At 48.3% G+C, this 203,439-nt stretch overlaps 3 protein-coding genes across 3 annotated transcripts; 2 read left to right on the top strand and 1 right to left on the bottom strand.

The window, feature by feature from the left end:
• Nucleotides 1-54,050: 54,050 nt before the first annotated feature.
• Nucleotides 54,051-170,677, top strand: GDPD5 (glycerophosphodiester phosphodiesterase domain containing 5; the record flags this gene model as incomplete). The annotated part of the gene is made up of 15 exons (XM_080612895.1): nt 54,051-54,177; nt 121,632-121,735; nt 127,217-127,310; nt 128,042-128,101; nt 131,446-131,544; nt 132,721-132,814; nt 138,396-138,541; nt 150,887-150,969; nt 154,041-154,191; nt 154,987-155,205; nt 156,901-157,058; nt 159,163-159,310; nt 162,914-162,996; nt 169,745-169,857; nt 170,562-170,677. Exons 1-15 carry the CDS (start codon nt 54,061-54,063, stop codon nt 170,675-170,677), a joined length of 1,785 nt encoding a protein of 594 aa, XP_080469021.1. The 5' UTR covers nt 54,051-54,060.
• Nucleotides 170,678-174,995: 4,318 nt separating this feature from the next.
• LOC308219044 (uncharacterized protein) lies at nt 174,996-177,688 on the bottom strand (the record flags this gene model as incomplete). The annotated part of the gene is made up of 2 exons (XM_080613581.1): nt 174,996-175,081; nt 177,220-177,688. 2 exons carry the CDS (start codon nt 177,686-177,688, stop codon nt 174,996-174,998), a joined length of 555 nt encoding a protein of 184 aa, XP_080469707.1.
• Nucleotides 177,689-183,206: 5,518 nt separating this feature from the next.
• KLHL35 (kelch like family member 35) lies at nt 183,207-189,476 on the top strand (the record flags this gene model as incomplete). The annotated part of the gene is made up of 6 exons (XM_080612544.1): nt 183,207-184,096; nt 186,011-186,195; nt 186,740-186,858; nt 187,323-187,511; nt 188,132-188,320; nt 189,288-189,476. 6 exons carry the CDS (start codon nt 183,207-183,209, stop codon nt 189,474-189,476), a joined length of 1,761 nt encoding a protein of 586 aa, XP_080468670.1.
• Between the last annotated feature and the right edge of the window lie 13,963 nt (nt 189,477-203,439).

The raw sequence follows: 203,439 nt of genomic DNA, 5'->3' as shown, positions 1-203,439 counted from the left end.
AAAAGAGGGTCAAACCTGATGTTCATCTGCTTTGGTCATGGCAGGAAGGTCCTTTTAGGTTGCTATCTTCTTGCCTGAGTGTCCCCTCTGCTGTGAACACAGGACAAATTGGTCCTCATTCTTGCCATGCGTATTAGGCCAAGTGATGGCATGGCAGGAGATGGAGGAGGAAGGAGCTGGGACTTGGCAAGAGGGATGCTCGTATAGAACGATACATAGCAGAAACATGCCCACCCTCTGCAAAGCCATGCTCCAGGGTTTAGTCTGGTTGAACCAGGGTTGGCATGGGGAACATCAGCCCTGGTTGTGCTGCAGATAGGCAGATAGCTGTTGAAAGAGATGGCTTTTGACAGAAGTGGGAGCAAACACCCATTGCTGTTACGTGCTGCTGTACACAAGGTCACTGTGACCGTCTGGCTCCCGAACTGGGCAGTTGGGTTCACTCTTTCAGCAAACAATTGCTGCTGCTCAGCCGTGTAATCAGCTAATAGGATTAAACACAGCATCCAGTGGTTCAAACTTGGCTTTGTGATAGCAACCTCATCCAAAGAAGCCAGAGTTAAAGTAAGTGGCAATGGGAGTTCCTGGGGTTATCCAATTGCAGTAGTTCATGTAGCAAAGCCATCTGACTCCTACCAGAGTTGATACCCTAATCGTTATGGCTGAATTGACTCAAAATGCTGTAAAGCTGGGGAGAAGGAGCATCTCTTGGTACTGATTATGGCTCAAACGCGTTGTGCTTGAGGCAGTGTCTCCTGGGAAGTTTCTCTTGGTTAAATACTGCAGTCGGGAAACACAAACCAGCCTTCTGCGTGGAGAGAAGGTGGTTGCAGTGATTTCAAACCCTCTTTTTATCTCGAGAGCTGTTATCGGGATCCCTGACCCATTTCTTATTACTTATAAGAAGTTCTCTGCTTCAAGTTGGAAGTAAAATACAATTGTGGTGGGGCCAGAGGTTAGAGCTAGGAAGAATGAAAAATAAGCAAGTGCTAGTAGGAGGAGGCAGCAAGAACAGCTTAAATCCTGTTCCATGTGTGCCATCTCCCCTTTAACCTTTCAGTCTCTGGCATCAGCTCTGGACCTCGCTCTCATTTATTTGCTCATGTGGGGTTGTTTTTCCAACCCTTTGTCAGGCTCCAGAAGATGGTTGTTTAGAAAGGCTTGTGGAGTCCCAAGGGGGGCATCGGGGAGAGAGGAAAACTCTTGTCCAAGTGCTGCTGTTCCATGGGAGTGCCCCAGTGCTTGGTCAAGAAGCTCGATGTCACATCCTCCTTGTACATGTCCCAGCCACTGTTGCCTTCTGGCTGCTTTTGCCTGGCCACCTAAAACTTACTGGTAGGGACAGGCCAAGGGGAATGGCTTTAACCTGGGAGAGGGGAGCCTGAGATGAGCTCTTAGGCAGAAGCTGTTCCCTGTGAGGGTGCTGAGGCGCTGGCCCAGGGTGCCCAGAGAAGCTGTGGCTGCCCCATCCCTGGCAGTGTTCAAGGGCAGGTTGGACACAGGGGCTTGGAGCAAGCTGCTCCAGTGGAAGGGGTCCCTGCCTGTGGCAGGGGTTGGAGCTGGAAGAGCTTTAAGGTCCCTTCAACTCAAAGCATTCTATGATTACGGCCATAGGTTTGGGCCATAGGTTTGGGCCATAGGTTTGGGAGGAAAGGTATGATACAAATATTGCCTAAGACACTTGTGGCTGTCAGCTCTCCTGAGCCAGCTCTTGAACAGGGGTGTGAATAAAACCCTGTTCTGTCTCATGCCCCATCAGGTTTAATGCTTGTTAAATGGCAGAGCTGTGGAGAGAAATCATTGCGCTGAGGAGATGTAGCTGGTATTAAAAGAATAAATATAGCTGCAAATGGCTGAGCTTGGAGATAAGTTCGTCTGTGGCTCTTTGGTGAGTGGATCTACAGGGATTGCTGAGGTGTTTGGATTCCCCAAGGGCTCATTGCCAGGTGGGACATTTGGGAATTTGGCCCCAATGCTGATCTGTGGGAACACTGCTTATGACTGGCCACCAAGTGCTTTCCATTAACCCATGCTGACTGGGGCTGGTCTGCTTATAGAGTGTTTAATATGCCTCTTCATTCTGGTTGGGTGGTCTGCAGCAGATTCCCACCATGACATCTGTCTTGTTGCCTTCCCCATGATTATTATCCATAATCGCTCAACCCTATCATAGAATGGTTTGTGTTGGAAGGGACCTTAAAGCTCCTCCAGCTCCAACCCCTGCCACGGGCAGGGACCCCTTCCACTGGAGCAGCTTGCTCCAAGCCCCTGTGTCCAACCTGGCCTTGAACACTGCCAGGGATGGGGCAGCCACAGCTTCTCTGGCACCCTGGGCCAGTGCCTCAGCACCCTCACAGGGAAGAAATTCTTCCTCATATCCAATCTAAACTTCCCCTGTTTCAGTTTGAACCCATCACCCCTTGTCCTGTCACTGCAGTCCCTGATGAAGAGTCCCTCCCCAGCATCCTTGTAGCCCCCTTCAGATGCTGGAAGCTGCTCTGAGGTCTCCACGCAGCTTCTCTTCTCCAGGCTCAACAGCCCCAACTTTCTCAGCCTGGCTCCATACAGGAGCTGCTCCAGCCCCTGCTCATCCTCGTGGCCTCCTCTGGACTTGTTCCAACAGCTCCATGTCCTTTTTATGTTGAGGACACCAGAACTGCACACAATGCTCCAAGTGGGGCCTCACAAGAGCAGAGTAGAGGGGCAGGATCAGCTCCTTCAACCATCATTAAGCCGCAGACAATCAAAACACTCTCTAACACACAGGGGTACCCCACCACCTCTCTTTCCTTGCCTGTCCTTTCTGATGGGTCTATAGCCATCCATGGCTGCGTTGCAGTAAATTCAACTTTTCAGGTGCCTGCTCTAATGGGTGGGAATCTAACTCCGATGACAAGTTCCCAATACTTTCAGCAGGTCAACTGGTGGGAAGGTGACAGCCCCTCCTGCAGAGCTGCAGCTCACTGTTGGCAGCCCTTCAAATGTGGGTTCCTTTTTGGGTGCAGACACATGCCACTCAACCATGCAGCATCCTCCTTTCTTTCTGTTGGGGTGAGATGTTTAAACCAAATCTACCTGAGTATCTGTACCACTGAGCTTGTGATGAAGCTGAGATTTAAAGCCTTGTCTTGCAATCCCTGTCCCCAAATGCACTCTGCAGGTATGCTTTCCTCTTCCGTTGGGCACAAATGTTCTCCAAGAGCTGACATGAAGAGCTTGGGGGGTGGCTGAAAAACCCTATAGAAAGATCTGGGTGGCCTTTGTGAGGATGGAGATGACTTGATGGAGGTTCATCTTTGCTGATGGGTGGGAATGGGTAGACGGCAGTACTTGCATGAAGGTGGTGAGACATGCCTGGGAGGTGGGAAGCGGGGTAGGCTGAGATCATAGAATCAACTAGGCTGGAAAAGGCCTTTATGATTGTCAAGTCCTACCATGAGGGTCTGGGAAATGCTGTGTAGGAGCTTTTGCCTGGCTCCAACATTTTAGTACATAGTTTTTGTTCCACTATGATGGTAACCTCAGTGTGATGTCGCTGTTTCATATGAGCACTATACAGATCTGATGGAAAGAATGGAATATGTGGGATGGGACAAGAAAAGGGAATCTGCAATGGGCTTTTTCTCCTTCCCTTTTCCTTTCTAACAGCTTTTCTCCAGTGCAATAACCAAATAATGAGCACTTGGTTTGTGATTCACACACACCCCCCAGTGATGGATGGTAACTAGATACCATAAATACCTTCAGCTTTGGACACAACCTGCCCAAAATAGCTGGGAGCTCTGGAGGTGCTCATACTTGGCAAAGGGCTTTGCTCATTTCATCCCGATCGTGCCAATGGGATGAGTTCATGGAGCATCTCTGGAGTCAGCAGGGTGTGAAGGTGGTAATGGGAAAACCTTCCTGCTGCTGCCACAGTGACCGTTTCATCTCCTTGTGGGATGCTCATGGTTTGCAGCTGCAAACTATTACCCAAGCTTTTCATTCCAAGTGCTTTTTGGTACCCAAGGATTGGACTGGGAATATAACAGAGGCCTTCAACCCCAGCAGCTCGCTGCAAAAGCAGCTTGTGATGATTTCAATGTATAGAGGAGGCATCTATCCCAGTAACATCAGCTGGGGTGGGAGTAAATTCCCAGTTGTATGGGTCTGATTACAGGACTTGAGCTATCTTTAGCTGCTTTTCCCCTTGAGAAGCATTTGCACATGGTGCAGAAGTGTCTGGCAGCTGAACCTGTCTCTGTTTCACCCCCTCCAGCCTGGCTTAGAGAGACTCTGTGGGTTGCACTGTGAATAATATGGAAGGAGGGCAGCAGGGAATGTGTTGGCTCCTTACGTGCGATATGGAAATGGCACTTTCCCATGTGGAAGTGGGAGTAAGTGGGGGATGTCACTGCATGGGAGGTCTGCTTAGCTCTGGAGGCCCAGCTTTGTGCTGGTGCTCCCAGGCGGATCTTAAGGTTGATGCTAAACTGTAAAGCATCATTTTCCTGGTGCTTATTCACACAGTTCCCAGTGGAGGTGGGAGCAGCACGGGGGTTGCTGTGAATGGTGTGACTTGGTTTCTCCGTATACTGTTGGCAGAAGGGTGGTTTTCAGACTAAACATGGGTCGGTTTAGGACAGCTCCTGAGCTGTGATGGGGTAAAACACAGAACAAAGTGAGAGCTGATTTAATCAGGAGAGAGTTTGAGGCTGTTCTGTGCCAGTTGACCAGCCTTGACCAGTTGCTACTGACCTGAAGAGGATGCTAACCTGGTGAGTGTCCCTATAGCATAATACAGAGTGTTGTAAAATACGATGTGATGCTGATGAGTGGGATGAGAATGGGAAGTGAGGGGCTGCTAAGGGAATATTCAAAGTCCTTAAAGTACTTGGTCTATCTGGAGCAACCGTATCCTGGGCTGCATCAAGAGGAGCGTGACCAGCAGGTCGAAGGAGGTGATCCTGCCCCTCTGCTCTGCTCTCGGGAGACCTCACTTGGAGCATTGTGTGCAGTTCTGGTGTCCTCAACATAAGAAGGACATGGAGCTGTTGGAACAAGTCCAGAGGAGGCCACGAGGATGAGCAGGGGCTGGAGCAGCTCCTGTATGGAGCCAGGCTGAGAACATTGGGGCTGTTGAGCCTGGAGAAGAGAAGCTGCGTGGAGAGCTCAGAGCAGCTTCCAGTGTCTGAAGGGGGCTACAAGGATGCTGGGGATGGACTCTTCATCAGGGACTGTAGTGACAGGACAAGGGGTAATGGGTTCAAACTGAAACAGGGGAAGTTCAGGTTGGATCTAAGGAAGAAATTCTTTACTGTGAGGGTGGTGAGGCACTGGAATGGGTTGCCCAGGGAGGTTGTGAATGCTCCATCCCTGGCGGTGTTCAAGGCCAGGTTGGATGAGGCCTTGGGTGCCATGGTTTAGTGTGAGGTGTCCCTGCCCATGGCAGGGGGGTTGGAACTGGATGATCTTAAGGTCCTTTCCAACCCAAACCATTCTGTGATTCTAAAAAGGGTGAAGAAAGTAAGTCTTCTCCAAGATGCCATTTTTCAAAGGGCTTCCTTGTTCAGGAATTGATGTTCTGGCACAGAGGACAGTAGTGGGATTTGTCTGCTGTGAGATATGGGGAACTTTGTTACTCAGACTTGTGGTTTTCTGGCAATATAGGAGCTTGCATTGCTGATACCTCAGTCCTTTGGACAAGGAGTCCTATGGGAAAGCTGAGGGGTGATGGGCACAAGTTACTCCTGGGGAGATTCCCAATGGACACAAGAGGAAAGTGTTTCCCATTGAGAACAACCAGACACTGGAACAATCTCCTCAGGGCAGTGGTGACTCCCCAGCATTGGACACTGTTAAGATTGGGCTGCACAAGGGTGCTGGGCATCCAGTCTGGGTCATGCTCTGCCTGGAAGGGTTGGAGCAGATGGTGTTTGAGGTCCATTCCAACCTGGCTTTCCATGATTCTATCACTGTACCATGGGTCTGATGCTGCACAGCTCACAGGTTAAAGCCAGTTGATGGGACAGTGGCTACATAAATGGGGTTGCTGCTGGAAACATGCTTACAAATGTCAGTGGTTTTTCTGGCTTGAAAGAACCAAGTGTGCAGCAGAACTTCCCATGCAGTGTCTGCCTGGTTGAGCAGGGCTGAGGAAGATGCTGGTGACCATTCCAGTCTTGGTGGCCCTGTTCCTGCCCATTGGCTCTAATGGTGACAGCATCAAGCTGCATCCAAGCTGTCACTCAGTGCAGTCACTCTGCAGTCAGTCACTGGCCTCCTGGTGCTACTTTTGGCAATGGGGTAACTTGGCTCCACAGCCTTTATTCAGCATGAACAGATTTGTCACCCAGGAGCTTAATCAGTCATAATTATAGTGTTGAATATCACATTTCTGATTTCCTGCAGGCCTGCTTGCTTGATGTTTGGCTTTCCATCCTCCTCCAGCTCACTAATACAGCCTCTCAGCTTTGAGGACTACTGATAGTGCTCTAGTCTTTCTAACAGCACTTCTTTTTGGGTGAAAGGATGAATGCTGCTGTGGCTTTTGCTCTCCCACCCTGGATATTACTTGTGGATGATTGAATTTCCCTCTTTATTCCAGACTTGAAGACTCCTACTTACTGATGGGACCCTTTGTGACATGGGTTAGTGATGGACTTGGCAGTCCTGGTGTAATGGTTGGACTTAATGATCTTAAAGGTCTTTTCCAACCTGATGGATTCTATGGTGCTGTGGATCACATTGGACTTGCTGCATGGATCTGGGCACCTAAATAGCACAAAGGTATTGCCTTGCCCCCAGCTCAGAATAAACCCTGAGCAAATCCAGGCACTGATCTTGGCATCGCTCACCTCCCTGCTCCTGGTGTGGGAGAGCTGCGCTGCAAGGCAGAGCAGCAGAGTCACAGGTACTGAGCAGAGCGACCTCAGAGGAGTCTTTATCTGAGTGGAAACAGATGGAGTTTGACTTTGTTTTAATGATGAGACTGGAATAACTCAGTTCCACGGCAGAGGAAGTGGAAAGGTCCAGCGCCGCCACAACCTGGATACTGATGATCAGGAATTGAGCTCGGAGGAGACCCATGCCTGGCACGTGTCTCGATTGCTTCCACACTTGAGAAGCTTGGCCATCAGAAGAAAGCTGCACGTCATGTTCTGTGTAGGCATCCATTCAGGAATGTGCTAAGCAGGGCATTGTAAAGCATCTTAATGAATGTCTACCTGGTGACAGATCCCATAGCTGAAGGCTTCCCTTGGAGAAGGGATGTCGCAGCTAGTGTACAAGTGAAGATCTAAGGCATAAGAGCCTTAAGAGGTCTTCTCTTCCCCTGTCACTTGCTCACTATTCATGCACAGCATTTGGCCAGTTGTCTATTTGGGATTGGGTATGGAACTGGTATATTTTATATGGTCTCTTTGTATTTTTTCTTCCTGCATAGTTAAGGCGTTCTGCTCACTATGTATTTTGGACAAGGGGGCTCTGGAGTGCTCACACAGCCCCTACTGGCTCTATTTAGCCCCTCTGTACTACTTCCCCCATAATTTCCAATCTCTTCCCTTCTTTTCTGTGCTTGATGAGCAAAGTTTGTTTAGCAGTAGGGTCAGAGCTTGGCTCTTCAGAGCACCATTGCAGCCAGGGCATCCAGCAGTCTCTTGGGCTCCAGTTGCCTTTAGAGGTCTCAGCTTTGTTCCTGGCTGAAGGATCACAATGCTTTGGGTCATGGTTAGATAGTGGCAATCCATCCATTTGATTGTATTGTGGCCAGAAAGCTGCCTGGTGCTATTTAATCACAGAACACCAGGTTGGAAAGGACCTTGAGGATCATCTGGTCCAGCCTTTCCAGGCAAAGCATGACCCAGACTGGATGCCCAGCACCCTGTGCAGCCCAGTCTTAGCAGTGTCCAATGCTGGGGAGTCACCACTTCCCTGGGGAGATTATTTCAGTGGCTGCTTGTTCTCATTGGGAAACATTTCCCTCTTGTGTCCATTGGGAATCTCCCCAGCAGTAACTTGTGCCCATCACCCCTTGGACTCCTTGTCCAAAGGGAGTCTCCATCTTCTTCGTAGCCACCATCCCTGGCAGTGTTCAAGGCCAGGTTGGACACAGGGGCTTGGAGCAAGCTGCTCCAGTGGAAGGGGTCCCTGCCTGTGGCAGGGGTTGGAGCTGGAGGAGCTTTAAGCTCCTTTCCAACACAAACCCTTCTGTGATTCTATGAAATAAAGGCATGACTCAAAGATTGCTGCCACATATGGCTGGATCTTAATAGCCCCTTAATATGTTGCAACTATTAACTATTATTAAACCCAGGTCTCCTGCATCAGCAAGTGTGGGCCTCTCCCAAGCAGTAATTAATGTTTAAGCCCAGTAATCCTGCTAATGTTTGCCTTTTGCCTTAGAGGAAGGAAATGTAATCCTAATCTTTTGATCAAATGGCATCTGTACTTCCATTGACAAAAGTAAATTTGTAATGTGCTTAATGAAGCCTAGGAAGATGTTTCTGATAATGGGCAGAAAAGATCTGCCTTTATAGAAGTTTTGCCTCCCAAAGTTATTGTAAGAGTTCCTGTTATGCTTAATAATTGTTTTGTCATCCTTTGAGCTTTCAGAGGAGAAAATACTCTTGGAAAGCAGATGTCAGAGTTGAATTTGTAGAATCACAGAATGGTTTGGGTTGGAAAGGACCTTAAGATCATCCAGCTCCAACTCCCTGCCATGGGCAGGGACACCTCACACTAAACCATGGCACCCAAGGATCTGTCCAACCTGGCCTTGAACACTGCCAGGGATGGAGCACTCACAACCTCCCTGGGCAACCCATTCCAGTGCCTCACCACCCTCACAGTAAAGAATTTCTTCCTTAGATCCAATCTAAACTTCCCCTGTTTCAGTTTGAATCCGTTACCCCTTGTCCTGTCACTGCAGTCCCTGATGAAGAGTCCATCCCCAGCATCCTTGTAGGCCCCCTTCAGATACTGGAAGCTGCTCTGAGGTCTCCACGCAGCTTCTCTTCTCCAGGCTCAACAGCCCCAATGTTCTCAGCCTGGCTCCATACATGCTTCTTGCCTTAACATTTGAGTTCAAAGCCTTCCGTGTATACCAGTCTCCGGCTCTATGGGAGCTGCCAATGAAAAGCTGCAGGTCCAACAAGTGGAGAGCATTTTGCCTTTCCTTTTCAAACCTTGGTTGTCAGCCTCTATAACCCGAGACCTGGGCAGTGTTTGCATGCATGGGAGGCTGGTTGCAATAATGAGAATCTTAAATTCCTCTAGGAATTGCCTTGATCACAACTCTAACTTGGAGCAGTGGGTGTTGGAGAAGAGCTTCTCTGGCAGCTCTGTTGCTCCTGGGTTTGGGTTCTGTGTGTGCTGCAGGAATAGCTTTTAAATCCAACTGTCTGTCGATGACTGGGGTGGAGGTAACTGGATGCTGGAGAGGGACCCTTCACTGGGGACTGTAGTGATGGGACAAGAGGTGATGGGTTCAAACTGGAACAGGGGAGATTTAGGTTAGATATAAAGAAGTTCTTCCCTGTGAGGGTGCTGAGGCGCTGGCCCAGGGTGCCCAGAGAAGCTGTGGCTGCCCCATCCCTGGCAGGTTTTAACACCTTAAATGTTTCTTCCAACCTGGTTGATTCTGTCATTTGCTCTGGCAAGATATGGGGTGAAACGGGGGATTACCTAGGAGAAGAAGGAGGTAACGTGGCTGATATCCGGCTGCAGGAGCAAGAAGACCAAAAGGAATATGATTGTTTGCTAGCAGGCTTTTGCCCTGCCAGTTTTGGGCTGAAGTCTTGGAGAACTACAGAAAACAAGAGGAAGGATTTTGTCTTCATTTAGAGATAAGGTGATTAAGGTTTAGTTGCAGAACATCTTTCCATTGGTAGCGATGTGCTGGGGCACGGCTGTGGGGCCTCAGCAACACTCCAGGTTTTGAGAGCCCCTTGGACAAGCCTTGTGCATGACTGATGAATTAATCCCCTATACAGAGGTGGGTGACATCTCCATAGTCTCCCCAGCGTGGTGCTTCAGACACATCCCTCTCCTTGATGCTGCCAGGACAGCTTTGATATGTCCACTCATCTGGTGGGTGCAGGGGGGCTGGAATCAGATCATAGAACCATAGAATGGTTTGGGTTGGAAAGGACCTTAAGATCATCCAGTTCCAACCCCCTGCCATGGACAGGGACACCTCACATTAAACCATGGCACCCAAGGCTCTGTCCAACCTGGCCTTGAGCATCAATGTTAAGGTGGTCCTTAACATCCAACCTAAAGCATTCTGTGAAATCTCATGTCCAGAGTGTCTATAGGAACCTGTGAGAAGATATCATTAAGGAAGTACTTGTTATTGCCTCTGTAGCATTGAAACACACAGAGATATTTGTAGGAAAAAGCTTAAAGATAATGGGGTGTGTGAATGATAGCAGCTTCCTTTGGGAAGACGTGTAAAGATGTAATGTTTTTAGCACTAATATAGTGGATGGAGAAAGGTGCTTTGAGGCTCTTGCACCATTTGAGATAATTTAAAGTCCAAGCACACAAGTGCTTTGCCTCTACCAGCCATCATGGGGGGGTGATTTCTTTAACCATCAGTTAAAGGTTGCCCTGAACTGTACTTTGAGGAGCCAGGAATGATCCAGCGTTGTGAAGCTGCACTCCTGGTTGGTGGGGCAGGACAGGGCAGAGACCTGAGATCCAACAGTGGGTTATTACACTGTTAGCAGAATCATAGAATGGTTTGGGTTGGAAGAGACCTGCAAAGCTCATCCAGTTCCAACCCCCCCTGCAATGAGCAGGGCCATCTTCAACTCCATCAGGTTCCCCAGAACCACATGAATGTCTCTAGAGATGGAGCATCCACCACCTCTCTGGGCAACCAGAGTCTTACCAGTAGTAAAAGGCAGGGTTTCTTTGGTGAGATTAGCACTAAGTGCTGTGCACAGAAGGCTGCTTTGAGGTTTCAGATGCTTTGAACTCCTTATATCTGAAGGAGAAGGTGTGGTGATGTCTTTGCTGGGTGTTGGTAAGAAAAGGAGCCCCAAATGTTATGTTATTGCGTGGTTGTTATGTGCTAATAGGATGTAATTTCTGCAAAGCTTTTGATGAGAGGAAAAACAAAAAGAACCTCAAAGGACCCACAGTTTTGGGAAAGGCTTAAGTGGAATAAAGTTCAGTTGTGATTATGCTACAGCAGGGAGTTAACTGAGCCGGAGCAATGAGTTTTACCATGGCTAAATAGGATGCGCACAGCCCCGTTTCTTCCGCCTGTGTCGATATCCTTGGGGTCTTCCATGCTGGGAAGAGGGAGATCTCAATGAAATGGGGAATCATACAAGCATAGAAGAGTTAGGGTTGGAAAGGATCTCAAGATCATCTAGTTCCAGCCCCATGGAATGGCAAGGAATGTGTTGGGTGTGCAGGTTTCCCCACTAAAGATCCTGAAAAGCTTGTGGATATCCTGCTACCCCACATTGGGTTTGAATTCATGACCCAGCAATGAGCTGCTGCCTTTTGCTCCTGTTTCCTCACACCACCTTGCTATTGAGAGCTATTGAGCTCTTGGGAGCTATTGAGCAGTGGAGCAAAAGCATGACCCCGTTGTCCTGTGGCCTGGTTTGCTGGGGGAGGTGGAATAAGGTTCAAATTGGAGGGGAAGGGGAGCTTGGAAGGTTTCCTTCCTGGGGAAAAGGGCTGGGAATACAGCTTGGGAAAAACCAAACAAAGCAGCTTCTCTTCCCTCCTGGCTCAAAGCGGGGGGGTGATGTCAAGGTGGAGCTGAGCCTTCCCAAAGCCTGTGTTGTGGGGGTTTTCCTTCTTTATTTGAGGGTTGGGGGATTAGTGTGCATGCTTTTCTGTTCAATCTCTCAAACAATGCTGCTTCCTCTTCCTTGGAGCAATTGTTCCCTGTGCGCCTGACTCTCTTCCTTCCCCTTCCTCTCCATCGTGGGAAGCGCTTGCCTGATGATGTATGGGCTCAGCTTTAGTCTCTGGTTTACTTTCCTTTGTCCTGCTCAGGTCCCTCTTTATTGTTGTATAATTGCTGTCTGGATCCTCATCACAGGGTCCACAAAAACAGATGTAGGAGTGATAAATGTTCCATCCTTGGCAGTGTTCAAGGCCAGGTTGGACAGTCTTGGACAACGTGGTCTAGTGTGAAGCATCTCTGCTCGTAGCTAAACCTCTACTTCTGAAGTATATCAATTCCATAAGCCATCTGATGTACAAAAACTAGTAGAATTGCCTTGAATTCTATTGATAAGAAAGATATGGAGCTGTTGGAGCGAGGCCAGAGGAGGCCATGGAGCTGCTGCGAGGGCTGGAGCAGCTCTGCTCTGGAGCCAGGCTGAGAGAGCTGGGCTGGGGCAGCCTGGAGAAGAGAAGGCTCCTGAAGGGGAGACCTGAGAGCAGCTCCAGTGCCTAAAGGGGCTGCAGGAAAGCTGGAGAGGGGCTTGGGACAAGGGCCTGTAGGGCCAGGCCAAGGGGAATGGCTTGAACCTGCCAGAGGGGAGACTGAGATGAGCTCTTAGGCAGAAGCTCTTCCCTGTGAGGGTGCTGAGGCGCTGGCCCAGGGTGCCCAGAGAAGCTGTGGCTGCCCCATCCCTGGCAGTGCTCAAGGCCAGGTTGGACACAGGGGCTTGGAGCAACTTAGTCCTGTTGAAGATGTCCCTGCTTATCTCTAGGGTGGTTTGACTAGACGAGCTTTAGAGGTCCTTTCAACCCAAGCCATTCTTTAATAGAATCACAGAATGGTTTGAGTTGGAAAGGACCTTAAGGCCATCAATGAGGACTGCATTTGTTCTCCAAGAATGTTTCCAAGGAAAAGCTGTCATCAAGCAGGCCTTGACAGAGCAGCATGAGAAGATGCTGATCTGTTCACTAAGACTTCACTGTGGGTGCATGGATTGACTTGAACCTGAGCAATTCAGTGCCATATGCAGAAATAATAAACCCTTGGATATTACAGGCTGAAGGATGCAAAGAGCCCCCTGATTATGCCGTTACTTTGCTATGACCTAATTCTTTCCAAATATCCCCTAAACTCCATGACACAGCAGATAAATGCTGAAAGGACCTGGAAGTCCTTATCAGAAGGGCTTCCTGCAGGGAGCTGCTGTGATTTTTGCTGAGAAGGAAGAGGAAAGGTGACTGGTGTGACTGTTTTGTGATAGGCTTTGGTTTGCTTGGCCCATGGGGTGAGCTAGGAAAGGCAAACTGGGGGGGGTTGCCCTCTCCTGGGAGGTGGAAATCACATGGGCTCATTAAGCAACAGCAGTTCTTGATAATGTGTTTGGAGGGATTGTATCATGCTTCAGCAGAGCGGGGCAGGCAGCCAGGACACATTCATCCGGGTGATAAGGCCAACACCCACTGTAAACACTGTTATTAACAGTCTGAGCCTGTGTGAAGTGCTCTAATGGGAAGCTGCGAATAAGCAAGAAGCTCAGAGAAGCCCATGGTGGGTATTTAAAGGCAGTGATAAACTGCCTTGTATGGTCCTTAGGTTAGATATAAGGAAGCTCTTCCCTGTGAGGGTGCCCAGAGAGGCTGTGGCTGCCCCATCCCTGGCAGTGTTCAAGGCCAGGTTGGACACAGGGGCTTGGAGCAAGCTGCTCCAGTGGAAGGTGTCCCTGCCCGTGGCAGGAGTTGGAGCTGGAGGAGCTTTAAGGTCCCTTCCAACACAAACCATTCTATGGGGTAGCTTTATCCTTTCAGTTGCAGCTTGTATGCAATGGAATGATATATTTGTGTGCTAAAGACATTGCAATGGTGTTGATCTGCCTTTTCTGCATGTACATTTTGGAGCTCGATCTTGACCTTGTGCAGTTCACGGCTTTCTTTGTGTTCTCATTCATCAGTTTGCAGAGCAGCAGCAAAACGCTGCAGCTACAAGGTCCATTTGGTGCAGAAAACACCACTTCTAGTAAATGAGAGCCTGGGGGTTGGAGTTTATGAGGAAGAAGCAAGTGGAAAGTGAGAGCACATCTGTACTTCCCTGCTGGAAATCACTAGTGTGAGGGAGGAGAGGGTGTTGTCTCCCTGGAGTACAAAGCTGATGAGCATCTGAAAGCCTTCCACTTGGCAGAGCTGGAGATGAAGTTATCTGGTGGGGTGGGTGAGTATGCCACTGTAGGTGATTTAGTCCAGCTCTGCTGCAGAAGCTCATCTTCATGGGACTGGTTACTGCTGTAGTTATGGTTTTGGATAAAGGTTTCTCTTGGAAACCTCAGCTTTATGCGTTGACTTGAGCTGGGGCTTTCTCTGGTGGAGGTTTGCACTGCTGGATGCTCCACGGGAATGTGGTCCTCTAAGGAAAATCATGCGCTAATGTGGAGGATGAGGCCAGTTCTTCTGGAAGTTGTTAGTATCTGGCTTGGATCCTGCAGTAGGTCTCAGTGTTATAACACGTGGTGAGGACTGTGATAGAGCTGTAACAAATAATCAGCCGCATCTGGGAACTTATCACCAGCTTCTGCTTCCAGTACGGTCCAGAGAGTGAGTCTGGGATGCAGTTATCACTGCAAGGCTCCTACTTTGACGAGGAATGTGAAATTCCAGCTTTCTGGCTTCAGTGGCATTACTAACGGCTTGGTTGAACTGTTTCTAGATCACTTTGGTCTCACGGATGCCCTGCCAAAGCAGCTAATGAAAAGTGGGGAGGAGTGGGGCGACTTTCCTAATGTAAGAGCCATCAAAACCCAACTAATGCAGAGCGGTGGTGTGGTGTATGTACATTTAACTCTGTATTTTTAGTCATTAGTTTTAGTATTTCTAAAGGGGTTTTGGGGGTTTGATTTAAAATGGTTCTCTTTAACTTCCTTTCTTCACACACGAAAAGAGGGGGACTAGAAATGCCAAGGCACTAACCAAGGCTCCAACCAAGGTGAGGTGGAACCTCACCTAGACATGACTAGTTTAGTGTCTTTAGAGAAGCAGATGAAAGGTTATAGGGGTGTAAATATGTTGCCTGGCCCTAATGTGACTTTATGAGTAGAGGACAAGAGACTGGATTTGTCCAGGCCATAGAGATGGGGGTAAAGACTCCTGAATGAACTGTAGTAGTTTCCCATCCCTGATCATGTTCTTTTTCATGCTCCAGGTTGGGGCCAAGCTCAGTACCAAGCACCCTGGATTTTGGGAATGGTGGGAGATATCGATGGATGGATGCTGCATGGGGCAGGCTGTAAGGAGGCGAGAGCATCTCTAAGTCTTTCTGGGTCCATGGGAGTGGAAATTACCTCCTAACAGATGTTTTGCCCCCAAAATATCGGGTTGAATTTATGTTGTAGAAATGCTACAGACTAAATCTAACGCTTGCTCTGGCCAAGGTGTTTCTTACTGTCTTATTTCTCCTTTGGGTGCTTGCCTAACTGGCCACAGGTACCATGAGGTGCAGGTGACTTCCCTCCTACATGTGCAGGAATTGAGGTTGCTGTGTCGTGAAGAGCTGGAACCAGTGCAGATTCTCCCTTTGGCCTTTCCTGTGAGCTGTTAAAAAGGCATCTGGTTTTGTTCCTATTTATTTAAAGAACAAAGGGGAAAGAAAGACCTTTTTGTGCCCTTCTCAAAGCACGTGGGGATTAGGAATTGCAAGTAATCCTCTGGAGCAATTATTGACTGGGGATTGCTTGGAAATGATGCTGTTTGCTGACTCGACAGATAGGCCCCTGAAACAGTGCAGTCTAAGCTGTACCTAAGGATCTGTCCTCGCCATGTCACAGTCACTGCGAGGCTTAACCTGCATCTGCAGTGGTCGACAGCCAGATGTATTTTTAGGCAGTGTTTAAATAGACATTGTCAGAGCTGTTTAGTGCTGTCTCATGGGGACAAGAGTGGTTGCACAGAGGACTTTGCTATTGTACTGAGGGCTCATTGTGGGAAGCACAGAGGGGATGCTGATGCAATGGGAACTGCGACTGTGGTGGCTGCAGCACCTAAAATGCTAGTCTTGATGGTGCTGAGCAGAGCTGTTGGGTTGTTCTTTGGTTCCTTGTCACTGCTTTTAATTAAAGAACAGGGAGCTGTTGGAGCGAGGCCAGAGGAGGCCATGGAGCTGCTGTGAGGGCTGGAGCAGCTCTGCTCTGGAGCCAGGCTGAGAGAGCTGGGCTGGGGCAGCCTGGAGAAGAGAAGGCTCCTGAAGGGGAGACCTGAGAGCAGCTCCAGTGCCTAAAGGGGCTGCAGGAAACCCAGAGAGGGGCTTGGGACAAGGGCCTGTAGGGCCAGACCAAGGGGAATGGCTTGAACCTGCCAGAGGGGAGACTGAGATGAGCTCTTAGGCAGAAGCTCTTCCCTGTGAGGGTGCTGAGGCGCTGGCCCAGGGTGCCCAGAGAAGCTGTGGCTGCCCCATCCCTGGCAGTGCTCAAGGCCAGGTTGGACACAGGGGCTTGGAGCAAGCTGCTCCAGTGGAAGGGGTCCCTGCCCGTGGCAGGGGTTGGAACTGGATGAGGTTTAAGGTCCCTTCAACACAAACCAGGCTGGGATTCCATGATTCTATGAAATGAGTTGTGTAATGAGGAGCTATGCAGGTGCTTGGTTCTGTCCTAGAGAGCCTCACTGGTTCTTGCATTGACCTGGGGCTGACCAAGCTGGAGTATCTGGGGCTCAAGACACCTCTTATTTGCCTTACTCTTGGAGGTGGGCTGAGATTTCCTTCCTCTTAGGAGGTGATTACATGATGTTTGTGGCATCCCTTGCTGGAGGTGGATGCCAGAAGTTGGGGGAGAAGTCCTATAGAGGTCACCTTGGGCTCTCTTCTAAGCCTTGCATGTACAGCTCTACTTGTGTGCAAGGAGCAACCTCACTGCCTCACCCAGAAGCGTCCTATAAGTCTCCAAGACAAGCCCCCATGTAATCTGCAGCAGCCCTTGGATGGCTGGAGCCTGGGTTGAATCAGCAGTGCTCCATGGATCCAGCTGTAGTAGTGTTGTTGTTCCCAAGTGCTGAGCCGCTTCCTTCCTTCCCAGTTCCTCACAAGAAAACAAGGCAGTCGATGTAGGCGCCAGATACGCTGCTGACTCTGCACGAGTTGCTTGCTCTTCTCCCGTGTCCTTGCTTTATTCCTTAGCTCAATTGTCCCCGGAGATTGGGCCCTCGGGAAGGTCCTTTTTGGAAAGCCTTCAATGCAAAGCGGATCCAGAGGTATAGGAAAGAGCAGAGGAACAGAGTCAAAGCGTAATGCTATTATCAGATATGTACTTCCAGCCTTCACACTTGTTGCTTGGATACCTCTTGCAGTAGTGGTATGAAACTTATATTCCTGTTTAAATACAGCTGGTTTATTTATTGATTACAACAGGTCTTGGTGGAATTTGCTCTTAAAAGTATCTCCCTTGAAAGTCTATGAACTTGGTCTCTCCTTGTTGTGTTTTAAGCCTAGCTGGTAACTCAGACACCCCAGTATCCTATTGTAGAATCATTTAGATTGGAAAAGCCCATTGAGATCTACGGTAAGGAGTTTTGCAGGTGAGCTGTTTGGTGATGATCACTTTGTGTTGGACCTTCCACTCTTGGTAGAACCATGTTGTGAAGAGCCCTGCAGGCTTTTTGCCTCCTTGGGTGAGCTTCGGACTGCTACATCTGTGTTTTGGTCCCCAGATGAACCATGTGCAAAAGCACCAGCCATAGATTTGTGCTGCTATGGATGCAGCCATGGATGACCTTTGTGTCATGGCATGGAATCATAGAACGGTTCGAGTTGAAAAGGACCTTAAAGCTCCTCCAGCTCCAACCCCTGCCACGGGCAGGGACCCCTTCCACTGGAGCAGCTTGCTCCAAGCCCCTGTGTCCAACCTGGCCTTGAACACTGCCAGGGATGGGGCAGCCACAGCTTCTCTGGGCACCCTGGGCCAGTGCCTCAGCACCCTCACAGTAAAGAACTTCTGCCTTAAATTTAACCTGAACCCCCCTTGTTAAAGTTTGAACCCATAAACCTGTGTCCCTTGGGATGGATACTGTGCATGGCATGGATGTGGCTGGTGCGTGCTGCTGCTGCAAGCCTGGCTTCAGCTCCTCTTCAGCCTGACCTTGCTTGTCTGAATCACCCCATTTAATCCCTTTACTTATTCAAATCGGTGTCAACAGCCAGTGTCTGAGCAGAGATTAGCAGCGGATGAACGAGTCTGCCTGCAAAAACATGGACAGAAAATGGAAGGATTTCCATAGCAGCTTCCAGTGTCTGAAGGGGGCCTACAAGGATACTGGGGACTGTAGTGACAGGACAAGGGGTAACGGGTTCAGACTGAAACAGGGGAAGTTTAGATTGGATACGAGGAAGAAATTCTTTACTGTGAGGGTGCTGAGGCACTGGAATGGGTTGCCCAGGGAGGTTGTGAATGCTCCATCCCTGGCAGTGTTCAAGGCCAGGTTGGATGAGGCCTTGGGTGCCATGGTTTAGTGTGAGGTGTCCCTGCCCATGGCAGGGGGGTTGGAACTGGATGATCTTAAGGCCCTTTCCAACCCAAACTGTTCCATGGTTCTAAAACTTACAAAGCTTACAGCTTTGTGTCTGTCCCAGCTGCTGAGGAGAGCTGCCTCAAGCGATATCTAATACAAGGACTCCTTCATCCCTACGTAAATCACTTCGGTTCACTGCTGGCCCCTCATGCTGGTGCAGCCTGGGTGCCTTTGAGGTGACAGCGATGGGGTGGCCGGGCTGTGTGTGCTGCTCCTGCTGATCCATGCTAATGCTCTGTTTGTAGAGGCCAGCCTGGCTTGCTAATAATAGGCAGCTTTGTGGGAGATAAGCACCAGACTGACCTTATCTGTGCCCATCACGTTTGGCCTGAGGGGAGCTTGTTACAGCTTGTGTTTGAGCCCCTGGTGCCTGTGTGTGGAATGAGGAGGGAAAATAAAGGTTGTAAACTATAGGAGGAACATTTGGAAGGGAAGGGCTGCTTAGGGATGCCTAAGGGTGGGTAGGGCATAGCTGGAAGCACCACTGAAATGCCATGGTGGCTTGTGCTGGCCCAAGTCCTGTCCCCCTGGGACTTTCTCATTCCTTTGGGATGGATGATGGTGATGTAACATGTGCTTGATTCTCTGCATCACACTGGGACCTCGATGAGGAAACCTATCTCTGCTTTGAGCCTGTGTTGGCCAAAATGGATGGTAACAAACCCCCTTGTCTTTTAGGTTGTTCTGCATCAGAGGCTGCACTGTAGAGTCCCGTTCATTTTAAGCAGAAACAAGCTGCTGGTCCTGTGTGTTCTTCTGCATTGATCTCTGTGGGATGAGGGGTTCCTGTGTTGTACAGGTGAATGGGTAGAGGTCCAGAAACTGTTTTGTTGTGTAGAATGAGATGATTTAGCCTCTATACAACATGCTAAACACTGATGTTTGTAAGCACCATTTGTAGCCAGCTCTTTGCCCCCTTTATGGGCAAGAGCTGATGCTCAGCATCCAACACTATGTATTTAAAAGGGAATACCCAAATGAGAGGCTGGTGTTGACTTCTCATTAACACCAGCTCTCTACACCTAAGGTCATCTGCTCTTCTAAGTGCTTCCCGTGCTCCGTGTGTTCTTTCAGTGCCTGTGCCTTCCGGGTATGAATTTAGCATGAAATGGTGCTTTTCAAAGGGTTCAAATGGAAATAGTGGGAAGAAAGCTAACGTGAGGGCAGGCTTTGAGAGATGGGAGAGTGTTTGCTTCTGCTTTTCCTTTGGGGGAAAGGATCTGAATGTGTTTGTAAAGCTGTGTGTTGGTTTTAATAACTAATAGAGTCAGGCATCTCCTGTGCTGGTGGGATCTACTCGCCTGCTTTCCGAGGTGTCTGGAGAAATAACATGGGAGGATGACAGCAAGGAAAGAAATCGATGAATATTCATCAGGAATAACCGCTTTATTCCCTGGGGCACGCGCCTTTCTGTTATCTTGTTCTGCCTCTGCTTGTTCTTGGAGCAGCAGAAGGTCACAGTGATATGTATTAAGATGCCAGCCGTCGTGTGTCTTGGTCGCACAGTGACAGTCCTTGTAGATGCCTTGAGGAGTCCTTTACTGCTGCATGCTGCTGTGACAGCAGTGGTGCCTTTGTTGCAAAGGGAAGTCTGGATGTGTTTAAGGATCTTGTTGCGGTGCTTATCATGAGTGAACTGGCTTCTGTGGATGCTCTAGACAGGTGTTGGTCCAGGGATACCTTGGAAAGTACTGATCTGTACACCTCAACGTGTTTCCTGGATGCTTGGGCTGATGTGATCATGGGATCCCAGCCTGGTTTGTGTTGGAAGGGACCTTAAAGCTCCTCCAGCTCCAACCCCTGCCACGGGCAGGGACCCCTTCCACTGGAGCAGCTTGCTCCAAGCCCCTGTGTCCAACCTGGCCTTGAACACTGCCAGGGATGGGGCAGCCACAGCTTCTCTGGGCACCCTCACAGGGAAGAGCTTCTTCCTTAGATCCAATCTAAACTTCCCCTGTTTCAGTTTGAACCCATCACCCCTTGTCCTGTCACTGCAGTCCCTGATGAAGAGTCCCTCCCCAGCATCCTTGTAGGCCCCCTTCAGACACTGGAAGCTGCTCTGAGCTCTCCACGCAGCTTCTCTTCTCCAGGCTGAACAGCCCCAACTTTCTCAGCCTGGCTCCATACAGGAGGTGCTCCAGCCCCTGCTCATCCTCGTGGTCTCCTCTGCACTTGCTCCAACAGCTCCATGTCCTCCTTATGCTGGGGACCCCAGGATGCACACAGTGCTGCAAGTGGGGTCTCACAAGAGCAGAGCAGAGGGGCAATCCTGGTCTATTACTTGTTGTAGAAGCACTGGGAGCTGTTAGCATCAAAGACTTGTTTTTACCCTGTGAATGGAAAACTGGGGCTGGAAATAGAGAGGTATCACAGCTGACGTCCCAAACTGGGAGGAGGATGGCATGAAGGGACTACAGTGGCTTCAGAAGGGGCAGCCCACGTGTGTACCCATGGTGTACGGCTGCCTGGCTCCCCAGAGCATCTCCTGAGCTGTAAATGCCTGATATCAAGTTAGGGGTCAGGCGAGGGCACTGTTTACATCCTGTAATTAACATCTGTGCAGTTAATTACTGGCGCTGGCAGACCTGGAGACGCTGGATGTGGTTGGATCCCTGTCCCAGGGATGACAGGAGGCTAAGAACAAGGATGTGTTGCCTTGGACTGTCTGTGCTAATGCCTCCTCCTCCTCCCCCCTTTCCAGCATATGTTTGCAGTGTATAAATCAACATCTTTATAAATCAATGCTTTGACTTTAATTTCTTCCTCCTCTCTGGCCTCTTGGAAAACAAGGTTTCTGCAACGCTGTGGTTTTTCGTTATAGTACATAGACCTGGGAGGCAGATTAAGGCAAATTTAGAGGCAGAGCCTTGAACACAGCATCTCTGTGCAAGCCGGTGCTTGGTGGGACATCAGAGCTGCTCACAGGAAGGCAAGCTGAGACCTTGGGAGGTTGCACAAGCGTTTCTTTGACTCTTGTGGACTTGAGGATCTTAATTACTGTTCATTGCAGCTCAGAATCTAATATTGGGCAGGTAACTGTGTTTTGGAAGGCGTTAATGGCTTGCTGGTGTGATTAAACTTGCAAAGCAGGAAGTGTTTGTGATGGATTGATTCCCCCCTGCTACTGTCTCTTGTTTAGTGAATGCCATTAAGGCCGCAAAATAGAACGTTGGCCCTGCCTGGTTTAATTCAAATGAAGCATTCAGAGGATGCAGTTATTGTATTTCTCAGATGGATGGAGGAAGGCAAATGGTGATGATGACTTGAGAGCTGCTCTTCCATTGCTTGCACTGCAGAATGTGGACCTAAGATATCCCTGGGCTCCCTCAATCCTGTGTGAATCCCAGACACGGTTAAATGCCACTGGCTGCTCTTAGCAGTGGGTCTGCCTTTGCTGTGAGAGTGACTTTGCTGAGATGAAGATTTAAGCCCAATTTGTGTGCTTTGCTTTCTCCTTTTGATTGATCGCTGTTAACCCTCCCTGGAGGTGAAGAGAAATCCATACACTCTCTTTCATCCCTAAGCTGTGTATTAAGACTTTAATTCTGAGTCTAAAAGGAGGTGGTGAGGAACAAAAGACTTCTTTTCTAGCAATATAGATGTGATCTTGTTAAAACCCGAGGCAGTTCAGACTCCTAAACCAGCTAGGTCTGCAAAGGCAGAGACATACTGAATGAACACTTATCCGAATATGCTAGGGAGCCAATTTATACCCTTATCTCATTAAAAATGTTATGGAAGGATTGATGTACCCTCATGTCCCGCAGCGGTGAAGAGGAAGCAGGTTCTAGTCGAGAAGCTGTGTGGTAGGACAGTGTTGAAACCACTCATGACTCCTGCTTGTGAGGGTGTATGTGACTCTTGCCACGGAAGGTGGTGCAGAACATCTCTAGAACAGGTTGTTGGTAGCTTGTGGTGTGAGGTTTTGGGATGATGGCCCAAAGGTAGCCCATGTGCATTAGTGCATGAGCCCGTATATATTCAATGCATTAATAGAAGTTTTCTGGAAGAGGCCAGGAGAGGATCCCAGCTCAGTTATGGAGAACTGGGAGAAGAGGAAGGATGACTGAGATCTTATTTCCCAGCTATTTGCATTGCCAGCATGGCATTGCTGGAAGAGAGGCCAGGGGTGATACAGAAGAAGGAACAAGTGTCCAGCCTTTTGGGACAGATTGTGATGGGCTCATAGCTCTAACTTCCACCTACCATTGCCCTTTTGAGCCTGATGGGTGGCTGTTGGGATATTCTGACCTCCCCAGTCTGAAGTCCACAGCAGCCCGAGAATCTCTGCCTTCAGTAAAGGCTTTGCCTTCAGTTGTGAGGAAAAGCTTGAGGACACCAGTAGAGCCAAGTGACCCAGGCTACCAGTGGTGCTTCATTCAGTAGGCAGCACAGCTTGCATGTTGGATTTCCTGTGCCTTTCCTAGAATTGCCATGTTCCTCAAAGGATGAGGATTTTGAGGCCTCACTTGGAGCATTGTGTGCAGTTCTGGTGTCCTCAACATAAAAAGGACATGGAGCTGTTGGAGCAAGTCCAGAGGAGGCCACGAGGATGAGCAGGGGCTGGAGCAGCTCCTGTATGGAGCCAGGCTGAGAACATTGGGGCTGTTGAGCCTGGAGAAGAGAAGCTGCGTGGAGACCTCAGAGCAGCTTCCAGTGTCTGAAGGGGGCTACAAGGATGCTGGGGATGGACTCTTCATCAGGGATTGTAGTGACAGGACAAGGGGTGATGGGTTCAGACTGAAACAGGGGAAGTTTAGATTGGATCTAAGGCAGAAATTCTTTACTGTGAGGGTGGTGAGGCACTGGAATGGGTTGCCCAGGGAGGCTGTGAATGCTCCATCCTTGGCAGTGTTCAAGGCCAGGTTGGACAGAGCCTTGGGTGCCATGGTTTAGTGTGAGGTGTCCGTGCCCATGGCAGGGGGGTTGGAACTGGATGATCTTAAGGTCCTTTCCAACCCAAACCATTCTGTGAGTCTATGAAGGATGGAGAGCAGGGTCAACATGAACTCGGTTTGCCTGCTCCTGGGTTGTTTTGTCTGCTGTGTTCCTGCAGTAACTGTTGCTATTACAAGGAAAAAGCCCCTTTAAGTTAAGGACATTTCTACCACTGTGCAGTGTAGAAAACTAAACTGCCTCTGCTGGGCCCTCTGCAAGCGCACGGGGAAGGGCCATTCTTCCTCACAAACGGCCTTTGAGTGATCTGCTGAAGGCTGGAACTGGGTCCAGGAGCTGATGTGAAGCTGAGCTTGGAGCTGATAAAAGGTAGAAAGTGGTGCAGGAGAGATCCTGCCTAGTTTTCCTGCTGCCCATCTTGCCCTTCACAAACACAGTGCAGCGTCAGAGGTGAGAACTGGGTTCCTTGACCGGTTCCCATTGATGCGTGATCAGGAATGTCTCTACTTCTTATCCCTGTGGATCTCCCACCATCTCCTTGGAAATTGAGGCAGCAGAGCGTACTTATTTCTTTTGAATGTCTGCTTTTTGACTGGCCACACTAGGACTTGGGCCAACTGCTTCATTTGTCAAGTGCTCTCCTATTCCCATGTGGTATCTGCCATGTCCAAACCACTTGACTGCCTATGTTACGCTTTCCCACCTCCCATTCCTCTTTATCTGTAACTTGGGTATCTTAAATTCCTCCAGACTAAAGAATATCAGACTTAAAGGTCTTTATCGCCCAACAGATCTCTATGGGAGCACCATGCTGAATGTCTCTGAAACAGAGGTGTCCACTTAGTGCTGGATTCCTTTCAGGGTGAACTATTTAGGCCCTGATTAAAGCAGCTCATCAGCTGCATTGACTTGCTCGCATCTGGCTTGAGACCTTGCTGCATGGATGTGAAAGCAGAGGCAGCAGTGTCCTGCCAGCAGCCTTGAAGGACCTGCCAAACCCTTGTATCCATGTGAAGAACAGCCAACAGCAGCCAGCAAACCTGATGGCACTCGGCTGGTTAGGTTATATGGCCAGATGGGTTTGGTGGGTGGTTGGCGGGGCTGTAATGATGCTGGGGACAAACACTTTTGAGTGTTGAAGTATTCCCAAGCTCCCTGTCCCTGTGCTATTGGTTCACATGAGGGCAGACTTTGGGAGCTCTTCTATACATCCTCTTGCTACCTAAACCCAAAGCAACAGGGCCAGAATGTGCTTGGTGTCTGCATCCTGGAGCTGAGAGCTCTCTGGCTCTTGGTTTGAGTAGAAACGCTGTTGCTGGAGCAAGCAAGAGGCTCGTATGGGTTGTGAGAGGAAGACAACAGGTTTGAAAGTCTCGTGCGCATCCTAGGTACCTGTCTAAACCCGTGGCCTCTTTACAGACTGCTTTTGGTGGGGAAGATTGAATGATCCCAGCTTTTTCATCTGCGGGGTGGGAGAGGGAGATATTTGCAAGCTGCATCCCGTGAAGCTAAAGAAAGCTGTTCTGTGAAACACAGCCAAATATCCCTGCCTGCAGCCCTACAGGAAAGAGATGGGCAAGTGAATTATCCAGGTGGTGGCTGACTATTCCAATCCCTGGGGAAGAGGCCAGAGAGAAATGATGGATTGTCTGGCAGGTTGTGCTTCAGGTGCTCTCATAGGTGGTGAGGAGCAGGATAACCCTCCAGGAGACGGGATGTGGTGTTTGGATGCTTGGGAGGCTGGAAGGACCCCAAATAGCATGTCTGTGATTCTTGTTCATTTAAACCTCTGAATTATACCAGAGATGCTTCCAGAGCCCAGGGTGGCAGCATCTATTAATGAGGGATGAGAACTCCAAGGACTTGTGCTGATTCACCTGCTGTCCTTCAGGATAAGACCGATCTTTCCTTAATCAGTGCTGATGAACAGACTCTTTCTGCGCATCGGAGTTATCCGATTCCTCATAAGTGGTTTCCTTCCTCTGTTTTCTTGTAACACAATTCCTGAACAACCTTTAAATCTCAACTGCATCCTCCTGCTCAATGCTCCCGTGATGCTGATAATCCTCCTCTAGTTTATAGCCCTTCACTCCCAAATATTTATGTGCATATGAACGGAGGAGCAACAAATCTGACTTGCCACCGCAGGCCTCTGTGACCATTTCAAACATAAACTTGGCTTAGCTCTGTGTTCTCTCTTCCTCTTAGCTGCACGGCTGTCTTTCCACATAATAAATTCCCAGCATTTATTGGTCTTTTGACATATAGGTTTCCCGAGGGAAAGGCAGGAGATTGGCTGAACAAAGCCTTCTCTATGATCGGAGTTTGCAGTAGGCTTTGGACAGAAACTGATTGCTGGCCAGTACAGCAAGGGTTTTATGGCTCTGTCTATAACTGCATTTATGCCAACCAGGAGGTTTGGGAGATGCTGAGGAATAAACCTTGTGGAGAGATTAATGTGTATAAAATATGATAGTAGAATATATATATGGTAGTAGAATATATATATGGTAGTAGAATATATATATGATAGTAGAATATATATATGATAGTAGAATATATATATGATAGTAGAATATATATATGATAGTAGAATATATATATATGATAGTAGAATATATATATATGATAGTAGAATATATATATGATAGTAGAATATATATATGATAGTAGAATATATATATGATAGTAGAATATATATATATGATAGTAGAATATATATATGATAGTAGAATATATATATATGATAGTAGAATATATATATATGATAGTAGAATATATATATGATAGTAGAATATATATATATGATAGTAGAATATATATGATTCAGTTTGAAAGAACTGATTAGAAACCAGTGCAGTTCTGGGGAGGCAACACTGGAGATGGTTTTAGAATCCCAGACTGGTTTGGGTTGAAGGGACCTTAAAGCTCATCCAGCTCCAACCCCCTGCCACGAGCAGGGACACTTCCACTGGAGCAGCTTGCTCCAAGCCCCATCCACCCTGCCTTTTAGGCTGCTGTGATGTGGGACTGTCAACTCCTCTCATGTTCCCATTGCTTGAAATCTGGGAGCGTCTTTAACCCACTTGTAGGAACCATGTACCTTTGTGCTAGCACTGCAAATGTGCTGAGGCTTGGAGCTGTTGGAGAACTGCTACTCTCTGTGCTTCTCTGCTTGTCCCAAGCTCTTTCCAGCTGGCTGCAATAAGCAGGAGCATCCAATAACCTGCACCCAAGCATTGCTCTAGCAGCACTAGCACCAGATGTGGACTCTGGCAAAAACCATCATGTGCCCTGTGTGATTGAGCTAGGGCTGTATAAAATGAGCTGGACCCTCTGATTGATGTAAGATTTCTAACTCTTGCTTCTTGGTTGCATTTGTTCTGTATTACCTTGTGCTGGAAGAGCTTGGTGCTTTAATGAATATGATTCACACTAACACATCTCGGACTTGTCTAGCCTATGTTGATGGTCAATCAGTTCATGTCTGCGTGAGATCTGATGGTTTTCTTTCATCTGAAAGGTGTTCTCCCATAGAAAGGTACATGGAATAGCCTGGGAGGAAGACTTCTCATGACTCTTAAAGGTCCTGCTCCGCTTTCTTGCAGGTGCATAGGAAACTTGAACCTTCTGAGATGGAAAGGGCTGTAGGGAGGGTCTTGCATAAATGCCACTGCTTCCTCTTCACCTCTGGGTTGACTGGGGTGAGAATGGCTGGAGGTCAGTGACTTCCCTGCAGACTGGCCTTGCAGAAGGTCAATAGCTCTTGGGTAGGTAGCCCAGCATGAAGACCTGATTTGAAAGCCTTATCTTGCATAGTAAGAGTGAGGAAGTTCCTCCAGTGGAGAAGCTGCTGAGTGAACCTCTTCCTGTTCTGACTCCCTGTTCCTCTCCTTGTATTTTCCTTGCATCATTGGCCTGTTACACTGGGAGAGCGGATGGCTTTCATGTGGATCTTGGTCAGAGAAGATATTGCTGTCTATGGGTGTCCAGTTGGTGTTGTAGCCAAGCCAACGTGCCTATCACCCCAATGGCTTTGTCCCTGTCCCCCTTCCCATCTTAGAGGCTGGTTTTGAGGGAGGCTTTATGAAGGCATCTGACCTACCTGGAAGATGCTGCTCTTCCCCATCCTGCCTGAAGCAGAACTGAAGCAGGTGCTGGCAGAGGAATCCAGTGGGAAATACCATTGGTATTAGAGCTGAAACCAGGTCCTTCAGAGACCCTGACTCCATCTTCTTGTGGTCTCATTGCCCCGGCAGAAGGACGATGGTCCCTGCAGGGAGCAGCCTGTTTCTGGAAGAGGCATCACTACAGAGGTCTTGGCAGGGCTCCTGCGCATCTCCTGTGCTTGCAGAGCAGCAATAGCAGCTGCCTCGTGCCCTTTCCCAGCCAGGAGAGAGAAGTAGGTCAGGATTTGCATTCTCTGCCTGGTTTCTCTGCATAACTTCCACACTTTTGTCTTTTTAGGTCCTCTTTTGAAACAAGCTGTTCCTGTACGTGCGTGTTCCTTGGGCTCCCCTGAATCAGAGGGCAAAGACTTAGATTCAGATGTATAATTGAGCTTTAATGTATAATTGGGTTTTAATGTCTGTCTTTCCTCCCAGAGCACTTCTGGGAGGCTCCGAAGGGCTGATTCCAGCATGTAAAGATCTGAAATAAATGCTTAGGGCAGTGTCTTCATTTCTGGCTGTTGTATTGCCTGGATCAGGATTTGAATGTCCTCCTGGAGCCCTTTTTGCATGACAAGAACAAGTAATTGGGATGAAATCATCCGTGCTGCAAATGTGAGGGTGAGATTTGCTTTTCAGCGCTTCTCTGCATGTTTTAGTGCTGGTTTACAACCTCCTGATGGTGGGGGAAAAACATGGAGTGCAGCAGGATTGTGGCAACCAAAGGAGCACCTGAAGAGCTGCAGGGCAGTCAAAGGGCCATTTTGTTGTGGCTTTGTACACTGGGAGAGAAAGAGCCTTGTTGCAACAACACTGAAATAACAGGCGTGCTTGGGCTGATGGTGATGGGGCATCTAGTGCAGAGGCTGGGACAGGAGAGGGGTTCAGCTCATGGGCTGCATGGTGGGGAGCATCCTGGAGTGAAGACTGGGGTTGTTGAGCCTGGAGAAGAGAAGCTGCGTGGAGACCTCAGAGCAGCTTCCAGTGTCTGAAGGGGGCTACAAGGATGCTGGGGATGGACTCTTCATCAGGGACTGTAGTGACAGGACAAGGGGTGATGGGTTCAAACTGAAACGGGAGATTTAGGTTAGATACAAGGCAGAAGCTGTTCCCTGTGAGGGTGCTGAGGCGCTGGCCCAGGGTGCTCAGAGAAGCTGTGGCTGCCCCATCCCTGGCAGTGTTCAAGGCCAGGTTGGACACAGGGGCTTGGAGCAAGCTGCTCCAGTGGAAGGGGTCCCTGCCCGTGGCAGGGGTTGGAGCTGGAGGAGCTTTGAGGTCCCTTCAACCCAAACCAGGCTGGGATTTTTCAGTAACCTGGTGGAAAATAAAAACAGAATGTGCTGAAATTGGGTGATTTTTTTTCATAGGGGAAGGTTTCAACCTACAGTGGAAAGAAAAACCTGCTGCATGGTTCTGGTCTCTCTTCATCTGTGCAGGTGATTTATGCTGTGGACTCCTGTGGTTATAGTCCCTAGAGGCCTTGTTAGCTTTTTGTCAGTGTGAAGTAAAGCAGCTTGTGTGGCCTGAGGACAGATGTATGGGTAAAAGTGATAGAAACTGTCTTAATGCAACATAATTGTTTAAATGGGTTTTCATTATAAGTAGGGATAATACTTCACTGAGATTTTAGCTTTGTATCTTTTGAAGCATGCATAGATATCTAGCCCAAAAAATAGCTCAAGGAAGCTTCAGGGCGGTTAACCCGCTGTATCTGCTTTCTGCAAGTGAAACTGCCACCTGAACCTGGCTGGGGCTTGTGCAAACAGCAGCCGATGTCAAGTCCCTTCCTATTTGTGCCCCCCTTTGCTAATGTTTAGCTGCCAAGAAGTGTCAGCAGCTTGGAGATGTTTCTGCACAGGAGCAACCTTTTGGGAGTTGAACTTCTCCCCATCCTGCCTTGCTGTTTGATCTCTCTCCTTGAGGCTTTTGCATGTCCAAGGCTTGATAGGAGGAAGGCTGCTTAAATATGAATACAAGATAGAGTCTGAGTCTTTTTAAAGGGTTGGAAGAGCTTAATTTGAGGGTAGGTTTGGGAATTGCAGTGAGTGCAGTGGAAGCACCTTTGATTTCTTTGTTCCCACTCATAGCTGCCATCCAGCCTGCTGCTTGCGTTAATCCATACGGATGTCCTCTTGTTCCCTCCGGGTATTAGGTTTCTGATTGTGCTGTTGTCTTTTAAAAGCAGTGTGTCTACATGCTGGGGGCTGCTGTTCAGTGTTGAGTGGCACGTGAGTGGATGAAAGATCATCTGGGGAGGAGAGGTGTTGCAGAAAGGAGCTATTGTCTTCTGCTTGGGACACCCTCGGTGACGAAACACATCCTGCGCGTGTGCGTGCATGAGCATAGCTAATCGTGCCCACTCGGGTCACTCATCCATCCTGATTTATATGGATTTTCAAGGAAACTTGGTTTTGAGGCCATAATATGCCTCCTCCATCATGTATTCCTGTTTCCAGCAAACAAAGGTGGGATCATGGGTTGGTTTTGCAACAGCGGGATGTGGCTGTAGTCTCTGGATGATGCTATGGTCAAGTAAGAGTGTGGCAAAGGTCTTATTACCCTTTGCTCAACATCCTTGTGTCTGTAAGGAGATTTTCTGTCCATGTTGTGTTGCATCTGACCAATTCACCGCCAGTTGTGGTCCACAGTTTTGGTGTACCCAATGTAAGAAGGACATGGAGCTGCTGGAGCAAGTCCAGAGGAGGCCACGAGGATGAGCAGGGGCTGGAGCAGCTCCTGTATGGAGCCAGGCTGAGAAAGTTGGGGCTGTTGAGCCTGGAGAAGAGAAGCTGCGTGGAGAGCTCAGAGCAGCTTCCAGTGTCTGAAGGGGGCTACAAGGATGTGGAGAGGGGCTGTTCACCAGGGACTGGAGTGATAGGACAGGGGGTGATGGGTTCAGACTGAAACAGGGGAGATTTAGGTTAGTACAAGGCACAAGTTCTTCCCTGTGAGGGTGCTGAGGCGCTGGCCCAGGGTGCCCAGAGAAGCTGTGGCTGCCCCATCCCTGGCAGTGTTCAAGGCCAGGTTGGACACAGGGGCTTGGAGCAAGCTGCTCTAGTGGAAGGTGTCCCTGCCTGTGACAGGGGTTGGAACTGGGTGAGCTTTAAGGTCCCTTCAACCCAAACCACTTTGTGATGCTAACTAAACCAGTATTATTCTGAGCTAAACTTCTCACTTAGCTCTGTTCAGCTGCTGATGCCCAAGTGATATTTGTACATTCAATCAATACCACACAGATTGCCACAAAGAATAACTGAGCAATCTATGCATTAATCTGCCATCCTTTGCCTAGATCTGGAACCTCTTCTCCATGTTGCATGGATAATGATGGGCAAAATGCTTGAGCCGTTGTGTGGGTGAAGTCTTGGCCACCTCCTGTTTCTAGTTTTGCAGCAAGTTTCCACATTGTGTTAGTTTAAACCATCTTGTGAGAGGATTTCAAAGCTCTACAAGATTAAAAGGTCCAATGAGTTTCTTCTGTCTCCAGGACCCGATTTAACAGGAAATCGATGACGAGCTTTGGCTTTGTTGGGCTGTCTTGTTTGTAAGTAGGGGGGTGATGAATGGATCCCATTTCAGTTCCTTCTAGGTAATAACTGCTGCTGGAAATCCTTTTAGTAATAATAATAATAATAAAAAAATAATAATAATTAATAATAATAATAAACTGCATTATAAATTAAAGAAATCTTTAGGACTGTCATAATGCAAAGATGGAGACCATCATGAGTACAGCTTATGGCTGCCAAGCTAAACATAAAGAACTCGGTAGTGAGAAGCTATTCTGGAGAGTACTTGTTCCATAAAGGAGGAGAAAAGCTGCTGACAGCTGCTGTCTTTGAGGAACAAGCGTTTCAGCCTCCACAGCAAAGGGTCTTCATTACAAAGCATGAACGTGCAGTTAAAATACACTAATCTCAGCCAAGGTTGTTGACTCTCCCCTTAAAAGCTCTCATTTTCTTGTGCTTCTCATGAGCGTTGCGCTGGGGATGTGGCAGGAGAGTTACCTGTCATAGCAGTGATAAAGGTTAATGCTGTAGAGCTGGTAGGGGAGAAGGGTGACCTATTTGCCTCCTGAAACTGAATTCAGATGTGTTTAAATGGCGTTGTTGAAGCTGGGGATGTCTGGTGGGTGTTCGCACTGGATCTCCTGGAGCTGATCCTGTACCCGCTTTTTAGCTCTATGGTGAAGGGGTCAGCTTTAGTAGATGGGTTTTATTTGGCTCTTCAACAGGGCCTGTAAGGACAGGCCAAGGGGAATGGCTTTACCCTGCCGGAGGGGATTCTCACATCTATTGTGAGAGCCCTACTGTGTTGCTATGGGATGGATGTGTCTTGATACTGTCCTTCCCTATAGAAGAAGTCTCTTGGGACAGACAAAACCAGCTGCAGGGAGTTCACTTGTGATAACATGACAAGCAAAGCCTTTGCTTTCTTCCAAGCAAGCCTGGGAGATTCTATTGCTCTGCATCTTGTCTAGTTCCTCGAGTCTCTGAACAAGGGGTCAGGAGCTGGGGAAGCTGATGGGAAAGCTGGTGGCACAGGGTTGGGGTTTATTAACTAAGGGTCATAGCAACTCTTTTGAGTTATAGAACAAAGCAAAGCTGTTTCCCTTTATGAAAGTGTCTGAAATACAGCATGTTCCCCTCTGTGCTTCTTGCCTTAACAGGATGATGCGAGCTTAGAGACACCACCACTGAGTTTGTTCCTATCTACAAGTGAGCAGTCTTATGTTTTGGAAACTTCCATAGATAAATGTGGAGGCAGTGACTCCAGGTGTGGAGAAACTAAGCCAGTGTTGTAAGCATTAAATACATCCTATGGCATCCAGCTGTGTTTTGACCTCTGCTGCAGTAGTGGGATAGTTGGATTAAGTTGGCCTTAATCCAGTGCTCAGCTTTATAACGGGCCCTCAAGCAGCTTGTTTTGAGTTGGCTGGATGTAAGGCTGGGTTTACCCTGGGTCTGGTCTGTAGACAGCAGAGTAGTGTTGGGTTGTACTCATTATCCTGAAGTTGGATGTAATCTAGCTATGTGCTGGCTGCGGAGCTCTTGTAGCCATGACCGATCTGCCAGCAGGATTATGTCCTCATAGAATGGTTTGTGTAGGAAGGGACCTTAAAGCTCCTCCAGTTCCAACTCCCTGCTATGGGCAGGGACACTTTCCACTGGAGCAGCTTGCTCTTGCCACGTGGATAAATTGTTTTAGACAGAACTTAATGGCTTTCCATGAAGCTGAAGAGCTTGAGAAGCAACTTCCCTGGAGTCCTATTGGGAAAGATCCCATGCTAGGGAAAGGTGCTGCTTCCTGAGCACCCCATTACCAAAGAACTGGCTTTACCCCTCTCAACCATGTCTAAAACGTGTCTGTATCTGTGATCACTTTGTGTCTATACGTGTGATCATTTTGGTGCTTGGCCTCCAGGCATGATGTTGGGCTTGTCAAATTTGCAGATATGTTTTAGAGAAGAGCCTGGGTTTTCATCTGCAGCCTTGAAACACAACAGCTTTGACATGTCAGTTAAGGAGAAAACCCAAGGGCTTTTCAGAGCCTGTGAGCTCAAGGAGAGATTGCAGAGAAGTCACAATTGCATCCCCATAAAAACTGAGCAATGTGTTGCAGAGAGAGCTCTTGAGCTTGGGTGTGCCAAGCAAGCTGCATACACTGGGTTCAAAGCTGCGGTCCTAAGTGGCAACGATGCTTCTGCAGCACAGGGAACAAAACCTTATGAAGCTGATAAAAGAAACATGAACAGCCCATTGAAAGAGCCAGACGAGACACGGAGTTGCCTTTGTGTTCTCACTCGAGAGGGATGCTGTGAAGCCAAACAGATTGAGGACCGCAGCGTAGGTGGTGTGTGAAGAATGCACTTGCGTAACGTCACCGGAATAGAAACGGATGTGTGATGCTCTGCTCTCATCCCTGGTGCTGGAGGCAGGTGGTATCAGCTGTTGACAAAAATAGGGGAAGGTTTTAACAGGCTTTGGTCAATCAATACTCAAGGGAAGGGATAAAGGAGGAAATGTGGAGTTCTTGAGGGCTTGGCAGAACATTGAACAGCAAACAAATCAAATAGAAAATGCTCGAAATTCCAGTTGATTTTATGAGATGTAAGATCTAGGGCTTGGAGCAAGCTGCTCTAGTGGAAGGTGTCCCTGCCCATGGCAGGGGTTGGAGCTGGAGGAGCTTTAAGGTCCCTTCAACCCAAATCATTCTGTGACTGGGACAGTGTGTTTTCTATGATGCTCTGAGGGCTGGAGCAGGTCTGCTCTGGAGCCAGGCTGAGAGAGCTGGGCTGGGGCAGCCTGGAGAAGAGAAGGCTCCTGAAGGGGAGACCTGAGAGCAGCTCCAGTGCCTAAAGGGGCTGCAGGAAAGCTGGAGAGGGGCTTTGGACAAGGGCCTGTAGGGACAGGCCAAGGGGAATGGCTTGAACCTGCCCGAGGGGAGACTGAGATGAGCTCTTAGGCAGAAGCTCTTCCCTGTGAGGGTGCTGAGGCGCTGGCCCAGGGTGCCCAGAGAAGCTGTGGCTGCCCCATCCCTGGCAGTGTTCAAGGCCAGGTTGGACACAGGGGCTTGGAGCAAGCTGCTCTAGTGGAAGGTGTCCCTGCCTGTGGCAGGGGTTGGGGCTGGAGGAGCTTTAAGGTCCCTTCAAACCCAAACCAGGCTGGGATTCTAGCCCAATGAAAGGCTTTCCAAGCCGAGGGAAAAGGACTTGCTGAAGTCTCACAGACTACTCAGCAGCTTTCAGTTGCTGTGCTGCTAAGGGCTAAGCAGGCAGCCCCGGAAAGTAGCATGATCCAAACCCCCAACTTGCTGGAATATCTAGAATTGCTTAGAAAGCTGAAAGTTAATAACCAGGCTTAAAGAGGGAGAAAATGGTTATTTACTGCTGCTTGGCCAGCATTGCTAGCTGAGGGGTTTATGCTGGAAAGGACATTTCCAGAGCAGCCACACTCTTTTGGAGCTCATATGTTGGCTGTAAACCTCAGGCTGTTTTACAACGTGCTGAAGCGCTTGGTTTCTTTAATGGAAGCATTCCTTTAGAAAGAGAGGAAAAAGGGGAAAATACTCCATTCTCCTGAGCCCTGTTTCCAAGTCACTTCGGAGCACAGTGTCATAGAATCATAGAATAGTTAGGGTTGGAAAGGACCTTGAGATCATCCAGTTCCAACCCCCTGCCATGGGCAGGGACACCTCACACTAAACCATGGCACCCAAGGCTCTGTCCAACCTGGCCTTGAACACTGCCAGGGATGGAGCATTCACAACCTCCCTGGGCAACCCATTCCAGTGCCTCAGCACCCTCACAGTAAAGAATTTCTTCCTTAGATCCAATCTAAACTTCCCCTGTTTCAGTTTGAACCCGTTACCCCTTGTCCTGTCACTGCAGTCCCTGATGAAGAGTCCCTCCCCAGCATCCTTGTAGGCCCCTTCAGATACTGAAGCTGCTCTGAGGTCTCCACACAGCTTCTCTTCTCCAGGCTCAACAGCCCCAACTTTCTCAGCCTGGCTCCATACAGGAGCTGCTCCAGCCCCTGCTCATCCTCGTGGCCTCCTCTGCACTTGTTCCAACAGTTCCATGTCCTTTTTATGTTGAGGACACCAGAACTGCACACAATGCTCCAAGTGAGGTCTCACGAGAGCAGAGCAGAGGGGCAGGATCACCTCCTTCGACCTGCTGGTCACACTCCTCTTGATGCAGCCCAGGATACGGTTGCTTTCTGGGCGCCTTTCCCCAGGTCCTTGGGATGTGCTCTCCATAGCCAGGAGGCAGAGACACCACTCCAAAACTCCTTTCCTCTCTGGAAGCTGCTTTGGCATTGATCTGTGAAAGGAATGCAGCACCTCCAGGTTTTCAGGCTCTGGAAAGCCCTTTTTGCCCCCTTGGATCATCAGCAGTGGTTTGTTCTGTTTGCTTCCTGTGTTTTCTTATGGTACCTGGAAGTGGTTGGTAGGCCTGATATCACACATCTTACTGTCCCCAAGTGAATGTTCGCATCACTGATCTCCGGTCTGTACTGCTGAGCACTCTGCCCTGCTAAAAACCTGTTGGGTGCTTATTTCCCCTCCTGCCATGTCACAGAGCTGCTTCAGAAAAATGAACTTTCAACCTCTCCTTTTTTCTGAGGCCTTTTCCTAGAAAGCTGAGTGTTTTACGGGAAAGGGAAGGGAAACATTGGTGCTGTTTCATCCTGGCGTCTGGGCTCCTGTGGGGCTTGTGCTCAGCTGCTCCAGATGTTTGGATAAGCTGCTCTGGGCTGGAAGCAATGCCCACAAACTGCATAGCTATGTATTAATAGATCCCTTGGGGTCTTTCCTCAAGAGCATGATCTCTATAGCATGAGGCTGAGGATTGTATTTAATGACCTAAATGGGCATTAGTGCTTTGAGGCATGCCCAATGGAGGACTTGAGCCAGCATCCCCAGATCCCCCCAGGCTCATCGTGACCTGGCCACAAGTTTGCTTTGAATACTTTAGCCTGACTGATATCAGTCACCAAATGGATGTGAATAAGGAAGGGGAAAGATGTAGCAGTGGCTGTAAGGATGAGCAGTGATGCTCAGCATTTCATAGAATGGTTTGGGTTGAGAGGGACCTTAAACCTCATCTAGCTCTAACCCCTGCCACAGGCAGGGACGCCTTCCACTAGAGCAGCTTGCTCCAAGCCCCTGTGTCCAACCTGGCCTTGAACACTGCCAGGGATGGGGCAGCCACAGCTTCTCTGGGCACCCTGGGCCAGCGCCTCAGCACCCTCACAGGGAAGAGCCTCTTCTCCTGAACTTCCCCTGTTTCAGTTTGAACCCATCACCCCTTGTCCTGTCACTGCAGTCCCTGATGAAGAGTCCATCCCCAGCATCCTTGTAGCCCCCTTCAGATACTGGAAAGCTGATTCAGATATTGGAAGGCTGACAGCACAAGTTACAGGATACCCCTCCTCTTTATGGTTTACTACCTAAATAACTCCTGTTTACCTTAGAGTAGAGTTTCACTGGAGGCTGGCTGGAGGGAAGGTGGCTACAGCTATCCCTGTTTCACTCTAATGATGGTTATATTCTGGGGGTGCTGGGATGGAGTGGGTTAATGCTTGTATTAAAAGTCCTCTAAAATGATTGAAAGCACTTTGACAAATAGGTCCTGGGTTTGCATCACTAAATGAGTTTATGAAACCCTTGGGACTGGTCCCTTTTATAAGGAAAACAGGATAGTAGCTGATGTAACTGGCAGATGGAGGGGTTTTGTTTTGATTAGAACAGGACTCTCCAGGCATGGGTTTGAAATGACTGTGAATCCTCTGTTAACTGTGGGAGTCAACCTATGGAGGGGCAGTTTCCTTCCTGCCCTTGCCCTCTCCCCTTCCCTTGACGTGCCACTTCTAACGTCAGAGTCACAATGACCTTGACCAGCGTTTTGAGATGCTCTCTGGAAAGCCAGGAGCATTTGAGACTTACAACCACTTGCCAAGTCAGTTGGGAAAATTCCCTTCTCCTGGCAGATTTATGCTGCTGCAAACAGAGTAGAATCCCTTCATCCTTATTCATGTCGAACTGAAGATCAACACCACATTGTGAAGGAATACATCAGCAGTCAAGACAAGTGGGATTGAGTGCGCTCTCAGCAAGTTTGCCGATGAAAACCAAGCTGTGTGGTTCGGTTGATACGCCGGAGGGAAGGGATGCCATCCAGAGGGACCTCGACACGCTTGTGAGGTGGGCTGATGCCAACCTGATGAAGTTTAACCATGCCAAGTGCAAGGTCCTACACCTGGGTCGGAGCAATCCCAGGCACAGCTACAGGTTGGGCAGAGAAGAGATTCAGAGCAGCCCTGCAGAGAAGGACTTGGGGGTGTTGGTTGATGAGAAACTGAACATGAGCCGGCTGCAGTGTGCGCTCGCAGCCCAGAAAGCAACCGTATCCTGGGCTGCATCAAGAGCAGCGTGACCAGCAGGTCGAAGGAGGTGATCCTGCCCCTCTGCTCTGCTCTCGGGAGACCTCACTTGGAGCATTGTGTGCAGTTCTGGTGTCCTCAACATAAAAAGGACATGGAACTGTTGGAACAAGTCCAGAGGAGGCCACGAGGATGAGCAGGGGCTGGAGCAGCTCCTGTATGGAGCCAGGCTGAGAACATTGGGGCTGTTGAGCCTGGAGAAGAGAAGCTGCGTGGAGACCTCAGAGCAGCTTCCAGTGTCTGAAGGGGGCTACAAGGATGCTGGGGATGGACTCTTCATCAGGGACTGTAGTGACAGGACAAGGGGTGATGGGTTCAGACTGAAACAGGGGAAGTTCAGGTCGGATCTAAGGAAGAAATTCTTTACTGTGAGGGTGCTGAGGCACTGGAATGGGTTGCCCAGGGAGGTTGTGAATGCTCCATCCCTGGCAGTGTTCAAGGCCAGGTTGGATGAGGCCTTGGGTGCCATGGTTTAGTGTGAGGTGTCCCTGCCCGTGGCAGGGGGGTTGGAACTGGATGATCTTAAGGTCCTTTCCAACCCTAACTATTCTATGATTCTATGATTTACCTGGCATTGAGTAACCGTGTGATGGGGTGGCTGTAACCTGTCTCTTGTTACCAGCTTCTTCCCTCCAGATGCAGTTTTCATTCACTGCTCAGTGCTGAGGTTGGGCTTGTAAACCCTCTGGGAGGGAAACTCTCCTGTCTGTCTCCTTGCATTGAACAGACTGATTCATCCAGAACTGGAAAGAATTCAGTAATACTTGGAAGGAGGCTTTAGGAACGTGAGACAAATCCATGTTGCATTGAGCATCTTTGTAACAGAAGCGGGGGTAAACTGGATGTGTTAGCCTTTCCTCGGTCAGAAGTCAAACTATTTGCTGTGCATTAGGGATGGAGGAAGGGATGGGGGTTGTGTATATATCATTCTTTTTGTTTCCATGCTTCTCAAGTGATCAGAAAGCTGCAGTGAAGGTGATGAAATGGAAACAGCCAGTTGTATATGTCTGCCTTGACAGCTCGTGCGAAGGGGATTATCTTCTCAGACTGGAACAGCTGGGGGGGGTAACATGTTAGAGTTGGAATCACTTTATGGGAAGGACTTCCAGGATGTGCTGTAGCTGCTTGCTTGAAAGCAAACAGATGTTCGTGTCGTTGTGGAACTGAGGCTCCTGTGGTGGGTGGCACTTGATGTTTCATTTCATGTTAGACCCATCAGGTTGCCTGGGCGGGAGGGGACCTCAGGGAGACTCTGCTCCATCTCACCCTGCTCAGAGCAGGGTCAGTGCTGAGCTCAGGTCAGCTTTCTCAGAGCTTTGTCTTGAAAACCTCCAAGGGTGGACTTTGTGCAGCCTTTCAGAGATGCTTCTAGCATTGAGAGCCCTCATGAGTCAGAAATGGTGTCTTCAGGTTTGGGAGATGCGGTGCATGTGTCCACCATGAACCTCTTGAGCTGCTTTCAGAGCTCATGTCACATCTGGTGTTGATAGAATCAGAGCGGTTTGGGTTGAAAGGGACCTTGAAGCTCCTCCAGCTCCAACCCCTGCCACGGGCAGGGACCCCTTCCACTGGAGCAGCTTGCTCCAAGCCCCTGTGTCCAACCTGGCCTTGAACACTGCCAGGGATGGGGCAGCCACAGCTTCTCTGGGCACCCTGGGCCAGCGCCTCAGCACCCTCACAGGGAAGAGCTTCTGCCTAAGAGCTCATCTCAGTCTCCCCTCGGGCAGGTTCAAGCCATTCCCCTTGGCCTGGCCCTACAGGCCCTTGGCCAAAGCCCCTCTCCAGCTTTCCTAGAGCCCCTTTAGGTCCTTTCATCTCCTAACCCAGGCCATCTTTGCTTGTGGAACTCCCCTGGGCTGCTTCAGTGAGCTCATAGCTTTTGAGAGTGCTTTATCCAAAAGGGAATACCTATAATGCCTTCCCAATATCAGGTAATCAGTTTTGATTGCTCCGAATCAGTCCAGTTGCAATGAGAAGGAAACAAAACGCCAAGAGTCAGAGTATCTCCGGCATCAGGGAGGTAGAATTGACTTCTTGTTCTTTCACATCACCAGATCCTGCTGACTATCTTCTTTTTTGATTACTTTGGCCACAGCACATCCAGTGTGCTCATAGTAGGAAGGAGTTCACTGTGTGATTAGAGTCTTATCAAATGAACTTATGCATCCTTAATGTAGGAAGCCAAAACAGTGCCTGGCTTGTAGAACAAGGGAGCTACAGAGGAGCCGCTAACCCTTATGGAGCAGTGAACATTTGCTTTGGAAGCGGAAGGAGAAATGACGTCTTGGAAGATGTGGAGGTCTTGTGCGTGCAGGTCTTGTTGTGGATGTGATCAGTGAGGGTACTTTAGTGCTGCATGTGCTGGCTGTGTGCAGAATGGGAGGTAGCAGCAAGTACGTGAAAGCAAGTTTTGCTCCTTCATTAATTTGGCTTTAGAGCAGTTTTTATTGAAGAATGGTTTCTTCTTGCAGCCGTATGGAAGGAATCAATCATAGGAAATAAAGAGCTTGTAATCCATTTAACTGGGACTTTCCACCTCTCATTAAGCCAGAGACATTCAGGCTTAATTCTCTGGCTAGCGGTTGCACAGCAGATGTGCAGGGTTATCGATTGTAAAATGAGCCTTGCTGGTTGTGTTTTCCCCCTCTTACTGTTTCAATTAGCGTGTGCAGGGGCTGTGGAGGCATTTTGCTCCTTCTCAGACGAGTGCTGTTGGTGTGGTTCATGCACGTCTCCTTCTCTTGCTGGCATGAGCCAAGTTTACAGCAGTGAAGCAGGGATCGCATCTTAGGGAAAGCAGATGACAAGCGCTCTACAGCAATGGGTTGGACAGGCTTTAGCTGCGAACGCCTTCCAGTGAGGACTAAAACTGCCCCTTGGAGGGCCAGCTAATGGAATTCATGTGTGGTTACGGTGAGCTCTTCAGGGGTGTGTGTAGGAAAAGGGGAATCAGGGAGGTGGAGGGGAGAGAAGCTTGTCTGTAAAGGAAACTGCTTGTCAGGGTGTGCGTGTTGAAAACCAGCTCTGTTTCCACTTAATTCCTCAGCAAAACCACATGCTAAAGGGGCAGCAGGCTTGAGGTAAACTTCTGTTTCGCAGCTTGGTGAAGGAGTCTGTGGGGAGGGCAAATATTATGCAATCCTTTTAATTTCTTACATATTCAGAGCAGCCCTGCAGAGAAGGACTTGGGGGTGTTGGTCGATGAGCAAATGAACATGAGCCGGCTGCAGTGTGCGCTCGCAGCCCAGAAAGCAACCGTATCCTGGCTTACATCAAGAGGAGCGTGAGCAGCAGGTCGAAGGAGGTGATCCTGCCCCTCTGCTCTGCTCTCGGGAGACCTCACTTGGAGCATTGTGTGCAGTTCTGGTGTCCTCAACATAAAAAGGACATGGAGCTGTTGGAACAAGTGCAGAGGAGGCCACGAGGATGATCAGGGGCTGGAGCAGCTCCTGTATGGAGCCAGGCTGAGAAAGTTGGGGCTGTTGAGCCTGGAGAAGAGAAGGCTGCGTGGAGAGCTCAGAGCAGCTTCCAGTGTCTGAAGGGGGCTACAAGGATGCTGGGGAGGGACTCTTCATCAGGGACTGCAGTGACAGGACAAGGGGTGATGGGTTCAAACTGAAACAGGGGAAGTTTAGATTGGATCTAAGGAAGAAATTCTTTACTGTGAGGGTGCTGAGGCACTGGAATGGGTTGCCCAGGGAGGTTGTGAATGCTCCATCCCTGGCTGTGTTCAAGGCCAGGTTGGATGAGGCCTTGGGTGCCATGGTTTAGTGTGAGGTGTCCCTGCCCATGGCAGGGGGTTGGAACTGGATGATCTTAAGGTCCTTTTCAACCCAAACTATTCTATGATTCTATATCTTGCAATTCCTTGTCTGTGTTTGGGCCCCTTCAGTGTTCTTCAGCATCCTGCTGTGCTTTCCTACATCTTGTTGTCTTCTTCCACTGATGGCTTTTCCTTTCTTCTCCTGCCTTGGCTGTCTCTATGCTCATCCCTGCTGATGCAGTTTCATCACCCAGACCATGCCAGCACCACAGTGCATTCTCCTTTATATGATCTTTAGGCAACAGAGGTTGAACATGAGGTCTTTTAGTCCAGACACAGCCTCTCTACCCTTCCAGTTCCCCCCACATGTATTTGGTGCTTTCCTGCGTGTCTCCCTGCTTTTGTGGTTCAGATACCTCCTCTTCCATAAGATCAGCAGCCACTTCTGGTGCTGTCGGGGTCCTTGCATTGTCTCACCCCAGCTTTTAACTGTTGAACTGGTGTATTCTCATCATAGAATTGTCCTAGAATTGTCCCAGGCTGGTTTGGGTTGGAAGAGACCTTAAAGCTCATCCAGTTCCAACCTGCGTCCATGGACAGGGACACCTTCTGCTAGAGTGGGTTGCTCACCTCCCACTAGGTCATGAGCTCCTTGGGAATAGAGTGAGATGGAAATGAGCTAAGCAAAGTGTGCTGGTCAGGATGTTTCTGGCACGCTGTGACTCCACCAGGCATGGTGCCGAAGCAATGCTCATCACTGCTCCAAAGGGCTGTGCTGGGATGATTTAGTGTCAGCTGCGTGTCTTCCTCCTTGGCTTTGCTGATCATTGAGGACCAGACATGAACTGGAGCCACTGTGCCTGGGGAAGTCAGAGGCGCTTAGGATAGTGCCTAGTAAAAACCCTCTGCACCCAGCCTATTTCTGGCGTTGGTGTTGGCTGGAACCCAGAGGTTCCTCCCTGTGGTCTCTGCACCGGTTACCGGCAGTGGCATAAACAGTTGGCTGTTGTAACATGGAAACTCCCGACTGCTGCCCTCCCTCTTCCCAAACATCACCATCCCTGCTGGCTGGAATGCTGCTTGAATGCAGGGAATCCTTAGCAGATGACTGGCATCTCTTGTGGTTGATTTAGCTTAGGGTTTCAGAGTCCTTGTTTTGAGCAGTGCTGGGATGTCCTCATCACTTTACTATTTAAGGCATCAGCACCTCCTGGCGCCTGAGTGAACTTTTCAGTGTGTCAATGTGGTCTCCAAACTTTCTTCTTCTCTTTTTTCCCTTCCTATATACTCCTCCTGCCCTCTGTTCTCTGGGAACTCCATTCCAGCTTTGCTTACAACTGGATTCGTCATCATTCCGTTGCTGTAACATAAATGTTTCTGTGCCTGCTGAACACAAGCCTATCTTGCCTGATGTTTGCCGGCCTTTCTTGTCAAGCACAAGAGATGCTCTCCTATGGCACTGGAACAGGCTGCCCAGGGAAGCTGTGAGTGCTCCATCTCTGGTAGTGTTCAAGGCTGGGTTGGGAGTCTTGGGTGCCATGGTTTAGTGTGAGGTGTCCCTGCCCATGGCAGGGGATTGGAACTGGATGGTCTTAAGGTCCTTTCCAACCCAAGTTATTCTATGGGTACTCCAACTTGGGCCTCCCCTATGAAATAGAGATGGAAGCAGACTTTTACAGATCCACCGGTTACCCTGAGGTGCAATCAGCTCTATCCATGCCCCTTAATGCATTTTTCTAGCTTCTTTTGGGTACTGTGGACTCCCCCAGCCATCTGTCTCTGTAGCAGTTAATAGCTGGCTGTCCCTTCCAGGAAGAGTAGGGTTTTACACCTCTTGAGCTGCTTAAAACTCCTCTGTGCTACTTCTAAAAGCCAAGAACCTCGTTAGACTTGCAGATGTGAGCGATTCCTGAGTTGTTGCCCATCTCTTCACCAGCCCCCAGAAGATCAAACTGCCTTCATGCCGGGGTTGCCAGGAAGTCTTTGGCAGAGGGGACCAAAAGTATCCCGTGTTTCCTCTTAATGGAAAGTCCTCATGTCCCATCTGTGTTTTGCCTCCATCTCCCAGTAACTTCAGAACCTGTTTGTGGTTTCACCTGATTCTTTAAGCTATTATTTGTGTTTAAGAATAGTGGAGGTGTGAGATAAGGCTCACAAAGCTTGTTAAAAATAAGGAGCAGCATAGAGGAAATGAGCCAAAGAAGGCAAAAGGGAAGCTGTGTTTTGAGGTCGCTCTTGGTGAGCCATAGAAGAGAAGCTGCGTGGAGACCTCAGAGCAGCTTCCAGTGTCTGAAGGGGGCTACAAGGATGCTGGGGATGGACTCTTCATCAGGGACTGCAGTGATAGGACAAGGGGTGATGGGTTCAAACTGAAACAGGGGAAGTTCAGGTTGGAGATAAGGAAGAAATTCTTTACTATAAGGGTGGTGAGGCACTGGAATGGGTTGCCCAGGGAAGTTGTGAATGCTCCATCCCTGGCGGTGTTCAAGGCCAGGTTGGACAGAGCCTTGGGTGCCATGGTTTAGTGTGAGGTGTCCCTGCCCATGGCAGGGGGTTGGAACTGGATGATCTTAAGGTCCTTTCCAACCCAAACCATTCAGTGATTCTATTGCGCAAGGACCACTCCTACAGCAGGAAAAGCTTTGAGCACAGTTTGTGTTTAGGCCCTTTGGAGCTAACCATGGGGCTGAGGTTGGGAAGATGGTCTCTTCTGCTGCATTATCCTACTTTCAGAGCTGTTGTGCTTCAGGAAATCAACCATTAAACTCCAAAGCAAACAGCATGGACTCTGTAGACTTTTCCAGCTAGGGAAGCCTCGGAGATGTTCGGTATCTTATCATCCTTTTCCCAGTCCCAAGTGACTTTAGCCTCCTTTGAGCCGAAATCTTTGGTCTGCATTGCTACTTGTTTTTGTCATTCAAGGGGTCTCTAGACAAGCCAGCATCCCAGGTAAAAGCATGGGGAGTATCCTCATGGCTTTTCTATCTACATCCAGCTTTCTGCTGGCTTTCTAATTGCTGGGCATGAAATGGAACTCATTTCAGCTGGATGCCCTGATTTCCAGTCAACAGGCAGGCACAGCTCATGGGGTTCTTTGCATGTGTTTGTTATTTGCTGGGTCTTCATTTCTGAGTATCTCTCTAGGAAGGATATGAACTGACTGTGAGCTGCATTTTGTGCCTTCTCCATCTCTAGAGGTCTGCCAAGACAAAGGAAGTAGCTTGGTTGTCTTCTTGGACATCACATCTGGTGCAGGGGGCTATGGCAGAACCTTATTCCTGCTGTCTTTTGGGGATGTACAGATGCGAGCTGTTTAGATAGAAATGGAACTAAATGGGGAATGCTCTAAGTTTGCAACATCATCTCCTTGAGGACGTGCCTGTGGCAAAAGTGTGCTGTGATGTGCAAGTGCAGGTACAACCTGAAGTTAGGCAACGTGTGACCACCACCACTGCCATCACAGACAAAGATGGAGCACATTAGTAGTAATATTAAGACCTGTGGAATGGGTGCTTGTTGCTTCCCTGCATCAGGGGAAGAAAGAACCTTTCCCTTCTCAATGGCTTTGACTGTCACAGATGTTAAAGAGGAGAGATTTAGTTTGGAGATAAGGCAGAAGCTGTTCCCTGTGAGGGTGCTGAGGCGCTGGCCCAGGGTGCCCAGAGAAGCTGTGGCTGCCCCATCCCTGGCAGTGTTCAAGGCCAGGTTGGACACAGGGGCTTGGAGCAAGCTGCTCTGGTGGAAGGTGTCCCTGCCCGTGGCAGGGGTTGGAACTGGAGGAGCTTTAAGCTCCCTTCAACCCAAACCATTCCATGCTCCTATGCTGGGTTTTCGGAGCTGTATCGAGGCCTTGGCTTGCAAGGTTTTACAGCAAAAGCAGAGATTGCATTTGGTTATTGCTCTTTGAGATGCTTGTGCAGGTTTTTCTGGTGTCCTGTTCTGCTTTTCAACCCTTCCAAAACGCTGGGCAGCCAATATATCCCTTAGCCTGTGGAAAACATTAAGGAGCTGGATTGCAGAGGGTGTTAGTACACACTGTGCTTATTTATTTAGGGAGATTAAAGTCTAAGTTTCCCTTTTGTAATCCCTTTGAAGTGTTTTATCTTTTGAAGTCTGAATTTTCATCAACTGGAAGCATACAACCCCTCAAACTACACCATGCCCTAGTTTCAAAGCATTCAATGGAAGAAAGAGAACTTGAAGAACAATAAACAGCAGGGCAGACCCATAGGGGCTCCACGTCAGCCAGATCCTGAGTATTTGGGTCATCACTTGCCACTTTGTGAATCAAAGTGGCTCTGCAGGCTGTCTCCCTGGATTAGGATGTAGTCATAGGGTTTTGGCAACAACAGGCATCAGGGTGAAAGTGATGTTCCCCTTTGGAGGTGATGGATCAAGACATAGCCTGTAAAACTAACTTAATTTACTTTATGCATGTTTCCCCTTATTTTCTGTCGCTGGGGCAGCAGCACTTGGCCTTTAGGACAAGGGTGTTTTGCCAATGTGTGCTTTCCTGCCTCAATTCTCAGCCAAAAGACTCCACTTAATATATTATATATATACTTCCAGTGCCTAAAGGGGCTCCAGGAAAGCTGGAGAGGGGCTTTGGACAAGGGCCTGTAGGGACAGGCCAAGGGGAATGGCTTTAACCTGCCAGAGGGGAGACTGAGATGAGCTCTTAGGCAGAAGCTGTTCCCTGTGAGGGTGCTGAGGCGCTGGCCCAGGGTGCCCAGAGAAGCTGTGGCTGCCCCATCCCTGGCAGTGTTCAAGGCCAGGTTGGACACAGGGGCTTGGAGCAAGCTGCTCCGGTGGAAGGGGTCCCTGCCCGTGGCAGGGGTTGGAGCTGGAGGAGCTTTAGGTCCCTTCCAACCCAACCCATTCCATGATCTTACATGCACATAGCAAGGAACACTTTGCTGCACATTATCTTCATGCCAGACAATGGCAACTTGCACTTTAACACATCTTCTGCTTTTATTTGTGCAGAGACTCTTCAGTGTTATCAGTGTAAACCTGAATGTTTGTACCCTGGGAAAAGTGGGTGGAAGACCCAAGGTCCTTTCCAACCCTAACTATTCTATGATTCTGAGGCCTCTAACACAACCCAATTTCCATAGTGGGAAATAAAAAGGTATTGGAAAGAATAACCCCAATAAGAGAATGACCCTGCTGGGTCATCAGGAGGTATTCAGTGATCAGAGGGGTCATTACTTGGGCACCTTCCAGCACTGGAACACATCATCTCAGCAATGAGGCTGTTTATGGCTTTGGGGTGTTCTCAGACCATTCCTGCCTTGAAATGAAGTCTTCATCTTGGAAGTTGAGATGGGTTTGAGCCAACAAACTGTGGAAAGTACTGCTCAGTGTGGGAGTGTGCATTCAGATTCCCTCCTGTGGGAATGGCTGGAGCAAACATCCCTCTGTAAGAGCTGTTCTGTTATTAAACAGATGGGAACACTGTCCCTCTTCCATTTGCATCTTCCAAGTCAGGGAAAGTGAAGTTGCATTACTTGGGATGCACTCAGTGTATTAAAGATTATGAGAACCATGAAGAGCCCATGAAAGTCACGAGAGTTTATATCAGTTCCTTCTGATACTTTAAATCACTTTAGCTCTGGCAATAAAGGATCCTTATAGCTCTTTCTGTGTGCAGAACCAGAGGGTTTGCTCTGGAAGTGCTTAACTTCTATTGTTTAGAAGTACTTAAGGAGAATCAGGATTTTCCAGTATAATTAATGAAACAACTGACAAGAAGGCTTACAAGAGCACCAGAAGGGATAATGGGTTAGCAGTGATGTTCTCACCTAATGGGTGTAGGTAATTATTTGCTTAACAAGGTTTGAAGCGTAACTAGCTTGATGGAAGATTTAATAGGGATGGAGATTTAGAAGTTGTACAGAGATGCCTGAGAGTGATCCCGTGAGTCACCACTGGGAGGAAAAAAGCTTCTTTTAATGTGGAAATCAGCAGAATATGTCAAAGCTCTGTTAAAATGGGTTAGCTACAAAAGATAAGTCTCAAACAGCCCCAGGGTCTCTATTTCCTGCATTTATTTGCATTGCAAGTGGGGTAAGTTGCCTTGGGCCTGGTTTTATTGGGATACCTTGGTTTTGTGTGCCTGCTGGTGCAATGGCGTTTGGCCTCTCTAAATACGGGGGTTGCATATGTGATCTTGTTTCTGTTACCTGCCTCATTCTCCCAACAAATATGCCTCTGAAACCATGGGAGCCTCCTCATGGAAAGCCAAAGCTTTCCATTTGGTGGGTCTTTCTAGCCATGTCTTGATAGATGGAGATGTAGGAAGACCGTGAATGTCCTCCACATACCAATGGATGGAGATGTAGGAGACCACAGGCTGATTCCACATCTCAATGGATGGAGATGTAGGAGGTGTCTTCCTCTTCCCAAGTGCTTGGGTTTGAACATTCCAGCATCTCCATAGACTTCAGAAATCAAAGCATCCTTGGCTGTGTTTTGGTTCTTTCTTGGATGTGCTGATCCAGTTTAGGAGTAATCTGCAGGCTCAAGTAAGAAGTTACGTGCTTAGTGTACCAAACCAACTAGGGTATCTGGGAGGTGGCTGAAGGCAGCAGGTCAAGGTAAGGCAGGCAGGAGCCTGTAGCTCTCATATCTCCTTCCAGCTTCTCCAAACCACGCTGACCAAACCATGTGGGTATTCAGAACAGTGCTGTGGATAGTGTCACTGGATGTGCTTTACTCTGCTTGTCTCTGGGCTATTAAAAGACTTGTCCCAAGAGCCTGAGTGTGCTCAGTGTGGCCTGCATGAAACTGGGTTGATAGGAATAAAAACCTGGAGGGGACAGCTTGGACTGTACCAAGCCTTATGGAAGGGTTGGATGCTTTTAAACCTGCTGTTCCATGGCTTCATTCGCATTATTCACTCAGCACACTTCAGGACTAGTGCTGCTGCTCTTCCCTTTGCTTCGAATGATAGCATTGAGGTGGTTTAACCACGGTCCTGATTGCTCTGTTCCATCTCTGCTCCAGGTCTGAGCATTGCTCTAAGGCTACAGGGCTGGGGGAGTTAACCCAGACAAAACCCAACCTTTTTTTTAGGCCAAATCTCCCCAGAGAGCTTCCCTTTTAATTCTGCCACTTGAATTCCCTCCTCTCTGATGCTCTTTGGAAAGGAATAACGTGTCACGGGCTGTAAGGGATACCTACAGCCCTGTATCTCAGGCATGCAGCGTGTGCTAATGAGGCATCCTGGAGCCTTCAGAAAATGCTCCCACTGCATTTGCAGATGGATTCTACCCTGCTCCTCCTTTTTTGGCCAAACTATCTGGCAAGCTCAGTTATTCAGCTCGGAGAAGTTTGTAGCCGTTGGCGGATGATGCATCTTTGAAGCCAAGGTTGATTGCTTGTGTGGGTTTGTGTTTTATCCCTCCCCTCCCTTCTGGTGCGTGGTGCTGAATGTGAATAATTAATGTGTGTTGCCTTGCTTCCTGTTTTCATTTCTGTATGTAATGCTAACCAGCAGAGGCTTGAATCATTCATAGCCTGCTCTCTCCACCTCAAAGCTGTAGATGTCATGGGAACAGTGATTCTAAGGTGGTACAAGCTTTCTGCTTCTCACCATTACATCTGTTTCTGGAAGCAGGAAAAGTAAGTATTCAGTCCAGCATCTTGGCCATGCAAGGATCTCTAGGCAGATGGTATCAGTGGGGTTTCTCTCGAGCAGCATCTTGCCTTGCTGTGCTTCAGTCTCTTCCTGCATCTCCTGTTACTACTCAGGTGTCTGTGCGAGCGGTGGGGAGGGTGGGTGCTGTGTGTGCTTTCCTTTCCGTCGTGGGCTTCTATGCATCTGCTTATGATGTTCATGGAGAAGAGGGAATGATTTTAGGCTTCCAGGTTGTGGCTCCTGCAATTCAGCTGCATTTAGGAATGTTCTGGTTTTTTAAGGTCATCTTGGGTTTCTTCTCTTTGTGCTTCTCCTGACTGCTTTCATGGAGAGCAACCTGAAGCTATGGGTTCCCTTAGCATCTGCCTGTGCTGGGGTTCAGTGAGAGGAGCCAGGGTGGGAGCTTCACTTGTTAGCTTATGGAGCCTTCTCAGCTCTGTTTTCCCTTGGTTGTTTTGAGTGGTTTAATTGTTTCAAGCTGCTCTTAAAACCTTCCAGCAGTGCCTTCTGGTGATCACATTGATGGGCAGGCGTGCTCCTGGTTTGGTTGCCCTTCTGTACTGAAGACACTTATGTCCCTCCTTCATGCTGCTAGGAGTCTGGGAGATGCTGGATTAGATGCTGCTGTGGGAGGTTGGGAGATGCTCTTCAGAACTGGACAACAAGCTCAAAGCTGTTGCCTTGACCCTGGCTGTTGGTGTTCCTGATAGGAATCACCTTCAGGATGAAGGGTTAATTGCTGGTCCCTCTCCATTCTGAGGTGCACCTATACCTTATTAGAGCAATGCTGTTTGAAAAGGCTTTGGTGCCTCCACTATCTCTGGTTGTGCAGCAAAGTTCGTGCCTTTAGCTGATAGCTTTGGATATGCAGTTGTGAGAGGGATGCTGGTATCTTGAACAAGTTGAATCAGGGATCCTGGTGATAGCCCGAAAATGAGAACTCTTCACGTACCTCCGAACTTGTGCGGCTTGCCCAAACTCACCCTATTCCCTTCCCAGCCTTACAAGTGTGGGTTGTGCTGTGAAGTTTCAGCTAGGGACTAAAGTGCTTGAGCATCAACTTCGTTAATGGGGTGATGGATCCATAACACAGGTTATGTTATATCTGAAGGGCAGCCTCTGCTCCAGGCTCCTGCCACTTCAGATGAATTGGATTTCTGTTTGAAAAGTCAGGGTTTGCCAGCTTTGACACCCTGTATGCGTGTGGCTGCTGTATAGGATTGCTTCTCCAGGTGTCTGGACAATAGCTAAGGCCTCCCCAGAAGAATGGAGTGATAAAATGCTTGAGTGTGCTGCTTGTGTTTGAGTTTGCAAGGCAATTCTTGTAGGCTAACAAGTAAAGTACGTGGTCAAAGCTTTTATGCATAGAGGTGGTCTGTCTGCCCCTTTGCCTTGCATGAAGAGGTGGGAATCAGGAGAGATGCTGGCTTTTGGAGTTTAATTCATTAAGAAGTGCTTGTAATACCTGTGGCTTGCTAGCTTTGCAGGCTGGTGATATGGGGCTTGGCAGTGCAGTTCTTAATAGGCTCTGAATAACTTCTACATCACGCTTACATCCCACAACATCTTGGACATCACTTGCCCCTCAGGATCTTCAAGGCAGAGATTATGGCTTTGTCCAAGACCCTTCAATAGCATCGAACTTTGCATGCCCTCAGTGTTTCTGACCTGTTCTGACAGTTGTTCCTGCCTGCAGTGTGCTGCTGGCACATGGGGAAGGCAAACCAGGAAGCTCAACTTGTAGGGACAGTCTTGAAGCAGACACAAGCTGAAGATAGGAGGCAACTTGTGCAGTGACTAATGCTGAGCTTTATAAATAGCATGAGAAGGGGTGAACTGCAGGCAGGGAGGGGTCCTCAAGCATGAGGCCATGGAGGTGGTACAGCAATGCTTAGGGGCAGATGAGCTGGGAGAGCATGGGGTGGTGTGATCAGCAAACAGCTCTTGCTTCAGACTGGATGTGCTTGTGGCTCTGTCCTGCGTGTTCTCCCTGAGGGGCTGAACAAAGCCACGTGGATCTGGATCAGCAATGAGCTGATATGCAAGTCCTGTGCATCTCATGTCCTCTGCCTGGGTCAATGCCTCGAGCAGCACCAAGAGCGTTATAGAGAGGTTTGCTGAAAGGACAAAGCAATATTCTGTGTGTTCGTGTTAGAGGAAAGCAGAGGACCTAAGGGTTTTGGGCCCTGGTAAGGGTCTGGTGGGCTTTGAAACTACAACCACCAACTAGCAAGTTCTGTCTGCCTTGAGGATGCTGAGTCCTGATTAGAGCAAGTCAGGACAGGGCTGTCCTAGGCTGTCAGCATGAAGCGCTGAGTGTAAATGGATACAAAGAAGGACAGAAGCTGGAAGGGTTGAGCTGTCTGTGTCCTCACTGGCATTTCTAGACTCAGCTGCAGTGATTGCAATGCCCGCAGCATCCCCTTATGCATCGGCTATAATGAAAGTATGATCAACCCCATTCTTGGGTGCTTCCTTCCATGGGATATGGCTGCCCCATCCCTGGCAGTGTTCAAGGCCAGGTTGGACACAGGGGCTTGGAGCAAGCTGCTCCAGTGGAAGGGGTCCCTGCCCGTGGCAGGGGTTGGAGCTGGAGGAGCTTTAAGGTCCTTTCCAACCAATTCCATGATTCTATGACATGGCAATTATGGGCTCTTAGGTGGCTTGGTTACCTCCTTAAGCCCTGTCCTGCTTTGCTGATGGAGTGAGGGTGTTGTTACTCATAGCTTCATGTAAGACCTTCACACTGGGGGTGCTGTATATAAAGGAAATGAAGTGTTTCCCCTAGAGAGGTTGCAATTGCCTTACTGCCCACAGATCATGCATGCTCTGGAAAGGAAGCCAAGCGCTTTGCAAGCTCAGCTGCTGTTGAGCATCACTCACAATGCGCTGATTATCCCCACCACAGCTGTGGGTGTACTCATGTGTGCTAGGAACTGGGTGGAAAACCCCTGGTAGGAGTTAAGGGCAGCCGAGAGCTGCGTGATGCCATCAGACAGGCAAACATTTGCTTTGAGGTTGCCGTCCCCATACGCTGACTCTATGAATTAGTAAGAGCACACAGCTACTCGGTCTGTTCCCGATTATGAATCTCACCAGATACAAAGCAAGCATCTAACTATATATACATGTATGTAAAAAGCCTCGTGACGCATAAAGCATGTAATTGATGGAACCAAGTACTTTCTCTTGAAACAGTGATAGAATCACAGAATCAACCAGGTTGGAAAAGCCCTTTAAGCTCATCCAGTCCAACCATTCCCCAGCACTGCCAAGGCCACCACTGCCCCATGGCACTGAGGCCTCGTCTCCACGGGCTGTGAACCCTTGCAGGGACGGTGCCTGCAGCCCTGCCCTGGGCAGCCTGTTCCAATGCCTGAGCACCCTCTGGGGCAGGAATTGTTCCTCAGCTCCATCTAAACCTGCCCTGGTGCAGCTTGAGGCCGGTTCCTCTTGTCCCATCCCTTGTTCCTTGGGAGCAGAGCCCAGCCCCTCCTGGCTCCATCCTCCTCTCAGGCACTTGTAGGGAGCCATCAGGTCCCCCCTGAGCCTTCTCTTCTCCAGACTGAACCCCCCAGGTCCCTCAGCCCTTCCCCATCACCCTTGGGCTCCAGGCCCTGCACCAGCTCCGCTGCCCTTCTCTGGCCCCGCTCCAGCCCCTCAATGTCTCTCTTGGAGTGAGGGGCCCAGAGCTGAGCACAGGATTCCAGGTGCGGCCTCCCCAGTGCCCAGCACAGGGGCACAATCCCTGCCCTGGCCCTGCTGCCGCACTGGTGCTGATCCAGGCCAGGATGCTGGGGGCTTCCTGGCTGCCCGGGCACAAGCTGCTCCTGTTCAGCTCCATCAATCAGCACCTCCAGGGCCTTTCCCATGAGCAGTTTCCATCCACAATTCCCCAAGCCTGGAGCATTGCATGGGGTTGTTGTGACCCAAGTGCAGGACCCAGCATTGAGCCTTGTTGAACCTCATCTGAGTGGCCTTGTCCCATTGATCCAGCCTGTCGAGCTGCCTCTGTAAAGCCTTCATATCCTCCAGCACATCAACACTCTCGCCCACCTTGGTGTTCTCTGCAAATTTACTGATGTTTCCACACATGGCAAATAGAGCACTTGCGCTGGGGTCAGCCTGGGCCTTTGGAAGTGAAAGCTGTGTAGTGGAGAGAGGATCTTTCTCCAGGGTGAAGGCTGCATCCAGCTCTGCATCCCTGTGAGTGCTTATTTGAGATGCTTGTGAAGGGAGAAGGGAATATCTGCCTTTTCCAGCGTGCACAGGAGTGCGAGTTCATCATCTGGGACTGTTTTGCAGGCTTCGTAGGATGCTCAAGATGAACTCATTCAGCTGGGCTGCGTTTTGGCTTTGCAGAAGTCTCTAAATCCATTTTCAGGTTGTGCTTGCAGGAGCTCTGGTTCTTTACATTTCAATCACTCATAAAAATCTAATCATCTGGGCTGCAGATTATCGGCCTACTGCTCTTGTCCCGGTGTGGCTTTTCCCACTGATACCTCCTGTGAATCCATTTCCTTTTAGTGCTGTAGGAGAAACGGCACAAGGAGATAAAACCTGTGAGGTGAGACAGGCTTGAGAACATTGGGGCTGTTGAGCCTGGAGAAGAGAAGCTGCGTGGAGACCTCAGAGCAGCTTCCAGTGTCTGAAGGGGGCTACAAGGATGCTGGGGATGGACTCTTCATCAGGGACTGTAGTGACAGGACAAGGGGTAACGGGTTCAAACTGAAACAAGGGAAGTTCAGGTTGGATATAATGAAGAAATTCTTTACTGTGAGGGTGCTGAGGCACTGGAATGGGTTGCCCAGGGAGGTTGTGAATGCTCCATCCCTGGCAGTGTTCAAGGCCAGGTTGGACAGAGCCTTGGGTGCCATGGTTTAGTGTGAGATGTCCGTGCCCATGGCAGGGGGTTTGGAACTGGATGATCCTAAGGTCCATTCCAACCCAAACCAGTCTGGGATTCTATGGTTCTCCTCTTGTTGAGTAACAAACCAGAAATGGTGACAGGACTGGCAATAGACGTGATGCTCATTCAATAGCCAGAGGCCATGGTTAATTATTAAACTGCTTTTCAATGCATTGAAATATGACTTTAAGCATCTTAAATCCCCTCCGTTTTTACCCTCTTTTATTTTCTCCTCTTGCAGGGCGCTCCCAGGACCTGATGGATTTCTGATAGCCCGCTCCTGAGGGGCTGGAAGGAGCATGGTTAAACACCAGCCACTGCAGTACTACGAGCCACAGCTATGTTTGTCCTGTCTGACCGGGATCTACGGCTGCCGCTGGAAACGGTACCAGCGGTCACATGATGACACCACCAAGGTGGGTAGGTGATGTTGATGTGACCACATCACCTCTTCTTGGTGACTTTGGGTTGTGGATGGGTTTCAGCCTTGGTTGAAAGCTGTGGATATTGGATTGCTTGGCTTGTATAGACCGTGGAAATCATTGGGTAAATGGATGGAGGTCTATGAGAGACCATCACCATGTGGTTGATGATGGGCATGGTGATCAAAGGGATTGAGTGGTGTGGTTGCATTTGTCCATGTTTTCCTTTTGGTACTGGGAGTGACTTCTCTTTTGCTTGTATCTTACTGATGTGCTTGCAGTTTCTTTGAATATGTAGGACCTGCATTGCTGCAGTGCCTCTAGCTGCGTATGAAAATGAGTTTTGTAGGTAGGGAAAGGCAGAAGGAGGTGAGAATTTGCTAGGGGCAAATGGGGGAGATGTTAGAGCTGGCTCTCCCCTCCTCTGGATAAATGCAGTTTTCATGAGATCTGGTAGAGGGAATTTGGACGGTGGGGCTGGGCTTGCACCTTCCCTCTGGCTTGAGGCTGTGAGATGGGGTTTCATGAGACCTGATGTGTTTATAGGAAGAGGCATGAAAAATACACTGTCAAAGCTGCCCTGTTTCATCTTTTGGGTAATGGTTGCGTTTTACTGTTCTGTGTTCTCTTGTTCATATAATCATGAAATGGTTTGGGTTGGAAGGGACCTTAAAGCTCATCCAGCTCCAACTCCCTGCAATGGGCAAGGACACCTTCCACTAGAGCAGGATGCTCCAAGCCCCAACCAACCTGGCCTTGAACACTTGCACCCATCTGTTTTATTACTTAAAGAAGGAGAAAACCACCCTAAAGCCAAAACTTATCTCCTTTCTTCTAGCAATGCTTCCAGAGATCTCTTCATTGATTTTGAGGGTTAGTTTTGCTCCACTGACAGCTTCTCTGCGTCGTTTCTAAGCCTATAACCAGAGATCTTCCTGTCTGCGAAGTGCTTTTCCTTTGGGAAAGAGGCTGTTAAGGAGAAAACATTTCTAGGCAGCAGATCCCATGCCAGAAACGCTCCTGGTTCTGAATTGCATCGATTGCTGGTGGCGCAGCTTGGCCGGGAGCTCCCGTGTGGATTGAGGAGTCATGGCTTGTGTTTGCGCAGCGTAAAACAGGTTTCCTTTTGTAAAGCAGAAGTGTTTGTGCTGGTTTTCGTCTGCTTCCAGTCTGGCCAGCTCAGTCTGTGTCCACTTTGGAGCCAGAGGAAGTTTCCTTTGAGCAAACACCCGCGTACAGCCGTAACGGAGGGAATAAGTGGGTTTTAAAGACTTTGTCAGGAAAACAGTGGGACGTAATGTCTTGGCATCTGTGCCTGTACTAAGTTCAATACTCAAAATGCCCAGTCCAATATGCCTTATGAACCAGAACACTGTGCTTCTTAGATAAAAATCCATAGTAAAATTACCATTGACTTAATGTGTCCATGAAAGCTGCCTCCGCTTGTAGTGATTTATTTCACCAGTGGCAGCCTTCCACTTGTGCTTAGAATGCCAGTTGTTTTTCTAATGTTAAAATAATTTGTGTGTCTAAAGGTGCCTGATCTAGGCTTAAAAATATGTGTAGTCTCCGAGTTTGCCTATTTAAGGCTGCGAGGCCTCAATGTCCACTTTGTTGAGCAGATAAATGGAGATAAAAGCTGTTTGCAGGAGCAAGAGAACAAAGTCTATAATTAGCTCCAAGCTGTGCAAAACCAAGGTATGAAGAATCTCTTCCCATCTTGCTGTCAATAAAGTGCCTTGAGGTGTTGGTGATGGACTGAGGGATTCTAGTGCTGTATTTGGAGGGGAAAGGTGCAAAAGAAGGCTTATTGTCCTCTAGGCATGTCTATTTGCATGTGCTTGAGTACTGCAGAGCATGGGTGGGAACTCTAGAGTATGTGTAAGATGAGTGAGAGACCTTTTTCTTATTTTCAGTTTCTTAGATTTTAACTTTAAATTTAATTTTTATTCAATTAATTTGAAATTCTTTAGATTTTTTTATTTTTATTGATTTTGGGGTTTAATTTTTGATTATTTTTTAATTATTATTTAAATTTTGTTGCAAAATAGCCCTTGGCTGTTTGAACAAGCAGGTAACTTCTATGGGCTACCAATCAGGATTTGGCATCCCTTTACCTCTCTGTGGTGGGAGAGGGTTTCATGGGTATCACTCATTCAGGACCACTTGTCCTGCAAACTCCAATCTCTGCCATTGACTGAAGCTCTGAAGCATCGATGGGCATACCCCAACATACAGGGTGCTTCCAGCATAGGTGTTTAGTGACCTCTGCTCTGCATCAGAGGACTTATGGAACGTGTGAGAACACTTGCCAAGATCCCAAGTACTGGATGGAGATAGGAAGTTTAACATATGCTAATTGTCTCCAGCTGATGTATATCCAGCCACAGCACTTGGGTATGTCTTTGAAGGATAAAAGAGGAAAATAGCGTTCTATAACTTAGATGCCTATTTGCTTTACACAAAGGCAGTGGCGTGTTGATAATACCTGTTGTATTACCCTGTATCTGACCTTATAGTAACTCAGCCACTGCAAGCCAGGAGTAGAGGCAATTGTAGTGTAATACATATTTTCCTGTGCATGGTTACCATAAAAAGGGGATATGGCATCTGAGAGGTTTAAGGCTTGCAAAAACCAGAGTTACCTGAGAAGGAAGGAACACGTTGCCCGAAGAAGTGGTAAATGCTCCATCCCTGGCAGTGTTCAAGGCCAGGTTGGATGGAGCTGGGGGTAACCTGCTCTAGTGTGAAGTGTCCCTGCCCATGGCAGGGGGTTGGAACTGGGTGAGCTTTAAGGTCCTTTCCAACCCAAACCATTCTATGATTCTATGACTAAGGCATGTAGATGTTATGTTTCTACAGTTTAATTATCAGAGCATGGCATGCATTCAAAGAGCAACTTTTGTTATCGTAGGATACAGTGTGGTTGTCTGCTTTCTGTTTAAAAGAGCAGACTTTCTACAACAAAAGGCTTTCCCCTAAACTTGGGGTTTGAGCCAACTTTGCATCCTTGAAACCTGTATGTGAATGCTTGTTTTCTGAATTGTGCTGCAGCTCAACAGCCAGTTTTAATGATTCCTTTCCTTTCCCCCCCAAATATATGCAGGTCAGGCTTTCTACTGCGCGTTAAAAGTTCCATGACAATGAGAATTGTAATTGTAAGCTTGAGCTCTCAGTTTCTTCAGGAGGATGCTTGCTAGAATTGTAATTATCTTTGGTTTTCCACTCTCCTTTTGAGGATGAAGGGGGGGGGAAGGCACCCAACCTGCACGCTTGGCCTCCTCTTTACATTTGGAGAGCTGCAGAATTCCTTTGTCTATTGGGTGCTTTCAGCTTTAATGGCAGGAATCCCATGTTTTTAAAATCTTCAATGTGGTTTATTTGGGTTTCTTGTGTTTTAATGAAAGGCATATAAAAAAGAAGTGGTCTTGCTGAGGTTCAAACCATTATAATCTCTGTAGCTGGTATGAGGAAGCAATTCCTGACCTAACTACAAGTATTCAACCAAAGAAGTTGTGATGAAATCAGTGCCTCATCTTAACAGAGCCTTATTGCCCTGAACACAAACTGAGGGACAATCAGCTTTGGCATGTAGTTGCCATATGTGCTGTTAATGGTCTAAATGAAGTGCGGGTGGCAGCTTCCAAGGCATCTCCCAGATCCTGTTGATGGATTGGCAGCAATTAAAGCACAGCACTGCTAATTGCAGTGTATAAGCACAGTGCTCCGTGCACAGCTTGCGTGCCTCACCCCGAATGAGCTGCTGCTGGGGATTGCAACACACACAAGAGCTCTTGCCCCAAGGGTAGAGTCCAAGGGCTGGCTGCAGCCTCTTGTGGAGATCTCCATCCAGAGATGCTGCAGGATCGGTATCCACGTGAGAGATGTTGATGGGTTGCATTATATAAACATGAAGTTGAATCTATCAGCTAGTTCTTACTGCAGGGGTTTCCTTTTATTGCTTCCCAAACCATGTTGTCTGTACACAGTAAATATCCCACCTGGGAAATCAGCCTGGGTGGGAGTGGGGAAAGAGATGTTGTACAGAGGAAAATTGGAATGATGTTTTTTCTCTATCCATCTCTGTCTATTGGCTCTCTGGCTGTTGGGATTTTGCGGTTACTGGGTACTGGAAACTCTTGGGATCTTTATCTTATTCAGTTCCCTGCCATATAGGATAAAATACTATCACCATTTACCAAGGACTTGGGTTCTCTGCTTAATGAAAGGCATGGCTGCTGCTGTGTTCCCAGCATAAACCCTTCTGAGATACAGGTTGAGGCAGACAAAGTGTAACTGGGATCTCTTTTTGTCTCCCCCACTTCCCTTGGAAGCTTTCCATCTCTACAAAAGTACCTTTTTCCTCCATAAAATTGCCAAGAACAGGCCAGGATAGGTGCTCAGGGGACTGGAGCACCTCCTGTATGAAGACAGGCTGAGAAAGTTGGGGCTGTTGAGCCTGGAGAAGAGAAGCTGCGTGGAGACCTCGGAGCAGCTTCCAGTGTCTGAAGGGGGCTACAAGGATGCTGGGGATGGACTCTTCATCAGGGACTGCAGTGACAGGACAAGGGGTGATGGGTTCAAACTGAAACAGGGGAAGTTTAGATTGGATCTAAGGAAGAAATTCTTTACTGTGAGGGTGCTGAGGCACTGGAATGGGTTGCCCAGGGAGGTTGTGAATGCTCCATCCCTGGCGGTGTTCAAGGCCAGGTTGGACAGAGCCTTGGGTGCCATGGTTTAGTGTGAGGTGTCCCTGCCCATGGCAGGGGTGTTGGAACTGGATGATCTTAAGGTCCTTTCCAACCGCAACTATTCTATGATTCTAGGATAGGTGCCTGCTTTGGTTACCTATGGTAGGAAGGGCCATCATCACCTGGAAATAAACCCAGAATAATAGAATCAACCAGGTTGGAAAAGACCTTTAAGATCAAGTCCGACCTTTACTCCAGCACTGCCAAGGCCACCACTAACCCATGGCACTGAGGGCCTCATCTACACGGTGTGTGAACACTTCTAAGGATGGTGATTCCACCACTTCCCTGGGAAGAAAACTGTCAGGTTTGGATCCCAGATGACTGAAGGTACTGGAGCGGGGAGGGTGTCTCACTAGAGGGAGGTGCCCTGCCTCGATGTGCCGGCCACACTCCTTTTGATGCTCCAGTGTTAATAGATGGGGCTGCTGCTGGTGACTTACAAAAGCCTGTGATCAGCGCAGCCTCCCATATTTACCTTGCAGCGTGTGAAGTGGCAGAGAATCAGAGAATAGTTAGGGTTGGAAAGGACCTTAAGATCACCCAATTCCAACCCCCACCTTGTTGGTTTTCTTCCTATAACTGGGTAAACTGAGGCACAGAAATCAAGCTGTCGAGATGACTTGGTGGTGGCCACCACTGATGAGTTTGGGATCCCAGGAGTCATCCTAACACAGGCGCTTCTCCTCGGTACATGCAAATGCACTTAGAGGTTTCCTGATGGCACTGTCTCTTGACCATTGGTTTGGAGGTGAGGAGCTGGGAACAGTATCTCCTATGGCACCGTGGTCAATGCCATCAGGGACTGCATTTAACTTGGTGGGTTTCAGTCGTGTTCTTGCAGCTTTAACTTGTCTGCCTGCTTCTTCATGCTCTGGGTAATATTATAAGCAGCCGCTGGGCAGGGCTGACCTTTCTATAGGTGATTGAGTAGCTCCTATAGCAGTAGCCCACAGAGTTTCTAATGCTTTGTCATGACCACTTTATCCAGAACCTTTGAAGCAATCCATGTGCAAGCTCCCTGTGGTAAACGGCCAGACCAGCCCCCCTTACAGACACAAAGGTGCCTTGTGGCTTTTCCAGCATCATGGGCCTCCAGGGTTTCATTCCGAGTGTGGCATTTCCTTGCTAGAGCTGCCAGATGTGCTCCCTCCAACTGCTTTTGTTCATGTGTTTCACTAATCCTCTGGGTGAAAAACTCTATCCCCATCATCCTGCTTCCTGTTTGCTCTTGCACCCTTACAGGAGGATACAGCAAATGCTGCTTTTCCTGTTCTCCTTGAAGCAACTGCGTGCATTGTGTTGCCCTAAAGTGTAATCGGGAAAGGTGAGCTCAGTGTTACTGATGTCAGTAGGTTGTTTGCTAAAGAAACCTACTTACTTGCAGCGCTGTGTGCAGTTCTGGTGTCCTCAGCATAAGAAGGACCTGGAGCTGTTGGAGCAAGTCCAGAGGAGGCCACGAGGATGAGCAGGGGCTGGAGCAGCTCCTGTGTGGAGCCAGGCTGAGAAAGTTGGGGCTGTTGAGCCTGGAGAAGAGAAGCTGCGTGGAGACCTCAGAGCAGCTTCCAGTGTCTGAAGGGGACTACAAGGATGCTGGAAAGAGACCCTTCATGAGGGACTGTAGTGACAGGACAAGGGGTAACAGGTTCAAACTGAAACAGGGTTCAGCAACAAGTTCAGGTTGGAGATAAGGAAGAAGCTCTTTACTGTGAGGGTGCTGAGGCGCTGGCCCAGGGTGCCCAGAGAAGCTGTGGCTGCCCCATCCCTGGCAGTGTTCAAGGCCAGGTTGGACACAGGGGCTTGGAGCAAGCTGCTCCAGTGTGAGGCCCATGAAGCTCCAAGTTCAGAATAGCGAATCAAAAGGAGATTGCAGGGATGGATCTTCACCACCCCCAGTTTCATCTTGGGTCTCAGTGAAAACCAACCTGGAATTAACAGCTTAAACCAGGCCTGAATAATTGGTGTCTGTAGTCTGTGTAGGCAAGTAGATCTGTTGGCCAAGTGCAGGAAAAAGAGGCTTTGGGCTACTGAGGAGGGGATGGGGGAAGAAAAGCAGAATGTCACCTACAGTTTGGAGAAGGATATAGGGATACATGGGACCTTCAGACCCTTTAAAGATCCGCAGACAAGCCAGGACAAAGCTGGACTTGTCTTGTTAGTGATATTCCGGATACATCCATGTTTCTTTTGTCTTTATTCCAGCAGCAGCAGCCTGAGGAGGCGGCTCTTGTATTCCCCACCACCCTCCTCCCTTTATCTTCAGTTTCCAGACAGAAGTGTAGGCTGCCTGTGCTTCCCAGGAAACCCACTGCACGTTATCAGGGGGTGTAGCCAAGCCTTTCCTAGACAGTGTTTGGAAGGAGATGACTTCAACCTTGCCGCGCTCAGCCTGGGGAAGAAGAAAGGCGGAGAGTAGATAGGGTGGGTGTTTTGAAGCTGTTGAAGATAAGCGTTGCTCTAGGAAGGAGCTAAAGGCTCAGATAGCTGAATATGAGGGCACTGGCTTCTGAACCGTTACTGGAGTGAGCTTGTGGAGGGGGAGAGGGCTCAGAGCTTGATGGTTTCCAGAGGTGGCTGATGGAGGAGATGGGAAACTGCAGCTTGCTGCTTTGTGCTCTGTGCTGGGAAAGCTAAGCTGAGACTTGGAAGCTGTGGCTGCTGCCAAAACAGCATCCAAAAGTGACCTCAGGTGCTCTGCTTTACATGGATATGCTCACCCTGATAATGTAGGCTTTTATCTCCGTATTCCTTCTTGGATGTTTATGACTATGGAAGTGTTTCCATGACAATTTTAGTACTTGGAGAAGAAAAGGCTTGATGGATCTATTGCCTCCTGTCTTAGTCCGTTGACCAGATGTGTTTAAGGCAGAAGATACTTCAGTTGATTCATCCATCCCTCTACCACTTCTTACCACTAGACAAGTGATGGAACAGAGCAGTTAAAGCAACCCAGTGAGGAGCAGAGCTACCTCTAGTCTCTGCTCACAGTACCGGTGCTGAGTGGTAGAGGGTGATGACACCAGTATAACTGGTACATGATAAATGTTCTAGGTAGTGTTATGGCATGTGTCTGTTGCTGTCGAGATATCAAAACATGTTCTTTTATGGGCACGTTGTGGTCACAGCAAAGAGACGGAGACTACTAAAACATGTGAAAGCAGTGGGGAAATACAGCAATGCCCAGAGCCAGATGCATCTGTCCTTTCTGCAGGCAGCATCATTTAAGCATCAGTGGTACTCACGTAGCAGGAAATATTGGAGAGCTGCTGTAATGGCGATTGAAAACCAAATTGCCCTTTATGGTTTAAATCAGTGTTTCATGCAGATGCCCTGGTTGGTGTGTGGTATGGGAGGTGAAGGCAGTGGCTTTGTTGTGGCCTAGGGGGCAGTTGATGATGCTCACTGGAAAGCAGCAGCATCATTGGAGTTGCTGCGCCGCTGTTGCTGTTCTGGAGATGGTGTTTTTACATCATCCATCTCCTAATCCTGTGTTTAAAGAGATGCAAGTTGTCTGAACTGGATAGATACAGAAGGGGAGATGGGGGGAATATCTAATGCTTCTCCCTGCCGTTAAAGTATCTACTCTGCTCATATAGCTACCAGCCAGCGTAAATGAGATATCAAACCCTTCCTAATGAATTGGGCATTTGCTGTGAAAACTTACTCCCTTCAAGTGGAACGTGAATGATTTGAGATGGTCCATCTGGTTATGAGCACCACATAGCCTTGAGCTGAGCCTTCTGATGGCTTTTTTAGGTCCTTTTGTGAAAAGGCAAATGAGGAGCTGTGATCCATCGACATAATGGATTGCAGTGCTGTGATATGTGTATTAATTCACTTTATAGTGAATTACTCTTGTAATTCCCACTTGGCAAGAGCTGTTCAATGACCTGAGCAGATGATCTAAGCCACGTTGATGTGATTTATCTGTGTGACTATAGGCTTTGGAGGTGGGTCTTCATTGCTAATCCCCAGACAGCCAAAGGTCACTGGTCACAGAAATTGCTTGCTTTGCTGAAAACCACTATTAAAGAATGGGTTAATTTGCCCTTTTCTATGCGGTTTTGGTTTGTTAATGTTCATAATCACAGTACTGGGGTTTTTAATGGAAAGAGGCTCTTTCAAGCCTGTTTGATTTAAGGTTGGGCACTAAGGCATTGGATGTTGGATGTGATCAGTGATGCAGAGCTGAATCCCACGAATGGATGTGTCTCATTTATAGGAGTGATGGGCTGAATGCAGGAAAATCCAATCATCAGATTAAATATTGATTTATGTTCTTCTCCATTTTCCTCCATTGAAAGCAGAGCTACCCTGTTTGCAGGGCTTTACACATCACTTCAACATCCTTTACATTCACCTTTGAGCCCTTCATTTTACAGGGGGGCTGTGAGATGACCCAGGGTGAATGATTGTGGAGGGAAGGTGTTAGAAATGCTCGTAGCTGCATGTGTCAGCTGAGCCAGGCAGGAATTGCATTTGCTGTGCATGGTGCCATCGGGCCAGACTTAGCAAGAAGTGTTTCTGGGTCTACCTGGGAGTGTTTGGGTCTTCTATGAGAGGAGCAAGACCTCTCATAGGCTGGGCAGGAGTCCCATGGTAGGCTTGCAAGGAGCAGAGAGGTGTGTTAGCCTCAGAAACTGGGCTTAACCTGCAAGGAACTTGCTTATCAGTGAGACCCACATCCTCAGCTCTAGGAAGGTTAGGGTGAACCTGCCACAGGGCGATGCTGAAGCCGTTGCCCACTTTGATGAGCCTTTAGAAGACCATTCCTGGTCACCTCTAGATCCTACCGTGGTAGTACAAGCCCCAAAGCTGCTGTGTTCATGAGTGCTTGACCAAAAGGCCAGCATTATAAATTACACCCTATTCAATAAATACAATTTCAGCCTTAACCCATTTGGATTGTGCTTTTCCTCCAAAGCCATTCTTCAGTATAGTCGGCTGTTGACTGCAGGTATTGTGGCCTCCATAAATCCCCACTCGCTCCATGTGAAAGATGTTTCCGACTTCATTAATGCTTGTTTGAAAGATGGGAAATCCCAAGTGCTTGAAACCCCAGGAAATCCAGGGTGTTTGATAACTGGGCTGCCTGGTGCAGCCTGACACTGTCAGGCTGAGCGTGTTGGATGCTATATCCTTTAGCTTAGACTTGACATAGGCAAAATGCCTGTGGGAGGGAGTCTGCAGAACCCATTAGTTGTTGTGCCTGGGTTAGGATTAGGGGCTCAGACTGGGTGGTTAATGTGCCCTGGGATTTATAATGCTTTAGAGGTGTCAAAGGCTTTTACTGCAGAGCATCTGCAAAATGTGTTTCAGGCTATAAATAGCCAGCATTGAGCTGGAGAAAATGGGGGAGGCAGGGAAACATGGCAAAAGAGGGAGAAAAGGGGGATTTTGGGCCATCGTCCCTTAGATTCAGCCCTGTGCTTTGTGAACAAGAGCTGGTGGCTCTGTCATGTTTTCCCGGGGCTTCTCTCTGGATATATGGGTAGAGCCATGCCATTCCAGTCTACAGACAGTGGTGCAACCACTACTCTAGAGTCTACATCTTGAGAGAGGTTGGGTGAGAGATGAGATTTGGATGCTCAATCAACTCGTGGTTTAACCTATCGCCCCATGTGGTAGAGCCTTTTCAGGCTGTCCCCATGAGTCCCTTTGTACTGTTTTTGGCTGGGATAGAGTTATTTTTCTGCATAGTAGCTGGTATCACAGTATCACAGTATGTTAGAGATTGGAAGGGACCTCAAAAGATCATCTAGTCCAATCCCCCTGCCAGAGCAGGAACACCTAGATAAGATTACACAGGAATGTGTCCAGGCGGGTTTTGAATGTCTCCAGAGAAGGAGACTCCACAACCTCCCTGGGCAGCCTGTTCCAGTGTTCCGTCACCCTCACTGAGAAGAAGTTTCTTCTCAAGTTTAAGTGGAACCTCTTGTGTTCCAGTTTATACCCATTACCCCTTGTCCTATCATAGTTTGCCATTGAGAAGAGCCTGGCTCCATCCTCATGACACTCCCCCTTTATATATTTATATACACTAATAAGGTCCCCCCGCAGTCTCCTCTGCTCCAAACTATAGAGACCCAGCTCCCTCAGCCTTTCCTCATAAGGGAGATGCTCCACTCCCTTAATCATCTTTGTCGCCCTGCGCTGGACTCTCTCCAGCAGGTCCCTGTCCTTCTTGAACTGAGGGGCCCAGAACTGGACACAATAGTCCAGATGCGGTCTCACCAGGGCAGAGTAGAGGGGAAGGAGGACCTCTCTTGACCTACTGACCACCCCCCTTCTAATACACCCCAGGATGCCATTGGCCTTCCTGGCCACAAGGGCACAGCGTTGGCTCATGGTCATCCTGCCGTCCACTAGGACCCCCAGGTCCCTCTCCCCTACACTACTCTCTAACAGGTCGTTCCCCAACCTATACTGGAACCTGGGGTTGTTCCTGCCCAGATGCAGGACTCTACACTTTCCCTTGTTATATTTCATCAAGTTTCTCCCTGCCCAACTCTCCAGCCTATCCAGGTCCCGCTGGATGGCAGCACAGCCTTCTGGCGTGTCAGCCACTCCTCCCAGCTTAGTGTCATCAGCAAACTTGCTGACAGTACACTCAATTCCCTCATCTAAATCATTGATGAATATATTAAATAATACTGGTCCCAATACTGACCCTTGAGGCACTCCACTAGATACAGGCCTCCAACTGGACTCCGCCCCATAGACTACAACTCTCTGGCTTCTGTCCTTCAGCCCGTTTGCAGTCCATCTCACTACCTGATCATCCAGGCCACACTTCCTCAATTTAGCTATGAGGATGCTGTGGGAGACTGTGTCAAATGCTTTGCTGAAGTCAAGGTAGACCACATCCACCGCTCTGCCATCATCCATCCACAATGTTATTTCCTCATAAAAGGCTAGGAGGTTGGTCAAGCATGACTTCCCCTTGGTAAAGCCATGTTGACTGCCCCTCATAACCCTCTTATCCTTGACATGCCTTAAGATGGCATCAAGGATAAGGTGTTCCATCACTTTCCCAGGGATGGAGGTGAGGCTGACTGGTCTATAGTTACCCGGGTCCTCCTTCTTGCCCTTTTTGAAGACTGGAGTGACATTTGCTTTCCTCCAGTCCTCAGGCACCTCTCCCGTTTCCCAAGACTTGGTAAAGATGATGGAGAGTGGTCTAGCAATGACTTCCGCCAGTTCCCTCAGCACCCGCGGGTGCATGCCATCTGGACCCATGGATTTATGGATGTCCAGATTGCTCAACTGGTCCCTAACCCATTCCTCATGGACTAAGGCAAACTGCTCCAGTGACCTGACTTCATCTGAGGTCTCAGGAGTACAGGGCTCATCAGGACTGCCTCCGGCAGAGTAGACTGAGACAAAGAAGGCATTCAATAACTCTGCCATCTCTGTATCTTTTGTCACCAGGGCACCCATCCCGTTCACCAGTGGGCCAACCTTGCCTCTGGTGTTAGTTTTATCAGCTATGTATTTGAAAAAGCTCTTTCTGTTGTCCTTGACCCCTCTGGCCAGATTTAATTCTAAGGAGGCCTTAGCCATCCTAGCTGCCTTCCTACATCCTCTAGCAGCAGCCTTATATTCCTCCCGAGTGGCCAGCCCCTCCTTCCATGACCTATAAACTCTGCTCTTCCACTTGAGCATACCCAGCAGTTCCTTATTTAGCCACGCAGGTCTCCTGGCCCTCTTCCTTGACTTCCTACGTGTCGGGATGCTCAGCTCTTGAGCTTGGAATAAGCAATCCTTGAATGCCAACCAACTATCTTGGGCCCCTTTACCTTCAAGCAGCCTTGCCTATGGGACTTCCCCTAGCAATTGCTTGAAAAGGCCAAAGTTTGCCCTGCTGAAGTCCAGGGTTGCAATTCTACTTGCTATTGTACTGGCTATGTGTACAGTTCTGGTGTCCTCAACATAAGGAGGACATGGAGCTGTTGAAACAAGTCCAGAGGAGGCCACGAGGATGAGCAGGGGCTGGAGCAGCTCCTGTATGGAGCCAGGCTGAGAAAGTTGGGGCTGTTGAGCCTGGAGAAGAGAAGCTGCGTGGAGAGCTCAGAGCAGCTTCCAGTGTCTGAAGGGGGCTACAAGGATGCTGGAGAGGGACTCTTCATCAGGGACTGGAGTGATAGGACAAGGGGTAACGGGTTCAGACTGAAGCATGGGAAGTTCAGATTAGATATACAGAAGAAGCTCTTCCCTGTGAGGGTGCTGAGGCGCTGGCCCAGGGTGCCCAGAGAAGCTGTGGCTGCCCCATCCCTGGCAGTGTTCAAGGCCAGGTTGGATGAGGCCTTGGGTGCCATGGTTTAGTGTGAGGTGTCCCTGCCCATGGCAGGGGGGTTGGAACTGGATGATCTTAAGGTCCTTTCCAACCCAAACTGTTCTATGACTCTATAATTTGGGTTTGTGACCAAACCAATGTTAATAATAAAAGGATATTTTAGGTGAAGAATGCTTACAAAGCATCAAGGTAGAATATTTACTGAATTCCTTCTAAAAATGGGGGAGAAATGAGGTAGTTTTTCTGCTTACTTTCCAAAATGAGTGTTTTCCCTCTCGCCTGTGTAGTTGGTGTTAGCCCGGGAGTTAGATTTTCTCTATTGAATTGTATAAATCCTGTTACAAAAGAGGCAATGGGAATGTGTACTCTTGCCAGTGTAAACTCCATTGTTGGTAGCTGTGCTAGCACAAATTAATTCAGTGTGTTGCTGTTTACTTAGATATTTAGTCTTTTCCTATGTCTAAAGCCGTAGGATTGTGAAGTTTGGAGACAGCAAATGACAGAAGTGAAGTATTAACATCATGAATGCTTGACTTGTCTGTTCTGGTGTCTGAAGCTCTCTCATCTCAACAAAGATAGTGAAAAATGGTACAATCATAGTATCCCAGACTGGTTTGTGTTGGAAGGGACCTTAAAGCTCATCCAGGCAGGGACCCCTTCCACTGGAGCAGCTTGCTCCAAGCCCCTGTGTCCAACCTGGCCTTGAACACTGCCAGGGATGGGGCAGCCACAGCTTCTCTGGGCAACGTCATCTTTGTTCAAGTTGATCAAGGATGCTCATGGGTCCAAAATGACCACCAAAATTAAGGAGATGAGAAGGAAACCTGGCACCAATGGGAGTAAATGATTGAAATGGAGAATATAAGAAGGAGCAGGATGAGCTTGTGAGGATGCTCCTTTGCTAGGTGCGTGCAGAAGGGAAGTTATGCAAGCAACAGTCTCGGTCTGCGTCCTATCACTTGGGACACAGCCTCCTTCTCCATTTCACTACTGTTTGGCCCCATCCCAGCTCCCAGCCAGCTGTTCCCACCAAAACTGTGAATGGCTGAAAAGCAGCCTGTGAGATATTGATGGAAACTAAAAGGCTGCATTCCCACAGGGCCCTGCTGACGAGCTGCGCTTTACAAACAAGCCTCCCTTGGTGTCCTCTCTGTTTTCAGCACTGGGTTAGATATTTATAAGAACAATTTAGACTTGGCACCACTTTAGTGTTAGTTTTAAGTGGCTGTGAATAGCAGCCTCCAGGGAAGGGGAAAAGAAAGCAAAGATATCTCTGTGATGAAGAGGTTGAGCTTCCTGCGAAGCCATGAGTGGAGCATGAATGGTCCAAGACAGTGGTGTCCATCTATAGCCCTTCTTGGAGATGTCTGTTGGTTTCCAGTGGAGATGTGTGACTGGGTTTGAGTGCTCCATGCGGGCACTGGTACTTTGCCAGCAGAAGGAAAGATGCAGTGGTGGAGAGCTCAGTTCTTGCCAGATGTGATGGGTGGGAGATGCTCCTTTGCAGATGATGGGATATAAGCTGATATATAGGTTGCTGCTGTGGGCAGACAGGGCAAGTTTAGGGTGGGAAGGCTTCAGAATAGTGATGGGTTGCCAAAAGTTGTGGAGAAGAGCATGCTTTGGGGGATGAAAAGAGAGAAGTAGCGGGAGAAGGTGAGGCTTGATATGGAAGAGATGCTTCCATATCCTTCATCATCTGGGAGAAACCTAAGTGTCTGCTGTGCTAAAAAGCTTTTTGGAAGCTCTGTGCAGCTCTACAAGGGTGCTTGAGTGAGATAGTGAAATATTTGCTGCAGGCTGCAGAAAGGCACAGATTTGAGCCTGCCTGGTGTTTATTTCTCCTGATTTCTCTGCCCAAAGGCATGTGTTGTCCTTCAACCTCATCCCTTTGTTATTGGATTAACGAAGGATTGAGAAGAAGACTTGAGAAGAGTAAATTTTCAGTGAATTACACTTAAAGAAGCAGTTGATTTTAACAGCTGCTGCCATCCTATGTGCTTATGGAAGGGGAGAAGCATCAATATAATGGGAAGGAGAAGCCCTACACCAATACTTTCTTTTCCCCCATCTCTTTCATTGAAGTCCTATCTCTGTGCTGCTGGTAACTGATTTAGAGGTGCTGCGACAGCTTCAAGCTCCTCAGAACGTGGTGGTTTGCATGTGGGAAGGTCCTTTGGCAAAAAATGGCAGGGAAAAACCAAGTCCTTTTGCGGGACTGTAGAATTGTGATTAATGGAGCCATGGCATGAGCCTTGCTTGGAAATCTCGGCAGAAGCAGCAGGTTTTGGAGCCCTTCAGTTCCTATAGATATTGGAGATGAGCATCTGAGAAGAGGGCAATGTATTGTACCCGTATAAGAGAGCCTGCAGTGAGGAGAATACTCTTCTGTCTGGCTTCTAGCCTATGAGCATAAACCCAGCTAGCAAGGGGTGGATATGCACTCATCCAATCCAAATGCTGTACCCGAATAGCCACAGGGTTTTCCTCCCCTTGTCCAGCACAAGGACTGGTCTATCTCAGTGCTCTCTGGCTTAGACCAGAAGTTGCATCCTGGATTTAAGGAATCTCATGATGAAAGATCTTGTGGTTTCCTCAAACTCCCTGGTTTTGGCACCTTTTTTGGGCAGTTACACTGAAAAATGCTGATGTGCTGCTTTCTTTTAAGCTTATTTTGATTTATTTTTATTGTTAAACTGAATCTCTTGGCAGTCGAGCATGCAGGCTCTCACAGGGTATTTGTGGGCTGTAGCTCTAAATGAGGCACATCTTGCCATGTCTAAAGATGAGTGGCATCTGCATCCTGCTACAGATGTGGGCCTATTAAGGATTAACTTGTAGGTTCTGGTGCTATGTTCTTGAGTGGTCCTCAATGGTCTTGATGCTATTTTGCATAACAGGATAGTCTTATACTGTGTTTGACCTGCTGTTTTGGAGACTGGGTTGTGCTATTTTGAATTGCCACATATTCTCTGTGGCCTTAGGAAATACCACAGGGATGGTTTCAAGCCTGCAGAATCCATCTTTAATTGCGCTGATGGACATAATTTGGCTTGAATGGGACCTAATGACTTGCAAAAGTGGATTACTTGAATCTATTCCTTGTTTTACTGCAGGCAATATTGAGGATTCTGCATCTCCAAAGCCATCACATGCCTTTCTGGAAAGTCTGCCTAGAAGCCATGTTTAGCTGTAGCACAGTATTAAAGCGGGTGACATGCAGTGGCCTTTCACGTACAGAAGTCAAGCTAGATGACTTAATGGTCCCTTTGGTTTTAAACCAAACATTGCATGTGTTTCATTTCATGATGTAAGAAGCTTCTAAATTGAGGGCAGAGGTTACGTTGCCAAATACATTGCAGCTGCTCATCCTCATTTGGATGGGGAAGCTGCTGGAAGTCCTGGAACGGAAAGGCTTGGAAGCAGAAATGCATAATAATATCTTTTAATACAGATATTCACATCCATGGTTCTATTCTGGGAGTCGGGCCAAGTTTCTAAGTAGAGGAATTGCACATAGCTCCTGGTCCTGCCCTTCACCCCAACAGCATCCCACTACAGATTACTTTCCTCGCTGGAGTTTCCACTCCATTTATTAATAACTCAAACTGTGAGCTGTTTCAGGCACGTGGTTGGGTTTGCATTAAAGGGGGCAGAAGCCATATTTCCCTATGGGGCAATTGCTCTTTGGAGTTTGCAAGTGAATCTCATTACATTAAGAAAGCCACCACAAACTGAAACTCTGCAGCTTTCTTGCAGTGCGTGTGTGGGATTGAATCTGATTGTTGTGGCTGTGCCTTCTTCACCAGAAGAAGGCTGTAGCAGCTCAGCAGATGTGTTTTGTACATGTGCTTGTTGTAAGCGATTGTGGCTGCCCCATCCCTGACAGTGTTCAGTGACAGGTTAGATGGGGCTTGGAGCAACCTGCTCCAGTGGAAGGCATCCTTGCCCATGGCAGGGGATTGGAATTGGATGAGCTTTATGGTGCCTTCCAACACAAACCGGTCTGGGATTCTATGAAGCTAGAAAACTCATAGGAAGGACTTGGGAGCACAAATGGGTCATGGTGATGTTTTGGGAGTTGTTCTTTCAAGCTGCACTTGATGGAGTTTGAGCAAACACCCAGAATGGCTGCCACACCAGCTCTGTCTCCTGACCTAAAGGCCTGTGCGCTTGACTGTATGTGTGTGCACACATGTGAAGTCTTGATATTAGGTATTACTAACATCGGATCTCAGCTGTAGTTGCTACAACCTCATTCCCACTGGGCTCTGCTAGCAAACTGTGATGCCGGTGTTGTGCAATGCTGTTTGCTTGCCTGTTTTCTGAGGTGCCATCTGCAATTCAATTCTCAGCCTAATAAATACATTAGTGAGGTGAGGAGAGGAAGCATTGCTGTGCAAATGTGACTAATGATGTTAAATCCTTGGCCTGTAGAAAGGTCCTTCACATAGTCCTGCAAACAAGATATGAGCTGGTTACACCGTGGTGGAGCACAGACAGATCTCTGCCTTGGCTTGCTGGTATGATATAAAAGCCCAAGAGCCCCATGGATATCTGAGTTACACCTTGTTTGGTGCTCGAGTGTCCCTGCTTGTTGCAGGGGGGTGGATTAGAGGACCTTTGAAGGTCCTTTCCAACCCAAACCATTCTATGATTGGGTGTCTTGCGGTGCATGCAGGTCTTCGATGCTTTCAGAAGTGTTGTTGGGGTGTGGGTAGAATGATGCTCTGCACCATGACCATGTGTACATGAAAGGCTTGGTTTCTGGTAGGTGCCTCTACAGCATTCAGTGGTTAGTGGAGAGCAACATGAAGGTATGTGGAGATGTGGCCTTCCTGGCATCCAGCACAAGATGTTTCAGTACTCTGCCAACTTAGAATCATAGAATGGTTTGGGTTGGAAAGGACCTTAAGTTCATCCAGTTCCAACCCCCTGCCATGGGCAGGGATGGCTCACACTAGACCATGGCACCCAAGGCTCTGTCCAACCTGGCCTTGAACACTGCCTTTATTGTTTTAGAGATGACTTGGCTGCCTGTGGGATCTGGGTGGAGATCCAGACTACTTCAACACTGAGGTGTTTGACTCGGGTTCCTGCAATGCTTGTGTCTTTATGAATTGGGAACCTCTGTGCTGCTGATGTCTTGCCTTTATTAGTAGAATCAATGAAGAAAGCTGAAAAATATAATGAGCGTTCTTCATTGTTGGCTGTGAAGTTGATCTACACTTTCTGTCTGCCTTCACCATCTTCTGAGGTGCTGGAACAGACTGCCCAAGGGTGTTGTGAATGCCCCATCCCTGGCAGTGTTCAAGGCCAGGTTGGACACAGGGGCTTGGAGCAAGCTGCTCCAGTGGAAGGGGTCCCTGCCGGTGGCAGGGGTTGGAACTGGATGAGATTTAGGGTCCCTTCAACCCAAAGCATTCTATGAGTCCATCTGGAAAAGGGGCCTTGAATTTAGAGGTTTTTGATTGCAGATTCAACCTTTTTCTGCAGGTTGTTTCCAGAAGAGCTACTGCTGTGCTCCGTAGTGTGATTTTAAGGCTGTAAGTGGCAGCTGGAGATGTGCAAAGAGAAGCTGTGCTTGTGTATGGCTGGGGATTTTAAGGGGTTTATTTGGTGGCTGGTCTTTGTAGCTCATCTCATCCCTGAAAATCAGTCTTTTGCTTTGTGCCATCTCTGCAGTGGGCTGTTAAAGGAGAGGAGCTGATGAACTGGTCTGGACCCATCATTTGTCATGTTCTCCTTGACGTGTAGTTTTGAGCCTTTATTTGGCAGCAGGCTTATTTGCAGATGATGTCAGCCACCACTTGAGAATCAGTTGACTTCAGCGCAGTCAAAAGAGGCCCTTTTTCAGGGACAATTATGGAAAAGAAAAATGAAACAAGTGAGGCCTTCTCTGAGGTCTTCTAAACTTGGAGCATTCCAACTCGTAGAAGTTGAGTCAACTTCCTTGTGTGCTTTTGCTGAGGCCTCAGTGAAGTTGGAGTTTACTTTTGGGTGACAAAACCCAGTGACCATCAAATATGACTTGGAAGGTTGTTCAAATCACTTTATATGAACCAAAGTTGTGCCCTGCTCTAAGGAAAGTAGCTCTTACCTCCCTACCCATCAGCTGGGTGTCTGAGGTTGCTGGGATCATGCTGTGATAGCCAGCTCTTGACTTGAGGGTGATGTGACTAGAAGATGCCTGGTGACTTTAACCTCACCTTATGCATAAGTCTTCTTTCTGGGCTGAAATTCCAACAGTGATGGAAAACTCAACCATTAAATGGGATCAAATCAGTTGGGTGCTTAGCAAAAGGAGGAGGAGATAGACCCAGCTTCTCTTCTAATCCGTTGCAAGAGAAACCAACCCTTCTCTTGGTCACAGATGCTGGTTGCACCCCATGACTGCTGTTTCATTCTTGCTAGCTGCTCTCTCTTCGTGCTTTACATTTTTTGATGTAGCTATGCTGTCTTCCAAGGAGCGTGACCAGCAGGTCGAAGGAGGTGATCCTGCCCCTCTGCTCTGCTCTCGTGAGACCTCACTTGGAGCATTGTGTGCAGTTCTGGTGTCCTCAACATAAAAAGGACATGGAACTGTTGGAACAAGTCCAGAGGAGGCCACGAGGATGAGCAGGGGCTGGAGCAGCTCCTGTATGGAGCCAGGCTGAGAAAGTTGGGGCTGTTGAGCCTGGAGAAGAGAAGCTGCGTGGAGAGCTCAGAGCAGCTTCCAGTGTCTGAAGGGGGCTACAAGGATGCTGGGGATGGACTCTTCATCAGGGACTGCAGTGACAGGACAAGGGGTAACGGGTTCAAACTGAAACAGGGGAAGTTTAGATTGGATCTAAGGAAGAAATTCTTTACTGAGAGGGTGCTGAGGCACTGGAATGGGTTGCCCAGGGAAGTTGTGAATGCTCCATCCCTGGCAGTGTTCAAGGCCAGGTTGGATGAGGCCTTGGGTGCCATGGTTTAGTGTGAGGTGTCCCTGCCCATGGCAGGGGGTTGGAACTGGATGATCTTAAGGTCCTTTCCAACCCTGACTATTCTATGATTCTATGATTCCTGGAAAAACAAGCCACCTCCTGCTTCCTCTAACTCAGAACACGTTGCTGTGCCTTACTTTAGGGTTTGCTTAGTTTGTAACCACCTAAAACACAGATCTTGAGCAAACCGCACTGCTGCGAGCTGTGTCTTATTGTCTTGGGGCTTTCCTTCCCCAGTAAGGTCAAAACCTGAAGCTGAATTGTGTGGGGTGATGTAGCTTTTAGCTGAGTGGTATCTGGAAAGGATATTTCGTGTCATTGCTTCTCTTCTTGAGGTTGATGTGAATCTGTGCGTGTTTGGAAGAGTTATCAACAACGCACCCAAGCCTGAGCAAGCTCTTCTGCTGCAGTGCTCTGCAGCCATCAGGGGTTCCTGCTTCTTCAGCAGGAAGTGAGTGATAAATGGCAAAAGACGAAGTGAAACCCGCCTGGATGCTGCGTGTTATTCTGCAGCGTGTTTTATCTCTGCTTTAAGTATGGCACTGCTGCGGATACAAGGCCTTGAATAAGCTGTTGTGTGATGAGCGAATTCCAGCACTTAAATTATTCCCATGATGGCTGATTGAATTTTTATTATTTTTTCCTAACGTTTAGCCCTTGAGAGGTAAAAATATTAAATCCTTAAATCGTGCAAGGAAAACTTCTGCTTCCTCTGCACACGGATGCCGGCTTTGGATAACTCAGCCGCTTCTGCAGCTTGTGACTTCATTTGGTTTCCCTTTGGGCAGTGCACTGAACCCCTTTAAATCCTTTACAGGGAAAAATAGGTAAATCCCTTCCATATGTCAAGCATTAGAAAAAGACATGATTTCTTTGAGTTGCACAAAGTGTCCCGTTGTCTGGCAGATACAGAAACAAGTGCACCCTTGTTTCTGGGAAGCCGAGCTCTAACCTCATGCTGATAGATCTGACATGTCACTGTCTGCTGCTTCAGATAGTCTCTGTTCACATTAGCTGGGTGTGTGGAGGCTGGGGAGAACCCTGAGCTTATTGATTTCCCCCTTAAAAGAGAGGCTTCAGTTTTACCCTGCTCTAAATCTTTCTATTATAGTCCTTCAGGTCACTGGGTTGCTGCCAAAGGATAGGGGAGAAAGCGTTTTGCCTATTAGCCTGCTCAATAGCTTTTGTTAACAGATGTGTCTTTGCCCTCTGGATCTCATCACGTGGGATAAATAAGCTTGTGTATTGATGTCTCGTGGAGCAAAGTGCAAGCATATAGGACTTGCCAACTGGGTCAGACAAAAGGTCGTCTTGCTCAGCGTCCTGTCTCTTCAATGGGTGTTTGGGAGGAGCAAGAGATCGTCCTGTTTGAGAAGAGCAAGACATCATCCTGTCTGTGCTCTGTGCTCCCTTCTTCTCTCTCCTGGCTTCTAGCAAGCCATAGTTGAACGATAAACCCAGCATCACTCCTTGAAGGTGTCTGTGCTCATCAGGAGTGACTTTGTGCCAACAGCTTGCTCCAGAAATGCTGTAAAACAGAAAATGGCTTGTGATATGAAAAATGAACCTTGAGTCATTTTGAAAGCTTCCTGGGACACCGGAAGCTGGTGAAGAACTCCTGGAAAACTGGAAGATGGCTGAATTGGGGTCTTTGTTAGTGGATGTGTTTCTGCTCATAGGGCTTGCAAGGGGCTAGGGTCTTACTTTCCAGCCTGGTATCTCTTCCTTAATGGCAAATGATAACAACAGAGGTCAGGCAGATGAGGGAGAGCCCAGGCCTCTTCTGCTGGTGAACAGGCTTTCAGAGTAACTGGAAAGGGGCGCAAGCATCTGTCACTACCCACTGTTCCCTTAAGGGATGCCGTGCAGTGATGACTACATCATGGGATGAGGCATGAACCTTGGGCATCTTCCACTTCCCAGTACAGTGGATGGTCACTTCAGCCAAGAGGAAGATGACAGCAAGACAAACAGGGCCTTGGGTAGGAAGGATAAATAGGGGTGGGAGTTTTAAGGGGGTTATGAGCAGTGTTCAACAAAAATTCTGATTAAAGATCAGAATTGAGATCCATTGACCTAAAAAACCCAAACCAAGCGAAAACCCTCCTAACCAACCGAAATCCCCCCAGAATACAGCAAGAGAGGGGTTGAAGTTTGAGCGCAGGTGATGGGAAATTCACTTGGTTAATTTGTGTCCTTAGCAGGGAAGTTTTCTATTTGACAGCTATGTGAACTAATAGATCACAAGAGGATGAAGGAGCTGTCCACAGAGAGCTGAGCATCAGCCTTAGCCGTGTAGTCCTTAACATGACTTCTGTAACCAAGGCATGGACAGCTGGCTAAGGGAGCATGGATTGTGTGGTGGTATGTTTGATAGGGGGATGAGTGCTGGTCTGAGGTTTCACTTCCTCCTTCCCTTTGTGGCTCTCTTTTTGCTCCTTTATAGCAGTTTTTACCTTTATGGCTGGCTTGAACTTCCAGTTCTTGTGCTCATGAGATGGCTTTTCTTTTCTATGGGCTTGCTATCCTGATGCACTGAGACTTGTAAAACCTCAAGGCGAAGCCTGGGGAAGAGGAAAGGGTGGATGAAGGGCAAGGAAATGGAACAGTAGTGAGGAGGGACGTGGCTGATCCCATAGTTGGCTGCACTTTTTGACTTTAATCATCTGATGTCCATCAACTTGCCTGGAAAGTCAGTGGAAAACCCTTTCCAACTGAATAGATATTGCTTGACCTTATCTTAAAACTGATAAACCCCCTGATGTTTCCTATTGAGATTGCTTTGGGTGGACACACAGACTTCTTAGAGTAATAAAATGGTATTAGGGTGATTTCTGAGTACACTCCTGAGGACTGGAGAATCGGACAAGTGGTTGGAGATGATCCCAGGGATCTCCTTCCATCGACTGTATTTTCACATACGTCTCAGGGTAGGGTATGGTTCTGCTGCTCTGAGCCTTCCTGTACTGTACAACTCAGGCAGAGCTTACATGGGAGTAGAAACAGGCTCAGGATCATCACCTCTTGGCTGTATTTTTGCTGGCTTTCTGCTATTAGTAGTAGCTCAGGGGCACCATGCTAAAATATCATCTTCATAATGCTTCTAGGGAGCACGTATCTTATTGAGTCTGAATTTGTGGATAAAGTGCTTTTTCTTCCAACTTCTTTTTCTTCCAACTTCTGGAATATTGTGTCCAGTTCTGGGCCCCTCAGTTCAAGAAGGACGGACCTGCTGGAGAGAGTCCAGCGCAGGGCAACTAAGATGGTGAAGGGAGTGGAGCATCTCCCTTATGAGGAAAGGCTGAGGGAGCTGGGTCTCTATAGTTTGGAGAAGAGGACACTGCGGGGGGACCTTATTAGTGTACATAAATATATAAAGGGGGAGTGTCATGAGGATGGAGCCAGGCTCTTCTCAATGGCAAACTATGATAAGACAAGGGGTAACATACTGTGATACTGTGATACATGTGGCTCAGTCTGATCTTTGCATCTTCTTTGCTCAGAAGCATGAGCTGGGCACGCAAACTGCAGGTGACCTCATCTAAATCAGTGCAGTTCACACCCAGCCTATACCCAAGCTGTAAGCTGCTCATGAGTGGTTTGACTTCGTGTTCTAAGAGAGATAGTGTAGGTAAAAAGGATAAGGTTGTTGGTGCTGTAATGTGCAAATTATGTGAAATAAACCTCAAAAGCTTATTTCATGGTGGATTTGCCCAGCTGGTTGAGATTTGGGATCTGGTTCAGTTCTCCTTTTGACCTGTTTTCTGCACCCACATTTGTCCATACCCAAAGGATATAATGCTCTGATGTCCTGAGACTATATATGTAGTCTAGATAATCCTAAGGTCCTTTCCAACTCTAACTATTCTATGATTCTTTGATTTTTCCCATGTTTTGTAAGTATAGGGGAAGGCTGCTGTTGCATCCGTCCTGATTCCTTAGAGATGCCACAACAGGTCTGGTGTAAAACTGTTGTCTTGAGGGGAAAGTGTCATGAGACAGTGGGAGAAGTTGACTCCAGGGCATGACCAATGCAGAGGCACCAAGAGCTTCTGAGTATTTATAGGTCTGTTTTTCAATGGAAATGCTGGTTAATAACAGCGACGGCTTGGATCATGCAGGAGAATTTGGTAGCTGAATAGCTCCCAAGAGGCTGATAGCATCAACACATTTAGAAACAGAGAGATGAGCGGTGTCTGCTGGCCTGGGTCATCTTTGTAATGCTTGGCATGGAAAACATCACAAGGCACCATCAAATGTGTGATGTGGGCAGCGTGACTCCTCCAAGAGTGACCAGCCCATTTCTCCCTTGCAGTAAAAATTCCCCCCAAAGTCACAGACTTGGTTATTCATCTTTTTCCTTTTTAATCTCTGTTTCTGATTCTGGAATACAGCTCTTGGTCTCAGCAATATCCCTTTAAAACTTCCAGCCAACCTGGGAAATAGTCATTACTTTTTCATTCCCCATCTTCCTTGGCTGGAAGAGGGCTTTGCTCTATAATTCAGTGGGTATTCTCCCTGGGTTTAATTTCATCAGTTCCTCACCGAGAGCCTGTCACTGTTTCCATAATAACCCACCATGATTATGGGCAGCAGATAAAGCTGCACCGAAAGGTTTTCTGGGCATATGTAGGAGCCTTCAAGCAGAGATCTGAGAGGAATTTTATATCTTCAGTTACTGAAGTTAGAGCCAGAGGGAAAAGTTATCCATTTGGCATCTCACTTGCAGCACTGTGTGCAGTGCTGGTGTCCTCAACATAAGAAGGACATGGAGCTGTTGGAACAAGTCCAGAGGAGGCCATGAGGGTCATCAGGGACTGGAGCAGCTCCTGTATGGAGCCAGGCTGAGAACACTGGGGCTGTTCAGCCTGGAGAAGAGAAGCTGCGTGGAGAGCTCAGAGCAGCTTCCAGTGTCTGAAGGGGGCTACAAGGATGCTGGGGATGGACTCTTCATTAGGGACTGTAGTGATAGGACAAGGGGTGATGGGTTCAGACTGAAACAGGGGAAGTTCAGGTTGGAGATAAGGCAGAAGCTCTTCCCTGTGAGGGTGCTGAGGCGCTGGCCCAGGGTGCCCAGAGAAGCTGTGGCTGCCCCATCCCTGGCAGTGTTCAAGGCCAGGTTGGACACAGGGGCTTGGAGCAAGCTGCTCCAGTGGAAGGGGTCCCTGCCCATGGCAGGGGTTGGAACTGGATGAGCTTTAAGGCCCTTTCCAACACAAACCATTCCATGATTCATAATCAACAGCCCACGCACTGGACTGTCACCGCTTGTTGTATAATGCTAAGCCAGGCATTTGCGTTTGGTGATTCCTTTCAACCCAAGTTCCTTATTCAACTTTCTGGTTGGGTTTGGGATAGAATCATAGAATGGTTTGGGTTGGAAAGGACCTTAAGATCATCCAGTTCCAACCCCCTGCCATGGGCAGGGACACCTCACACTAAACCATGGCACCCAAGGCCTCATCCAACCTGGCCTTGAACACCGCCAGGGATGGAGCATTCACAACCTCCCTGGGCAACCCATTCCAGTGCCTCAGCACCCTCACAGTAAAGAATTTCTTCCTTAGATCCAATCTAAACTTCCCCTGAGGTCTCCACGCAGCTTCTCTTCTCCAGGCTGAACAGCCCCAATGTTCTCAGCCTGTCTCCATACGGGAGGTGCTCCAGTCCCCTGCTCATCCTCGTGGCCTCCTCTGCACTTGTTCCAACAGTTCCATGTCCTTTTTATGTTGAGGACACCAGAACTGCACACAATGCTCCAAGTGAGGTCTCACAAGAGCAGAGTAGAGGGGCAGGATCACCTCCTTCGACCTGCTGGTCACGCTCCTCTTGATGCAGCCCAGGATACGGTTGCTTTCTGGGCTGCGAGCGCACACTGCAGCCGGCTCATGTTCATTTTCTCATTGACCAACACCCCCAAGTCCTTCTCTGCAGGGCTGCTCTGAATCTCTTCTTTGCCAAGGATCTTTGAGCCCTGCTTTGTGCAGTATGTATTATCCAGGCCATTGCATGATCAGGAACTTATTTCTGCTGGGGAATTTGGTGGTACCTCAGTACCACTCGAATAACAACTCCATCACTCCTTTCTCTCCCCAGTGCATTGCAGATGGGCAGATAAATAATTATCACCTTACATAGCTTGGTTTGTCTGATGGAGCCTGAGGTGAGGAACTGCTTGACTTTAGAGTGGATTTATTAATGTAAAATACAAACACATCTGGCTCATCAGCTTTCCAAAATCAATGTGTCCTGCAAGGTTTGGTCAGATTTCTTTACACAGGCAGAGCAGTGGTGACGGTGAGCTCATTATTGGGCTAAAGATGTGCCCTTCATATCAGAAACCTCTCTCCTCTGCCTGAATGTGTCTAACTGAAGTGGGGGTGTTTGGAAGCTAAATGGATTGCTATGAAAGAGAACCACCCAGGAGCTTTTATAATGAGCTTATTCCTGGTTGGGGAAGCTGTAGCACCATCAGGAGCTGCTGCTCTTTATTCATGCTTCTGTCTTTTTGAATGAAGTTAAACAATGGTGTGTTTGCTTTGATGTCTATCAAAAACCTTACCTGGTTTCACAAGAACATCCCCATCACAGACTGCATGGTGTTTCCTTAGCTTAAATCTTGAGCCTCCTCCGTAAGCTGCTCGTTCTTCATGGCACAGGGAGCTCCTTGTTTTATGCAGGAGTTTTCCTAGCTGAGATGTGGAGTATTGATGGTGGAGCTCATAAACCATGGCTCAGTGAATTTCGTTGTGCGTGATGACTTAGAATTCACTGAGGGATAGAAACTCTGCTGGGTTCTGAGGTTGGGTTTCTTTTGTAATCTTATCTAAGAGCCTCGACTGTGTTTGGGATTCTTGCCTTCATATTCTGTAGTTCCTGTTTGTGGGTTTCCTATTGTAATAAAAGCCCTGAATGATGGATATGATGGGGCCTGGGGTCTGGCCCTTGTCTTAGCGGTCTTTCAAGGTATAAATGTACTGTCTCTTCTTCATCTGCTGATGGAGAACACTGGCCTGATATCGATGCAGTGATGTTTAACACTTTCAGTGCTCTGTGAAAGTGCTGAGGTGGTGGCGAGCTGGTGAATGTGCGCGTGTACCATTCCGTGGGCAATGAATGTTGCAGTGGCCAAAAGGCTTTGCTTTTGCATGTATTGCGTGTATTCCCTCCCTGCAAGCATTCACACACCGTGTAGACGAGGCCCTCAGTGCAATGGGTTAGTGGTGGCCTTGGCAATGCTGGCCAGTGGTTGGACTTTAGGGTCTTATAGGTGTTTTCCAACCTGGTTGGTTCTGTGATTGTGTGAATTGAAGTTGTAACTGGCTGTGTTCTATGCCACCCATGGTGAGGCTGGAAAAAGAGGTAGGAGTGCATATAACCTGTCTAACCCTCAGTAGGCAGGTTATATGCACTACTCAACACCTATTGAACACCGAAGAAATCAACACCTATTGATTTCTTTTGGCTTTTCTAATATTTGAAGCAGAATGTATCTCACAAAACATATGCATGCATGGAAGTTTATTAGGATTCCTTCCGCTTCCTCATGTAGCATGCAGCCAAATAGAATCATAGAATAGTTAGGGTTGGAAAGGACATCTAGTTCCAAATAAACTTCTTCCTCTTGGGTTCTTGTAATGAAAGCGTTCAACACCTTCCTGGCATATAAAAGTGAGTAGATGTGGATATAGAGCAGCATGGAGAAGTGATACGTTCTGTCTCTGAACATGACAGTAATGCAGTGATGCTGCAGAGGCTCTTCAAAGGCTGTTGGAGAATAGAGTTGGCTGCAGGAGGATGCTGATGTATAAATGCACTTATGTGTGACATACGGGATACAGGGTACTAAAGGGCTGTGGTATGTCCTGGAGCAACGTTCCAGGTCTGGTGTCTTCACACTGAGACCAAATGCCCTCTGGGGAGATGCTGTGGTTGAATTGCTGCATTGCTGTTCTCAGATAGAGGGATCAATGGATAAATATCTCTGTGGAGCTGCTTGGCTAAATTATTTAAAGCTGCCTGTGATTCCAGTTTCCCTTTCCTGGAAACTTCTGCAGAATTCAAGGAAGGACTTTTTCCTGCTCTGGGAAACAGCTTTCCCATGCTGAGCTTGTGCCTTAAAAGCAGATTGGTGTGAGAGCATCTCGGCAGTTACAGCTGGGGAAGAGCCATGAAGAAGGGACCATCTCCCTCCCTTTTCTCTCCACAGTCTAGATTGAGTGAAGCATAAGTGGCTTTCTTTGTCTGCCCTGGCTTTGCCAGGTAAGGAGTTGGACTGGGAGCTCTGGTTAAGGACAAGGTGTCTGGTGCATGGGCCGCACCAAGCTCGCAGCTTGGTTTATGGCAGATGCTCCCTGGAGGCAGATGCATCTTGTGACTCGCTTGCAAACCTGCACCAGCCTTGGAGAACGGGATGCTCCCATTATATTTGTCTCTTTGGCAAAGCACAAGCTCTTGGGTCTAAATGAGAGTCCTTGATTGTGGGAGCCTGTCCTTGTTAACATTGCCATTGCAAATGTGTGATGGTTGTTTGCTGGAGCAGGGTCTAGGAAGGGGGAAAGCTCTGGCCGAGGCTCCCTGCAGTTATCTTGGTTCAAATCTTCCTTTTGCTGAGGGTTTTTAGCCAGTTTGCATCCATTTAGCATGTTTCTCCTTCAGTTTTGCTCCTAGTGTTGCATCTTCCTTGTGTTTCAGCAATTTCAGTGTGAAATGAGTTGGGAGGATGTTCTTTTTTAGTCCTGGACCATTGCTAAAGGGATCTCTGTATTGGAAGGCTCATCTATACTGATGCTAGGTGTGTTTTAGTCGCTGTCCGTATTGATCTGTCAGGATGTTTTAAGGTTTTAAGACAGCTGGAGCTAAACAATTCTATTTCACAACAGGGTTAAGGTTCAGGAGAGCTCTCCACGCTCTCTGTCTAGGTGTGATTCATGAGATAATTCACTGCCTGTGCTCCCAAATTGTCTTCCTTATCAATTACCACTTGTTTTCCAGCCTGTCATTACATGGGTTGGAAGCTGGGCTTCCCCAGGGGAACGTGTTTGCCTCCGAGGCTGCCAACAGTGATGGATGGGTTCATCTCGAGTCGGGTGCGGGCTAGAAATACTCCTGCTGCTTCCTTTACAATGATGCTGGGCAGGCGTATTAAACGTGATGGATGGTGGCAATCGGTCGCTGCAGGTATTAGGGTGACAATGTGAATTGCTGGTTGTTTTTCTATGACCTTTCAGTGTTCATTTTTGTGTGCATGAGATGCTCTTGGACCTGTTTTGTTGTCAGGGTTACCTGACTCTCACCCCTTCTGCTTATTGAGGGCTGTCTTATAAAGCACTCTAGGACATCTTTGGAGATGAAGACCTCTCTTCCTCCCCTCCCTTCACTCCCTCTGACTTGTCTGCAAATGGGGGGTAGGGATGCTGCTCTTAAGGGTGTTGCTTTATCTTTGCTTTGTAATTGACTCCCATCAGCAACACTGGAGGGTGAATCGTGGAAGCGTCTGCTGGTGCTTGCACATTAACTGGTTTATGAGCAGGCAGGGCTGAGAGTGCATTATGAGAGGCCAGCACTCAACTTTTTATTAGTCCAGGGCCTTTGTGCCTTGAAAACAAATTGAATTTGAGATTCTCAACACTTGCAAACAATGTTTAAAGCTATTAGAGAGTCAGAGGAGGCTGAAATGACTGCGAAAGCCCCCATTATAATCCTTACCACTGATTGAAGTGGTTTCAGAGGTGCCTTGTAATGCTGAGTGTAAGGGCTTAATAAAGCAAACAAAAAGCAGTGATAGGCTATAACAGGTTTTGAAGCAACTTCTGGACTTTCCTTCTTCCTGCCATGTGAGGAAAGGCTGAGAGAGCTGGGACTGTTCAGCCTGGAGAAGAGAAGCCTTGGGGAGACCTGGTCCCCTGTGCCAGGAGTTAAAGGGTGGCTACAAAGATGATGGATGAGTCATTTTTACATGGAGTCCCATGGGAAAGCCGAGGGGTGATGGGCACAAGTTACTGCTGGGGAGATTCCCAATGGGCACAAGAGGGAACTTTTTCCTAATGAGAACAAGCAGCCATTGGAATAATCTCCCCAGGGGAAATGGTGACTCCCCACCATTGGACACTGTTAAGATTAGGCCGGACAGGGTGCTGGCCCATCCAGTCCAGGTCATGCTTTGCCTGTAAAGGTTGGATCAGATGATCCTTGAGGTCCCTTCAGCCTGGGATTCTATGATTCTGGAGAGGTCTGCAGTGAAGTTTGGGGCTCCAGTGTTATTGGTAGGGTGAATGTGGCGCAGGAAAGAAGGTCTCCAGCCCCACTGCTGATGGTCAGTGGTACCTTCTGCAGGGATGGCTGTGGACCAGGGCACATTGTCTCTGCCGGGAACAGCCCCTTGGAAGCCTACATTACTACTTCCCCTCTCTTCTTCCCTGCTCTATTTTTCTCCCTCTTTCTGTGCTCTTCTTTCATCGTTTCATGCTTACAAGGAGAGAAATAGCCAAAATCTCTCTCCTAAGACCTGCAACGCGAGTAACAGCAGAGTGCTCAAATGCAAACCCTTTAACTCCGCTACCTCATTTGCACTATTGCTGCTGGGGACAATGAGTTCTTGTTCTCTTCTGCCTGATGATGCTGATTTTCAGACACCACCAAACTAAGAGTGTTTTTCCCCTGCTTTGAGCTCTATAAAGAAAAGCACTTTGACATTGATGGCTCTTCGCACAATCAGGCGAAGTCCTATTCATATTCTTCTATTTTAAGTCTATGAGCGACTTCTTCAGGCCCAACTTACTCAGATGCTGCTGTCAATAGGTGTTAAAATTGGGTGGAAAGTCCTGAAGAAGATAGGTTAAATAGGTTGCCATTGTTTCTTCTGTCTACGTTTGTGTGTCCTCTTTGGAGCAGATTAAAACCAATCTGAGCTTTGCAGTTCCAGCTTCCCCTCTCCACTGACCTGCAGTGCCCCGTGCATCCCTTTCTCCATGGTGAAGGGAAGTGCTGATAACAGCGTTAAAACCCCCCTGTGTCAGGAACCAGAGGAAAGACAAGATTTAGCAAATACAGCTCGAGGGGTACAAGTGAATTGAAGTGATTAATATGGTGTTAGGCTTCTGTAGATATTAAACATCCTGAGCTCTTGCATAAATGGAGCTGCAGGGCACGGAGAGTGGGTTGCTCCTGCTGAGGGCTGTGTTGCTGTGCAGTGAGTGAAGGGGTTGGCTTTGGCCAGCTGTGTATTTGGAAGGCTCAGGGATAGCTGTGCCAAACTGGGGCTCTTTCATGACCTGTGACAGCAACAAGTCCAGCTGTTGTATTATCAATATGATAGTGGATATTATAGAGTGGATATTGCCACCCCCATCACTTCCAGGCCTGTCTGTGCAGCTGCTGTTTGTGCCCAGGTTTAATTATAGCAGTGATATCTAAAGATGAGCACATCCCTCTTTGTGATCCCACCCCCAATCAGCGCCCACAGAGGAAATTCCCCTTTTTCCTCCTGCTAAATGTGTGCCTGTCAATTGAGAACTGTGTTTGCTTCCCACGTAGGGGAGCAGTGAGAGCGATCCAGTCCATCGCTGTGTGCAGGGAGGTCAAGGACACGGGATGTCCGATGTCATCTTTTGGATGTTTGGCACGTTTGAATGGCTGCACTTCCCCAAAGAGCCTTGGAGGTTTCAAGAGGGATGGGGGTAATGATGTCTGTATGCTGAAATGCTTGTATGGGGAATAAAAAGCTTGTAAAACCAAGGCTGTCCACTCAGCGGAATGGAGTATCAAGTTCATTTTACGAATGGCAGTTGGACCTTTTAAAGCCAGCTCTTTTCCATGAAGAAATGCATGAGATATAGAGAGCAGTGGCAAAACAATGCATTTGAGGACATCTTGGAAAAGGAGGGGGATTTGGGATCAGGAGAGGACTCTAAATGTGGAGCTGAAAGGGGACATTTGTAAGTAATGGTCTTCAAAATCATGTCTCTCCTGGTGATGGAGGAGGCCTTTGAGATGAGTGATCAGCAGATGCATTAAAAGCCACCCAGATACCTGTGGAAGTAAGTTTCTAGGTGATAAATTGGTATCTTTTGAAGGATGGGAATGATGATGCCTTTGTAACGGAGGCTTTGATCTTGGCAGGTTCCTCTGATACCTCCTACAAGCTTCAGGCTGGTTTATGGGCTGCTAGGACTGGTCAGAAGGTTATGAGAGGTGTTTGGTTGGAGGCTGCCTGCAGTACCTACAGTCTTTGGTGCCATATGGCCTTTCAGGAACATATATAGAGGAACATATATAGTGTGTTGCCTGTTTCTTGGCTATCTGAGGTGTGTGTCCCTGGCCAAGGGAGGAGGCTGGGGCCACACGCCCGGATGGAAAAGCCTAGGGTCTGGCTCAGCATAGGAAAATAGGAGCATTGCACAATGCAACCCCTCTCCCTGGAGCTAGCTGGGAATTGTTCATCTCCTTTATAAAGGAAGAAGCTGTGGCTGCCCCATCCCTGGCAGTGTTCAAGGCCAGGTTGGACACAGGGGCTTGGAGCAAGCTGCTCCAGTGGAAGGGGTCCCTGCCTGTGGCAGGGGTTGGAGCTGGATGAGCTTTAAGGTCCCCATGTCTGGAAGGGACTCGTCCAGTTCTTGTCCTGTTCTCTCCTAGGATAACATGGTCTTTGCACGCAGCTGTGCAAAACATATCTCCTGGGCTGGTGCACAATCACATCTGGGTAAAAGCTGTGTTCTTTTCCTCCTTTATGTGAACAGGGATCGAGTGTTGTCCCAGCCCACAACGGCTGGATTCAAAATCCCAGGCTTAAATAAGCTCTATTCTGTGCTGTTCTCTAGATCCCTGCCCTGCCTATTTCACGTCTTCTGCCAAATAGGCTTATGCTCAGTAACGTGTTGACTCACCTATGTTTTAGTAGCTTAAAGCTCTGGTTTTTCTTGAAAAGGGGAAATAAGCATCATGAAAATGCTGCTGTTTGTTAGCTGCATTGTGCTGGCTGGTGGGTCTGATCCTTAGCTCCTGATTTATCACTACTTTTAGAATAGAATCACAGAATGGTTTGGGTTGGAAAGGACCTTAAGATCATCCAGTTCCAACCCCCTGCCATGGGCAGGGACACCTCACACTAAACCATGGCACCCAAGGCTCTGTCCAACCTGGCCTTGAACACCGCCAGGGATGGAGCATTCACAACCTCCCTGGGCAACCCATTCCAGTGCCTCACCACCCTCACAGTAAAGAATTTCTTCCTTAGATCCAATCTGAACTTCCCCTGTTTCAGTTTGAACCCGTTACCCCTTGTCCTGTCACTGCAGCACCTGATGAAGAGTCCCTCCCCAGCATCCTTGTAACCCCCTTCAGACACTGGAAGCTGCTCTGAGGTCTCCACGCAGCTTCTCTTCTCCAGGCTCAACAGCCCCAACTTTCTCAGCCTGGCTCCATACAGGAGCTGCTCCAGTCCCTGATCATCCTCGTGGCCTCCTCTGGACTTGTTCCAACAGCTCCATGTCCTTTTTATGTTGAGGACACCAGAACTGCACACAATGCTCCAAGTGAGGTCTCCCGAGAGCAGAGCAGAGGGGCAGGATCACCTCCTTCGACCTGCTGGTCACGCTCCTCTTGATGCAGCCCAGGATACGGTTGCTTTCTGGGTAATCTCTTGTCATCAAAGAGTGGTGATGTACCTCAATGCTTATCCGTACATCTAGCCTGCCCCTATTTTAGTTGTAAGAGGATTTCTTCCTCCTTCCTTCCTCTTTCTTTACCAAGCTTCTCCTTTTCTGTAGTGTCTATGCTCTGGGGGGAAGCATGAATGAGATGTCGGTCTGTAAAGGCCTCTTCTACAGCTTTTCTCATCTGATGCGTGGCCAAGGCTGTTGGAAGTGCAGCTTTCACACCCTTTGTTGGTGCTTGCTCTGCTTTTCCCATGGTTGATGGATCTAGTGTCACCCTTTGAGTGCACAGGAGCAGATCTGCCAGGCCTGCAAGAAATATTCAAGGTAAAAGGCTCCCAATGACCCATTTTTTGCCCTTACGGTTTTATGAAGGCAAAAATCTTGCAGAATATACGGAATCTGCTTCTTCCTGTGCATTGACTCATTCTTGACTCATTCAAGAGGACTTCTGTGTTCTGCCTAGCTGATTGACTGCAGTGTTTTAATGTAGCAGGGTGGTTTGGGGTTAGTGGTGAGCAGTCTCTAGCAATGTGAATGCTGGCTTGTGTGTTGTGTGAAGAAGGCAGGACACAGATCCTGGTGCTTTTTAACACTTTTCAGCTTTTGTCTATACATAGACATGTCTCCTTCTCCTGATGTCATAAAACTCAGCTGGCTCAGCTGAGTTATAAGTATTAGTGCTATAAGTAGCTTATTGCTCCGTTAAGACCTTGCTGTATTGTCCTTCGTTGGATATCGCCACTGCATGCTTGAAAGGTGATGGGGGCAAGTTTTGGGTCATTCATGGGCTGTCTTCTCTAAAGACAAGACAGTAATAAGTTATTTTTCGGAGGAGTTGAGCAGTGATGGATGATTTGACCCCTCAAAGTCCAACTATAGGATCATTTGGCTGAAGAGAATTAGCATGTGTAGGAGGTTGCAGGTTATGCTCCCAGGTATAGGCTTGGTTGGCCATGCCAATAGCCTCTCCTATGAGACATAGGATGTACTCTAGACACCAAACTGGAGACTGGGGAACATGTTTCTCTCACCCTAGGATAGAATCATATAATCTCTAGAGTTGGAAGGGACCCATAAACATCATTGAGTCCAACTCCCTGTTCCTCGCAGGACTGTATAACACTAAATGGTGCAAGATTACACTGATTTCAAGGGTTAGATCCGCATACTCCAAGGACACTGGGGCATTCCCAGGCATCTGAAATTGCATCCTAATTTAAGGTAACCCACAGGTCATCGTGGCTTCAGGAGGATGTTAAGATGCCTGCTTGCTTCTGAAAAGTAGGTTGCTGCTCATATGGATTTGGATGATGGTTTCACTTCCCATGTGTGGAAACAGTTCCCACTTTTCTCGCTTCTGTGCTATGGGGTAAAACTTGGAAGAGATACCATGGACGCTGCATTAATAAACAGCTTTAAAGAAGAATCCCAGCTCTTATTTAGGACTTCTGGGGTTTTTTGCTTCCCTCTTCCAGTTGTCCATGGAGAAAGATGTCATCTTTGAGCCTAACTTCATAAAATGTCCATTGCAATTTCTTAGTTAGATATAAGTAAATGGGTTCCAAGCGGTAGGGGAAAATGCCAGAAGTCTGAAGGCCAGATCTCAGTATCAGAGACAAGTAGCCTAAATTTACTGGGATTTTTATTCTATCTTGGACAAATCACAGTTGCAGAACTGCTTCTTGTATATAGCCTATCTTAATGGGATACCAGTTGCAGGCATCGGCTGGAGAGGTGTGTATCAGATTGGGCTAACGAGTGAACATGTGGCACACTGGGACTAGGTGTCTAAAAGAGATGATGATAACCAGAGGTGTTGAAAACCACAAGCGCAAATGTACCTGCCTTCAGCTGTGCCACATATTCACTGGAAACGCTTGTGCAGAGCCTGCCTGGATGCTGAGCCAAGTTGGTGTGGTCCAAATATACAGAGAGGAGCAAAGACACCTTCAGAACCAAAGGTGACCCTGAATAAAAGCAGTGCCCTTGACTTGTCACTGTGCCCCCAGTGCTGGTGAGTGGATTGGCATGGGATCAGCTGGGTGCATCCTGCCGGGGCACACGGATTAAGATGCACTCAAAATAGTCAGGCATCCTTCAGAAGCAGGGCAGTAAATAGTTGCAAAGCCTAATTTAATCATTTCCTATCTGATGAAGACCAAAATCTTTTCTATTTTGAAGTAGGGATCATGGTAGTTTAACAAATGCATGAAGGCAGCTGAGGTAAATGTACCTGTAACTGCAATCACTGCGCTGCATTGTAGTCTCAAATTGTGCTGCTTTATACTCTGATGGATCAAAACTGAATACATTAGGTGAAGTCCAGATACAGCTTGCAAGCCTCTTAACTCCGGATGTAGCTGCTCAAAATATCACCTAATGGGAAATGGATTCTTGTGCAGCACTGGCATTGTGTCAGTCTTCCCACTAGGTCTTGCTTAGAGTGGGAAAACACAACTAAAGCTCCCAAAATACTTCAATTTTTGAGAATTGGTGGAGAGAAATGATAGATGTTTAGACAAGAATTCATCATGATAAAGTAGCTATGTATTATTCTGGCCTCTTGAATATGCAATAGTGATCATTCTGGCAACTCTAGAGAAGTAAAATAACACCTGAAGTTCAGAGAAGAGAATACAAAGTGTGAAAGATACTTTTCTGTGGGGCCCTAGGAAGTATGTGCTTTGAAATAGGAACTTGGGAACTTGGAGTTTTGTTTTCCAACCCTACATCTCAGTTTGTTGTTCGGAGTTTTGGGGTTTATTTTAAGCATTATTATTCCTAGAATCAGAACTTGCCTTTTTTGGATGAATTTGCATAGGTTGGAGAGGATGAGCCGATGCCCATCCGTGCGAAGACTATGGTGTATAGAGAAAAAGGTCATAGAATCATAGAATGGTTTGGGTTGGAAAGGACCTTAAGATCATCCAGTTCCAACCCCCTGCCATGGGCAGGGACACCTCACACTAAACCATGGCACCCAAGGCTCTGTCCAACCTGGCCTTGAACACCACCAGGGATGGAGCATTCACAACCTCCCTGGGCAACCCATTCCAGTGCCTCACCACCCTCACAGTAAAGAACTTCTTCCTTAGATCCAATCTAAACTTCCCCTGTTTCAGTCTTAGTAATTCATGTATTACCATCTCGAGCTTTGTTTAAACACTTTTGTCTCTGATCTTAGTGCTGGCCTGAAACAGGAATATGGGTTGTTTTTCTTGGCTTCCTGGAATTTTGCTTAAGGAGGATTTTAGCTCTATTATTAAGCCCTATTTACTGTGTAAGGACACAAACAGCGATGATGAAAGCTTGTGAAATAATTCATGTGCTGCTTGTGTGTTTGGCTACTGCTTTAGACTTGTTCTAGCTTTCTACAGTGGATTTGTTTTCATATAATTTGGTGGCAGGAGGGTTATATACATATGAATCTAATTATCTGCAGTGGTAGGGAAGGAGTCCTCCATCGCTGCGTGCTCTGTCATTCCTGTCTGCAGGACTGCAGCTATTTATCCTCCTTGGGTCCTGTTGCAGTCCAATTCCAGATGTCAGAATTTGCTGGAGTTTAAAAATGATCTTAATTTACTCAGAGGTCCAGAGAGGGTGCTGGGATTGATTTGCTGTCTGTGAATAGAGACTTCTGTGGGCTGTAAGCTTGAAGGACAACTTCTGGCCCACTCCATCTTTTCAAAGGCTTGGTGAGCATTGAAAGCCAAGTTATCCAGATCAGTCTCTTCTGGAAAACGTTGTTAATCCTGTAGAAACATTGGGAAGGCTGTGGGGAAAATGGAACGTGTTGGTTATCTACTGTGAATGCTCCATTCCTGACAGTGTTCAAGGCCAGGTTGGACACAGGGGCTTGGAGCAAGCTGCTCCAGTGGAAGGTGTCCCTGCCGTGGCAGGGGTTGGAGCTGGATGGGCTTTAAGGTCCCTTCCAACCCAAACCAGTCCCTGATTCTACGATCTTGATGCAACTGCTTGTGCCTATAAAATGTACCTACTGCTGTCATCAGAGAGCCAAACAAGGGCAGGTATCTGGTAATAGGCTTGATGTGAGAAGCAAATACTTCTAATAGTTTTCAGGGCTCACAAGCACTGTTGTGCCTTTGTGAGCAAAGATGTGTTCAGGGTGTTTAACCTGGAAGTTTTCAGGAGTCCACCTCTTGTATCCCTGTTCCTGAGTTGCAGGTAAGGGCAAAAATCAAATAGAGATGCAGGGGAGGTCTGCTTGGCTTTTGCATGAAGTTGCTAGTTAGGATTCCTCTGGAAAAGCTTTCCTGGCATTGGCTTTTAGGGAAAATGGGCCGTATTTGTATTATTTGTGTTTGTATTTAGATTGGATCTAAGGAAGAAATTCTTTACTGTGAGGGTGCTGAGGCACTGGAATGGGTTGCCCAGGGAGGTTGTGAATGCTCCATCCCTGGCGGTGTTCAAGGCCAGGTTGGATGAGGCCTTGGGTGCCATGGTTTAGTGTGAGGTGTCCCTGCCCATGGCAGGGGGTTGGAACTGGATGATCTTAAGGTCCTTTCCAACCCAAACCATCCTATGATTATATGATTCTATAATCAGTTGTACTGTTTACTCGTGTTCCCTTCATCTCCTGTGGTTATTGCTTTTTACTTAGTGCCAAATCTGGGTTTGCTCTTCTTACTGCAGTCGTCAAGCAAAAGTAATTATGATTGGGAATGAATCCTTGTACTTCATGGTCCTCCCTGTTTGTGGATGAGGAGAAACAAAGTGCAGAGGGATCAGGTTGTATGGAATCAATCCTTGTACTATGTGGTGCCTTTTTCTGTATGAGGAGGAGAAACAAAGTGCAAAGAGATAAGGTTATATCTTAGGAAGTTTGCTGGGCTTCCTTGCTGCAGGCACAGCCTTTGTCTTGGCTGTTGAGCAGCATTTCTTCATGGCTGGAGGCAAGCATGGTCTCCTTTCACATCCCTGTGAAACAGGGAAAGCAGAGGATAAGATCTTCAGAAAGTGCGGAGAGTTCATACATCCAGGACTTGATCATGGTCCAAGCCAAAGATCATCAAGGTATTGCTCCTGGCCATTCTGCTGTGCTGGAGATCACAGTTCAGTGTGTTATTAGTGTGCTGGTTTTCCTTATCCTCACTTAGTGTGCAGAGATGATCAATGCAGTCATTTTCAAGATGCTTTTATTACTCATTGGCTGCTATTTGAACTTTGATCCAGGTTTATAGATTCCTTTGCCCTTTCTGTGGCTTCCCCTCTCAAGCATCTGATGATGGCTCATCCTTGGGAAAGGCTCAGTTGCTTTCATTGAATCTGTTATGCTAAAACACTTATGGTTGAAGAGTACAAACCTGCTGGAGCAGGTACCCATGGTGATGGGAGATGGTGTGAACTGAAGTCTTGGGGGGGCTTATAAAAGGTGGAGAGCTGGCCAGGTTATGGACTAAGCAAGCAGTTAATAACCTTCCAGTGTCTTCTGTGCGAAGGCCAATTGTATGAGGTTCACAAGGCTCAGTGTTGGACCTTGCACTAGGATCACAACAGCTCCATGCAATGCTCCAGGCTTGGGGAATTGTGGCTGGAAACTGCTCATGGGAAAGGCCCTGGAGGTGCTGATTGATGGAGCTGACCAGGAGCAGCTTGTGCCCAGGCAGCCAGGAAGCCCCCAGCATCCTGGCCTGGATCAGCACCAGTGCGGCAGCAGGGCCAGGGCAGGGATTGTGCCCCTGTGCTGGGCACTGGGGAGGCCGCACCTGGAATCCTGTGCTCAGCTCTGGGCCCCTCACTGCAAGAGAGACATTGAGGGGCTGGAGCGGGGCCAGAGAAGGGCAGCGGAGCTGGTGCAGGGCCTGGAGCCCAAGGGTGATGGGGAAGGGCTGAGGGACCTGAGGGGTTCAGTGTGGAGAAGAGAAGGCTCGGGGGGACCTGATGGCTCCCTACAGCCAATTGTACCACAGCCCTTTTAAAGAGAAACTCAAAGCAAATCCTCAGGGTAATAAAGAATAAAGGAAGGGAGGTGCCATTGTCACTGTTTATGGCATCATGATAATTATACTTCCAAAGCAGAGTTTTAATTGCTAGTTGTTGACTTTAATTTATAACCCCATAAACCTATTTGATAGCTGCTCAAGGCAGGTGAGTATGTTATTGTCTAGACCTAATGATTTAGAAAGGGTTTAGTAAGCTCAGTAACATCTTTGGTGCAATTGCTTTTATGGGCTGGTTTATCCCATTTGGCACTGCTTTCACTTGATGGGGGGAAATGAGCCTGTCCATCAGGTGCTATGGCTGGCTTTCCAACATCTTTGTGCTGGAGAGAGGTGACTCTTGGGAATAGGTGTGAGATGACAGTGATGAAAGGGATGCTGTGTGCTCTTCAGAGTGGGCTGATCTCTGCCTTGATCTGTAGCTTTTGTACATCCTTTCACTCTGGAAGTTGGCTGACAGAGCAGAGCTTCCTTTGATGCCCTTAATGCTTTCTGGGAAGTAGCTTGGTGGAAGAAACTCTTGGAACTTTTTGTTCCGAGGAAAGGAGTTCGACCTGGGGGTCCTGGCGGATGGGAGGATGACCATGAGCCAACACTGTGCCCTTGTGGCCAGGAAGGCCAATGGCATCCTAGGGTGCATTAGAAAGGCTGTGGTCAGTAGGTCAAGAGAGATTCTCCTTCCCTTCTACTCTGCCCTGGTGAGACCGCATCTGGAATATTGTGTCCAGTTCTGGGCCCCTCAGTTCAAGAAGGACAGGGACCTGCTGGAGAGAGTCCAGCGCAGGGCAACGAAGATGATGAAGGGAGTGGAGCATCTCCCTTATGAGGAGAGGCTGAGGGAGCTGGGTCTCTTTAGCTTGGAGGAGACTGAGGGGTGACCTCATCAATGTTTACAAATATGTAAAGAGTGAGTGTCAGGATGATGGAGCTGGGCTTTTCTCAGTGATGTGCAGTGACAGGACAAGGGGCAATGGGTGTAAACTGGAGCATCAGAGGTTCCATGTGAACATCAGGAAAAACTTCTTTACTGTGAGAGTGACAGAGCACTGGAACAGGTTGCCCAGGGGGGTTGTGGAGTCTCCTACGTTGGAGATATTCAAGGCCCGGCTGGACAAGTTCCTGTGTGATGTACTCTAGGTTACCCTGCTCTTGCAGGGGGGTTGGACTAGATGAGCTTCTGAAGTCCCTTCCAACCCTTGGGGTTCTGTGATTCTTATGCTCCATAGGGAGCACAGCCAAAGCTTTTAGTCCCCCAGACCACATAGCTCTACTATGAGAGCCTGGAGATGATGCTTGTGCTATTCAGAGTCCAGCATGGTGAAGATGTGTGAGTTAGGTTTGAGGAATAAAGTCCTTGAATGATTTGAAATCCAGAGAAGGATGGGACTAGATTGTCTGACCATTGATATAGGAAGGCATGAACCTTGCCCTAAAGTCATGTCCTGTTACTTTCAGAGGTGTTTGGGAATACCTAGCCCTTGCAAACAAGCATTCTGCAAAGTATCTGTGTGAGCCTTGCTGTTTCCAAGTCCGTAGCTGGTGTGGAAATGGAGTTTTGCTCTTTATAGAGGCTGCTTTGCCCCAAATCCATGATCTGTCCCTCCTTTATTAGCAAAAGTTTAGCGACTAACCTAGGACACCAACCAAGCGATGGTTGGTTGAGGTACAGACATAGTGGTGTCTACTGAAAAGGCGAAGCTGAAGTACTTGGAAGAAAGATGGGCTCATCATTCTGAGCTCTTCCTAATCCATCTAAGGGATGCTCTGCCTCAGCTGGAAGAGTTCACATTTAACTCTAAGCCTTGATGCCCTTGCATAGAATGGTGGAGTAGTGAGGTGCTTAACTCTTTACTCCATCATTCCATGGCAGGGAGTTGGAACTGGATGAGCTTAAGGTGCTTTCCAACCCAAACCAATCTGGGATTCTGTGATTCTATTGTGCAATTCTGACACGTTTATTTGATGGTCTTCCTTGCATGACCCCCGGCAGCTACTGCATCTGCCTGTTTCCTACATACACATCTGCTGTGTGAAACGGCAGTCACTGGGGAACACTGTGTGCTAATAACTCAGTTTCGCAGACAGCATTAAGCATATCAAGAAGAGAAAGATTTGGCCACAAGAATAAATCTGCCAGTTCCTCTGAAGTCCAAATTGTTCACTGGAAACCTTCTCATGCAGCCTACCGGTATCTGAAGGGGGCTACAAGGATGCCAGAGAGGGACTCTTCATCAGGGACTGCAGTGACAGGACAAGGGGTGATGGGTTCAAACTGAAACAGAGGAAGTTCAGGTTGGATCTAAGGAAGAAGTTCTTTACTGTGAGGGCGCTGAGGCGCTGGCACAGGATACCCAAGAGAAGTGGTGAATGCTCCATCCCTGGCAGTGTTCACGGCCAGGTTGGACACAGGGGCTTGGAGCAAGCTGCTCTAGTGGAAGGGGTCCCTGCCCATGGCAGGGGGTTGGAACTGGATGATCTTAAGGTCCTTTCCAACCCAAACCATTCTATGATTCTATAATGCAGTTTGCAAGGAGAGAGCTTCTGTCTGTCTAATGAGTATGACCCAAACGTCTGGACATGAGATGGAGGGCCATCACCAGCAAGGAGAAAGCACTGGGGCACTGTTTTCCCAGCCATTCAGATGATTACTGGATAAATCCAGTGAATAGTCCATTAGCACTGGGCATAATTGAATGCAAAATTGGTCTAGGCTGGTTCTGTTCCTAAAACTGAATTAACGCCTGGGCTTTGGCTGAGAGTTGAGGGAATTTGGCTCATTGTTTCCCGTTCATTTGGTTCATAGTTTCCCATTCCTATGGGAACCTATGCCTCTGCATATTTCAAAGCAGAAAGGGACCTTTCCATTCCCTTGTTGTATTTTTCAGGCATGGATGTGTCAAGCCAAAGGAAGATGTTGTACTCCAAGGTGTACCCAAGAACATGATATGAATCATATAAAGGACCAAAAAGCTTGATCTGCTCATTTTAATGGTCCAGCATCAGTTAAAGTGGAGTCTTGGTTAAACTCGTTATTTAAGTACCCATCTCTGGCCACAGTTCTTTTCCTGGGAATACCAACATCCATACGCAGTTCTCCCTATGGCTTCCTAATTTAAGGTTTGACCGCGTGTGTGGGACACATTCCATCTTTTCCTGTCTTACCTCCTGCAAGCTCAACTGTAAATTAGGTTGGGCTGTGGTCACAGCCTGCTTCCAGGCTGCTGCCCTGTGATTTATTAGCAGTGATTTATTAGCAGTGGTTTATTAGCAGTGATTTATTAATACTCTTTGTTATTTAGTTTTATATGGCATAGTGCAATCATTTCCTTGGGTGGGACTTTTGCAGGCATCCTTGGCTGGAAAAATTAGTTCTGATTTTGTTTCTTTAATGCATTAACCTTAGAAAAGCTCATCAAAGTTTCATGCACTTTTGCTGATGGAAATGATATTTCTAATGCCAGGTAGGAGTCGGCTGCGTCTTTTTATCCTTTGTGTTGCTCCCAGGGCTACTGGCCACAGCCATCAAATGCCTTGGGAAATGAGCCCTGTGATATGAGGCAGGTAACTGGATATTCTTTTAGGATTGTCTTTTAGGTGGAGGTTGATGGTGCTGTCAGTACTTGAACTTTCAGCATCTAATGGAGATCATCTGGGGCTAGGATGGCGAGGGAGATGATGGAAGAGCCTTTGCTTGAATAATTCAGGCAAAATCTGAATGAAGACCAGTGGGGAATAACCCTGTGTTACTGGAGATCACAGTCTATGTGCATGTGATTGGTGTGCCCAAGGAGATGGGGCTTGAGGCCAACCACCTTCAGCAACCAAAGCTCACCCTTCAATCTGTCTTTGTTTTTTTCTTTGTCATGAGTTTCCTAATGAAACATAACCAGTTTGGTGTTAAATGTGATGAGAAGATTGCATCCCTTTGAGTCAGGAGATGCTGTTTGTACTTAGCTCTAGAGCTATTGCCTTTCCTTTTACTAGCCTCTTTTAGTGGTTGCAGCATGTTCGGTACCGGAGTAAGTCCAAGGCAAGTCTCTTGAGCTTGTAGACTTAAACAGCAGATGCACCTCCTACCTCCGAGCTTCCCTGCCTGTTTTTAGATAGGAAGGAACAAAGAGTCCTTATACATCTCTGCAAAACACCTGTGCTAATCTCTTAGCAGATTGGAAACATTAATAACCTGACTGCTGGAGAGTGATTTTTATCACTTCTATTAAAGAAATCGGAAACACGGCTTTGCACGTGCTATATTTAGAGGTTCCATCAGTCCCACTGAAATGGGAGCTGAGGTGCCACAGATAATCCTGATATTTCCTGTGACAAAGAAACCTGGATTGTTTGGACGGGCATCCTGCAGGCAGTTGACAACCTCATGTTTGGCTGTGGGTTGGTAAATCAGGCTTTACCTTTCCATTGCCCTACTCTTTGTGTAGGCAATGTTGACTGTATTGCCGGTATGAACAATAAGCAGATGTCTCCACCTGACATGCCTTGATATAAATAGTTGTAATTAAGAGCCATGACTGCTGTAGCTATTAGCTGAAATATCAGGCATACTTTCCACACCAACTCCCTCTTGCTGGAAGAACTTGCATGCTCTGAGCTGCGCTGAAGACCTCAGGGCCTGAAAAAGCCCAGCTAAAGAGTAAAGCCAAAACTATGGCCCATTGTAGAGCATTCATCACCCAAAGCATCTTCTTCAACAATACAATCTTCTATATAGGGGTTTTGACATCAAAGCCCACAGAGATGACAGTGTGCACTCACAGCCCAGAAAGCCAACTGTATAGTGGGCTGTATCAAAAGCAGAGTGAGCAGCAGGCTCTGCTGAGACCCCACTTGGAGTATTGTGCATACTTCTGGTGTCCTCAACATAAGAAGGACATGGAGCTGTTGGAACAAGTCCAGAGGAGGCCATGAGGATGAGCAGGGGCTGGAGCAGCTCCTGTATGGAGCCAGGCTGAGAACATTGGGGCTGTTCAGCCTGGGGAAGAGAAGCTGCGTGGAGAGCTCAGAGCAGCTTCCAGTGTCTGAAGGGGGCTACAAGGATGCTGGGGAGGGACTCTTCATCAGGGACTGTAGTGACAGGACAAGGGGTGATGGGTTCAAACTGAAACAGGGGAAGTTCAGGTTAGATGTAAGGGTGAAGCTCTTCCCTGTGAGGGTGCTGAGGCGCTGGCCCAGGGTGCCCAAAGAAGCTGTGGCTGCCCCATCCCTGGCAGTGTTCAAGGCCAGGTTGGACAGAGCCTTGGGCAACACGGTCTAGTGTGAGGTGTCCCTGTCCATGGCGGTGATTGGAACTGGATAATCTTAAGGTTCTTTCCATCCCAAACCATTCTATGACTCTGTGCCTTTTCAGTGACTACTGATAACTTCCCTGCTGCAGGTTTGGTTGCACAAGCAGTTATAATTGTGCACGAAGAAGAAGAGTAATGCTTTGGAAAGGTTTATCGGGGTAGGCAAATCTGAAATGAAAATCCAATTTTATTTCTCTTTGTCATGCATTTATCTCCTCTTGTTATTCCTTCAAGTCCAAGATATTTGTCATGGTCTGCACAGAGTAGGAGGAGAAAAAGCTGCTTCTGATAGCGATGTGATCAGCAGGCCTTAGAGCATCTTTAGTGTCTGCCAAGGCTCCCATCCAGCGTGTAACAAGAAATCAATTGAAGAGCTGCTTTTAGTATTCTGAAGGGGAAAATCTGCCTGTAGCAACCTGGATGACCAAGCTGGATGCTTGGCCTCTCTGTAATGCTCTTTCACTTGAGGAAGGTACCTTGAAGGGTTTCCATGTACTGAGCTGTTAATGCCTGGATGGGTTTTCGCCTCCTTGCTTCTTACCTGCCACTTCTGGCTCTGGACAAGGGGGATGAGGTGCTTCCTCAGTATGTTTGCAGATGACACCAAGTTGGGTGGGAGTGTTGATGTGCCGCAGGGTAGGAGGCTTGGACCTGATGATCTGAAAGGTCTTTCGCAACCTAGTTGATTCTATGATTCTACGTTCAGTAAGACATGAGAATAGGTTAGTGCCATACAAGCAACAGCCCATGGGGAAACTTTATTCCCTTTAATCATCATGGGAAGCTCTAATGGAAGACCAGCCAGATAAATTGCCTGGTAGAGCTTTCTAGAAGATGAGAGAGAAGATGATATACCAGGATCTGAGCTGCAGGTCTGGGATGTTGCTGGCATGTCCTCTCCTTTTCCCCTGTTGTTTGTATAGCTTCATGGGTTGGGTTCTCCTGCATCTCTGATTCGTTGCAAGGAGCTAAATTATGGGGAAAGCACCATTCCCTACCCATCTGATTCATCCAGGTTGTGAATGCTCCATCCTTGGCGGTGTTCAAGGCCAGGTTGGATGAGGCCTTGGGTGCCATGGTTTAGTGTGAGGTGTCCCTGCCCATGGCAGGGGGGTTGGAACTGGATGATCTTAAGGTCCTTTCTAACCCTAACTATTCTATGATTCTATCCATGAATTGCAGGTTGGGTTTATGGGTTGCAACATGGTGCCTAGTTGATGAAAACCAATATAAAGGGGGAATAATTGATCTCTTTTCCCACCTCACTCTGTGCAAGGAGGAGTCGGCACATCCACAGAACACTAATGCATGCAAAGCCCTGCTGTCTCTGCCTCTGCACTTGTACCCTTTATTCCTTAGCTGCAAAGATCAGTATTTACACCCAAGAGGCCACTCCTGCTCTTACTGAGCCATTTGTTGTGCTCTGGTGCTCATGGCATTTAGGCTCCCTTTGTTTTTATGCCAATAAAAGCTACTTTGTGAGCTCCAAAGTGGATAGTTGAGGAAGTGAGTAATGAATATATGTGTATCTATATAAAAGTTCTCTGGGCATGTTAAATGTGTGCTAGGTTTGAGAAGAGCTCAAACTCTGCTGTTATTTATAGAGTCATAGAATGATTTGGATTGGAAAGGACCTTAAGATCATCAAGTTCCAATCTGCTGCCATGAGCAGGGACATCTCAAACTAAACCGTGTCACCCAATGTCAAAGAAAGACATTGCTTTGCTCCATGAGAAAGCTGGTGAAGGATCATTGAATGCAGGCTTTATACCTTGGTACAGTGAAGTTTGTGCCTAATTTGGGGCTCCAAGCAAATAACTCCCTGAGTCTCTTCCACAGCGGGAGAGGGGCTGTGTGTGGTTTTGATCAGAGTACCTTTTGGGATGGTATTGTTGACACTGTGGGCAGCGCCTGTCGTGATCTATTCCTGTGCTTGGAAATATTTATGAGCATGTATCCTAGACGTGAAGCCAAAAGCTGTGTTGTTTGTCGTCTGTAAAATTCCAGGCTGCAAAGCAATGATGCTTTGGGAATTCTTTCCTTGCATACTTCCCCAAGCTGTTTTTCCCATGCGTGGTATCTCTCTGCTCCATCCATATCCTGGCCAAAACTGGCTTTGTCTCCAGCTTGATAAATACCAGTGTTGTTAGAGATAGTGTGAAAGCAGGTTGCTCATGAAATATGTCCCATGTCATAGAATGGTTTGGGCTGGAAGGAGCCTTCAAGCTCCTCCAGCTCCAACCCCTGCCACAGGCAGGGACCCCGTCCACTGGAGCAGCTTGCTCCAAGCCCCTGTGTCCAACCTGGCCTTGAACACTGCCAGGGATGGGGCAGCCACAGCTTCTCTGGGCACCCTGGGCCAGCGCCTCAGCACCCTCACAGGGAACAGCTTCTGCCTAAGAGCTCATCTAACAGCTTTTGTGTCTTCCTAACACGCAGGAATCATGCAGACCCCAGGTTCTCACTTGGCTGCTTTTGGCCTTCATGGTTGGCACAAACCATGCATGGAAAAACCATTTACCATGCCTAGAACTCCATTCCATCACCCAGAGACAATGTAGTAAGAAGTGACACAAAGCAAGCTGGCATTTCAAGGGACTGCTTAAAGACATCATTAAAGTGAACTAAAATACTTGTGTCATAATAGGTATTTACCACCCATGCCATGTAGGAGAGCTGCAAGATTAGCACATGGTGTATTTTACAACCAGTGAGTAGTGAACCAGGAGAAATCCTCAACTTTGATTCCCTGGGTTGTTTTCAATGCGAGCTCTTTTGAACGTCCAGGAAATGTCCTCTTCAGGTCAGCTTCCTAAAGGAGAAGGGAAAGTCAGGCTGGCTGTGATGCTGCTTTGAAAACCCTCTCAAGCTACAGAAACAGCGGTAATGGCAGACTTGCTATTTCCGTACCACCTTCCATTGGAGGAACTGAAATGCTTTAATCAACGTGCAGCTCTTGATGAGAGGGATAATTATTCCCATTTTTACAGAGCTGAGAATGAGAGATTCAAATGCCTTTTCTGACGCTGCAAACTGTTTTATGGCAAGGAAGCGAGCTGAGCTTTCTGGCCAGAGAGCATCCTCCCGGTGTGCTTTGGTTGTCTCCAGGGCCACAAATGTCAAGTTTGACTTGGAATGGTTTCTGGAATGGTGAATCAGGAATGCCCCTCCCCTGGGGGCTCTGTATCTCATCTCACTCGTGATGTGCCCTCCTTGTTGCTTGTCTTTGTGCTTTTCATAGAATCACAGGATAGTTAGGGTTGTAAAGGACCTTAAGAGCATCCAGTTCCAACCCCCCTGCCATGCGCAGGGACACCTCACACTAAACCATGGCACCCAAGGCTCTGTCCAACCTGGCCTTGAACACCGCCAAGGATGGAGCATTCACAACCTCCCTGGGCAACCCATTCCGGTGCCTCACCACCCTCACAGTAAAGAATTTCTGCCTTAGATCCAATCTAAACTTCCCCTGTTTCAGTTTGAACCCGTTACCCCTTGTCCTGTCACTGCAGTCCCTGATGAAGAGTCCCTCCCCAGCATCCTTGTAGCCCCCTTCAGACACTGAAGCTGCTCTGAGGTCTCCACGCAGCTTCTCTTCTCCAGGCTGAACAGCCCCAACTTTCTCAGCTTGGCTCCATACAGGAGCTGCTCCAGCCCCTGCTCATCCTCGTGGCCTCCTCTGGACTTGTTCCAACAGCTCCATGTCCTTTTGATGTTGAGGACACCAGAACTGCACACAATGCTCCAAGTGAGGTCTCCCGAGAGCAGAGCAGAGGGGCAGGATCACCTCCTTTGACGTTGCTGCCATTGGTCATGCAGTAAATGAGTAAAATCAGATTTAATTGGGCATTACCATTATTTGGGCATTTAACAGCTCACGTGCTGACCTACCATTGGAAAACACTAGGAAACAGAGCAGTTGCAATGCTTTTTCAGCATGTTCATAGAGCAATCAGGCTTTTGTTCTTGCACGGAGTAGGATGGACGGACTGACTTCTCTTATCTGCAAGTTGCCTGCTTGCATTTTAGTCATGGTGATGGGTAGTGAAAGCAAAGAGCTGCATGGGGATCTCTTGGCTTCCCTCTAGACAAACGTGGCAGAGTTGTTCTTATATGATTTGACTTCGCTATCCCTGAGTTATAAACATCACAGAAAATGCCTATTTGCAACAAATACAATGTGTGATTTGTTAGGGATGCTAGAAAGCAGAAAGGGGACCTTATGTAAGTCAGATCTTCAGTTTCTTTATTAGCCAGTAATTTTTGCTTCCTGTCATCATCATTTCTGTGCCTTCCAGATAGTGGTTTCTGAATATCAGAAGCATTTAGATACCTACTGCTTTATGGCTTTCCTTGGTCATGGAGTTCTGCTGACCCATCAGGCAGCGCAGCTGGATAGTCGGCCTTTGCAAATGCCTTTTTAAGCTGTCATTGCTTGTTATTTGTGACACTGCTTGAGAAAGAAGAAAGAACCAATGTGGATTTGCACATGGGGAATCGTCCCGGTTTGCCTTTTCTATACCACTTTTGTTGATGCTCCGGGTTTAGTTTTCTCCCTCTCTGTCTGCTGGTGTGGGCACAGGCTCTGCAGGTGGAGCAAATGACCACTGTGAGAGCGATGGTCATAAAAATGATCACTGTGAGGGTGCTGAGGCGCTGGCACAAAGAAGCTGTGGCTGCCCCATCCCTGGCAGTGTTCAAGGCCAGGTTGGACACAGGGGCTTGGAGCAAGCTGCTCCAGTGGAAGGGGTCCCTGCCCGTGGCAGGGGTTGGAGCTGGAGGAGCTTTAAGGTCCCTTCAACCCAAACCATTCTGTGATTTGAAGGTGAAGAGACCTCACTGATATCAAGAATACCACCCCTTGCCTTTTTTACTTTACAGATTTCCTTCCAGCACTGGCTGGTGATGTTATCACCTTCTCGGCTAGCAAAGAAATCCTTGGAGAGGGGTGTTTGTGCCAAGCACCATGACAAAGCAGCAGGCTTAGATTTTGGTTTGCAGACACTTGCTGCTATCAGGGTAAAATGCAGGAGAAATAAACTGTCCAAGGAATAAGCTTAGTGGCTGTTTCTTCTCCTGGTCCAACCCTTTGCCCTTGAATCTGTTGCAGACTATTTGGGATAGGACTGTTTGCTCTGAACCAGAACATTTTACAACAGAATTCCTGTAAATGCTCCCGAAACACAGTCATTCTCTTTACATAGGGATAAGTATTCAGTATTTATCCTATCCACCATTCTTCCCAATGAAAACCATGCTTATTAAACTCATAAATACCGAACAGAAAAGAGCTGGAGGCACATCAGAGCCTGGGATTAGACTGATCTGATCAAACTGCAAAAGCAGTCTGGGCCAGCCAAAATCGGGTCAGCAAAGATAAATGCAGAGCGATTTCCTCTGGTGTTGAGTGACCTGTTGAGATGAGGGTGGTTGGACTTTGCTTGGAGGTGTCTGGGGTTTTAATGACTGCGACCTTTCTAGGCCTGCTGTAGGACCCATTTAGCCAAATGGCTCATTTCCAACCAGGGCCAGAAGCAAACCGGTAGGAAAAGACCTTCCAAAACCCCCAGGATGGGCCCAAAATGGTCCTGATTCTGGTAATCTGTGTTTCTGGTGTTTCTTGAGTAAGAGGTGGTACTGAGGCCATTGCATGTAGTGGTCTTCGTTGTCTCTATTCTTAGATAACTTACATGGTCCTTTTTATTATGAAACCTGCTTTCATTCAGCCCCTTTTTAATCTTAAACCCCATTGCCTCAGGATATTGGTGCTTTAATTAAAAAGTGAATCATAAGGTGAATAAGCAATTCAGCAGCATCATGTGCCTGTGAAAAGGGCTATCATGAGGCTGGGATGTGTTAGCAGGAATGACATCCTCAGGAGACATTGAGGATGCAGTCCTGCTGCTTGATGCTGATGAGAGCTCAGCAGGGATGCTGTGCCCAGCAAGGTGCTCACTTCAGGTGGAGCTTGGACCTCATCCAGTTGGGCTGGGCAGAAGTGATAGGCTGTATTAGTTTGTTTTTCCTATATGAAGCTCATCAGTAGAGACTGAAAAAGCTGGTCTTATTTAGACTAGAAAAGATAGCTGCCTCCCCTTGGCTTTCATATAGGCAGAAGATTCATAGAATCATAGAATCATAGAATAGTTTGGGTTGGAAAGGACCTTAAGATCATCCAGTTCCAACCCCCCTGCCAGGGGCAGGGACACCCCAGACTAAACTGTGGCACCCAAGGCCTCATCCAACCTGGCCTTGAACACTGCCAGGGATGGAGCATTCACAACCTCCCTGGGCAACCCATTTCAGTGCCTCAGCACCCTCTCAGTAAAGAATTTCTTCCTTAGATCCAACCTGAACTTCCCCTGTTTCAGTTTGAACCCGCTACCCCTTGTCCTGTCACTGCAGTCCCTGATGAAGAGTCCATCCCCAGCATCCTTGTAGCCCCCTTCAGACACTGGAAGCTGCTCTGAGGTCTCCACGCAGCTTCTCTTCTCCAGGCTCAACAGCCCCAACTTTCTCAGCCTGGCTCCATACCGGAGCTGCTCCAGCCCCTGCTCATCCTCGTGGCCTCCTCTGGACTTGTTCCAACAGTTCCATCTCCTTTTGATGTTGAGGACACCAGAACTGCACACAATGCTCCAAGTGAGGTCTCCCGAGAGCAGAGCAGAGGGGCAGGATCACCTCCTTCGACCTGCTGGTCACGCTCCTCTTGATGCAGCCCAGGATACGGTTGCTTTCTGGGCTGCGAGCGCACACTGCAGCCGGCTCATGTTCATTTTCTCATTGACCAACACCCCCAAGTCCTTCTCTGCAGGGCTGCTCTGAATCTCTTCTCTGCCCAACCTGTAGCTGTGCCTGGGATTGCTGCGACCCAGGTGTAGGACCTTGCACTTGGCATGGTTAAACTTCATCAGGTTGGCATCAGCCCACCTCACAAGCGTGTCGAGGTCCCTCTGGATGGCATCCCTTCCCTCCGGTGTATCAACCGAACCACACAGCTTGGTGCCATCAGTGTCATTTAGTAAAAAGAAAGGGAATAATGCATCATTAGCATCAGTAATAGGTTTGTCATACTTGAATCCTTCCATTAGTATGGCCAGGAGCTCTGGATATGTTGTTTGGGAAGGATCCAGTAGATTAAAACCACATTGTCAGGAGCTGTGGAAGAAGAGTAAATCATGCTATGGGGGGTAGATTGGGGGAACCCCTATTTCTCTGTCCTGTTTTCCCATGAATCGGAGGCTCCCTAAGGGATTTCTGTTCACCTCTATCCTGAATGAATGAAGGAGGATGTAATTGCAGGAGGCAGAGCTGGTCCAGGACATTATTATTCCTTCAGGAAGTCCCTTGGGTCCATTAGTAGCCACAAACAGCCCTGGCTGCAGCTGTGAACTGTCTCTGGAATGGCGCAGGAATTCCCATTGTAGCACCATCAGGAGTTGCCAGTGTTGCTTTTGTGATGAATGAAGCTGCCGGGAGGCAGTTAGATGTTGTTTCTGTTCAGTGAGGCACACCTAGAGAGAAACTGGTCCTCTGTAAAGAATAAGGGGAGAAGGAGGGACAGGCAAGTATGCGCTACCCCTTAGTTTGGATACCTTCATCCCTTTGCTTGCAAGCAAAACTGCCCCATTGCTCCTCAGCTTTGCAAGGCTGCAGGCTCTGAATCCTGGAGGGAATTAGTGGTCCTGCCTGACTCCCCTTTGTGGTGGTGTTTTTGGAGGCTGGGAGGTGTTTTACCGAGTGTAATAATGTTATTTATAGAGATTTAGCTCTCTGTTACATCTGTTAGCTACAGTTCCATGACGGCAGCCCCAGCAGGAACACCTATTTCAGTAATATGGTCCCTGCCACATTCTTTGACCTGCTAAATTGAATTGTAAATGGAGCATGCCACAGCTCAGCAGTCTCACTCGTGGCCTTCTCTAACAAGGTGTGCAGCGAGCTATTAGCTGATTTGTTACAATAATCAAATGAGATTTGTCTAAGATATGCAATGACTTGCTTCAGGAAGCATCTGGTTAGCTTTTGAAGCCTCAGCAGCCACAATGGCAGGTGTATTTATTCTTCTTTCTTCAGAGCCATTGTATGTTAGACCCAATTTCTTCCTTTTTCTTCCCATTTATTTATTTATTGCAGATGTATTTATTGCCAGATATAAGGCAGAAGCTCTTCCTTGTGGTGAGGCCCTGAAACAGGTTGCCCAAAGCAGTGGTGAATGCGCCATCCCTGGCAGTGTTCAAGGCCAGGTTGGACTTAGGCTTGGGTGACATGGTCTAGTGTGAGGCCCATAGCAGGGGGGTTGGAACTGGATGGAAGATGGAAAGGAACTAGTCATTTCCAACCCTAATTACTCTATGATTCTATGCCTCTTCTGCCAGACCACGTTGTGTCAGCAGAGGGGTGCTGCATCAGCCAGAACCTTGGTGGTGTTCAAGAAGTGGCCAAACTGGCTCAAATCAGTTGTTGACTAATATTGCCTTCCAGTGAGTCCATCTCCTGCTTAGAGAAGGCTGTACCAAATGGAAGTAAGGCCCCATAGAATCATAGAATGGTTTGGGTTGGAAAGGACCTTAAGATCATCCAGTTCCAACCCCTTGCCATGGGCAGGGACACCTCACACTAAACCATGGCACCCAAGGCTCTGTCCAACCTGGCCTTGAACACCGCCAGGGATGGAGCATTCACAACCTCCCTGGGCAACCCATTCCAGTGCCTCCATACCTCATGAGATTTGAAGTTCTAAGCAGTGACAAGGAGAAGAGAGAAAGCTGAGGGTGTGTTCAAGTGGAGTTTCACACCAGATGTTCATTGTCTTGGTTGTTAGATGGAGAGATAATGAAGCCTTTGGCAGGATGCAAAGTCCTGTGAGAGCTGACTGATGCAGCAGGAATTGGTGTAGGAATTGCAACACAGGCGCCTTGCTTCTGTTCTTGATGTATGTAAGGGCTGGTAGGTCAACATCTGCTAGTCAAGGATATTGATTTTCTCACTTAAATGCTTTAAATCATTGCAGTGCAAAGTACTTTCCCTTTGTTACATCTCTTTGCAAAACAAGTTTCAGCCATTAGGTGTACTTTTGGCAGTGAAGCCGATTACATCCTGGGCTGTAATAGTGACAGTGGCTGGAGAGACGTGGGTTTTCCTTTTTACTGACACTGAGAGACCACATCTGGGTCTGGTTTGGGGCTCCATAAAACCAAGGCAGGCAATAACAGATGGAAGTGAGGCCAGTGGGGCCAACTGGGATGTGTGAGGAGAGGCTGAGAGCTGGGGTTGGGCACCAGGAGAAGGGAAGGGAAGATCTTGCTGCTCTTTGGAACTGTCGAAGGAGTGGCTGTAGAGAAGATGATGGCTCTTGGCAAGAGGCAATGGACGTAAGCTCCATCAAGGGAAATTGCTGTTAGCATGGAAGTTTCTCCCCACAAGCATGGCCAAACCCTGGAGCAGAACCAAGGGGAAAGTGGGAATTTCCATCCTTGGAGACATTCAGACCTTGCTGGGACGTTGCCCTGAGCAACCTGAGTTGGCTTTGCTTTGGGTGGGGGTTTAGAGCAGAGCCTGCCAGAGGCTTTAAACATCTCTAAATGTTTATCAGGGTTTGCATTTCAGCTTTGACACTAATCAGACACTTCCAGCTTGCTCCAAGCCCCTGCGTCCAACCTGGCCTTGAACACTGACAGGGATGGGGCAGCCACAGCTTCTCTGGGCAACCCATTCCAGTGCCTCAGCACCCTCACAGTAAAGAATTTCTTCCTTAGATCCAATCTAAACTTCCCCTGTTTCAGTTTGAACCCATCACCCCTTGTCCTGTCACTGCAGTTCCTGATGAAGAGTCCATCCCCAGCATCCTTGTAGCCCCCTTCAGACACTGGAAGCTGCTCTGAGGTCTCCACGCAGCTTCTCTTCTCCAGGCTCAACAGCCCCAATGTTCTCAGCCTGGCTCCATACAGGAGCTGCTCCAGTCCCTGCTCATCCTCGTGGCCTCCTCTGGACTTGTTCCAACAGCTCCATGTCCTCCTTATGTCGAGGACACCAGAACTGCACACAGTTCCAGCTGATCTTTGTTCTTGTTTATCCTCAGTTCCTGGTTCTAAGGGGTGCAGCCGGGAGATGCAGTCATCTTTCATCTTCAGAGATGATTTAATAACTTGCTTCGAGATGATGTTCTGCTGTTTGTTTGCATGAAGTCCAATTGGGTAGTCCGGAAATGAGGAATCATGCCATCAGTTTCCTTTTGTATTCACTGGATAAACGTTAGCTTGTCTCCTTTCTCTTCTAAGCTAATGCTGACAAATGCCTGCGGGGAATTGAGTCTTGAAAATGTCAGACGAGCGTAGTGAAGACTCCTTATTAAACTCTTCATTCCGGGAGTGAATTTAGACAACCTGAAAACACACTTGAGTAATGGTGGTGCTCAGTTTGAGGCCAGCTCTTGTGTTTGCTCTTGAGGTAAAGAGCAGTTATTTAGGACTGTATGGCCTTGCTCCTTTGACAAAATCCATTCATTTCCTAAGGCAGGTGCTTGGGCTGGTGGATATTTAGGGACTCAAGGATGTGTGCACTGCAGGAAGATAAAAGAGCTTTTCCATCTTGCTGCAGTTGCAAGTTTTGGATGTCTCTGTGAATGCTGTGTGAATTGAAGCCTTCAGCATGGAGATTTACAGTGTCTTAAGGAAAAAGGACAAATACGTTGTGGCAGGGAGATGGAGATGAGGTTCATCCACAGCAGTTGCTTAGCTGCTCTGGTTAATAGAGCTGAGCTCTTTTATCTGGTAGGTCCTTCAAGAGATGAAGGCTTGAATTTGAAAGGAGTGATGGGAGAAGTGTTTAGGTATATAATGATGGGGGCAAGGACAGAGGAGGGATTCAGGGAGGCCTCATTATAGCCCAAGAGGAAGCCAGTGGGCATCTCTACGTCTGATCTGTGTGGAGCTGTGGAGGTACTAATGTAACTTGGCTGAAGTTACTGCTTGCTCTAGTGGTTTTGCTGTAACTCTGGCTTGCTTCTGAGTGATATCCTTGAATAATATGTGTATGGACAAGGATACGCATATGGATAATGTGGCAGGGGGATTGGAACTAGATGAGTTTTAAGGTCCCTTCCAACCCAAACCACTCTCTGATTCTGTGATCCTTAGGCAATAGGATGATATCCTTAGGTAAGGAGGTCTGACCAGGGTGCATCAAATCAGCCAAGCAGTCTAAAATTGCTGTTGTCTAGAGATCCTAGATCTGGCAGGGCAGAAGTGATGCAGGATGGTTTTCTTCAGCTGTGCGTGGGACCTGTGGTGGGGAGAAGACTGAAGCCAACAGAGCATGGACCTGACGTTGAGTTGTGTGCAAATAAAACCAAATGGGGTTGGTGGCAAGGATTATGATAGGAGTCAGTTTGAGAGGCTGAGGTTTGTCTTGTCATTTGCCTCTGTCCTCAACATTGGATCATAGAATCAACTGGGTTGGAAAAGCCCTTTAAGCTCATCCAGTCCAACTGTTCCCCAGCACTGCCCCATGGCACTGAGGCCTCGTCTCCACGGGCTGTGAACCCTTGCAGGGACAGTGCCTGCAGCCCTGCCCTGGGCAGCCTGTTCCAATGCCTGAGCACCCTCTGGGGCAGGAATTGGTCCTCAGCTCCAGTCTAACACGTCACATCACCCCTCCAGACTTCTGTGTTATCCCTTTTGACCTTTCCATCCTGCCCAGTTTGCAGCTTCGTTTGTTCCAGTCCCACGGCTGAATGGGTGGAATTGATTTCTTCGCGTGTATGTATGGTCAGATATACATGCTGTTGCTCTCCATCTGCCTGACCCCATTCCAGCCCATGCACTGCCAGCTTTTGCAAGGGCTCAGCCTCTCTCCTGTTTCCTCTGACCAGAAATTCCAACAGCCTCAAGTTGAGATGCCCTTCAGCAAGAAATGGCTTTAAAATGTTGTATTTCCTATAAAAGGCTTCTGTTTCTTTCACAACTGGAATTTTCTGACAAGAAAAAGGGGAAGGGGGAAGGGGAGACATTGTCAAAAAGCTTCTTCCTGCCCAAGCTTGACTTTTATTTACTTATTTGATTATTTCTAATGAATGAACAGGAGGGTTACTGTGCTCAGGAGGCAGAGAACGGGTAGGGGTCGCCACGAAGACTGAAAGCCATAGATTCCTAGAGGCACTTCGACTTGAACAAGAGCCCTCTTCATGTGGGATGAATGCCAGTTTCTAAATCCAATCTGTCCTTCCAATTGCTCCTTTATTTCTAGCTGGGGAACACAAGCTATGCTTGGGGGAGGTTCTCCAGAAGGCACATTGGCCACCTTACTGTGGTCCTGGCTTGAATGGTTGTACTTGCAGAGATGCTAGAGGGAGCAGAGTGGAAGTTGAGGTTGTTTAACACCCCTTGTACACCAAGTCACTGTGAAAATCATCTCTGGTCATGGGGGCTGGAGGTGGAACATGTTTCTATTAACGGTAACAGCAAGAGACCCATGGGGGGTGCATGGTGAGATATTCACGCTATCTAGTGGAAGGTGTTGAAAGTAAGAAGATGGCTTCAGAGGCTCTTTATATAGCCAAAAAAGAGGAACAGCTTCCTCCAGAGCAAATTTAGATCATTAAATCCAAACCTTTGTTTGGAGCAAACCTCTGGTTGAATGCACATGGGGACCACTGTAGCCTTAGATACATGTGTAGATAATATTCTTGGCCAGGGTAGCTATGGATAAATACAGTTCATGGTTTTAACAGTGCGGAGTGATTTCCTTCTGTGTTTTTTCAGTAACTAGTTCTAAGAAATAGGCTTAATGTCTCTGATCTCAGAAACCTCTGACCAGAACACAGATCACGTCAGCAGGTGAAATGGAGAACCAGTTTCAAGTGGCTTGTTAAGTTGGATTATTCTGCCCAGTTTTCATTATAATTCAGTGTTAATGTGGAGAACCGAGTCAGATGTTTTTATGGCTCTGGTTTACACTGACTTGTTCTAAGCATAGGACTGTAGAGCACTCCAGGTTTTGGATTTGGAAAGCTGACTGGTTTAAGAGGTTGAAAGTAGAGGTGTTTAAAAGGAGGAATCCCAGCCTGGTTTGGGTTGGAAGGGACCTTCAAGCTCCTCCAGCTCCAACCCCTGCCACGGGCAGGGACCCCTTCCACTGGAACAGCTTGCTCCAAGCCCCTGTGTCCAACCTGGCCTTGAACACTGCCAGGGATGGGGCAGCCACAGCTTCTCTGGGCACCCTGGGCCAGCGCCTCAGCACCCTCACAGGGAAGAGCTTCTGCCTAAGAGCTCATCTCAGTCTCCCCTCTGGCAGGTTCAAGCCATTGCCCTTGGCCTGGCCCTACAGGCCCTTGGCCAAAGCCCCTCTCCAGCTTTCCTGCAGCCCCTTTAGGCACTGGAGCTGCTCTCAGGTCTCCCCTTCAGGAGCCTTCTCTTCTCCAGGCTGCCCCAGCCCAGCTCTCTCAGCCTGAAGCAGAGGATCCCTGAACAGTTTTGGCAGAATAAACCTTGGTTCTGCTCGAAGGGAACTTGGTTTATGCACTGTTCTGAAATAATGAATCAAGCGATAAAAGGTTTCTTGGTTCAAAGCCAGAGTGCAGGGAAGAAAGCTGGAGTTTTTCCTATTGATTTCGGTGGCTCATCTGATCTTTTGCCCTTCAGCCTCCTCACTGTCACGCTGCCTTTCTGGTCGGTAGCAAATGCTACCTGCCTTTCCTGTGTTTGCTCTTCAAATGAAGGTTGGGTCTTCACATAGTGGTGAAAAGCTATTTTTCCCCCTTGCTCTGTGGTTGAGGGTTTTTGGCTTCTCATTGTGATGTTTCTTGGTTTAAATTCCTCTGGGCTAAGGAAGCTTTGAGTCTGAAGGGAATCAATAGTTGTGTATTTTTCTCTTTTCTTTTTAACTGTTTGAGTTAAAACCTGTCAACGTTCAAGTTCCTCTTTTGAAGAACTGTCTTCTGTTACTAAAAACCAAGGTACCCATAATCATAGAATCCCAGAGTGATTTGGTTTGGAAACAACCTTAAGATCATCCAGTTCCAACCCCCCTGCCATGAACAGGAACACCTCACACTAGACCATGGCACCCAAGGCTCTGTCCAACCTGGCCTTGAACACTGCCAGGGATGGAGCATTCACAACTTCCCTGAGCAACCCATTCCAGTGCCTCACCACCCTCACAGTAAAGAATTTCTTCCTTATCTCCAACTTGAACTTCCCCTGTTTCAGTTGGAACCCGTTACCCCTTGTCCTATCGCTCCAGTCCCTGATGAAGAGTCCATCCCCAGCATCCTTGTAGCCCCCTTCAGACACTGGAAGCTGCTCTGAGGTCTCCACGCAGCTTCTCTTCTCCAGGCTCAACAGCCCCAACTTTCTCAGCCTGGCTCCATACAGGAGCTGCTCCAGCCCCTGCTCATCCTCGTGGCCTCCTCTGGACTTGTTCCAACAGTTCCATGTCCTTTTTATGTTGAGGACCCCAGAACTACCCACAGTGCTGCAAGTGAGGTCTCACAGAAACCCACAGAGGAAACTCACTCGAATTGTGAATATCGGTTTATTCTTGCCTTCTTTAAGCCCCTTTATGCTCTCTGGAGGGCTTTTACGGGGCATTGTGAAAAAGATCGTGGTACCCCACTTGCTCCACTCATCTGACTTAAACTTCTTGCACAGAACAGTAGGTTGTTCCCTCTGGCTGGTCTCAGTTGTGGCTTAGTGTGAAGTTGTTCCTGATTTCTGGCTTTTAGCCTTTAAAGGATAATATATTTTAACCAGGAAAAGAAATCTGCTTGCTTTGTGCATCTTCATTTCCAATCCACCACATCCTCACCGCTATATTAAAGGCCCTTGGGGTGATATTTTGCTCGCTGTGGTTTCAGCTGTTCTGGGGACCAAATGCCACAGAGGGTTTGATGTGAACGTTGGCACTATCTTCGCAGTTGGATGTGAATCAAAAGGGGGACTGTAAACCCCATCTGTTTCCATCTGCAGGCTGCCATGATTAGCTCTACTGGTATGAACTGGAGCGGGCTTGCAGCAGCGTTGCAGCATTGGCATTTGATTTCCTTCCTTGGAAAGCTTCTAGGGATGCATGGGTTGGAAAGGACCCAGCTTCACCCATGTTGATTGACTCCTGGAACGTTGTTTGCTATGAGCTAATCTGGGTAGGAACGGAGCTCTACTCCATCCAGCGCTGGCATTTCCTCTTACCCAGTCACAGTTCAAAGCAGGCTTCTCTCTTTCCAGTTCACTTTGAAACTCAATGTTGCTTCTAGTTGCCAGAGAGGATGCTGGAGGTGGTGGGTTTGCTTTAGAGGGATCCTGCAGTTGTATCCCAAGACCAGAAGGTGTAGACGCATCTCAAGGATGCTAATCCTGCTGTTAGCTTTGGATGAGCCGACAGATCTTAGCAACCACCATAGGTGGAAGAGGGCATTTCAGGACTAGGGTTGACTGGGGTGACTCCAGCAATATCTGTGGGGCAAAATGCTTACGCTCTGCTTCACTCATCTGTAGGCTGCCAAGAAATCAGCTGGCTCCAGCCTTGGCTTGAATGGAGCAGCCCTTGAGCCAACAGTGCTCCGTCCTTTCTCAAAATACAGCCTCTTCCTGCAGCTGGGTGCAAAGAAAGAGTAAGGGAGGCTGTTTAGCTCATTGACCAGCATTTCAGTGGCCTTTGGGAATATCTATGTTAGGAAATAAGCAATTTAATGTGGTCTCCTTTTGTTTTGCCTCCATGCCCCAGACAAGGCTTGGGACATACTGATAGACCCATCTTCATTATAACAATATTTAAACCTCATGAACAGGGACATGTGTGAATGTAGTGATAGCCACTTCTGATCAATGGTGTCTCACCCTGGGCAATCTTGATTTTAAGATCTTAAACGTTCTTTCTCAGTTCTATGTCCAAATCACACTCTATTTGCATCCTGATGCTGTGCTGATCTGCTTTTTGGGAAGATAATGGGCAATTTGGTGATCTGCAGGCTTGATAAGTATTCAACTAAATCATCAAATGGACATGGTTTTGGCTTCTTTAGAATGGCACAGCTCTGAGTTGAGTTCATCCCATAATTCAACAAGGAATGACTGGGGCAGGCAAATGTGCGTTAGCTCTGCATGTGACTGGTTTTGGCAGAGGTTTGATTTTCTAGTGACAGCCGGAGAACCTCCTCTAAAGGAACCTATTTAAAAGCATGGATTTGTTGGTTAAAGAACTTCTTTACTTTACAAATGCTATTGTACAAAGAGAAGTCAACCTGGCCGTGTTCAAGGCCAGGTTGGACACAGGGGCTTGGAGCAAGCTGCTCCAGTGGAAGGGGTCCCTGCCCGTGGCAGGGGTTGGAGCTGGAGGAGCTTTAAGGTCCCTTCCAACCCAAACCATAGAATCATAGAATAGTTAGAGTTGGAAGGGACCTTAAGATCAACCAGTTCCAGCCCCCCTGCCATGAGCAGGGACACCTCACACTAAACCATGACACCCAAGGCCTCATCCAACCTGGCCTTGAACACTGCCAGGGATGGAGCATTCACAACCTCCCTGGGCAACCCATTCCAGTGCCTCAGCACCCTCACAGTAAAGAAAGTAAAGAATTTCTTCCTTAGATCCAATCTAAACTTCCCCTGTTTCAGTTTGAACCCGTTACCCCTTGTCCTGTCACTCCAGTCCCTGATGAAGAGTCCATCCCCAGCATCCTTGTAGCCCCCTTCAGACACTGGAAGCTGCTCTGAGGTCTCCACGCAGCTTCTCTTCTCCAGGCCCAACAGCCCCAACTTTCTCAGCCTGGCTCCATACAGGAGCTGCTCCAGCCCCTGCTCATCCTCGTGGCCTCCTCTGGACTTGTTCCAACAGCTCCATGTCCTTTTTATGTTGAGGACACCAGAACTGCACACAATGCTCCAAGTGAGGTCTCCCGAGAGCAGAGCAGAGGGGCAGGATCACCTCCTTCGACCTGCTGGTCACGCTCCTCTTGATGCAGCCCAGGATACGGTTGCTTTCTGGGCTGCGAGCGCACACTGCAGCCGGCTCATGTTCAGTTTCTCATTGACCAACACCCCCAAGTCCTTCTCTGCAGGGCTGCTCTGAATCTCTTCTCTGCCCAACCTGTACCTATGCCTGGGATTGCTCCTACCCAGGTGTAGGACCTTGCACTTGGCATGGTTAAACTTCACGCTGTGATTCTGTGAAATAGTCCTTGTAGGTGGCAATGTGCATGTGCATGAACTCCATAATCCCTCCTACAGGGAAGAAAATCATCCTCCTGAGCCTCTATTCTCGTGCCACCGATGCCAGGCTGTAAATAATGCAGCGACCTCCATCGCATTGGATGTTGGGGAGTTGTGGCTAAAGAGGCTGGTGCAGACATCGGTTAGCCAAAACTAATCCCCAGATTGGAAAATCTCTTCCCTGCTCTGTGATAAGGCTTTTGTGGCTGTTTCAAAGAGGTCAGATTAAAACTTGCAACACAAAAGCTGTAAAATGCATGAGCCAACTTCACAATGAGTCACAAAGTGGGTCGTTGTGTGGTAAATTCCTTTAATTTGGGTTTTTTTTGCCATTATCCCTTACTTGGGGAATTGGTTATGCTTCCACCTGCCACAGGTGGGGAGTGGGAATGCACAAAAGTAATGGGAAACGTGGATGAATTGCTAATTCTTATTTTTTAAGGATTCTGTCATTTTAATGAATCAAGAAATCGCTGACAAACTGAAACTTGGCAACAGGTCTCAGTCTTCATTTGCTTCCTTTTGGGGCTCTTCTGATTAAGTCTGTAGATAATCTTGGAGGAAGAAATCATATTTCCATTGCTAGAAGTGGCCTCCCGATAAACGTGAGGTCAGAAGCACAGTGGTACATGTAAGATGCCCAGTTTTGATAGCTCTTCTGCAGCACGGAAAACTTCAACTTACGCCTGATCCTTTAAATATTCTCATTTCAAGATCGCTTTTCTTACTTTAAGTGATATTCTCTCCATTGTTCTTTGGGCTACGGCCATCTCATTGGGTGTGCTCTGCAAAGACTTCATCCATGCACCGGTTAGCTCTTTCTGAGGTTAACTGAGTGCATGGTACATGTCCTGTCTAGACCTTTAGCTGAAGGAAAAAGGTGACACTTCATTTATTGTTTTTCCTTTAAAGTTAAATGTTGATACAATGAGGTTAACACCATTTAATGCCATTCTGTAAGACATAGAATCATAGAATAGTTAGGGTTGGAAAGGACCTTAAGATCATCCAGTTCCAACCCCCTGCGAGGGGCAGGGACACCTCACACTAAACCATGGCACCCAAGGCCTCATCCAACCTGGCCTTGAACACTGCCAGGGATGGAGCATTCACAACCTCCCTGGGCAACCCATTCCAGTGCCTCAGCACCCTCACAGTAAAGAATTTCTGCCTTAGATCCAATCTAAACTTCCCCTGTTTCAGTCTGAATCCATCACCCCTTGTCCTGTCACTCCAGTTCCTGATGAAGAGTCCATCCCCAGCATCCTTGTAGCCCCCTTCAGACACTGGAAGCTGCTCTGATGTCTCCACGCAGCTTCTCTTCTTCATGGCTGCATCTTCGTTAGCAAGTGGTATGGCCCAAGTGAAGAGGTTTGTGGAAGGAGATAGTTGGTGCTGAAATCCTGATGTCCATAGAATAGTTAGGGTTGGAAAGGACCTGACGATCATCTTGTTCCAAACGTTTTGGAGGTGGTGGTGTAGTCGTTTAGGATTAGCTCCAGTCTGGACTGAGTGCCCATTGGTAATTGAGGTACATTGAGTTCATTCCTGGAGCACATCTGGTTTTGCTTCCCCCAAAGCCCTTTAGTGGTGTGAACCAGAGTATAGAAAACAGGGCAAAACATGAAGCTACTTCCAAATTGCATCCTGGTAGGAATGAAGGTGCTAATACCTGTACTTGGTCAGGCTAATTTGCATGACAATACTGAGTGCAGTGTGAGCTGAACATGTTTAAGCTTAGTGCAAGTAATTGGTAACTACTGAGCGCATCCATCATATCCTGGTGTGAAGAGGGATAAACTGAAAGAGAAGGAGGGAAGGTTTTCTGGAACTGCCAAAATGTCAGTGCCTGACATTCCTATGAAATCTCATGGAGCTGAAAATGGATGTCTTCTGCAAGCACCTTCAAACCTTCTAGTGGTTCTGCTTGAGCTTCCATAGGTGAAGTGGCACCATTTCCTCCTCCTACTTGAAGCTGTCATTGAGTGATCAGGATGACTTCATTTTCAGCAATAGAGTCTCGAAGCTGTTGCACGGTGTAGATTTCACCTTGCTTTAAAGCATATGGGAGCTTGTCAAGTACGGGCCTGTAAAGCTCTTCTGATGCGGGGTGGTTGGAGGGAGGTTGTACAGGAGCCAAGCCACATCCATTATGTTGTGGACGTAGGTCAGGTTGATGTAGGTTCAGATTCGGGCTCAGTCTGTGCTGAATAGCATCAGTGGTGCTGGGAAGATGTTCCCTATTCTTGACCTCACTGAAGTATGCCAAACCTTAAAGAATTGGACTGGGTTTACACAAAATCAGCCAGGCAAATATATCTGGCAAGTGCAGCATCAAGGACAGACCTAAAATAGCTTTTGGAGAGCTTTGACACAAGCTCTGCTACTTGCATGTAAATGAAGGAGAAAACACACAAAAAATAGATATATGAAACATAAAGCCCAAGCATGTTCTGAAATGTTTTCCCTTGGCTTATCAAATCACTGTCATCCAGTGCATGAAAGATGACCAAGCTTATCCCATAATGACCTTTAAAAAGCTGGAGGATTACTATGTTTTCTATAGCAATATTGGTCCAGTGTTTGAGATACTTTAAACCTCACTCGCCTTGCAAAACCTGTCCAGTTACCTGATTCAGCAGTGTTGCTGATACGTGCAAGGTGTTAGACCCAAACGGGGAGACAAAAACCAGCTAACAATAGGGGAAAGTGAGGTTTGAAAGCTTGAAGAACCATAGATTGGAAGGCACCAGGAGAAAATAGTCATATTCTGCTGAATGGGTTAGGAACTGCTTCTTTTTGGGGAATCTTGGTGGGATGGAGTGAAGGTATGGGTGGTTTTAGGTTTGGGTGTTTATATAATCCAGATGTTCCATGGGTGGATTTTAATCTGGAACTCCTGGGTTGGAAAGGATTGGCTTGGCTGTGCAGTGGTGGTTGGTGTGAAAGAGGTTCATCATGGAGAGATGTTGCAGCCTTGCTGTTGGATTTGGGACTGGGGAAAGCTAGTGTTGGGTATGGAGGTAACATAGATGCTGTAGATGGCATCCTGCTACCAAAGGTGGGGTGTTCTGGGGGCAACTCCACATTCCAACCACAGTGCTTTCCTTCCAGGAGGTCACTTACAGAATCGTAACATCCCAGATTGGTTTGGGTTTGAAGGGGCCTTAAAGCTCCTCCAGCTCCAACCCCTGCCACAGGCAGGGACACCTTCCACTGGAGCAGCTTGCCCCAAGCCCCTGTGTCCAACCTGGCCTTGAACACTGCCAGGGATGGGGCAGCCACAGCTTCTCTGGGCACCCTGGGCCAGCGCCTCAGCACCCTCACAGGGAAGAGCTTCACCCTTACATCTAACCTGAACTTCCCCTGTTTCAGTTTGAACCCATCACCCCTTGTCCTATCGCTCCAGTCCCTGATGAAGAGTCCCTCTCCAGCATCCCTGTAGCCCCCTTCAGACACTGGAAGCTGCTCTGAGCTCTCCACGCAGCTTCTCTTCTCCAGGCTCAACAGCCCCAATGTTCTCAGCCTGGCTCCATACGGGAGCTGCTCCAGCCCCTGCTCATCCTCGTGGCCTCCTCTGGACTTGTTCCAGCAGCTCCATGTCCTTTTTATGTTGGGCACCCCAGAACTGCACACAGTGCTGCAAGTGGGGTCTCACCAGAGCAGAGTAGAGGGGTAGAATCACCTCCTCTCATCTGCTGGTCACTTGTGTGCATAGGTGCAGATCTATGGATAAGGTGGAGAGAGTGTACTTTTTGCAAGTATGGCAGAGCAGTTTGGCCATGTGGTTTTGGATGCACTCAGTAGTTGCCCTGTACAGTTCCCATTTTACCTCTTTCTGGTCCCTTTTTTCCCATTTATCTGGAACACGAAGACCCTCATGGGATGGAGCTGGTACGGAGGTTTGATAGAAGTTGGCTTATAAACTTGAGCTGAGTTGAAAAAGATGTTTTAACCACAACCCCAGCCAAGAACTGGGAATTTCTAGCAGAAAACATCACTTTTGGCACAGCAAAACGGAAATAATTCCAAGCCTTTTTATTGCTTTCTTTTTTCTCTTGGCACTTCTTATAAAACAGAGCATCCAAGGAAGAGCTGTATCACAAGATAGGTATCCAGGGTGATGCATGATGGAAAACAGTCAATATACAGTTAAGTAAATAGCTTCAGCCCTTAAGATGGAAAAGGAAAGCAAAGACTAGTAGTATTTCATATATCACCAAAGCAATGTTTGTGTTGGTTACGTTGTTCTGCATAACTGAAAAGCCATGAGAGTAGAGAAAAGGGCATTTTCAGAAGAGATTAATGCTGTGCTCAGGGCCTGGAAGGAAATTATAGTAGTGGAGTTACTCATTCACTTTGTCAGTTTTCATCCCTTCTTGTTCATTCTGGGAAGAGAAGCTTCATATTTTCCGTAAAGAATGTGTTTCAGTGGTTTGTTCCAATCAGACTGGATGCTGGTTGGAAACAGAGACATGTGTGGACTATTGAATGCCTGCAGAGTAAAACCAGCCAGTAGAACGTGGCAATGGGGCTGGTTAGGGACCGTTTGCAGCGCTGTTCTCTTCATGGATGTCCTTGTGTTTTGGGATTTCACTCGTGCTTTTGGGTTAGGACACTGACCACATGGTTTAGGGGTTTATTGTTTTTTCCTCTATGTGTGTGTGTAGAGTATTATTTGGAACGTTCATCAAAGCTGAATGGTGGTGTAAATCTCCATTAACCAGTGCTGGTGTGGTCTCTCCTGGAAAACACTTGTATATGTGGTGGTGGTGGGAATGAGTAAGTGTTGTGGATGGGTGGTTGGCTTTGCAGGATCTGAGTGCCCTAGGGAAGGAGTAAGGAAGGGTTTATATATGTGTGTAGTAGCAGCATCCATAACCTGCTGTGTAGACTTTGCCATTTGATAACTACTCAGTCATTTAGGCTGAGAGTAAGATGTCAAGGTGCACCTCTCACATGTGAATGGAAAAGTTAATTCAACAATTGCCTATAAAATACCCCAAACCCAAACAAGCAAAAAACCCAGCTCTGTATCCGAAATGTTCCCTCATTCCAAGTGCCTAAAGAGCTGGAGAAATGGTGAACCAGCGCTATGCAACATGGTTCTACATAAAGGACCTCTCTGCCCAGGGCTGGGGACCGGAGTGGCATCTCCACCTCCCCCAGGGAAAAAAGGTCCCAAATCCACCCTTGGAAATACCTAGTTAACTCCATCCAACCTCCACAGCTTCTAGATGGAATGTTGGACAATATGGGGGCACTGGCCCTGAAATGGGCCAGTATTAATGCTGACCTCTCTTTCTATCCACAGTGGGAGCGGCTCTGGTTCCTCATCCTCACCTCATCCTTCTTCCTGACCCTGGTTTGGTTCTACTTCTGGTGGGAAGTTCACAATGACTACAATGAAATCAACTGGTGAGTAGAGCTACCCCGTTGCAGAGGAGCGAGCCCTTAACAATTTCGGCTGCCATCAGATTCCTTTAAGAGTTGTTTGACATTGCCTTGGATACATCTGAGTCCTTCAGATGGAGGTGTTAATGACAGTAAGGGAAAGTGAGGTAAGAAGTGAGTTTGCAGGAGAGTGTCTATTGCTTATCTTCACTGATAGAATCATAGAATGGTTTGGGTTTGAAGGGAGCTTAAAGCTCCTCCAGCTCCAACCCCTGCCACGGGCAGGGACCCCTTCCACTGGAGCAGCTTGCTCCAAGCCCCTGTGTCCAACCTGGCCTTGAACACTGCCAGGGATGGGGCAGCCACAGCTTCTCTGGGCACCCTGGGCCAGTGCCTCAGCACCCTCACAGTAAAGAATTTCTTCCTTATCTCCAACCTGAACTTCCCCTGTTTCAGTTTGAACCCGTTACCCCTTGTCCTGTCACTACAGTCCCTGATGAAGAGTCCCTCCCCAGCATCCTTGTAGCCCCCTTCAGACACTGGAAGCTCCTCTGAGGTCTCCACGCAGCTTCTGTTCCCCAGGCCAAACAGCCTCAATGTTCTCAGCCTGGCTCCATACGGGAGGTGCTCCAGCCCCGGATTGTCCTTGTCGCCTCTGGGCTTGTTCCAACAGCTCCATGTCCTTCTTATGTTGAGGACACCAGAACTGTATAGGTGTAATGTGTGTTTCCTATTGCCTGCTTTCACAGATAGATGTAATGTGTCCTCATGTCTCCATTGCGTGCCCTTAATGGAGTTTGGGGTAGGTGTTCTCCCATAAGAAACCAAAGTTAGGGCTGGAATCACGTAGAAGCATTTGGTTGTGTTCAGTTTGTTTGTTTCTGTGCCTGAGCACTTTGGCTGCAGCTTTCTGCAGAATATAAATGACAAAAGCTCAGCCTGAAGCAGACATGGGTGTGGAAAACTTGGCAACGTTGGAAGGAGCTGAAAATGAGCTTTCCAGAGGGATGTGCCGGGGAGTTCGGGTGTTACCAGCTCCCTCCAGTGCTGGAAATGATCATAGAATCATAGAATGGTTTGAGTTGGAAAGGACCTTGAGATCATCCAGTTCCAACCCCCTGCCATGGGCAGGGACACCTCACACTAAACCATGGCACCCAAGGCTCTGTCCAACCTGGCCTTGAACACTGCCAGGGATGGAGCATTCACAGCTTCCCTGGGCAACCCATTCCAGTGCCTCAGCACCCTCACAGTAAAGAATTTCTTCCTTAGATCCAATCTAAACTTCCCCTGTTTCAGTTTGAACCCGTTACCCCTTGTCCTGTCACTACAGTCCCTGATGAAGAGTCCATCCCCAGCTTCCTTATAGGCCTCCTTCAGACACTGGAAGCTGCTCTGAGCTCTCCACGCAGCTTCTCTTCTCCAGGCTCAACAGCCCCAACTTTCTCAGCCTGGCTCCATACAGGAGGTGCTCCAGCCCCTGCTCATCCTCGTGGCCTCCTCTGGACTTGCTCCAACAGCTCCATGTCCTTTTTATGTTGAGGACACCAGAACTGCACACAATGCTCCCTTTCACTGTCTCAGCAGCATCTTAAAACGTTTGACAGTACCTTGGGCTCTCTTCTAACTTGACTGCCTTGACATGATCCTCTTGTGGATGATAACATGTAAACTGTGGTTTACACCGCAGTGGGTAGTGGATCCCTTAAATACATCACATGCTTTAGATGATGACGTTGTGGGAGGGAGGGTGCTCACCAACTCAATGTTCACCAACTCAATGACATGAGCTGTCTCCTCCTAGGAGTGTGGTTTTCCTCTTTGCTCAGTCCCACACTCTTAGAACTGAAACCCCATCACCATTACTCTTGGTTATTTGTAACACTAGAAGGAAAAAACCCTTCTTTTAAAGGGTATTTTGGACCTCCTTTCTCTCCCAGTTTATACCGGCAGTACAGATGTGAATGCTTCTAGTCCACTCCAGTACAAAGCCAAATCTGTCTGAGCTTAAAGTTGAGAGAGGGCTAAATAAAATCATGCAGGGTTGAAGCAAAGCTGTGGGAATGCTGTGAATGGGCATTGCAGCTGCAGCAGTGCAAAGGTTTGGGTTCCCAAATACTCATGCCGGAAAAGCAGGAGATGTGCAGGTCTGCTCTGGATGCAGGAGGTGTTTGGGCTTTGAAATCACAGAATCCCAGACTGGTTGGGTTGAAGGGACCTTAAAGCTCATCCATGACCTAATTAAACTGTGGCAGCGATAGGATTTGCCTACATAAAGATGGAGCTTTGGCCTTCCAACTTGTAAAGACTTAAGGGAATATTCTGCGATTGAAATGGGCTTTAGAAAGACAAGGAAAATTATAGCCTGGCATGTATTGCTGCAGGCTTTAACCTTTCCCTGTGAAGCTGAAGATGCAAAGAGGTTCTTGTGGCTCTGAAATTTAGGTAAATATCTTCTTTTTTTAATTCATTGCTTCACCTTTTTGATGTCTACATTTAATTGCATTATACGTCAGCTCTCCAGTGTGCAAGTGATGTACTGCAACAGGAAGCTCAGCATTGGTTAATGGAGGATGTGGGAGGCGCTGCATTTGGGAACCTGGCTGTGTTCCCTCTGGAGCAAGACTACAACTACAAGTCTGTGTAGCAAATACCTTGTTCCTTAGTCATGGGGAAGGCTCATGTGCTTCATAACTGCCGTGGAAACAGCATTGTAAAGCAATCATTTGCACATTAAGTGAAGACCTGACACGTCAGAGGACCACTTGAAGGGACATCAGAGCAAAAGCTTACATGTACTGAAGCTGAGCTAAGGAAGCTTTTAGTGGTGTCATAAGGAAAGACTTCAGAGGAGCCCTCTTCTCTTTCTTCTCTCTTTTTTGGTTATAGCACATCTGAATCCCTCCAGATCCCTTTTGTTATGCCTCTTTGAGCCCCTAAGCAGAACCTGGACGATGGCCATGTTTAGGTGCAAGGATTTGCTCTGCAGATGCTATGTGAGAGCGTTACTCCTGGACAGAATAGATGGAGCAGTTGCCAGGCCAGTGTCTGTGGCTGATGAATGATGCTGGATTTGAGTAGTGGGGTGGAGGTTGAGTCTTCAGTATGCTCACACTCAGCATTTAGTCTGTTGTAACTAAAGAAAGGCAATGAGAACCCTCGGTGCTCACCTTGCTCTGTTCATTGGATGAGCTGATGAGTGGGATTGAGGAAGGCCAGTGGGACTTGAGCCCCACTTTTACTGTGAGGGTGCTGAGGCGCTGGCCCAGGGTGCCCAGAGAAGCTGTGGCTGCCCCATCCCTGGCAGTGTTCAAGGCCAGGTTGGACACAGGGGCTTGGAGCAAGCTGCTCCAGTGGAAGAGGTCCCTGCCCGTGGCAGGGGTTGGGACTGGATGAGCTTTAAGGTCCCTTCAACCCAAACCAGTCCTTCTGTGTCATCCACCCTGTAACCATCCTGTCCTTGCTGTACCAGAGGGTTACCATGGAGATGAAGTTAACCCCAATCCAAATCAACCCAGTGATGTTTTCTCTAAAAATCCAGTGGAAAAAGTTTAATCCAGATCAGGTTTGAACTCTTAGAAGTTGCAATAAAGGATCTTGGGTTTGGCTGCCTCTTCCCTGGTGTGATGGGGCCTGGGTGTCCTTCTGCATTTCTGGCCAGGGAAGGTAGTTGATGGAGCCTGTCTTGCATCTTGCTGTGGCTTTGCTGTAATGTGCTTTAACGTCTTTCTAATCCAACTCCAGAATAGTTTTAGTGGGAAGCCTATTGCTATTTGAATGCAGATTTGACATTTGAGACCCAATGCTAGGCACAAAGGACAGTGTTGCTGCTGTGATACATGGTGCTCCTGTTCGTAAAGCTTTTACTGCCCATTGGCTTCAAGGAGATGATGAGAGGCGGGATGCTGAGCTGAATCTGCCTTCTGAATATAGGGTTGGGAAACCTCGTAACTGAGAGTGGGGAGGATAAATAGAGGAGAGGAGGGAAGAAAAACCACCTTCAGCAGGAGGATGAAGCCTATTTCTTTACCCGTGAGTTGGAGAGGTGGTAGGGGAAGAGCCCTGCGATCCCAAAAGCTAAGGTGGGGAGTGAACGTGGGTTTCTCTGTTCCTAGAGCAGTGCTGTGACCACTAAGCTATAGGAAAAGCATTTGGCTTCTATGGTTTTCTGCTGCTAAGCTTCGAGGTGGCAACTGTTCTTACATGTGTGCAGGGAAACTGGGGAATTCACTGGGGAGGGATGGCCTAGAGGAGCCAAAGAAGCTGTTTTGGGGGTACATGCTGTAGGATGTCATCTATGCTTTGGTATTGCTTTAACTCTGCCTAAGTTCCTGCTCTGACTCTCCAGTGTATCAGGACACGGCTGCTACCTCTTGCCAAGGTTGGACCACAAAGCCATTGAATGGTCCATAAAGCTTTAAGGTAAACACAAGGACCAAGAGAAGGGAACCCACTGAGCCAGAAACCCCCACATGCATCCTTCAAGCTGGGCAGATGAACCCTCTGGTCAATTGAAGATGTGACCTCTCTACAAGTGCCTGAGAGGAGGATGGAGCCAGGAGGGGCTGGGCTCTGCTCCCAAGGAACAAGGGATGGGACAAGAGGAACCGGCCTCAAGCTGCACCAGGGCAGGTTTAGATGGAGCTGAGGAACAATTCCTGCCCCAGAGGGTGCTCAGGCATTGGAACAGGCTGCCCAGGGCAGGGCTGCAGGCACCGTCCCTGCAAGGGTTCACACCCCGTGGAGACGAGGCCTCAGTGCCATGGGGCAGTGGTGGCCTTGGCAGTGCTGGCAATGGTTGGACTGGATGAGCTTAAAGGGCTTTCCCAACCTGGTTGATTCTATGAAAAAGATGCATTTCCTCCAACCAGCCCCCTTTGAGAAGTCCTGATCTCAACTCCTGACACTCCACTCGTGCAGGATTCGTCCTTCTCTACAGTCCACTGCAATAACAAACACCATCTGCAGTAAGTCCAAGAGGACCAATTTCTTCGATCACGTCGTCCCTCTACGAGGAGTTTTCACCTTGAGGATACAGCACAGCTTTGCACAGCAATATTAACTTTCCTCCCCTGCCCTTGCCACCATCTCTGTATTGTATTTATTAGTCTGAAAGCACGCGGGACAGTGTTGGATCTATTGTTTAGGCCATGCACGGGGTTAGTTTTCCTCTTGTTTGTAGGGAATATTTGTGGGTAAACTCAAGCCCTGATTCCATATGGGGGTTTTATTGTTGTTTTATGGTGGTTTTTCCTTTTACCAACCTATCCTTGTTGCTGTGTTTTGACAGATTTGTCCAATTCCTCTTTGCAGGGTTCATTTACCATGAGGAATCGAAGCACAAAGCCTGGCTTTTATTTCAGAGTGACTTAAACTCTTTGCTGCCTATTTCTCCTCTGTAGAGTGGGAACAGAAAGACCCATTTTCTAACGGTTTACCTGATCCCAGTGAAGTTGCTGTGGTGTTGAATCTCTTCTTAACGTGTCCTTCACACTTCTCTTCCAGGTTTTTATATAACCGAATGGGATATTGGAGTGACTGGTCCATTCCAATACTTGTGACAACTGCTGCTGGCTTTACTTACATTACAGTGTTACTGGTGAGTAGAAGGAAATGTCATTTCCTAGAGAACTGGGTCCTTGTTGTTAAAGGCACATGAACTTCTCAGTCCAACTCCAACTTGAGCAGTTTTCCTTTCAGAAGTGATTTCTCCTCCTCTCTTTGCCTTAAGTTGCCTAAAATCAGTGGAAAGTGAAAAATACACACCTTGACCTCAGATGATCAGGAGCAAAGACAGAGACCCTGATACCAGTGGTACAGTTGGGCTGAGGGGAAATACAGCTCTTGTTCCCCTTAGTATGGTCCAGTTTCCACTCTGGTGTCTGCCAGTCACAAGTGCAAGTTGTTTCCCCTCATTCCAGTGTCCAGAGGGTGCTGGGACCTCCAAGGTGATGTCCATTCAGGTAGCATCCTGGTACCTGGCCCTGTGTAGGCACTGATCTTCAAGGTGATGTCCATTCAAGTACCATGCTGGTACCTGGCCCCATGCAGGCACTGTTCCCTGCAGTGCCAAGAGCTGTGGACCCATGGACCAGCATCCCAAATCCCTACCTTTTGGAGGTCTAAGTCTTTCCCTCCACATCCTTGGCTTTGGAGAGGATCTGTTTGTACAACTAAGCCAGGTGGTGTCTCCTGGACCATCCTCATGCCAGCCCTGCTTTCTGTCCTGGCCTGTTTGGTTACGTTTATGGATGGTGATATGTTCCTGCATGCTCAAACCCTTAAAGGTTGTGATGTGCCTATGTGTGACTCTTGCTTTCTTCCTCCCAGATACTAGCACTATGTCACATAGCTGTGGGACAGCAAATGAACCTGCACTGGCTTCACAAGGTAAATGGGCTCTTCTCAGCTTGGAAGTGAGCGGGAGCTCTATAAAACAGGAGTCTCAGGAGTATGTGGCACTCGCTGACATGGTCTTTTTGGGAAGAGCATGTATTGTAGATGTCTTTGGTGCATGTGTCCTCATCTCAGAGCAAATTGCGCAGTTGGATCACTCAAAGCCTGGGGACAAAGACTTTGGTGAAGTGCTTTGGGGTCCCTGCTGACAGACAGAGGGCTGCTTTTGGAGATGGATGCACACTGAGTCATTAGGTCAGCCTGACCTTAGTCTCAGCTCAGTGTGGTTCTCCATTACGAACCTCTCTGGTGCCCCTTTCTGTTCTGAACCCAGCCTTGGATGAGGGGCTGAGCAGATGTGGAGCTGTTGAGGATGTGCTTGGAGGAACTGAGTGGAAAAGCCTTGGGAGAAGAAGTAGGTGTTGAAACTGGGGATATACAACGTGCAGGTTGTGGTTTGGTGGAACCCAAGGAGGTCCTGATTTGTGTGTAAGGCAGCTTGAAAAACATTGCTGTGAGGTGTCCCTGCCCACGGCAGGGGGTTGGAACTGGATGATCTTAAGGTCCTTTCCAACCCAAACCATTCTATGACGCAGATCTGGTGTTAGGAGCACAGAAGGGGAGAGGAAGGGTATGTAGCAAGCTGCAGGGAGACACAGTGCCAAAGAAAACAGCTTGGCAGCATTCCATTGTAACTGGCAATCTGCTATAAGAGGTAATTAAGGGACCAGTCCTGAATGTGCTGATTACACAGCTCCTCCTGAAACTGCTTGTTCTGCACGTGACAAGGTCTTGCAGGATCAGAGCCTGAACAGATGTACCAGCTCTATCCGGTACACGGGCACAGGGAGAGCACAGTCATCCCCACCCTCTCCTTTCTTTTGCCTAGGAACAATAGGAATTATGCTTCCTCAGGAGGAGGGGATGCAAAGAGGGAGCAGGGACTGTCTGGAGAAGAAATTGCTGGTTCTTGAGCCTAACATATGTTTCCTCATTGGGAGAAGTGGTATTTTTCAGACACGCTCCAGGTGGTGGGTGGGTTTGGATGAGTAAGTCCCGAAGAGCAATGTGTTGGTGGAGATCAGTTAGTTCTTGCCTACAGAAACCCACCTTTCCTTCCCTTCTTCCAAATAAGTCCACTTTCATCACAGCTCCCTCTTCCCTTCCCCACACTTCCCTCTGCTTTCTAAGGACGTTGAGATGAGAAACTGGAGTAAGTTAATATTCTTCCCTGCAACCGTGCTGAATTACCGTCAAATATAGAATAAAGCCTGTGGGGAAAGGCTGATATGTGCAAACCACACGATTCCTCCCAGTTTTCTCCTGTGATCCTGCAAAAAAGAGCTGAGGATTGTAAACCAAGGTGGAGAAGCATGAGCAAAAATAAGAAGTAATAAATAGGAGCTGATGGGAGGAGGAAATGATGGAATGGAGACACTTCTGTCCTGACACCTCTGTGCCTCACAGGGCAGTGATATCAAGGGGAATTAGGACTGTACTGAAGAAATCTGGTAGGCAAAGTCTTCTGTTGCTGCTGAATTTGGAGTTCAGCTTTGGGGGGTACATAAAATGGACCAAAAGTAGATTCAATACAGGTTGTGTGCTGATGCGTATGATCTGGCATCTCCGTGACCGCCTCTGGATTCACTCCAACAGCTCCACATCCCTTTTGAGCTGTTGCCTCAGAGCTGGATCAGGATTGCGGGGGGGGAATCTCATGAGTAGAGGGAAAGAATAGGGTAAGAAGATGGTTTGAATCATAGAATCATAGAATAGTTAGGGTTGGAAAGGACCTTAAGATCATCCAGTTCCAACCCCTCTGCCATGGGCAGGGACACCTCACACTAAACCATGGCACCCAAGGCTCTGTCCAACCTGGCCTTGAACACCGCCAGGGATGGAGCATTCACAACCTCCCTGGGCAACCCATTCCAGTGCCTCACCACCCTCACAGTAAAGAATTTCTTCCTTAGATCCAATCTAAACTTCCCCTGTTTCAGTTTGAACCCTTTACCCCTTGTCCTATCACTATAGTCTGTAATGAATAGTCCATCCCCAGCATCCCTACAGCCCCCCCTTCAGATATGGGCATTTAGGAAAGGAACAGCAGGTATGAATTGATGTTAAACTAGAAAGAGAATTCCTATTGTCATGTACAAAAGTGATTTCTGTAAATGTTGGGGATGGGGGGGGGGGGTTTATTTGCTTGCCAAAGGTACTAACCCGATCTGAAATTGATGTAGAGTTGTCCTGTGCATCCTAGCTGATCAGTTCATTGCTATGTGTCAGTCAGCCTGTTCTGCCCAAGTCTCCCCCACAGATTTGAGATCTAGGCACTACATGAGACAGAGGCATAGAGCAGCAGCATCCTTTGAATCCACCAAGCATGTGGAACAAACAGCAAAGGCTGAGATACCAGACGGTGAACTCTTTCTTGATAGGCAGCCCAGATTTGGGGTCTTTACAGCTGGAGTTATTTCAATGGCAGCTCTTGACAGCTTGAACTTTTTACCTTCAAAATGAAGATGACATTTTGGTTTTGACTGCTTTGCTCAGGCTCTGAGTGCTTCCATGTGGAAGGAGAGGGAGGCTGGGAGAAGGAGGCTGATGGACTGGGTTTACCATCTCAGTTCAGCCACTGTCTCATCCATCACCTCTTCTTAAGCCATAATACCTGTTGTAACTCCTCTGTCAACATGGCTTGGATGCTGTCTGCACAGATGCAGGTGAAGGCACATCCATGCACAGAGTTCTGCTTGAACCATCTCTAGATGATTGTTTAGTGATGGAGATGCACAGCCTTGCTTAACGCATATGCTCCCCCTTTACTGATGTGCAGTGTTCGTTGTGTTGGGTGTGTTCAAGCTTTGTTTGAACAGAAGTATTGGGCAGTCAAGCTGAGCAAAGTCCACCAACCTCCCATAGCACTGGTCCATCAAGGACTGTTGTAGCAGGGGCAAGAGAGTCCGTGACCACCTCACAAAGTTGCCCAGCAGAACCCAATCTCTATTTAAGCTGGTTTTGATCCAGCTCGTTGACAAAGGAAATCACCTGATCTTTCCATACTACTGGCCAGAGTAAGGGATCATCCATGAACTGTGTCCTCCTTTGACTGTTCAGCCCAGTGTAGTATCTCCAGTGGTGGAAAAGGGGAGGTTGTGCTGGGACAGCACACAAGCTTGACCTCTTTCCTTGTGGGTCTTAAGGATGGTTGGGTTTAGACCTTTTATTATTACATTTTATTTTATTATTAGATTTTATTTTACTATTAGATTTATTTTTATTATTAGATGATAACAATAGGCTACAGGATGTGTAAATACTCTCATTTGTTGCAGATTGGCCTGGTGACAACCTTGATAACTACCGTGGTGACCATGTCATCGATAGCACAGCTCTGGGATGACGAATGGGAGATGGTATTTATTTCACTGCAAGTAAGTTATCTGCAAGGATGCTTCTCTAAGTGGAGAAAGAGGCCACATGCAGCTTTCTACTGTATAAAACCCTGTCTTGATGTTTGTCACCTCCAATACTGAAGTCTTGGCAATGAGAAAAGCGGCAGGAGGACTCGCATGGAGTCCTCAAGGCCACTATTACTTTGTCTCCATCTCCTGGGCTCATAAACTCAAACCAGGCTTGGCTGCAGGCTTTGACGTGGAAAATACTGAGTGTGACTCATAGCTGCTAGAGGGAGAGGGCAATTCCTCCCCTTGTTTTGGCTAGCAGTGCTCGGGGTGTTGGTGTCCAGCCTGGAGCATTATGCTCATCCCAGGCTCGTGGGAGGAGTACTCTGGGTTTGTTTTCACATTGCACATAAGTTTATATAGATCTAAAAATGAACGCAACTGCTGTGTCCTGTGGGGTGGGGAAGGACAGCACTGACACGAGTGACTAATGCTTCTGAGAAGTGCTTCCCTTTCTTGGTTGGTTTTTGTTGTTGTTTTGAGTTTAAGATTTAGGCAGACAATTGGAGAACAGAAGCGTGACTCAGAGGATGCTTCTCAAGCTTTCTCTCATGGTGATACAATGTGATGATACACAATATAGTGTGTTCATAGAATGGTTCGGGTTGAAGGGGCCATAAAGCTCATCCAGTTCCAACCCCCTGCCATGGGCAGGGGCACCTTCCACTAGAGCAGCTTGCTCCAAGATCTTCCTAAGATCTTTGTTACTGACCCAGCCCAGCTCTCTCAGCCTGGCTCCAGAGCAGAGCTGCTCCAGCCCTCGCAGCATCTCTGTGGTCTCCTTTGAACTCACTCCAACAGCTCCATGTCTATTCCTGCTCTGACTTCTGGGCAACCTGTTCTAGATGAAGATATCTCTGCTTATTGCATGGGGGTTGGACTTGTGAGCTTTGAAAGTCCCTTCCAACCCAAACCATTCTACGATTCTTAGAGGCTTGCGTACCAAAGGCAAAGGTAGGATTTGGAAGAAGAGATATCCAAAGCAGATGCAGGAGCCTAATGTAGGAATGGTGCGACATCCAACTGGAAACGTCTGGATGCCCTATGGTGTCTGATGCCCTATGGAGCCTGAGAGATCAGTGGATTTCCAAGGTGGTGGTGTGTTTGTAATACCTTTGTTTTCTCTCCTGTTCTTGTGTCCTGCAGGCCACAGCCCCTTTCTTGCATATAGGAGCACTTGCAGCAGTCACAGCCCTGTCATGGTTGATAGCGGGGCAGTTTGCACGCACAGAGAAAGCCAGTGAGTACCATTCGTGTCCTTGCATGGTGGTCAGCAGCTGGTGGGTGGCTGGTGGGGCATTGGGTCCTCTCACTGGAGGCAGCACTGGTTCCTTCCCATGGCTCAGCATCCTCCACCTCAGCCACGATGGGGAGGTGGATGCTCTGCTAGAGTAATCTGTGTGAAACTGGAGTGGTGCCTCTGGTCTGGGAATGGGATCATGGAATGGGTTGGGTTGAAGGGACCTTAAAGCTCCTCCAGTTCCAACCCCCTGCCATGGACAGGGACACCTTCCACTAGAACAGCTTGCTCCAAGCTCCGTCCAACCTGGGATGGAGCACTCACAACTTCCTTGGAATGCACCCGCATCCCATGGCTGTCAGTTTGTAGTCAGAAGCACACCTGGGCTCGAGACAAAAGGGCTATTTTAAATGATGAAGTGAATAAAAGCATTAAGATTTCTATCAGTCTGCTTTAGAAAACATAAATGCACCCTCTGCAGCTAACATGCAGTATTCTCTCTATCTCATAAGCACCTCTTCCTTCCCCTGGCTTCTTGTTCATCTGCATTTCTGGCTTTTGAAAGTCTTAATGGACTTGTTGCTTTGTGGTACAGTAGCACCCAGAGGGCTCAGTGGAGATCTGGTCCTGTGATGGTTAGGTGCTTCCTTAAATGAATATAAAGACATGGTCAAAGGTCTAAGGGAGAAGAGCTGTGAAGGTCACGGTTCTCTCCACTGAAGCTCTTCTGTGCATCTCCCGTGTCCCACCCCATTGCCAGGGGCTCTCCCAGGCCTGAGCTTCTCCAGGTTTTCATGTGAAATAACTTGATCCCTGTGCCCTCAGAAGTGTTTTTCTTCAGGGCATACATGGATCTTCCCAGACATTCGTGCCAGCTCCGGAACAATACATTTGAATGGGTATTTAACCCCCAGTAAAAAAACAAGCCCTGGAAGGATTTGGCAGCACTTGCAAGAGACTTCCAAGAAGTGGGAGTGAAGAATGAGGAAACGGTGTCTGAAGATGGAAAGATTTTGCTCGCCAGAGAGACCTTTTAAGCAAGAATTGCTCTGCCTTGATTTATAAATATGCCAATAAAGTTGTACCCAGTTCTTCTTAAGTATGGCCTAGCATGGAATTAGGCTGCCAGTTGAGGGAGGATTTGTGGTTATGCCTACAGCAGAGATTGCATGTGCTCCTTCTGAATTCCTTCGGCTTTTTAACTAAGCCAGGAAGCTGTTTCCCTTCTCTTCTTCTGCTCCTGGCTTTGTGGGTTTTGGTTTTTAAGGAAACCATTTGATCTTGAAGTCATTTTGGGGTCATTTTACTTGTGAAGCGCCTCTTACCTGGAGGAGTTCACAGGCTTTTTGGTGCAGGTACAGTTGATGTGCTGGTGTTAAAAGTGGAGAAGAACTGAAATCTCTCTGAGAACCCACAGTCACTTGTAATGGGAAAATACGATTGCATTCACTAATAGCAATCCTCTGGAAATAGCTGGTGCGGCTGCATTGGTGCAAGTCTGTTCTTGCATCAAGTCTTATTTCTTTGAGGCATGTGACAGTCATGAGCAACCATCTTCTTTTCTGAGCAAATTCCTCTATTTCTTTTAATTTATGTTCATTCTCCCTATGCTACTTTATTCCGAGCCTGGAGAACAGATGCTTTAAAAGTCTTTTCAAAGATAGTATGCACTGGAATGGGTTGCCCAAGGAAGCTGTGAATGCTCCATCCCTGGCAGTGTTCAAGGCCAGGTTGGACAGAGCCTTGGGTGCCATGGTTTAGTGTGAGGTGTCCCTGCCCATGGCAGGGGGGTTGGAACTGGATGATCTTAAGGTCCTTTGCAGCCCAAACCATTCTATGATAGTACCTTGTTTTCAAAAGCTTGCTTCTAAGGTCAAATAGAAAACATTATACTCAAAGCAGCGCTTGAAGCCTTGAGTAGCAAATGTGAGTGTGAGAAACCTGCTTTTCTAGGAGCCCAAACTAGGTTGGAATGATCACTAGGAGCAGGAGGAGTGGGGAAGGAAGGCTTGTATCTAAATGTTGGGGTTGTCATGTTGTAGAGAGTGAGAGATTTATCTGCCCTGCTTGCTTGGTGGTCACCAAGAGAGCTTTGACCATACAGACCATCAAATTGTATGTATGTTGCTTGTATTTCATGCATGTATTTCATTCTGTGGGGTTTTCTGTGGATGGTCTCAGTTGTCACATATGTGTGGCTGGGTGAGTCTTCAGCTCCATTTTAATCATACAATCCCAGGCTGGTTTGGGTTGAAGGGACCTTAAAGCTCCTCCAGCTCCAACCCCTGCCACGGACAGGGACACCTTCCACTAGAGCAGCTTGCATCAAGGCCCTGTCCAGCTTGGTCATTTTAACATGACCTATGCTGGGGCATCCTCTCCTTGTGGGTGCAGTCCAGTGATCACGATTTTTGGAAGCTCATGCATTTCACATGGTGCTTGCCTTTAGACTGAATCTGAGCCAGGTTGGATGGGGCTTGGAGCAAGCTGCTCTATTGGAAGGTGTCCCTGCCCATGGCAAGAAGGCTGGAACTGGATGAGCTTTAAGGTTCCTTCCAACCCAAACTATTTCATGTTTCTGTGAGCTGTTTAATCCCTACATTTTGGTACCAGGATGGAAGGAAGCAGCGTCTTTGCACAGCTGAGATTTGCTGACAATTAGGTTTACTCTTTCCAAAGCCTGGTTGGTGCGTGGTGTTCTTGAGGTGAGCAGGAACTGGGTCAGGACCACATCCTGTGTCCATCTGGAGGTTTTGATGCTGGTAGAGCACATCTCCAGGGCACCGTGCCTTTATGGTGTGGGGCACAGCATGAGCTCACTTAGCACGATGCCATTCAGTGCCTTGAGTGCTCTCTGGCTGATTGACATCTCTTCCACAGAGGAGGAAAGAGTAGCTGCCAAAGTTACTAGTGTTACTTTCTGGCTCACAGGAGCATGTTTGAATGAGGCTATTAGGTGGTGGAAGCAAAAAGCATGGATTATTATATCATTATGGATGAAACCAGATCAGGTGTGGTCAGGACCAAACCTGGGCTGCTCTGTCCTTCCCTTTTAAAACCCCACCTTCTCCATCATGTACCCATTGCAAATATTTGGTTTAAAGGATATTTTGGAGGTTTTCCTTCAAGTTCCAAAGCCTGAATGAGTTTTCAAAATAAATCATAATTGTTAAAATAAGAATTGAAGTATTTTGCTTTAATATCTGTGGTTTCAAGAGACTCCGAATAGCTCAGGAGTTCAAAGGTGCCTGTTGTTCCTTATAGGGAACACTCGTCTGTTGGGTACAAGGGTGTCTCTGTTGCACTGTCAGCACCTTTGAGAGATTCCCAAAGGCTTTGGACCTTGTGGGAAGTCACTGGTAGTTGGGGATGGGAGGCAGAGCTGTTCGTCTAGCCCCAAGCACTGGAGCTGATACCCTCTTTGCTGCATTTCCTGGTGCTGTAATACAGTTTTTTGGGTGACCCTGGGCAGAGCAGCACCATCACAACCCAAGGATTTATTTAAACTATCCGATTTATTCAGTAAATTATTATTGCAAATTAAAAGCAGCTCTGCTGGCACAGATCTTAATGCAGAAGCAGTTAAAGTGGCTCTACCCTGCCTGAAATGGGTGGTGTTGGTGAACCACCAATGTAGACACGAGTGGTGTAAACGCAAGTGATAAATGCACCAACATGATGCCATGGCTTAGTTACAGGTGTGTTTATCTGGTGTTCTATTTCTGCTGTCAGGAAGGGCAAAGCTTGGTGCTGTTCCATCCAAAGGGCTGGAAATCAGCAGTGTTCTGGGCTACATTGCAGGGACCATGGGAGGGAGCTTGGAACTGGATGATCTTAAGGTCCTTTCCAACCCGAACCCTTCCATGATGGAATCCATCTGCGGGTCCTGAAGGAGCTGGCAGATGAAGTTGCTAAACCACTGGCCATCATATTTGAAAAATCATGGCAGTCAGGTGAAGTTCCCGACGACTGGAAGAAGGGCAATATAACCCCCATTTTCAAGAAGGGAAAAATGAATGACCCGGGGAATTACAGACCAGTCAGTCTCACCTCTGTGCCTGGCAAACTCTTGGAGCAGATTCTCCTGGAAGGCATGCTAAGGCACATGAAAAACAAGGAGGTGGTTGGTGACAGCCAGCATGGCTTCACTAAGGGGAAATCCTGCCTGACCAATTTGGTGGCCTTCTATGATGGGGATACGGAACTGATGGACAGGGGCAGAGCAGTTGACGTCATCTCCCTGGACTTGTGCAAAGCCTTCGACACTGTCCCACACGACATCCTTGTCTCTAAATTGGAGAGACATCAATTTGATGGGTGGACCACTCGGTGGATAAAGAACTGGCTGGATGGCCGCACGCAAAGAGTTGTGGTCAATGGCTCGATGTTCAGCTGGAGACCGGTAACGAGTGGTGTCCCTCAGGGATCGGTGTTGGGACCGGTCTTGTTCAACATCTTTGTCGGTGACGTGGACAGTGGGATTGAGTGCGCCCTCAGCAAGTTTGCTGATGGCACCAAGCTGTGTGGTTCGGTTGATACGCCGGAGGGAAGGGATGCCATCCAGAGGGACCTCGACACGCTTGTGAGGTGGGCTGATGCCAACCTTATGAAGTTTAACCATGCCAAGTGCAAGGTCCTACACCTGGGTAGGAGCAATCCCAGGCACAGCTACAGGTTGGGCAGAGAAGAGATTCAGAGCAGCCCTGCAGAGAAGGACTTGGGGGTGTTGGTCGATGAGAAACTGAACATGAGCCGGCTGCAGTGTGCGCTCGCAGCCCAGAAAGCAACCGTATCCTGGGCTGCATCAAGAGGAGCGTGACCAGCAGGTCGAAGGAGGTGATCCTGCCCCTCTGCTCTGCTCTCGGGAGACCTCACTTGGAGCATTGTGTGCAGTTCTGGTGTCCTCAACATAAAAAGGACATGGAACTGTTGGAACAAGTGCAGAGGAGGCCACGAGGATGAGCAGGGGCTGGAGCAGCTCCTGTATGGAGCCAGGCTGAGAAAGTTGGGGCTGTTCAGCCTGGAGAAGAGAAGCTGCGTGGAGAGCTCAGAGCAGCTTCCAGTGTCTGAAGGGGGCTACAAGGATGCTGGGGATGGACTCTTCATCAGGGACTGCAGTGACAGGACAAGGGGTAACGGGTTCAAACTGAAACAGGGGAAGTTTAGATTGGATCTAAGGAAGAAATTCTTTACTGAGAGGGTGCTGAGGCACTGGAATGGGTTGCCCAGGGAGGTTGTGAATGCTCCATCCTTGGCAGTGTTCAAGGCCAGGTTGGACAGAGCCTTGGGTGCCATGGTTTAGTGTGAGGTGTCCCTGCCCGTGGCAGGGGGGTTGGGACTGGATGATCTCAAGGTCCTTTCCAACCCCAACTATTCTATGATTCTATGACTCTATGATTTTAACCAATTTTCTTAGCTGGTTTCTCCAATACAAAATGAAGTGAAAACCTCCCTCAGGACTTGATGAGCAAAAAGATCTTTTCTGTGGAGGAAGATTGAAGGTGCATTGACTTCACTGCTGTGGTGTGAGAAGGTCAGGACCAAGGTTTTCACCAGTTCTTTCTCTCTCTTTCCATCTCAGCTTCTCAGATGCTGATGTTCACGGCATACCTCGCAGTTGTAGTTGCACTTTACCTCGTTCCCCTCACCATCTCATCCCCTTGCATAATGGAGAAGAAGGCTCTTGGACCAAAGCCAGCCATCATAGGTCACCGCGGAGCACCAATGGTGAGTAGTCTGATATTAGTACTTGTTGTCTGGTTCTACCATCCTTTACACAGGCAGAACTGGCTCTGATGGTCTCCAGGCTGCTCTCCAGACATATATGACAAATACACCTTTAAGGCACCCCTCCTGGCTCGGATTACAAGTGGTGGTAATTCAGTGCATGAGCCCAGAGTCAAGTCACACCCCAGATGTTCCAGATGCTTTTCAAACAAAAGGCCAGTCCTTGCTTTGCTGAGGGTGGTTTGTGCCACTGCATCTTTCTGGCTGCTGGTTCTGCTGGTTTTTGCTCTCCATGCTTGGCCCTTGAGCTACAGCAGGAGAAGTTCGTGGTATCCTTTATTACTTTAGAGCTTGAGGGCTCAGTCTCCATGTCCTTTGCAGGACCTCACCAGCCGTGGTTAAACTCGGCTCCCAGCAAGATGCCTCGAGTATGTGGCAATGTGCAATAAGATACAAACAAGCTGTGCTTGACCCTACATGACTGCACGGTGCTCTTGCATTGCAGACCATCATGAGACAGGGTGAGGTGATGAAACATTCCTGTCATCTGCCTCCGGGTAGAGCTTGAAATCGTAATCATAGAGCTCTTCTCTGACGTTTCTGGACATGTCCAGGCTAAATATGGAGTGTATTGGCTTAGATAAAGCTGTCCTATAGAGTTTGGGTCTCTAGTTTGGGTGCTTCTGTACCGAGGCGTGTTGAATGGTTGCACCTCTATCTCTTTCTGCTGGTTGATTGTCTTCAGACTAGACAGCGTACTGTAGAGTAAGCAAATGTACTTTATATATGTATATTTTAAGGCATCTAACTAACTTTTTTGCTGACATTCAAAGCAGTAAAAATATCTGTATAGGCCGTGAGAAGCTATTTGGCATGTTGGAATGTTCTGGAGCTTCTCTCCGAGCTTAAGAGTGTGTGCAAAGAGATGCTAGGGGACATAAATACCTATCACGACACAAGTATTTTAGTTCACTTTAATGATGTCTTTCTTTAAGCAGTCCCTTGAAATGCCAGCTTGATTTGTGTCACTCTTTACTACGTTGCCTCTGGGTGATGGAATGGAGTTCTAGGCATGGTAAATGGTTTTTCCATGCATGGTTTGTACCAACCATGAGGGCCAGAAGCAGCCAAGTGAGAACCTGGGGTCCGCATGATTCCTGCGTGTTAGGAAGTCACAAAAGCTGTTAGATGAGCTCTTAGGCAGAAGCTCTTCCCTGTGAGGGTGCTGAGGCGCTGGCCCAGGGTGCCCAGAGAAGCTGTGGCTGCCCCATCCCTGGCAGTGTTCAAGGCCAGGTTGGACACAGGGGCTTGGAGCAAGCTGCTCCAGTGGAAGGGGTCCCTGCCTGTGGCAGGGGTTGGAGCTGGAGGAGCTTTAAGGTCCCTTCCAATCCAAACCAGTCTGGGATTCTATGGTTCCAGTGGGGTTTCCAGGCTTGTGTACCCCTCATAGCCTTCTAAAGAAGGAATTCTTCTGCTGTGTAGTTTCTGTTTTCCAGCCAGTTTACATAAACCTTACCTGGAGTTAGAATCCCAGCAGAGTTTGGCCCTTTACTTTCTTTGGAGCCCACAAGCACTCATTGCAGGGTGGAACAAACCTATCTGGGTAGATGCTGCCTGCATGTCAGGGTGCTGAGTTGCAAAGGCTGATGAAGAGCAGGGGTGGAGAACAGTCAGTGCTGCGTGGGGAACTGTGTCGTTCATCAGGGTGCTGGACCTCTCATTCCCTTCACCATTCCCAGTGCACAGAGCCGGTTGTCCATTAGCAGCAGATGGTTTGCCCTGACACCCACAAGAAGCAAGACTGGAGACTACCAAGTCTTGTTCCACCCTCCAAGCAATAGTCTGCATGTCCCACAATGAGTTGGCAATGGGTTTGTCCAACTGCTTTGCCTTTGCTGTACGTGTGGTGAGTGCCCTTTGAATGGCAAAGCTGAGGTGGGATGAGAGGGATGAAGCCCAGAGGTGATCAAAGCTTCCTTCTACTTCCATTTATGCTCAGCTTTTCACCATAGCAAATGTCAGTGTGAGTTTGAAGAGCTCCACCTGTAGTACGAGTCCTTAGGTGGTACTAAGTCATAGCTGCTTGGAAGCTAGTGATTTTCAAGCCTTGCCAGAAGACATTTCTGCTCATTCAGTCTTGTTTCACAGGGCTTCTTGCTTTGCTTTTGCTGTTGAGCCCAACTGTATGTAGATCGTGTTTGGGGAAATGGAGCCAAGTCAAGCTGGAGAGGAGGAAATAGCCTAGAGAAGAGTCTGGGCTGTAGGACACAGACCTCCTCCCTTGGGCAATGTCTAGAGCAAGTCTGCAGCGCCTGGGAGTTTGGGGCCTGAGGTGAGGTTAGATCTGGTGGGACTGGAGAGGATAAAAAGCAATGCAGTATTTGCCTTCAGATCTCCTGAAGCAAGGCAAATGTGATTTGCTGTGCTCTGATAGAGCCTGATAGCTGATTGCTTCACCCGTCTGGCAGGACTGGCTCCATAATAGAATCATAGAATGGTTTGGGTTGGAAGGAACCTTACGTTGCATTTGCACGTCCGATGTTCTTGTACTAGAAAGACACAAGTACAACTGAGTGCTCTTCTGACACAAGCCAGTGGAGGAGATGCATGGCACGGCTGAAGATGCTTGCTGGCCTGAAATAAAGGGGCTTTGGGGTACATGGTGTATGGTGCATGAGGCAAAAAGTGGTGAATTGGAGTTTCCCAGGAAAGCTGTGTGCACTACCTGAGGGATAGTGATCCATCAGTGCATGCAGCCTGCTCCTCAAACAGGGGCAATGGCATTCCTCTGTGCTTCTCTCTGCTTTCCTCCATGCATGCACACCCCCTGTCTCTCTTCTCTTGTCCCTTTAGGGTATTTAAGAGCAGCGTTCATGGTGTCTGAATGCAACTCAGCCGCTGTTCTTGTTCTGTGGGGGATAGAAGTGAGGAACAGAGGCCATATGGCTCATAGACTTTGTCTTGGAGCACTGGAGGAGGGAAAAAGCCCTTGCATTTGGAGTAGCAAGAGAAAATCCGAAGCCATCCTGGCATCTGTACCCAGATGAAGTCTGTCTTTGTGATACAGGAGAGCTGCTGGTTCCACACTGCCTGACCCTTTGTTGTAGCAGTACTGCTCCTCCAAGTCACGTCCCTTCATTATCATCCTGTTCCCCCCTCCCAGGCTTTAATTCGCTGTTAGAAAGACTCTTCTGCTTGACTCCTTCTACCTTCCCTTGCCTAAATATCATCCAGTCCTGGCCACCTTTTCTATGCTAAATGTCCATTGCCAGCAGGGTGCTAGCTGAAAACCCTTTCTCCTAGCAGGTGCTTAGTTAATCAATCAGTTTCTTTTCAAAGGCTCTTTGAAAATGAATTATTCATCTTCCAGATCCATTTCTGCCCTTCTGGACTCCCATGAGGAGAGCATCAAGGTTGTAGCAGGAATGTGCTTGGAGTTGAGGGCTCCATCCGTCACTTGGTGTGTGTTGGTTGGAAAGGGCCTTGTCCTGATGGGCACAGCAATCGCCTGACACCCCAAAACATGAAATGTCTGGTTTGCACATTAACATGTTAAACTTTTTGGGTGCTTTTATAAACAAGTATCTGTTGTCTTTGGTCTTCCATCTTTTTTTATTCTTCTTCCAGATATCTAATTCCTTTTTGTCTCCAGTGTCAAATAGACTTGACTGTGTTCTCCCTGTGCTGGCAAATACTGTCCTTATGCTGAGAATAAGCCAAAACAAGGGTAGAAGGTAAAAGCTGGGACCGAATCTGAGATGGGAATGAGGAACTGCCATTTGCCATTTAAAGTCTTCTCCCAAGTGTCTTTCTTCACATGGGGCTTCAGGTTGAGGCACGTTGTCTTTGCTTTTGAGATCTGGGTCAGAGCAATCCCAGGCACAGCTACAGGTTGGGCAGAGAAGAGATTCAGAGCAGCCCTGCAGAGAAGGACTTGGGGGTGTTGGTCGATGAGAAACTGAACATGAGCCGGCTGCAGTGTGCGCTCGCAGCCCAGAAAGCAACCGTATCCTGGGCTGCATCAAGAGGAGTGTGACCAGCAGGTCGAAGGAGGTGATCCTGCCCCTCTGCTCTGCTCTCGGGAGACCTCACTTGGAGCATTGTGTGCAGTTCTGGTGTCCTCAACATAAAAAGGACATGGAGCTGTTGGAACAAGTCCAGAGGAGGCCACGAGGATGAGCAGGGGCTGGAGCAGCTCCTGTATGGAGACAGGCTGAGAACATTGGGGCTGTTGAGCCTGGAGAAGAGAAGCTGCGTGGAGACCTCAGAGCAGCTTCCAGTGTCTGAAGGGGGCCTACAAGGATGCTGGGGAGGGACTCTTCATCAGGGACTGTAGTGACAGGACAAGGGGTAACGGGTTCAAACTGAAACAGGGGAAGTTTAGATTGGAGATAAGGAAGAAATTCTTTACTGTGAGGGTGCTGAGGCACTGGAATGGGTTGCCCAGGGAGGTTGTGAATGCTCCATCCCTGGCAGTGTTCAAGGTCAGGTTGGACAGAGCCTTGGGTGCCATGGTTTAGTGTGAGATGTCCCTGCCCATGGCAGGGGGGTTGGAACTGGATGATCTTAAGGTCCTTTCCAACCCTAATTATTCTGTTATTCTATCTGAAGGTGATGTCCAAAGTGTTGATTCCTACTTGCTTTTAGGTTGTTAGTCCTATATATGCATTCCATATAAAAATCATCAGGCTTATCATGATGACCTTTGATTTCTAATAGTAGGAAAATCACCCAAAGGATTAGTGATAGCAAGGACTTAGTTGAGCAAGAGCTGCATCTATCTCCCTGGAAACCTTCATGAAGTGTGGAAACTCACATCCCATTACTGGGACCAAAACGGTGGTGGTTGGTCCAAAACCTGTAGAAACCATTCAGACATGTCAGAGGCAAGAACAACTCTTGATTTCAGAGCTGGAGGCTACAGATAGCATCAAAATGAACTCTTTTGGCAAACCACACATACAGCTGGGTTTTGGCATGTCTTAACAGCGAAGGATGCGGTGCTCATGCTGTTGAGCTCCTTCCTGCACGACACGATGCCCATCTCCTTGCTGAGCATGGACACTGTGCTGGGAGGAGCATTTTCAGCTGTGCTGACTCATTGGCTTTGCACAATTCCAGAGTGGAAAAGTACCCATTGCAATAGGATAAAGGATATTGGTGGGAAGCCAGCGTTTAGTTGCGCTTAGGGTTGTCTGTTGGGTTATTGCATGGGAATGTTTTGCCTCAACAGGGAGCGTGTCCTGCTGTTCCTGGGAAAATTCCAGCAAATAATGGCCTTGCTCATGTGGAGGTCACAGAATCCCAGCCTGGTTTGTGTTGGAAAGGACCTTAAAGCTCCTCCAGTTCCAACCCCTGCCACGGGCAGGGACCCCTTCCACTGGAGCAGCTTGCTCCAAGCCCCTGTGTCCAACCTGGCCTTGAACACTGCCAGGGATGGGGCAGCCACAGCTTCTCTGGGCACCCTGGGCCAGCGCCTCAGCACCCTCACAGGGAACAGCTTCTGCCTAAGAGCTCATCTCAGTCTCCCCTCTGGCAGGTTCAAGCCATTCCCCTTGGCCTGTCCCTACAGGCCCTTGTCCAAAGCCCCTCTCCAGGTTTCCTGCAGCCCCTTTAGGCACTCGGAGCTACTCCAAGTTCTCCTTGGAGCCTTCTCTTCTCCAGGCAAACTTGTTTTGGTTTTGGGACTTCTTTGACACCTGAAGCAAAGCCTCCAGTATATGTTGGTGTTCTCACAGAGATGCCTTTTTGTCATCTTGTGGTGCCAACTATAGATAGGAACAGTAATGAAGACTTTTGGTTCAGATCATGGCTTCTTGGAGAGCTTTCAACTGTTGAAGAAGAGCTGCTGATTTCTTTCTGTCATTTGAGAGGGGATTTTCTTCTTGATGGCTTTGAGGGCCTTTATTTCACCTTATTTTGCTCCCACCTCTTTGGGATGGCTTTGTTTGAGGGCTCTGAAGTGCTTTGGTTTGTACAGCTTGTGCTGCTAAAGCATTTGCTTTGCTGTTTATCTTGTGCACAGCCACCTATTAAAAATATGGCCAGTTAACCTGTCTGTTGGTCTAATCGATAGTAACAATCACAATTAGCATCTTCTGTCAGACCTGGAGAAAGGCTTGTGTTCATTGACATACAACTACATAGGGTCAGGAAGTCTTTCATTAAATCAAACAGCAGCTTTTTGTCTGTGCAGTACAACAATAATGTGTTATCTCCTGTATGTAGGTATATCTGAAGGTGGAAACAAGGATGCTGGAGAGGGACTCCATCACGGACCGTAGGGATAGGACAAGGGGTGATGGGTTCAAACTGAAACAGGGGAAGTTCAGGTTGGAGATAAGGAAGAAATTCTTTACTGTGAGGGTGCTGAGGCACTGGCCCAGGGTGCCCAGAGAAGCTGTGGCTGCCCCATCCCTGGCAGTGTTCAAGGCCAGGTTGGACACAGGGGCTTGGAGCAAGCTGCTCCAGTGGAAGGGGTCCCTGCCTGTGGCAGGGGTTGGAACTGGAGGAGCTTTAAGGTCCTTTCCAACCCAATCCATGAAATGGTAGATGAGGATTCCCTCTAAAATACCTTGAATTCCTGGGGATTAAAGACGTATTTCATTTTCTGTTTTAAACAGTATTGTTATTGCCTCGGAGTGACCTGATATGATGGGACAGTAATGCTGAAATCCAACATCCTGGCAGATCCCACCCCATACAGGGAACTTCCAAAGGGTGTCTTTTTATGGAAGGGAAATTCAATTTTCCAGGTATTACCTTGTGTTATCAGTCCAATTATTGTCTCACGAGGAGATTGAGACTGGAAAGGAGAGATAAAGAACATGAAAACATTGCAAACGATGGTCAAGTTTACAGACAGATGAGAAAGTATCTTTAAAGCCTATTGATGGAGCAAACATCAAATCCTTTAGTGCAGCTCAGTGCACAATACAGGGGAATGAATTCAGTTCTCCTGTGCAAGCTTCTTCGTTAGCATCCCCAACATGCAAATGATGCAGTGATTTGTGATTGTGGTTTCGGAAGGCCTGGCTCATTAAAGGAGAAACACAGTGTAGTGATGTCCACCTCTGGCAAGGCTACACTGCCCTGACTAGCACGCTGCTATAATCTTCATTAAGGAAGGTTCAAAGCTCTCGACTCCATTTGAACACACTTGCAATTGGCTTCTAAGCATAAAAATAGTCAGAATGAGTTAATTCATGGGTAGTTCTCTAGACATCACTTGTTGTGTCTCTGCGAGCAGAAAGAAATGGAAGTAACCTGATTTTTGCAAGGGATGAGCCTATCAAACCAAGCGTGAACAGCTGCTAGAAACCCTGCACAGGGTCTGTCTGGCTTTCAGTGGCTGTTGGTGTGGTGTATATAGGACAGAGGTTTTGGGGTGAAATCATAGAATCACAGAATGGTTTGGGTTGGAAAGGACCTTAAGATCATCCTGTTCCAACCCCCCTGCCATGGGCAGGGACACCTCACACTAAACCATGGCACCCAAGGCTCTGTCCAACCTGGCCTTGAACACTGCCAGGGATGGAGCATTCACAACCTCCCTGGGCAACCCATTCCAGTGCCTCAGCACCCTCACAGTAAAGAATTTCTTCCTTAGATCCAATCTAAACTTCCCCTGTTTCAGTTTGAACCCATCACCCCTTGTCCTATCACTACAGTCCCTGATGAAGAGTCCATCCCCAGCATCCTTGTAGCCCCCTTCAGACACTGGAAGCTGCTCTGAGGTCTCCACGCAGCTTCTCTTCTCCAGGCTCAACAGCCCCAACTTTCTCAGCCTGGCTCCATACAGGAGGTGCTCCAGCCCCTGCTCATCCTCGTGGCCTCCTCTGCACTTGTTCCAACAGCTCCATGTCCTTTTGATGTTGAGGACCCCAGAACTGCACACAATGCTCCAAGTGAGGTCTCCCGAGAGCAGAGCAGAGGGGCAGGATCACCTCCTTCGACCTGCTGGTCATGCTCCTCTTGATGCAGCCCAGGATACGGTTGCTTTCTGGGCTGCGAGCGCACACTGCAGCCGGCTCATGTTCAGTTTCTCATCGACCAACACCCCCAAGTCCTTCTCTGCAGGGCTGCTCTGAATCTCTTCTCTGCCCAACCTGTAGCTGTGCCTGGGATTGCTCCGACCCAGGTGTAGGACCTTGCACTTGGCATGGTTAAACTTCATCAGGTTGGCATCAGCCCACCTCACAAGCGTGTCGAGGTCCCTCTGGATGGCATCCCTTCCCTCCCGCGTATCAACCGAACCACACAGCTTGGTGCCATCGGCAAACTTGCTGAGGGCGCACTCAATCCCACTGTCCATGTCACCGACAAGTCCTTGCATTGTGTCCCAGGTCTTCCTTCACTTCAGCACTGGGTTACTTAAGTAATTGATTGCATCCAATCGATGTACTGATGCAAACCTGGGTTTAAGTTTTAGACACTAGAATGTATCGTATCAAGGAGGAAACCTATAAAACAAACTGGAGGGAGCCAGAGAGTAATCTAAGCAGAAAAATTATGCATTTATTTATAGTGATTGCAGTTTTGCTGTGAAGCCCTTTAACAAAAGCTTAACACTCGGCAAGTCATTCCTGTGCCAGCAACTGTCCCACTTGGCTGCATCTCTACTTAAAACATTCCGATTTGGGGCTTCGCTCCCTCCTTCTTGTAGGGAAATGGGCTGGGATGATGGAAATACATCTCAGATTTTCCATTTTCACAATAGATTCATATTGCAGAGGATATGAACCCCCGGCACAGAGAAATCCTGCCTCCAAAGTCGTGCCAGGAGCGCCTCTGGGAATAGAGACAGGGTTAAAACTGCTTTCCTTGCTTTCTGCTTGACCTGTACTGGGTTACTCACTCATTGGTGAGTGGCTTGTTCAGTCCCTCAAGGCTAGGATTGACCAAGAGGCTTGGAAACCAGGGAGGGCAGCTTTCTGCATCGATGATGGACTCATTTGGAGATGCTGTTATTTATACCAGGATAAGTGGCTCTGGCCAGGTTAGGAGCTTACCCACCACATGCTCACCAGAAGATGACGTCTTTGCCTGCGAGGCTTACATATAATCTACTTTTCAAAAGCTTCTGGCACAGGGGAATCAGGCTGCCATGTAATAGCATTGGGGTGTTATAGAGACTGCCCAGCACACATAGGGCATGGTGTTACGGAGAGCACTTCTGCTGACATCCGTGCTGTTTGCTGATTCAGAGCAGACAGATGTTCATCCGTCTGTGATGCTCTTCACTTCCAGCGGTCTTGTGATGGAGATGAGCCAGCCATATGTGGAAGTTTGCAGTTCAAGTGTGATATCTAAACTGTCGATACAAGATCAGTACTGTGTCATCAGAAATGGTTATAGGTATGTACTGGAAGTTTATGCAATTCATAGTTGAAGTTTTATACATACTATCCTAAAGGGGGGGGAAAGGAAACTTCAGGTACAATATAAAGATGTTATATGGTTTATATGTAGCAGCTTTCCAATACCTAAAGAGGCTACAAGAGATCTGGAGAGAGGCTTTGGCCAAGGTCCTGAAGGGCCAGGCCAAGGGGAATGGCTTTAACCTGCCCGAGGGGAGACTGAGATGAGCTCTTAGGCAGAAGCTCTTCCCTGTGAGGGTGCTGAGGCACTGGCCCAGGGTGCCCAGAGAAGCTGTGGCTGCCCCATCCCTGGCAGTGTTCAAGGCCAGGTTGGACACAGGGGCTTGGAGCAAGCTGCTCCAGTGGAAGGGGTCCCTGCCTGTGGCAGGGGTTGGAGCTGGAGGAGCTTTAAGGTCCTTTCCAACACAAACCAGGCTGGGATTCTGTGATGTTACAGCTTCAAAGTGTGTATTCCTATAGAGCAGTTTCAAATGTTGTTTCCTCTGCACAGCTGCATTTTCAGCCCAGGTCTGGCCAGAGTTTTGTAGGTTTATTTATCTCTCATTTAGGGTTATATTCCTGGGAAAGGAATAGATGTGCCTCATATCTGAGCAGCCACACACAGCCCTAAATGGGATCCAGTTAAGTTTCACCCTTACTGAAGAGTGAAGCTTGGTCTGCAAGCTCTGTAGGGGCAAGAGATGAGGCAGGAGTGGAATATTGCACTCCTGGGGCTGGGATCACTTTAACTCCATGGGGTTAAGCTCAGTAGCAACTGACTTGAGTAATGAGGATGATGGGGCTGTCATAGTGCACCGAGTTTTAAAACTCAGTGAGTATCTCAGTTTTTAGCTCACTGCAGCCTGTATTATAGCGTTACATGCATGAACATCACTACTATAGAATCATATCATCAACTAGGCTGGAAAAGACCTTTAAGATCATCAAAGTCATGTAAAGAAATGATGCTCAGGCATTGGAACAGGCTGCCCAGGCAGTGCTGGAGTCACCGTCCCTGCAAGTGTTCACACGCTGTGTAGACAAGCCCTTCAGTGTCATGGGTTAGTGGTGGCCTTGGTAGTGCTGGGGTAAGGGTTGGACTGGATGAGCTTAAAAGGTCTTTTCCAGCCTGGTTGATTCTATGATTCTGTGGACTTGTGCTGCATCTACCCAGCATCTTCCTGACAGGCTGGTGGTCTTGTGTTGCCCTTTGGTTTCTCTAGCTCAGCTATCTACTGTTTAAAGACTTCTCACTTTATTGCCCTGTGATTGCTGCAGTCTCCGTAAGCAGGCATTGAGCATTACCCTGTGGAAAGGGCATCACCTTGCCGTGTTACCCCGGGGGAACCTAAGCTACTTGGGAGGGGAAACTCAAGATGCTGAAAGCAACCCAAGGAGATAGAGCAAATCGAATGGGATCTTCAGATCTTTGTGGCTGCTGCTCCCTGCTGACAGCTCTGAGCATCGTGCAGATACTGCAACAAGCTCTTTTAGCCCGACCTTGCATGACCCAGTGCTGCGTTGGACCAGTGTGTGTGATGGGGGTGTTGACTCTGGCTTCACTTAGACAAGCCAGGCTTTGATGGGGAGCCTTTTTAGGAAGATAACGTGCCTCTGTGTTGCCTTGGAACAAACAGAAATGAACCGGTATTGATGGTGGCTTGAGGCAGAGGAATTCAGTGGAGAGATACCGGAGCTATGCGAAGGATGTTGCTGCCGTTTGGTCTGATGATTGTACCCTAAAGCTTTGCTGACCCAAGCGCTGAAGGTGATCAGCTTATAAAAAGCAAATGATTTTTAGAGACACTTTAAACTCCTGAGCAGGTTTTTATTGTGCACCTTTCATGGTGCTTTTAGGCCTTAGTTCTAATTATTCCTCTTCTGAACCCCATGAAAGTCATGGCTTGTGAATGCTCCTTGAGTCTTGGATGGGAACCTACTGATGCTGGTGGTGCAGAGATGGGTGGAAAATGGAGTTGGAGGTGCCCTAAGCCTTGAAAGCAAATTGGAAAACAGAAAAGTTTTAAAACTAGCTTTATTTTGATGTGCTTGTGTTTCCGTGCAGAAAACCTGCCAGTTATTCCCTCCATAGTTGTGGTGGTTTATATCCGGTGTGCCTGGTATTGGTTTATGGCTATTTTGGGGCTAGCTACGGTATTGGTTTGTAGAAAACCAAAGTGTTAGCGCTCACGCTGTGTTGCTTTTAAACAAACCCAAATCTTGTTACCATCTGCTCCGTTCCACAGGATGAAATATGAGCTAAGTTCTGAGTCCTCATCCACGATAGCCACAGGGATAGATTTTCAAGGCTTCAGCTATTTTTCTAGTTGCTAAACTAACTAGAACATTTGTTATTAGAGAAGTGATGTGATTTTGAGACTGAGCAATAGACGACTCGATTGAATGAGTAGACATGGAAATAAAACATGCTACAGAACCTTTATTGTAGTTGTTCTCCATGGTATGGATTATACTCTGGTTTATGGGCTTTCTTCTTCTATAATGGTATTGTAATCACCGTTTACGTAGAATGGTAGGAGAGTGAGGAACTGTTAAGGTATTTTAATAGCTCTAGCTATAACCCATGGATAGACAATTGGCATCACATTAACAACTGCGTCATGGGGATCTCCAGCAAGCCACTGTTTGGGAACCACGCTGGTGAGCAAATCTCTCATACACTAGTATTGCACCAGACCTTGAGCTCATGGGTTTATCGTATTGCAGGTCATGATAGCTCTGCGTTGAACTCTTTGTGTGAGAAGACCATCAGTGGAGTTAAATGCAGTGGTCATCTTCAGACTTCAGCAAGATGCAATCCTGCCTGGGGGGATGCTGGTACTCCAGTGTAACTGGCTGCTATGGAGTCTGCAAACCGAGATTGTCTTGGCTCCCTAATATCTCTAAACCTTCCTCTCAGCATCCACTACTTCATAAGCTCTGCACTGACTATTAATCTCTCATTGTTTTTTATTTCCCCCCATAGTTGGCACCAGAAAACACTCTGATGTCCTTCCAGAAGGCAGTGGAGCAGAAGATGTATGGAGTCCAAGCTGATGTTGTACTGAGGTAAGCCAGTGTGCTGTTCAGTCCGAGACTCTCACTGGATGGCCCAATCCATGCAGACAAGTCTTTCCTATCTGATGTGTGTCTGGTTGCTACTGCTTTTTCCCACTGAAGAGGGCTCTCATGGTGAACGCCTCTGATAACTACTAGCCGTGTCTCCCTTTGTAATGCACAGAGGATACTAATGGTCTCCTTGAGATGATGATTGAAGGTGAAGTTGTCCTGATGGAAGAACCTGGATACCTTTATCATGAAACTCATCTTCGTTTGCAGGAAGACAAGGCCAATTTAGTGAGACGTAGAGAGGGCTATTTCAAGATCTGTTCTTTGTCCCAGGAGTTTGATAATTCTTTAATACTCTCATTCCTTTCCTGAGCTGTGTTTTTTACATGAATTACATAGATGTGCAAGAGGGCATAAGTGGCACGAAGGGAGCTGTAATGCCTTATTTTGGTGATCACAGAATCCCAGACTGGTTTGGGTTGGAAAGGACCTTAAGATCATCCAGTTCCAACCCCCCTGCCATGGGCAGGGACACCTCACACTAAACCATGGCACCCAAGGCTCTGTCCAACCTGGCCTTGAACACTGCCAGGGATGGAGCATTCACAACTTCCCTGGGCAACCCATTCCAGTGCCTCACCACCCTCACAGTAAAGAATTTCTTCCTTATCTCCAACCTGAACTTGCCCTGTTTCAATCTGAACCCATCACCCCTTCATCCCTCAGTTTCTCTCAGTTCCAGTTATAAACACAAGGAAAACTCAAAGCTCCTATTTTTCCCTGACCACTTTAGAGGTTGGTGTTGATGCGAAGATCTTTTTGCCTGGTGGAAGATGGGCTTCTGAAGGTTAAATGTTACAGGGCTTATTTTTATCTTTGTATAATCGTTTGAGAACGAAAACTAAGTAATTTCTTCCCACTTGGGAGCGGAAGGTCACTGTGGAAGGATGAAGTGTGAATTGGGATGTATGTGATGCAATTCCTGTTCTTTCCAAAGTTAGTTCATTAACAGTTGGGAAGGGCCAACTGCTTGACTGCCCAGACAAGCGCTTTGCTCACGTGGCTGAATCAGTTGCTTCCATTAGCACAGGCCAAGGAGAAAAGTGGACTTTTGGGAGGAGGAGAGCTGGAAAAGCTCCAAGAGCTTTCCCTGTTGCCACTCATCAGCTATCCCAGAGGAGCACTCCAAGCATCCGTAGCTTAATGCCCTTGATGGCCCAGTTATCTGAGGCCCTCTCAAGGAGAACTCTATAAAAAGAGGACTCCATTGACCTTCAGACCAAAAAGTGAGCTATCCATACAGCTGGCAGCAGCTTTGGGAAGGGTTTGTGGCACAAGACCTATTGCTCTCTTTATCCCGTTGAGAGATGCTCTTTGTGCCTGTGTCTGGATGGGTCCAGGATATCCCTCCTGGGATGTCTCCGTGTTCTTCTAGGCATATATTTGCCATGGGTGAGCTGCTTGGACATGCACTCAGACCCATCACATCCTGCTCCTTACCCATTAAAGGCCCTAAACTGGGTGGCCCTGGTTATAAAGCCAACTTCGCTTCAAGCAGCAGCACAGTATCCCTGTGTGTTCCTCTCATCCTCTGCCTCCCCTCACATCTCTTCTGCTAAAGCTCTGATTTCTGTCTCTGAAGTACTTTTAGCCATCTCTGCCTGTAATAGGTTGTGGTTAGACTTGAGTAGTGCTGAGTGACTCTGTAAAGGGAAGGATTAGAAAGGAAGGGAGCAAATGCGAAGTGCCCCCATAGGTTTTTCACGCTGCGGTTAAGGCTTAACAGTATCTGATGATGCTCTGCTATGAGGTGTTAAGACTTGAGCTCCTATCTCCCTTAAACACTCCACGCTTTTAATTCTGCAGTTGCTGAGCTTATTTTCTTCTTTTTAATGCATTTATTAAAGCCCCTTGTGATTGCAGCAGCGCAGTGTGCTGCTGAGCATGGTATTGCTGTGTCAGCGTGGTGCTTTGGGTTGGGAAGGAAGTCATTGGCACAGTGCATGTTGGAAATAGCAAACAAAGATGCCAGTGACCTTTGTGATAAGGGACTTCTGCAGGCAATGGTGAAGCAGAGGCAGCATTTGCTCCATCATCTACAAGTGATGTTTTCCCTCTGGCTCTGGGGGTGAGTGCTGTGACTTGGCTCCTCATTCGGATGGGGTTTGTATTTGAACCTCATCTCATTTCCAGACCTTATCTGAGTCTCCCGTGATGAAGATGGGTTCCTTGCTTAAGAAAATGTCCTTGTAATCAGGCTGGGTTCATCTTGATTTCTGAGAGCAGACAACAGTCTCCTGCCCCGGATAGAAACCATCAGTGCCCTATGTGGTGTTATCAATATTCAATCACAGAAAATGGAGTGCAAGAAAGCTTTAAGAGGTCTTTTGGCTTCCCAGAACCATTTTTAAACCATCTGCATGGCTTATAAACCACAGGACATGCATTTGGCTCTTTAGTTCCATCTGAGAGGTGGGATTTCTTTCAGATGCATGGACTTGTGTGAGCGTGGCTGCTTCCTGAAACCCATTTTCAACTGGGAATAGGCGATTTCAGAACAATTTTGGTAGCTTGGAACCCTCGCATCTTGCTTGAAAGCCTGTCACCACTTTGTTCTCTATAGTCTGAGAGCCTCTGAAATCTTTCTCATCATTTACTGTTAGCAATTTGGGAACAGTTTGGATGTGTGTCTGTGCAAGCAGGGTATGGAAAACCTCAGATATTGGGAGCTACAGATCCTGCAGAAAGCTTTGGTTCATGTGAGTGTTCGGAGTGGATGTTCTTGCCCAAGCTACTAGAGCTTGGCACTCTAGTAGCCATCTAGCGATGGATGGGGTCAGTCAATGTACGAATGACTGCAAATACCTAGCAGGTATCTAAGAGACTTTTCCCTCTGGGTGCATCAATGGATATTGAGGCTGCTGGGGATGTGTGAAGCTGGTTGAGGTCTTCACGATGATTTTGATGTGAAGCCCTGCAAGAAGCTGGAGTGGGAACAGGCATTTATCTAGTACTGTGCACACGGCTGTGTCTTCTGACCTTGTAATAGGGCCTTCTGCCTGTCCTTGCAGCTATGATGGAGTGCCATTTCTGATGCATGACAAGACACTCAGGAGAACAACGAACGTGGAGGAAGTGTTTCCAGAGCGGGCCTATGAGCACTCCTCCATGTTCAACTGGACTGACCTGGAAAAGCTCAATGCTGGAGAGTGGTTCCTACGGGTGCGTACGGCCATGGAGAGGGTGTCCTGGAGCCAAGCATCATAGAATCCCTGACCGGTTTGGGATGGAAGGGACCTTAAAGCTCGGGGTTGGAACTGGATGAGCTTTAAGGTCCCTTCCAATGCAAGCTTGGACATGGCTTGCTGAGGCATTGCTGCAGGTACTGGTTTTCTATGCCTGCTTGGACTTGCTTGGGTTCTTGCTTGGTGGAAGCCTGAATCCACCATGGCTTCATTGCTGTTCTCATCTGAGCTGATCTGGAGGTGTGATGGGGATGTCTTTATGGTACATGGCACAGAAACTTGCACACGTGGTTGTGGGAATGCAGGGAAACTGCTCCTTGCCAAATGAGAAGAGCCAAAACACTGCCTGGAAGGATGCTTTTTGGGATACGCTTTGATGTTGATGTTTCTGAATGTCCTTAAGTCAGGAGCCCATCTCTTCTAACAGCCCTTAGCTGCTCTCTGGTCACTTGGTGACTGTGGACATGGTGTGAGAAAGTACAGTTTTAGTTCACTACCATGGAAAATGACATTACTTGCCCTGTAGCTCTGCTCTTCCTCTGGAAATGGGGTGACCTGTCCAGAACACCTTGTTTTCAGTAAGGATCTGTCACTTCTCCTTGGGTAGGGAAACTGAGGCACAGAGAAGCACTTGAGCAAGCTGCAATATGATCATCAAGAGTAGCTGTCCGTGTGCCTCAGTGTTGCCAAGGTGGGGTAGAAAAGGGTCTTCACCTGTATTGGGGTAGTGTGGAGTTCATGGCACTAAGACTGGGATGTGCTTTGCTTCCAGGACGACCCTTTCTGGACGGCCGGGTCTCTCTCAAGGTCTGACTACTTGGAAGCTGCCAACCAGTCGGTCTGCAAGCTGGCAGATATGCTGGAGGTGATCAAGGACAACACATCGCTCATCCTGAACTTCCAGACCTTGCCATCAGCTCATCCCTACTACAGCACTTACGTCAACATCACCCTGGAAACCATCCTGGCATCGGGAATTCGGCAGCAGGCTGTGAGTTCCGTGAGGCTGGGAATGGTCCCAAAATTGCCCTCCTTATGGGGTTCCCTGAATCCTTGAGTGTCTTCATTTGGGTATCAAATCTGGTGGGAGCCATTTTGGAGACTCAATTGGAAATGCCACCCTGTGCCAGGAAGTCATGCTGGAAAAGACCACGACTCCAGGCTGGTGGCCCTAGAGCCTGGGGTTACCGTGGACCTCTGAAAGCTACCCAAGGTAACTGCTGATGCGGCAGTATACCCTGATAGCGAGAAGCCTTGATAGCGTGTTGTACTAATGTTAGTGTAGCTGGTAGATGGGGGGAAGTGATTATTCCCCTTATTCAACAATCATGTGTTCAATGTAAGGCTCACTAACACTTTGGATAAGCTGGGGTGAGACCTGCAGAGGCCACCAAGCTGGTTAGGGGGCTGGACATAGCAAGAAGTGCTGAGGGAACCGAGTCTCTTCATCCTGGAAAAGACAAGACTTTGAAGAGCTGCTATTAGGTCTCTCCAGCACCAACAAGGAGGTTGTTGAGAAGCTGGGCCGAAGCTCTTCACTGAGCTGCATGTCAGGGTGGGAGGCAGTGGTCATAAACCGGAATGGGAGGTGTTCCTGCTGCATATAATGAAATGAGTTCTCTCTGTGAGGGCAGGCACAGGTTGAGAGGGGCCCCAAAAGACTCAACTAGACATTAGCTGGATAGTAGGAAGATGCTCTTCCCTGTGAGGGTGCTGAGGCGCTGGCCCAGGGTGCCCAGAGAAGCTGTGGCTGCCCCATCCCTGGCAGTGTTCAAGGCCAGGTTGGACACAGGGGCTTGGAGCAAGCTGCTCCAGTGGAAGGGGTCCCTGCCTGTGGCAGGGGTTGGAGCTGGAGGAGCTTTAAGGTCCCTTCAACTCAACCCATTCTATGATGCTTCTATGATGAGTGTCACTAGATGATTAAACAAGCAATGCAGTGCTCAGTGATTCTGCAGAGATCATCAGGTTGGGCCCAGCCTCTGCATGGCATAAGCCATAGAATCATAGAATGGTTTGGGTTGGAAAGGACCTTAAGATCATCCAGTTCCAACCCCTTGCCATGGGCAGGGACACCTCACACTAAACCATGGCACCCAAGGCTCTGTCCAACCTGGCCTTGAACACCGACACTGCCCAGCTTGGTTCCTGCATCCACTTCACGTCCATCAGCTGAGCATGTGAGCAGTGATTCATTTGACACACTTTCAAAGCCTGGTATGAACTTACAGAAATCCTTGCCCTGGGCTGCAGTAGACATAGACCCTGATAAAAGAAGGTGACTAAAACCAGTTGTAAACATGGGGTTATGAAAGGTTTCTCTTGTGCATCCTGTCTACACTGTCAATTTTAGCCTTGTGTCCTTAGTTCTCTTTGTGCCTTGAACTGGACAGGAAAAACAGGATTTAAGGATGCTCCATGTCTCCTCATGAGCCCTTGGTGTAAGCCCTTCATACCTCAACCCTTTTTACCTCTAAGTGAGTTTTGCACATCCTTTGTGCTCAAGAATAAACCTGAAACGCATTTGATTAAAGATGTGGGGGCTGTAATTGTCTCCGACACCATTTGTCTGACAGATGAGGCAGTCCCTCCTGTGATTTAGCTTCTGGCTGGGTGTAAACTGGCTGCCTGCGATGCTGCCTCGTGTGAAGAGCTTCGTGAACCACCTCTACCATGCTCTGTGTTGCAGGTGATGTGGCTGCCGGACACGGAGAGGCAGCTCGTCAGGCACATAGCGCCGGGCTTCCAGCAGACTTCTGGCCTCAAGCTGGACGCAGAGCGCATGAGGGAGAAGGGCATCGTCAAGCTCAACCTGCGTTACACCAAGGTCACGAATGAGGATGTCAGGTACAGCCCTCTGGTGGGATAGCCCCTGTGCTCCACAGTGGGTGTTCACAGCTCTGAGCATCCTCCTGCATCCCTGGCCCAGCAGCATCTCCTCTGCTCATCTCAGGCTGTTTTATCTGCACAGAGGTATCTTTTCAGATGGATTTGCTGTTGAAAGCTTGAGCTGTGCAAGCTTGTCCCTACCCGTCACCTAGGATGTTCCCAGGAGCTGATTCTAATTCATTATACGATGATCCTGTTTGAAATAAAACATAGGAATTGTCTGGTTCTTATTACCCTGTCAGCTCTGGGGAAAAGTGAAGGCTTTTCATATCAAGTACCTCCAAGTGCTGTTGCATCCTCATTAGCTCCTGGCCTTTGCTTGTCTTCACCTGCTCCAGAGTTACTATCACAGCATGTGGATTAGTCCAAAGTCTGGATATGCTTTCAGGAACTTCTTATTGCAGATTATCCATCCCTGTCAATACTGTCCTATGGCATCTTCCGAGACTGCTCCGGTCTCCTCTTTAATGAGATTGGCACATTGTGGGGTTCCTCCCAGTATCTCCAAAGGAGCTGGTTTATTTGGGAGTATGTTTGGGCTGGAAGTAGGGAAGAGCTGAGCCTGCACCTGTTTGGGTCTGTGGTCCTATTCAGTGTCACCCAGTGGTGTTTTCCCATGGCTGCCGGCAATCAGTCTAGCTTTTCACCTTTAAAACTAATGCTGCAGGATAATGCCTGCCTGGTTTTCATCCTATCTCATGGAGAGGACTATATTGAGGGGCTGGAATGGGGTCAGAGAAGGGCAGCGGAGCTGGTGCAGGGCCGGGAGCCCAAGGGTGATGGGGAAGGGCTGAGGGACCTGGGGGGTTCAGTGTGGAGAAGAGAAGGCTCAGGGGGGACCTGATGGCTCCCTACAAGTGCCTGAGAGGAGGATGGAGCCAGGAGGGGCTGGGCTCTGCTCCCAAGGAACAAGGGATGGGACAAGAGGAACCGGCCTCAAGCTGCACCAGGGCAGGTTTAGATGGAGCTGAGGAACAATTCCTGCCCCAAAGGGTGCTCAGGCATTGGAACAGGCTGCCCAGGGCAGGGCTGCAGGCACCGTCCCTGCAAGGGTTCACACCCCGTGGAGACGAGGCCTCAGTGCCATGGGGCAGTGGTGGCCTTGGCAGTGCTGGGAATGGTTGGACTGGATGAGCTTAAAGGGCTTTTCCAACCTGGTTGATTCCATGATTCTGAAGGCCTTGTGGTGCCCATCAGTGTTGCTGCAGTCCTGCAGCACAAACCAGAGTGAGCTCCACAAGCCCTGGTTTAACACAGTTCTTTCAATCCCCCAGAAGTCAGCCTCTGGATGTAACATTGCTACAACCACCCTTGAGCTTCCCTTTGGAAGCTTTGCCTTTGGAGCAGCTTGATCATGTTGTGAGCATTGAGGTGTCCACATCTTGTACAGTGCCCTTCCACCTCAAAGTGCTTTGCTGATATTAAATTGCAAGGATTAAACTCTGTGCTGCCTGTGTGAGGGAGATTAGTGATGTTTCTGCTTCATAGAGGAGACAGAGTAATTAATGCAAATCATATGGGTACAAGGAGTCCACTGTCAGTGCTTGGTTTGCTGCTGACAGCTCCTGTATTGCAGCTTGGGGCTTCAGCTGCTTGGAAAATGACCTCAGGAAGCTGGAAACTCTGCAACGGTCCCCAAAACAAGGGCATGGAAATCGTAGGAATTGATGTTGGAAACGCATTTGTCAGCTTTTAATTAAGCAAATCACCAATGAAGTGTTACAGGTATCTGAGCCAGATGTGGATTTTACAGCAACAGGATGAGGCGCTTGGTACACGAACGCGCTGCTCCATCATTCATAAGGAAGTATCTGATGGTTTGTGGCTTGGGTTGGAGAGCATCCAAGTGGTGAAGAAACCTCTCAAGTTCAAACCATTGGCTTGCAATGCCCTTGGGTTGCTTATGAAGTGACTCCGCTCTGTTATAAACCTGTTCCATGCAATTCAAACCCAATACATCCGTGATAACAGCAGTGGCTGATGGCAACAGCTCCACTCTTAGAGACGAGGGTCTGATGTTTGCTGGGGGACTCACATCTCGCCATTGTCTGTCTCCTGGCAGGGACTACACCATGGCAAACCTGAGTGTGAATCTCTACACTGTGAATGAGCCCTGGCTGTACTCCATCCTGTGGTGTGCTGGTGTCCAGTCGGTCACCTCCGACAGCTCCCACATCCTTCGCAAGGTGCCTTTTCCCACCTGGCTGATGGTAAGAATGATGGGATGCAATGGAGGGGTGTAGAGGTGGTCATTGACCTCTGCAGCCACATCTCCACTGGGTTTGTTCAGAAGGGTTTGGTTGGGTTCAATGTGCTTTTGTGCTTGAATGTTCCCCCTCTTTATGCTTGAACCCTAAGGTGGTCACGGATCATGCTCCTCTTCCACAATCCTTTCCATCCGATGGCCTCATACAGGGTTTGGGTGGGATTCTTGGACATTGTGCTGCATGCCCCATTTAACCCACATGAATTTTCCATTTGCTCCTGATGGAAAAGCATCTTCCCAGATGTGCTGAGCAGCTGTTAGAGTTGCAGCAATCAGATATAGTGGTGAACCAGCAAACCTGGCTTCTGTGTCTTGGCCAGGCTGCAAAACTAGCTTTTGACATGTTTTGAACACCAAATGAGGCCAAGTCTTGCCTCTGGCTACCCCACTGCTGGACAAGTAAAAACCAGAGACCAAAGGCCCATCACATTGCCAGTAAATGCTTTGAAAACACCCCTATCACTTTGGAGCTCTGAACCAAAACAACTGTTCGTGTTGGACAGGAGAGAGAATGATGGAACAGTTGCATCAAAGCGTTCCCAAAACAAGAGCTCAACTGCAGAGGAGTAAGTGTGTGTGATGGAGGGGGTATTTTCTGCTGACAGATCCTATCAGGGGTAGGACACGAGGCTGCTCTGGCAAATCTGCTTGGGAAAGAGGAGAATAAGATGAGCATAAGGATGGTTTAATGTTGATGTGCACCTTTAGCTGGAGGGAGGATCGCAAGGTGGTGAACATCTATGTGTGATGTTCAGCTTAACCCACTGCTTGTGTCTGACTCCACAAACTCACACTGGTGTGTGCTCAAGCTGGAGACTGGAAATGGTTTTATAAAGACTTGAATCTGTTGGCAGCAGAGATTATCATAACCTGAATGGTGCTGCTGCAAACATCTGTTCTCCACCACAGCTGGCAGCCTCATTGATGATACTTGGAACCTTCCTCTAAGGGTTTTCCCACCAGCTCATCCCTCAGCTGCAAGTGCACACTCTTACATCGCCAGCAGCATGAAGATCCATTGATTTCCTGCATATCGAAGTGCCTGGGTGCTGTAATTTAACCAACTTTGCCATCTGAGCCACTTCCATACAGGACACGGCTTGGGAGCTGGAGCAGAGCATTGCTCTTGCCAGGCTTTGTATGCCCAGGGCCCTTGGGGGCTTTGTTGGGCTTTATCACCAGCTGACCAGTGCAAAGCTGTTCTGCTTCACTCACCCAGGGCCCATTTGCAATGGCAAAAATACATGTAACTTGTGTTGCAGTTAAACAAAAGGGAAAATTGAAGCAAAAGTGTCTCTCTTTCCTCTATTCTTGATGGAAAGCTGCTGGCAAGGAGAGAGCATCAAACATGGCATTTAGAGGAGGGCTTTGTAAAGCTTGAGTGGAGTTCAGCCCCCAATCTGATGCTCTTAAAGCAAGTACCCAGAATGGGGACCCCCTCTGAGAGTCTCTCAGAGTTGGGGTTTGAGTTGCTCCTTGCCCAGTTACACTGAATTGATGAAGGGTTTAATGGGCTGCAAAGGTGAGGGTTACAGAAGTAGGACTTCTATTGGGTAAAGCTTATAAAACCCTGAAAGTAATTGCCCTGGAACAGCCTTGTTTAAAGAAGAGGAAGTGCAGGAGGGATGTAAGAGATTCCAGAGCAGGAATTCTTGCTTTGAATGGAGCAGGACCAGTTGCCTCCTCAATAGATGTTTGCTGACCCATGCTCCTTCTGCAGGACCAGGGAGGCATCTGCTCACTGAGCACTCTGGATAGTGATGTGCGCAGGGTGAATGTCTGTGGATAAATGTGGTATTCCTCTTTTGAACACCTTGAAAGTCCATTTTTGTCACTTATAATACCTTGATTTGGTACTAAAACCTGCTAGCTTTGAGATTTCTGCAGGACTTTAATAAATATACATGGAATACCTCTTATCAGATGTTGGAGTCTGCCCACCAAACTCTTATCTACCTATTGCTTGGGGTATGTCATAGGAAACCCAACTTCTGCCCCCCAGGAAAACCTGCTGTTTGGGTTCTTGAGTTGTGAAATACCAATGGTCGCATGAATGAAAGACGTGGATGAGTAGATTTTGTTCTAACTTAAAACTCTGGAGCTTTCATTCAAGATAGTTCTGATGGCACTTGCCTGCCTAGAAAACATCAGGAGACATCAGTTTTGTGTCTGCTCATCTTAATAGATCCAGTGAATGTAACATTTAATGTCACCCTTCTGTAATTCAGCTGGAAAATACAAGTATTAAATCTCCATCAGCAGCACTGGCTAATGAAACCATTGTCATGCTAATTCCATGGTACACTTCCACAGGATAAATTGAGACACAAAAAGATTCACTGAGGGGGAAAAAACCCACATTGATCTCTGCTGGGAGACAGATGTAGAGGAGTTGATGGCTCCCAGCTGGTTTTATCCATATCACACTGCCATTGTGTGAATTCATCTTAATGCTTTATGTATTCTGTGTCTGTACTGAAATATTACTGTGTGCTTTAATGGTGGTGGTGGTTATGATGGATCTGTCAGTAACCTTTTCCTGGCTGGGAATAGTTCAGGTTTGGGATAGGAGAAATTCATTAGCATCACTCTCATGATACCGCATCACCCGTGTGCTGGGTGCACCCCCAGAGCGTGAGCAGCAGCTCAGGGAGGGGATCCTGCCCCTCTGCTGTGCTCTGGGGAGACCCCCCCTGCAGTCCTGATCCAGCTCTGGGGCAGCAGCACAAGAGGGACGTGGAGCTGTTGGAGCGAGGCCAGAGGAGGCCATGGAGCTGCTGCGAGGGCTGGAGCAGCTCTGCTCTGGAGCCAGGCTGAGAGAGCTGGGCTGGGGCAGCCTGGAGAAGAGAAGGCTCCTGAAGGGGAGACCTGAGAGCAGCTCCAGAGCCTAAAGGGGCTGCAGAAAACCTGGAGAGGGGCTTGGGACAAGGGCCTGCAGGGACAGGCCAAGGGGAATGGCTTGAACCTGCCCGAGGGGAGACTGAGATGAGCTCTTAGGCAGAAGCTCTTCCCTGTGAGGGTGCTCAGGCATTGGAACAGGCTGCCCAGGGCAGGGCTGCAGTCACCGTCCCTGCAAGGGTTCACACCCCGTGGAGACGAGGCCTCAGTGCCATGGGGCAGTGGTGGCCTTGGCAGTGCTGAAAAACGATTGGACTGGATGAGCTTAAAGGGCTTTTCCAGCCTGGTTGGGTCTGTGATTCAATGCACACTGTCTGTATGTATCCGTGTTTTCCCACAGACTTCAATTTCCCAGCAGCATCTTACCCTCACCTCAAGCAACAGCTGAGACAGAAACTTTCAGCCCTCTAAGATCTTTAAGAAAATGTCAGCACATGAAAGGAGGGAGCGTTTAGAATTGTTCCTGTTTGTGGCTTTTCCTGATAACATCATTTTTAGATGATGCGTTTTAGAAATGTCATAAACGATGTGATTTATGCGCGACTCCTTCAGCTCTTTCTGCCCTGGTGGTAACTTTGCCATTGTGTGATCTGTCTCTGATTGAACAAACCAGAAGGTTCAAGTTCTGCCTCTGTTCTTTGTCTTCCAGCCTCCAGACGAGTACCGCCTAATCTGGATCACATCTGATCTCCTTTCATTTATCATAATTGTAGGAGTTTTTATATTCCAGAAGTAAGTAGCATTGTTACAGCTCAATCATCATGTTATTTGTGACATGTGCTTTTGTTCTGAGCATGGGGTGGAGGTGGCAGAGAGGAGCAGTGTGCTCCAAAGGTACTTGGATTGCAACAGCAGGGAAACTCCTTGTTATAACCCCCTACAATGACTGCAAACGGTGGCATTGAATTGGATGTAGTTGCTACTTCGTAGGAAGAGAGATCTTAAGGTAGTTGTGATAGACACTTTGCTTTACTCATAAATGCTTGTGGGAGAGAAACGAAGCGCTTTAGAGTAATAGACTTTGAGAAGGAGATTAAAATGTATTAAAGGAAGAGTCATAGAATCATAGAATGGTTTGGGTTGGGAAGGGCCTTAAGATCATCCAGTTCCAACCCCTCTGCCGCAGGCAGGGACACCTCACCCTAGACCATGGCACCCAAGGCTCTGTCCAACCTGGCCTTGAACACTGCCAGGGATGGAGCATTCACAACCTCCCTGGGCAACCCATTCCAGTGCCTCACCACCCTCACAGAGAAGAGCTTCTTCTTTATATCCAATCTAAACTTCCCCTGTTTAAGTTTGAACCCATCACTCCTTGTCCTATCGCTCCAGTCCCTGATGAAGAGTTGATGTTCTGAGATTCCACCATTATAGTCTTTGAAAAGAACACGCTATAATTTTCTTAAATCAGTTTGTTCCTCTTTGGGTGAAAAAAATACAAATATGATTTAGCAAATCAAGTCAGTTGCTTAGTTTGGTGCCTAGAGAAAGTCTCTCCATTTTCAATAGAAATGGGACAGCAAGGATTTGATGAGACCTCTCATCAAGGATCTGCAGAAGCCTCTCTGTTAGCCAGGGACCCTGGAAACAAACATGGAGCATAAAGCCTAGAGGCAGAACAAGTTCAGACCCTGATAAATCACGAGGAGGTAAATCAACTTCCTAATAACAGAGGTGGCAAAGCTGCTCTCCTCCTGATTGCACTGGAGGAGTCCACAGTGTCCTACCAGCGATGTGCCTTTTCTGCTAGGGAGGCATTTTAGCTGTCAGTGGTGACAGGGTAATAACCCTCTCTGGGAAGAAGTGTGAGCTCAGAGATGCGGTCTCTGTCAGCCTGAAATTGCATCCCTTATTCCCCTGGCTCTATAATCTCATCTGCTTTGGCATGCACAAACGACTGTCCTGAAAACATCAAGGGACCTGCGCTTCCCTTCTGTCTTGAGATCCAAACTGCCTTCATGTTAGGAGCAGCAGTTCAATTTGCTCCAGCCTCCTGAGCTAGTGATTTTGCTGTCACGTTGTCCCAGTTCATCTGCTCTCAGCAATCTCTTTCCTTCCCTGGGTACATAATTACCCAGGTATTTTTGCTGTGTTACAGGAGGCTATTGCTCCTGCCAACACCTTCTATGAGTTTGACTTCAGGCCACATGTTGGATCTGTTTATAATGGTGTCTAAATGCACAGTCCAACGCTGTTTCCAGTACCCAGCAGGTCCCCAAACCCAGCATGTGATAGAGTGAGCAGCAGATTCATAACTCAGATTAGATTAGGTTTCCCAGCAGTTAATGAAACCACTGACCAAGGTGAGATTAAAGCTTTCCTAAGTGGTCTTGTGATCTGAATTGTGGCCCATTAAACCTCTCCTCCAGAAGTTCATTGTGGCTGTGTTGTCTGGAAGCTTCCTCCACTCCCTCAAATACATCAGTTGGTTTCGTAAGAGATGTCCCTGTTCTTTAGACCCTGTGTTTCTCTGTCAGATGCATAAACGCAGGGAGGAGTCTGGAGGCAGGGAATGACCTCCCTGAAGAGCAGGATTTGAAGGCCAAGTTGATATTTGCAGCCATTTCCATCACTTCCCATAGTCAGTTCTAGACGGGTTTCCTGAATGGGACCCAGGAGAGCACAGCTGAAGGAATTAACCTGATTTGACCTCATGAATGAGAGCTATAGGTCTCAGAGCACAGTGAAACGATGCTCAGAGAGGGAGCAGTCACAGCTCTATGGACTTGGCAATAGTTGGTCTCTTCCTCTCTATACGTACATAATTTCTTCCAGTTTGGAAGAGGCTTGATGGAGTAGGGCAAGAGGAAGCAGAGGAAGGAAGGGAAGCAGTTGGAGGTTTCTCTTCCACCTTCAGTGTCTGGGAAGTGAGAAGAGCTGGAAACCACCACCAGCTTTCCTTAGGGTCCATCAGAATGGAGCACTGAGCTCCTGGCCTCTGGACCTCACATGGAAAGGCAGTTGTTCAGAGAGGTCTGGCCACGTCCATCATAGCAGGGCTGAATGTCATCTTTTGGATCTCTCCCTTAGGACAACCCATAGAATGAACCCGAGACTGGTTTGGGTTGGAAGGGACCTTAAAGCTCATCCAGTTCCAACCCCCGCCATGAGCAAGGACACCTTCCACTAAAGCAGGTTGCTCCAAGCCCCATCCAACCTGGCCTTGAAACTCTTGATGGTTGGGCTAGATGACCTTTGAAAGGTCCCTTCCAACCCAAGCTATTCTATGAACTCAACTGCAAGTCAGTAGGAGGAAGAAGGAGAAACTCTAGTACAAGAAGTTGGACTTTCTGCAGCAAAGGGCTTGCTCTTCCAAGAGCCTTGAGCAGGGCAGACCCATTTCCATGCCATTGCAGTTTCTCCACCACATGAAAGCATTGGTAGCAGTATTGAGGATCTATCAAAAACAAATCAGAGACTTGCCCAACCACTACCTGCTGATGTGATTCAGCTCTGGGAAATGGGGCTCGGCATTTGGCCTTTGGTGTTTGTGGTTTCTTGTTTTGTCGTGTTATTCCAAGTCAATTTTGGGGCAAACCAGAGCTGCTTCCTTCATGCAAGGATGGAGGGGGTGGATGGGAACAGAGCCACCGCTTCGATGTGCTCGTCCTCTCTCCTACGCATGGCTTGGTTCTCCTCTGTAGCCATGGGTAGGGATTGCTCCTGCTCTTCTGCTTCAGCCCTGGTGACAGGATCGTGGAAGCCCCTCCGAAGGGGGAATACCAACTGTGATGACTTCTAACTGATCTCTTTTTGCCTCTTTGCCTTGGTTATTTTCTTACTGCTCTGACTGTTGTGCATGTTCCTCCTCTTTCTCTCTCTGCTGCATTCTGGCATCTCACAGCTATCACATGATCAGGTAATTCTGGTGCTTTCCTCCTCTTTCTCTTTTCCATTCAACCTTCCTTTCTCTCTTTCTTTCTCCCTCTTTTCTATGGCTTCACTGCAGATGGACACAGCTTTTCACGATGCTTTCAAACATCTGCCTTCACATGGGGGACCATAAGTGTCTGAACATTGCATAGCCCATAGCCATGAAGCTGGTGGATGTTTTGAAGGCAGTCTCACCTGATGCAATGGTCTAAGTTGCTGCCTTTTAAAACAGCCCTATTCTGAGGTCCTGCAGCATGTTATGACTGAGAAATTCCCATTGGATGTAATGCTTTCTCCATGGAAATGATCCCATGCAAAATATCCCTTTCCTGCCTGCATTTACCAGTGGTTTTTGGCACCAACCTCTTCTAAATTGGCCACTTCCAAAGAAAATAATGTAACTTGTTTAATGTATAAAGTAGCACTTCTCTAGCCCTGGGAATGAATTGAGAAGGCTGATAGCTGGAAGGGTTTGGCTCATCAATTGCTGCACTCGGAACTTGGGATCTTTGAGTCTCTTTCAAGTTACACCACTGTGAAACTGGAAAGTCAGTGTGAAAATAAACAGGAAAAGGAAGAGGATGAGCCTGGGATGGTGGATTGGAAGTGTTATCAATTGGAAAACCAGATTTCTCCTTGTATTGGCTGTTTTCTCACCCAGTGTTTGATTTTCTGCTCCCCTTGGAGGGAAGCGCTGTCACTTTCCTGCAGTAAAGCCTTCACCGTGTCCATACTGGGACCAAACTCTTCACGTGTTTCCTTCTCCATTCCTTCCGCTGTGTGCCATGGGGTTGGATTCCTGAGGACTTGGCTTCTCCCTGTCTGTGCTTATCTGCCCCTTTCCCTCTGCCCACCCATTGCCTCAGGGGTTGGGGTTGACCATCTGCATTGCCTGCTCCATAAGATTCCTTGGACTCAGCATTATGTCCTCAAAGCACCTCCCCAAAGCAGGACCTGGCTATGGGGCTGAGCTGAGCCCTTCTATGGGTACAGGGAGGTTGGGTGTTTTCCCCTTTTCTCCTCCTCTTTGCTCCCTGGCTTATGGATAAGGAGAAGACAGGCATGGAAGAGTTGGGCAGGCTTTAGGCAAGAGCATTGCAGGATGGGGACTCTGGTTGCGGCTGGCTTGGCTCTTTGCTCGCTCCATCTTACCACCTTGGTACCAAACAACCCCATTTTCTCCCCTCTTTCCCACCCCATTTAGCATCTCCCCTCCAAAGCAAGGGTCCAGCCGTGGCCCTAACACAGTGTGTGCTGTCTCTGTGTTGTTGTCCCAGTATTTTTTAGTCTGTTCCCACCCCGTGTCCGTCTGGTCCGCTTTGACGCCAACCTCCCAGAACAAGACCTACCTGCTGTCTGTCTGGCCTTTTTGCACGCTGCTGTCCTAAACGTGGCCGATCACAACAGAGCCCAAGGGGGTAGGAGAGGTGCTGTTTTCTCTTAAACAAGCTTTCTTGGAGACCCAAAGGCTACTGAGCACAGCAGAGGGTATTTCATATGGCGGCGATTGGAGTTGCGTTGTGGTTAAATGTACTGGTGGCTCTTCTAAGGTGGTATTTTGAACTACCGTGGGGTTACCCTCTCCTAGCTTGGTCAATCAGAGCAATACACCCCTATGAGAAGTCATTGCCCCCTTGTATGTGTTTAACTGCCCTGGGTCTCACTGCAGCCACCATGGGAGAAGGAGAAGAGGAGAAAAGTCCTTGGTCCCTGCACCCCTTTGAGGCTGAGCTGTCTGAGCCTCAAAAAGGCCCATGTCCTCCATGGGACATCTAGGACCTATGGGCAGGAGATCATCATGCCTTTAGGCTACGCAACCCAGCCTAATGCTGAAAACCCTGATGTGGTGGGCAAAGAAAAGACTCATAGCAATGTCTTGATCCTGATTATAGTTTAAGGAGCGGCTTATCTCATGAGGTCCTATGCACTTGCAGCCACATTGAGCTTAGAAGGATCTACCTGCATGGGACACTAAGGGCAAAAATGGTCTTCCAGGTCAAAGTGGTTCAGTTTAGGTGATGACAATAGAAGACAAATACTGGGGAGGTTATTTTTAGTTATACTTTAATGTCTTTGCCTCCTTGTGTTTCCTCTGCGTTGCTTCTGTCTGTGGGTCTGTGACTTGTGTTGTGTTGCCATCCCACCCCTTCTTTTCTCCGTAGCAGAACATCCGCCTTCATCTGTACCCCACTCAAAGCCTGATGGTGCAGTGTCACCCATGGGATTTGGGAAGGGGATGGAAACCCCATGGGACTGACACCAGCTAGGTCTTCCTCGAGGAAGTGCAGAACCTCTTTTGTGGCTGTTGCTTTGTCAGGCTGATGCTGTGGATCCAAACTGGAGATGTGTGGGGTTTCTCAAACCCTCTGCTTCTGGGGGCTGGGGAGGGAGTTAGAACTTTAAGAGAAGGTGGTTGTGACCCTTAAAATAAATCATAGAAGTAGTTTGACAAATCACCTCCTTTTATACGGGAAGCCACTAGATGGTGCCAGAAGATCAGAAACCCCCTAAACCACCTTAAATCCCTGCTGTTTCTTCATCGAACAGCGTCATAGCATCCCTGGCTGTGGCAGGGAGAATGGGATTTACCTGAAAGCCTTCCTCGGTGGAAGGAGGATGAATTGGTTGGGGTGTGGGCTATGAAAGCCTGGCTTAAACAGCATCCCTTTGCAATGGGATCTTGGGAATGAATGGCTGCGTTATCTGAGCCCACCAAGCCCTGTTCTCCCCTATTGCAGCAGCTTACGCTCCCGAGGGTCTGCAGCTGAGGGTCTGCTACAGGGGTGCTCTCAGGCTGAAAAACAGCTTTAAAAGCAAAATGCTCCTTAAATTTGCTGCCATTTCTTGGTGCTATCAGTAATGTTCTTTACACACATTCAGTAGCGAGAATAAAAGTCTGGCTAATGTTAAGTCAAGCCAAGTTCCCACCAGCCTCATATTGTTCATGGGGTGGAAACTTAGGTGATGCTGAGTTTCATCAAGGCTGTGGTTTGTAGCAACACTGAAGTAAAGGCCTAACATTTGGGGACACTTAAATGACACTTAAAGGCACTGTATGTGACCAGCTCCCTGCATTGGGACTGCTTGTGCTTCCCTGCAGAGCAGCTCGTGATGATGTCTCTGCTGTGTCTCAGGTTTGAGACCTTAACTTGTCTTTGAGCTCTCTTCTGCACAGAATGGTTTGGGTTGGAAAGGACCTTAAGATCATCCAGTTCCAACCCCTTGCCGTGGGCATGTCACTCAGTGAGGAAAACATCATGGTTTCTTGGTTTGATGTCTTGTTCTCTTCCCATTTTCCAACCTGAAGAGTCAAAATAGCCCTCCCTCCTTTGGGCAGATAGATAGGTGACGTGATAGGGGCTTGGGGTATCTGCAGTCCTTGGTGGAATTAGGGTGCTTAAGTTGGTTAAAGATGACCTGCTTGTATGTCTGTACCCCTCTGAGATAACATCCTCATCTCTAAACATCCTCTTACCATGCGGGGTTGTGTAGGCGCAAGGGAGCAAGGGGTCTGGGGGACTTGGTCTCTACGTTGGTGGCCACGTGCACGGAGGATGCTCCTGTGGTTGGGGGGACCAGTCTCTGATATCTCCCTCTTGTCTTGCAGGTGGCGCTTCGGAAGCATCAGGACCTACAACCCAGAGCAGATCATGCTCAGCGCTGCTGTCCGCCGGTCCAGCCGGGACGTCAAGATCATGAAGGAGAAGCTGATCTTCTCAGGTATGGATGGGGCTGGCCAGAGCCCTTTGCTCCATCACTCAGCTGACACCCTGCTCTCTGCTGGTGGAGGAGGTGGTCTTGATATGGGTGTCATCTCCTGCTGAAGACAGGGGGACTGGACTGACCCTGCTGCACTGGACCACTTGCGGGATATGGTCGTGGTCATTCCAAACTAGTCCAGGTCTGAGCACTGATTTGCTTAGAAATCCTGCATTTTAATTCCCAAGTTATGCCATGCGGCTCTTACAATCTTGCAAGGTCTGAAATCAGAATCAACCAGGTTGGAAAAGACCTTTAAAGATCATCGAGTCCAGCCTTAACCCCAGCACTGTCAAGGTCACAATTAACCCATGTCATTAAGGGCCTCGTCTACGTGGCTTTTGAACACTTCTAGGGATGGTGATTCCACCACTTCCTTGGGAAGCCTGTTCCAACACCTGACCACCCTTTTGGTAAAGAAAATGCAGAGGTAGGCTCCAATTTGGAGGCAGACCCTGTTCAGAACTGGTTTTGAACAGGTGCAGTGTAATTAAACCTGAGGTTAAATCTCTGTAGCATCAGATGAATCCCATATGCTGCAATAGCATCGCTGCTCAGCGCTTCAGTTTCCCCAGCATGGGGTACCTCCGGGTGGTGGTCACTTGGTGACCTGGTGGGATTTGCATCTCTCTGACCATGTCCCTGCTTTCTCATTGCCTCCCCAGAGATCAACAGCGGCGTGGAGACCACGGATGAGCTGTCTCTCTGCTCCGAGAATGGCTACGCCAACGAGATGCTCACCCCCACGGACCACCGGGCCACCAAGCTGCGGATGAACTGAAGGGCTCCGGTCCAGCCCTTGGCACGTGGCATCCCCTGTGCTCACTCCGGCAGCGAGAGCCGTGCTCTCCTGCTTGCTGCGGGATGGGAACCCGTGAGGAACTGCTGGTTGGGCAGAGACCCCTTCCCATACCCCATCACTCGCTGCTCCACCTCCCTGGTTGTGAGGTTGGGGGGCTCCTTTTTGTAAATATGTAGAAAATCCGGACATTTTTGTGTCTCCCTTTTGGGTTTTTGAGTGTAAGTTTTCCAGGGCATGAGTGGAAATTCCGTGTTCATTAAATCCTCAACCTTGAACCTTGACCCGACAACCTAAATCCTCTTGCGGGGACGGGGGGGCTTTGGGATACCCATGTTGGATGTGTCTCTCCTTTCTCCCCCTTGCCCTGCTGCATTCCTTCCCTTGGTGCAGCGACTGTGTAGCTGAATGTTGTGATGTTCTTGTGAAGTGTCGTTTTGTCATGGGTCTTCTCTTGATTTCCTTCCCTTTCCCCCTTTCCTGGGCAGTGAAGTTTTAGCTCTAACGCAACAAGAAGCTGTTTGGAGGAGAGAAGCTTTCCTAGGAGAGGAGATAGCACTCAGAGCCAGGGAAGGGGTTGCACTGACTCAGTCACTTGGGCTTCACACTTTCTCCTTATCCCATCCTCCTTTCCCCAAAGCCTGGGTGCTCAATGATGGCTTGCAATAAGCAATGCCATGGGCACCATCACCACGCGGATCTGGCTAAAGTGCCTGCCACTCCAAGTGGCATCTGCAGTCGCTCCTTGCTTCCCTGTCCTTGCACCCACATAGGAATAGGAGGTGACGGTGCAGTGCGAGCTTCCCCTTCTCCAGGCCAAGGAGATGCCCATGGGTGAAGGAGCTGTATATAGTTTGGAAGGTGAAGCAGTCCCAGAGTGTAACTTATTCCTGCAAGGAGACCTTTCCTCCTTGCTTTACAAGCAGGATCTTTAGAGCTGCATGTTCTTGTCCTCCAAAGGAGCGATGGTCTTGCAGCGGATGCTGACAGGCTCAGGAAGGTGAGAGCTCTCATCAGTGTGTTTCCAATGCAAAAGGCTTTAAACCAAACTCCTAAACTAGAGGTTAAAAGAAACCAAGTAAATGACAACTGAATTTTATCCCCTCCCTGAAACAGCTCAAGGGCAGCTTCAGCTCTTGGAGACCTTCAAGTCCTCATGGAGAAGAGCCTGGTTTTGGGTCACTTTGCTGTTCATACAGAGCCGGTTCCCAAGGCAGCTGAAGCCAGCTGGAAGGCTGCTGGAGCTGTGAATGGGTCTTGGCTTGGTCCCCGTGGCCTTTTGGTCTTGGGTTGCTTCCTTCCTCGCTGCATCTTGGTCAAAGCAACGTGAGAAATCCCATTGAGGTCAAGCTGCCTTTGAAGCTTGGCGTGCTCTGCCTTGAAAGCAATGGGACCATCAAAGCCGTTCACCATGGAGGGAATGGGAGCTGAGCCTTCGGGTGCTGGCCAAGCTGGGAGAAGTCACCTTGCAGAGGAGAAGGTGGTCTTGGGGATGCTAATGTGCATCACATTTGATACCCAAAACAGGCTTGGAAGGGGCAAGAATAAGCCACAATGAAAGGAGCTTTGAGCAGTTTTGGCAGCACTGAACTGCTCTGTCTGAAGCTGTACTCAAGTAGCATTTTGAAACCCTGAAGTCTTGGGTTTAGTATGTAAGAATTGGGGGCAAAAGTGGTCAACTTATCTATGTAAAAGAAAAATACCCCTATAGGTAATGGATAAATATGGATTGTGATGCTTTAGTAAGCAGTGCAAATCAAGACTTTAATTCTCTTGCACCTCCCCTGGATTTACATGAATGTAAGTGGAGTAAGACCCTGGTCCATGCTCTTACTTTCCCCAAATACCTTCCTTCTCTATGGTACTCTGAAAACCAGTGTGGTTTTCTTGTGCAGAACTGCAAGGTTTTGGTGGCTTTGAAGGTGTTTGAGAACAAAGCTGCTTCTCCCTTTAATGTGGTGCTGTCTGAAACATTCCTGGTGGATTGTCATTGCCAAGTGAGAGATGTTTGATCTCAGCATCTGTTGATAATCCCCTGCATGTTCTGTTTTTATCCTTGGACATGACATTATTGAGAAGCGCTTCAAAGCTTGGAAGTGTTAAAAGCAATCCAACAAAGACTTAAATTCACTGGTTCCTTTCCTTGTTTTAAAGACAAGACCTGAACTTCATGCGTGATGCACTGACCGTTGCCATTATCATCCTCAGTATTTGGTACCTTTTTTAACAAAAAAGGATGATACTTTTGGGATGAAAATAGAGCTAGACCAACACAAACTCTGCGATGCTCTGTGAAATAAACTGTCAGTATTCCCCTGCCAGCCTGTGGTGATGTTTTGTGTTCTGGGATCGCTTGTAACGTGGTGATGCCTTGATCTTCATGCTGTTGGTTCTGCTATATGGGACCTTCATAAAGGTCTGCCCAGAGGGAGGGGTGGCGATGCATCCTGAGTGGTACAGTTATATTGCATATCTTCCCGATGGCACAGAGCTGAGTGGTGCAGTTAACACGCCTGAGGAATGGGATGCCATCCAGATGGACCTGGACAAGCTTGAGAAATGGGTCCACGTGAACCTCATGAGGCTCAACAAGGCCAAGTGCAGGGTCCTGCACCTGGCAAATCCCAGCATCCATACAGGCTGTGGGATGAAGGAATTGAGAGCAGCCTTGAAGAGAAGGACTTGGGGTGTTGGGTGAGGAGAAGCTCCCCATGACCCGGCTTCAGTGTGCGCTTGAGCCCAGAACCCCCCCGTGTGCTGGGTGCACCCCCAGAGCGTGAGCAGCAGCTCAGGGAGGGGATCCTGCCCCTCTGCTGTGCTCTGGGGAGACCCCCCCTGCAGCCCTGATCCAGCTCTGGGGCAGCAGCACAAGAGGGACGTGGAGCTGTTGGAGCGAGGCCAGAGGAGGCCATGGAGCTGCTGCGAGGGCTGGAGCAGCTCTGCTCTGGAGCCAGGCTGAGAGAGCTGGGCTGGGGCAGCCTGGAGAAGAGAAGGCTCCTGAAGGGGAGACCTGAGAGCAGCTCCAGTGCCTAAAGGGGCTGCAGGAAAGCTGGAGAGGGGCTTGGGACAAGGGCCTGTAGGGACAGGCCAAGGGGAATGGCTTTAACCTGCTCGAGGGGAGACTGAGATGAGCTCTTAGGCAGAAGCTGTTCCCTGTGAGGGTGCTGAGGCGCTGGCCCAGGGTGCCCAGAGAAGCTGTGGCTGCCCCATCCCTGGCAGTGTTCAAGGCCAGATTGGACACAGGGGCTTGGAGCAAGCTGCTCCAGTGGAAGGGGTCCCTGCCTGTGGCAGGGGTTGGAACTGGAGGAGCTTTGAGGTCCCTTCCAACCCAAGCTGTTCTGTGATTCTTTGGTTCTCTCCCATCCCGGTTCTTCAAGACAGTAACTGTAAAGCAGTCATGTAGAGAGAGGACAACTGTGCAGACCTGAGCTGTGAACAGTAAATGTAGAACAACTTTTCGGTGTCTGTGGCCACATGGGGACAATGATGCACCCACAGAGCCCAGGAGGCAGCAGTTTTAAACCAAAAAATGCTTTAAAAATGGGAAGCAATGTATTTCTAACACACGTTATGTAAGTCATGGCCCCAGGGTGCAGTGAGAGCCACAAGCCATAAGCAAGTTCATGGCGCAATAAATGGCTCATACAGCCATTAGCACTTATTAAACACAGGAGTCCGCATGCATGGTCCTGCTTGGGAATTCCCTGAGCTGGTCTTTGCTAAATACAGCTATTAAGGGAACTTTTGCTCTCTTTGGCTTATTCTTTCCCCAGTATCTGTTCCCAGCGGCATGCAGAGAGTGCTTTGGGTGAGAAGGGGATCATGTCTGGGTCAGTGTGGGGTTGTTCTTTGTTAAGCATCTGTTTCCTCCGGCCCCTCAATGGCTGCGTGTGACTGATAGGCTTGGATTTGCCTTAATCCCTTCCAGCTATCTCCCTGGTTGGTGATGGGTACTCAGTAGTGTGTCAGACATTCGACTGGCTTTGGGGCTATCATTGGAGTGTTACATATAAAAGTGCCCTAGGGGAAGGGGTAGAGCTCCTGATACTGACACTATTGAATAATCCCTAACTGGGGGCTGTGGTTGCTGTACCCTAGAGAAAGATACTGAGCAGCTGAAAGGAGGGAAATGAGAGGCATGTAAGCTGTGTCTGCTACTCAAATAAAGGAGCTGAGGATTGGTTGCTGGCTTGAAGCCCACATGGCTTGAGACAGCCAACACTGTACTGTTTAACTCTTTTTCTTCCTTTCTGAACCTGCCCTTATGTATAAGAGCTTAGTGGTACAGCTGGGATAGTCCTCATGGTGTCTGGAAACCTTTCCAGCCCTTTACATTTGGCAGTTGCGGTGCTGGGGTCCGGGAGGTGATGCTGATGTGACCATATCCTAGGCATACACAGTTATCTGCCATCAGAAGGGTCTTACGAATATATATCTACCTTATGAATATCCTACCCATAGGAAGACAGGCTGAGAAAGTTGGGGCTGTTGAGCCTGGAGAAGAGAAGCTGCGTGGAGACCTCAGAGCAGCTTCCAGTGTCTGAAGGGGGCTGCAAGGATGCTGGGGAGGGACTCTTCATCAGGGACTGCAGTGACAGGACAAGGGGTAACGGGTTCAAACTGAAACAGGGGAAGTTCAGGTTGGAGATAAAGAAGTTTTCCCTATGAGGGTGCTGAGGCACTGGCCCAGGGTGCCCAGAGAAGCTGTGGCTGCCCCATCCCTGGCAGTGTTCAAGGCCAGGGATATATATGTTATATATGAAATATAACAAGGGAAAGTGTAGAGTCCTGCATCTGGGCAGGAACAACCCCAGGTTCCAATATAGGTTGGGGAACGACCTGTTAGAGAGTAGTGTAGGGGAGAGGGACCTGGGGGTCCTAGTGGACAGCAGGATGACCATGAGCCAACACTGTGCCCTTGTGGCCAAGAAGGCCAATGGCATCCTGGGGTGTATTAGGAGGGGGGTGGTCAGTAGGTCGAGAGAGGTCCTCCTTCCCCTCTACTCTGCCTTGGTGAGGCCGCATCTGGAATCTTGTGTCCAGTTCTGGGCCCCTCAGTTCAAGAAGGACAGGGACCTGCTGGAGAGAGTCCAGCGCAGGGCGACAAAGATGATTAAGGGAGTGGAGCATCTCCCTTATGAGGAAAGGCTGAGGGAGCTGGGTCTCTATAGTTTGGAGCAGAGGAGACTGCGGGGGGACCTTATTAGTGTATATAAATATATAAAGGGGGAGTGTCATGAGGATGGAGCCAGGCTCTTCTCAATGGCAAACAATGATAGGACAAGGGGTAATGGGTACAAACTGGAACACAAGAGGTTCCACTTAAACTTGAGAAGAAACTTCTTCTCAGTGAGGGTGACGGAACACTGGAACAGGCTGCCCAGGGAGGTTGTGGAGTCTCCTTCTCTGGAGACATTCTGTCGTGGTTTAAGCCCAGGCCGTAAATCAGAACCATGCAGTCCACTACCCCCCCCCCCACCTTTCTTCCCTCCGCTCCTGGAGGGATGGGGAGGAGAATCAAAAGAATGCAGCTCCTACGGGTTGAGATAAGAACAGTTTAATAACTAAGGTATAACACAAATCACTACTGCTACCACTAATAGTAATAATGATAAAGGAAATAACAAGGAAGAGAATACAACCGCTCACCAACCGGTACCTCACCCCCACCCCGCAGTGATCCAGCCCTTCCAGGAACTCTCAGTTCTACATCCTGCGCATGACGTGCTATGGTATGGAATACCTCTTTGGCTAGTTTGGGTCAGGTGTCCTGTCCCTGCTTCCTCCTGGCTTCTCCTCCTCCCTGGCAGAGCATGAGACTCACAAAGTCCTTGGTCAGGGTAAACATTCTGACCAGCAACTGAAAAACATCGGCTTTATCAATATTTTTCCCAGGCCAAAAGTCAAAACCACAGCACTGCACCAGCAGAAAAAAATGACTGCTACTGCTAAACCAGGACAGTATCCACCCCTTATTCCATACCATTCACGTCATGCTCAGATCCCACATTTTCAATATACCATCTCTTGTAACAGTCTTTCAGAGCAGGAGAGGCCCATTGCAAAGTCCACCCCTCGATCATGAGTCCATCTCTATGTTGCATCTCTGCCCTGATGGCCTGAAGTGTCATGGGCCCATCAGGCTCAAAATAATTCACCCTCCCCTGCAGCAGTCTCTGCAACTTGTCGTCGGGGACTCCACACAGCTGCCTTCCATCTCCGACGCTTCCAAAGCACTGGAGGGGCCCAGTGGATTAGATACTCGCCCATACTGTCCCACACACCATGACACTGATGACTGTCCAGCCTTGGGGAAAACCTCTCGGTCCCCTTGTATTGTCTAAACCCAGACAAGACCCAAACCTGACTCTGCTTAACTCTCGGGATCAGACAAAATGGTCGTGGGTAGAACACACTCTGTGTGTGTGCCAACATGGTGATCCCCATCACAATCAGCAGGCAGGTCCCAAGGGTACCCAAAGGCCATTCAAAACCTTCAAAACTCTCAAATGCTGCTGCTGTACTTGTCACTGGGGCTGGTGCAGCTGTTGTGCTTGCCGGCTCTCTCACCACCAGCTTCTCTTTTTCCGAGTCCAGATCTTCCTCCTCTGCCTTGCTGGAAAGCGCTGCGGGGTCTCCTGCATCCTCCTGGGGCTCAGGCTCACGGGGCTCGGCAGACGGCTGCTGGGGAATGCTCTCGGCCGCCGCGGGGCTGGGCTCGGCCGTGGGGCTCGGCTCCTCCGCCGCCTCCTCCCGCTGCTCCGCGGCCGCCTCCTTCCCCTCCTCGGCAGCCGCCTCCTTCCTGGCCTCCGGCCCCGCTCCCGCCGCCGCTTGGTCCCCGGGGACGCTCTCCCGGGCCGCTTCGGCCGCCGCCGGCTCCCGGGGCCGCTCCCCCTCGGCTCCTCGCAGCCTCACAAAGACGGAGGCGAGGATGAGGGCCAGGACGGTGAAGAGCAGTGGGACGGCCAAGTACAAGTCCACGGCCACGTCCATCCCGCCCTGCTGCCGGAGCCCCCCCGTATCGCAAGCCATTACCATAAAGTACAATGAAACAAGAACCTTAGCCCAAGGCCCACACTTGATAAACACTAACACAGCAAATACCGGCTCCAAGCAAGCTACGACATACAGAAACTGTGACATCAAAAAGAACAACTTTGAGAGCCCATAAATCAGCATTGTGCCTCAGTCAGATCTGTTGTTATCTCAACCCTTCCTGCCCCACGTTGGGCGCCAAAAAAGAACTGTCGTGGTTTAAGCCCAGGCCGTAAATCAGAACCATGCAGTCCACTACCCCCCCCCCACCTTTCTTCCCTCCGCTCCTGGAGGGATGGGGAGGAGAATCAAAAGAATGCAGCTCCTACGGGTTGAGATAAGAACAGTTTAATAACTAAGGTATAACAGAAATCACTACTGCTACCACTAATAGTAATAATGATAAAGGAAATAACAAGGAAGAGAATACAACCGCTCACCAACCGGTACCTCACCCCCACCCCGCAGTGATCCAGCCCTTCCAGGAACTCTCAGTTCTACATCCTGCGCATGACGTGCTATGGTATGGAATACCTCTTTGGCTAGTTTGGGTCAGGTGTCCTGTCCCTGCTTCCTCCTGGCTTCTCCTCCTCCCTGGCAGAGCATGAGACTCACAAAGTCCTTGGTCAGGGTAAACATTCTGACCAGCAACTGAAAAACATCGGCTTTATCAATATTTTTCCCAGGCCAAAAGTCAAAACCACAGCACTGCACCAGCAGAAAAAAATGACTGCTACTGCTAAACCAGGACACATTCAAAACCCGCCTGGACACATTCCTGTGTAACCTTATCTAGGTGTTCCTGCTCTGGCAGGGGGATTGGACTAGATGATCTTTTGAGGTCCCTTCCAATCTCTAACATACTGTGATACTGTGAGACTGTGACACAGGGGCTTGGAGCAAGCTGCTCCAGTGGAAGGTGTCCCTGCCCATGGCAGAGGTTGGAGCTGGATGAGCCTTAAGGTCCTTTCCAACCCAAAGCATTCTATTTCTTTTCTAATCATTCTATGATTCTTTCTCTGCTGAAGCCTTAGTATGATGCAGTGAGCAGGAGCTTTCAAAGTTCAAATGCAATGTGAAAGGTCTAGTGATGATGTGAACTGCAACAGGAGGCTGGAGGCTGGTTCCTCTTCTGGACTCTTGGTTCAAGCAACCTCTTCTTGGCTGAAGCTGCTGACCAGGTTTCAACCTCAGTGTGAGTATTAACCTCAGGTGAAACAGGAAACTAAGTTGGGCTTTTTCCCTCTCTTAAACCTCTTCCTTCTGGACCCTGTTTCTGTTCTAGTTACTTCTCTGCCCTTACTCATCTACTTGGCTGTCCCGCTTCATTGTCTTCTCCCGGAGACTGGTGCCTGCCTTTCACTTCTGCTGCCTGGCTGAGGGGGAGAAGAGGGTCTCCTGACTCTCTCCATGGCAAGGTGGAGCCTTGGATGGTGGTGCCAGGAGCGCACAGACAGCTGCCCTGGATAGGACGTGTTTCCTTCTCTTGGGCGTGTGGTGGGGAGGTACAGACCACAGTGTGATCATCTCCATCGAGATGTTTCCGTAGCATCCTTTACTTGACTTACCCAAAACTCTATTTTACGTTTCCTCTTATCCTTGCTGTTCTTCTTTCCTTGTTTTCTCTTCAGCTTAGCTGCATCCTTCTCCTTCCTATTGCTTTCTCCTCGTACATGCACACTATGCTCCTTTGGGCAGCTTCGGTCTCACATTCACACAGAACTTTCCCCAGCAGATGCTTGGAGTTCCTGGTCTTACATACTTGCAATTCCCATTTTGCATCTTTTCAGTTCTCCTGGCTTTGTGCCTATTGGCTTCTATGTGCCAGGGGCTGAGGTTTTTTAATGTGAAGAAAGGATTTTAGAGTCCTAATTCACTGTAAGATCACTGCTTCTGGTGTCTGTGTCTACCTTGAGACAAGAGCCAGAGCACTGGAAGGAAAGGAGAGGTCAAGCCCTGCCTCTGTATGAGGCGCCTTTCCTCTGATGTTGGCCAGCATCCCTTTCATCCCTAGCATCCTTTTATCCCCCCTATGTCCTGCAGCTATGGGGTATTTCATGCTTTTTGTTCCATGTAAAAAGGCCACAAACGTGGGTTGTAACACAGCCTTTGTGCAGTGACAACCACTTTGGGCACACATGGGGATACCCAGGGCCAACTGCAGTGCAATCTGGCTGTAGAAGTCTCCTCCATAAGCAGCTTGGCGTGGCCATGGGGACATCTGCACCCTGCAAAACCTCATCGTGGTAACTGTGTGTTTGCAGCTCTTAGTAGGTGGTTCCCCCCACCCTTGGGGTGCACACACAGCTTGAAGCTGGGGTTGGTAGCCCATGCTTTATGGCTGCAAGGAGATGACAGCTTTGCAACCTTGCTGAAGAGATTCCAACCCTCTGGACACCTTTTTGTTGTGCCCCACAGGGCAGCATCAGTGCTGTGCTGCCCCACTGGGTCCTGGTCATCTCTATCTTCATGGTTGCAGTGCCAGCTCTATCAGGGTGGAAGATGCTAAGAACAAATGCCCCAGTCCTCTCAGCCCTCTGCACAGGCTGGGAAACCACAGTCCCTTCCAGGTTGCCAGTGATTCATATGCAAATGGTGGGAGCAAGCAGGATGCCAGCTTGTGCCCTGCATCCCAGCGATGGGAGAAGAGCAGAAAGGAGCCAACAAGCAAATGTGATGGTGGTGCCCTGCAGAACGGTGATTTCAGTGGGGTGACAACGTGCAGGGGCTGGTTATTGTTAGTATTTCTCTTCTATCTAGTGAGAAATAATACAAGTTGTTCCAAGTGATGCTGGGCAGCGGAGGGAGGGCTGGCTGCATCACATTAGAGCTGACAAGGGTTACTGCATGGAGCTTCCCCAGAGCTGCCTTGATCCCGGCTATGGGCGCTTCAAAATGGGATGGAATTAGAGGGGAGGGTGCAGAAAACCACATGGGACCAACCTCCCCTTCTGCTCTCATCATCCTCAAGGACCTAATTAAACCACGTTAATGAGGGGCACTGCAGCTCCTCCCTGAGCCGCTCCGTTCCTGCTCCAGGAGCCTTTTTGCTCATAGAGCCATATTTTATCATCTTTAATGTGGTTTCCAAGTGAGACGGAGCCTCTATCCGATGAATCGCTCCACCTGGACCTCAATGTGCTCTCCAGATGGCTCAGCCCCTCTTAAGCTGCCCTGGTGTGATGTATTTTCCCTGCGCTGGGATGGGTTTTCCCTGCATCCGGGCTCCTCCCTGCCTGGCTGTTACTGACAGATGCATGGCTAATGCCCTGTAGCTCTCTGGCATGTCATTCAGGAGAAACAAAAGCAGATTTCTCCCCCCCCCCCCCCCCCGCCGCCAACCCCAGCTCTCAGCAGTGAGGATAAAGGGGATGCTTTTGTGCTTCCCCTGCAGAAGGGCTCAGTGTGCTTTGCGGAGGGGACCTGGCTCTGTTCAGAGTCCTAATGTGGATGGGAGTGCTCCGAGAGTGAAGTTGAGCCTTGCCTAGGTCCGACCTGGAGAACACAACTTGTGAGCAAGGTAATGTTGGACTTCTTGCACTGGGGAGACTTGCAAAGTGTGCATATATATATATATGTATACATATGTAAGTAATGCAGGATTTGCTTCTGTGTGTTACTTGGATGGAGAGGGTGTCCTAAAGAGGAGTATGGGTGATGGTGAAGGGGTAAACCCACTCGTTGGCATTGGCATCATCTCTCTCATGGGTAGGCTGGAGGGATGTGAGCTGGGGAAAGGCGTTTGGATTAACTGGGGAGGGAAGAGGGGAATGTCTCTTTGTAAACTTAAGCTGTTTCTTCCCAGCATGGAGCTATGCGTGACCGGATGGATTGGAATGTGTGCGGATCAGGGAGAGAAGTGGGGACAACAATGTTTGTTTCTTTCCTGGTTGGAGCTGCGTGTGTCAGGAAATGTGGAGTCCATCCCACTCTTTGCCAAGGCATCTCTAGAGACCTACCTTTGTTGTAACTTCTCTAAAGCACTTTGAACCAACCATCAGTTGGTCCCTTCTTTACACAGGCCTGAGCATCCGTCAGCAGAGTTTGGGATGTTTACAGCCTTCACCCACTCCCATGGGATTCCTTAGATATCTCATTAGGGCTTGTCACTCTGCTTCACTGCTCTTTAGGTCTCTGCAGCATTCCTATGGCATGGGCAGAGGTATTTTCCCACTGCTGGGGTATTCTGAAGGCACAACGGTATGGTGGGGTGAAGATCCTCAGGTGTCCCTGCCCATGGCAGGGGGGCTGGAACTGGATGATCTTAAGGTCCTTTCCAACCCAAACTATTCTATGATTCTATGACTATGTTTGTTCCACACAGAGACAGGAGGCATCCTCTGGAGCCAGTCTGAGCATCTTCGGCATCTGTGGTCAGATGCAAGGACTCAATGGGAAATGCAAGGTGTAGGGAAAGAGATGAAGGAGTAGAGCTAAGAGGGGGGTTTAGTTCATGAGAACTTCAATGTAATCCTCCTCAAGGGCTGTGCTGCCTGCCTTCCTGCACGGGAGTGTATGAACACCATGAAGCCATTGATGTCCAGCACCTTGTCACCCCAATGGGGACTCATGATCCTGCCAGAGGCTCGTGGTGAGATGCTCTAGGGCCTGACTTAAGGGGTCCTTAAGAGCAGAGCCTGAGCACCCCCTAAATGTCTCTTTGCTGTTACAGAGCCTCAGAAAAGCAATTCAAAACCTACATGGCCGTGGTAGAAGCTGTGATCAGATGTGATCTGATGGTCCTCACTGGCACCCCACTTAGTGAGTGGCACTGACTCTGTCATGCTTTTAGAACATGAGCTGTGGCACTGCTGTGCTCCTTCAACATTAATAAATGCTAGAGCACCTCCCGTATGGAGCCAGGCTGAGAACATTGGGGCTGTTGAGCCTGGAGAAGAGAAGCTGCGTGGAGACCTCAGAGCAGCTTCCAGTGTCTGAAGGGGGCTACAAGGATGCTGGAGAGGGACTCTTCATCAGGGACTGGAGTGACAGGACAAGGGGTAACGGGTTCAAACTGAAGCAGGGGAAGTTCAGGTTGGATCTAAGGCAGAAGCTCTTCCCTGTGAGGGTGCTGAGGTGCTGGCCCAGGGTGCCCAGAGAAGCTGTGGCTGCCCCATCCCTGGCAGTGTTCAAGGCCAGGTTGGACACAGGGGCTTGGAGCAAGCTGCTCCAGTGGAAGGTGTCCCTGTCCGTGGCAGGGGGTTATAACTGGATGGGCTTCAAGGTCCTTTCCAACACAAACCAGTCTGGGATTTCGGTGTTGAACATCATAGAATCACAGAATGGTTTGAGTTGGAAGGGAGCTTAAAGCTCATCCAGTTCCAACCCCCTGCCACGGGCAGGGACACCTTCCACTAGACCAGGCTGTTCAAACCCCATTCAATCCATTCTACTGGACCGGGTTGACCTGACATCTCAGCCAGGTGTTTTAATAGTGCCCTTGTTCTTGTGTCTCCTTCACTGCTTCCCCATCAGGATGCATCGAATGATGAAAGAAGAATCAAGTTTCAGGACAAGCAGCCTGGAGAAAGTGACGCGGGACGCGAGCAAAGAAAAGCTGCACATGAAGCTCTGCAGTGGGTCCTGCCATGCCGAGCAGATCCTCCAGACACTCAACTCCTACAGGCAGAGCGGCATCTTCACCGACGTGGTGCTATTAATTGATGGACAAGAGTTCCCCTGCCACCGTGCCACTTTGTCAGCCAACAGCACCTACTTCAGGGCCATGTTTGGTGGCAACCTCAGGGAAGGCCACCAGGATATCATTAATATCCAGAAGATACCCGCTTCCACTATGTCTCTCCTTCTCGATTATATGTATGGGGGGAGCATCATCATTCAGGAGGACAATGTCGAAAGCATCTTGGAACTGTCTGACTTGCTGCAGATCTCCAAGCTCAGAGATGCCTGTGTCACCTTCCTCGAAGGCCAGCTTCACCCATGCAATTGCTTGGGCATCATGAAGTTTGCCGATTCATTCTCCATTGCTTCTCTGACAGAGAAGAGCAAGAGGTTCATGCTGGAGAGTTTTGTGGAGGTGTCGTGCCATGAGGAGTTCCTGGAGATGGATGTGAAGGAGCTGGTTGAGTATCTGTCCGATGAGGAGCTGGTGGTCCCCAAGGAGGAAGTGGTCTTTGAGGCAGTCATGCGCTGGGTACGGCATGATGTACCTGCCAGGAAGGGAGCCTTGAAGGACCTCCTTGAACATGTACGTCTGCCCCTGCTCAACCCCACCTACTTCCTGGAGAAGGTGGAAATGGATGGGCTCATCCAGGACTCTAAGGATTGCATTCCTCTACTGCATGAGGCCCGCAAGTACTACATCCTGGGGAATGAGGTCAGCTCGGTGCGATCAAGACCCAGAAGGTAAAACTCAGCATCATCTTCCCTAAACCAGCATGGCCTCAGTTGATGGATCTTAAAGTCTGAGGGGATTTCCTGGGTTGTGCTATCTTCTTTTTCCTCTGATTGCTTCTCGTTTGGTCTCCCTGCTTCCAAAATGAAGGCGTTGGAGATGTTTGTCTCGCTTTAAGGATTCCTATGAATTATAATAATGCATGTGACACTTTTTGGGGGGGCAAGAAGTGTTCTAGTTACACTGCTCTGGGTGTGCAATGATGTTCCCCAGGTACCTGTCTAGACTATGGATAGGAAAGGGTATTTGTAGCTCTTGATCTGCTGCCAACAATGGGTTGAGATCTGTTTTGAATTCCCAGATCTGCCCTTATTTCACCTCTTTTTGTTTCTCTCCCACCTTCTCCATGCTGCAGGAAGGCTCGGATCACCTCAGTCCTCCTGGCTATCAGCATGGTGCCTCGCTCAAAGGCATTGCTGCAGGGTCAGGAATTAACGTCCAGGGATCAAAATCAGTTACTGTCCTAGACATTCCCAAACTATTGTTCTTTGCATTGATTTATTGATGAGCAGCAAGAAGATAAAGAGATGCTGGCCAAGGCAGCTGCCAGTGTAAAGTGGAGGAGGCAGAGAAAAAGTGATTTCTAGCATTGAGTGTGTGTAGAAATCTGTGCCTTTTAGTGACTGTGTAGTTTGGACTTGACCAGCCACAGTTTAGGTGTCTGTTGTTTCTTCACGGTGCTGCAGGTTCCTTATGATGTGCTTGGTAAGGGTGCTGATGCACACCTCTGCTCTGGGGTGGGTTGTCATATCAAACCAAGCTGGTTTGTGAGTCTTCCTATGATTTTCCAGAGGACACCCAGGACCACAGAGCTACAGGGCCAGTTTCCTGTGCTCTCCTGCTCTTCAGCCCAAGGAGTGCAGGGTTTTATGTCTCTCAGTGGAGCATCCTAGGCAGAAGGATGGAGGTTGCCCCAGTGCACCTCAGAAGTCCTAACCTGACATTTAGAGCATGTTTCTGGCAGGTGGAAGAGGTGGTTCGACACACGTTCCCTGTGCCTAATACCAGAACAAGCTCAAGGCAAGGTTGGATGGGGCTCGGAGCAAGCTGCTCTAGTGCAAGGTGTCCCTTCCTGTGGCAGGGGGTTGGAACTGAATGAGCTACAAGGACCTTTCCAACCCAAACCACTCTGCAACTCTATTATATACAGAATTGCTCAACAACAGGGTCACTGCATCCTTAAGGATGCAAACAGCTTAAACCCTCTGTGGATAAATCCTACCCCTCAGCATCCACATTTTACCTCCCTCCTTTCACAGCTTTAGTCTCAAGGGAATTGCCTCAACCTGCACAAACCAGGGCAGAGCTGGGGATTGATCCAAGTCTTTCAAATCCTCTTTCACCCTCCTCCTTCTTCTCCCCCCTCTCCTGCAGAACCGTCCCTCTCTTGCCACCTACTACTTGGCAGGATTTCCCTTCCTCTCATGTCTGCCTTCTCTGCTCACTGCTGTTAGAGCTGCGGAGAGATTAAGATTTCTTGGAAGCACTTCTCTCTCTGGGCAGAGAGCTTGCTCAGGCAGGATGCCAGGAATGGCTTGCCATGCCTGTGGCTGTGCCTTGAGGATTACTAGGTTGGATTCTGCTGGAAAGGGGAGGGTGAGTGGCAGGAGGCAATCTCATGAGGGGCTTTTAAAGGTCATTCCCATTTTGTTTCCCTATGCGGTTTGGACCTCTTCCTACCTAAGCCTTTGATTTCGTCATGCAGATAAAAGGGAAGATGCAGTGGTGAAATGATTTGCCCAGAAAATCAGTAGTTGATACAGGAGAGGATCTTGCTCTATCTGTGCTACCAGTGTCCTGGATAGGATGGGAGGGATGATGGAAAGATCTGGTCCAGAAACTTATCCATGCCTTTCGTGGTCTAGGTTCATGGAGCTGTCAGAAGTCATCATTGTCATTGGGGGCTGTGATAAGAAAGGGCTTCTGAAGCTGCCTTTCACTGACGTCTACCACCCAAAAAGCAGGCAGTGGACAGCCCTTTCCAGCGTGCCTGGCTACACCAAGTCAGAGTTTGCTGCCTGCACACTGAAGAATGATGTTTACATATCAGGTGAGACACCCGGGACCAAATGGTCCTTTCCTGGTTGCACCTTTGCTTGGATGCTGCTCCTTAGGTCTATTCACTAAGACTCATTCACATGCATCCAGCTTTTGAGCAAAGCCACTTCTCGGTGAAGTTTATCCTTAGGTGGTTTGGATTATACCCAAAGGAACAATATCACCTTAGAGTTGGAGGATGGCAGTATGAACAAAACCTTTCCCTCCTGTTGGGGATCTATCAAAGGTATTTAGCCGTGGAATGAGCTGGTTTTGGTGTGTGCCATCAAGACAGAACTTCCTAAAACATCACTCTCCTGCTTCACAATATAATGCCTATCAGATGAGCTCTATATAAAGGATGGAGCAGCATAACAAATGCCTTGACGTCCATAAAGTATCTCTCTTTGGAAGCTCATTTTACGTGGCCATAATTCAATAACCACATTCTGGCCCAAGCTGTTCCATTGCATGCAGGACCTATGCAATATTGTGGTGTAGTGATGTGATGGAGCTGTCCTTGGGATCACACCAACCCTCCATCCCTCTGTTTTCAGGAGGACACATCAGCAGCAATGATGTCTGGGTGCTGAGCTCCCAGCTGAACGTCTGGATCAAGGTCGCTTGTCTACAGAAAGGCCGATGGAGGCACAAAATGGCAGCTCTTCAGGGCAAGGTAAGTGATGGCCTGAATCCGGGAAGAAGCCGCATGGAGCACCCCAACTTCTCCTGCTGCTCAGTACAATGGGAAGCTGTCAGTGTGTGTTTGTCTTCTGGGTCATTTAGAGTTGGATTTGATGGGAGAACAACTAGGACATAAGGAAGACGTCACTCTGCGTGTGTTGCCACCTGATGTAGCCACAAAGGAAGTTGTAGCGTTAATATCTATCATGGTGCAAGACTTCTGCAGATAGCTGTGTTAAGTCTTTGGGTGAAAGCTATACACTTTGGGGTAATTCATAGAATCAGAGAATGGTTTGGGGTGGAAAGAACCTTTAAAAGTCATTTAGTCCAACCCATGGCTTGATGTTCATCTTTCTGGCCAAGTCCTGGTCTCTCCTCCCATACACCATTGACAGCATAGCCCCGTAGGTGACTCCAGGAGATTCTAATTCACTTGCTTTGCTCCTCTTGTGACAGATCTATGCTGTGGGAGGCTTTGATGGCTTTTACCGCCTCTCCAGCCTGGAGTGCTATGACACCTTCTCCAACACTTGGTCAACCTTGGCCCCGCTGCCTCAGGCCGTGAGCTCAGCGGCTGTGGTCTCCTGCCTCAACAAGCTCTATGTGCTGGGAGGTGCTGTGGATGATACTGCTAACACTGACAAGGTATTGCTGGGGCATCAAGGATGGATGGGGACATGAAGAAGAAGGTTTGCCAGGGACTGTGGAGGGAATGGGGCTGTCTTTAACCCACAAGGACACCTTTTTTGGAAGATTAATGAAATCTCCCTTATAATAAGATGGGAAGTCATGCATTTAAATGGAAGCAAATGAGACTTACGGACCAGAGAGGGAAGGTGTCAGGAGTTACAGTATATTAGGCATGGTTTCAGTAGAGCCTGGTTAGCCCTCAGTCACCATAGAACAAACCTCCAACAGTGTGGACATCCATTCAGATAAGCAGCAACAATAGTAACTTCCTGGAGGAGACCTCTGCAAGCCACACATGATGCTTCTGGTCTCCTGAGCTGCAGGAAGTGCCTCTCAGCTCCATCTCTGAACACTTCCCCATGTGCAGTCTGGGTTGAGAACAGCCACTCTAGGGGCTTATATTTGTCTGGGACGCAAGAAGCAATGCTAGAACCCCTCATCCCTTTGCTCTCTGGGTGCTGAAGCTCCCATCCATGTTTCTGTCCCTATGCCCTGTTGTCCTAGTGAATAGCAGCTTCATCCGAGCAGGGAGAAGTGATAAATTCAGGTTCCCATAGCTGTGTTTCTCCTTCCAGGTCCAGTGTTACAACCCAGAGGACAACAAGTGGACGCTCTTGTCTCCCACCCCTTTCTACCAGAGGTGCATCAGCGCCGTCTGCTTGGACAACATCATTTATGTTGTGGGTGGACTCCTCAGCAAAATCTTCAGCTATGACCCAAGGAAAGACAGCTGGAGAGAAGTGGCCACCCTCCCTGGGCCTTTGGTAAGGAAGAAGATCAGGAAAGAAGCTCTAAGCCTTCCCTCTCTATACTCAATAGCAGCCATTTGGGCTTTGCTGAGATTGAAGGCAAGGAAAATACATTGTGGGTTTGGCTCTGAACATGTGAATGTACAGAGCAATTCAAGCATATTTGAATATGGATTCCCGATGTATTCACCATCAGTGTCCATACTGCTTGGAGGAGGTCTCTTCTACAGCAAACCCAAGGTTTCTTCCTGAGGCTGGGTCTACACTAGCTATTAATTCTAGATGAGTGTATCTGTAGGTGAAACTATTGGTGCTGAGGACCACACTATGTGTTTCAGGGTTATACTGGCTCTAGTCTGGTCCATGGACTGAACACACACTCACGGTGGTTGTATATCTTGTTTTAGTGTCATCATGGTTGGCACTAAACATGGATCTCCAAGGCCGTGCTGCCATGTGAACTGTGGCACAGTGAAGAGCAGTGATGGGGTGCACCCCTGTAAGTGGCTTTGATGTGGAAGTGATGGATGCTTCTCTGGGCTCTTGCTGTGCTTATGAGTCTGTGCTGTTCCTGGGGGGCTGCCAGAAACAGCAGTGCTCCCATCACTGTCTCGAGGAATGTCAAATACCTGAACCCTAGTTGAAACAGTAGGATTGCAGCACCCCAAGAGCCAAACAACACTTATCCTTCCCTTTTCCCCTTTCCCCTTCCTTTCCCCTTCCTTTCCCCTTCCTTTCCCCTTCCTTTCCCCTTCCTTTCCCCTTCCTTTCCCCTTCCTTTCCCCTTCCTTTCCCCTTCCTTTCCCCTTCCTTTCCCCTTCCTTTCCCCTTCCTTTCCCCTTCCTTTCCCCTTCCTTTCCCATTTCCCTTTCCCTTCCCTCTTCTGGGTAGGTGAGATTTGAGCCCACTGCAATGACTTAACCCCACCACCTAAAGCTTGAGGCTTACTCCTTATCTCTCGGGCTTTCCTTCTGCTTTCCAGGAGAGCTGTGGCCTGACGGTGTGTGGAGGAAAGATCTACATCCTGGGTGGCCGGGATGAGAATGGGGAAGGCACGGACAAGGCATTCACTTTCGACCCGGCGATGGGCAGCGTGGAGCAGCAGCCGCCGCTGCAGCGCTGTACCAGTTACCACGGCTGTGTGACCATCCTGCAGCACACCAACAGATGACCACAGGGCTTCAACTGCATCCCCTTCCCACCCAGAGCTTCCCCTTGAGACAGTGGCCATGCAGCATGTGGACATACCCCTCATCTTTGTATGAGGAAGGGCAGTAGAAGCCACTGAAGACGCTCCAGCCACCCCCTGATGATGGCCTGATGATGCCAGTGGCTTTGATGCTGACCTAGGTGAGAGGATGAAAAGGTGCTGGGCAGTGTGAAGCTGCATTGGAGACCTTGCCACAGCAGGATTCAAGCATCCTTGCAGCCCCTGGGACTGCTAAATTTGACCTTTACTTAGGTGCTTTTGTGGCTATAGGTGACAGTTTTCCTTTATGTTGGCAGCAGAGGCTCACAGTCCTACAAGGACACGTAACTGCTGCTTCCTGATGCCAAGACTGTTGCAGTAACAAATTATAGTTACAGGATCCAATCCTTTAGCTGAAGCTATCAGGTATTTATCTCTGTAGAGCCCTGGTTCAAACCATGGTGGCGATCTAAATGGTCTTTAATGTCCATGAGGAATTAGACCCATCACAGTGGAAAGCTGAGATTGAGACTTCAATACTGATATTCCAAGAAAATCTCTGCACTCTGTCCCCAAAAGTCTGGTTAAATAGTCCAAGCTCTGGCTCCATTCTGCATGTACTGTATGAGGGTCTATTCCCTCAAAGCCTAGATTTCTGTCTTTTTGGTTGGTTGGGTTGTGGTCTCGCTGTGTCTTTGTCATTGAGAGGAGAAGTGGATGATGTAGCAAAGAGCTCGCTCTTCAGAAAGCCGAAGTAGGGGGAATATTAACATGTAGGAATGAAGCATGAAGACCTGAAGCATGGTAGCCATCGAATTGCATCTGGCTCATTTTGGCTCTGCAGTACGCTAACAAGTATTAAAGTAAACTCAACACTTTACAGATTTGATGCAGAATCCCTTGGAGCCAGAACGTGCAGCTCATTTGGAGGGTGACCTTTTAATTACACACACTGTGTTGCTCCAAGCCAGTTGGTCTCAGGTCTAGAAATGGTCCTGAGTACGTCTGATTAGGTAGAATAACCATAGATTTTGGTGTCAGTGTCTTTACTACAAGACTGGATGTGGTAAATTCGGGTGGCTCCATGTTCATGTTGTTCAAGTCACTGCTAATTGTAGAGTGGGGTCTCTTAAACTCCCATTACTTGTACATTGTGGGGTGTACCCCCTACAGCCGGCTGCTGGCTGGCTGCTGGCTTCTCTGCACCCTCCTTTCCTCACCCCAATGATGACTTCTTCCTGAAGTAGAGGAAATGACATTGTCCACTAGCCCAGATGCTACCATTTCAGGGCCACTTAGTTGTTTTCAATCAGGTTTTGACTGTTCCCTCATATAGCTGGTTTTATGAGGTCCTTTTGAGTACTTCTGTCAACTCTGAGAAGTTCACCTCTTCTTCATGATGATATGAGGCTTACCTGTACACCGTGGCAAACAGAAGTCTCTGCTGAAGGACCAAACCTGGTTGTACTGGGACACACTGATCTCCTCTTCTCTTTAGGAAGTGTATGCTCTCCCATTGCCCAAGAGACAAGCACAGTGTTTCACTGCATAAAATGTATCTTCATAGTCACATCTGGGAAGTCTCAGGGCTATCAGAGTCATTCTGATCATCGAGATGCACGATTTGAATATTTTCAGCCTCAAAATTTCCTTAAGGCCTTTGCATGTGGGTTAGCCCTTTTATCAGATCATGAGCAGCATAATGTGTTCTTTAAGCAATATAAAGGAGAATCAGTGCTCATACAGGTTATTCCCATAAGGGCAGAAAAGTAAATTCATGCTGGTAAAAGGTAATTTTACTGCAATCAAATTGCATCCACAGTGGGGTGTTTAATGGGAATGGAGATATGGGGAGAAACTGGCACTTTTCCTTCAGTTGGTTAAATTGGCACAAAAGCAAGCACAAGCACATCAACCTGTGCTGTGATAGCCCTCAGGGCCAAAGGCCTCTATCTTCCTACAACCTGATCTCCCGAGGAGCACAGTCCATCTTTCCTCCCCATTTTTGCTTCTTTTACTGTTCCCCTGTGCCTTAAGCAATTCACTGCTTTGGTGTGGGCACCTTGTCAAAGTGTGTGCCTTGGGAACCCCTATCACCACCTTTACCGATGATCCAAATTGTAGAATGTTTTGTGTTGGAAAGGACCTTAAAGCTCCTCCAGTTCCAACCCCCTGCCACGGGCAGGGACCCCTTCCACTGGAGCAGCTTGCTCCAAGCCCCTGTGTCCAACCTGGCCTTGAACACTGCCAGGGATGGGGCAGCCACAGCTTCTCTGGGCACCCTGGGCCAGCGCCTCAGCACCCTCACAGGGAAGAGCTTCTGCCTTATCTCCAACCTGAACTTCCCCTGTTTCAGTTTGAACCCATCACCCCTTGTCCTGTCACTACAGTCCCTGATGAAGAGTCCATCCCCAGCATCCTTGTAGCCCCCTTCAGACACTGGAAGCTGCTCTGAGCTCTCCACGCAGCTTCTCTTCTCCAGGCTCAACAGCCCCAACTTTCTCAGCCTGGCTCCATACAGGAGCTGCTCCAGCCCCTGCTCATCCTCGTGGCCTCCTCTGCACTTGCTCCAACAGCTCCATGTCCTTCTTATGTTGAGGGCACCAGAACTGCACACAGTGCTGCAAGTGGGGTCTCACCAGAAATGAGAACCTTGGATCATTCCACTCAGCTGAAGGATGGGGAAACTCTTACTCCTGTTTTGGCATGATAGAAAGAGTATTTCCAGAGAAAATGAGAAGTGATTTGTCTTGGCTGATTCTTGCTTTCCTTGTTGTGGCAGAAGCACACAAACCATGAACCTCTCTACCCCTACAATCTGCTTCTGTGTGAGACAACATTCCTCAGACCACATGTATAGCACCTCCTTGCCGTGTTTACAGCAATGCACATTCTTGCTGTGGGTGCTCTGTATAGCAAAAGATGTAGAAGGAAGTAGTGATCATCTGCAAAGCATGTGCAGGAATTCCAGCTTTGTGTATTTAAGCTTCTAAAAACAAAATAAATGACTCCTTTTGCACTCCAAAGCAGTGACTGTCGATCACTTCCAAGCAGCATTTAACCCATCCCTTCCTCTCCCCATTCCTTTGGGTTTTCCTGCTGCCTGTCTCAGCAGTTGTGTTATTTTGGGTACGTTTGCATTTTGAATAGGAGCCAGAGGGAAGAAAAAGCTTTTTGTGCACAAATCACATGGATGGTGTAGACAGCAAGATCCTCGGGGACTGACAACATTTATCCATGACAGACAAACTAGACAAGTTATAAATAAGCTGGCAGACAGGGCTGCTGTGGAAAGCAAGCTGAAATGCTTCATAGACTTCACTGCCTCGTAAAGAAATCATAGAATCATAGAGCAGTTAGGGTTGGAAAGGACCTTAAGATCATCCAGTTCCAACCCCTCTGCCATGGGCAGGGACACCTCACACTAAACCATGGCACCCAAGGCTCTGTCCAACCTGGCCTTGAACACTGCCAGGGATGGAGCATTCACAACCTCCCTGGGCAACCCATTCCAGTGCCTCACCACCCTCACAGTAAAGAATTTCTTCCTTAGATCCAATCTAAACTTCCCCTGTTTCAGTTTGAACCCGTTACCCCTTGTCCTATCACTACAAATGCCTTTTTCATGATGGCGAATGGGATGTCATGCAACTGGGCAAGAAATAGATGCCACCCAGAGCTAAAGGAGGGTCCTTTGAAGCAGTTTCCAGAGGGGGTTTGGTGGCTACAGTGGAGAAACAACTAAAGTAGTTTCCGGTGTGACACTTGGAAGAGATGTGATACTGGGACATGTGAGCAAAAGGATGGTGCAGAGGATTTCACTGGGTCACTGCTGTCATTGAAGAGGAGCAGGGACCATGGAAGCAGATCATAGAAACATAGAATGGTTTGTGTTGGAAGGGACCTTAAAGCTCATCCAGTTCCAACCCCTGCCACGGGCAGGGACACCTTCCACTGGAGCAGCTTGCTCCAAGCCCCATTCAACCTGGCCTTGAACACTGCCAGATCCACTTGCTGAAGCATGTGAAAACTGGGAGGAGCAGAGTAGAGCCTTAAGAATTGTTCAGGAGTGGGATTACATTGTGATATTTAGCCGAAAGAAGGCACAGCCACATTTGATACCAAGTCTGACCATGAGTGTCATGACCATGAGTACCCTCCCAGACACTGCTGGGCCATTTAGCTCCTCAGCAAGCGAAATCTGATCATGGGAAGATCAAGTCATGTAAATATAAAGAGGTGTCTGTATGCCTGAGCTGAGGTTCATATGCTTCACCTTTCAGCCATTGGGAAGTTCAGTGTACTCCAAAGAGATAGAATCTGGAGCTTCCTCCAAAGTCACTATGGAAAAGGGATCCCTCTAAAGAGTGAGTCAAGCCCTTTGCTTTAGATATGCCTCTTGGAGCAAAATGGACTGGAGAGAGACCTTAATGACTACTTTGAAGTACCTACCTTTAGTTGGAAAAGGCTTCCTTTAGGATGAAACCTCTTTCATACCCTGCAAGTCCTTTACGTCAAGACTAGAGGCATTTTTGAAGGAGATGCTTTAGTTCTACCCAAATGATCACACTCTTGGGAACTGTGAGAAACGAAGCACTTGCCTTAAATAATTTTATCTTTTTTTTTTTTTTTTTTTAATTTTGTGATAATTTTAGCATTTGTCTTAAAGTCTGAGCCTGCTGTTGTGTGGAGCGAAACCATCTGCTTCCAGCTCGGGTCTACTGAGGCACCATGGAGCAGTCTCTAGTCTGTGCTTCGGCAGGAGGTGAGAGCCATCAGGGCTTCGCTGTGGGCACCTTAGGGAACATTTCTCACCACCCACTTCTCCCTACATAGTGCAGGGCTGAGATAGCTGCGTTCAGGCAGGAGGCTCGCTCCAGGCTTAATCATTGGAGATAACAACAGTTCCCCACTGTTTTGCCATGGACTGGCTTGGGCTAAGCCTACCAGTGACTTCCACAGACCCAGATGGAGACCAGTTTTAAGACCACCACTGACTTGCCATCTACTTGGTTATAGAAACTACTTCATCCTCTCACTCATGCTGTGTTTTCACCTCTCTTAACCCCAAACCTTCCTTCTCTAGTTTTCTCTTGTCACATACAGGCTTGACCTCCAGAGATACATCCCTTGTCCCATGACATCCCCCTGGCCTCTGCTGTTTCATCTACTCCTTTTCCTTCTTGCCCAGCCACTTCAATCCCAATGCCTGTGCTGTCTCTAATGAATCTATTTACTCATATGGTAATCATTGTTTTTAATGCATAGAGCTGAAAAAACACCTCCCCAGCATGAATGTGGCAGCACATCACTATTCTCCAGCCCCTGGAGATGCTGAAGCTGTCTTTGCATTTAGCTGTCCAGCTGGCAGGAGATGATAGCGTCATGGGGCAGGAGCAGGGATGCAAGTCCCATCTGAAAGGATGGGGTAGTGCTGATTAGCTCAGATTAAGGGTCACATCAGCCAGCTGGGAACTGCTGAGCAGAGATAGCAGCTTCAGCGGCTGTCTCTCTGGCTTTAAATATCCCTGCAAGAAGGAATGGGAGGGGGGAACTGTGCCAGATTTATTGTGACCAGATTTATTTCCTATGAAATGCAAATAATGGTAGGAACAGCAGGGTCAGTCAGACCCAGATCTGCCATTGAATTCCCACTTCATGTGGAATAAGATGTATCATGCAATGTATCATGGTTTAGGCCCAGTCGGCAACTCAGCCATGCAGCTCTTGTTCACTCCCCCCTCTTCCTGCCCCAGCTCCCAGAGGGATGAGGAGGAGAATCGAAAAGGAATGTAACTCCCACGGGTTGAGATAAGAGCAGTCCGGTAACTAAGGTATAACACAAACCACTGCTGCTACCACCAATAATAATAATGATAAGGGAAATAACAAGGGAAGGGAATACAACTGCTCACCACCCACCGGCCGATACCCAGCCTGACCGAGCAACGATCTAACCCTTGCAAGTAACTCCCTCACTTTATATAGTGGGCATGACATGCTGTGGTATGGAATACCTCTTTGGTTAGTTTGGATCAGGTGTCCTGTCTCTGCTTCCTCCTGGCTTCCCCTCCTCCCTGACAGAGCATGACACTCAGAAAGCCCTTGGTCAGACTAAACATTACTGAGCAGTAACTAAAAACATCGGTATTATCAGCGTCGTTCTCAGGCCGAAAGTCAAAACCACAGCGCTGCACCAGCTACTAAGAAGGAGAAAAATGACTGCTACTGCTGAACCCAGGACATAATGATAAGGATTGAATCCTGCTTTTAGGACTCATACACACATCACAGCTCTTCATGGGAGTGAGCCCTGGTTTGTGTGTATAGACTCAGCAGGGTTGTTCAGCTGTTGGGCTTCATGCATCGGTTCACAGAATCACAGAATCCCAATGGTCGGAAGGGACCTCAAAAGCTCATCTAGTCCAACCCCCCTGCAAGAGCAGGGTAACCTAGAGTACATCACACAGGAACTTGTCCAGCTGGGCCTTGAATATCTCCAACGTAGGAGACTCCACAACCCCCCTGGGCAGCCTATTCCAGTGCTCTGTCACTCTCACAGTAAAGAAGTTTTTCCTGATGTTCACATGGAACCTCTGATGCTCCAGTTTACACCCATTACCCCTTGTCCTATCACTGGACATCACTGAGAAAAGCCCAGCTCCATCATCCTGACACTCACCCTTTACATATGTGTAACATTGATGAGGTCACCCCTCAGTCTCCTCTTCTCCAAACTATAGAGACCCAGCTCCCTCAGCCTTTCCTCATAAGGGAGATGCTCCACTCCCTTAATCATCTTTGTCGCCCTGCGCTGGACTCTCTCCAGCAGGTCCCTGTCCTTCTTGAACTGAGGGGCCCAGAACTGGACACAAGATTCCAGATGCGGCCTCACCAAGGCAGAGTAGAGGGGAAGGAGGACCTCTCTCGACCTACTGACCACCCCCCTTCTAATACACCCCAGGATGCCATTGGCCTTCTTGGCCACAAAGGCACAGCGTTGGCTCATGGTCATCCTCCTATCCACTAGGACTCCCAGGTCCCTTTCGCTTCACTACTTTCCAGCAGGTCAATCCCCAACCTGTACTGGTACATGGTTCTCAAATACTTCATCTTGGAGGTGGTGTGATTGCACCTGAGCGAGCTTGTGTCTGAATGGAAGGAGAGTATTTCAGGGATGGTGATTCCACCACTGCCCTGGTGCAGCTTGGGTTTGTTTCCTCTTGTCATATCCGTTGTTCCTTGAGAGCAGAGCCCAGTCCCTCCTGGCTCCATCCTCCTGTCAGGCACTTGTAGGGAGCGATCAGGTCCCCCTGAGCCTTCTCTGCTCCAGAGTAAACCCCCCCCAGGGCCCTCAGATGCTCCAACTTACCCCAAAACCCCACTACAGAACAGAAGGGGTGGTTGGAGTTGAGGCTGTCCCTAAGGACCGCACTGGGACAGGTAGGCACAGGGGTAACATCATCATGAGAAAGGTAATTCTTGTCTCACAGAGCCAACCAAAGGTACCCACTGCTGTGCATGGGAAGGTTGTTTGGGATCCCATCCAGCCAAGGCTTGGCAAACACTGGCCATTGACAGCCTGTGCAGGGTCTCTTTGTTCGGTTCCCATTAATCTCTGCAGAAAGGGGTTTCAGAGGCACGCCTGGGCTATGGCCAAAAGCCTTTGTGACATTGCTTTGGTGACAGAGCCTGCTTGCAGTGAGCTGCCAAGACACCAAAGAAGACTGAAAGCCTGTGTGCAACAAGCCCCACCGGCAGCAGGAAGCAGGGGCTGCTCTGCATGGAGCAGCCACCACTGCTCCAGAAGGTTATTCCATCCACGTAAGCTGCTTGGGCAGCTCTGTCCTCCATGCAGGGATGCTCAAAGGAGCCACAGGAGCTGAATGCAAAGGCTGAAGAGGAGGGGAAAATCCAGGATGTGGAGCTAAATGAAGGTAATTCTTTGTAGTAAAGAACAATGAGGTGTATAAGAGCTAAACTGTGCTTGATTCAGTAATTCAGGTCTGCCTAGCACTACAAGTGGCTTCCACTGTCAAAATATGCTTTGCTCCTTTTAATACTCCTGTGGGATAGGGAAATACCCCAGTCAGAGGTGGTATTGGAAGCATAAAAATAGGTGAAGACCCAGCTCTACAAAGCTTTTGGGTGCCCTGAAGTATTTCTCCAGTCACTAAGGCCAGATAAAGGCCACAGTGGCTCGTCCAAGGACTAAGGTAGGAAGCAGAGATGCAAAAAGAGTTTCCTCACCTGAATTAAGCTACTTTATAGAGGTACTAGTAGGAAGACCCTACAGTCAATAAGGAGATCTGGATCACTTTCTGGTGACACTTTTGTCTTTTCACTGAATATAAAGGTGAGTATCAGATAGGGTGATGATTTAGAATTTCTCCACTGCTTCCAGCTGCATCCATCAGGGTCTGTAGTGATAGGACAAGGGGCAATGGGTTTAAACTGAAACAGGGGAAGTTCAGGTTAGATATAAGGCAGAAGCTCTTCCCTATGAGGGTGCTGAGGCACTGGCCCAGGGTGCCCAGAGAAGCTGTGGCTGCCCCATCCCTGGCAGTGTTCAAGGCCAGGTTGGACACAGGGGCTTGGAGCAAGCTGCTCCAGTGGAAGGTGTTCCTGCCCATAGCAGGGGTTGGGACTGGAGGAGCTTTAAGCTCCCTTCCAACACAAACCATTCTGGGATTCAATAATTCCAAATCTGATGTTTAGTGTTACTACATTTGACCATCCATCCTGCTCCTAGGGACCATTTCTCTTCATAGGCAGGACCATTTTTAGTACATCATTGTACACATACATAGATTAAAGCTGCTATGAAAATTGGATGCGATATACTTTGGGCCCATCCCCTTAGCCCTGGAAGAACAGAAATCTGCAGTACATGATCTGGGTATATTGTAAAACCTATGGCTTGAACCCAAGCAAATCAGGCTGTATCATATTCAGCTCTAAGTAACAAACATCAACAAAGAGAAGTTTCTCATAGTCTACATATTCCCTATTTCACCCCCTTTCTTTCCTTTTAGGAAGACTATTTCAAGGCCAGGTTGGATAGAGTCTTGGGTTCCACAGTCTAGTGTGAGGCTTCCCTGCCCATAGCAGGGGTTGGAACTGGATGAGCTTTAAGCTCCCTTCCAATCCAAACCACTCTATGATTCTATGATTACTGGGACCCTTTTAAGCAAGAAGCCAGGATTAAACCAAGAACCTGTAAAGAAACATAAAACAAGCGAAACAAAGCCAAGTTTCTCAGGGGAAGAGGTTTTCTCCTCCTTCCATTCCAGTCAGTGCTCTCCAGAGCCCCAGTTTCCAGAAGAAACTACAAATACTAGAGCAGATTTATGCTTTTGGGAAGCACTATACTCATTCCTCCCCTTTTCCTCTAATTAAGGCATTCCAGGAGTTATTACAGGAGGTGTTAGCAATGGTATCAAAGCTCTTCATAGCAACTAACTCAACCCCCTCAATAACACTTAAGGCCTAATGCAGAATATAGGAAAGTTATTAAAAAGCCTTTTACTGACTCTTATTTTCATAATAACACAAGAGGGAAGAAGAAAAAACCTGTCAGTGTACATGGATAGATCTGTATTCAGACCAGGCCACGGTAGATGATGGGGACTGTATGGTGAGCTCTTGGGGTTGCCTTAACCCCTCTGCACCAGGCCCATCAATCATGCTATAAAATAGGCACTCAAGCCCCACATCTATAATGCCTTTAACGTCTCAATGCCCCTCTTTTAGTGGAGTTTTGCTCAACTTCCATGCAATGAGAGTATGATACCTCCAAAGCAGGACATACCTGTCTCCCATTGAACCTGGTGGGATATAGGCGCCCAAGGGATTGTTGTTCTGCTTTGTTTGCTCAGGGTTGCCCAGCAAGTCAGCAGCAGAACATGGATTTCAACGCACATCTCCCATAGTTTGTGCCAGGGCTTGCGCAGTCTCAGTTCTTTCAGCTCTTGTAGTCTGCTACATGCATTCAAACATGAGCTTGCCTGGTTACAATCACTCACGTTGTCTGCAGTGCCTTGGCAAAGAACTGAAATGGGCTCTGCATGCCTCCAATGCAAAACCACAGGCTGGCTGGCGGAGCTGGAAAAGACACCACAAAACAAAGGCATTTTAGCTTTATAAAGAGAAATGTGATGGTTGAAAGTGGTAAATAAACCCCCCAGAAGTGTTTTAAAGACAGTAAATAAGGAATATTTGGTCATTTTCATAATGCACAAACTGGAGGTCATGTAATTAAATTACCAGGTTGAAGCTACAAACACACTTGATGATCTTAAAGATCTCTTCCAACATAGTTGATTCTAGGATTCTATGCTGAAGCAGATATTTCCCTTTATGTCATTAACCTGTGAAGCTATTGCCACAAGACAGGATGAATGTCAAACCTTCACATGGACTCAATAAAGCAAATGGACAAAGTTCATAACAGGAGAATTCTATAGGGAGTGTTAACATAAAGATACCATTTCCAGCTCAAGAAACCCAGGAGCTGCAAACTGCTGGGGGAATACACAGTGAAAACTCTGGAGAGACCCCCCTGCAGTCCTGATCCAGCTCTGGGGCAGCAGCACAAGAGGGACGTGGAGCTGTTGGAGCGAGGCCAGAGGAGGCCATGGAGATGCTGCGAGGGCTGGAGCAGCTCTGCTCTGGAGCCAGGCTGAGAGAGCTGGGCTGGGTCAGCCTGGAGAAGAGAAGGCTCCTGAAGGGGAGACCTGAGAGCAACTCCAGTGCCTAAAGGGGCTGCAGGAAAGCTGGAGAGGGGCTTGGGACAAGGGCCTGTAGGGACAGGCCAAGGGGAATGGCTTGAACCTGCCCGAGGGGAGACTGAGATGAGCTCTTAGGCAGAAGCTCTTCCCTGTGAGGGTGCTGAGGCGCTGGCCCAGGGTGCCCAGAGAAGCTGTGGCTGCCCCATCCCTGGCAGTGTTCAAGGCCAGGTTGGACACAGGGGCTTGGAGCAAGCTGCTCCAGTGGAAGGTGTCCCTGCCCGTGGCAGGGGTTGGAGCTGGAGGAGCTTTGAGGTCCCTTCCAACCCAAACCAGTCTGGGATTCTGTGATTCTGCATCTACTTGCACCTTCTGATCACCCTGAAATACTGCATTAGGAAGGTGTTTAACCTGAGCCCAAATAGTTGTTCTCAGGGTCTGAAGACTGAGATTTCCAAGGGCCCATGTAACTGCTGCTCCGAAGATCCAGAGCAGCCTTTGTTTCAGCTGCTGAGCAGCACCAACCTTCACTCTACATGCGATATGAATACTGTAATGTCCTGCTGGGCTGAGCTGAATTTGCCTCAAAGAGATGATTTGGCCTTAAGCAGCTTTTCTGCCAGAGATAGAGGGATGAGGGGTGTACAATGAGATATAAATCAGCCGTCTCCACTGCACCCCTCAGATACATGAAGTGAGGGGAGGGATCCTGCTTATGGCCCTTTGATTTGAATGCAGCGTAAACAACACAGATTTATTCAGGCCGGGGGAATACTGAGCAGCTGATCACATGCTAAATATTAATGCCCAGCTGGGGGATTCCTCGGAATGATGTTTTTCCACCCCTCTGTAATGAAGCTGGCAGCAGACGCTCTCCAGAGCTCATTAATGGAGTGGGAACATGGCTATAAATCCAGGCTCACATGGGAAGAGGATGGGGCTGGGTTTGCTTTGGCTGCAAATGGGGATTTTAATAGTGGAAAGGAAGCTTTTCCAGCTCTGAACTGGTGAGCCCATCTCCCTTGCTCTGTGACCAAGGTTCTTTGGCTGGAGACAGTTTGCTTTCTAATGGGGGGGCAGAGAGGAGAGCTGAAGGCTTTGACTGCAAGTCAACAGTAGATAAAACAGATGATGGAGGCTCAGGGCATTCCTTCCCTCTTTCCCTGTCACTTGCTCAGTCCCCAATACCAGTCCTTGATGCAGTGTTTCTGTTTCCAAAAGGAATGCCCCCTCCATCAACCGGGGATGATGGTGGCCTCTGAGAGAAGCACTGATGTTGCCTTGGTCAGCATCCAGCCACCCTTCTTAGACAGACGGGAATGTGATCAGCACACAGTGTGCTATATGAAACACCTTTCTATAGGGTTTTCATACAACCTCACTCCTTTCCTGGAGTGGTTTTGATCTCAGCCCGCTCCCTCCTGATGGGGGACAATAGATCTTGGCTTGTCTTTGATTTAGGTGTTGGCACATGGGTGTGCTTAAACCTGGCTATGTTATAATCAGTTGTAGTAACAGCAAAGCACCTTAGGAACTGCTCTGTTCAAGGCTGACTCTTTCAAGGGGTCTCAGCCCATCTACTGAGACACTGGCGGAGGCCAGAGGATGCTTTTTTCTCAGCAGAGGTGGGTTTGGAAGGGATTTAGTGGAAGGGTTTGACCAAGTTCCATCCTTGAAGGTTTCCAAGCCACAACTGGATAAATCCCTCAATCCAAACTCCAGAGCTGTGAGCAGGAGGCTGCACCAAAAGTCCCTTCCATCCTGCATTGACTGTGATCCTAAGGGTCAGCCAATGCAGTTTGTCAGAAGAAGCTATTAAACAACAGGAAGAGCATCTCTCCTGCCCCAGGTAATGTAAACGTGCAGAAGGAGACCATCCATCCACTGCAAACCAAGGAGTGATCTACAGGTACAACTTGGGGTTAAAATGCCCCACATACATATGGATTCCATGCTGGAATTCCCACTTTATAGCCTTTGTTCTACTGCTATTAGTCACGCTGCCTCAACACGTTCCACTCCAATGCAGATGCATTTTCACTTCTTTTCAAGGCCTTTCTTCTACAGGAGGTTTAATCTTCCCCCACCTCTGTGTATCCATGTCCCCAACCTTTATCTACCCCTATAATTGCATAGATACTATGGAGAAATGTTGCTTCCATAAAGGCCAGCGAGGTCAAAATGGAAATGCAGGGATCTCAGCGTGACATTCATTAGTCCATCAGCTGGTACACATGGAAAGTGTCAGGACAGGTGATTGATGGGCTGAGCATTGCCCAGCCATGTACAGTCAGAGGCAACAGCCTGGGGACTGCTCTTTGTGTGCAGACCAGTCCCCAAATCACTGCTAAATAAAGGCACTTGCAAGTAAACAAGAGAATTCCCTATGTGTGTATTCCAGATGAGAAGGAATAGATGTATTTATTCCTTCCTTTGTCAGTCTTCAACCAATTTATTCCAAGAAATACGGAGCGAGTGAGGAAAACAAAGTGAATAATAAGAAGGGAATGGAGCTACCCCACTGGGTATTCATCCAAACAGATGGATCTCCCACTGTATGAATATCTGATCGTGTTTCTTGCGGGGAATGAGGAGGGAAGAAGCAGATCAATACCTGCCAGCGAGCATGGTGCCACCAGCAGAATATGGGGGGGTTGATCATGGTTTGGTTTATATGACACCAGGCCTGTTGGTAACGGACAGGGTACACGTCTCAATGGGGAGAAAGGATCTTTGTACAAGAGTTTAGCTGGGTTCATTAGAAGAGATTTGAACTAGATTTGAAGGGGGAAAGCGATAAAACCATGCTTAATAGAGATAAGCCTGGGGACGGCATGCCAATGTCTGATGGTGTGCTAGTGAGGTCCTTCGATCTGCTGTCTCAGTGGAGGTAGGGGATGGACATCCGTGCAGCAGCAAAGGTGCAGGATTATTATGTGTTAAACACCACGGAAGTGCCTGAGAATGGTCACATAGGAATTAGGGGCTTCTTCCCCCAAAAAAGGTGGTGGGATCAACAGCCCAACTGAAGTGCATCTACACAGGTGCAGGCAGCAAGGGCAATGAATAGGAGGAGCTGGAAGCCACTGAGCAACAGGAAAACTGATGGAGTTAGCAGAGGGATCTGGACAGGCTGGATCGATGGGACAAGGCCACTCAGATGAGGTTCAACAAGGCTCAGTGCTGGGTCCTGCACTTCGGCCACAACAACCCCGTGG

The sequence above is a fragment of the Psittacula echo genome (genome assembly GCF_963264785.1).
Source record: "Psittacula echo genome assembly, chromosome: 3".
NCBI lineage: Eukaryota > Metazoa > Chordata > Aves > Psittaciformes > Psittacidae > Psittacula > Psittacula echo.
This window is presented reverse-complemented; position numbering and strand designations above follow the sequence as displayed.